This window comes from Rhyacophila brunnea, unplaced genomic scaffold (genome assembly GCF_057557595.1).
Source record: "Rhyacophila brunnea isolate RB1 unplaced genomic scaffold, BYU_Rbru_1.0 scaffold_21, whole genome shotgun sequence".
In the NCBI taxonomy this organism is placed as follows: domain Eukaryota; kingdom Metazoa; phylum Arthropoda; class Insecta; order Trichoptera; family Rhyacophilidae; genus Rhyacophila; species Rhyacophila brunnea.
Window position 1 is genome coordinate 20,085,219 of NW_028232871.1, and position 236,832 is coordinate 20,322,050.

At 33.8% G+C, this 236,832-nt stretch overlaps 4 protein-coding genes and 1 long non-coding RNA gene across 8 annotated transcripts; 2 read left to right on the forward strand and 3 right to left on the reverse strand.

Moving 5' to 3' along the window:
- The first annotated feature begins 17,487 nt into the window (after positions 1 to 17,487).
- Positions 17,488 to 151,602, forward strand: Actn (alpha actinin). Of its 3 annotated transcripts, XM_085949249.1 has the most exons (17): positions 17,488 to 17,728; positions 130,882 to 131,086; positions 133,450 to 133,580; positions 136,168 to 136,402; positions 139,080 to 139,178; positions 140,687 to 140,772; positions 141,202 to 141,294; positions 141,931 to 142,034; positions 143,563 to 143,689; positions 144,250 to 144,397; positions 144,526 to 144,676; positions 145,155 to 145,340; positions 147,253 to 147,379; positions 147,627 to 148,039; positions 148,783 to 148,961; positions 149,230 to 149,618; positions 151,156 to 151,352. In XM_085949249.1, exons 1-16 carry the CDS (start codon positions 17,606 to 17,608, stop codon positions 149,616 to 149,618), a joined length of 2,796 nt encoding a protein of 931 aa, XP_085805375.1. In that variant the 5' UTR covers positions 17,488 to 17,605; the 3' UTR covers positions 151,156 to 151,352. The 3 variants fall into 3 exon arrangements, with proteins under 3 accessions (XP_085805375.1, XP_085805372.1, XP_085805373.1); XM_085949246.1 differs by lacking the exon at positions 140,687 to 140,772 and having other exon boundaries at positions 139,080 to 139,165; positions 151,156 to 151,602; XM_085949247.1 differs by lacking the exon at positions 139,080 to 139,178 and having other exon boundaries at positions 151,156 to 151,371.
- Positions 151,603 to 166,619: 15,017 nt separating this feature from the next.
- Positions 166,620 to 168,394, reverse strand: LOC147070814 (uncharacterized). The gene is made up of 3 exons (XR_015070886.1): positions 168,174 to 168,394; positions 167,711 to 167,936; positions 166,620 to 167,406 (listed from the first exon to the last, which is right to left on the reverse strand). It is a non-coding gene; the product is annotated as an uncharacterized LOC147070814 (long non-coding RNA).
- A 499-nt stretch (positions 168,395 to 168,893) lies between these two features.
- Grx5 (Glutaredoxin 5) lies at positions 168,894 to 170,974 on the reverse strand. The gene is made up of 2 exons (XM_085948814.1): positions 170,625 to 170,974; positions 168,894 to 169,137 (listed from the first exon to the last, which is right to left on the reverse strand). Exons 1-2 carry the CDS (start codon positions 170,878 to 170,880, stop codon positions 168,968 to 168,970), a joined length of 426 nt encoding a protein of 141 aa, XP_085804940.1. The 5' UTR covers positions 170,881 to 170,974; the 3' UTR covers positions 168,894 to 168,967.
- A 385-nt stretch (positions 170,975 to 171,359) lies between these two features.
- LOC147070816 (putative 4-coumarate--CoA ligase 1) lies at positions 171,360 to 207,197 on the reverse strand. Of its 2 annotated transcripts, none has more exons than XM_085948843.1 (9): positions 206,597 to 207,197; positions 179,181 to 179,391; positions 178,207 to 178,353; positions 177,904 to 178,110; positions 177,546 to 177,654; positions 176,790 to 177,016; positions 175,898 to 176,076; positions 174,634 to 174,789; positions 171,360 to 171,953 (listed from the first exon to the last, which is right to left on the reverse strand). In XM_085948843.1, the coding sequence occupies exons 1-9, from the start codon at positions 206,906 to 206,908 to the stop codon at positions 171,663 to 171,665; spliced, it is 1,839 nt and encodes a 612-aa protein (XP_085804969.1). In that variant the 5' UTR covers positions 206,909 to 207,197; the 3' UTR covers positions 171,360 to 171,662. The 2 variants fall into 2 exon arrangements, with proteins under 2 accessions (XP_085804969.1, XP_085804970.1); XM_085948844.1 differs by lacking the exon at positions 206,597 to 207,197 and adding an exon at positions 179,690 to 179,734.
- On the forward strand, positions 172,317 to 174,604 carry LOC147070817 (uncharacterized). The gene has a single exon (XM_085948842.1). The coding sequence runs from the start codon at positions 172,392 to 172,394 to the stop codon at positions 174,297 to 174,299; it is 1,908 nt and encodes a 635-aa protein (XP_085804968.1). The 5' UTR covers positions 172,317 to 172,391; the 3' UTR covers positions 174,300 to 174,604.
- Positions 207,198 to 236,832: the final 29,635 nt, after the last annotated feature.

The following is a 236,832-nucleotide window of genomic DNA, read 5'->3' on the forward strand; positions in this document are numbered from 1 at the left end:
AACATATTATTATTATCATACTAATATATTATAATGGAGGTTTTAAAAAAAATAATTATAAAGACGTGTTCATTCTTTGAATGTTAAAAAATGTGAGAGCTAATTTTTCTGTTACATTACAATATAATAAAATAAAAATCTTAAATTATTTCCTATACCTTTCCACTGTACATCATCATAACAAGTAGTAACATAAGCATGTCAAATATAATAATAATAATTAATGTCGACTCCTGTTATTATATTACTTTAACAAATTATATTAAAAAAAAAAAAAAAACGTTTTTCTACAGTGATATTTTCAATACACTTTACCAAATATTTGGAATTGTTTCAATTGGAAAGATGTTAAAAGAAATATGCCATAAACCTATATTGAAAATACCACTGGACCATTAATTAAAGTATATAATATTATTGACAGCAAATTTCTATGGATACGAATAGAATTACTCTAACATAGTGTATAAAAAATTCAATTACTGATGCATACAAAACTAGAATTGAAATGCTAAATTCTATTTAAAATCTTCTTTCTTCTACTTTCGACCATGTCCGATCATATGGGCCTCCACAGAGTGGAGGTTTGTATTAACAGATTTTTATTTTTATGAGAAATGGATGTCAGCCACTTGCTCAACCTATTAGGTCCATACGACTCATACACAAATTAAAAAACAATATGTCGTGTACTTGCCAGACCCAGGATTCGAACTTGGGACCCTCGATACTATAGACCGGCGCTTAAGCCACGCGGCCATATAAAACAAAGTCATATTCTGTACACGAGTGATTCTGTGGTGTAACGTAAATGAATCTACACATTGAATATGAATGCATTTTATGTGTTGAACATAATAGTACAATACAATAGTAACTTAAACATATGGAGTCAGAGCTAGAGCTATGATTTATAAGGGTTTTTTGGCGATATCGGAGTCATCAGAAAAAATTAAATCATCAGATCAAATGATAAATACGACTTAAACGAATAAAGACAAAACATTTAGAGCGAGATAGACAGTTCTGACTGTTTAGACGGCTAACTTATTGCAACAATTATAATACATCAATACAAATATGTAATAAATACTATCACTTTATCACTATAGCGGTCGATAGTCGCCTTGTGTATAGATTAGACCCGCATGAATAATAAAATTCAAGACATTTTATTTTGACATCTGCTCCTTTATTGAAAATAAAACAGATGGCAGTATTGTAAAGACATTTTTGGTATGAGTATAATTTTATTTCAATAATTGTTTTGTTGAATCGTGCCTACCAAATTACTTATTTAATTAAAGTTAAATATTTATCTATACTGACTCCATGACTTTAAATCACTATCTTAGATTAGTTCTATTCGTCGCATTGATTTATTAATAACCTCTATTTAATTTAAAATGAATGTGTATTAAATTAAAACAATGTTGTAAAAAAACTATTTAATTTTGTTGCACAAATAAACGGATATTTATAATATTATGACTGTGCTGTCATCCTGCTAAATCGTTTACTGTACATTTTTTATGGTGATTATTGAATGTATGCAAAACATTGCAGTAAAATTTATTTAGATATTGAATGAATTGTTTTATTTACTCCAATGATCACTTTTCATAGAAACTAAAAAGTTACTATAAGCCGGCTCGCACATCACAACTCGCCTCGTGTGCCTAACCGCCATAAATCAAAGCTTCCGAGAACGGGCAGGCGGTGTTCCTTGATAAAACCTCGCACATCTGCCTAGCGATATCGACATTCGCCGCATCGTGGCTGCTCCGAATGCGGCGACAGTCTGGAGAGAAATGGCCGTTTATGCAGCTGTGCGCTTGCGCGGAGTCGACTTTTTTTAGATACAACATGCAGGCTGTAGCAAATGCAACATGTTGAATCTGCGGATCGTCTCGCGTCGCAGTTGCACCGGCCAACTGCGAAGCTCCATTTGATAACGTTTGTTTCTTGGTTTACGATGACGTCACATCGACGAATTCGTCGTAAGACGCATGCGGCGAGTTCTGATGTGCGAGCCTACTAAGAGCTACCACCCATTGCGACAGCCAGCCGTTGTAACTTGACCTAGTGGGTAGGTGAGCATAACCACATGTAGTCCGGGTAGATTGTGTACCGTCTGGGTATGAATATATGATGAAATAGGGTAAAGCGACAGTACCACAGCAGAAATAATGAGGTAATGTAAGGTATGCACTCGGGTATGAGGGAATCACTTTATTATGACTGGCATTGCATCGAGTTACAGTGACTGGCCGGCTAATAGCTGAATTGGTGGCTCTCAACCTTTTTCGTGTCGCAACCCGCTTTTGTAGTAGGCTGCAACCTCCCACATAAAAAGGCATTTTTACCACGTTTTTATTAGCTCGTATTCTTGTTTGTCCAGAACAAATTTTTTCTTGTTTGTCCAAGATTTGTATTGGACGATTGAAGATTTTTAACTAACTTCCCGACTAGCTAGACGTTTGAAACTTTTAGAATATATCAGAACATGATTACAATGCATTCTTTTAATACTTTTAGCCATCTTTAAGCAGAATTGAATTCATTTTCAGTTAATTCTGTTTTGTATGAAAAAAGTTATTTTTTCGGAAAAAATTCGTAAAAAGTAAAACACTATTATTGGTAGCTAAGGGGGTCCTAGCAACTAAATTATTAATAAATACGTGCGTTACTATGGAAATCAATATGAAATGTCAAAATGAAATTTCAGTATTCTATATTTATTCAGTATTTCTATCAAGTACAAAAAAAAGTATTTATTAATACATAGAATTGTTAAGTTTATTGATTCAACAGAAAATTTAAAAACATGGTATATAAAAAGTTCTTTTTATCTTGTAATTATTTATAATAAGAAAACGCATAAATAGAAAACAGAAACACGTGAACAGACTTTACATTTGAATTATCTAATTTTATTATTGTAATTCAATTATTTGTCAATCATACATATCTTCTCACAGTTTGTCTATTTTTTGCATGCGAATTAACAATCACATTTCTTTTCTTGTCATTTGTTTTTCATGTTGTTAATCATTGGTTTTTGTTAATTCTACAATTTTGAAACAGTTACATCGACAGCGCTCTTTTGGGCTATGAACACTTCGAAATAAATCAATAATGTGCACATCCGTCCACATCACAATTCACATCACATCCACATCACATCCACACCACATCACATCACATCGCATCGCATCGCATCACATCACATCACATCCACATCAACATTCTACATCACGTCCACATCACATTCCACATCACATCCATATCACATTGCACATCACGTCCACATCACATCTACATCACATTGCACATCACGTCCACATCAATTTTCATCAAGTTTAACGGAATATATACCAATTAAGTAAATTATGTAAGTATGTATTCAAAATTCCGCCCCTCCCATTTTTTTTATAAAACCGACCCTAATTATTAGTGTTTCAATAATAGATACTACCAGAGCCAGCTTGCGGTTGCCCGTCTGTCTCGCTAGGTCTTGCAGACGGCTTGGCGGTGTTAGATATTAATATAATTGTGAATTATGCATAGACGGCGCCATAGTTTTCCCTTCGGGATGGATTTTCATTCACCTCAGACAGTTTGACATTTCGCTGATTTGTCAGTTTTACGATTTGCAAGTCGTCACTGCCAATATAAATTTGGGGTCATATGCGTAGTATATTCTGGAGTCTGGCCTTCACAATATCATCTGACATCACATCAGGCTGATAGGCCTAGCAGAACAGCTGGCAATCGCCAATTGCTACCACTAACATTTTTATTTTAATACAATATATGTGTAGGTATGTGCATTTAAATATGATAAATAATTATACATCTCAATCATTCGAATATACAGCAATATATGTGATTATCATAAATAGCGATCCAATATAACGTATATAATATTATAATATTAATCTCTTTCGGGTCCCATTTACATAACATAAAAAGGTTAGCAGCACAAAAAATAAATTTAAACATTATTTTGTTTCATTGTCTATAAAAAATAAATGCTTGCAGCCCAAAGAGATTGAAAGACTGAATCTCTTTGTTGCAGCCATAGAATAATATTTAAAAAATTAAATTTTGAATTAAAAATTAACCTTAAACAACATAGTTTCCCGGTGCGGGACATTCATATTGAGACAAATGTTGATAAATAATAAAGCAATACATATTATATCTGAGAGGAATAGACCGATTCTGATAATAGGAATTTATAAGACCTAAAGATGTGAAATCAGCTTAAAGAGGCCTTCATCCAGCAGTGGATTAATACAGGTTAATGACGATATAAATGGGTAGGTATATAAAATCACAAATTTTAACAAATATAGCAGTTTATATGACCAAGAAGAGTAGAATTAGGTTGGGATAGCCTTCATCCAGCAGTGGATTGATCTTGGTTGATGATGATAATGACGATATTATGAATGGGTAAATATAATATCAGCAATTTTGATAAATATAGCAATTTATATGACCGACAGAAATACAAACAACTTAGAGAGGCCTTCATCCACCAGTGGACTCATGATGATAATGGCATTATAAATAGATATAATATAATATCACCAATTTTGATAAATACAGCAATTCAAATGACAGAGAGTAGTATAATCAGGCTAGAGAGGCCTTTATCCAGCAGTGGATTGGTTTAAGTCGATGATGATAAGGACGATAGAAATAGGTATAATATCACAAATTCGTTAAATCTATAGTAGTAGAATCAGGTCGCGGAACCCTTCAACCAGCAGTGGATTGATCCTGGTTGATGATGATGATGATGATGACGATATGAGTATTTAGATAAATATAATATCACCGATTTTGATAAATATAGCAATTCATATGACAGAAAAGAGTAGAATGAGGTTAGGGAAGCCATTATCCAGCAGTGGATTGGTTCAGGTCGATGATGATAAGGACAATAGAAATAGGTATAATATCACAAATTCGTTAAACCGATAGTAGTAGAATCACGTTGCGGAACCCTTCATCCAGCAGTGGATTGATTTCAATTTAGTTTCAATTTATTTATTTTTAACATATTGTGGACATTACAAATTATAAGTTTAAGACGTTCACAACATGACATTTAGAAACAAAGAAATATAAAACAGTATTACATAAAAAAAGAGATAGATCAGTAGGTATAGAGATAGATAGTATGTTGACGATGATGATGATGATGATGATGATGATGATGACGATATGAATATGTAGATAAATAACATTAGCATTTTTAATAAATATAGAAATTCAAGACTGTCTATAATACAATCAACGTAGAGAGGCCTTCATCCAGCAGTGGATTTATTGAGGCTCGTGATAACAATGGCATTATTTATAGATAGGTAGATAATATAATATCACTGATTTTGATAAATATAACAATTCATGTGTAAGTAAGGAGTAGAATAAGGCTGAGGAGGCCTTCATCCAGCAGTGGATAGGTCCAGATTGATGGTGATAAGGACGACAAAAATAATACCACAATTTTTTTTAACTATAACAATTCGTATTAATTTCTTACATTGTTTGCAATGGCAACTTTGTTTGATTTGACTATATTTATATTATGTAACCTATGGAAGTTAGGTACACTGTTTATTAACATAATAAACTTTAGTTCATGATTTAAGTCTTAATTAAACTATAGCTTCACCGAATAAAACTTGATATCATATCATACTTAATAAAGATCTTATTTATTGTTAAAAATTAAATTGTAATTAAGGTATTTATCCATAAAATTAAATCATGACAGTGACTGATAAACACTCAATGTGAGTTATGGCCTTGCATCTCCTTAGAAAGTTTGGGAAAGTCAGGTTTGTATGTTGATCTTTTTAATATTAAGTCTTATTGATGATTCTAGGTTCTCATCAATAAGACGACTTATTCTCATCAATTATTTACTCTTGATTTCCTCTCTTAGAAATCTCTTTACTAACCACAAAACATGCAACAGTAACATTGTTGAAAGATTGTATTCAGTAATTAAATACAGAACTTGATTTTTCTTGACTCTTCTTAAAGTTCTTCGACTGCTTTCTTCCTTGCATCACCAACACGATATTTAGTGCTAAATGACGTGTGTTTAGTTGTAAAGTGTCCCTCCAAATTTGACTTCTTGTTATGCGCCAATTTCATGTTATGCGAGAAATAATATAAGTCGGTAGGTCATTTAATTTTTGAATAAACGCGAAAGTCTCTGTCCATTCAACTTTAAATTCACGGTTTTCGTCATCCGATTTTCTTTGCTACTTCTTTGAGCCTTGTCAAATATGGCAGATGGCATTTGTGGCAGAGCCGCACTCAAGAGGCCAAAGAGCCACATATGGCTCGCGAGCTGCGGTTTGCCGACCACTGGCCTAGGTAATTATTCAATAAAAAAAAGAGTGCGTGAACAGCCACAAAAAAGTATTTAAAAAAATCAAATTTGGAATACAATTACGTTATCTATGGAATAATTCCAGTGGTGGCGTTTTCAGACAATGCGAAGATTTCGAATCGTTCCAAAATTATAGTTTTTTCACCGCAAAAAAATTAAGTATGCCAATGTGTACATAGTAATATTTGAATGAAAATAAATAGTTATATCTGTCAATAAAGGATTAGAAAGTCTTAAGCGACGAAGACGTCATTCTGTTAGGCGTGAACAGTAAATATGGCGATCGTATACGTTATGTAAGAAAATATCGGATATAAACGTCACGTACCTGTAAAATCATGGAAAATTTCTGAAATGTGTTCAATTCAATCGGTAGGCGAATCGGTAGCGCACATTTCGAAGTGAAGATGTAAAAATACCAATAAAATGTCTTTTAAATGAGCTGTTGGTGCGTTTTCCAAAATCTCTTAGAATAATAATATATCACTAGCTGAGCCAGCTGGCTCTCGCCAGTCTGTCTCGCTAGGTCTTGCAGACAGCTTTTCGTCATAGTGACTTGGTGTTGGATTTTAATATAATACTTGTAAAGTGTGTATAGACGGCGCCATAGTTTTCTTTTCGGGATGGATTTTCATTCACGTCAGACAGTTGAAAATTTAGCTGATTTGTCAGTTTTACGATCTGCATGTCGTCACTGCCAATACAAATTTGGAGTCTTGTGCGTGTTCTATTCTGGAGTCTGGCCTTCTCAATATCGTCTGACACCATTTCAGGCTGCTAGGTTTAGCAGAACAGCTGGTAATCGCCGATTGCTACCACTGTTATTTTAATTTTAATACAATATATGTGAAGATATGTGCATTTAAATATGATAAATAATTATACATCTCAATCGTGATTATCATAAAAAGCGATCCAATATAACGCGAATATTAATCTCTTACGGGTCCCATTTACATAATAGAAAAAGGTTAGCAGCATAAAAAATAAATTTAAACATTATTTTGTTTCATTGTCTATAAAAAATAAATGCTTGGAGTCATAGAATAATATTTAAAAAATCATATTTTGATTTTAAAAATAACCTTAAACGATATAGTTTCCCGGTGCGGGACATTCATATCGACACAAATGTTGATAAATAATGAAGCAATACATATTATATCTGATAAGAATAGGAATTTATAAGACCTAAAGATGTGGAATAAGCAGTGGATTGATACAGGTTGATGACGATAATGACGATATAAATGGGTAGGTATATAAAATCACAAATTTAAAAAAATATTGCAGTTTATATGACCAAGAAGAGTAGAATTAGGTTGGGATAACCTTCACCCAGCAGTGGATTAATCTCGGTTGATGATGATAATGACGATATTATGAATGGGTAAATATAATATCAGCAATTTTGATAAATATAGCAATTCATATGACCGACAGAAATTCAAACAACTTAAGAGAGGCCTTCATCCACCGGTGGATTGATTCAGGCTCATAATGATAATGGAAATATAAATAGATATAATATAATATCACCGATTTTGATAAATACAGCAATTCAAATGACAGAAAGGAGTAGAATCAGGCATGGGAGGCCTTTATCCAGCAGTAGATGGGTTCAGGTCAATGATGATAAGGAAGATAGAAATAGGTATAATATAGTAGTAGAATCAGGTTGCAAAACCCTCCATCCAGCAGTGGATTGATTCTGGTTGATGATGATGACGATATGAATATGTAGATAAATGTAATATCACCGATTTTGATAAATACAGAAATTCATATCACAGAAAGGAGTAGAATCAGGCTAAGGAGGTCTTTATTAAGCAGTGGATTGGTTCAGGTCGATGATGATGATGATGACGATATGAATATGTAAATAAATATAATATCACCGATTTTGATAAATACAGAAATTCACATGACAGAAAGTAGTAGAATCAGGCTAGCGAGGTCTTTATTAAGCAGTGGATTGGTTCAGGTCGATGATGATGATGATGACGATATGAATATGTAGATAAATATAATATCACCGATTTTGAGAAATACAGCAATTCATATGACAGAAAGGAGTAGAATCAGGCTAGGGAGGTCTTTATTAAGCAGTGGAATAATCCTGGTTGATGATGATGATGATATGTATAATATCACCGATTTTTATAAATATAGGGATTCATATGACAGAACGGAGTAAAATTAGGCAAGGGAGGTCTTTATTAAGCAGTGTATTGGTTCAGGTCGGTGTGATGATGATTATGATGATATGAATATGTAGATACATATAATATAACCGATTTTGATAAATACAGAAATTCATATGACAAAAAGGAGTAGAATCAGTCTATGGAGGTCTTTATTAAGTAGAGGATTGATCCTGGTTGATGATGATAACAATATGAATTTGTAGATAAATATAGTATCACTGATTTTGATAAATACAGCAATTCATATGACAGAAAGGAGTAGATTCGGGCTAGGGAGGCCATTATCCAGCAGTTTATTGGTTCAAGTCGATGATGATAAGATGGATAGAAATATGTATAATATCACTAATTCGTTAAACCAATAGTAGTAGAATCAGGTTGCGGAACTCTTCATCCAGCAGTGGATTGATCCTGGTTGATGATGATGAGGATGATTATGATGACGATATGAATATGAATATGTAGATAAGTAGCATTAGAAATTCAATACTGTCAATAATACAATCAACGTAGAGAGGCCTTCATCCAGCAGTGGATTTATTGAGGCTCGTGATAATAATGGCATTATATATAGATAGGTAGATAATAATATAATATCACTGATTTTGATAAATATAACAATTCATGTGTAAGTAAGGAGTAGAATAAGGCTGAGGAGGCCTTCATCCAGCAGTGGATAGGTCAAGATTGATGATGATAGGGACGATAAAAATAGGTAGATATTATACAATATCACACATTTTGATGACTATAACAATTCGTATTAATTTCTTTCATTGTTTACAATGGCAACTTTGTTAGTTTATTATGACTATCTGATCTATGGAAATTAGTAGCCTAGGTAATTATTCAATAAAAAAAGATTGAGTGAACAGCCACAAAGTATTTTAAAAAAATCAAATTTGGAATATCACGTTATCTATAAAGTGGCGGACAGTGGCGTACCCCGCTGTCAAAAGATATTATACGTAGTGAATTGTACCAAGATTATGGTTTTTTTACCGGAAAAAAGTGCGCCAATGCCTACATTACGATATTTGAATAAAAATAATAAATAACCGAATAAAGGATTAGAAGGTCTTAAGCGACGAAGACGTCATTCTGTGAGGCGTAAACAGTAAATATGGCGATTGTATACGGTGTGTAAGAAAATATCGGATATAAACGTCACGTACATGTAAAATCATGGAAAATTTCTGAAATGTGTTCAATTCAATCGGTAGATGAATCGGTAGCGCACATTTCGAAGTGAAGATGTAAAAATAACAATAAAATGTCGCTTAAATGAGCTGTTAGTGCATTTTCCAAAATCTCTTAGGATAATAATATATAGGAGATCATCAGCCTGAATCTATCCACTGCTGGATGAAGGCCTCTTCAAGCTGCTTCCACTTTTCTCGGTCCTGTGCATTGCCCATGCCTCTGGGACATCCTCTTTGCATATGCAGGCTGTGAACAATTGTGCAAGTACTTCATTTGCATCCTTTCCCGCTTTTTTGAGGATATCTATCGTTAGACCGTCTTCCCCGGGGGCTTTCCCACTTTTCATGTAATTTAAAGCATGGGTTACTTCCCAGGATGTGATTTCGAGAGTATGGTCTTCCGAATTTTCATTTCTCTGAAGATCTAAGTCTATAGTCATATTGTCAATGTCATCACTGTAGAGATCGCTGTAGAACTCTTCAACTCGGCTTAACAATTAGTGTTCCCAATTTTTGATGATAGAACCATCTTTTGCTTTTAGTGCTGTGATTTGACGTTTTCCTATCGACAAGCATTGCTTGTTTTTGTTTAAACTTCTGCCTGCTTTCACAATTGCTTGTATGAGGTTTACATTGAATTTACGAAGGTCTTCTCTTATCTTCCTTCGGAGGGTTTTGCAAAGTGATCAAAACTTCACATCGTTTTGTGCCTGTCTATCGCTCTTGGTTTTCCTTCTCTGCTCCATAAGATTCAATGTTGCCTTCGAAAGCTTGGTGGGAGGTGTGACTTCCGAGCTTTTTACGCCTATTTGTTTCTGCACATTGTAGAATGATATTCGCTATATCCTCCGCGTTGAATAGGGAAACGGTTTCGTTCTCATTTTGAAAGATTCCGTGGAAATTTAGAAAGCCGATAGTGCATTTTTGAGTTCATCTTGGAATTCAATATTGTTCTGCAGGTATATGCGAGCATTTGATTTCTTCTGCAGTTTGGATCTTTCTGATTTGACGTTCAATCTTATCTTACATCTTCCCATCCGGTGATCGCTGCCGGTGTTAAGCCGATTGATCACCTTACAGTTTAAAAATGTATATTTTCTGTCAGTGAGGATGTACTCGATTTCACTGGTCCTTCGTGACGGGCTTCTCGACGTCCATTTACGTGATCAGTATCAGGTTGGCCTCCGGGTTTTAGAAGTTTTTGTTTTCTTTGATAATAATTATATAGGAGATAATCTCATCGGCATTAATGTATTTTTAAGTCTTTTCCATAGCAGTAATTGAGTAATATATTGTTTTATTATTTTATCATTTACTAGTAAGTATTTGAGCAAGAAAGTAGATTCATTATTGATGTGGCATTTCTAAATTTATGTGTTAGCTAAGGATTTCGGAATATCTCTCAATATTTAGTTGGCCACAGATTATTTAGAAGCTCAATATATTAATCGAAAAAAAATTCGTCGATTTATTCTTTCTTGAATTTTCAGCCTTTCGAAAAACTGTCGCTTTTATGCAGCGCATAGTCTGCCTGCTCCCACGAGACATCACTGTTGTAAATCATCTATATTCTACAAAATAATAGTAGGTATGTAAGTAAAACGACAAGATGGAGTTACATGTTTGTGATAAAGTGTATTCGATCGACAGAATTATTAACACTTCTTTTGCATTGTACAACTTGACCTTATGCTCCGGCCAGGAGTGAATATGACGTAAAAAAATATATCAGTGTAACGACAACATATTATTATAACAAGAATGTGTGCATTAAAGTGTTGCTATTTAGATACTAGAAGCAGTCCGTAGTCTCACGGACTAAATGTGAACGGGTAAAAGTAGCTGCTATGCGGGGGAGTTAGTTATTTACCTTGAATCGAAAATAATTTCATCATAGCTTTAAGCACTAATATTCCTCGAGACGAAATATCTTAAAATTTCCCTGACAGATGAATTAATGAAAATGTCGAGTCGTATGTCATTTTACATACGGCTCATTACGCTTCCATTGGCTGTGACATTTTTAACTTAATCGATTTTAAAGAAGAGACAATATTTGAATGATTTATTGAAAGGTTTACGAAATTTCAATGTTACCACCAGATTGATAATGTTAACTGACATTTACAATAATTTGAATGACAAAACTAACATGTAAACAGGGCTATATGAGCTGCAGCAGAAAGGCGCAAAATGCGACAGAGTGGTAAAAATTAGTGAAAGACCACGAGTTGAAAAATCAATTAGACTGATTTCACAAAATCATATCAATCCTACGTTTTTCACCTGACCATTCCACAATATAATATACCGTTTGATAAACATATCCAGGGCTTTTTTGTAATGTAACGCGGTGGAACGGCGTTCCGGCACCTTTGTTGACGGAATTTTTAATGTTTCAAAAGCAATTAGACGAAACAATGTTCGCGCTTGCATAATTACAATCCATATTTATATAATTCGTCAAAATTGTAAAATTGGCGCTTTTTGATCCTTCAAAATACGTTGATCGGTGGTTACTCGGAGGAAGACATTCAGCCATAGACTAACACTAAGAAAAGGAATCGAGACGATTTTCCAGACGAGAATTGGACAAAACTTTGAAAATCTCTATAAACTTTTATTCAAATATGGGTATTATGATGTTTTTATAATTTTATTTTTTACAACTTTTGTTATATATTTGTATTTGTTTGTTTGTTTAACTTTAGATTTGACATATTATTGTCCAAAATAAAATAAAAGTTTATTTTTTTATGCGGTTCGTGGCACATGAAAATCTGGCTTAAATTTCATATAAATGATATTTGAATATGATTTTCTTTTGTAAAAATCTTGACAAAAAGTGAGTTCCGGCACCTTTTTAAAAAATAAAAAAAGCCCTGAACATACCTATATATCTAAAGGGCCCACATAACCAATAAAGGTCGAAAATTAAGAATGCTGGGAATCTTTTAAACTAATTCTGAAAAATATGTTTACTTTGTAGAAAAGATGTACCTACCTATAAATGTCATTATTATGCCATCTCTTTTTGTTTCCACGAATAAACAGAACATTAATACACATAACAAGACATAACAGAGATGAAGAAACAGAACAGCGATAAACGAACCATGAAAATTTTAATAACTATAAAAATTCAGAACGGAGGAAAAATAAAACGTTTATTTTGTCGTATCTATTTATTAATTAAACACTTATAATATAAAATGCATTAATAGCATAAAAGGGTAGGTATTATTGTAAGCGCCTACATTTGAAATTGAGAGTAAACCCATATTTGAAACATCAGATAAATATTCATGGTACCCAATAACACCTTTTAAGTTAACTTTTTTTTAAGTCAATATGTACGTGAATTATACCTTTAATTTTAATTATAACATAATATATAAAGATACATCAATTATTCTTCTCTACAAAGTACCTATACGTATTGTCCAAAGCTCCAAGATACCAAAATTTATGGCATATATACCCTTAAGCTTAAGGGGAAGTCAGCCATACCAGCCAAATGATGGAATTCTAAATCTATAAATTAATAAAACTTAAGGGTTTTATTTAAATAATCAATACAAAGATGCCCATCAGGGAACTCAGAAATAATGGGAACTGAAATACCTAACGGGTGTAGAGAAACAGGCAACCGATCTCGAGTGTATTAAGCAGTTCTCTACACTGTGTAGTAAATATTGTTTAAAATTAAAACGACTCACAGTTTTAATGTATTATTTATAATCAAAAACATCGATTTTTCTAAAACTTGAAAAATCCTTTTATTTGTATCAAAACTAACTTCGGCATTAATCATACGTGCCTACCTACAAAATTAAGGCCCTATTCAGCTCTATGTGCCCTAACGCTTTCCATAGGTACGTTCTCATACACCATGTAGATTCTTTCTTTTTCCCCCCTGTCACGCCCCAGCATTGGGGCATAGGGCAGGCACAAGCGCCTCCAGCTATACCAGACCTGCAGCGTGTAAGTCGATCTTGTAGCACCGCTCCAGGGTGAGGGAGGAACAGCCATGGCGATGGAACCCTTGAGGCTGTGCCATAAGGGTACGAAGTGTCGCACTCTCTGCCGGTATCCGAAACACATGTCCCAGCCACATGAAGCGTATCTTCGTAATTACCTCAATCACCGAGGGCTGCCATGTCCGCTCACGAACTCGAGTGTTTGTAACGCGGTCGTACTAGTGTACCCCTAAGATTCGGCGGAAGCATCGATTCTCAAAGCTCAAAAGCTGAGGCTTACATTAAAATAGTACTTAATAAATATAATGATGTAACCGGTTAGGGGTTTTTACTTGTTAGAATGCCTATATCTTCTGAGCTTCCTTGAGTTTTATCACAACTTTTTCGCTACAGAAAACCTTCATTAAGCAATAAAACAAACATGGTATCAATCATCACTACACATCCTGGACGCGTTCCAACCTTTCTCTTGTATCGCTGTCCGTCGATAATTTACAATTCTTACAGGCATTCATGATTTTAAAATATCCATCGACATTATTCTGTTTCATAGAATTCTGGATAATGTAGGTGTAGAAAGACTTTTAGGTATTCTATATTTGTAGAAATGACTAATCCTTTCTTTCACACTTCATTTGCAAACAGCATTCAAAATGTTTCGCTAGATTTAAAATGTTTAATTTCCCGCGCCTTTTGATAAATCTTCGCTTCTATCAGCTGGTGTCACCAGGGTTGTGTTGTTCTGAATGCAGTCATTGACCATCAGATCTACGTGCTTCGGACAAGGATTTACAAAGGAAAGGTGCCTTGGGTAGGCTTAGGCTCTATCATTTTTAGTCTCACAATATATACGATATTAGTGCACACCAACCTTTTTATCATTTTAAGCTAACCAGACAAATGCAACTAAAAACTTGAAAAAATGGCATACCTACATGACTAGAGTTGGGTATTTCCCGAGAAAATCTCAATCTCGAGATTCGAGATTTCCCGAAATGATGAAATTTTTAATTCTCGAGATTCGGGAAATTTAAAAATACCTGTAAAATTCCTAAAATCGGTGTAAAAACAGACAAATTCGAAAAAAAATGATTTTTTTTATTATTTATGTAATAAGACAAACAAAATAGATGTAGGAAAACAAAAATAATTCAAAACATCACTTATTAAAATAGACTTTCAAAAAACACAGACTGTCAATCGCTGCGTCTGACAATCGCGTACGCTTTTGAGACACAAAATTCCTGATGTTGCAAAAATTGCGCTCATTTTGAGTCGACGTTGGCTTCATTGTGTTAAATGCCCCGATCAGTCTTTGAACGTTTTGTGTTTTCTGTCCACTTTTTCCATATAGAAAATCGTTTTTTCAATTAATATTTGATAATGAAGAAATCCCGAATCCCGAGAAAAGATTCTCAAGATTCGGGATTTCCCAGATCCCAGATTCGGGATGGAAAATCTCGAAAATTTCTCGAGAATTCCCGTCGGGAAATTCCCGAAACCCAACTCTACATATATGTACTGACGGTGACCAGACAAAACAGAACAAGACAAAACAGAACATGACAAAACCGAACAAGAAAAAACAGAACACGACAAAACAGAACATGACAAAACAGAGCAGCCAGGGGAAAAATGAAATATTAATTTTTGTGGAATCTATTTATTAATTAAATTTTAAACGAAATACATATACTTATATATAAATATTTAATATTTAAAAAAAAAAACAATTTTAAGTGAAATCATCAAGGTATAATAAATATACTTTCATTTTTTTTACAATACCGTTATTTTGAAAATAATGCATTTATTTATATAAAATAGAGAATATAAAATTGTATAATGTAATCACTGCACGTTGGCCATTTGGCGTAAATACCTCAATAATTTATCTGTTTTATTTTGATAATCATTCACCACTATTGCCACTCGATTACTAAGTGTTTCATACTTTTTCTTTATAACTTAAAGGCGACCTATATGAGCACTAGCTAATAATAATCGGGGTGCCGGACTAAATCAAAAATCACGAAAAAAATAGTTTTTGTCTCTCCTGTAAAAAATTGCGCAATCGTAACACTTATTTTGAATTGCGCAAATTTTACAAGGGAAACAAAAAAAAAACATTTTTTGTATAAAAAATGGGTTTTGTCTCTCCTGTGAAAAATTGCGCAACCTTATTTTGAATTGCGCATATTTTACAAGAGAGACAAAAAAACTCTTACATTTTGTAAAATTTGCGCAATTCAAGATAAGTGTTTTACAGGAGACAAAAAAGCATTTTTTTTTATCTCTCTTAATTATTTTTCGGGATTTCGGCCTTCGGGATTCCGGCCAATCGGAATTTCGGCCTTCGGGATTTAGGCTTTCGGGATTTCAGCCATTCGGGATTTCGGCCATTCGGGATTTCGGCCTTCGGGCTTTCGACCCAAACCCATCCTAACCTTGCCGGCAACACCGAGTTAAGTTTATTTTAGGCTTTCTAGCGATTAGTAATGCAGCAATTAGGTTAATTAATTTGATTTATTATGGCGTATTGAAAATCTCTGCTATTAAAAATCTATCAACATCATAGAGATAGGACAATTTCAATATTAAATTTATATTTTTCCTGAAAGGTCATAGTTATATTTATCGTTGTTCTGTTTTGTCATGTTCTGTTTTGTCGTGTTCTGTTCTGACGAACATTTAGAGAACAAAGTCAATAAATTTTGTAACAAGATTGGGTGTACCCCCAAACTAATAAAAATATCAATTTCCAACAAATCATAAATTTAATACGGACGTTTCTAGAACAAATATTTTCCATAATATACCTATAAATAGGAAACGTCTGGTATTTAACGTAATATTTTTTTGGGTTTCCATCGCGTGTACTTCTTCCTTCTTTCCTCAAGGTTTCGGGCTCGTTGCAGAGACCATTATCAAGAGATTACCAAGATATCTCTTGATAATGGCCTCTGCAACGAGCCCGAAACGTCGAGGAAAGAAAGATGACGTACACGCGGTGGAAACTCAAAAATTTATTACGATAAAAAAACAACCGTGAAAGTCTCAAACGTCTAGTATATACGTATAATTAAATAGGTAACTGATTTTCTTGCATTGATTCACTATTTAAAAGGAACTTACTGCTGTAATATAATAAACTTTCTTTCCTAATCATACATTTCCACATATTACTTTATAAATCGATATTAAATTGTGAAATTACTGTCACTAGTATCATACCATTGTCATTCAAATTAATGGTTTTACGTAAACACAGAATTGACATATATCGACAACTTGAATAAATAATACAACTTTATTTAGGTCGAATTTTGCGAACTGAGTCAAATTTAATGTCAAAAGAAAATTGATCGCGCTTATGGAATAGCTCGTGGAATTTAATCATGGTATGAAATTTAAATTGACTTATTTTTTTCTCATTATAGTAAATGTTCATTAGGTACCCCAACGTACGGATGTCAACGTGTTAGCAATATAAATTTGTGCTTTTATGAACACTTTTTAATTTTATGACATTTGAATGTCCCGCCTGCACGTTTTTGCGGGCAGATTTGTCAACATTGGCGCTGTTATCAGTTGGTGGGGGTAAATTAAAAGTGGAGAGAGAGAGAGAGAGAGAGACCTCTCGAGCTCGAACGAGCAGCTTGCGCGCGCCTGCCGCCAGGTCGGTCCCGGTCCGTGCATGCACGGTAACACTTTACGAACACCGATTATTATTATTCGTTTATTTTCGATTTCATAACCTATAACGAACCGCGACGGTCAGTGTTGTTTGTGGCCATGATGGACAACGGGATCATGGGGATGGAGCAGGGGGTTTACGGAGACGGCTACATGGAACCCGAAGAGGAATGGGAACGCGAAGGGCTACTCGATCCGGCATGGGAAAAGCAACAAAAAAAGGTCAGTTTCGGAAGCATTTTGTCTTCGCGACGCACCTTCGAGGATCACCCTTCGATGTTTGACAGACACGTAAAAACAACGTCTCCGATTTGACTCAAGATCAATCACAACTATTCGGATATCAATTCTTATTCTTGTTTACTGAATTTTATGCCGGGAACCGGTGTTTACAGTGCGTACTTACGAAACTTGTGCCTCCGCCGTCAAGGAATTCAATACACACGGAATATTATTCGTAAAACTTCGAAGCGAATTGTGATTTATATTATAACAATCAAAAGTTATAAAGTTCGTGGTCTAAAAAGCTAAGACATTCCGTTAAAATCTCACCTTGGAATCGATAAAATAATATTTCCGTAAGGTGACTTTCGTGCAGTGCAGTTTGTTCAATTACGGACTGATTTATGTGAATTGAATTGCATTCCTTTCGCCGATTGCAAACTGGACAAATAAGTCAGTCTGCATATTAGTGTATTGTGGGCCTTTCACGTCGATGTTATTAAATTAAGAAGTGCATTCGTCAATTTAATTCAGTTACCGTCCCGAAATTATCTGCCCCAGATAAACAAGTCTAAATTGAAAACTATGAGGGTCCGGTTATTTATTGTGACAAATATGCACGTAGGCGGAGTGGTTTCTACTTATTTTCGTCCAGAGCCGGTGTCAATGACAACCCTCGAAAGATTATTTAAATATACCTATTAATTACTTAATAACACGTCGAAAAATATTTATAATGCAAGTCAAAGGAAAGTGGAAAATAATGACAAATTAATGTTACGCGTAGGTGTTAATTTTTATCGCAAATTTATTATATTCTGAAAATACATTGGTATGCACTTTACAACGCGAATTTTCTAGTAAATTATGATTACCTTTCGTTAATTAAATAGGTATTATTTATTACCTATTGATGGTTTTAATCTGTAGTTTGACTGTATAACTTGAATTTATTGTCCATGTTCAATTTAACATAGATAGTTAAATTTTTGCTAATGGTTGCGTTGATTGGTTTTTTCTCCGTCGACTGACAATGGCCTCCTAGTTACAGACGTTACCTAGATTGATAATAGTTTTGGCTGGTTATCCACCTCTAGATTGACATTCCCAGCGTTGTATCCCGCGGACATATCTGGGTCAGGAAAAATATACGCGAACGAGTGTAACCTAACCTCGGGCGCGCCGTGTATTTTCTGTAAAGTTAAAAAAGTTATGAACTATTTCTGTCCCGCACGCCTCCATACGAAATCTTCGTGTGTGATGTAAGGCACTCTCGTGAAAACTCGAAGCGATCTCGTTATTTTTAAAGAAAACCGTCACATATTGATCCTCCGCTGTATAGAGTTACATTTCAGAACCATTTTCATTTCCATGGCGAAAATTACTAATTTAACACAATACAATATTCGTATGCACTTCTTGGTGTTTTGGCGTATAAATTTGTCCTACTTATTCATTCATGGGCTATTTTTAAGTGCTACCACAATGTTTTGTCAGGTCATAAAACTAATTGCAGTAAATAAATACAACAACGATTGCCGTCATATTAATTTATGTATTGACCACTCTCACTTAGGAATTTTAAATCGAAATTTGAAATCGCGGGAAGACAAAATAATAACTCTTAACCATCGACAATAAAGAAATCCTTTAAATTCAAATTTCGAATAAGTAAGGTATCATTATTAAAGTTTTGCCTGTCGCCAGTCGTCATGTCATTGTATATTCCCCAAACACTATTCAATTTCGCGATATATTTCCATTATAATAAAAAATATTATTACATATACTACTTACTAACGTCTCGTAAAAGTTTAATATCAAAATAATCATACCTACCTATATGAAATTACATATATGTAGGATTCTATCATTACTAGATAGGTAGGTAATTCCTAAAAAGTGACGTAAGACGTACCTACTCCTTTTTATAATTATCTTATCTGACAATTAGAATTTCAGTACTTAGGTATTTATCAGTAGCTTCAGAAATCATACATCAGGTATAATTAATTATTCAGGTATGTTATTAATGTTATTATCAATACATTTCAATGACATTCATGAATATGTATCTAATTTGTACCTATAGGTACGAGTATACCTACCCAGTTTTTCTTTACTCCATAATATTTTTCAACAATGCTGTTCACTCTTTTTAAACTAGTAGCGTATTTTTCGACTGGCAAGATATTTATTTTAAAACTTACTTTTTCCAATATTAACATTGAATACCTACAATATTTTTAATCGTTCACAAATACATTTGTTAATCAAATTCAAACGCCTTATCTTATATCACTTATTTATATGATCAAGTGGCCAAAACGTATTAATTTTGATAAGGTACCTATTCTTTATATCCGTCTTAATAATAATAAAACATTTTTTGTCTATGATAAATTGCTAAATATCTTTTTTACTTTATTCTTCAATAATATTGATAACATTGATAGGTATCTAATAACTGTAGTCTACATAATTACCTACATATTTAGTTAATCCGTTGATATTAAAATAAAAACAAAAAAATTGTTCGCAAATACTTACCAATCATACCTGTCAAACGCACGTTGTTTTAATGCAGCACGTTCGTAAATGTATCTAATCGCTAATACAACAATTCGATATAGATAATAAAACAAACACGTAGTTATTAAAATTGTTATCGCAGTACCTAGTTACTACATTTTCACATTCGCAAATAGTGTTTTTAAGATTTTAAGTATTGTTTTTTTCTGTGATTGATTCACTATTCTTCGTTATTTACCTTCACATGTCATTGCTCCCAGATGTTTATTATCAGTGATAAGTTTTCCTTACTGGCAACTTAGGTAGGTATATTGTTTGTTTTATTACTACTGCGAAACACCTGAGTTTCCTCGTTTCTAGGCTCATATATCTTATTTTGGCTGTGGAACACCTTATTTCAAATATTGGAATACAACACGCCCCTCCAATTAGACTACAATTTAAAAACAACTTAAAATATATGTAGAGCAGTAGGTAGGTATACGTATTATTTGACCGTAGGTACCTATATCTCTATTTTTTCAGAATGTCTATGGTTTGGCATGTCATCAATATAATTAATTCCGTGTGAAAGCATCCAGTTTTTTGACATATTATTTTCTACAGTACAGAGGGGTCAGGAAACTTTTTTTGGAGATTATCCAAAATCCATTTTTTTTTTAAATTATATTACCATTACATACATTATAATTATAGTCTATGAATATATAAAGCCGGGGGTGCTGTAAACAGTGTAAACGAATAGCACACACAAAATTGATAACTTATTACAGATTGGAAAACTGAAGCGTTCCATTCAAAACATCATTATACCTCTCTACCTATACAGTTTTTATGTTAGTCAACTTGGGACACTCTCTTCGGAATAGGTACAGCCGATTTCTGTACCATGTTTTCAAGTTTATGACCCACAACATGACGTTGGGTTCCAATGTGGAATTTTAAAGCTTATGATAGGTACTTAATTTGTATTTTTTTGGGCTTCATTACCCCCAAAATTTGCACGTTTGACCTTATTTCTTTCTCTATGCGTATACCTCATTTTGGATAATTATTTACCCCTACTATATAGTGCGTGAGTACCACAGAACAGATTAATAAATATAATTCCGATAGGCTATATCCCAATACACTATATTTTGAAGCATGCAATAGTGTGTGTTGCAACTTTCAAATACACCAATATTGAATGAGCGTCAGTGTATAAAATGTAAGCAGTTGTCAGAATGAAATACATCACACATGTTTAAGTTTAGGTATCCCATATTCTTCCACACTCGAGATCGGTTGCCTGTTTCTCCACACCCGTTAGGTATTTCAGTTCTCATTATTTCTGAGTTCCCTGTCCCCTGGTGGGTACTATATCGCTGGTTCATAACATTTTTCGTGTCGTGACCCCCTTTGTGGGAACGAAGTAACCTGTGACTCCCGCCGCATTAGTATAAATATAAAAGAACAATTTTAATAGATTGAGAAAGCACATTAATAGTAAATATAAAATAGAACTTTTAATTATCAATCATAATAAATCTTTTCTCTTAGGTATTGTTTATGTTTGTATGTGAATTAGCAATCATTATATTTTGCTTAGTTAAAATATTTCTATATAATATAGAAGTAGTTTGGAAATACTTTTTTATTTGTTAATATTACAAGATACACAACAGTGACAACATAATCTAAATGGGCGGCTCTCGTGGTGCAGTGCGTAATGCGCTGGTCTTCCACCTGAGAGTTCTGGGTTCGATACCCGGTGAGCACACAATATTTATGTGTTTTTCTCAACGCCTGGGTGTTTGTGATTGTTCAAAATTACTTACAACCACCTTGTACGAAAAAGCAAGGACATGGTTATTAATAAATAATTCTTAAAAAAAAATACTTACTCTAATTACTATTCTATCAACAATCAAGATTGGGTAAAATTTTGGTCATAGTACAAAATTAACAACTGAGGTTGATTCACTGCCTGGTAAACTCCTCTACTAGTTCCTTTGCTTCGTCAGTCCTTAAGGCTATACCTCAGTTGAGGCATGGTCTAAAAAGATCGTGGCTAGGCGATGCGCGGATTGTGCAAATGGCGCATGCCGAACGAAATATAATTTGTCATATAAATCCAACATGCGTCCATTTAATGTTCTTTTTATTGTTCTATTAGTAACAATAATAATGTATTCATTGACATGTTTTCTTTTTCAAGTAAATGGGTAACGTTTTTAGTCATCTTTACACGATTTAAAAATTAATACCCCCGTCACCATCACGAAACAAATTCAAGTGTTCGCAGCTCGACTTCGGTCTCCGAGTGCCAGCGAGTCCAAAATTTCGTTGCGCCTATAGTTGAAAATTATTTGCCGTTTCACTGAAGTATCGCCTTAATATTTAACTGAGTCGTATTTTCGGTGAGCATAATCAGTTTGGTGTTCCAGTACTTGGATGTAACGTGGAAAGATCACAAAATCAACCAATAAACAAGGATACATACAAGAAAGATTTAGCGATATAATAGATGTTATCATAATATGAGATCTATATAATTTTCCTCACAAAGAACCAAACTTTCCCAGTTTGATAGAACATTACGGTACCTAATTCACAGTATATTATTAGGTACCGTGTTTTTTTCGGTATAATAGATTAGCCAAATTAAACGAGGTTAACTATTGTATCAACACACAATCATTACCATTAAAAAAAAAAGTCAGTACCTATCTAAATTATGATTATTAAGGTTTTTTACTATTCATGGAACGAATTTGTAAGACGAGTGTGTAAAAATGTTAATTTTTATCAGGTTATTTATGCTGTATTAACCATAAGTAGTATTTATGTTAAAAGAAAGAAATTACCTCTCGACCCATGCGTTAGGAACCCGTTTACTATGTATGTATTACATTTAAATTATTTTCTCCATTTCACGCCTTATTGAGATTTCATCGGATTTTGACCATACTTTATTATTATACCATAAGCAATCGACTGATAATGCGGTTTTCAATCATAACATGACAATTATTGTTCTTTCTTAAATTTGATCAGTAAATGCATCACGAATAATTTTGTGGTTTTTTAATAATATTACAATAAGCACCTAACGTAAATGATTTAATGGAAATTCATCTCTCGTGATTATAATTTATTTTGAAATCAGTTTTATTTAGTTTTGTTTGTTTATACTTGCCACACTAGATAAATATTTGCCAAGTTTCTTGTTAGTATCACTGAAGTACTTATCCAGTGGCACTTTTTTGAGGCAGATGGTGCAATCGATTCGTCCGTAGATTTAAAAGGGGCCTCGACAGTTCAAACCAATCATACGATTATTGAGTGATATCACGAACTAACGTCAAATGGGCGTATAACATAACCACTAAAGCAGATACGTGGGTACTTTTACACAAAAAACAAAGCACTGGCATTATTATACGTAACAGCCATCTTCAATAATACGTATTATAAGGAGAGAGATTGATACTTTTACTAGGTAACTCTATGCAAATGGGTCAGTACTTTGTTTCACTGAACGTAGTATGACAAGTCGTATTAAAAAATAGTTATCGTGTGGTCTCAAATTAAGTCAATGCGTCGGATCTTCACGCCCCTAAACCCGCCTCTAAAATTATCACTCGCGCTCCCAAGAAGTTTTGGTCAAAATGATTTGAGTTACCCCATCTCCACCCGCCATGTATATGCAGCCACCTTCCATTACGCTATAAACGTGTCAGAATGAGAAGATTTTAGTGCCACACTTCCTTGCCCCGAATCGAAGCTGCACGGGACTGAATACTCGTATAATAACCATGCACATCAGTGGAAATAAATTTATCATCAGTATTGCTATTCAGTATACTTGGTGCCATTCAGGATGTTTTAGTGTGGTTGAATAGTTAACCAATTAATTTTCTTGATCTTAAACGGACATAATAACATAAATAACTTGGATGCTTGGTTTGACGCTTTATTGTACTGTACGTATAGTGTACTATTATTTGCGGATTTTGTGATTTTTCACCTAAATAATAATAAATACGCATAACAACTTATTTTCAAGCCCTGGCAAATAAATATCAAAGCAGAAAAGTGTGATGTTTACTACAAAGGAAATTGCATATAGCTAATCTCTACTCTAATTTAGTACCTTTTTCTCCAGCTACATTTTCATAATTTATTTAGGTTCCGTCTCTATAGAAGGTTTTATTTAAGTGTACTTGATGGTAGAATGAATACTATGGTTTTGCGCCCTATCGCGTGTGGGCAAATTATAGGCTACAGTTTTATTTGTAAAATATCAATTCCTCTATATTATATACTTAATATATGAAGCATATTATCTTCATGCAATTTAAAAATTTGCTTATGTACCTATATTGTATAATACAGTTGTCCAACTTCAAGCAGGCCCGTGTTCTACCATACTCTCAAATTGTCATTATTCAACTTGAACATACGTCTTATACGATTACAATGAGGCGTCTTTCGCTATCACAAAAAATATATTTTGGTCTTCTTTTGGGCAAGCATTTCACTCACCGTCAAACTATTATCTTACTGTTCAAAGAGCTTACTGCGCGACGGTAAAGAGAAGTACACCTCTGTTTGATGCGCGGGAATTCACATACTCTCTTTCTCGCACTCCCGCAACAGGCGATGAGTGATGCAATACGAATCAAGTGATACGACGAGGTCACGCAGGCATATCCTAGTGGTTAAATTGAAAACGATTTTCGTGTAAGCTGGCTATGGAAATAAAAAATAAATAGTTAATGCTCCATCTTGGAAATCTATGAAATTATATTATATTACAACTTAATGTGGATTGCTTTTTACATTTTAAATTTCAAATCCACCCCCGATTGATGCGTTGGACATAATACATTGTTTAAGTAGTCGTAAGATATTGATTTTTCGTCTGGGGACTCCTGGTTCGATGCCCAGTGAGGACTGAGGTTACAGCACGTATATTCCATTTTCTCCTAGCCCATGTGATTCATTGATTGTTTCACTACTACTACACTATTTTCCCATGGCCTGTTATAGTGTTAAAAAGAAAAAATAAAACAAAACATCCTTAATGTATTTACACACTTTTAAAATAAATTTCATTATACAAAATGACTTACTGAAGTCAGTAATCTATATGTTACTAAATCGTTATTTTTATTTACTCTATTATTTACCCCTTAGTTGTGTTTCATGGAACTACATGGACTTTCATGGGAATATTAAAAAAAATGTTTTAACGCTATATTTCATATCGGAAATTCTTTTTGATTCATTGACTATTATAGTTCATTGTACAGTGGACCCTTTGGTTCTCTGTATCTTAGTTCACGAACATTTTTTTTCTTGACTACTGGTTCATAGGCCTTTGGTTGTAAAACCATTTTATTTGGATAACTACATCAAACATACCAACCTTAGCATGCCACAGAACAAGATGCTATTATGTTTGAGTAGTTAGGTATACTTAATACCTAATGTTACTGAAAAGTAAAGTCTGACAGGAAATATCATGATCAGCCATGGTCGATTCACTGCTCAATGAAGACCTCCCCCAGCTCCTTCCAATCTTCTCTGTCCCTAATTCTTCGATACCACGAAGTTGATGAATTTAAAGATCCATCTGATTGTAGACGTGTAGTGGACCTTATTACTTAATGTATTGCATTTTTCCAGCGACGTGTCGACCTCTATCACATACTTGTCTCTCCTTATCCATAGATTTATTTTAGGGTCTTTCCGGGCTATGCCCAAGATGCACCTTACTCTTAGATTAGGGGTTCATGTTTCACAAACATACATTATCATAGGTAGCATTGGTAGATTGCTAGACATGGGTAGGTAGTTACCGTTACTTAATGACTCACGTGCAATATGTGAAGTATTTCAGAATAAGTGTCTCAATCAATAAACACATAATAAAATACGATAGGTAGACATATTTTATTTGCTGTAGTTAAAATGTAAATAGCCCGATCAAAGACTTGAAGAATGTCAGATTCTACCAGCCGTCAGCAATAAATTAAAGACTCGGAAAATTAGTCGGTGTTGCCATAAGATACCTACTTATTGCAACAATTTTCCTGACGCCCAAATCGTTTCCCGTTCTATTTCTAAAACGGCAGATTCCCGCCCACGCCGGCCGTTACGTTCTAAATTTAAATTTTTAAATATTCACACCCCGAAGAAAATTATTCGAAAAAATCGTTCCGTCTCTCGGCGCGAGAGGACGCTGATGTAGCTACGTCAGAGCGGGAAAATCGACGTTCCCGTCTTTCAGCAAGAGAGGGATACTAGATACTATTAAAAGATTTCGTAGAGATTGGGGCTCACGTCTGCGTGCGAGGGAGACAAATGTATATGCGTGTCTTTTGTCGAAGTGAGACGGGCGTTACAGGCGTCGGGTTTCCGCGACGTATGCCCTAAAATGGGCCCGAGAGTGTAGCGTTGTGGCGCTTCATCCGCCCGACTTTATGAGACTCTCTGATACATTTTTCAGCGCCTGAAATCGCTTGTTTTAATCTGTATGTATTCTGCACTTTGTCACTGGTAAAAATCTCCTGCCAGCGTTGATTATCTCGCCGGTAAAGCAAACAGCGCGAATGTGCAGAAAAAATGCCGTGTTTGCATTGCTAGAGCTTGGGCAGGTGGAATTTACGAGCAGGTGGATTCGTGTTTATTTTTACACTTTCGGAGAGCCAGTTATACGAGACACTTGTTGCTCTGTATTATTTTAGAAAAGCATTTTTAATTAAATGATTTTTTAAACATATATATATATATATATCTTATAATCATTTATTTATATCAGTAGTTACCATAATACCCACAGAAAATCCAATGAAATAATGTCAATAGCGAAACAGTAAAATCGTATTGGGTTTAATGTAGGAACTGCATTTATATACCTACATTTGTAAATCACGACTTATTTCATGTCTGTGAAGCATTCAAAAATGCTTCAAATAATCTTTCAAAAGCAGTAGGTACCTATCTTTTCTGTTTATTAACATGAGACAAAATTGAAGGCAGGTAGAAAAAACACCAGTCATTTAGCAAATAATTTGTAAATTTGAAACATATCAACTTGAATGATGTCTAATTATCTGATCCAACTGCTTAAATAATGTAATGGAAGTCAAAGAACATAATTGTTGTTTGATTTAATAAAACAACAATACAATGCAGTTCCACCATGAATTGACAGCCAACACAATCAAAGAAATTAAAGAACATAATATTTACATGTTTCTTTACATTAAACTGAATAATATATTTTTAAGTCATATAATATCCTAGTCGATGATAACGTATCAATTTAATGATGTCTTTACAGTATACGGTTTAAATTATAGGATTAATTAATTGTTAGTTGCATATCTATTTTTAGTGCCTTTATCTATGGTTATATTTTTTATTATGAGATACATTTGAAGGGATGTAATGTGGGTTTGATTTTGTCGGCAAAGGTCCAAACGTCCGCCACTCCCATCTCTTGTGACGCTCCGAGCGAAAGTTGAACGAACTATCGGAGAAAGTTGAAAGTTCGATCGACTTCCCGCAGCATTATTATTATAGCCCTGTACCAATACTTCGACTGCAGCGGTTGCAATATACGCGCTGGGCTAAATTTGATGCAACCGGAAATGCTATTTCAGAAAATGTCGATGATGTCTTCTGCTATACTACGGGTGGATTATGGATCATAAAACCGTATAATGAATGCTTTACTACCGCTTTCAGTTAGTGACGTTAGTCTAAACCTCTTATGTTATTATATTACACAAACTAGACTCGACTCCCTGTGGATTAAAAATACAAACTCACTTTCAAATTTCGAATCTCTCATAAGAAAAAAATGTTGCCCTATTTATTACTTAAAGTATTTATGGTACAGCTGCGTAGGTATATTATTTACCTATCTAACTAGCATGTTTACAAGAGAAAAACAGTTCGATAGTATGTCATACATCATCACCACATTATTGTCGTTGGTTAAAAATAATTCATGAAAACACAACAGATAATGGAATTTTCATTTTAAGGTGAGACGAGACAGTCGTTTCTTTTCAAAGAAAAAAAACATAAGACAACAATATGACCTATAGCTGGCCCAATCATTAAAATATTATTTTCTACGACACAACCTTCAGACGGAGCATATTATATTGGTCCCATTATGAAGTTTATGTAGTCTATGGAACATATACTCCTATAACAGCATACTTCTTGGTTACCCATTAATATTATTAATATTACTCGACCGGAATCTGAACCCGAGAGTAGCCAATCACTAGGCGGATGCGTATTATTATTATATTGGACAGTAAATAAATAAGTACTTACTCTCTATCTAGATCAGCATTTCCCAAATAAGTTCCACGAGGGTTGCTGTTTTTGTTATATTGTGAAAATATTTCAAACACACTTAAAATTGTATTTGACGAAGAGGTCCAGATCAGAGCGTTGCCAATTTAGCGTATTTCTTGCTAGTTTCTAGCATTTTTCGATAGGCATCTAGCTTGCGAGAAACGCATTTGGCTTGTGGCGTTTTTACTAGCAGTTTAATGCCTCCCAACAGCTATAAATGTATTGAAAATACGCTAGATATTTAGTTTATTTATTTTCATGCGCATTAAATTTCTGACTATCAGATACCTTCTTAATGCAATTTTAGTAGCGTGAGAAATAAAATATAATTTTACACTTGAAACAATAGGAGCCAGGACAATAGGATCCATGGTCTTATAGCGAAATGTTATCTTATCATTATCACTTATCATATAATTTAATGTGTGCTTAGGTATGTGACAATTTTGACAATTAATTATCGGAATGACATTAAACGAAAATTGAACACAATATAGGCATTTGTTGTCAATTTTTAAATATATTTCTGTTGAAATGTGTGTTTTTTCCACGTATAGACATTTTTTCGATTTTCGCACTTTTTTCGATACGCGAAGGGAAAGGTATTGGCTTTGTTCTAGGTAGGATAAGTAAATTTACTTGCAATTTTATTTTCATAATATCTAACGTTTTTTTCCTGCCAAATAGCTTGTCTTCGTACCCCGTCAGGCATGTTTTTGTCAACGGCAGTTGGAAACACTGGTACAGATTATTATTTTCAATAAAAGTCAACCATTGCAATCTCAATAATGTAAAACATATATATTATGAATATCTCACCACTGCTTTAACAATTAGAGGTTCTCGTTAGAATGTTTCAACTGCGATTAGAGTTGGCATTTTTTTCTGCATAATAGATTTCATGGATATACAAAATTGCATATCTTGCCGGCATATTCACAAATATATTATATATAAAAAAATAAACATCTTGAATATCAGAGATAACATAATATCGTCTCTGTTCTGGCAGAACACACTAACTGGAGAATACTCTTTTTGAGTAATTTGACTTTGAAGTTGTTAAAATGTTTGAAATGGTCATTCATGTGAGTTTATTAAGTAATCGTAAAAAGGATGACTTTGAAATGAAGACTGTTTATTTACGAGTATTAAGAAGGTTTCCAGACGGTAAAGTTTGAAATAAGGAACATTTTAGTATAACTAACTCAATATGTCATTTTTTCGAATTAGTGTCTTCTGCCAGAACAGTGACGATATTATGTTCACTATCTCGTAAATTGCAATTATTGTGGTTCTCAGCCGTAGTGAAAAATGAGTCTTTTCCAACATTTGCAAATTTTCTTGGAGAATCCGAACGTAAACTGAAAGACATAACGCACCATCGCAACTAAACTGCCACAATCCAAAATACGTCAAACAGAGAAAATCAGCTTTGAAGTTTTTACCTTTCGCATTTTTGTACTGTGTTTTTGAAATATGTTTAGATATTGAATGAAGTTTTGACTTGAATTTGATGACTTAGAGATTGTCTATCTATGAACGATATCCAATGAAACGTAGTAATTAACTCAAAACACGTAAGTTTGGACTTGTGGCGGTTTAGTTGCGAGGTGCGATAATTCGAAACGAGAGAAAAAAATGGAACATTAATTATTGTTTCTGCTACAGATTCCGTAATGTACAAGTTGTAAATAATTGTAAAATGCTTTAAATTTACTGCTATCTTCGTTTTAATGTACATATATAATGTTTAGATGCATAAAAACACATTATAATGCTACTTTTTGCAATTGTTTGTAAACAAACCCACATAACTGCACATAATATTATGCATTGGTTGCAAGTATAATTTATAATAATTATTATTTTAGAAGGGCAACAATATCACTCTACTTCCGCTTATTACTGACATAAAGAAACTTAATCATGACGATACATACAGGTAAATAAGTTAGTTAGTTCCTACTAACTAGTACGGAGCACTAATCTCACGACTGTTATAAACATCTCAATCCATTGTTTATGGTATATTCCCAGCTTTAACCTTTTAACTGCGATCGACGCGTATGATAAGTCATATAATAATGATATTATAAATTTACCGATATATCTTTGAGTTCTCACCACGTTTTGAGTAAGAATCTCGTGTGAAACGAAAACAACGTTACTATTTTAGCTATTTACCTATAAAATATAATATCACAGAAGAAAGTAATAAACCTAAAGCTTAGCGAACTGAATATTGCAATATAGTGAATGTTATATTTTATTATCAATATACCTTATCGATAATATTAATTATTTTTGTGTAATTTCTGCATTTTATTTGCGTTACCCTTTATCAACTATTCTCCGTAAGCTTAATTATCGAATTCAACAATCACTTGTTTATTAAAGCTATCACAACTAAACGTTTCCCCTTTATCTAAATATATAAGTACTTACATAAAACATTATCACTACATTGTGTATCTGTATTGATTTGATATGTACATGTTAGTTTGCTAAGGAAAATGCAAATAATATACTTAATTTACTTTTTTTAAACGCCCACGATGTCCGAGCGGCTTACGCGTCGGCTTATGTCGTTGCGGGTCCCAGATTCAAATCCTGGGTCTGGCAAATACACATTCAATTTGTGTTTGTAGTCGGAGTATGGAGGTTGAGCAAGTTACTAACATCAATTTCTCATAAAAATAAAAATCTGTTAATACAAACCTCCGAGAAGTCCATAATAATGATCATGTTAGGATCGGACATGGTCAATAGAAAAAGAAAGATATTTAATTTATTCTATATCAGTTTTGTCTGTTTATTTTACATTGCCTAATTACTTCTTTTCGTACCATCCTCTGAACGGAGATCGGACACCATCGGGGCGATTTTTGCTTTATCATTTTCTACCTAAAACGTACGGTGGTGCTGCACTCGTATCAATCCCGGAGGTTCTTAAGCCACATCATTGCGTATCGTCTTCTGCTACGCTTACCATATAGATCTTTGAAGTTCAGGAATGCTATACTTTTGTCCTCGCATAATGCGGTCGAGGTACATACTATAGTTTTCTGGTTTTGATACTACCCTTTCAACTTTCAACATTAATTGTCACCTGGTTCAGTCACTCTCCGTGACATCTGGTTTAGCGTCCAATTACTACACGCCAAAGTTTATCAAAATATTATCAATCAAAAGACATAATTATAATATTATTTTGGGGCTAATTTTTTTGTTATTGATAATATCATCAGGATCAGGTCATCACAGTCAAAATCAGTAAGTACAACAAAGTGCCATATTAATAATTCTTAACGAAATACTCAGATTAAGTATAAAAACACGTATTGCCACCGAATAAACTCTTGAATCACCTGACAATAAATCAAATTAGGTTTTAAAAAATAAATAGTCAAGTCTTCAAACATGTTGACTACCACTGAAGCTTGCCTATTGAACTAGGATCTATTACAATAAATCTGTGTGTTTAGGGTAAAAGTGCTTAGTCAGTTTGGTTGCAGTTCAGTTAATCGCTTTTGAAATAAATCACAGTTCTCAAAATACTCTTGCTTCAATTTAAGTTAATTGGTATATCTATTTTATTTCTTTTACATTATTTATGTACCTATATATAATTAAGTTTTTAGTATTCTGTTTCAATGTTTTGAATAAGTAATTTTACTTAAAGTTAAAAATGATTTTCTCAATTTAAACTATTTTCACAAATTAAAATATCTATTTATTTTTCTTAAATGTGACAAAATCTATGATACACAAAAGAAGACCAAAATTCTTAACACACATTGGCATTAAAATCTTAATTTTGTATAAAAGCGACTTAACAACAACTTTTACCCTGCACCCACAGAATTATTTTTACGAATGCGTAGAAACATACAAAAAAAGTCTTAAAAACTATCATAGCATTGTTTGTATGCAATGATTGTGACCTACTTAAATGTGATGAACCTAATTCTGTATTTCCTCGTTTAAATGTTACAACAAAACGCAATACCTACGGCAATTTAAAATTAAAAAATGTTGTTAATCGAAAATGGTTCCCCGAAAAACCACTATAACTGACCGCGCCATAAATTTATATATCAAGCCACCGTTTACCGAAATTTAAATATGCAATCGTGACTTTATTCAAAACTTTCTAAAGAAAATAGATTTATTTTTTAATTAAACCAATAATAATTGTATATTGAGGTCATAGAAAGATTGAAACATCAATCATACCTACTGTTCTCTCAGCTGATTTTCGCGGACACCTCTACAGCAGTTAAAAGGTTAAAATCTGCCTTCGTGAGGTGTATTCTTGCATCCCAAGGTATGCTCTTTGTCATACGATTAAGTAGAGTAGTGCGTGGGCTCTAAATTCCACAACGTATGTGCAGTGTGACGTACATTATGGACGCAACTCATAAACAGCTCTGGGTGCAACACTAGCATAATATATTTTTTATGACAAACCATCACATTACGAAATACATAATGCTACTGATGCACTGAATGACTCATGGTATTTTCGCGGTATTCCGTTGCTTTGACGAAATATTTCACTGGCTGTTTATTTACGTATTTAAAATAAACACTGTTCTATTTTTAAATGAGTCACCTTGGCTACCTGATTTTCTTTTATTTTACTTGCTTCAGTCTGCGTTAAATTTTTGCGACATTTTATGTTGTGGGTGAAACGGTTTTAACATAACTGCATCATATTAAACGCGTTAAGTCTCTGCCAAAAAACAGTTATAACATATTAAGTTTTTCCCCAATCAACTTGCAATGTTGAAATAAAGCTTCAACATTGCTAAACAAACAACACAAGTTAAACAAAATGAATAATGCTCGTTCGCCATTCAGTCCTGCACTACAAACACAGCTATGAAGGACATTATCAGAGAGAAGCTTGTGACATTTTGCATCTAAATTCACTCCACGGGATCCTTCCACATCCTCTTCGTCTATCGAGCTTTACAGTAACTACTCGTCTCCAGATTATCAGTGGTCCAGCACGCAATGTGCAAAAGAAACAGTGTACCCTATATGCATCTTAAACGCTTAGTTAAAAGCCTATCTTCGATGTGTAACTCATCCAGTCTAAGAAGCATTCATAGAAATCAGAGCGTCTTCTTTCCTGTCCATGTTTCCATTAAGTTCAAATGCAGTGAATCTATATTTATTGTCAATTTATATGCATAATATGTAATGATACAATTTACCGTTAAAAAAAACTAAAAAATCATAATGTTCTTCAGAACTTTTTAAAGACAGTCATGTATTATGACAGATATGTAATATTATTATTGGTTAATACTAATTAATCTGTATAATTACATAATTTAATCCATTAATAAAGGCTGCGCCAAACTGTACTGTATATTATAGTAGTATATAATAATATGTAGCCTACCTTCAAAGAAGCATCAAAACCAGCCAGTAAAACGTAAGTAAGAAGGCGAAGGCGGAACCGTCTGTCTGTCGGAGCTCCCGTGATGATTGTCGATTTCCGTAATGCCATATTATGATTAAATATCTAATTATACTGCCGATGGTAAGAGATGTTAAAATAACTCCGATTAAACAGTATGAAACCGTGTGATTGTGGGTCCATTATTGCCGTGGCATGCTGCGTCCCTACACCTTTGCGTTGCCGTGGTGGGCTAATTCTTAATTAAAATAAATAATATTATTTGCAGTCAATTCGTGTTCACTTTTCTTGTGAATACTCAAAATAACTTCGAATTGACATAAGTATCTCCCTCAGTAAGCTTAATCTTCATCGAATAAAATACAGCACTACTTTTTAGTGAATTTTGTGTGATGCTGCTAGATACGTCATATGTACAGGTGGTACTGCTAATTTGAGGGTGATAGAGCAAAGATGTCATGACATAACAATTGAATCCTTCTAAATTGACATCTTAACAATATTCATTGTAATGTTATATGGAAACTGACAGTAAGTAGGACTTATTTATACAAGATTATTTTACACCTACATAATAAATAATATAACTATTGGTAAACTAATTTGATTGTATTACTTGTCCGATCTATTGATATTTCATCAGCTTGGCGACTTATCACATCGCGTACGCTGGTCTGCCGCCTTCTTCATTGGTTTATTTTGTGACTTTTCCGCGTTATGCACATTTCCATGTCACGTTGTGCTACTGTTAGGGGTTCACGTTTCACGTGCGTACATGAGCACTGGTAGCGTTCACACAGTAGTACCTACTGGATCGATGAAATGGATTTACGTGGCAACGAATAAGTAGGGATGGGGGTAGAAAAGATCTTCATCTAACATTCGATCGACTCCGGTTGATAATGATGCTAACGACTTATGTATTTGGTACAAGTCGATTAACAGGAAACCAGGCGGGGCAACATGGAACATTTCATAGCCGATTTTGGCAAAATTCATGAATTCAAGAATGAAAACATAACTTAACCTAACCTAATCTAACAAATAATCCAATATATCGGCTATTTTCAAAATTTGTTTGACCGCTGGCTTCCTGTAAAACTACAAGAACCATGTATTTTTTAGCATGTTCTATATACCTACCAAAAAGATCAATTTATTGGGTCTTCATATAATGAAGGTTGAATTAACGGATTTTTGCTTTTACGAGAAATAGATGTTGGCCACTTGCTCAACCTGTCAGGTCCATACACACATAGATAAACAACTACAAAATTTACCAGATCCGGGATTCGAACCAAGGACCCACGATACTGTAAGTCTACGCGTGACCGCTCGGCCGTCGTGGGCGTTATAACACCACTGCTGTTAATTTCGTTGTATAATCTAATCTCGAAGTGGATTTCGAATTGCATTTTCTTTAAACGCACTATCAGGAAACTTTCTAGTAGAATGTCGCCGCAGTCAATTTATTTATTCAAACATGGCTTCCAGCTTTCGTTTTCACTTCGCAGAACCAACTACCTGAATCCAAACATGGCGATAATCAAATATCAACAAACTGTATCCCCGTGTTATTGAACTTCGGTCAGTCGCTTTCCAACAAAGGCGCGACATTCCTGATTCAGCAATTTTTATGTCATATCGGATGTTGGTGCATCTATCATCCGCCAGAGGTGCATCTCTCATTAGTGTGAAGCTCGACACTTGCTAACTTAGTATTAATTCTCGTATTGTATATATCAATAGGTACGTAATATAATTTCTTCGTGGGAGACCCACGATGTATATTTATATATTTAACTAGCGATAGTGATTTCGTCAGGTGAAATACAGCAATAAAAAATAGACTGATTCGTAATATTAATTGTTAGATTTTTAGGCTCGCTACTAAACTCGCGACTCACTTCATATTGTAGCAAGAGCATTATTTTGTATAAATTTACCATAATATAAACATGATGTATGATATTTTAGCACGAAACTAGATACAATGGCATGGCGGGAGAACGAGAGAAAGCGATGCTTAATATAAATAAAATCGATAATAGCAACCGTTACAAACTCATATTAATCCTACGTAATTACTGCGCACTATAAGAAATCGTGTCTGCGCATATTCACTATACCAATAATGGAGTCTATAAGCTATGTTATAAGTTTCATCAATATGGGGCCAGTAGTTATGAGTTATAACTGAACATACGAACAGTCAGACAAATAGTACAATTTTATTATTAGTAGGTACTTATATACCTACGATGGCCGAGTGGCTTAAACGTCAGTCTATAACGTCGTGGGTCTCAGGTTCGATATACTAAACACACTTTATTGTTGATTCTGGGCTTAGGAATTTTTCTCAAAACACTGAAAATCACTGTCGTGGTCATGAATATTGGCACTGAATGTTCTGATACGGATTCAGAACACACAAAAGCTGCCAGTACCTATTTACAGTTAGAAACCGATAAATATCTTATAGTCGATATTACTATGCACAGTTTAATCACGCCCTGCAACTAAAATCAATATAGCAGGCATATTCCAACATTACACTTAACTCTACAATCATGCAAAATTGTTATAAAAATGCTATGATGCAGGTTATTTGAATACACGTTATAATACAAACTATGACCAAATTACCAATATCACCACATTACCTTACCTTACCCGATATTGTGTTGTTTGCGTTTAAAATGAAATGTTAATTATTAGATAACCTCTCGAGCTGTCATTTTAATCTGACATTAGCAATAGCGCACTACAGATAATCATTTCGCACACGGAATATATCTGTAACACAATATTAAGGGTTATTTCCGATCTCGTAAATATGACGAAATAGTGTTATTGTGTGTTATGGAGTTATGTAGTTGGACTGGATATGCAAATGTACTTTATTCTTCATCGTGTCATAAAATGCTCACTTCGGTCCTGGTCGTGAATCTGCATTTAATTGCGTTACCTACGCACTGTTTCATTATGTGCATACATTACTGGTAAGATGCTAGTCAACTTTTCCTTTTAATACCATACCAGAATATCTTGGTAGGTACTATAACTGGTAAACAATTAATATGGCATTCAATGTTTTTTTCTATCGCGTGGGAAATACGATTATACCTATATTTATAATTTATTGATAGACAAGAATTTATCCAAGTCTAGGCGAATAAACATTTAGTTCAAGTATTTATCTCTACGTGGGAATAATAATTATTTTTATTGATGTTGAATTATTGGCATCTGTCAATCTGACGTGTGTCAGTATTAGCAGTGTTTATTTTAATAGATGACAATAATATTATACGTATGCCATAGACACGACATTCGTTACAGAGGAACCTATTATTATAGCATCAATGAATGAACAGTAATCTGTTGGCATTCAAATGAAAGAATCAGAATATTTACCCATATTTTCAGTTTCCTGGTACTTTGCCCAAAATTTTTCACTTATTTTATGAAAAATATCTAAACAATGTCAATTATAAGGCAACTAACAATATTATATTCAACATCGATTGTACAAATGCTCATAATATAAGGATAATTCTTGAATTAGAGTCTAATTCAAGAATTATCATATATTAGACCAGGGGGGGGCAAACTGCGGCCCGCGGGCCGCATGTGGCCCGCCGGGTATTTTTTTGCGGCCCGCCATCATTAATTGTACTTCTGATTACGAATAACTTTTTTATAATTTTTTAAGAAATATTGACAATATATTAAAATTTGAAGAATTTGTTGTTTCGTAAATGTGTTATCTCAGTAGGTACGTCTTCCTTGCGTCTGTCTCGTCTCACACTATGTAACCAATATTTTCGACGTTGAACATCGTGACATATTTAAATACTTTTAACTCCGCGTTGCAAGGAAAAAAAATATATGCCCATGATATGGTAAAAAGTTTGATTGGATTTCAATTAAAACTCAAGTTAATCCTTCGACAAATATCGAATAACAACGTGGACCACTTTCCAACTTTGAAGTTGCTGAATATACCAGAATATAAATTTGAATAATATGGTAAAATTATTAAAGCTCTGAATGACGATTTTTCACAAAGATTTGGTGACTTCCAAAAAATTGAGACAAGTTTAGCAATAGTACGCAATCCATTTTCAATAGATATTGATAGTGTACCGCATGGCCGCCACAAGGGGGGAGCTGACAGGGCTCTAGCCTAGGGGCCCGGGCTCAGGGGGGGCCCAGCGTGACGGGTCGACCAGATAAATGAGATAAACACACATCTTAATTTTGCTCTAATAGCAAAAAAAAGTCGCCTGCGGCGCTAGCTTACTTCTAACTTATTACCATTTTAAAACATATAGTTGTTGGGACGTGTTGAGAAATACTGTGTTAAAAAATCGCTAAATTACACTGAATGTTATTTGACCTCGAACACCATTTGAAAAACAATACTGGAGAGCGTCAGACTGCCTTTAACCATAGCGATAGGTAGGGGGCCCGCCCAAGACCCTGGCTTCGGGGCCCGCGTCAAGATGTGGGGGGCATGGTGTACCGACAGAGCTACAACTTAAGATTATTGATCTGCAGTGTGACACTGATTTAAGAGAATTGCATCGTCGTGAAGAAATCTCCAAATTTTACAAAGCCCTTAATTCAGACAAATTCGACCAACTTAAAGATTATGCAAGAAAAATGTTCGTTATTTTTGGATCAACCTATATATGTGAACAAACATTTTCGATCATGAACCTCAATAAAAATTCTTTACGATCAAATATCTCCGATGCCCATTTACAAGCAGTTTTGAGAATATCCACTACAAAATTAACACCTGAATTTAAAAAATGTTAAAAAAAACAGTTTCGTTCTTCTAATTAATTTTTTTGTAATGTTTATTTTTCGTGATAATAAATAGTGTATATCTAAAAATGGTATTTTACTTGCGGCCCGCCACTCATTTTGAATTCTTGAATTTGGCCCTCCATCCAAAAAGTTTGCCCCCCCCCCTGTATTAGACAATACGCGTTATTTATTCTAATATAGAGTTGGAAATGGTATTGATACAAAGCTTTTAGGTTAAGAAAATGTTCAAAATATACACAAACTTTAATGTCAAACAAAACGTTTGGTATCTACTTCATTAATTATTTATCACTTTATCAGTTACATTATTACTGTCATAGGAACTAAACAATACAAAAGAATATAATAATTAGACAATAATAATGACTAATTATAAACACAAATTAAAAGTTAATGTTTACTTTTTGTTACTGAATGGATTATCCTAGTCATAAAGTTTACAGTAGGTACCTACATAACATAGAGGGTAAATTTAAAAAAAGACAATCATGCATTTCCTATTAACAACAGTTTTGCAACAAAGAAATAGGTATATTCTTAAAAAAAACTTGGTCACTCGTGAGTATAATATTAATAAATAAATACCTGCAACCTTCAGGTATATTTTACACAGCCTTAATGATCGGCTGTAGCTGTACCATATAATAATAGTTTATATAACTATATAATTTACAAGAATTCTATTATGCCAATAATAAGACAACGAAGATAAACACTGCGACTTATTTTTTAAAGTAAATCATATTGCATGTGATAATAATTACTATCCATTATAATACAAGGTCTGTTCCTACAAAAATTAGTGACAGGTGTATACAAATTTGTTTTGCTTTGTTTTTCTCATGCCATGTTGTGAACGTCTTGAATTTCTAATGTGCAAAAATGGAAAACATGTAAACTTGTGAATTCAAATCGTCTTTTAATTTATCGGGCAAATTCTCACGTGGGTATCTATAAATCTAAATTGAGATATTTTACTGCCGACAACACACGTCAACACAAGTGAGGAATAGCATTTTTTCACGCCAGGCAATTTATATGAAAACAATTCATCGCGTATTGTGAATTCTGATTCAAATGGACACGAACTGCTTGTAAAATAATGATAGTCCATCATGTTTTTGTATGTCATATAAACCTGTAAATGTAAATGTTCCGACTAATCGTGGGTGGACATGACAAAACAATCTATTTTTTGCACGAGATAACGGCAAACATAATATAAATCCGCCTGCAACTATATTAGTATGAATTATCATATTATATGATTCGTATAAACGTGCTATTTTATCCATTAATTTACAACTTAATCAGCACTCATTTAACTATAGATACAGGTCGCATTATTAAATATACTGTTCTAAGGTGATATTGCTGAAGTCGAATTTTTCCATTGCTTACTTTCAGAGACGTAAATTATCGCATTTTACTTGCTGCTATTTGTTGCGGTAGGTCTGCTACAATACCGACTGCGATGTATTTCGGTCTTTATGGATATTTTTCTTATTATAGATATAGAATGATGACATCGAATAAATAGTGAAACATAACCAAAATCGCTGTGTTAAAACGGATACGAAATTCGCCTGATCTAAATCCATTGGAAAATTTGTGGGCTAACAACCATATAAGCCGGTTCTCATATCTAAACTCGCATCATCTGCAACGTGTCGAATACGTTGATGTGACGTCATTGTTATTCACAAAACACACGTTGCCAAATGGAGCTCCGTAGATTGGTCGAATACGAATTTTCATCATCAAAGAAATCGCATGCTTCTCGGGCTGCGAGTCGAAGACGCCAGATCGCATACGAACACATACGAATTGGTCATTCCTATACCGGCTCGCCGATCGCCGCATCCAAATATCTATACGTTTCTAGAGGTTACGTGCGACTGTCGCTAGGTATATGTGCGCGGTCTTCATATTATGCAACACCGGATCGACGTTCCTAGAAGGTTTGATTTATGGCTGTGCGGCAGACGTGCGAGTTTAGATGTGAGAGATGGATTTTATAACAAAATTATATATTATCCATGCTGTGGTTGAGGTCTTATATTTAAAGAAAACTGCTAAAACCTAATTATTTTAAAACCCAACATATTAAAAGGGTTTATTAATGCGCAAAAGAATAACATTGATTCTAAAAGTTAGAAAACACATTAAAATATTTTTTGTAAATTAAATCCGATAAAGTAATTTTGAAGATAACACCTTATTTATATGTGGATGTCGTTGAATGTACTCCATCTATTTCGGATTTGACGATTTACCGTTGATAGTATCTATTGTGATTGCTAGAATGGGTCTGAAGTAGGATTTCCGTATTAAAGGTGTAATATTAAAAAGATTTATCAACCATAGAACTGTCAGTGTCATTGTGTTGAATGTTGAATTATTACGGAAATTACAGATGATTGAATAAACACTTTCAATATTTATAATATCAAGAACTCTGTTATTATTGAAACACAGTTTCCTAAATATTCGCAGTTATAAATCACTGCTACTTACTAGTGCTTTTGTTATCGAATTGAACATGTTTATTTAAACAATGAGCAATAGATTATATTTGATATCGTAAATAGATACGAGGTAGATAGCCGTTTTCGCTATTCGATTATTTGTATGGAATAATAATTATTATTAATCATTTGTTTACTTTACATAAAGCAGTATGGCAACTCCGCAAATTTGCTATTTTTGGTTCATGTTAATAATACCGCTGCTTTCGTTTCAACATTAAGATCTGATTCAGTTTTAGACTGCATATAATGTCGGTGAATCCAATAAATAACTTTATTTCTAACGCATACTCAGTATCTTACATTGATATACTACTAGATGAGGAGTTCCCATACAAGTGTCATTTTAAAAATGTACCACAAGAAGATATTACGAATACCGTCTTATAATATTTCCTTGTAGGTATAATGCGTTAAGACCGTTAACATCATAGACTATAGATACATCTAGACGCCATCCGTTGCATTGCTAAATGAAGCTACGTGCCGTGCGTTTGGTTTGTGGGCGAACGAACGCATTCGCCTACAAATGTTCGAGACCATAGTCCATTTCGCTAGTGCTCGCCCAAAGTGCTCGCACTAGACGCTCAGAATTAAAATATAATTTTCTATTTTTTACGTTATATAGTATTTTTAAGCGGTCAAAATGCAACCATTAGGTAAAGATATCCATAATTTAAGTTATTTTAAAGAAACACTAGGTCACTGATATTAAAATAAATAATAATATACAAATAAATTGTTACGAACATGTATCAACTTACCTATGAAACGTAATACCATCTTCTTGCTTATCAGTACGGCTACCATATTTTAATACAACACGCAGAACCACCTTTCCTACTTAATTAACTAAAAATATATACCACTGACTTTATGTTTAACACAAAAAATAGCAAATTTAGCAACACGAACTCGCAGATTATCGATGCTACGTGAAGCGATTCACCACGATTTGCCAGCGATACTTTTGGAAACTGACTCAAAAATATGTAGACCTTTTATCTTACTCTAGCGCGTGTCGCAGAGATTATGAGGGTGCCGAATACTTTCTCACTCGCACTCATGCATCGTTTTTGTTCAGGCCTTGGTTAACATGGATTCCCGAATTTCACCCGTATTGCCCTGGCTGTAAAACTAAATTTGCGTTCTTGGAATAGTGACCCTAACGGTGTATGCAACCCAAAGCTTGCAAGCTACCAAAAATTCATGTCTGAGCGGACAGAGCTAGTCGTCATGCGCTGACTATTAGTTAGAGTAAGATGCTAGCTAGATCGGGCTTACTCATAATTATTGCCAGGTCGTTTTCGAGACAAAATATTAAGTGAGCTTATATCGAGTTAAGTCCGCTGATATTAAAACAGTAAGTTTCGCTAAGGCCGAGTCGCTGAAAATCGGGCGTCATATGATTCATCCAGTAGTATATCAATGCTATCTTACAATGAATTGAAGTCTGTATAAAGCAACTCCAAGCTGAATGCTTTCCCTCGTTACGTTCCCAACATGCTTATCTGACGTTTTCTACGTATTCTATAACTAGATTTGTCCAGCAATTTTCGCTTATTTGTCATGCACATTACATTGCATATCCTTGTTTATTCCTTTATCAACACGCGTTATGCCCTATACATACCATGATGTGCTATACTATGTTTCTAAACATCGTTTTTATTAAGGGTCGTGTATCGCATGCACATCTGATTACGGGGAGTATTCGGTTACATGTAAATTGTACGTAAAACATTTCACCGTGGCACAATTCGCCGTGAGCTTTCTTATCGGAAAGAGATGACCGTATAATAAAATATACGGTCTCCAATTTTATTAGATTCAATATGAACATTAATTCAATTTTGATCTGATTTCAGCAAAATTCATGAATTCAAGAATGAAAACCTAATCCAACAAATATTCCAGTATATCGGCTCTTTTCAAAATTTGTTTGCTACTGTGTTTTATTTAGAAATGAATTTTATGTCAGTACTATACGACCCAAAGAGGTAGGTTTTCATGGCTGATTTTGCAAAATTCATGAATTCACGAATTCAAGAATGAAGACCTAACCTAACTTAACAAATAATCCAGTAGGTATATCGGCTATTTTCAAAATTTGTTTGCTGCTGGCTTCCTGTAAAGTGTAAACCGACAAGAACCGTGTTTTATTTAGAAATAAATTTTATGTCAGTACTATACGACCCAAAGAGGTTGGACGGCCTTTAATATACGGCCATATATTTCCGATACAACATTTCACGGTGAAGTGTGATACTGCGAACTGCATACTTACAAGTTTCCGAACATGCTGATTGAACACTGTTTAGGCACTGGGTATCAATGATTGAACATTATTACAGACAGCCTCCCGGAAAAATCCCTCCCAGACTAGTATCACCTGATTGAAATTGTATGATCGAGCTGGAGTTATGTCTATAAGCAGGATCGTTTACGGTTGGCACTTCCATTCTTCAAACACCGTTATTCATTAAGGCCATGCATTAGTTGAGGCACGGTCTAAAAAGATCGTTGCTAGGCGATGTGCGGATTGCGGGTTGCGGGTGAAAATGACGCCTGTCAAACGAAATATTATTTCTCATATAAATCCAACATACGTCCATTTTATGTTCTGTTTATTATTCTATTAGTATCAATAATAATATATTCATTGACATGTTTGCTTTTTAAAGTAAATGGGTAAAGTTTTTAGTCATCTTTACACGATTTTAGAATTAATTGGCCCGTCGCCATCACGCAGCAAAGTGACGTGCGTCCGACTCCACGTTCTCTCAATGAATGCGAAGCAAGTACAAATTTTCGTCGCGCGTACAGTTGAACATTATTTGGCGTTTCACTGATGCGTCACCTTAATAAGTAATGGATTTGATTTTCATACTGAACTTTTCAATATTTTCTTTCGCGTTACTGGCTCACCAATATAACACCAACACACGTCGCAGCACGTGCGCTATTTGTAGAACAGAAATAACCAAATCGACTCCATTATTTCATTCGCAATCAGGTTCAACGTGTAAACTTGGCCTCCCGTACCTTGTACACGTGCACATATTATTAATTTAGTTTGTGAAGTACCTATTTGCATGCATACTATTGTAGATAGTACGTACTTCAGAAAGTGGACACACCGTGGTATAGATATTAATTTAGCAATTATTTTCACTCGCCTCAAATACTGGGACATCCATCCTTTTGTCAGTTAACTGCTAACTAATTAATTTACATATTTGGCTAGTGAATTCTAAATGTATGTACGGGAAGTCAATTTGCAGCAAACCAACGATAGTTTGCTGTTGCGTTACTCGTAAAACGATAAAAATATGACCAAGTATTTGTAATAATTATTATCTATTTTTCGTGCATTTTCGGACAGTAATACACAATTCTCAAAACTCGTTCGATACTGACCACACAAGATAGAAATGCGAAAGTCAGTCGCCATAGTAGAAGACTTTGGAGGCAGTTTTGGTTTATAGTAATGTCTGTCAGGAAATATAAAGAATATTCTCAAATATCACCAATATTAAATACATACAGACATAGCAGATATAAAAAATAACACATTCTTTAACACAATGTGTCATGTTTAAGTTAACCCTATATTTCTCCGCACTGGAGAATCGTACCTTCTTAAAGCCACATCCAGAATGTAACGCACTTCCCATTCTATTTGTCTTTTTTTGTTTTGTTTACCTTTGGTTTTAGTTTCAGTATCAGTATGCGTTGTATTGACAACCTAATCTCAGTACCTATGTATATCCCTACTATGTATTCGTACCTAATATCAATCATTGACTTCCTGATAACGCAGCGTCTAAAGAATAAAAGAATACCTCGTAAACGACCACTTGACTGCTCTTAGAGATCTAGATCTAAGATTGAATGTTGTCGAAAAATAAACTCTATGTTGCCCTCATGGTCCAGTGCGTAAAGTGCGGTGCTCCGGGTTCGATTACCGTTGGGTCACAATATATTTATGTGGTATTCTCAAAGCCTTAGTGTTTATATTGTGACCGTTTCGCTTCTACTACTGCACTATTGTTTCACCACCCTACTGTCATTGTGCCTCATGGCCTGCTGTGGTGTTAAAAATAATATATATTGTGTATTTAATTAATTTAAAAATAAATTGGTCCATTTTGCAAGTTTGCTTATTTGGCTTATTCTGCTCCCTTGTGTGTCCACTTGGTACATATAATATGTAGTTATTAGGATTTTTAGCAATATTTTTAGCCAGTGGGTTGCGGATTGTACACCACTGGCATAAATTAATGATGTCCTTATTTTTTATATGTAAAATACTAAATGCAATTTCTAGCTAGGTAAAAAAAATGTAACGCGTGAGAAAACCGGTCGTATTTCAAATACGTACAATTAATGCCGCTAAGCCGTATCAGATTAAGAGATTTGGCGTTTTATATACAATAAAATTCCGCCAATTAAATCAGAACAATTTCACGGATTTAAACACAGCGGTTAATTATTTGATTGCCTATTTTGTTCTCGCATAAAATATACCTAATTGATTTGGATTGTAACGATTTGAGTTTATTACATAATTTAACATGAGATTTTTTTCATAAACATAAACACACAATCTGTAGCATCTTTTCTTATCCATTAATACAATCTTCTGTCAGGGCGATCTTCACTTTATCGTTAGTTCAATGGAACTGCACTATCACCAATAACGTAGGTTGTAACACCACATTTCTGAGTTCCCTGAACACCACCATCTTTTATTAGGCAATAAGCTACGGAATGCTGCATGTTATGTTATACCATAATGTGACTGTAGTTTTAGGTTTTGATATGACGCAGAATTTTTCGGTCCTTTTCCATTCGTTTGAGAACATCAACATTTGTCATCCTGTCAGTCCTAGTAATTCTACTTCTAATTTCCACAGTAATCCATACCTCCATGCCATTGAAAAGGATTGAGAGGATTATGGTATTTTAACCTAACCTTTCATACACAATCTTTCGATATTCAACCCTTATTTAGGAAGTGTGTAAGAGTAATATGTGCAAATATAGACAAATAAATCAAAAAGGCCGGCAATATTGCAACTCTCTTCCACGCACATAGGTGGAGTAGTGACGTCACGCGGCTGGCCGAAACGATTGACTGACCCCAGAGATCAGCATCTGCGCATGTGCCGATGCAACATTTTCCTATTATACTTAGCGCTCATGTCGAGTAAAATTTGTTAATGCGATGTTTTGCAGATGTTTTTTTTTCTACCAAAAATGTTGCACCGACACTGTATGCGGCAGTAGTTTTTTGAACGACAACAAAATCACGTAGACAAATTCAATGTGTTGCAGTCGAGACGATAATATGCATTACGTTTTTGAATCACAGGACGAATGGATCATAGCAATCAACCACCACCATGTGATCCCTTTAAAAAACTAAAATGTTGTTAGCCTTTGGTTAACCATAATGATCCTGCCCAAACGTAATTCTAGAAGTCTCTTCACATTCGAACGGTTCATTAGAATGTCGTGTCTTGTTTATATTATCGATTTGAATTTTTGACTAATATATTTTTATTTTTTGTTACAGGTGAGCTCAGCTGTTATAAAAATAATCGAATATCATCTACATTCATACAAATATATGACACCATTTTAAGGTATTTATATATTTAAGAAACTATTACATTAATTAATGTCTCACACGGATGATAATAATAATATAAATGTGATTTTTCCCTATCCTGGAAGAATTATTTAAATATATAGATTTACATTTTAAAATAGCAATATAACATTACAATATAATAGTCTACGTATAAAATAGATTGTTTCTTAAAGAATTATCTAATTACATAATTATTAACTTCTTCGAAACGTTTAAATACTTAAATTGTAATGTTTAGTTTAGACACTACGTTACGAATACATATTGGATATTACTGTGTAACCGTGAAACAATTCTTTTTTATTTATATTATAATATCAACAATTTATTACTGAATACCTACAGATTGTAAATCCCTGAATGCATATTGAATGCATTTTCGCATAGTACGGTTGCAATGAAGTAGCACACGTTGCGTGTCAGAATATGTATATAAATAATATTCTTAAATTAATATTAAAAGTCATCGGAATAATATGTGACCGACGCACACTGCATCCGATGACTAATTCAGCGGGTCAAGATGGACGTGCCGTCTCATTCAACTGCACTACGGTCCCGCTGTGTTCTACTTATGTCATATCCATATGGATAGTTTTAATGACTTAATTATGACTAATCGGATTCCAATGCAGGATTAAGATTGATGCAATTACATAGAACCGTAAATGGATGTGTGTTAATGTGAATTTCCACCGATCAATATTGTGGGTTAATATTTATAAAATTTGCACATTTATATTTACAATGATATTATAAATAATATTTGTAGAAGTAACATGCATTTTTTTATCGCCTTTATGTTCAACTTCCAATATTGTGGGTTAATATTTATAAAATTTGCACATTTATATTTACAATGATTTATAAATAATATTTGTAGAAGTAACATGCATTTTTTTATCGCCTTTATGTTCAACTTCCAATATTGTGGGTTAATATTTATAAAATTTGCACATTTATATTTACAATGATTTATAAATAATATTTGTAGAAGTAACATGCATTTTTTTATCGCCTTTATGTTCAACTTCGTTGTGCCTATCGAGAGGTTGGCTACCATTATTATTTATTTTATTTACTGCTGTATGAAAGTCTGAATGTACTGAGATTCTTTAGCCACGAAATGGGCCATCTTTTTCTGCCAAGTATACTGTATATTTGTTTTTGAATACTTAAGATGGAGAATTTTGTACTTTACCATCTAATAATGTCCGCAAGGTACCGAAATTTTCTAGTTTTAATACTACGCAGGACTTAGCGGGACTTTTCCATTCGTAGACGTTTACACTTATTAGTCACCCTGTCAGTCCAAGTAATTTTGAGGATGCTTATCACGAAGATATCCGTGATATTCCCTTATGTAGTGTTAAGAGGTAGATATAACAGCGAAACGTACATTTTCTCAGGTCTAGATTGCCGTCTCTATTGCGCAAGGAGGCGTCCCGTTTTGGAGAAATGCCCTATAGACCAACTATGTCAAGTCTACGTCACAGCGTTGCATACGCTAACACTGTTACGTTACGTGATTTTTGCGTGTTGACTTGTCATAGTAGATACTTAAAAGCTTTCTTTCCTGTTTCTCCTCCTTACACCGTGGTGACGTAAAAGCCTTGATATAGGCGCTGCACTTTACGTGACAATCCCAATTTGTATTTCTTTAAATTCATAATCCTGTTCTCATTCACCAATGATACTAAATAATGTTATGTATCTTCTGTCTACCAACATCCAGGTTTCTAATTTAAAAATCGAATACCAACCTGAGAAACACACAATTAAATAAACGTTGTCAATCACAGTATTATAGTTATTTTACGCTTCAAACCAACTGTATAACTTATCCATTTCTTGTGTATTTCAAGGACCATAAAACACATTAATGTACAAGTGTTTATGGTTTTTGTTTATCTATGTTTATATCTTAATTACTCAATTCAATTTATAAATATATTATAAAATCTAACATTGGTTGTATATTATTAAATAATATCACTATTTATTATAATTTGGTTCGATTATAAACAAACATACATATCGTTGATAAGGCGATTTAATTGAAATACATATTATTATATATACATTATTTGTATATATATGGTTAGTATGTAATATATTTTGATTTAGTCAACGCGAGCACAATTTCGCCAATTTTGAAAGTTGAAATTGCACGTAATTTAAATTAAAACCCAAATAGGAAATGATTTTTAGCGCGCTGACCAGTGCAATGTCAAAGGTTTTTTTTCTATGTTGATATAAAAAAAGTATATATCCGTGTATTGTTGTTTTGAATTTATAAATAAACCTATAAATTATATTGAAACACCATTTTGTTATATGTTGATACATAGTTGAACCTAATGAATTCATGTAAATAGATGGGTCGCAAAATCCTAAATATAAATGCAATATGACATGTTAGATACGATCACGATCATTATATTCGATTAATATTTTTAAGATCTAACGCGTCGGGTGGCAATCGACTGGTCTATCGCTGGATGGATTTTGTATATTGATTGAGTATAAAGTGAAAATACATGTAAATTCGGTTGTAATAATATAATGTAATCGTTCGTCATTTTCCGTCGGGGTCACCATTTATAGTTGTTCGTTATTTTATTTTGGTATAACGTCTAACTACTAAGTTTCGTTTTTTGATATGGAATACTTACACAAATTATTAATACACTCATAACAGTATTTATTGTTTCAAATAAATTTTAAAAGTGCATGATAAGTATGGCTTTATTATTGTGATAGTTTAATATATATTGCGGACAAACACAGTACCTATGCGAAGAACGATTTTTGTGAACTGCTTGATTGAAAGGTTTGATATCGACTAATCATTCTATCTAGTACAATGTAATATGATAAGTTCGAGTATTTAATTATCATCTGAGATCCTTGGTTCTATTGTATGTTGATAGATGTTACTATAATAATATTATTCTTTCATTGTGATTTAAACGGTAAGCATTAACAACTGATATTCCTTAACCAGCTTTATGTGAAAACCGTTTTATACTTAAATTTGAGGAAGCCGAGTAGCTATCTTTATTTTTAAATACTCTGTGATTGGAGAATGTCATCATTTAAATACAAAATATTAAGCTATATCCGGAAAAGTATTATTTTATACGCCATTCATAAACGTCAGTACCCAATGTTTCCACTTCACGATGTAAATTGCGCACAATAACTGGCGTAGATCAATTGAAGACTGGGGGTATTTTTTAGACAAGTGACTATTTAGGTTAGGTTATGCTCGTAACAAGAGACAACAATCGATTGATTTATGGATCATTTTAGAAGACGACGTTTACTTTGTCCAATGAACCGATAAAACTATTATCCGCTGATCCGTTGTTACGCCTGAAATCGCGTAATAAAACAATATTGTTATAAAGTTAAGGCCCGTTTCAGACGGGACACCGGTGTCGCGCTCGATATAATATATAATATAGGAGGCCTTTGTATTCGAATAAACGGACCTTTGTATTATGTATATGAATGCTCCGGAGCTAATGAGTCAACGCATAATTTCGCGTTATAAATTAGAACATAAAACTGGTTGCGGTAATAAAAACAAGTGTATCGGCGGCTTGAGAATGTAGCGGCCGATGGAAACGTGTACCGGACACGCGTTGACTCATTATCTCTAGGGCGTTCATAAATATAATACAAATGCCCCTTTATTCGAATAGAAAGGCCTCCTTATTATATACGAGCGCGACACGCGTATCCCGTCTGAAACGGGCCTAAGTCGACTTTTCCTGAAACTATTATGTTTGCTTGTAGGTTTTGCGTAATATTTAAATCGGTACGTAATATATTAAAATAGTAAGACGTATTTTTGGCTAGGTTTATATAAATTTTATATTATACAGCCATTTGTTGTCAATTTTGAAATAAATTACCTATTTCGATATATCGAGGTTTGTCTGTCTGTTCGATAGTGAAATTTAACAGGAGAGCAATATTAGGATTTGGAATTAAGTATTGATATAATTTATTTCAACATTTCATTTTTTTTACTCAATATAACCGAATATTAGTAGGTGTCTTGTGGACGTTTTGGAGTTGTCATGGCAAAATATTGGTTTATAGTAAAACAACTTCATTAAAATCTCATTTTTGACCGATTGTCGACATGTCATTGTATAGACAACACTCGAATTAATATGATCTTGGAACGAGACCAAAACGTCTAGAAACGAAAAAGGAAGAACTCGTTTTTACATCAACGATTTTTAAAACAAGTGAATACAGCATTTAGTAGGGTGGAGGTAGACTGTTAAGATCCGATATAAATAGTCCACACTAAACTTTGTCAAGGAATACGTATTTGTTTTCATTAAACTATTACAACAATTTTGAGATAGTGTTAGTTAGTTATTAAAAATCAATTAAATCCTGCCTATACCAACCATAATAGTTTGTATACATTCGATTAAAATAGTGCACCCTTTGGTTTAGGCATAGCTCAATGAATTCTGAATGAACACCATCTGTAATAAGTATTCTTAATTCTACGAAAACAAATAAGTATGATAGACAACATTTAATGTGTACTATGTATATCGGATCTCAACAGCATACCTCCCTTCGCCAGTGGCATTTACTGTGATTCGTATTGCGCACTGGCGTATATAATATGAGTTAGGTTTAGTTATTATAAGTTGTCGGGGTGGAGTGTGAAAGCGGTGAAATATTGTTGTTGGTTTAAGTTTAAATAATCATCTACTGTATTATTATTGTATATAATCATTTCGTATATTTATTAGTAAGAATGAGATAACAAGAAGACGACTGGAGAAGAAGTATGGCTGGTACGAGTATGTTTTATTTACTGACCTTTTGTTGCATTTATTTCAATAAACCTTTTCTTGTAGGTATATCTCTGCAATAACCTTATCGGCCCTAACCTATTTTCTACAATTTCCGATGGCTTTTATGCCGCCATTGTGCCGTTTTTTTTAAATGTCACTCTGACCTTTATTTACCTGACGTAACATAAAATGTATAAAATCAGTAATTTATTGTAAGTTATTGTACCTACTTTGTATATTATAGTTTGTAGTCCGCGTCTCTTCGAATGACACTATGAGATGATAAGAAAATTAAAATATGATTTTTCTCACAACTCTAAAAGACACATCTCGATGTTCGTATGTTGACCCAGCCAAAAATTAATAATATTCTATATCACTCGTGTTATAAATGGGGTGCCCTTTTGTATTAAAAAAATATTACAATCAAATCCCAAAGTTAATCAATCAAAATTTACGCGCTGGCGTTATTCGTTATAAATAAAAGTAAACAAAATGCTCAGTACCTAACCTATGTGTAACGTAAATCTTAAATTTTTAACGATGTTGAAATAATAGATAAACATCCAAAACATGACTCGCTCGCGGAAAAAAAAACAACTAAAACACCGTTACGTGTTTACTATGGAGATCGCATCTTGGCACCACTTTACGAGATTCTAGTCATAATGCTATATTTTTTTTAAACTATCGACAGTTTCAAAACTGCCAGAGGAGTCGCTCCGAAGGTCTATTTTTGATCTGTTATTCTCTCTGACAGAATTCCGAGTGCCAAAATACTCCGAGAGGGCCTGTGCTTATTGTACACGAAATGTCACGCGTTGTCGGTTGGGTGCTTAATTGTCTTTGCGATAAAATTTACTGGCATACAAAAAATGGTATATTGGTGGTTGCTTACAAAAATATCTACATTCTTCATACATTAAAGAGAATCTTTGACATTCAAATTTTAAATTAAAAATAATATTTACTTTCCTAACGTAATTCAAACGGTCGGTTGACCACGACGTAAGGTGATGATTGAATTAGCGCTTTTTCTTTTTATAACTGCGCACTAATCGTCTGCTCCGACATGAACCACGAAACGCTGCGTTCAACCCCCTAGAAAATGCTACTACACGGGCCCAAGTGATTTTAACTGTATACATATAACATACTCGTACTTACCGCATTTAAATTATTCCCGACTTTCTAATAACACAATAATCAAACGACATATCGTCTTCAAACTTTATTTGATCGTATTGACGTCAAAATATTTTCTGAAAGACTGCACTCGAGTAAATTTATTTTGGTGTTATTTTTGAGACTTTTTTCGCTTTATTGCAATTAATACCTTCTCAGAATTTTTATGCTGTTTAATGTGATAGTAGTGCACCTAAGATTTGTCTAGTTTTATTAAAACATGCATGTTCTTGATTTATTGCAAACTTATTTAATTATAATATACTTCGCTTACCACGCTCGAACCCCTGGCCACATACCAAGTAGGTACATAATGGCACAATTTTCCTTTTTCCAGCGCCCTGTATCTTACCATATCAGCGTTGCAGCGCGTAGATTCCTGTTGTAGCAGTATACAAAGTGTCAGTCGCGGCGACGGAACCCGTAAGGGTGATTAGTGTCATGATATCCGCACTGCGTGCTGGGATCCGATCCGTCGAAACTGTCAATTTTAAACAGCTGATATTTATCATTATACATAATATGATACCTACCTATTGGTTTTACGGAAAAATTGTATATGCTGACAATACAACTTATATATTGTAGAATTTATTATTGAATCCATCTCTATGAGTAAGGACCTTCTACCTTTTGAAAGCTGAAAAATATTACTTAGAAACCACGTTATAATGGTTCTTTCCTTTCAACCAATATAATATGTACGACATGTAGGCACTCCCAGAGGATGTGATCAGTCTCCTGCAATTCGCAACACAACCCAACAGTTACCATTAGGCGTAGCTGATGGACGTCAATATACTATTACAGATTTTTTTGCCTAGTCATCTAATCTAATCGACCCATCCATCTTGTCTGTATCAATTTCAATATTTATTTTGCTAAACAACGATGACTGGTCGCTTTTAGTTTTATTTACATAAATTTATTCGTTTCACCGGTTTAATTATTATTAAACACAATTTACAGACCATTTTCAAAGCATAAACAATCGGGGAAAGTTTCCACGGAAAATATAACATAATATATCCACCGTAATTTAATTAATTAAGAATTATTAGAAACGTGATTTATGTTATTCTTTTATATCACGAGAGACTTCCATTTTTATTTGGATTTACGGTAACTCTTTTAACGATTTAATTTATCGGGTTCTTTGGTGACATTCTAATGAATTTATCGTTGACAATTCGATAATATATTGGCAATCTTTTATAAAATAATCTTATAATTGAAAAGTATTTAATTTATTGTTTGCTTTGTTTTATCGTTGACGAAAATTTCTCTTCCGCGATTTTTCTTTAGAGGTTTTTTATTTAACAAAGACTGTCTTAATTATTTTTTGTTTATTAAATTAAGAGCGATTGTCTTTGAATAATAGAATATTAAATTTCTATTGAATTCTAAATTCAAATTCAACAGCCTGTTTTACTTATTGTTTGCGATTGTACACAATTTCCTAAACGACTCTGTTTTTAGTATGGACCTGAAATACCGTCATTGTTTTAGATACTTTTATAATATAGAATAATTTAGCAACAGCATATTGTCATTTCGCAGTTATGGCACAAAGAGTTATTTATAGATATTGTGGACAATGGATGAAAATGAACATAATGTGTAAAGCACTAATTGTTTAAGTTTATATACAAAACAGAAATAGTATATACGCATCAGCAGTATTATGTGGGGAAGGAAAAGGAAGATAAGTCTCCAGCCGAGTTTTTGGCAGCTTTGTATGTGAAGACTGAGGAACCATGTTATATGTGCATTTTACTATGTAATTTAGCAGCGTTGACTCTTGCCTCTTTTTGCCTTTGGTTAATTTGAAATACAAACTTATTTTTTAGACTTACCTAACTTCATACTCCTTTCGCATATATATATTATAACGAGACATTACAATTATACAATAATGTCTTGGAATAATTCTTGTGAAAGTTAATAATATGTAGACATGAAAGAAAACATTGTTTGGTTAAAATGCTACTTTTTTACCTACGCAAATATTCAAAAGGATAATGACTACGTTAATAAATATTTCCAGCACAAAGCAGACATCGTTTAGTTATTTTACTACAGAGTACAAACCCTGGTACTAATGTTCTATATTCTAAACGCCATTATCATTAGGTAAATCGTTATCTAGTCGGTGTATATTTTAATCTTTATTTTATGAATCAGGTCGCGGTGGAAGTAGTACACGTGCAGGGCTATTCCAACATATAATATTAGTCAAAAATCAATAATAAAGTGATAAATATGCTATGTCGTATTCTGTGAGTTTATCCCGGGATATGAAATTTAACGCGGGCCCCGATAGCCACGCTACTGCCAAAGCGCGAGATAGAAGACGATAATTAGATATGACTGCGATTTGGAAAAATAATGCTACTCTCATTGACTGTCATTGAGTAGGTACGCGAAATATGTTCAACAAATTGTAAACGCAATACACATTTGTACAAATAAATGTAGAATATACAATGTAACATATATTATAAACGCCATATATAATACAACCATAAACTAACTGATATAATATAGCACATACAAAATTCCAGTTCTTATTTTAGTTTATATTCTTATAAGCAAACATGACATAATATTTAATAATTACAAGATAAAAAGAACTTTTTATATAAAACGTTTTTAAATTTTCTGTTGAAATCTGTTGAAAATTTCTCCTTGATAGAAATAAGTACAGAATAAATATAAAATACTGAAATGTCATTTTGACATTTCATATTTATTTTCATAGTAACGCACGTATATATTAATAATTTAATTGCTAGGACCCCAGACCCCTAGCAACCAATAATAGTGTTTTACTTTTTACGGATTTCTTCCGAAATAACTTTTCATACAAAACAGAATTAACTGAAAATGAATTCAATTCTATTTAAAGATGGCTAAAAGTATTAAAAGAATGCATTGGCAACGTGTTCTGATATATTCTAAAAGTTTCAAATGTCTAGCTAGTCGGGAAGTTAGTTAAAAATCGATTGCATGATTTGTACTGGATAAACAACCACCGGACAAACAAGAATACGACCTAATAAAAACGTAAAAAGTAAGTGGCGTGGCGTACAGCGGGTATTAGGTTTTAACAGAAAATTTAGATAATTGCTTTGTATGCAGAATTGGCCTGAGCGATATCAGTGTTATTTTGGATTAAGAAAAATAACAGAAACGTGTTATCGTGTTAATTAGTTTGAATATCCTGTTGAATGGATATTTTTTATGAAAGTGTTGTAAGCAGGGTAGTTTTTAAGAATGGTTGATTTTTCAGCACGAGTTCAGTTGGTCAGTATCGTTAACGTCAATTTTAAACGTTACTAATTACTCAATGGAAAAATGTTCCAATGACAACAGTAATCCGTCAACAATCTCTATCTTGTTTCAAAACATGACTTTGATTATTTGTTTGTAATTATGGGCTTTATGTCCACATAAAACAATCACATTTTTCGCACATCGGAATACAAGTACCTACTATTCAATGTTACTTCGTTTTTTTAAATAACAAACCGATGTAAACATGCCACGCATAATAAATATCAGGATTGTTTGACTATTAGTCCAGGATCCCATAGACTTTTCATATACATAATATGCGGAACGGATTCTGACAATTGGAATAGGTTCTAGGGGTCACAAATGTATATAATGTCGATGTTGCCAGGTGATATTAGTGGTCAATGAACTACTACTACTAAAACTAATGTCATATGCATAGTATGGTAAAAAAAAAACAATCTGGGTAATTCTATAGAAAAATGCTACTAAAGAAAATAATATAAGCCAAGGAGGATCCTAAGAATCTATAATTTTGAACACATTGCACTACCCGCTATTTTTATTTTTTCAAACAGGACAAACCGTTCTACGACCGTGCCGATGGCATGGTACAATTATTGTATTTTCAATCAATCCCTGATTCGGTCTTGGTTTTATTGAAGAACTCAAAACAATTTTTGGTGGGTTATAAGAAAAAAAATTAAAACCTCAATAAAAAAAAAATGACCAGTAATATCGCCTGGCAACATCGACATTATATATCTTTGTGACCCCTAGAACCTATTCCAATTGTCAGAATGCGTTCCGCATATTATGTATACGAAAAGTCTATGGGATCCTGCACTATGTGGACGGTAGTAGGTATATGGATACATTGGCAGAATGTGGTTTAAACTTTAGAAAATTTGTTGAAGTAAATTTTAATTTTATTTAGTAATTTCTTATTATTTGCTAGGGTACTTATGACACATAATGAGTATGTATCCGCTAAGGAGGGGTTTCTCGAAATTTAACAAAAGGTTTCCACCGAACAGAAAAGGTTTGGAATTACCGCTGCATGTACATTTTCACGTAAGCCATGATTACGTAGCTATATTTAAGTGGTGTTGGTAAAATGATGCATTGTTACCGATACCATCAATACCCACTTTTACCTTCGCTGTTATCGAAACTATGCAACAGGTGAGTGAGTGCCTAAGCTCAGTACTTGTGTAGTTGCCTATATTCGATACAATAATGTATTAATTCCGCGTATACCTGAACTAATTGCTATGTTAAATTACGTAAAGCCTGGTTATGGCATGTAGTAACATAGTTTCTGTTTTTACTGTGTCTAATTGTATGGCTAATACTACACTCTTAAGTGTATTTATATTACCTACTAAACACTTCTAAATCATGTTAAGTGTCATACATTTGTTTTTACGTCATTTAGCAGCGCGTTTCCCAGCCAATTTTCGCGTCACGGCACTCTATTAAAATTATATTTTTGTGACACATTGAAGAATTTTTACGTACCAATCATTTTTTAACCTTAAAATTAACCTACATATTTGCATAGCTTAAAAAATAACCACATGAATAATCGATAATATGCACTAAGTATATATTATATTCTTTCAATGGAATACTTTTAATTGTTTAATGGTGGAATCCCCTGACTGGTATGACAACTGCTTAATCTGCAAACCGGCTAACTCCATTTGGGCAAATTGTTCAGGAAGGAGAAAAAACTTAATAATTTAACTATAATTCCAAAAATACGCTTGGAAATTATTTTTTTACAAATAAACTGTACTATGAATTAATTAATACACTGTTTTGGTTTCCCTTTTATATATAAAGATCGGAGTTGTTCCATTTATGATATTGGAAATTTGGCACCTGCAGTTAGCTGTTTTGTGTGTAGAACGATAACGCATTTATTTATAGGTTTAGGAATTTGTGTGAGCATAGAAAATATGAATTATATCAAAATGCCATCAAAATCTCATTATTGGTTAAAAGTGCAATTGGTTAAAGTTTGCAGAGTAAGCAGTCGATATTTGATAACTATTTGGACAACACATGTACTTATAGATATATATCCGCCATGTCCGATCCTAATAGGATCATATGGGCCTCCACAGAGTGGAGGTTTGTATTAACAGATTTTCTTTTTTACGAGAAATGGACGTCAGCCACTTGCTCAACCTATTAGGTCCTTACCCTGACAGACACAAATTGAAAAACAATATGTGTACTTGCCAGACCCGGGATTCGAACCTGGGACCCACGACGCTATAGGCCGACGCTCAAGCCGCGCGGCCACCGTGGAGATATATTGGCCACTTACCTTTTCTCGCTGGTTTTCGGTAAATTTCTGGGCCAAAGAAAGGCGAATAATTTCAGAACTTGAGCATGAATACTTCACAATTACACCAGCATATCACGTAATTCGAAAATCAATAAAAAAAAATGATAAATATGATTTGTCGTATTCAGGCAGTTAATTATCTCGGGAAGTTGACTGTGAGGCGTGATATTTTTTGACTCGGCCCCCCATGAGCGGAGTCGTGAAAATGTCGTTGAGTAACACAGTTAACATGTCTTACATGATTCCAAATACATCTGATTAGAATCTCCAATTAGATATTCTAATCAGATGCGTTTGGAATCAAATAAGACGCAATGCCGTAGGTTAACAATTATTGTAGATAACCGCCTTGTTTATGTAATTGCTCCGAGTAATATCCGTGTAACCTTAGATAACAATACAAATAACGAGAACGTGTTGCCGTCTTAACTATTTAGAATAGCCCTGCAGAGAACACTACTTTTTATATGTGGGTCGATGCTTGAAAGAGCTTTTTTGAGGAGACATTTTTAAGATTGTACACAGAGGTGTGTGATAGGAAACGGAAGAAAACTCTTTTCTCTAATAAACGGAAACTCATATTTTTATAATATTCTTACATTAACTGATACCTTGCACGGTAAACACTACACAATCGCAAGTCGACATACTGAGTGCAGTTTAGCGTAACGTTTATAGCCAATATAGAATATTATTATCAACCACTAGAAAAATCACATCCATACATCGCCCGCTAACTTTCAATTAGTTACAGACCCTAAGTAGTTAATAGTATCTAATAGCATCTCCACAATTAAAAGTCACCGCACGTCAGTGAAAACTAAACCTTACTGGTAGTGTGACTGGTGACTACTGTTTACTATGAAAAGCGTGGCAATATGGGAATGACCGGTGATTAATCATATGTCACCATATCGAGAATTAAATTGTTTACTTTTCATATCGGTGTCTAGAATCTAGCTAGATACTTACTAGCTAATTGTGGTAAATACTAAACTACTATGATTTATCGTTTTGTCGCTAATTTTCATTTGATAGACTTTGATTAACGTAGATTAGATAGTGAATTTATATGTATTACGTTTTAATTTTAAATGAGTATTTACAATAACCAAGTATCAGGTGGAATATATGTTTTAAGTAAAAATACAAGAGAGAATGTAGTAAGTATTTATTTATGCGGTTTTTATGCAATTTTAACATTACAATAATTATTATTTGGTTACTTTGTGGTTTGTATATCCGCAGCATTACCCATTTTTTCTAGTTAAGTCACTTGTCCGCGACGTTTTCTTATTCAAGTGAAATTTACAACCAATTCATCGATTGATAGTACATTATAATCTAATGTTGTTTTATATAATTATAGCACGCATTTTGTACGATATACAATACCCAAACCACATTTAATTTGATAGTAATGCTTCCGTAGGGGTTAGTTTCGAACAAATTATTGTGTACTCGATAGGTGTTTCGGGCGCCACTGTATATAATGTAATCATCATCAGCCTGGATCGATCCACTGCTGAGTGAATGTCTTCTCAACCAAACAAATTATATTCCTCTCAGTTTTGCATGTTAAATTGCTACGTACTTCCGTAGAACTTAACTATTTTGTCAATCGAGAATTAACTTCTGAATTCCTCATTTAGACTTTTTCTACATCTTGGCTACCACTGGATGAGTACAATTAATCATCAAGAGGTTGTCTTCGACGTATGTGCCTAAAATGGTAGCTACCTATTTCCATTTTTCCGAAACTCTATTTCTCTTACATTTCATACCATTGTTAGTTTCCTTATTAACTTGTTTCGTTTTTTTATCCATGGACGTTGTGCTTGGACGTGTTGCTCAGCGTGCACATTTCCATACCACGCTGTGCTGCTAGTCTTTCGTCTTTCGAATGTCTATTTTGCAGAGGATCCGTGTTTCGTATCCATATTATGATTACAAGATTATCTACGTTAATAAACTATTAGAATATGTACACGTAGAGTGTGTAGTTTACACATTGCCACCGGTCAAATGTGTCTCATTTTTTCTGAAAAATGTATCCATATGAAAATAAAAATACTGCACATAACATAATTTCTAGTGCTAATACATTTTTTTAATATAACCCCATATAATATACTTTAAAATGTATGCTTTCAAGATACCTATATTAATTGTAAAAATTAATTTTTATAAACGTCTTTAAAATCTTAGTGGAAATTTAATTTCAAAAACTAGATATATGTTATTTGTGTGATCAACGCATCTATTCTATACACAAGACTGCTTTCGGTCTTTACGGCAGCTAAATAGGGTAGGAAAGTATCGAAATATTAACATTTATTGTAACAATAAGTTAGCCGTCTGAACTGTCAAAACTGTCTACCTATCTCACTCTAAAATTTATCAAAGCCAAGAGAGGTGCTGTTAAAACAGCACTTATTGTAACATTTACAACTAACTTATTGTATTTGTTACAATAAGTGCTAATACTTGGATACTTTCCTACCCTAAATAACGGCTGAAAGCAGTCTTGTGTATAGAATAGATGCGCCAGTCCAATTTGCATAAAATTAGATTTTTTTGTTTCAGTGGCTAGATAAAACAGATTTCTATATTGTGTGTTAATAGCATAATAGTAGCTCTACAATTTTCCACATAAATGACAATACTAGTATTGATAAGACGTCAAATTGAATGTGAATCATGTCCATTTTGACAGTTCCGTCAGCAGTATAAAGAGGTATTTGCAAAGATTACTTGCTAATATTAATAAAGCCTGAATAATATACTTTATGTTTCGACTATTTAATTAAATTGATCCATGTATTATCAAAATTTTACAAAAGGAGTTTTAACTTAGGTCAAAATATCTCCGCCCACGGTGGCCGCGCGGCTTAAGCGTTGGACTATAACGCCGTGGGTCCCAGGTCCGAATGCTCTTCACAGCATACCTGGCTTTAAAAGTCACCGCACGCGGCTGGTACCTACATGTTTTTTTAATTACTACATATATGCTTGTATCGTCTTTCTATGATCCTACCTCCTAAATTAGTGCAGGATCCCATAGACTTCTCGTATACATAATATGCGGAACGCATTCTGACAATTGGAATAGGTTTTAGGGGTCACCAAGATATATAATGTCGATGTTGCCAGGCGATATTAGTGGTCAATTTTTTTTTATTGAGGTTTTAATTTTTTTTCTTATAACCTACCAAAAATTGTTCTGAATTCTTCAATAAAACCAAGACCGAATCAGGGATTGATTGAAAATGCAATAATTGTACCATGCCATCGGCATGGTCGTAGAACGGTTCATCCCATTTGAAAAAATAAAAATAGCGGGTGGTGCAATGTGATCAAAATTATCGATTCTTAGGATCCTCCTTGGCTTAAATTATTTTATTTAGTAGCATTTTTGTATAAAATCACCCAGATTGGTTTCTTTACTATATCTATGCTTATGACATTAGTTTTAGTATTATGGTTAATCCAGAAACAGTGTAGGTTGCATATAGAGGTAGGTGAATAAATAAAATAACGATAACCACTAACCACACTAAGTACACATTTATTAAAAAAAAGAAACAACAAGTCAAGTGTTCAAACTGCTTTAAGTAAAGTATCATGATCACAGTTTTTACAAACACTACTTACACATTTGCACAATGATATACATGTCAAAGCCGATTTCTTATAACTACATGATAATGTACGGCAGTTAGAATTACATTTGCATGGTTTAACTAAATAATTTGTTAAAGGTTCATTCGTGATTAATTATCTTGGATACAAATTATTTTCTCGTAACTCATAGCCAAGTTGAAGGAAATAAATAGGCTCAAATAGTGGATCAGGTGACCTTTTCCATAAATAAACCTGTGCTGAAGCCTTTAAATATTGTAAATACGATGAATCATATGTGCATATCACTCTTGACAAATTTAAACTAAATCCAATATTTTGAGAAATAAATTTATATCGAAGTTCATCCGCTGTTGTTTTTTTGTTTATAAATAATTAAGTGCAAACTTTTTCCAGGTCTTGTAACTGCTGTGGTCTCCAACAATCCATTTCATAAAGCTGAAAGTGCATCTTGGACAAAACTCATTAACGAGATGGTTACAGTTTGTTTTTTTGTACCTATTCGACTAGTGGTGTCGCAGCCGGTTAAAGAATGTAATGCCGGCAAAATATTACAAATATTTCAAGAGATTCAGTTGCCAAATGGCATCCTAAAATACGGGATTTCTTCTGAGATCTCTTAAACCATAATCCACGGCAACCAATCGTTGCAAGTTTATTCCAGAAATAAATGCCTAAGATTAAAACATCTGTATCGGGACTGTAATAATCTCCAAATTTTGCATTTTTACAGCATGGAATATATGAGAGATCATTCTAGAGTCTGCTTCTAAATGATTTTTATTTTAAATCAATGGCGTCAGTGAAAATTGATCCCTTCAATTTAAACCATAGTGTGTGGTCGTCAAATCCACCATAAATGTACAGCTCAATTTCTTCGTTGATTTTTGCAAATGTGAAGCATTTTTGCAAATAAATTTAAAAAGCTGTAATTTATTTTGAGGGCTCACAAAAAAATCTTTGCAATTAATCCACCACATCTAAGGGACGATCTCCAAGGCTTAGATATTATAAGTATTTACACTGTTTAAGGGCTTCAGCACAAGTTTATTTAAGAAAAAGCTCATCTGATCTACTATTGAGCCTATTGATTTCCAATAACTTGGCTATGAGTTACGAGAACATAAATTGTATCCAAGACAAATGACGAATGAACCTCTACCAAATTATTTAGTTAAACCATGCATATGTAATTCTAACTGCCGTACATTATCATGTAGTTCTAAGAAATCGGCTTTGACATGTATATCATTGTGCAAATGTGTACGTAGTGTTTGTAAAACCTGTGATCATGATACTTTACTTAAAGCAGTTTGAACACTTGACTTGTTGTTTCTTTTTTTTTAATAAAAATGTGTATATAGTGTGATTAGTGGTTATCGTTATTTAATTTATTCACCTACCTCTATATGCAACATACACTGTTTCTGGATTAACCATAATACTAAAACTAATGTCATATGCATAGATATAGTAAAGAAACCAATTTGGGTGATTTTATACAAAAATGCTATTAAATAAAATAATTCAAGCCAAGGAGGATCCTAAGAATCGATAATTTTGATCACATTGCACCACCCGCTATTTTTATTTTTTCAAATGGGACGAACCGTTCTACGACCATGCCGATGGCATGGTACAATTATTGCATTTTCAATCAATCCCTGATTCGGTCTTGGTTTCATTGAAGAATTCAGAACAATTTTTGGTGGGTTATAAGAAAAAAAATTAAAACCTCAATAAAAAAAAAATGACCACTAATATCGCCTGGCAACATCGACATTATATATCTTGATGACCCCTAAAACCTATTCCAATTGTCAGAATGCGTTCCGCATATTATGTATACGAGAAGTCTATGGGATCCTGCACTAAATAGGGAATGTGTGAATGGATAATAACCAAACATTATAAAAAGTCTTTTAATATCCCTTCCAATCAGCTGTTAATGTTATTTTATTAATATAATTAATTTTATATACCAAAGCTGTAGCAACTGATTTATTACATAATTAGCGGTCAAAATGATATTTTAACGACATAATATTATTATCTAAACGTTTATTTCAAGGTAACTTTGATATAAATAATATGATGTTGTAAAACACCTTTAGCAGAGCATAGTCCAAGAGATCCATTAAAACTGTATTTCTTTGGCAGATTATCCGGTTGACATTGTTTTTATTTGGCATATTAAATTACACAAAGTGTTGCGTGAAATTTCACTCACCGGTTTGTTGAATTTATTTTTTCGGACAAATTTGCTAGAAAAATATGCAAATATCCGTGTCATTTCTGTATTTTCTGACCCAGTTTCGAATATTTTTCGAAGGTGATGTAACGCATTTATTTATATTTAAAAGTAACCATTTAAAATTCCGCGAAACTATCAAAACAGCTGAGATATATTTTTTTTTAAATACCTACGCGTCAATATGCTTCGCGATGCCTATCTAAAAACATGAAAACGCTGAATTTTATTCAAGCGGTAAATTAAAATTCTCTCCCAATTTTAATTAGAATAGTGTTGTGATGCCACCCAGAATCCACTTATTTTGCTCCCTAAAATAAATTTTAATTTAAAAAAAAATCAGATTAAACAGCATACGCAAATTGATTATTTTATAAGTAATACAATTTCAGCCAACATTAAATAATAATCCCGAATCGTTAAATTTACTTTCTGCTCCAATCTTAAAATATCAATACTTTTTTCGTACATTCTATGTCAACAATAAACATCATCTCAGCTATTCCCATTTTTAGAGGCTGCTGTGTGATACTGGGAACGTTTGTTTCCATTGCAACACTTGGGCTTTTTCTACTCTTCCTTCTTAGATAAGGCTCTCTCCCTTATGAGCTTCCCTTGAATCATTGGCTTCGGCAGTGTGAATGATTTACAATCTTAGAAATAACTGTATTACGAAGTGGTCAGGGGTCGTTCACTAATGGGAATATAACCCGGAACCTAGTAGATACCTGCGTTACTTGCGTGAATTAATCTCGTTTACATTAAAAATACCTAAACATCATTAGCGCGCTTCAGTGCGTTTACCACGTTTTGCTGTTGCAAAACCAAAGCAGGTAATCATGCATTAACTCTAACAAGCGGAATTACCTGTTGCGTCTTGCAACTTGGACACGTGCCACCTTCTTTTGACTCGCAGGTTATCGGTTTGATTCAATTAAGCCGCGGGGAGCGTACGAAGTATCACTTTTTATTGCGTCAGTGGAATCAAACCTCAACAATAAATTCATTAATTTGTATGTCATATTTTTTAATGTATGACTAACAAACCATGGTTTCATTGATTTTGTTTTCCCACACTCCACGTTATGATTTATCCAATCCAATTTCAAACTGTTAACGTTATATTAAGCACGTCTTGCATTTTCTTCCCTGCCTATGTCTCCGCTCTGTAAGTTGGGCATATGGACAAAAACCATCCACGAGATTCTCAGCATTCGCCTCCAGTACCGTATTACAAAAACGTCATCCTCTACCTTTCTCATATCTTTGCCGTTCAAGTTCCAGCCAGATTCATAATATTATATAAACCGGGAAGACAATAGAGCTCACTAGACGAAGACGCATTTTAATCATGTTAATATTTTTACTCTTACAAATTTGTTACAGTTTCAACATATTTTTTTGCCATGACTATTCTCATTTTAATGTCAGTCTCTCATTCACCTTATTCATATAATATAATTATGCTGTTACTAATATAACGTAGGTATACACGTTAAAATGAACATTGGTAGTTTTCTCGAGCTGTAATTGAAATACTGACTGCACTGTTTATGTATCTGTATTTGCATATGTTTAATATATGCTCGTAATTTTTTAATAATACAATGTAAAGCTGAAATAATAAAACTATTTCTTCGCCACTGTCCGACACAGATCCAGCGGTCAATCCAGTCATGTTTATATCACTCGGCCCAGACGTCTGTAGATTGATCTCCTTATTGGTCTGCCAGTAGCTTTGGTCAGGCGAGTCGTCCACTCGTATAATATCGCACCGTGAGTGTAAAACCAACGTATGTGCAAATTACATAGTTTGGAGATATAAGGGTTTGAAGTTTTCATTTGGTCAGGATAAATAGAGTTTCTAAAATAAAACAATAATATTTGGTGTATGTATACATTATGACATGTTCTTTTATTAATTTTATTTTTTTTCATATAAATCCATCAAGATTACAAGTTTTAGCAGTTGCTATGGTTTTACACTTTCATGATGCATAGAAAATTGTGATATTTCGCAGTTACCTGAATTGCAGTAAGATTTTTATTGGGAACTTTGGTAATACCATTATAATATAATATATTGTATTATTATTAAATAAATCAAGAATGATATTAACCTATAATATTTTGATATTTTAAGCTTACTAACTATAATTTATTAAAATAGATGCATACAATTTTAAACCAAAATAAAAATAGCAAATTACAATAATTGTAATGTTTTTATAATTAATTTTATCGACGTCAATTATTATCTGAATCTGTATTTAAATGTGTAGATGAAAGTTTTTTTTATAAAAATTATGGTGTATTTCTGGTATCACTTTTGATGAACATAGGGAAATCAAGTCATTTAATTTTGCTTCGGAGATCCGAGGTGGTTTTATAAATGCTTTGTGTAGTTGAGGTTGTACTGATTGACGTCCGCCCTGACGTTTTCTAATATTTATTACATCAAACACTTCTGTTTCATACTTATTTTTATAGAACAGGCAATAAGGATTGTTTTTCCTCACTTCAATAACGCAAATGTCTACCCAACTAACCTTTTTACTATTTTCGTTGAGTTGAAAATTATTGCCCATTTCATTTGCTAACTTGTGAAAATCAAAAATCTCGTCAGTGCCAATTTCCAGTGAATCACTGGAATCCACTGTATTGGTATATAAATTGGACCTGACTTCAAGACTATTTTTTTGTTTCTCTATGCAAGAGTGTTATAGAGTCACCCTCGTTCTAGGTGTGTCCTACGACCAAAAAGTTGTGTGTGATTTTTGGGATATTAAAATCCTGGAGGGCGTATAAATACATTGCTGTAATAAATTTATTTTTATTCTGTCCGGCACAATTATCCGAATAAAAAATGACTTCCTTCCCAATTGATTTATCTTCCAAAAATTTTACAACACAAGAACCAATTGCATTGGCCCCTTTGTTTGTAGTCCCTTCATGCTAAACAAAACAGTAACCATTTTTATTATTAATGTGTGTAAGATGGTAAAATTATAGGTTGAAAGCTTTTATTTTATAATATAGCACTGATATCTGGGCATTTGGTGTTGATAATACGGCCTGCAGATTATAGCAACATACTATTTTATTCGTCTTTCGCCTTCTGTGTTCTCGATAATTGTTTATTTTTTTTGATGAATGTTATATATTATTTAACTTGAATTATATTTTTCTCTTCGCTACTGCAATTTTTATATTTTTCACAAAAGTCACATAGGTCCTTGTTTGGTTGAAAAAAGCCTATATTAAAATGGGTATTATTCCTCATGCAAACCAGCAGCATCCTTATCTATATCCAACATGGGTTCTTCAGCATCAGGAAATGTACTTGTCACATTTTTGAAAATCTGTAACATTGCAAAAACAAAAATATCATAGATCTGATTGATATACTGTTGTGTTAATTGAAAGAGTTTATTATTGTAGGTGCATAAAATAAATACATAGGTACATAAGATAAGTCGATAATAATAAGTTTCATAACAATAATAATATTAAGGTTAGTTTTGTATATCATTTTAGTATAATATGTATCACAAAGTCTTACCTTTTTAGTTTTTCAGCTTTTAAAGCTAACTCCACCATCATTCGAATCCTTAAACTTATATTTGATAAAAACAAAATACACTGCACTACATTACTTGAATCAAAGGAAACAATAATGTGTTGTAGAATACGTCTGGATGCGTTATCAAAGTCTTAACACTGAATCATTTCAATAATTGCCTGCTATCACAATAATAAAAACAATGCCACATTGCATTCACCAAAAGAATGCGTCTGATGCTCGGGTTTCACAATTAGTCATGGATAATCATTTGCAGATACTATGGTTTTACATTAACAATGGAAGAAAATCTTTGTATTGTAAAACCCAAATATCTGTCTTTTTTAATGAACATTTTTAAGTTTGCAGTAACTTCAATTTTACATTATCAAGTTTATGACTTTTGCAGTTGATTTGCATTTAAATCTTGTAATTGAAAAATTTGCACTTGCTATGGTTTTACACTCACGGTGCGATATGTGTGACTAAGTTATAGTCAGATCTGTAAAAGAAATTGATATCGAACGTTAAATTGAAATCTATAATAATTTACAAATACAGATAATGATGGTACTATTTTCTTTGTGTTCTTCTTCGCGTACTTTTTATTAACGTCAAAGTTTTGCAATCATTAATTGCTCTCATTAAGTAGATAAATCATTGTAAGTAACTGTCATGTTGGTTAAAATTGATCCTGCGATTAACATCCATTGATCAGTCATAATACACCATAAATTTGTTATTTATAGAACAAACAGGCAAACGCGCTCACTGTATGCGTTTATGGGGGCGGTCCGAAAGTTTACTTACATACGCCGCTGGTCTATGTACGTACACTAACCCATTATCAACTATATTATAATTAATTTAAGAAGTTAAAATTATTAATTACCAATTACTACTTAATATCGTGGTGTTTATAGCTCAGCCAAACATCAAAGCGTTTTTGTATACTGTTTCTGAGAGAATGTAACCTCCAAGTTTCAATAATTATAATACCACATGGTTGAAGCTAACATGTAATATTATGTAGGTACCTAACCTTCGTGGGGGGCGTCCCACAAATTTATCGGTATAAGATGACGAGGTTACAGTTACAAAACACTTTACACGCCACTGAGGGAAGTATGTATTTAATGATTCATAAAATAACCTTTTAATAAAAATTAATTTTTAACAGTTCAATATAATAGGTAGGTAGGTAATTAAATTAAACCTGCAACTTGTCCTTTTCCATCCTCACATTGCAATAATCCACCTTTGCTACTATTGTATGTACGATTGTGTTAACCACATGCCTCACAGCTCACGTTATGTGGAGTAGTACCTTCGTATTTACTACTATAATCTGGTTGTGAACGTCAAACTTGTAGCCCCACTATTAAGTCGCCCTCCATGGCCGACCTCAAAAAACCACCTCACTGGATTCTGGTCGCCCCCCTTTTCACGTCCAGCCCACAGGAACTTTATTGCGCTCGTGTTAACTATGCCAATATGACGCATTCCCCCTGGGAATTTTATTAAGGGCACAACAAGTAAATTAGACAGTGTTCATTCAGTTTTACTTGTATTTCTTTTAAGTAAAAACTTCACTGAAAAAGTCTCATAACATAGTAACGATTCGTTTTCATTTTAAAGTTTTTATTTGAATTTGCACTAACTGTGGCAGATACATCGGTACATAATTAATTAGTCTCACAAAGTAAACACACATATTATGTTTTATATAATATAAATTGTATTTAATTATATAATAATTGAATTGACCAGTTAGTACTTGTTATTAATAGTGTAGTTGATGAAACGAGATGTCCAAAAATAATTGAATTCTATGATTCATTCTAATCACGTTCAAGGCAAATATAATATATATCTACTTATTCTAATGTAAGTAATCAATATGCATGTATCAAAATTGTCACGTATATGTACCTACAACTATTAAAATCATACTCATCCAAGTCAGATAATATATCGGCGGCAAATACAATACTAGGCTATTATTGAAAGCCTAAATTAAGAAATATATATTGTAATTGCCTATCAATGTATTTAAGTAATATAATTATTCACCAACGATATCTGTCGGTAGGTATGTATTATAAATTGATTGTCCGCTTGCCCAACTAGGGACACGTAGCTATGGCACTAATACAATCAAAAAAGGCTGCAAGCAATTTGGAACATTTCACGCATACAACACATACATACGATTACGCACGTATTGTAGAAAACACACAATGTCAAAAGTCTTCAAAAACAGTGTAAACACAGTGTCTTACTATCTCGTGTCCTGAGGATGCAGGGCGTAGGTATTTTAGCGTAACGTGAGTACAGCAATGTATTTTTTGTAAATATAGGTATACATCCATTAACATGCGCTGGATTCGATGCCAAATGGTCTTCCGGCCAGGACGCACAATAATAGTGAGAGTAGAATTTTCTAGCCCGAGTTCGAATCGCACCCTTCGCCACTGATATATTATACATATATGATCTACTTGGTGTACCTATTCCCAATCATAAATTGACTTCTCAGTCGTGTTTATATCTAATCAGCAAATGATATTGATCATGGCCCCCACATCCTGAAGCGGGCCCCCAAGCTAGGATCTTTGGCGGGCACCCCTACCTATCTCTAAGGATAAAGGCAGTGTGACGCTCTACGGCAGCGTTTTCCAAATGGTGTACGCAGTAAAATTAATGTGTATATATTTTTTTTGTATATTTTAATACTTACATCCATTTGAATTATCATAGAGTTGTCGAGTATCCATACTCAATTAAACATTGTACAGAAATTGTGTATAAATATTATTGAAGGACAATAGCACCGCAGGCAACTTTTTTTACTATTAGAGCAAAATTGTGATATGTGTTTATCTCACTTATCTGGTTAGCTCGCCACGCCGGGCCCCAGGCTAGAGCCTTGTCAGCCCCCCCCCCCCCCCCCCCTTGTAGGGGCCATGATACTGATACACCTGCGAATCGCTCATGGTGCCACTGTATAATGATTTTCCTATATACATTCTGAATAGTTCTATATATGTTTTGTCTTGTATTTGGACTGATAAATGAATTGTATTTAGACTGATAAATACATTATGAAAATTAAATGTGCACACTTCCTAGACCTAGCGCATACTATAATATAATCGAGACAGTCTTTCTTCAATCAGAATTATCTCTGTAACAAAACCGTTTCGTGTTTTTCAAATTCATAATAATATTAACAATGCCTCTGTGCCGATCATAAGTATGCATTTCTTTGTTTATTTTGTTCTTATTATGAACGTATTGTAATATTAATATAGTATGCGTATTGTATTGTTTAACCTTTCATAAGATATGCATTTATCTATAAACGAATCGATATTTATTCGGCGTCACCGTACGACGTGACTTTTATTGCTAATGTGATTTTCCAATTTTGGTTTTCTGCTCAGCTTTTTAAAGCATAATGAACATTCGTACCCGGACAACTGCACGCGCTGATGGATTCACAAGCGTATTTTTTAGTCGTCGTATTAAAAATGAACTCATTAAACATTATCAATCACTATGACATTCCATTCGCCAAAAAATAAACATACAAAAACTGATTAAACGTCAAAAAGTACGTAATATTGTCTCTTTTATAATTTTGAATAATTCGATTTTACAGCCAGTTAACTCAGGTACCTACTTACACCAGTGGATTTTTACTTGTAGTCATTCACGCGCATCGATTATATCGATACACCAGTTCAATAGGGGAACAACTCAAAATTTAAAGGTTTTGTGTTAAGAATGCCATTCGATGGAGAAAGGTCTTCTCTTTATAATTCAGCAAAAAAAAAATAATTAAAAATTTCTTCAATGTGTCATAAAATCGAATAATCCTTTCTAAGATTAATCAGTAATTCCATTATATATTTGTTAATTCGTTATTAAAATGTACAATTTCATTGTGCATTGATGAATTCCACGAAATCAAATACAAAAAAATATTAAGTTTTATCGAAATCAAGGCTTTGAAATTAAAATAAGAATTACTGCAAAAAATTCAAACGCCATTATCTCGAAACAAGGTTTTATGAGTTGTTCCCCTATTGAACTGGTGTATCGATATACACAAGGCTGCTATCGAGGGTAGTTTATCATATTTATGTATTGAAGGGCTTTATTGTTACAATGAGTTTACCGTCTGAACTGTCAAAAAGTGCAATATTTTAACAGCACATCTCTTGGCTATGTTCACTTTTAGAGCGAGATAGACAGTTTAGACGGCTAGGTATGTGAAAAATGGAAATTGTTTGGAGAGAATTATAGTGAGCTCGTTCGAATCAATTAATTAATTTATTTAAAAAAAAAACAATATTGAGTACATAACAAATTATTAATTCAAGACGTTTCACAATATGAGATTTAGAATGAAAAGAACAGGTAAATGTATTGAGGCGGTTAATTGTTACAGTGAGTTTACCGTTTGAACTGTCAAAAAGTGCTATGTTTTAACAGCACATCTCTTGGCTATGTTCACTTTTAGACGGCTAGGTATGTGAAACATGAAAATTGTTTGGGGAGAATTATAGTGAGCTCGTTCCAATCAATTAATTAATTTATTAAATTGAGTAAATAGCAAATTATTAATTCAAGACGTTCACAATATGACATTTAGAATGAAAAGAACAGGTAAATCAAGTTTGTAGAAAAACAAGCAATAAAATAATCATAATATAGTAAATTAAATAACTATATTATAGTAAAAAAAAAAACAATGCATGACAATTTTCTTTACAAAAATAATTCTAGAAAAACTTTGACGTACCGTACAATAAATTTAAAAGATAATGGTAAAAATTCACGATAAACGTTTAGGTACAGTCATTGGTACACCCACGATGGCCGATGCAGTAACGTGTCGGCTTATAATGTAGGTCCCGGGTCTGGCATTTTCTCATGTTGTTTTTGTTGAGTAAAATGGCAAACATCCATGTCTCGTAAAATGAAAGAAAATCTGTCCATGCTACCTCCACTACCTTCCACTGTATGTAGTGTTTGCCATAAATAACATTGATTCGTATTTTTTATCCGTATATGTAATATATCTGGCTCGTAATATTTTTGCTTCACTGCTATATAGAATTCAGCTAATAAATAATAATACCTACATAAGTATCAAATTTATTGGTTATTTTATATTTCGATTATCTCGCAGCCGAAAGGTCCAAAAGAGAACGTAACTTTGCCACAGTTTCCTTCCTGCTATCACGATCGCAGGCATTTTATCGTAAATCTTGGTTCCCAAATAAATCTTTAGAACATAATATTGTATATTATAACTAGATACAAAGTATATCTGATTTAAAAAAATCAAGGCTGTATTTTGTAAGAAATGACCGATTAAGCTCATCCTTACCGTTGGTGAATGGCGATTAACTATACATATACACCCCCTCTGGCAATTCCACATACAAAACTCAATAATTATTTGATGTGAAATATGCACCTACTGAGTAGTCGATTCCGATTCAAGTGAAACAATCAAAAATCTACATATATGTAGGGGAATATCGATTTAGAATTGACCTGAACATAAACCACCATACGTAGCGTTCGACCCCCCGCTCACCTGTCGACCCATCCGTCGTAGACAATTTATAAGCTCGGCGATACAGAGGGGTGTGTCATACATGCATAAAAATACAACAGCCAGACATTTTTGTGGCGCGTGCTGTAAAACTCATACTTATAGCTAGATCTGGGTACATAATAAACCATACCGACAAACTGCCCGTAAACATTTTAAATATTTCGATACAAACGACGATGTTTTTTTTTGTATTCTGCTTGGATAAAAACCAAATGAAAATTCACTAACAATCAAGCAAGTGTGGCCATGTTATCGATATTTCTTCCTGCTTCATAGGAAATAGCGACGCATGGTCTCATGGGATGTTTTGAGTAAAACAAATACATATATACGATGTGGACTGTTCAAACTACAGTTTGTTTGCGCTCATTTGTAGGTATATTGTTTTGGAGTAGGCGTAATAAATACCTATTTAATAGGACAACCGAAGGACTCGCTTTTCATATAAACACATTTACAAGTAATTTGGTTATATTATATTTTAACCGCTTTAAATTTACTGTTCGAAACATTAGCATTTATTTAAACATGAAATATCGAAACTTATTTCACTAATAATTTTTACTGCAAGTACAATTAATTTCTTATATACTAATATTAATTTGAGGATTCTACTTTAACCAGCACTCTTACGAGCAAATATTATGTTTAACTTGTTAATTGTTTGCAAGTAAAGTAGATATACCTACGTGATTTTATTTGCAAAATAAAAGTGTTTTTTTTTTCATCTTGATCAGCTTGCATAGTTTTTAAATTGCCGCTTGGTGCAGTGATTGTTGCAAACGCCCAAAGGTCTAATCTAATTGGCCAACAGAACAAAAGAATACTACAGTGTGTTTTGGGAGAAATAATACAGTAATTATTGTGGAATACGTTTTAATTTCAATATTATACAGCGTTTATAATATCGTAATACACCCGGTAATTTTATAACATTGAACATGTAAAAAATATTTAATTCGTCTTATTATGTTTTGCTCACATAGCCATCCATGTTTTATCAATAACGTAAATAGCACACTTTTTTATATTGAAATGTGGTAGATGTTCATGAAGTATTCATTAAACTTAAAATATCAAATGGCTTCTGACGATATCCAAGAACTCTTGTTATTTTTTTAGTGTTTGACTTATCTCACCGTTGACTTTGAGAAACCAGGTGGTGTATTATTGTACGCATAGACTTATATTATATCGTACATTCATATGACACTATACCTACTAACAATAAAGTTATACATCTCACATCATCAGCCGGGGTCGATCCACTGCTGGTTGAAGGCCTCCCTTAAACCCTATCACTCTTCTTGGACACTAGTTCTCCACGGCCACGTATATTCACCAAATCTATAGCGGCATTTGTCATCGGCTATCCACTATCCGAGCGACATGCCCAGTCCGTAATATCTTCATCTGCTTAGCGACCTCCATCGCATCGCATACTGTTGTCTGCCTCCTTATCCATTGATTTATTCTGTGGTCTTTGTCCATGTTTCACACGCTTACATGAGCATAGGTAGCACACTTTACGCTTAACACACAATGGGGGATACTATTCGCTCTGTCAATTTGGTTCTGCGAGCAACTTGTCATAAATACCACCGGCAATTGACATTACGTTTGTCCGAAGATACGTAATTGTTGGTCCGCTCGGTTTGAGTACCATTGATGAGGATCGCTTTTGTTTCAGCAAAGCAGTTTATCAAAATAATACTTCATGTACCAACAAAAGTGGCTCAACTCAAAATTATTGCATTACCACATTCAATTTAAATTGTCTATAATGTTTTATTATTTAAGTACGTTTCAATGCTGTTTTTATATAATGTTATTAGTTATGATTTCTCCTACATATTACAGTGGTATGTATGTTAATATTTTGAACTTTAACGGGAGATTTAAAACGAAATGACTGTGGGTGATACGGCAAAGAATTCTTAAAACACTCTAAGCTAAACATCATATATTTACTTAGGCCTCTCATCTTTATTAAATATCAAGAGTGGTCTAACTCAAAACGAATATTCGTTAATGTACAACTGTCATTTTCATTGGCTCCAGTAGTAAGCAATATTATACGACAGCATACATATTATTACACATACATACACATGCATACATATTAGCATACATTACAGCATCCATATTATACAACATATATAATACGCTAGATGAAATATGTTTAATTCCGTCGCATGAATTTATTAGTAAATAAAAACATTCTTGGAATATTGAATCGAGAGTGAGCCTAGGCCCTAGCCCTAGTCAAAATTATTGACATGTAATCGTTAATCTCTGATCGCCCTGTGCATACCTGACATTCCCACAGACCATATAATTACCGTTGTTATATAGGAAAGCGGAATGCGATTCTGTTTTCTCAGCGTGCAATACCTCGTATCTAATTGTAAATATTTTATATTTTTCATAAAAGTTTAACAGAAATGATTTCGATTAAAATTTGTTATCAAACTCCGAACAGAAATTATAAATATGAATCTTATTTAAAATAATTCTTTTAATTTATTGCCTAATTTAAAGAAAAAATAATAGGTCTGCAGTTACGAGATATTGTATGCGCGTGTTTTACCTTCGCCGTGTAATAAACCGACATGACAGCAAAACGACCTTGATCAAGAATCGTGTGCTGTGTTTTTTTTTCGTGTTGTGTTATTATTAAATTATTTGTTATTATTGTTGTTTTCACTTCTCACACTGGCGTGGCTGTGCGTTATTTTATTTATAAATAAACCCGGCGGGCGCCATTTTATTTATTTCCTGTTATTTTTGTAATTCTGCTAAACCTGTTCTTTAACATACATAACCTACACAATTGTCGCTTTACCCAAACGTACCCACTTTCACACAGGCCTTATTAATAAAGTGTTTCCTGAAATGGTACGTCAATAATTAATACTTACACTCTTATTCCTCATATAGAAATGTGTAGTTACCTATTTACTTAAAAATATCATGTATTTACTTATATACATAGTTACGCAATTTAAATTACTTAGCTCATTATACTCTTCAACAGCTTTATAAGATAGTAATGCAAAAGCCAGTCGCCATGGACCAAATCTTTGATGCCAGTTTCGATTTATTACAATGATAATCGTGTCATAAAACGCAAGAAATGTCCTCAAATATTACCAATAATGAATGCGCGTTTCATGTGCGTGACGAACTTTAATGCATAGTAAGTGCATCCCTTATTTCTCCACACTCGCAAATTATACTTTCTCACAGCCTTGCCCGCTTTCTTTATTTTTGTATTCCCTGATGACGCCAAATTTGAATATATAAGAGCATAATAATATCAAACCATCGAACAACCCACATCCATAGCAACGAACTGGCGCGTTTATTCCGCGCAACCGCGATGTGTCCCGGTCGACTGGGATGCTTGGTGTGATATGGGAGTTTGTCAGACTGTTTTTGCTGCTATAATAAAAAAAAAAACACTTAAGTTTACAATTTGATTAGGTTTTACATGGATTTTGATAAAATATAAATATGCTGCCGTGATGTAGAAATTGATTGAAAGAAAATGGTTACCTAGTTTAGTTTATGAGCGAAAAATATTAAAATCTCAGAAAAATATCAGGATCGCAATCCTAGTCACTTGATAGAGATGTCACGTCCACCCATGTACGATCGTACAGAGGAACAAGACAGGTTTTTATTGTCATTTTTACCATCAAGAAACATGTCAGTAGGTAGTTTTTTTATATTATCAACTATCAGTTTCTTGAATCTTGATCTTTGTTGTATTGTTGGAACATGTTTTATTTTATTATTATTTAAAAACATCGAATAACTTCCGTTGTCATTTTTTTTAATACTCGTAAGTCACAAATATAATACAAATTTAAGATATGATTCCTATGTATTTATTATATTATAAAATTTGTAATTTTATACTCCGAGATAAGATTTTTCTCAAGGGTAGATTAGATAGGTAAGTACATATTCGACTCTGTTTAGGAAAAAGGGCGTAACCCTCGATTTTTCGAAAAGTGCTTTTATTAGATATTAACAATGTATACAACTAAAAACACTTTCTATAAAAAGGAAGTAAGCTGCAAATGCCGAATTATTATCTAAATTCAGGTTTTAATTGAGATTAATTAAGTTTTATTTTAAGGAAAAAAGTATTTATCCTCAATTTTAAGGATTTTTCTGTAATTTCTTCTTTAATTATTATTATTAGATCTAAAATATATTTCACCAAATCATCAATAATCATGCACACATTGTATGTTCCTATTTTTTAAAAATTATTAAACTAAAATTATTCAACAAAGTTTTTTGCCCCTCTTGTAAAATTTGTTCGGTGAGGGTTACGCCCTTTTTCCTAAACACGTTCGAATCTAGTATGTCTTATTTATGGGGGTGTCGCAATTCATGGGCTATCATTATTATATCTACCGCCCTGTCTCTTTTTCGATATCAAACATAATTTTAAATACCTACCTACCTGGTTTATACTACCGAAAAAAAAATCTCTGAAAACATTCTTGCACACATAATCAGTGATAATTATCTTCCGGGCTATCCCGTTGAAAATTTATGATTATAACTCTTCGTATGTACTAAATAAAAAAATATATTGTGTTCAACATTAGTAGTATATCGGTCACACGTATATTTCGAACTAGAATTCTACTTTTAATATAGATAATGATAGGTTTATTAGACGTCAATAATGTTTCCGAATTTCAATTTTGGCATGCCAAATCAATCATGTTTTTTTTTTGCAAATACTTGATTAAATCTTGACTCGCCGTTAGAATGCATGAACACTATTATACATAATTTAATAGTAACTAGCGTAGCTACGTTATTTTCTATAATTAAATATAATATAGTATACGTACTATGTCTGGATAGCATCTCAGTTTAATATCGAGGTTACTAAGCCAATAGTTATAGTTATTTATGGGGACAGATGTAGTTAAATAATGTATGTGTTTATAATAAACTATTTCTTTTATTCAACGAATAATTCACAAGATTTAAGAATGTACCATTCTAATTATTGAACATACATAATTTTGAATTATTATTTGAATTATTAATTGGTATTAAAAAGGCCAATAGTTAAAATTTGTTGCAATTAGTATGTCACCTTGTAGCATAGACGGACGGGGCGTAAACCGAGGAGATGCAGGGTTCGATTCCCTGTCGTCTTATTTTTTTCAAAAAAGATTTTTTCTATTGGTTATAAGTATATTTTCTCAGAAGTGTTTTTCAAAATTATGTAGGTATGTATGTGTTAATATTGCTTAGAATTTCATCTGCAGTGACCCAAAGCTGCGTCAGTAAGAACTATCCCGGACGAAGTACCTAGTTAGGAAAAATACCTACATATATAGAATCAAAAACAATCATATTTCAAATTACTCTCCTGTGATGTTGCAACATGCCATTTCCGAATTTTGGCTCAACGATATGAATTTATATTATAATTTTTGAACGTGTTGTACCTACGTTTCCATATAAATCGTTTTTAGCCATCCGGGTTTCGTCTTTCGTCGTCATCGGGCCCTGTGTCTATCTGCCCAATATACGGAGACGCCGAAAGAAGAGACCCGGGTCGCAAACAACGGTTCACTTGGAATAGTAAGTAGTAGTTGTACAACTTTTTCATCCCAATTGTTTAACTAATGTTTTTTTGTTTGTCTTGTTTCAGGTGGGATTTGCAGATTTACCTTCTATCTTACCTTCTACAAACATTACACACGCTGAAATATCAAGGTAATCCATAATTAATACAAACTTAAACGTTAGGTAGTTTAAAACTTTAAAACATAGTATTGTCATTACAAGAATTTTGACAGTGTTATCAGTCAGCAATCCATAATAATGATGAGAAATGTATCGAAAATATGTTTCAAACAATTTAAAAAAAAATCATAATTTAATAATGTTTAATTACACAACACCTAAAAGGAATTAAGGTTTACAAAATTCTACCTATTTGTGAAACTGAAATTTAATATAAGTAAAAGTAAATAAATATTTTTTGTTTACTTGTCACAAATCATATTATAATAATTCCATAATATTGGTTTACTGTTCCCATATGACTCCTAAGCTTGTTCGTGCCGTAAGAAAGTATCCATTTCATCCGAATTTATTATTTTTCTCGTAAATATATCAAAGATGTCACACGTATTGGACGTGGTCATCACCCCCGCGAGACCACCACCGCAGACGGGTTTCTTCAACAAGAAGCCATCAAATGTACTAGTCCTCCACATTCACCACATTTTTTATCAGACCTGAATACTTATTAGTTTTTCGCTCTCATTGAAAGTTTTCTCCTTATATTTTGTCCTCAAAGTATTTCGTTGTGAACTATTTTTTTGTATACCTACAACGAATAATTCACAAGATTTGAGAATGTAACATTCTTTATTGAATTATACTTAAGTACATAGTTTATTAATTAATTATTAGTAAGTGCAAGTATATTATTATAACAAAAATTGGAGATATCCTGACACCGATTAGTAATTACATACACCCACAGTGGCCGCGCGGCTTAAGCGTTGGACTATCACGCCGTGGGTCCCAGGTTCGAATCCTGGGTCTGGCAAGTAGGTACACATATTGTTTTTCAATTTGTGACTGTCAGGGTATGGACCTAATAGGTTGAGCAAGTGGCTGACATCCATTTCTCGTAACAAAACAAAATCTGTTAATACAAACCTCTACTCTGTGGAGGCCCATATGATCCTATTAGGATAGGACATGATCGAAAGAAGAAAGATTAGTAATTAAGGTTATTATTACATACTTTGATTTAAAATACGAAAGATAAAAAACTATACTTGATTTCGTCGCAATTAGATAGGTCGCACGTAGCTTAGTTGGTAGGGCACATTGGCGCGAACCTAATGGGTGCGGGTTCGTATCCCGCTGGACATCCTACTTCAGTCTATATTATCCAACTTATGTCGGTTTTCAGATTCCTTACAAGAACCATTCTGACAATTTCAATAAACTGATTTTGCAATAATATGCTATACTTACTGAAGTAATTATCTTCATAAATAAATTAGTTTTTCTCGAGCAAAACCACGTAACTCAATTTGTGTGGTACTTTTAAAATGATTTGACAATTTTGTTCAACATAGGTTTGGGTAAAAGTACTTAAGTAAGTCATTAACAAAATGTTATGTTACGATGTTACAAATTAATTTCAAATACTGCTGAAGTAAAAATGAACTGTTTTACCCTCAACAATATTAATTATTAAATTTTAAAAATCGAATAGTTATGTATTTCTTCAATTTAGTTTTATTTATGTTCAATTTTATTGTATCTTACAAGCACATTGAAAACTGTATTACTATTAAAAAGTGCTCAGTTATCGGGAAGTTACTTCTTAATTCGATCCAAACACCCCTTAATTTATTAATTGTATTAACTAACTATTAAGTGTAGTTTTCATTGATTTTGAAATGAAATAATGATCCCCATCAACATTAAAAGCAGAATAATTATAATTTATTTCATTAATACTTATTATTGATTAGACAAAAATGCAGTGAGTTATAGTTACTACAATAATAATTCCGTTATAGGTACATTTCTTAATATTTTCCGGTGTTTCAAACCCTTCATAAAGCCCGCTGGTATACACCGTGTAAGTTAATTTTATTCAACCCTTCATTCTCATTCACGGTAAGTAGAAAAGTATCGATTTCAAAATCGAGGTTAGCTAAATCGAAATAAAATACGTTGCGACAGACCGTAATGTCAGTTGGGTGACTTTTATTACAGCATTTGATACGATACCTTGCAAGTGTAGTTAGGTGGTTTTGAACCCCAGCACCTACGCTGGATATATGTATTTTTTTTATTATTTATGATGTAAAATACGTTTGTATCAAATATCAAGAGTTTCATAAGATAATATGTAATATAATAATAAATAATAATCCACCGAAAAATACTGTCACACTTTTTTCACATTCAAATATTTTCTCGCATTACTTTCAAATTAACCGCATGTGAACCCAACACCATAGCCATAGTAGAATCGTTTTGATAAACATATCAGATTTCCATATAACCTTACTACATTACAATGTTTAGAATCAAACCATCTACTTACCTTACTTTAATAACTTGACAAATTTAATAAAAGTTCTTTCTTTAGATTAAACATTAAAGTTAAACAATGAGTGACGTGGATAAAATAACGTGCCAATGTTTACTCTTATGTTTTTAAGTAAACTAATTAATCCCCTTAGTATTTTTATGCATTTAATTAAAACATTAAGCAATTGCAGTTCCTCAAATTTATAGAAATAATGTGTTTACTTACTGTCAATCATTGACGAGAATTAACAAGTAAGGTAAACTGAGGTTTTTCCGTGATAACTTCGTACTGCTTGATCGTCTGCATTTTAACAATAAAAGCGTAACCAAGGAAGAAGTAATCTCTCTATACTACTTATGTATTTTTTAATTATTGTTTAATATCGTAGTAGATTTTTGGGTTTCCACCAATGACATTAACGATAAATGGGCTCGTTGCAGAGGCCATTTATCAAGAGATGATATGTTTTATGATGAAACGAGCACTGCAACGAAACGTCGAGTAAAGAAGGAAGAAAGGACACATGGTGGAAACCCAAAAATCTACTACGATAAAAAACAACCGTGAAAGCCTCAAACATTATAAAATATTGTATAATATGCTGAGAATTACATCCAGCAGTAAGTTAACTATGACCCATATATGAATATTGTCGACGCGTTCACTTAATTCCTATGTATCATCATTTAGTCTCGTAGTGGTTTATAGGTATTTTAATTATTTTGCGCCGGAGAGCCATACAATTTATACTTCAATAAAGCTTATCAATTGTGCAATATTATACGGTCAAACAAACCTTACTGATTTATTCGCAAAAATGGTCGGCTGAGGTAGCTATTAATAATTTATGTTGCTATTCACTAGTCACTATTTTACCACGTTTTTCTTGGCTCGTATTCTTGTTTGTCCAGTACAAATCTTGCAATCGATTTTTAACTAACTCCCTGACTAGTAGACATTTGAAACTTTTAGAATATATCAGAACACGATGCCAATGCATTTTTTTAATACTTTTAGCTATCTTTAAGTAGAATTGAATTCATTTTCAGTTAATTCTGTTTTGTATAAAAAGTTAATTCGGAAGAAATCCGTAATCCAATCCACTATTATTGGTTGCTAAGGGGGTGGTCCTAGCAACTAAATTATTAATATATACGTGCGTTACTAATTAAAATCAAAATGACATTTCAGTATTCTATATTTGTTTGTTTGATGCAAAATAGCAAAAAAATGATTTGTTGACAATTGCCTTATTTGTCCTAAATTATTAATACCTACATAGAATTTTCAAGTTTATATGATTCAACAGAAAATTTAAAAACGTGGTATATAAAAAGTTCTTTTCATCTTGTAATTATTTATATCTCAATATCTATGTTGTTAAATTGATGAACATTGATTCTAATTTGTGACAGTAAAATATTTTTTTGGTATTGAGATGATTATTAAATAAATAAAAAAAATACATTTTTCCTATTGAAAACCCTTAAATTCTTAGTATCACGGAATAAGCACTGTTCCTACTTAAGTTGTGTTTTACATTATGTCTTGCTTGTAGGTACATAATAGGTTTTTATTGTTAAATTAAACCTATGTCTATATACCTAAATAAAATGAAATCTTTGGGACTACTTACAGTTTTATACCATGTTGCTCAAATCGATTCTTGGTGTATGTATTCAGGTTTATTGCTAGCAATAACGAACATCGATTCGTAAGGCATCTCGTAAATCCTAACGGACGTAACATCTACAATCGATATGACAGTAGGTATTATTCAACTTTCACGTCCATTGTTATGAAAACAATATTGTATAATATTTACCTTCTTACTTGTGGCTATATATTTTTTATGTGTATTCTTAGATTGTTTACGAATAATAATAAATAATATTTGCTCTCACTTGACATTGTTCAGTAAATTCAAAGACATACAGGTCAGCAATTTGTTGTGCTATCGCTGAGCTTGCAAATTTCATTATCACGTGATTTAAAAAAAAACAGGCCTTAAAATGTCATCTTAAACTTTTGCAAATTCTGATAAAAGTTCTATTTTCTTACACCTTTTCATAAATTTGTTCCATTCGATTCTAGCAGATATAGGTATCTAGATGTTTACACGTAAAGCTAAATAAGACTCAATTGAGACTTCGTAGCTTAATAAAAAAAAAATACCTAGTTGGCATCTGACGTTTTTCGATACCGATAACAGCTTAAAACTTATCATAATATAGCTAGATATACCGGATCTTTTGCACATTATAGATACGTATATCTTATAAATAAAATAAATGTTAGGTACCTAACTATTTTTCGTATCTGCAATTAATTTTATGACTTATTTTATTAGTTATAAAATACGAAAGTCTTCTTCGATTTTTGTTCTTGTAAAAATGATATTAATAATTAAGACATAAATTATATTTTTATGCTAGTATCTCGACACTTTGAATTTTAAGAAAATCCATCATTTGTCTGCCATCTAGCTTATTTTCATATCTACCCTATCGGGCAAATTTTTCTAAATGACAGTTGGTAAAACTGTTCGTGTTGTATCGTAATTAGTCGTTTGGCTTGATCAGCTAATATCAATACAACACGTTTTGGCAATAGCGCCAATACGGCACCTAAAAATCAACAACTACGTGAAACCACGAAACGTACAACAATATACAGTGCCTAATCGATTCTTGTAAACGCACACACAATTATACATAAAAAAAACTTATTTGAACTGTTGTAATATTAATACTATCGACCGAAGGTAGGTACTTGATGAAATTTGAATTTAAATTCTAATGGATTTAAGTTTTGTACTATTCCATTTGAGTGGAACAGTACAAAACCAAAATCCATTAGAATTTCAACTGTTATGTTATTATTGACATAAATCCAAAAAAGTGATGTCTTTAGCAGTGGTGTCCAAACTTTATGTTACTACGCCTCCCTTTTAAAAAATCTAATCTTGGCGCCCCCCCCCCCCTTTATTTCATTAAATAATACAGACACCATTTTAAATATCATTATATCAAAAATATTTCATTAAGTATATTATTATTCATCATATAGGTATCACATCAAAATGCAACGCATAACCACATTTTTTTTACTATTAATAAAATAACGTGAAAAGTGCATTAGCAAACTAACCAAGAACTCAGTAAATAGATTTTTGTTTGCTTCAATGTATCTGGCGCACAAATCATTAATAAGTGGAAACATGGCGAAATTATTTTTTTTGTAATTTTGATTTCCAAAGCTCCAATATTTTATGAATGCCTTCACTTCGTCTTTTTAAAGCAGTGAATGCATTAGTGGTCCTTGCATTGATTTATTCACTCTTTTTTTTTATTTCAACCAAATACACAAGTTTAACAACAAAATTATCGTTCCTAAACAAATTTGCCTCAAATTTCAACATTAAAATTTGACCCTTTTATTTCATTTTTTCACGAGATAGCCAGCGCCCTTCACAATGTACTATAGAAGTGAGGTATTATAAAATTAGTCTCTATATTCTCAGACAGGTTTGCAGACAACCTTTTATAGGACTGTTTTATGTAGTTTATATCTAGCGGCCGTTTTATAAAATAAGCATTTGCAAACTGCAAACTGTTCGCGCCTCCCTTCGCAACACTCCGCGCCTCCCAGTTTGGAAATCGCTGGTCTATAGTATAATTATTATTATAATTGCATTCACTAAACACAAGGGAAAGCAAACACATAGGTAGCTACTTTATTATTTTTGTCACGTTCATAGATAAATTTGACTTCTATTCAAATCATGAAAAGTTTGGGTATGGACGTATTTCAGGCTATTGATGCTAAACGTTATTCATTTTCTCATAGTTATTATTTTAAATACTATGTACCTACCTACATTCGCTCTTTCTAAAATCGGATGTTTTGAAACCGCAAAATTAGTAATCGACTGGTTTGCCGATACTTTGGAAAGTTGTATGCAATAAATTTCAATTCTACAGGTAACCAGTTGACTCACCTGAAGATAGATTAACAATTAGCATAGTTGAACATTTTAGGGATACCGCAGAATTAGTCAGAAACAAGTCATCGTTTTTTTTTTAATCGGGTTATGTCAACTTCGCTGACTAGTGAAATAATTATTATCTCTGATAATTTGATACACGGTGTTCTCGAGCTTAAGTGTGTTTATAATGTTTTGTCAAATTGCATTCAATTAAATGTACATCAAAATAAGTGTATATAATATGTAACTCGTTAAATTGCCTGCCAATCGAATGATAGGTCAACGTTAAACCCTAATCAACCTAACATTATGGAGGTGCGTTTTGGAAGTTTGAACACGTACGCTCTAATATATTCTCCATCCATGAACTGAACGTTTTTTTTCGTAATGCTCTTAACTACAACCAATCCTTTTAATGCATTCGCCACATATAGAAATTACATCGAATAAAATATGTAATATAAATACTTCTATCGCAATATGGGCGGTAAGCTTTTCCGATGAAGCATACGATACAATTGACAATAATTAGGCGTATTAATGAATGTTGCCTTCTTAAATCTTGTGTATTAACTATTAAAGAAATATTAGTATGCGCAATGGGTATACACCATGTTAAATCTAAAAAATCAGAGATCAAATCAGAGGTACTGATAGTGTTAATTTAATATTAATGTACCTTGATTTAAAATAACGAAAGATCATCGCAAATTTTATCAGAATTTGAAATAACACCTCAAATCCATAGTTAGAAAATTTCCGCATGATGAGCAATGAACTATTTTAACTCACGTTTGAAATATTTCAGAAAGAAGTTCTTTATAACAACATAGGTATTTCAATTATTTATTATTTGTATAGATAAATGTTATATCATATTTTAGTAGGACCATTGATGCATTGGTTCACAATAATTATGGATCAAGTCCATAAAAATAGATTCTGAGATATTTGTACCTAAATTTAAAACTCCTTTTGTAAAATTCAGGAATGTTTTCACTGTATATACTTACCATATTTTGATAGTACATGGATCAATTTAAATAAATAGTCGAAACTTAAAGTATATTCAGGCTTTATTAATATTAGTAAATATCTCTTTAAACTGCTGAAGGAACTGTCAAAATGGACATGATTCACATTCAATTTGATGTCTTATCAATACTAGTATTGTCATTTGTGCGGAAAATTGTAGAGCTACGATTGTGTTATTAACACACAATATAGAAATCTTTTTTATCTAACCACTGAAACAAAAAAATCGATCCATAATTATTGTGAACCACCCAAATGTGTCAAATAATAAATAACTTAAATAAGATGTTTCAAAGAACACTTTTGTAAAATATTTCAAATTTGAGTTAGAAATAGTTCTGCATTCAGCTGACGAATTCTATATCGTGATTGCTAAATCTTACCGCCCGGAGTGCGATGGATGTGGGATCAAGTCTCTTTCTTGGGCGTCATGGCCTGTTGTAGTATTGAAAAGAATATAATATACAATATTATATTCGACTCAACAATGGTTACGCAGTGTAAAAAATTTGATTAGTCGATAAATTATGTATATTTTCAATTGATATTCTGCTTGATTTAATTGTATTATAGATACATCGTACTTCCACTCTATTATTTTATCATTCTCTCTGATTGTTACAAATGCACTTATGACTGTGCGCGTAAATGTTTCTGTTTAAATTAGGGCAGCGTGACCGTTTCGAATCCCGTTTATTTTCATCACACCTGTGCCACGGCGAACGCTACGTGCTGCGGCCGGCCACACGTTAGTACAACACGCCCTAGATTCTTCCAGACGCTCGTCCTTGGTGTGGTCTGGATGCAGCTAGAGATAATTGGAATTCACCTTGATCGCAATACGGGAATTCAGATTTGTAACATTTGGTCGTAAAGACTTACAGCTGTGGAACGGCATAATAATGTTTATTATCTTTGCTTGCAATGAGTATTACCATAATGCCATACGTATAAAATAAATACTCTATCTTACGTATTTATCATTGGTGAATGGTACCTGTCTAAGTGGGTCTATTCTATACTTATCGAACACTAAATTGATAAATAGTATCAAACTTAGGGTAGGTTTGTATCAAAATATTAGCACTTATTGTAACAATTACACGAAGCCGGTTTTTATTGTTGCAATAAGTGCGATATTTTAACAGCAGCAAGATAGGTGCTGTTAAAATATAGCACTTATTGCAACAATAAAAACCGGCTTCGTGTAATTGTTACAATAAGTGCTAATATTTTGATACAAACCTACCCTAAGTTTGATAATATTTTTCACTTTATCACTTTAGCGGTCGATAAGCATAGAATAGACCCAAAGGTAGGTAATCTGTGGTAGGTAACTGAAAGAAAGCCCTAAGACAACCATATTTACAAGACTTAAATTTTAATTTTGTTCATCTTCATTATTTTACTGAACAAAAAATATTTTATAATATATATTTCACAGCACAGGCACTAAAATAGATAATAAAAAATGCCAAACCGCTACTCGAATTCGTGATAGAAAATTCTACTATATCAGTAGTTCAGCTTTTTGTCGAAGGGACTGTTTTGAAAAAATATTGAATATAATATAGGTACATCACTATAAACATGTTAGGCTTTTATACGAACGTCAGAATTCAGAGATTACAAAGATTTTGTGCTTGTGTTTTTTACAATACGTGTGTAATCGTTTGTATGTGTTGTATGCGTGAAATGTACCAAATTAGTTGAAGCCTTTGTGATGGTGTTTGTGTTATATTACGTATTAGTGGAATTGCTACGTGCCATCTGTTTGACGAAGTAGACAATCAATATAAAATCAAGTAGAATATAAAATAGTGAAGTTATGCTTTGAATAATCGCCTTGTATCGAGTCTTCGCCACTGGTGTGTACTTACACATTTTTAATCTTACATATTTTTTTTACCATGTCCGATCATAATAAGATCATAATATGGGCCTCCACAGAGTGGTGGTTTTTGTATTAAAAGATTTTATTTTTACGAGAAATGGATGTTAGCCATTAAATTTGCTCAACCTATTGGTGACTCTACACAAATTGAAAAACAATATGTGTACTTGCCAGACCCAGGATTCGAACTTGGGACCCACGACGTTATAGGCCGACGCTTAAACCGCGCGGCCATCGTAGGCATAAATTATTGTACGTTTACAATACTAACATATTGAATATTTTAATTTGTTTAAGTATTATGACATGACTATTTGCTTGCTCTTTACCATAATGTATCGGAGTGCTAGTATGCCCACGTTGGCTGGATATACTTACCTAAGTTTTTCTCAGTCATTATTGAGGATCGTGGTCTTGCAAGACCAGTTCCTATTTGGCCATGAGTCCTTGGAAACGGTTGCTGACACTTGCAGATCCCGTCGCATTCTTCATTTGATCGGTCCAGCAGTATTATTGCATTTAAATTGATAATAAACGACAAGTTATTTATTATTCTCAAAATAAGCTATTATATTTTACAAAAATGTCACCCACGGAATTCTTTCAATAAGTTGTTGTTCATTTAATTGCAATTATATTAATATATACGAATAGATGTATACTTGCAAATATATGTAATGCTCCATAATACTTGCAAATCGTTTAATTCTGTGTTTTCAAATACGTTGATCAATATAATACGTGGGATCTGCTTATTATCGTTTAGCGTTAATATATTCTTATAAATTGACGTATTGTCTGTAAGTTACCAGTGGCGTGCGGTCCATAGATGCTGTAGATGCTCTGCATCCCCAGAAATAATCGATATACTACTATGTTACAATATTATGTAGGTGCTTAGTGCCCATACGCACTTGCGGCAGGCCGCGTCGCGGCTAGCCGCGGCGGCCTGCCGCCTATCGTTTTTTGTATGCGAAGTGCGATATGCGGCAGGCCGCTGCGGTTAGCCGGCATACAAAAAACGATAGGCGGCAGGCCGCCGCGGCTAGCCGCGAGGCGGCCTGCCGCAAGTGCGTATGGCCGCTTAATGTGCAATCATATAAATTTACTCTAAGGTGAGTGCATGGCGAATTCAGTTTTGAGTAACTGCTTCTGAGACATTCTGAGTCATAAAAAATACTGATGATTGATTCACTTTCAAATGTAGGGTACCGTGATACGCCCGATTAAGACCGGGTGTGGTTTGGTGGGACTATTAATTTCAATGCGCAATCGTTGGGTAAACTTTACTAGTTATTTTCCAAAATAATCCCTCAAAGAATAAGTCACCCCACGCCTCTGGTATTTAAATTATCTGAAAAGACATCTTAAATGATGCTTACAATGATATAACGTTGTAATCAATAAGCATGATTATCAATGGATAATTAATTGTATTATGTTGCTCCTAATGAATATCCGCTTCCACACCCATTCACTGATGATCACTAATGAGACTATTTCGTGTGTAGGTACTGTAGTTATCCCTTTTCCAAAATATTCCATCGGTAGTCACTTCTACCATTCTCAGTAAAACATTGTTAAATACAGTTGTAGCTGAAAAATTAGTAAATAAAATGAAATTTTGCTCAAAATTGATTAAAGAGGGAAAAGTTTTCAAAGAACTAAGCCTACCCACCGTCTCCTTTGACCATGTCCGCTCATTCGTGGATCATATCGATACCAGGCCCTATCAAGAATCCTAGTCCCTTGCCCCAGTCATAGTACCTACATCTTCCCGTATCATGTCAGCATATTGTGTCTCTACCTATATATCCTGTAGGATGTAGGTGATATTTAGCAGACATCCAAAATGCCGTAATCCGTTTGGCTTGAAGAAATATTAATGATGTTCTACCCTCCTTGTCGTGAAAATGTTTTATTCAAATAAATACTTATTGCATATATTTTGAACATATGAAAATGAGAAACAAATTTAGCATACAAAAATGGTAAAAACATCAAACTGGAACGTGTTTCAGCGATTTTCAATTCTCATCTCGAAAGAATTCTCAATTTGGAAGAAGATTCAACATCTTTGGATCTAAACTCTATGATCTTGCCCATTATATATGTACATATAAAACTACTATCTAATAACTTCTAGTATCATGACGTGTGGTTAGTTTTCTAAAATTTACCACTGCAATTTCTTTCTGTGGTTTTCTCAGCTTTTAATGAAAAATATCACTTTTGTAGTTACCACAAGTATACTAAATATCACCCATATAATTATTACATCGCAATGCCTGAAAACTTACGGCTGATTCTAATTATACACATCGGTTTTGATAGATTATATTCAATCTCTAAATCAACGAGATGAGTATTTGGGACAGAAGTTGGAGATCGTTATTATATATTTGCCACACACACAACTAGAGCTATCCAAAAGGAGGATGCATTTAATTGCCCGGCAATGTTTTATTTGCAGGCGTTGTAATTTGCAATGTAAATTGAAAAGCTGTGTTATCTGATCGGGCGTGAAGTGATGATTATTGTTTATGCATATCAAAATGTATAACTCTACGAATATATAATAGATAAGACCATAACTACACATCATAACTAACTGTCGCTTTATTTGTGCATTTGGATTTGGCATACGCAGTGTGGGCGGATAATTGAATCAGTCGCAGCTAATGCCTGGTTGCAAATCAGAGATCGGGAACCTTCGAATAGTATATTTATTATTATTGAATTATTTTGTTATAACGTTATAACTAATCCTTCCAGAGAGCATGACGTTTGGCTAGTAATTAAGGCGATCGACACCATGACACCTTGATTTAAACCACAAAAGCCGATTTCCAAAATTAATGGAACTTGTTAAGCACATCAAGATGTAGGTACCTAGATGATTTTGTTGTAATTAGGTGGGATTCGAATTTTTTTCTAGTATATATTATATATCTGAGGTGTTTAAACTTGTGTATGTGAGATAGTCATGTTTAATCTACTATTCTGCGTGAAATAACACTATTTACCGTATTTTTTATTATAGCTTTTGAGAATATAGTAATTATAATAAAACACACCATAGTAGTACTGGTTTCACTTAGTTTAATAATAATCAGAACCTGTTTCGTCCGTTTCAATGAGACATCCGTCAATTATATAACAAATATTATAAATAAATTATAAAAAATTCTCTGTTCAAAAATAAATCAATTAATTCATCTAGCTTTTCATAAATAGACAGTATTCTTAATGTTATTATCAGTAAAGTTTACGATGTCTTATTGAAGCGGATGAAACCGGTTCTGATTATAATTAAATTAAGTGGAATAAGTACCTACTATAATATTTTATTTTAATTGATACAATGGCTTTCCACCAAAACAGTTAACACCATTACAGATATATAGATATATATAGGTATATATATATAATTTAATTTAATTTAATTTAATTGAAATGACACACTTTCATCGAAAGTATAAAATCGGTAGTCAGTGAAAACATGCAAATTATGTTAGCTTAGTTTCAATATTTAAAAAATTAATAAACCGTTATATTATTTACCAATTCATTTTTGAATATGCCCATACTTCCAACCAATGTTAAAAGGTAACTGTTAACTAAAACTCGAATAAGGCGTGGTGGTAACCATACTATTTTTCAATATATCCTTGCCAGACGGTGCACATGAGCACCACAATTGTTTGAACATGACGTCGGAATATATAATATATTCCCCGATTATTTCATAGCATAAATTTAATGATGGATGACTAAAAATGATAAAATAAATAAAAACAATGCAGTTCGGGCTTCTCAAGATTCGGAATCAAATGTTTCATTCTAAAATAATTGAGCGGCTATATTTCGGTTCAATTTCTAACTCTGATTGGAGGTATATATAGATACGCAGCGCCAAGGTACGGATTAATAAGAAAGAAAAGCGAAAGCCAGTCGCCATAGATAATGACTTATAGCCAGTTTTGGTGTATGACTTAACGAATGCCAAGGTGTCCCGCCGTGTATCAGTACCAATATTGAATAAGCGTTTCGTTCTGCATACATAACACATTCTTTAACACGTGCTTATATGTATCCCATATATCTCCATACAAGAATTAGCCACACTCAGAAGGTAAAATAATCAGTAGGTACTGTACGTCATTCGTTTGTTATTCCGGGTCGTCCCTCGATGCTTCCTGTAACAGAGAACTTTTCTACGTTACCATGCTCTCTATGTGACCAAAATAACTGGTATTTTATCTTTATTTCGTCACAAATGTAGGTATATTATTTATCATCTAATAGCGTCCTACTTAATAGTATAATAATTAGAATAGTTGCCAACACCTTCTCGTGGGTGTTGCGCCGGCCCGTGTGTCGCCATTACTTATATTCGCTGATCATTTCGCGGCCAACATAACAACACTGCTTCCATTGTGAAGTCGTGATGATGTGCAGATGGAATCAGGCGTGAACGACTTGTCGGACCGCTGTAAACTAGATTTCTCACACCTCTAAAATAATATATTACATCTACAATCTACTATAAACTAACCAGAGCAAACGGCTAAGACATCATTATACCTACTATGATACATTAAACTAATTGTCAATATAGATCTACACGAAGATGTTGCCAAGAAATTTAAGTTTGCCGTGTTGGAATCGTTCAGTTCGGAGGATATTATTGATATATGTAATAATATTATTGTATAGAACAGAGAAATACCTATGTAAACATAACGTCGCTGGGGTATTTAAACTTCCGATGTCACAAAATTGAATTATTAACAAAAACTGCTTTATATGTAAATAAGTACCTATAACAAGTATCTTCTTCTTATTGTGCCATCCCCTAGCAGAGGTCGGCCACCATCAAGGCGATCTTATCTTTGTCGTCTGCTACCCGGAACAGTTCGGCAGAGCTGCACTCGTACCAATCACGGAGGTTCTTAAGCCACGAAATGCGGCGCCGTCCTCTGCTACGCTTCCCATCGATCTTTCCTTGAATGACGAGTTGGGGAATGCTGTATTTTTGTCCTCTCATAATGTGGCCGAGGTATTGTAGTTTCCTGGTTTTGATACTACGTAGAACTTCTCGGTCCTTCCCCATTCGATTGAGAACTTCAACATTTGTCACCCGGTCAGTCCAAGGAATTTTGAGGATGCGTCTATACAGCCACATCTCGAAAGCTTCAAGTCTCCGTGACATCTCTTGGTTTAGCGTCCATACTTCCATACCATAGAAAAGAATTAAGAGCACATAACAACGTACCATACGCAGTCTCAGACCTAGGTTAAGATCTCGATTGCTAAGGAGGCGTCTCATGTTAAGAAAGGCGCTCCTTGCGATCTCAATTCTAGTTTTTATTTCCTGAGACTGGTCCCATTTCTCATTGGCCCATGTACCTAAATATTTATAATGGGTATGAGTAACTGTAAAGTCTTGAGTAATTAATAATCTGATTTATATGGGTGACGGAGGTGGCCTCATCATTGAGTCTTTTTAATATCACTAATGTGATTTCTATAATTCATTACCTAAATATACTTTAATTTTTTGTATTATAATTATAACTTATAACCGAATAGAAAATATAAAAAAAACATGTTGACAAAATTATCGCATCGGAGTGTTCAACAGCACAAATTTTAATACATATATATTGAAAATAACGGTAATACCTATACTTATCTATGAAACTTGGTTGCACTAATGGTTTTATTTTGGTCATGGATATCATTAGTATAACGTTTAACAGTACAAAGTGTCCGTTTTAACGTTGATCACTAGGTAATATAAACCATTGCCTTGGTCAAAACAAAGGACAAGCTCAGATTGACGGACTCATTTTTCGAATAATAAAATGCCTAATTCTTGTCAAATTTGGGATCACAGAGATTTTCAATATAATTTTTTATCGTAAATATTTCACTATAATAATGTCGACATAAATTATACTGATGGTTTTATAAATGCGTTTAAAAATTAATAAATGTAAAAAATCTTAACACCACTGCACATTTATGGACTGAAATATGACTACATTCTAAAACATTAGAGCGAGAGGTTTAAAAGAATACTATTTTATGTAATAAAAATACTTTATGCAGTCATCAAATGTTTGAAATAAATATAAAGGATAATAAGGCTTCAAAATTATATAAATAGATTATCTACAACGTTTAAAGATTGTCCAGGATCATGCTTTGAAAATCGAAAAAAAAGCTCCATTTTGCCCTTAACAAGACAGTGTAAAAGTTATTGCATAATATGTATTATAATATTAGTCTATCTTTTTCCTACCATGATCAATAACTGAAACTGTGTCTTTCTTAACCATCTCTAGGTGAGATGAAATGAAAACAAAAGATTTGGCGCGGCTCGAAATGCATTTCTTTCGCCCAGTTCCCGTGTATAATAATAACATGTAGGCATGTATTATTATAATAGTACGTACCTGCGTCTCTTGTTGGCATTAATTCGCTCTGCTGTACACATACAAAGCTCCCATTCTATCTATGTCCGCTTTTCTAATTCACTACTAGACCTCTTCTGGCTTTGTCTAACTATTACTACATGACAATACGGATTAGCTACTTAGCCTAACCCACCACAGTGTATTACTACTGACTGTGCTTCTCAAAGTGTATGTGGATACGGTACATTGATTAGTTCTATTTAAAACATGTCATATTTTTATGACACTCCCAGTAAGTATTTTGGCTGATTGAATTTGTATATGACCACTTTCCACAACGCTATCACCGTGTTGGATTCATTATATGTATATATAATATTACCTACCTACCTATTTATTATGTTCGACCCAAGGCCTGAACAAAAACGATGCATGAGTGCAAGTGAGAAAGTATTCGGCACCCTTACGATCTCTTTGACACGCGCTAGAGTAAGATAAAAGGTCTACATTTGTGTAAGCTAGTTTCCAAAAATATCACCATCAAATCGGGGCAAAACGCTTCACACAGCGTCGATAACTTGCGAGCTCGTGTTGCTAAAATTGATATTTTTGTGTTAAACATAAAGTCAGTGGTAAATATTTTTAGTTAATTAAGTAGAAAAGATGGTTCTGTGTGTTGTCTTAAAATGAGGTAGCCGTACTGATAAGCAAGAAGATGGTATAACGTTTCATAGGTAAGTTGATACATGTTCGTGATAATTTATTTGTATTTTATTATATATTTTAATATCAGTGACCTAGTGTTTTTTTGAAATAACTTAAATTATAGATATCTTTATCTAATGGTTGCATTTTGACCGCTTAAAAATACTATATAACGTAAAAAAATAGAAAATTATATTTTAATTCTGAGCGTCTAGTGCGAGCACTTTGGGCGAGCACTAGCGAAATGGTCTATGGTCTCGAACATTTGTAGACGAATGCGTTTGCTCGCTCACAAACCAAACGCAAGGCAAGCGGCTTCATTTAGCAATGCAACGGGTGGCGTCTAGATGTATCTATAGTCTAAGGTTCGACCCTAAGATCATATGGGCCACTATAGAATAGGTAGAGGTTGTATTCACATTATGTTACGCCACTTACTCAACCTATTAGCCTATTTATAGTTAGACATAATGACACTTTAACCTCATATTTCTGTGTCTCGATACGCAACATCACGGTCTTTCTTCCGACCATGTCCGTAGTTTTTACGAGAAATGGATGTCAGCCACTTGCTCAACCTATTAGGTCCATACTCTGACTCATACACAAATTAAAAAAAAACATATGTGTACTTTGCCAGACACAGGATTTAAACCTGTGACCCACGACGCTATAGGCCGACGCTTATGCATGACACTGCCACGGTACCGACGTGACAATCATTCTCTGTACAATATATTACTTGAAAATTATGAACGTTATACCATGTCAGTGTCGGATGCATCTGTTCCATGTTTTGTGCTATAAAATCCTTATAGACAAACTTCAAGAAAACATTGGTGAGGATATTCTTACAGAACAGTGCAGAGCTAGCTCTTAAATTAAAAATGTTCTGTCATATTTAATGAAATTCTCATGATTACTGAGGATAATTATTAATCCATCAACGAAGTGGCCTCGAGCAAGACAACTAATTCAGCTATTATACTTAAATATATTTTACATTTTTGTTAAAAGTAGCTATCGATGAGATTATTTATTAAGAACTCTTATGAATGATCGTGGTGCGATGTGCAGCAGTCTAGTAGGTCGTAGAAGAAACGCACGAACCATTCGCTGGTTATCAGATGGAGCCAATCCTAATTTGAGAGTGTCCTGTCTGAATAGGGGCAAATGGATAGAATTGGTTTAGGAAACCACGACTCATCTACTACCATTGTATTAATGATTCTGGTATTATTTTAAAATCGAATAATTCAATCATTTGATTATTTATTTGTTTAATTATATAAAACACAATTTTATAGTACTTATTCCACTTTATTAATTAAATTGTGTTTTATTTAATTAAACAAATAATTGATCAATTAATACAATGCAGTTCCACCATGAATTGACAGTTAACACTATCAAAGAAACTAATAATTCAACTTGGCCCTGTGGGATAAACTTCTGAATCCTTCATGCAAACGATGCGTTAAAATTGGACTAAGCTCGTCTAGTTTTGAAGGTATTTAACATACTCTCTGTTTGCTTACAATCTTACATAATTAAGGGCATGGGTTCAACTCCACATTGGCTCAAAAATCATAATGGTATTTTCAACAGATTGCCAGTTTAAATGTCCTCGCAATTATCTACTTAGCTGCAAGTATTGAGAGGGCAAGCAATACTTAAAAACATAATCAAATTGCATGGCGGCAATATGCTCCATCTGGATTCTTGGCGGGACATTTAATTTTATAAAGTTTGACATGTTTTCCTAATCGCTAAAGCAACTCGATAATTAAATGCTTCCCTTTTTTTGTGGAAGCGTCGTTTCTGTATCGCGAAGCACGTTGTGAAACAATCGCATTCCTTTCCTCTGCGGTGAGAGCTAATTGCCTCGTCAGTAGGTAATTCGGTCTACACTCGTGTCTTTCTCCTTCCTCCATTGTTTTAGTTTTTTCTTCTCACTTTGCTCCAATTCTTCGAGACACCTGTACGAACTGGCTTCATTGGCGTGCCTTTCGTTAAAAAACGCAACACGAGAAAATGTACGTGACCTATCCTTGACCTTCGTTCTCGGATTGTGATTGTCTGTAATATGTAGTACATATTTGTAAATTTTCTATTAATAATGTAGATTTTAATGAATATGCCATACGATTTAATTCGTTAATTGTATGATTTCTTTCTTTTAACTTGGGTTATTATATTTGCCGCTTATTCAACTGTACATATGTTTTCTTTTTCATCATCGTTGAAACCTCACGACTGATGATGATGATCATGAATTACAGCTGTCGGTTTTTTTTTATGTTGAATAATAAATAATTGTTGTTAGCCATTCGGTCAGCAGCTTATTCCGTGCTCTCGGTTGAAATTCACTAAAAAATAGTATGCGAGTTTGATCCATCCTCGGGAATGTTGCTCAATTTTCCTCGGTTCCATACCATATCAGACCCATAGAGCGTAGATAGGCATTGTAGCAACGCAGAGCGTAGAGTGTCGTACTCCACATCCTAAATGGTTAGCATGTACCTATCGAAATGACCAACAATACACGTATTCATCCATAGTCTATTCTGTTCCAATATCTCTTTTACTTTCTCCTGAATAAAACCAAAATAGTAATATATGTTTTCTTGCAGGCGGAGATAATGCTAAATTTAACACGTATATTTCTGGAATACCTACATTCAAAGTATGTAGATATATCAACGACATCTCGGCAGTATTAAGACGTAGGTATAGTTTTGATTACGTTTGTAATGCCCGGATTCTGTTCCGGTTCTTGGTACCGAAACCCTGGGATTTATTATTTTGTTCTGTGTTTAATTGTGCAATTTACAGACGGTTGCCTTATAAATACAAATAATATTAAAATCTCAGAACAATACCATACATCATCACCCAACGTTCACGGTATTACAGGATATGATTATATTATTATACTTCGTATAAACTAAGTCATCAATCAAGAAACATTTTTATAGAAGAAAATATTTTTCTTTTTTTGACAATATAAATTAGTAATAATATTGTATCATTAATTGGCACTAAAGATGCACATTTTCGCGTGTCAGGATGGAATAAATAAGTACACATCCCGAAAATTAAACATTCTGTCGTTCATTGCACCCCTAGTTCTGACAAAATGCGTTAATAATTTGCCCGTTATTGCGCGATGTGCAAAACTGAATATCATCAATTTTCCGGCGGTAAGAGAGACGCCCGACCCACTTTCCCCCGGCGTCTATTTTCGCACCGACGCCCGCGCGACGTCACGGGTGCGATGAATCACGTCCCCACCGGGTTATGAAACTCGCGCGAATTCCTGCGGGACTCGAGAAACAGGGTTGCTAACGTTTTATAGCGTGGGCAGGATAATCCGCGCGCATAAATATGAAATTTTAAATCTGCCCGCGTGGGTGCACTGTCACGCGTCGCTCGTCGGAAACTGGATGATGGAATGTTTTAATGTATTGCATTAGTACTGTAATTACGCCTACTGGAATATTCACCGTAGGAAAAATCTGCCAAACTTCGCAAACAGTATTAGCCATTGATATTAATTGCATTGAGAAATTCAAAGTAAACTAAACTAAAAATTATTAATGTAAGTATACCAAAGTCGAAAGTCATGACTCGTGACGTAAAGAATAATATTGAAACGTTAAAGGTATGTTATATAGTGCATTTGGCGCCTGAATAATGTCTTAATGTGACTTACCATTGCAACGTATTCAACTAGTTTATAGTAAACGTATGTATGTTTGTGAAAGAGGAATCTTGAAGTAGAATAACGTGGTATGAAAATTGCATGTTAGGGGTAGTAAAAACAAATATTTATTAAATACTTATGTATATTTATTTGCTCTGCTGATTCTTATTATCGTGCCATCCCCCAATGGAGGTTGGCTACCAGCAGGGTGATCTTCACTTTATAATCTGCTCCCCGAAACAGTTCGGTGGAGCTGCACTCGTACCAATCACTGACGTTCTCTACTTAGTAAATACTGAAAAAACTAACAGCATGAAGGTTTACAGTTGACGTCTCATTTTGCCGCATTAATAAAATATGACTTATGCGAATAATACGAAAGATAATTCGCTGCCGTATCGTAGTGATTTCAGAAGATTTAAATTGTATTTAAGTACGTTATCTGTCGTGGCGAATTTACACAACACTAATTACGGATACTATTATTTCTTTTTTTAATTCTCTGTATCGTAATTATTTGTGTTGTCAACCCTGCACAAAATATTCAGACGCGAGCGTGTGGGACGCCAGTGATAGCGCCGAACATTCGAAAAGCGACGTCGACAAGAAACCAATCTCTAAGTAAAATAAACAGAACACACATTTCTGTTATTCATTACATAAAATTGTATATCGTACATTAATTTACCCCTAATGCCACTTAGCTTTAACTGAGCTAAAGCATTTAAATATTACTTATTGGACAGGTATTTACATGCGGGTTTGATTTCATTGGAGTGCGAACTTTCCACTTAAGAGCCGATGCATATCTAGTAAAAGTAATCGTGATTATCTCCAACAGCTTCTTTGACAAGGCACAATCATAGCGATGTAGGAATTGTTGCGATTAATTTAATATATTTTGTTGTAATAATTGTCTAAATATATACACTGACTCATGCTGCTTACTTAATATTATTAAAGCAAAATAAATAATAGTGTTGGGTAGTTCGTGGTAACATCATTGTATCCGTGGCCATACAGTTTCTCGTTTGTAGATTAATTAAAGACTTCGCTAGATTTAGAGCTTACTTGGTCATTAATGATACTTTCTAAAAAAAAATATCATTTCGCCTGGATCACATATGAAATTATTTTACAACAACATTCTATTAAATAAAGACAATCATATTTAAATTATCAGTTAGTAGCGAGCCAGTGGGTTGCAATAATGCTAGGGCCCTATGCATGCATAGTCATACTTATGTAAATAAGTAGGGTTATGCGTTATGCATAACTTGTCTTCCATAATACTTCCCATTCCATGTAAACCCATTAGCCCACGTTGTTACATAAGTACGACTATGCATAAGGCACATAATGCGAGAGTAGAATTTTAGTTATATTATGTTTGCTTTTTACAGAAATCTCAATATTTTTTTAGCAGAAATTTATTAGCTTGGCTTAGAAAACCTCTTAGTAAGGACTCACCTATCGAGTTGTTTTATTGCTGGTTTTTTTATATCGTATGTAGGTACATATTACAATTTACTTGCTCTACCTACTTTTATGTTATGTCCGAGAAATATTTTTCCTTATTGGAGTTCTAGGAATATTATCCAAACACAACATACGAACCATGCAACCTTGCATATTTCTGTAATATCTTAAAAATATTTTATCCTTTTTGATTCGATGAATTCTGTTTTTTACGCGATTTCAAAGCGATTTTTGAAAATATAAAAACCTCTTACCGTCTTGAAGTCAGTTGGTTATATAATAGCAAAAAGTTCATATATGATTTTTTTTTATAAAAATCCACCATCCAAACACTCTCCAACCCATCATCATCAGGGGCGCGACAACCCGGGGTGGGTCCTGGCCTCCTCCAACAGCTCCCTACACCTGTCCCTATCCAGTGTGGCCACTTTCCAATTCGGTACCCCCAGAATACGGCAGTCACTGGCAGCTCCATCCAACCAGCGAATATTTGGCCTGCCACTTCTTCTACGCCCTATTGGATCGCTGGACATCACTCTCTTTGCCGGTTCATTGTCATTCATACGGTGCACATGACCTAGCCATCGCAGTCTCGCAATCATAATTGATTGAACTGCGCTGCAATTTCGTACAGCCCGTAGAGCTCAGCATTATATCTTCTCCTCCAATTGGTGCCGTCCCTGATCGGTCCATGTATACGGCGGAGAATTTTTCTTTCAAAGATGTTCAGGGCTCGTTCATTTCGCAGAGTTAATGTCCAGGTTTCCGATGCGTAGGTGAGCACTGGCTTTACAAGAAGTGTCTTGTAAAGAGTGCTTTTAGTTCGGCGAGATAGTATGCGGGACTTAAAATGTCATAACAGGCCAAAGTAGCATTTATTCGCAGACATGATTCTCTTGTTTTTTTCTTCTGTAATATCATTATGATCCTATTATCCAACTATATAATATTATCCAACCCACTGCTGAATAATTATTATCTTATTGCTGTATTCACTCCTCTCTGTCACGTCATATTAAGCCAAACGTTTAATATCTTACGAACGCCGAATTTTTCGGACTACAATTATTAATAATATTATGTCCCCACGATAATTTATTTCGATATTTGAATGCGAATTTGGAACACACACTCTTATTGCAATTTAGGCAGAATTAATAATTGTAACCAAATTCATTTGCTTATGAGGGAATGAAATTTGCATGAGCAAGGTTTCAAGTCAGATTCTATGCGATAGTGCCCATAGAACGCGTCGAGCGGGCGAAGTCGGTGTATGAAGCGTTTATTCATAACCATAATCACACGTCTTTTGCCGCGCATTACCCTTCACCTATGTAATAAGCGGCCCTAGCAGCACAAAATAATTATTATTACAGCGTCTCTCATAACAAAGCAATAAAAATATTATATTATTTCGCGGCTTGTAATTAATATTTACGACGACATTATTCAACCAGCGAAATATAGGACACGGGATCAAATTAAACAAAGAGATCTCTGTTATTAAATAATTGCTTCTCGCCCGTCGATCGACGACGCCTCGAGCAGCGTGATTTTGGTAGCCGTGTTCAATGAATGGACTTCTTTGTATTTTCATTAAATCGTATCGCCGAGAAGCGAAAAACGGTGACTCATGCGGCAGGCGGGGCGCAAGGCATCGTCAAGTCCAGTGTGCGCTGGCGTATTTGATTACGTTGTATTTTCGATGATTTACGCGCCACTTGTAGAAATTTTGCGCGAGCGCCGCACTCGCTGCGTCAATGGGCTTTTTGCCTATGAGTTGCAGATGCTTTTATTTATTAGATGCTGTAAACTAGTAATGTTGTTAGATGGAAGATATATATTTTATGGACAAAGGACGTATAGACTCATCAAAATGACACTTTATTCCAACCCAAGTCGAACTATTCAAGAATAAACTTTTTTAAACAATATTTTTGTTGAACATTCATATTACATTACACTACTGCAGGATACACCAATCCATACAACATATTGCAATGTAGGTAGAATTAATTTTTAAGTAGTAGAGTTAACTTTTAAGTAGGTAGGGACAATTCGGCATATAGCATCGTGGGTCGCAGGCTCGAATCCTGGGTCTGACAAGTACCTACACATATTGTTTTTCTATGTGTGTATGAGTCAGAGTATGGACCTAATAGGTTGAGTAAGTGGCTGACATCCATTTCTCGTAAAAACAAAATATGTTAATACAATCCTCCACTCTGGACGCCCATATAATCTTATTAGGATCGGACATGGATTAATTGTAAATTGAGGTACAATTTATTATTTTTTACAATACATATCTGGCGTTGAGTGGAAGACGCGTTAGGCAGAATAATATCATATTAATGAAGTATGCGAATTATTTCAACGCAGGTATAGTTCGATTTTCCAAGAGTTTCATCTATATGTAGGTATGTGTTTATTACGAATGAATAAAATCTGTACGGATGCCGGATTAAATATACACATATTTAAAATACGTCAAAGAATATCTATAGTAGATCATATTATTATGTAAGTATGTACTGCAAGTTGATTTTAATATTAGAATTTCAAAGAGAAAAGCAAAGTAGTATCGAAATAGACACAACCTTGAAAATTGTATGTAACTCTGTTTTATCGCATGCCTGAAGCTTAGGATTCGCCAATATGCCATTTATTTAAAGGCTAGTTTACTTTATATTGAGTTAATTCATTTTAAACTCAATGATCGTTCATTACATCTACATTTTTTTTCTTGCATCAAGTATGCCTACATAAGTCATCGGATGAAACAATGCAAGTGATTAACAATTCTAAGCAAGTATTTTTAAAGAACCACGCCCAGACAAAACAAATAAAATGATGATAATTTTATTGAGTGAATAATTCATATAAAAAAACGTTTTGAAAGTGTTTTTATAATTAATTTGTTAGGAGCGTTACATTAATGATAATACATTTTACTTTCGATGGTAAATATATTATCTAGCAAGCCCATTGGTATATTTATTTCACTTCTATCACTCCCAGTGGACAGCTTATTTAATTATACACATATATAACTAGATGCTCGGATCTATTTCGTTGTTACAAGTTAATTAATTTTTCTTTTCGAATCTGCTGATTATATTTTGTCCAATACTTCGTTAATTTATTATAATAATGTTAATATATGTATTAGTTTTATTTAAATTTAATACTACTTATCCCGCTGTAAATGCAAAGTTATATTATAAATGAGGTAGATTAAGCACGCGAAAACATATTGAATTGTATATGGATAAGGTTGTTTGTACAGGCTGGATCGCTGGATGCACTAATTTATGACTATGTTTTTCCGGGACAACAAACTAACACATACTTACAGAAGACGCTGCAAGAAATTCTTGTATTAAACTCAATATAAAACTTGTATTTCTTTTTGTTACATCAATTTGATTAAAAAATATGTAACGTTTGTTATTGTAGATGTAGATAGTATTACCAACAAAATAATACAATAATATAAGGGATCAGTGATGGATGAGTCGTCCTTTTACCGAGCTAGTGAGCATCCGATTCAAAATGTAACTTTTCGAGGATTGTTTTTCCGGGGCAAGGAAGCATGTTATCTCAGTATAAATTAGTATCGAAAAAAACGTATTCATATATAATATTGTCATATCGTAATTATCTACCACTCCACCCCTCGAATCGAAAGCATTTCGAGTTTCTGTCGTTTACCTTAACGTAGTTCAAGTCTTCGTGTGTCTTTCTACGAAATTATTTTGTAGTTGTATTTTATTGACGAGGTGTTACTAGACTATCTCTACCTATCTACCACGGGTAGGTTACATAAATAATTAGTGAGATCTATACACAAGCCAAAACGTCTTATCATCTCGAGTACCACAATTAGTAAGGTCCCAAATAGATAATGGTCGGACTATATTTATTTTACCACGTTTTTTTAGCTCGTATTCTTGTTTGTCCAGTACAAATCTTGCAATCGATTTTTAACTAACTTCCCAATTAGCTAGACATTTGAAACTTTTAGAATATATCGGAACACGATGCCAATGCATGTTTTTAGTACTTTTAGCCATCTTTAAGCAGAATTGAATTCATGTTCAGTTAATTCTGTTTTGTACGGAAAGTTATTTCAGAAAAAGCCGTAAAAAGTAAAAGACTATTATTGGTTGCTAAGGGGTGGTCCTAGCAACAAAACTATTAATATATACGTGCGTTACTATGGAAATCAAAATGACATTTCAGTATTCTATATATTTGTTTGTTTGTTTTTTATTTACTTCATATCAAGTACAAGTTTGAGCATAATAATTCAACAGAAAATTTAAAAACGTTGTAAGTACTTATATAAAAAGTTTTTTTTATCTTGTAATTATTCTATTAGTTGGTTTGCAAATTCGGAAAAAATACTTTTTAGGCATTTAATATGTTTATTTACCCTATTATATAATAGTGTATGCCCATTGTGTTTTTCCGATGTATACCCAGTCTCAGTAATTGCTATGCAAATTTATAACCACCAATGTTTATTGTTGTCTTCGATATTTGAGAGTATTTAAGTTATTTTAGGAATAAAATGCTAGTAATGCTAATGTTTGAATGTTAAATCTCACGATGTGAGCGAAACACGTATTTGTAAAGCAATTTTTATATAGGTACCGCCAAGAAAAGCCGATAATAGTGGATACTACAATAACACGATTGATCTTCTTATTCGCTTGATAAGAGTTGACGGTAGACTTTTTATTCCTTTCACCAATGTGTAGCAATTTGATAGTTTCATATCATATTATTATTTTGAGAAATGTTTATTAGCAGTATGCGTGCTCTAATGTCGCTATATTTTCTGTGAATATCTGTTACTAGACACTAGACAGGTACCTATATCGTATAGCACAACCGGATTTTTTACTACTTTTAAGATTAGTGGATTACCATGGCGGCTAGACAATCCGGTTTTTAGTTTTTTTTTGTGACCTACTAAGTTTCTAAATAATGCTATAATCAATTATGTCTGCACTTTATAAAAAAAAAACTGATGGAATGTTTCTACCACTCTCGTTTATCGTAATAATTATTGTACGACTGGAAATATTACATAAGTAATTAAGTAAATACCTACATACCTACTGTCATTAACTCATGTGCTACATACTGAGAGTAGAGCTTGTGATTTCTCGAGATTCGAGAATTCCCGAAATCAAGTATATTTATTTTCTCGGGAATTCGAGATTGGTTTTATTCGGTTCAGCGCATCCATTGTATACACAAGACTGTTACCGGCGGTTACCGAGGATAGTTTATCATACTTTTGTATTGAGTTATTATAATTGTTACAATAAGTTAGCCATCTAAACAGTCAAAACTATCTATCTCGCTCTAAAAATTAGCACAGCCAAGAGAATTGCTGTTAAAACATAGCACTTATTGTAACAAATTACGACTAACTTATTGTTCAAATTATAATACTTCAATGCAAAAATATGAAAAACTATCCTCAATAACCACCGATAGCAGTCTTGTGTATATAATAGATGCGCTATTGTGTTTAGGTTTCCGATGGGGAATTTGGACATTAACTATAGGATGTAAATTTACTATTTAGAATGAATTTATATAAAACGAATGTAACTGATTGTCGTGCCAAGGACTTACTTAAGAGGATATTTCAGTGAAACAGTAAATAATTTTCAACTATAGGTGCGACGAAATTTCGAACTCGCTGGCAATCGGAGAGCGAAAGTCGAGCTGTGAACACGTCAATTTATTTCGTGATGACGACGTTGGAATTAATTCTTAAATCGTGTAAAGATGACTAAAAAACGTTACCCATTTACTTGAAAAAGAAAACATGCCAATGAAAATATTATTATTACTACTAATATAACAATAAACATAACATTAAATGGACGCATGTTGGATTTTTATGACAAATTATGTTTTCTGCACGCGTGCCTCAACTGAGATATATATAGCCTTAAGGAAACTCAAATATAAATGCAACCGTATCGCTCTTATTAATTATTACGCTTTCTACAATCGACTTGTCGCATTGTTTTTATAACCAAGCACATATTGTATAATATTGTGAATAATTTTGTAATTATCTTAAGATATATCACCAGGTTGTTGACCATGGTTATAATTGTTGCAAATTACGCGTAGCACTCCTCGGCATGACAATGCAATTTATGCAATACCGCGATAGAATCGTGATACGCATCTTTACGGAGTTTGTTGCTCACTATTTCCGATTGTGTCGCGTAAAAAAACTTTCACACGGGTCAGTATAGTGAATAAAATGCTAACCGTGTACCTACATAGTCATGTAAAAAAATCATTGATTTAATTTCTTTATTATAATTACATTGTTATGTAACTATACTAATACTGCGACCACTCTAACAATACCCATTCATCTTGACGCTGCTTGAAAAATCGCGTTATCATCACTATTACAAGACGAGGTATTTTTTCACAAACAATCGTTTTGACGGATTGTTACAGGTTACAGTGCAGTGACAACCTGTATGTTTGTATATTATTATGACTATGGAAAAAATCCCCTTAAACTTTTACCTCCCTATTTATGTTACTTTTATACGGGGAGGGTTGTTTAAACAGGGGATTATTGACAGGTTGTCCGGAGTGGTTTTGTCCAGGCGGCGTTTATCCGGTTACCGTTGACATGGGTGTAATAACGTGACTTCCAGTTACCCAAAATGTGCATCTACATCATCATATTGAAAAAAAACATTATTACCTACCTATCATTAGTATCCCGGAAATACTATAACTTCAACTTATTTTTGTCGAAAAGACTTTAATTAACTTGTAATAATGAGTTAAATTTAAATTATTAATGATTACGAATTTAATTAAATGCATTACTAAGCCGTTTTAAAAACTTTTTATAATAATAATTATAATGTTTTAAGCTGTCATTATAAAAAGCTGAATCACTTTCTACCTGTTTGACTTTATGTGTTCAACGAAGTGTGCTTTATGGCATTTAAGTGATATGAGCGCCCGTATTGTATTATTTTTAACCAGTATTTAGCACCGGTAATTTGTGTGCTTATCCGGCGAATATAATGCAATTAGAGATGCACTAAAATCACAGCAGTACGAAAACGACAATTATTTTTTCGACTGTCCGTTTATAAATTGCATCGTGATTTGAATTAATTGTACCATAACTAAGATGCATTGGGATAACTAAATTAACTTTAACAAGTATGTCATGCTATTTAAAGACAGCATATTTCTGTGTGTAATTTGTGCAAGAAATTCAAAATAGGGCAACAGATGGATATTAGCTAAACTCGCAGTATTTTGGATATCAATGATATGTAAGTTTATCTGAAGATTACTGAGATGACGCAAGCAAGATTGAAACCCCTTGAATATCCGTAGTTTATCGCATCTTTTCTTGTGTGTGATAAGAGGCCGTATACCTAGAGCGGAATGCACAATCTAAGATTTCGATCCTAAGGATAAGTCGCCGAAAAGCAGGACTTAACTATAGACAATCCTGAGTATAGAGTTAAGGAATCCTTAACCATAGACTACTTTTGTTATTAACACGCCCCCTTCTGTATTACCATTTACCACTGACAGCTGCTGTCAAAATAAATTCGCATGTCTATAAAGCAGTCCATACACTCAAATTCATTTAAAATGTATATCAATATGGATATTGATAGTGTTAATTCGTTTGGCATGTACTTCGAGAATATTATTTTACTTTTATACGCCAGCCCGCAGAAATACAAAATCCCAGGTGAAGAATGACACTTGACGCTAGTGTTACCATGTTAAAAAAATATCTTGAGGTGCCTGTGGAATCACGTACAAGGACTTATAACGGAAACATAATAGTATTATAATTAAATATTAATATGTATTTATAGTTATTGCATTTATAAAATGCAGTTGTCATATTTTTTTCATCGTTTAACAATTATAAAATAATTTACCTAAACTATAGGAAAGAGAATTTTTAAATATGGTATTATTTTCAATAGAAATTATCTTAACTAAGGACAATGTTTCTGCATAGTGTTTTCTGCTAAGGAAATTTTAGTTATGACAAATGTTTCTGCATTTCGCTCCTAGTCACGTATGTTATAAATTGATTCCTTATGATACCGTAGGATTTCCGATAACTGCCGCAAGGCCTGTTCTCGAAACTTAGCATACTTGAGCAATTCTGAGATGTGAAATTTATTTACTATAATCCCCTACCGCAAATCAAAGCGTAGGTTGATCAGCTAATGTGCTATTTTCCAACTATCTACAGTCGGATAGGTGGCTCATATTGCGAACTTCCATTTCCTGCGATGTGAACTGATGACGTTCTCAATGTCCTCCTAACCTCTGGTGGTTATGCGGATTGCATTTTGTTTAGTAATTTCACATAATATATGTTCACATATCTTGTAAAACCGCCCCAAAATCATACGATATAAGTGTTTAAAGAAACAATTTAGTAAAATCGATTATGTCATGTGATATAAAGAAGGTTTGACACCTCCAATTTTATTTTTCATGGATTTTCTTGCAAAAATGGATTATACAGCTAATATAAATATTTATATTATTGTTCTAGTTTGAAAATAAAATACGATAAAAAAAAGAAACTCACGTTAAAACCGACAGGTTACACTTTCTTTCGACCATGTCCGATCCTAAATAGGATCATATGGGCCTCCAAAGAGTAGAGGTTTGTATTGACAGATTTTGTTTTTTTACGAGAAATGGATGTCAACCACTTGCTCAACCTATTAGGTCCATACCCTGACACGCACAAATTGAAAAACAATATATGTACTTGCCAGACCCAGGATTAGAACCTAGGACCCACGACGTTATAGTCCAACGCTTAAGCCACGCGGCCACCGTGAACACACTAAAATGTAATTTCCCCTAATATTGAATCGATGTATGTTATTAGATGATTATAAGGGTGGACAGACTTGCAGATTTACTTCGCTGCATACTTGTACTCATTATTATACTGCACCCACAATAACCCTGGAAAATAGCACTCCACTGGCGAGTAACAAAAGTCTTTTGATTAGTGAATTAGTCCTATTATATCTGTATACATTGAAAATATATGGGCCATATTTCGGCATCTGTCATGGCCTTACCCTCTCACAGAACCGACAAAGAATATAATAAGTTACTTATACCCTTTTCTGCTACATTGACCGCACTTCCAAGGGCGGATGATCGACTTATAAATAAAAGAATATACCTACCTACTTACATTCGCGTTTATTTCACTAGGTATTGTTTATATAGTAAATACTAGATATTTGTATTAAAATAGGTAAGTTTTTACCGTGTGTCTATTTTTTGTATCTTTGACGAATTTGCCACCCCGCACATGAAAATGATTCAACGTTAATAATCATGTAGTTATTTCCATCAATACAGTTTTTTGCAATACTTTCACTAAACCATTTGACAAATAAATGCAAGACTTATTATAGAGATAAATAGGTTTTAGTAATTATCGAATGCTCGCGATTATTTAGGCGCCGTGTAATCTGTACCTTTATCATTCACAGGTAAACATTGCTCAGCGGTCAATGCACTTGCGTTGATACCTGGCCGGTGAGATACCTTCAGACATAAGTGCCAAAGTAGTTCTTATACGGTAGACATTGTTAATGACATTAGTCATCTCTGAGATTGTTGCACTCTTGTGGTGTATACCAGAAAACATTCCAAATTGAAAATAAAATGTCCAATCTGGTTACATTACATATTATTATATACGCAAATTATCAATTTTTATTGCTCAATTCGGTATATAGTGTAGTGTGGCAAGTACTCACTGTACCATCTAAACTACTGCAATATACATATAACTTTCAATGCGAAAATAATTCCTTTAACGGCCCACATGCTCAGCGTAGGTCAAAATTGAGTTTTTATTGTATTTTCAAACCATGATCCTGGACATTCCTTAAACGTTGTAGATAATCTATTTATATAATTTTGAAGCCTAATTAAACTTTATATTTATTTTAAACATTTGATGTTTTACTTTAATTATAGTTTGTCAATTTATGGCTACGGCCGTATGTTGTAGCTTAACCACTGGAGAATTCCAAAAGAAATGGCGTATTTAAAAAAAACACTACCTTATTCTTAGGTCATTAATTATTATAAAGCAATCATTATTCGTAGGATGTTTATCAAACTTGAATGGTCAAATACATAGCTTATAATTAGTATCTTTAGAATTATCTTCAAATGTGTTAATCTTGGCGATTTTCTAAATAATAAAATGCCTAATTCTTGTCAAATTTGGGATCACAGAGATTATCAATATAATTTTTTATCGTGAATATTTTACTAAAATTATCTCGTCATAAATTATACTAATGGTTTTATAAATGCGTTTAAAAATTAATAAACGTAAAAAATCTTAACACCACTGCACATTCATGTACCGAAATATGACTATATTCTAAAACATTAGAGCGAGAGGTTTAAAAGAATACTATTTTATGTAATACAAATACTTTATGCGGTCATCAAATGTTTAAAATAAATATAAAGGATAATAATCCTTCAAAATTATATAAATATATTATCTACAACGTTTAAGGAATGTCCAGGATCATGGTTTGAAAATGCAATAAAAGCTCCATTTTGACCTACGCCGAGCATGTCCCCCCTTAATTATCGATTCTCGAAACGATGGTGGATCACAAAATATAATGCAAATGTATAAAACACATATTCTTAAGCAGCAAATTTGATAGTATGATAATGCCGCCTGGTTAATACGACTTGGTAAATCGATAGTTAACTGGATTAAAAATATTTATATCTCATCCCAAGCTTTTAAATTCTATATACTTGTTTCAAGAATACATCGACCACCATGGGCTCTGATGTACGAAAGCCTACCCGTCAGATTCTGGCCGTTGCACAATAAAAACTATCAACCTCCACTTTTGACCATAGACCTATAACCATGGCAATACTGTGTTGAAAAAAAAATGTTATAAAAGCTTCTAGTCACACGGTTAGAAGACAAATTAGTCCCACGAAAACAAGTGGCACGGTCAAAACAGCCTCAATAAAACTTTTCACACCACTATTTAATTATTTAAGAGCATACTTCAGTGAAATGACAAATAATTTTCAACTATAGGTGCAACGAAATTTTGGAATCGCTGGCAATCGGAAAGTGAAAGTCGAGCTGTGAACACGTCAAATTGTTTCGCGATGGCGACGGGGGTATTAATTCTTAAATCGTGTAAAGATGACTAAAAAAACGTTACCCATTTACTTGAAAAAGAAAACATGCCAATGAATATATTATTATTGTTACTAATAGTACAATAAAAAGAACATTAAATGGACGCGTGTTGAATTTTTATGACAAATTATGTTTTGTTGTGCAGGCGTCGTTTGCACAATCTTCGCGTCGCGTAGTCACGATCGTTTTAGACCGTGCCCCAGCTGAGGTATAATCTTAATAAATATTTCATTCGTATACTTACCTAATTTATTGCCTAAATATGACATTTTCAAATGTCTTCATAATATGTAAACACTGTTAGAAATTCTGAAATAATAACACAATACAATAATTCTAATAGTGGTGTGGGCTGCTTTGTCAGGACTATTTTATTTTGTTAAAGCTAGTTTGTATTGAAATCAAATGATTAGATATTTTTACAATAGGGTAGGGTAAATCTTTGCCGTACATTATCGTGTAGTTATAAGAAATCGGCTTTGACATCTATATCATTGCGCAAATGTGTAAGTAGTGTTTGTAAAAACTGTGATGATGATACTTAAAGGAGTTTGAACGCTTGACTTGTTGTTTCTTTTTTTTTAATAAATGTGTACTTAGTGTTTCACCTACCTATATATTATGCAACCTACACTGTTTCTGGATTAACCATATTACTAAAACTAATGTCATATAGTAAATAAACCAATCTGGTTGATTCTATACAAAAATGCTACTAAATAAAATAATTTAAGCCAAGGAGGATCCTAAGAATCGATAATTTTGAACACATTGCACTACCCGCTATTTTTATTTTTTTCAAACGGGACGAACCGTTCTACGACCATGCCGATGGCATGGTACAATTTTTCAATCCCTGATTCGGTCTTGGTTTTATTGAAGAACTCAGAACAATTTTTGGTGGGTTATAAGAAAAAAAATTAAAACCGCAATTAAAAAAAATGAACACTAATATCGCCTAGCAACATCGACATTATATATCTTTGTGACCCCTAGAACCTATTCCAATTTTCAGAATGCGTTCCGCATATTATGTATACGAAAAATCTATGGGATCCTGGACTAATACAATGATTTACTTCCATTGTTAATGTAAAACCACAATATCCGCACATGATTTGGTTTTACATTATCTATGATGACTAATAGTGAAACCCGAGCATCAGACGCATTCTTTTGGTCAATGTAGCGTTGTTTTTATTATCGTGATAGCAGGCAATTATTGAAATGATTCAGTGTTAAGACTTTCATAACGCATCCAGACGTATTCTACAACACATTATTGTTTCCTTTGATTCAAATAATATAGTGCAGTTTATTTTGTGATGATGATGGTGGAGTCAGCTTTAAAAGCTGAAAAAACTTCTAAAAGGGTGAGACATTCTGATACATATACTAAAATTATATACAAAACTAACCTTAATATTATTATTGTTATAAAACCTATTATTATCGACTTATCTTATGTATGTATTTATTTTATGCACCTACAATAATAAATTCTTTCAATTAACACAACAGTATATCAATCAGATCTCCGATATGTTTGTTTTTACAATACAACACAGATTTTACAGATTTTCAAAAATGTGACAAGTACATTTCCTGATGCTGAAGAACCCATGTTGGATATAGATAAGGATGCTGCTGGTTTGCAAGAGGAACAATACCCATTATAATATAGGCTTTTTTCAACCAAACAAGAACCTATGTGACTTTTGTGAAAAATATAAAAATTGCAGCAGCGAAGAGAAAAATAATTCAAGTTAAATATGACATTCATCAAAAAAATAAACAATTATCGAGAACACAGACGGCGAAACACGTTGAAGAGGCAGTAACCAACAATAAAATAGTATGTTGCTATGATCTGCAGGCCGTATTATCAATACCAAATGCCCAGATATCAGTGCTATATTATAAAAGAAAGCTTTCAACCTATAATTTTACCATCTTTGACATTAATAATAAAAATAGTTACTGTTTTGTTTAGCATGAAGGGACTGTAAACAAAGGGGCCAATGAAATTGGTTCTTGTGTTTTAAGATTTTTTGAAGACCAATCAATTGGGAAGGAAGTCATTTTTTATTCGGATAATTGTGCCTGACAGAATAAAAATAAATTCATTACAGCAATGTATTTATACGCCGTCCAGAATTTGAATATCCCAAAAATCACACACAACTTTTTGGTCGTAGGACACATCCAGAACGAGGGTGACTCTATGCACTCTTGCATAGAAAAACAAAAAAAGAGTCTTGAAGTCAGGTCCAATTTATACACCAATACAGTGGATTCCAGTGATTCAAATGGCTAATAAAAATAAACAATAAACCATACAAAGTGTCAGAAATTAGCACTGACGAGATTTTTGATTTTCACAAGTTAGTAAATGAAATGGGCAATAATTTTCAACTCAACGATAATAGTGAAAAGGTTAGTTGGGTAGACATTCGCGTTATTGAAGTGAGGAAAAGCAATGCTTATTGCCTGTTCTATAAAAATAAGTATGAACAAGAAGTGTTTGATGTAATAAATATTAGAAAACGTCAGCGCGGACGTCAATCAGTACAACCTCAACTAGACAAAGCATTTATAAAACCACCTCAGATCTCCGAAGCAAAAATAAATGACTTGATTTCATAGGTTCATCACAAGTGATACCAGAAATACACCACAATTTTTATTACACATTTCAATACAGATTCAGATAATAATTGACGTCGATAAAATTAATTATAAAAAACATTACAATTATTGTAATTTGCTATTTTTATTTTGGTTTTAAATTGTATGCATCTATTTTAATAAATTATAGTTAGTAAGCTTAAAATATCAAATTATTATAGGTGAATATCATTCTTGATTTATTTAATATTAATATATTATATTATAATGGTATTACCAAAGTTCCCAAGAAAAATCTCACTGCAAAATTCAGGTAACTGCGAAATATCAACATTTTCTATGCGTCATGAAAGTGTAAAACCATAGCAACTGCTAAAACTTGTAATGTTAATGGATTGGCGGCTCTCGTGGTGTAGTGGGTAAGGCGCTGGCCTTCCACCCGAGAGTTCTGGGTTCGATTCCCGGTCATGACAAAAACATGTGTGTTTTTCTCAAAGCCTGGGTGTTTGTGATTGTTCAAAATTACTAACAACCACCTTGTACGAAAAAGCAAAAATATGGTTATTAATATTTCCAAAAAAAAAAAAAAAATTAATGGATTTATATGAAAAAAATTAAATTAATAAAGAACATGTCATAATGTACATATACACCAAATATTATGGTTTTATTTTAGAAACTCTATTTATCCTGACAAAATGAAAACTTCAAACCCTTATATCTACAAACCATGTAATTTGCACATACCTTGGTTTTACACTCACGGTGCGATTAGTTTCCTTCAATCTTTAGGGAAGTCCAACAGTAGGACTTCAGCTGGCGTGTATTCTTATTGGATCTTAGTTTTGGTTTCAATCAATAGTTGCATTACACATAATGTATAGCTAAAACGTTAGTGTTGGGGAAATTTTTATGCGAATAGTGGGTGTTGTAATGTTTCATGTTGAACGCCTGGCAGTGATTGTTTATACGTGACTCGGAAGAGAGCAATCAACACTTGTGATATTGTATTATTATTTATCATATTTACCACTTACATACCTTGTTTACCGTTTGACTGTCATGTCAGCGGCCAGGGTGCTATTCTATACCTATCACGACATAGAATACTTTTATGATAGAGATTTATTGTCATACCTACATTTAAATGCAGTTTAGATTACTAACCTTACCCATGGCCCCCACATCCTGAAGCGGGCCCCAAAGCTAGGATGTTTTGCGAGCCCCCCTACCTAACACTAGGGGTAAAGGCAGTGTGACGCGCTACATTAGCGTTTTCCATGTTGTACGCGGTAAAATGATGGTGTATTTTTAGCAATTTTGTTGTATTTTCCCCTTCCATTTACATACATTTGAATTATGGAAATGTCGAGTATCGCCACACAGTTAAAAATTATTATAATATAAATACAATATAAAATTATATATCGTACAATCAAATGTTTAAATTATTAATAATTATTCAAGTAAAATAGCGCCGCAGGCGACTTTTTTTACTATTATGGCAGAGTCTGTGTTTATCTCACTCATCTGGTCGACTCATCACGCCGGGCCCCTAGGCTAGAGCCCTGTCAGCCCCCCCCCCGCTTGTGGGGGCCATGGCCTCACCTTAATAAGAATCCTGTTGTATAATTGGCATATTTAATTGTAATCATTATGTAACTCCCACATAATGCTTGGCTGGGTTATATTTTATTATATAAAAAAAATGTATTAAGAAGATAGCTCAGCTCTCTGATAAATTGATAAGTAAAAAAATGATATATTTCGTTGGAATACTTTTAACTAATACAATGTCGTAGGTTAGACAATCCTTCATCGGACAGTGAATATTGATCATTAAATTATAATCAATCTCTAGGTCAGTTGATGCCAATACTGTGTGATGCCATTGAAAAATTCATTGACCCTGCTGTCATTAAATCAAATATAGATCTGCTGTTTGCCAAAAATTGTGTTTATTTTTGGTTCAGTTATTGGCTGATGATTCACTAATTGGTCAAATATTGATTAGTGAATATGAGCTTTTGTTTACTTACGTGAGCAATAAATAAAAATAGTCGACAACCGTTTCATAATCGTGTGGATTTTATATAAAACTAAATTTACGTTTTAAGTAGACAAGTTGACCTTGGAAATATGGATTTACTTATAGAGACATTTAAAATTCCTTGGATTGACAGGAATATAAAGGTTGGACGTCCTTCAACGCGTGTCCGGAAACTTGTACGTATGCAGTTCGCCGTATCACACTTCACCGTGACATGTTGGTATCGGAAATATATGACCGTATATTAAAGACCGTCCAATCTCTTTGGGTCGTATAGTACTGACATAAAATTCATGTGTAAATAAAACACGGTTCGTGTCTGTTTACACTTTACAACAGGAAGCCAGCAGCAAATAAATTTTGAAAATAGGTGATATACTGGATAATTTGTTAGGTTAGGCTAGGTTTTCATTCTTGAATTCATGAATTTTGCCAAAATCAGCTATGAAAATTGAATTAATGTTCATATTGAATCTAATAAAGTTGGATACCGTATATAGTATACGGTCATATCTTTCCGATAAGAAATCTCACGGCAAACTGTGCCACGGTGAAATGTTTTACGTACAATTTACATGTAACCCCTTAAACGAATAGGGAAAAACCGTGGAGTTCTGCGTGACATCAAAACTAGAAATCTACAGTAGAATATTCGCTTTATAACTTTTCACTTTTTACTAAATTGATACCTACCCCTTTTTGCCTGATTATCTCGGATAAAATTAGATCAAACGATATTTACTCGTATTAATATAATATGTAGTACCTAAGTAATAAATAAATAAATGGATAATGTATGTAAAAAATATTTTTTAAATATAGTAAGTAGGTACACAATTGTCATCTTAGAGCCGGAATTCAAAGTTATGAAGTGGCAACTCCTCAACCTCGGCGTTATTGTGAGGACAAACGTACACTATCCACAGCTCATTGTCCAAGAAAAGAGCAGCGCGGTATTACTAGCAGAGATTTATAACTTCCGTGATTGATATGACTGCAGCTCCAACGATTTATTCCGAGTAGCAGACGGTACACTGTAAGTGAAGATCAGCCCTGGTAGTTGTCACAAGAATATCGTAATATATATTTATATTTTTTTTTTTGATAATACGTACCACGTCGTCTGAAGTAAACGTGATGTGTTGTGACGTGAAGTAAACACTCAAAAAATCTACAGTTTTCAAAATGTCCAATGCTTTAACGAAATTCCACAAGTAGGTACTTAAGTCGTGATGGCCCTTAGCGCTTTTGCGTCCACTCTCCCATAATACAATATTCTTTTTATGGAAATGCAAAGCCTTCTACGGTATTGTTTCACCATTATTGTAGGTACGTGTAACGCTATTCCTATCCGGAAAATATAAATTCAGCTATCTTTGTCCGTGATCAACTGTACATTTTATTTTAATAGTCCATGATGAAAATTCACACGGAAAAGTCAGTTGTTTTCTGCCATTGTAATGTTTTTTTTAAGTTTAACACTATTTTTTAATGTCTATCAAAGTCAGCATAAATATGAAATTCATTGTTTTTATTTCGTCATCAAGGTCTAATAATAATTGAACTATTTCATAAAAAAACTATTGTGTAAGTGTCTAAAGTGCATTGTTTTTCATTTATATTGAAAAATACAATAATAATTCGTTTTTGATTGATTCGCTAGATGAATGAAATAATAATGTATTTTAACAATACCCGCAACTTGTTTATTTATATAATACCTTTATAATTAGCAATATTAGAGAACGTTAAGAAATAATTCATCATAGTTATGTTATCCCACAGTTTGATCATAAATGACACAACATGAACACTAATACAAATTTTAAAATATTAAATTATTTGTTCTCACTGCATAATAATATGTTTTATTAGTCCACCGGCAACTCATTTAAAAAAATGTTTTGAATCCTTTATGTATAGGTAAATCATTCTACAGTGGCACTTGTTGCTAGCATTTATTGTAGCGGATGATATCAATACACACATGACAATGATCTGTAATATAAATCAATACTATTAATAGTTCATTTGTTGACGCCGTTGACGGTTTGTGCAATATATATATTATGCGTAATAATTTGCATTTTGCAATTATTGTATTTCGGTAAAGATTGAAATTTTCATACACGCCATTGAATTGAATCTTTGCAACAACCATAAACCTTTCTTTATTACAGGTAGGTAGTAGTTTCATTAATCCGTTCGCCGTCCGGTTGTCTCGTCGTCTAGTTGTCCTGGCGTTAGTTAGTCAAGAAACTCAATGAAAGATACATCAACACTGTCTTTCCCATACACTATGTCGTGTAGTAGTATTCTAATAAGTATTGTAAATAACGGCTTATTGTTGAACACGTCATAATGATGTCCGATATTTTATCGAAAGGAAATGTGACAACATATTTAGGTTCCTTCTCAGAAAATATTCTGAAAATCACACCTTAAATTGTATCTGGTGTTGGTTGATCTTGCCATTTCGGTCATCCTTCCTGTTTGGTTAGAAGACCCCACAAGAGAATGAACCGATGCGTAATATCGTTTATAAATTAATGTTCTGGAAATATGACAAATGTATGTTTTCTAGTCGAAAGACCTCACAGGAATCGGCAAACCAATAAAGTGTGGAATTACATATTACCTACACAAAATTCATAATCATACATGGTCTCTTAATCTAGGTTAATGATGGTTTTTCCGTGTCCGGAATTTTGTGCGTATGCAGTTCGCCGTATCACACTTCACCTTGAAATGGTATCGGAAATATAAAGTGTCGTATATTAAATACCGTCCAACCTCTTTAGTACTATGTACTAGTGTCATCTCTAAATAAAACACGGTTCTTGTCGGTTTACTTTAAAGGAAGCCAGCGGCAACCAAATTTTGAAAGTAGCCGATATACTGGATCATTTGTTAAATTAGGTAAGGTTAGGTTTTCATTCTTTAATTCTTTAATTTTGCCAAAATCGGTTATCAAAATGCTCCAAGAACAACGCGTAATTTTTTTCATCTCGGTGCTATAGAGATGACAGTATCATCTCTTTCCGATAAGAAAGCTCACGGCGAACTGTGCTACGGTGAAATGTAATACGTACAATTGACATGTAACCTAGTCTTTCACGGTAGTACCTATTTCAATAAATAAAACAATGTAAGTAATGGTTATTTCGAGTATTTCATACTTATACATTTATACGTTTGACTGATGTTAATTTTACTAGCGCTGTCCAACTGGCGGCCCGCTAATTTTTTTTGCAGCCGCGAGCTATAAGTACAGCAAATTTTTCATCACAATTACCCATCATACATTAAAATATGAAACCATTTCATTATAATACTGGATATTAAAAATACTTTTCAAATCCAAGAAATATACTGCTTAATTTTACTAGCTTGAAAAAATTTAAAAAGACGAGAATTAAAATATTGCGTTACATATAAATAAATATGACTAATTAGTTTTATTCGTCGGCCAACATTTTGCCAAACGTCATCCCTTGATCGATCGAAAGTCCGGTCCTTGGTCCGAAAAAAATTAAATAATTTAATAATATCTATTTATTGTTTTTATTATTTCTAGTTATGAGTTATTTTTGATTTTTTTGTATAAAAAAATAACTTGAATTGACATTAACTGACTTTTGATTTACCTATCCTCTTTGGCCCCGAAATGTTTGCTAAAGAAAAAATGGCCCGCGGCCTAAAAGAAGTTGGACAGCGCTGGTTTAGAGCATCTATTTATTACCTCATATTGTTATTGGCTTTTGTTTTACTAGCTGTGTTTCAATAAAACTCTTCCTTTGTTCTAAATTTATCCGAAATAATCTAGTTTTATACTACAGGTATATGTACACATCCTGACAATTCTTTACTCAATCACTCATTTTCCAAATATAAACACACTTCACGTCTTTCGTGGTGTTTTTGGCGTTGCGAGGTTACTTATCTATATTCTTTCATTGGCTTGTCGGCGTTTTTAAAACGGCAAGATTCTATCGCGCCACGTATTATTTAGAAAATAATTTTCATGAATGAATATTGTCCGTGTGACTTTTTTACGCTTGCAAGACAAAAGGCAAACAAAAGCGGCTATTAAATTTGACATAATTCTGTCGCGTTTTTTTTTCATTTAAATTGTTAAACGGTTGATGACACCACCTGAAAATCGACCGAAAATAAGCGCAAATAGAGATATTCCATTGTAACCGATTCACTGTCTATAACTATAATTATTTATAAACATAAACTGTACGTTTGCTAATAGTGTCAATCGATACATAATCAATAATCATGAATGTGCGTGCAGTGGCGATTTACTTACGATTCGTTCAAACATTTGAAAGAGGGTTAAAAATTAAAACCTCCATGCAAAATACTCATACAATAGAAAATCTTAAAATGATGCGTATTTAATTTGTGAGGAGTCCGAAAACCATTCTGAGTCGGGCCTCCACATACCTAAAAAGATATACACTGATATAGTTTGTTCTTAGTTTTTTTATGGCTTCTATTTTATTTTTTTATCGTGAGGAGCCTCAAAATCATTCAGTGCGTGGACTCTCCACACCCTTACACCCGCCACTGTAGATGTGTAATAGCACTAATAGCTTTATAAAAAGAACATTCCCATATTGATATATCCACGCCATATTAGAGAGGCAGCTGTCACAGGCCTCACAATTTAAGGCATCACAATTTTCAATTCTGTTTTGCTTGAAAGAATGGATAACATCTTGTTCACACTGCATATTAAGTACCTACTTAACAAATATTCGTTATTTCGAAATAATAACTATATTTACCAGTTTTAAAGCTTTTGTTAAATATTTTTTGTGATTGAATATTTGATATTAATAACCACTAATATGTACTTATAGGTAGTGGGTGTATTCTATACTTATCGACCGCTAAAGTGATAAAGTGATAAATAATATCAAACTTAGGGTAGGTTTGTATCAAAGTATTAGCACTTATTGTAACAATTACAATAAGTTGGTTGTAATTGTTGCAAAAAGTGCTAATACTTTGATACAAACCTACCCTAGTTAGCCGTAGTATTTATCACTTTATCACTTTAGCGGTCGGTAAGTATAGAATAGACCCACTGGATTGGTTAATATAATATGTATTAATTTATACGCTGGATCCAAATCCATTTAAAGGTGATTGAAAAAATACCACGTATGTTTAGCAAGTCGCTAGATGCAAACAAATCTCAATATGCGTGTTGTACTCTGGCCTCTGCTCCAAGGTGGGCGCGTATTACCATGTGTATCGTGATGCAAATTAATTGAATTAAATCACCAGTTGATAACTTTACGAGTAATAGGTACCTACAAATTTTTGGGTTTTTTTTTTTTAAGTTTTTGGCGCCTTTACCAAAACGAATATTAAATTATATAATTAATAGAACATACCTACCCACGTGCCTAATGTCATCATTTTTTTAAACGTGATTAATATTAGCATACATTTTCAAACGGAGTAATATTACGCTTCTATCTACATGTGCTCATTTTTTGGTTGTCCATGACGACCCGGTGACGATTAGTTTGCCGAATATCCGTCAAGTGGGTCTCACCGCATCCTGCTTTCTAGAAAATAAACAAAACGCCAAAATAAATTAATTATTAATTAAACAATGGCCTTTCAATTAACGCCTTTTGTTTCGGAACTCTGCTGTGAATGGAAAGTGACAAGTCATAATGTTATTATTATACACACCAAGCACTGGTATTTTCGATACACAAAACAAATTTTGGTCATGTCATGAGTTTTTCTCTCTTCTCAATATGATGAGGCTGTGACTTTTATATAATATACCCCCTGGAACCTGCTATATGACATTCTATATTCTATCTATAGTATAGTAGGTACCTATGTCACACAGTTAAAAATTATAACAGCGACTTCGTGGAATTGGTGAATATCATTTTTATTATCTTTACTTGGGGTCTACATGATGTATTTTTCAGTTAAACTTGAAATTTTACACATATCACAATGCATTGTATTGGTCATTGAAACTATCACAAAACCAATTGACGTACTCACAGGTCGACTATCGCTCTCCGATTGGAACGCTTGCGAAATTACGTCCTATCTATTGCTGAAAATTATTTGCCGTTTCACTGAAGTATGCTCTTCATAATTACTATCGTAACATTGGTTGCCAACCACAAATACCTACAATTAATTATTCTTTTGTGTTGCGTATTTTAAACTATTGCGATAATAACTGAATATACGTAAAAGTTCTGACTGTCTCTTCAATCTCATTCTTCAAGCGTAAGCGAGACGCTATGTTAGTTGTCATCGTATGGTGCTATTTGACAGATTCAGACAGGTTAGGACAAGTACGTAGATAATCTGTAGACGTCAAAATATTCTGTGTGGTGTATTTCGTATTTCTTCCGGCAGGTTCGCCACTATCGTTCTACTACGCATGCGCACCGCAAGTACCAATTATTGCGTGGAAATTCAGAAGCTTCTGAACTTTTTCGATACATGCATGCAATCTTGCTACTTGCACGATAATACGTGTTTACACGTGCATTTTTTTGTTATGGCCGCGATAATATGTACTATCGGGAGTAAATAAAAGCACGTGTAAACGGGGTAATATACTAATATTTATTTATTTTTATTTTATCGTACGAATGAATCAATGACCATGTTTTTCTCCCAGTGTAGAATTTCTTTATTTTATAACGTTTTACACGTTCTAGATTTAGGTTTTTTTTTTAATTGATAATTTATTTAAAACACGCACGTTTATTTGCATATTAATAAAGCATACATTACATCTGCGAGAATTCAGAAATAACCCCTAGTTCACACAATGCACTGAACGTCGTCATGATGTAGATGGGTTCTCTCATTCATGCCATCTCAAAGCGGCACCATTTCCGCGGATGTAGAGATACGTTTTGATATAATATTGTGTCCGCAGGCCTGTCACGTCCTCTCGTATTGTACGAAATGGAAGGCAGACCGCAAGAGATCTGACGTGCACGCGCGAGTACGTGCCGCGGGTGTCCACTTTGTCCGCAACCATTATGGGACAGACATCCATGTTGGATCTGTCATTTTATTTGCACCTAATCGGTCCAGTCCTGCTCGTAAGCTACTTCTGGAATACGTAAGACTCGTAAAAACTGCAAGACATGTAATATAAAAATTAACCATTTATAAGAATATTTAGTTTTTGTTTCTGTAAGTATATGTTTCGCCACTTGAAAACCCCAGATGTAAAAATAGGCCTAATGACAAATGTATACAATTAAATGTAGGTTACATTTTTCTTATTGAAATTACGGGACGATCCCTTCCAAACCGAAAATGACAGTGTTTTATGTCTCTCGGATTAACCCTAAATTCTCATCCTGCTTTTTCTACTTCTCCCCAATCTGCGCCGATTTTATAAAATGTAATGACTTCAAAGAACATCTTCAATCGTATACACCTATCTTATGTGGGCAGTATCATGAATATTTTAATTTTAGTGATTATTGGTACGTTTGGCTAACCCATGTATTATTTTACACTATCACGACTTAATATCTTGTATGTTTCCACTTCGTTTTCAAATAATAACGATCTGATAGGATACATACTTCATCATTCAAAATTTAAAACAACCGCTTCAAATTTATTTTAAAACTTTGATACCGTTTTAATTGTTAATACTTACTTACATACTTATTATATGGATGTCGAAATGGAGCAATTAATTAAGAAAAAATACTAGTGTATTTATGTTACATGAATAAACATTTTTTATGTAATTATAAATAGGTACTTGCATACCTTTGTGATAAACTTACGGTGAATTTTCTGTTTAATTTATGGACCATAATTATTAATCTTTTTCTCGGAATTATTTCATGCTTCCAGAAATCATAAAAATACCTTTGTGTATCTACTTTTAATTGTATGTTTTAATTATTAAAATTTATTTTTCATAATGTTATTACAAGTAAATGAGGAAAAATATTTTTTAAATAAAAACAAAATCATAATCTTTAATCCAACCGATACAACTTTCTTCATGAGACTGACGCTATTCCTTATACTATTAATTTATATTATGATGGAAGCGTTATTTTTTCAACATTTGAACATTTTATTATGTTGCTAATAACAAAATAATACGAAATTGCACTAAAATGCACTTCACTATAAACGCTGTTCATTGTGCACTGCAATATAAATTGTTAATAAAAACAATTTTACGTTGTAATCCCAATTGAGATTAAATAAAAAAAAATACTTTAAATCTTAGCGAATTTCTGGGAATAATACTGACTATTATAATTATCGATATATCCAGTATTTTTATCACTGACCACTAATATAAAATACCTACTGACCAAGACAATATTTTATTACTATATTACATAATAAAATGTAGGCATACTGCATAAGTAGGTAGGTACTTGGCTTTTAATTTATATTGATTTATTTTTTAAAGCTTTCTATTACATTTTTTCTTCAGTAATCGTGCAGTTTTTTTATATCATAGTTGGCTGCCTCGGTAACTGAATATTTTTTTCGTAATCTAATTGTACAAAAACGATGATCCGTACACAGAAGCCTAATGCTGCTATCAAAGCATCATTAATTCCGACACCTTGATTAATGCTGATACCCCTTCATGAATAAAATAAAGATTCGATTGACTGAGCTCTTAAAAAATTGATATATTTCTTCTTTGCTTGCTATAACACTTACGAGTACTATATTATAAACCATTTAAACTTAGGCCCGTTTCAGACGGGACACCGGTGTCGCGCTCGTATATAATAAGGAGGCATTTGTATTCGAATAAAGGGGCCTTTGTATTATGTGTATGAACGCCCCGAGCTAATGATTCAAAGCGTGTCCGGTACACTTTTCCGTCTGCCGCTACATTCTCAAGCCGCCGATACACATGTTTTTATTACCGCAGCCAGTTTTATGTTCTAATTTATAACGCGAAATTATGCATTGTCTCATTAGCTCTGGGCGTTTATAAACATAATACAAAGGCCCTTTTATTCGAATAAAAAGGCCTCCTATATTATATTGAGCGCGACACTGGTGTCCCGTCTGAAACGGGCCTTACATTCAACAACAGTGAGTATGAAGAAAATATTATGTGGTTCTGAAGATTGAAAGAATGCAAGTGTACCGGTGACCAAGTTGAATAAATTGACTGTAAAATATGAAACGTATATTAAGTACTACCATTTTATTCCTAACGTGAATTTTTGTGTTTAAATGTTATTATTAACAACGTATCTCATTTGAATCTTTGACCTGAATAGCCATCCTTTAAAATACTAAAGACATCGACATATCGCGGACATTTTGGCAATATTATATTACTAAACTTCAAATTTACTAACAGCATCATTGCCAAAAACTGAAGGAAACGTTTATCTAATTTTGTTCAATTGGCTCTACAATCCGGTGTGGATTTTTTTTACGAGAAATGGATGTTAGTCACTTGCTCAACCTATTAGGCCATGCTCTGGATTCAAACACGCTGAAAAACAATACGTGAATTTTACTAAACCGGGGATTTCAACCCGAGACCCTTAACTTACCAAATTGATACGTTACTACTCGACCATCGCGGGCTGATATCTGATATGAAGTTAAAATATGTTATTTATCATTTGTATTGAGTTCGTGTAATTATTGTAGTTTAAATCTTATTTTTCGATCAATCTCCATCTAAACTAAACTATTTAAAATGCAGCTAGCCAGATTTTGCACTTACGACCAAAATTTTAATGCTTGTATTACATCGACTGTAATGTTAGACTGCATAATATTTATTTCGATACGAAATATCGTAGAATAGTTATGTAGAACATACAATCGCATCGCGTATTTTACTTTGATGTCGTTTTTCTCAAACTCGGTCACTGGTGCACTTTAGTATTCGTTCAATTATGGTAATCTGTTTATTGAGGAAATCGCTCACTTTTCGTTAGCTTATCTCGCAATAATGTTAGTTTAATTAGATACTCAACAGAGGAAGTAGTGATTTAAATTATTAATTTATTTAAACTGTTTTTTTTCAAATACACAGTATTGAATGTAAACACAACATCATTTAACGGTAATTTATTAAATCCAATGTGAACTGTGTTTTTAAACTCTTCATTTTATTTTAAATTCATTTTTTTAATGTACCTACTTAATATCTAGTAAAAAAAAAAATGACAAATTTGCAATTGAGAGAAAATAGTCAAATATCAAAACCTGACTTATCGTTTTGTGGTATTAATGAATCTGACTAGTTTAGAATAATATAGATATATTAAAATATGGCAAATTTGTGCAAAGGGGTGCAAAACTGATACCCTAGTTAAACTTCACCATCGAATAGATAATTGTTAATTGTTAGTTACACTACCTTATCATAAATTCGATAAAATATATCAATGCTATTATGATATACATATCTACTTATCTAATTTAAAACAATATTATCAACAAGTAAATGTTCAATCTGTAGTCTAATTTACACTGATAATAATTCTTGATCTATTTTTCAAACAATAAATTTAAATTGCTCCCGTTTAACATAATGATGGAATCATATTGGGAACAATCTGTTTATTATCCTATTGACAATGTGTATGTACTATTTTTGTATTGTATATAATGTTATTTTAGTAACGTTTTTTTATTGGCTATATTATGAGATCTGATAAATACTGATAATAACAGTTATGTACTATGTTGCATAGGTTATACTTACGATCTACCTATTTGTATTGTTGATACAATTTAGTGTATTGTGACTGGCAAACTTTCATCTGTCTGGCTTATGATCCACCAGTACAAGTTGTCCGCTGAGCGAGGGCGCCATATGCTAACATTTAACATACCATTAAGAGCGTACTTACGTACCTACTACGTGCGACGAAATTTCTCACTCGTCGCCTGGACTCGCCAATCGGAGACCGACAGTCGAGGTGTGCGCACGTCGATTTGTTTTGTCATGGCGTCGGATGAAAATATTCTTAAATCGTGTAAAGATGACTAAAAAACTTTACGTATGTACTTAAAAAAGAAAACATGTCAATGAATATACTATTATTATTAGTAATATAACAATAAACCTAACATTAAATTGACGCATGTTGGATTTTTATGACAAATTATATTTCGTTCGGCACGCGTCATTTGCACAATCCGCGCATCGCCTAGCCACGACCTTTTTAGACCATGCCTCAACTGAAGTATAGCCTTAAATACTTTTTACACTGTGATGACTGATGAGTGATGAGCTTAGTTCTAAATTCGAACACCAGACGATTTACGATGGTATAATATCTATAGCTATATTATTTTTACCTACTACGAGTATTTCAAGTCATCTGATTTTCTTGCAAACATGGAATTGGTACAACATTATGGGTATGTATGATATTTTAATAATCCGTTTTCTTTTGTTATTAATGTTATCATAAGAATGAACTAACTTATCAGTACTCAAGTTATGTTTTTTTTTATTACTGGAAAATTACGATTACTATGTACCTTCACAAAGGTCATAATTTAATATAGAAAGTATTTTTCAAGACCGTAAACTTTACAGCTATTTTTTTATCGTTAGGTACATATTACTATCAGTCTTAGTGTCTAACTGTGAGGCATAATAATTTAGTTAAAAATATAATACTTATAAATTATTTTACCCATGCAGGTAATACATTATTTAAAAAAAATGATTTCATTTCATTTTTATAACAAAGAGTCGCTATTTGTTTCGTTATGAGAAATATAATTATTACTAATTACAACCTATTATTACATGATGAAGCTAGGGCTCGTCCATAAATAATTATGTCACACGATTTTCTGTATTTTTTTATCATCACTCGTCCCCCATGGTCACCAACTATTTTACCTCCCTGTAAAGATTACATCAGATTTTTGAACCCTCCTTCCCATTCGTTAAAATATCAATTCCTTGAAAATTACATTGATTTCAGTAGATATAACGTTCTCACGGAATATTTTCGTTTCAAAAAAATAGTTCCTTCATATTTTGTTAGTTTTGCCACATTACAATTTCTACAACAGCGTGCCATCATATATGGACGACCCCTTATCAAAGGAGATGATTATATTTTAAACTTGTGTAATTGTATATAGATAAATGTTTTAAATTGAGGTCGAAAACGGTAAATGTACCTACCTAACTAAAGGGTTTTATATAAAATTTCTCAATAAAAATGTCACACAAATTGTTGGTTACAATCATGTTGTATGGTCTCAAAATTGGTCAAATCCATTATGTTTTTCAATTCTAAGTAAGCCGCATGAAACTTGGCTTTAGCATCTACAAAAATAATTTATCAAAGTTTAACATATCCAATGTTATTCCATGAAAAATGTAGGTACTTATGTAAAAAAAAAAAACATGGAATAACATTGGATTTGATCAACTTTGATAAATTATTTTTGTAGATGCCAGACCAAGGTTTCATATGGCTTCCTGCTTAGAATTGAAAAACATAATGGATTTGACCAATTTTGATACCAGACACCACAATTGTAATAGGTTTTCAAACATCCTGACTATATTAATTAAACTGAGATTACTGAAAGCAGTATCGTAAGCTATCGTTTAGATCGATGTAATAAATACATTATCGTAGATAATTATATACTATTTGTATATACGTCACGAGAGTAAAAAAAACTTTGTATTTTTATAAATTGCCATGTTTTTCTCCATAATATAGATCGATCTAATTTGGTTCACGTGTATCCCGAGATCATCGTGTCCATGTCGTTCTACTCACCAATTGTCCATAGCGCCAATTAAAAAATATAACAAAGATAGATGAGTGAACGTCAGAACAACAAAATGATATGTTTTTATTGGCCGCTAACGAATCGGGGCTCTATTTTTAAAACCGTAACCAACTGTCACGCAAAGACTGCGAATAATGTGCGGTATATTGGCTTGGTATTCCAGAAACTGATTTTTTTAAGAATCTTGAGTGGAGTCGGAACACGACACAATCAAATTTAAGGTATAAATATTATACAGAGCAATTCGAACTTCTAAAAAAATGTACGAATTTTAATTTGCGAAAGGATGGAAAACACCATCTTCTTCCTGTAATTTTGTAAGATTTAAGTTTTGATGAATAATTTGACTTTCAGAAAGCCAATATGATAATCATGGCCCCCACATCTTGAAGCGGGCCCCCCTACCCATCACTAGGGTTAAAGGCAGTGGGACTTTTTACAGAACCATTTTCTAAATGTTGTTTCAGGTGAAATTATGGGTGTTCGGTGTATTTTTAGTGTTTTTTTTTGTATAGTTAAATAAATCCATTTGAATTATGGAGTTGTGGAATATCGTCACACTCTGATAAGATTCTACACATAAAATAGCGCAGCAGGCGACTTTTTTTCCCATTAGGGCAAATTTGTGATGTGTGTTTATCTCACTTATCAGGTCGACCCGCCACGCCGGGCCCCCAGGCTAGAGCCCTGTCAGCCCCCCCTTGTGGGGGCCATGATGATAATAAATATTAAAAGCACGCATTATTTCATCAACAATTTTCTACCATTACTCTGCAATCTTCTTGATTCTTTGACATTTCGGGAATAATGGTTTTTAGTATAATTACCACTGCATGTTATGTATTTCTGAAATTTGAAATTTCAATATTTTTTGTTTTTGTTCATTTCAGACATTCACCGCTTGGTGCAACAGTCATTTACGTAAGGCCGGAACAGCGATCGAAAACATCGAAGATGACTTCCGCAATGGTCTCAAGCTCATGCTGCTGCTTGAGGTCATCTCCGGAGAGACCCTCCCCAAACCCGACCGCGGCAAGATGCGCTTCCACAAGATCGCCAACGTCAACAAGGCCCTCGATTACATTGCATCCAAAGGTGAGGACATTGACCTATACATGTTTAATTAAATTTTAATTTAGCTCTACTTTTGTGCAGTTAATTACGTACTTACCTACATATACAGTTAATGTGGGTAGACCTTATTAACAAGATGGTAATTATTAATAATTGTTTTCTCCCAATATATTAAATTTCTACTTATGCCCTTCTTACCGCGGCTTTTCCTATAGTGTCTTCTTCAGTAACAAGTTGATTTTTGTTCTAGCCGAAATAAACTCTTTTTTTGTGCTTCTCTCGTGTCATTAATAATTCTTAACCACACTGTTATATTATCAAAGACTTGTGATTTCTCTCCTATTTTTGTTTCTCGAATTCAAGAATGATTCTCGAAAATTCTAGATCGGTTTAATGATTTCCGAGATTTTTTTTTTACTAATTTTGGTAATTTTTAGCTCTTGGCAAAATAATCTTTTTCCGTCTGTAAAACCAAATCCGTGATCTTGTTTTATATATTCCTGGTAAAAAGGTATCAAACTCTCGAGTTCTCATTGATGATTTCTCGAGAAATGAGAATCTCTTGAATTCTCAAAATAAGAAATCTTGGTAAACAACCTCTATCTATTTATTCAATAATTAGTTTAATTTATATATTTTTTTTTTATTTACACTTGTTTCTAAATGTCATGTTGTGAACCTCTTAAGGGGGGACATGCTCGTCGAAGGTCAAAATTGAGTTTTTATTGTAATTTCAAACCATGATCCTGCACACTCCTTAAACGTTGTAGATAATCTATGTATATAATTTTGAAGCCTTATTATCTTTTATAGTTATTTTAAACATTTAATGACTGCATAAAGTATTTTTGTTACATAAAATAGTATTCTTTTAAACCTCTCGCTCTAATGTTTTAGAATATAGTCATATTTCGGTACATAACTGTGCAGTGGTGTTAAGATTTTTTACATTTATTAATTTTTAAACGCATTTATAAAACCATTAGTATAATTTATTACGAGATAATTTTTGTAAAATATTCACGATAAAAAATTATATTGATAATCTCTGTGATCCCAAATTTGACAAGAATTAGGCATTTTATTATTCAAAAAATCGGCAAGATTAACACATTTGAAGATGATTCTAAAGATATTTATTATAAGCTATGTCTTTGACCATTCAAGTGTGATAAATATTTTATGAATAATGATTGCTTTATATTAATTATTGACCTAAGAATAAGGTAGTGTTTTTTTGAAATACGCCATTTCTTTTGTCATTCCCTAGTGGTTAAGCTACAACATACGGCCGTAGCCACAAATTGACAAACTATAATTGAAGTAGGGAGTAAAATGATATTGACGCGCGTGTTTGAACATGTACCGTTAAAAAAAAAATAAAAAAAAATTCGGATAGGTACATGTTCAAACACGCGCGTTAACATAATTTTACTCCCTACTTTAATTATAGTTTGTCAATTTATGGTTACGGCCGTATGTTGTAGCTTAACCACTAGGGAATGACAAAAGAAATGGCGTATTTCAAAAAAACACTACCTTATTCTTAGGTCAATAATTATTATAAAGCAATCATTATTCATAAAATGTTTATCACACCTAAATGGTCAAAGACATAGCTTATGATTAGTATCTTTAGAATCATCTTCAAATGTGTTAATCTTGCCGATTTTTTGAATAATAAAATGCCTAATTCTTGTCAAATTTGGGATCACAGAGATTATCAATATAATTTTTTATCGTGAATATTTTACAAAAATTATCTCGTAATAAATTATACTAATGGTTTTATAAATGCGTTTAAAAATTAATAAATGTAAAAAATCTTAACACCACTGCACAGTTATGTACCGAAATATGACTATATTCTAAAACATTAGAGCGAGAGGTTTAAAAGAATACTATTTTATGTAACAAAAATACTTTATGCAGTCATCAAATGTTTAAAATAAATATGAGGGATAATAAGGCTTCAAAATTATATAAATAGATTATCTACAACGTTTAAGGAGTGTCCAGGATCATGGTTTGAAAATACAATAAAAACTCAATTTTGACCTTCGACGAGCATGTCCCCCCTTAAATTAATAATTTGTAATTTTCACTATAATGTAAAAATAAATAAAATTTGAATTTGAAATCTAACCTCAATGTAGCTGTTTTTACTACGGGTGATAGCAATCTTTAACTGTAACTTGACCTTTTATAATCCTAAGTAAGACAGTGTTCTGTGTTCAATACCCAGTAAGATCAAGAACAACAATAGATTTTCTTAAATTAAATTGTTTCTTTATATCCAGTATACAAAATGTTTGTGAAGTTATCCCTGTCCTCTTGAATTGATGGAAGGATTATCAACTAATGACATCTTTGTTATTTTTCAGGAGTTAAGCTCGTCTCCATTGGAGCAGAGGAGATTGTCGATGGCAATCTTAAGATGACTCTTGGTATGATCTGGACCATCATCCTCAGGTTCGCCATCCAAGACATCTCAGTGGAGGAAATGACTGCCAAGGTACGATCCAATCTCACAACTACCTAACTAAACCTAATTTTTATAATAAATGTAGTCATATTTATAATAAAACAGAATTGTCCAGAAAGCAGCTAACCCAATTGTCACAAAATTAGAAAACAAAAATAATGTTAAGAATTATTATGTTTACCAACAGATAGGTAGTTTGTTATGCAGCTTCTTCCATTAGGGAAGGCTTAGAGTTGAAAAACTCGCTTGAGGTGATTCCTAAGAGGTTAGTCTGATACGTTAGAACTAATGGATTTTATATTTTAAATATTATATGGGTAATAAAACTCACGGAGGGGAAAACATAATTATGACCATAATATGATAGAGTTTCTATTATTTTTCGTTTTTCTGAGAATTATGCATGCACAAAGCATCAATTTTAGGTGAGTCCTGTCGTTATGTAATAATATCTAAATAAACAAATATGAAAATTATTTTTTCACATGTTAAGTTAGCTTTGAGACAAATCTTAATATGTAGGTGGAATGTAGGCTATGCATTGAGAATGCATACCCATTTTTTAAATCTATATTGTTAGATAGGTGCTTTCTGCATAATTACAGTTTTGAAAAAGCATACTATTTTATTATAATTGTGTTTGTTGTTTACTTTCTACATAAACTCTTTCAATTTCAAATAAAATATTGATAATAGTGTAATTGTCAATCCACGTATCTGTAGTTTTTTTTATATTCTCATTAAATAACAGTTTTTCATAATCTCATACATTCTAAATATTTAACTATATCATAAATAAATTTAAAAATTTATTGACAGCTATAAATTTGCTGACATCTTCATAATTCATTACATTGACATGTTTATTGTCTCTCTATAATAATATTTCATTATTACATCCTTGTCTATTTGTAATACAAATTAAAACAATTCACTTTCCTATGCAACAAACTATCATTATGCAATGTCGCCATCTTAACAAAACAATTAACATCTGTCATCGCAAATCACTTTCAATTATTTGGCTCTTTTATTACAATGTTACCCTATAGACTGGTCTACTTAATAAAGCAAACAATTCTATTCAGTGCTTACAAGTTTATGCTTCCTTGGTTATGTTTGTTTTAATTCACCATATTTTTAGCTAGAAGCGATTCAGAAATAGGCCATGTTAATTAAGCATGTCTTCACTTTGATAGAATACTTTATTTATCTTATTACCATTGCCATCTGCAAGACCGTTTTTCTTTTTAATTAAGTGAATCATTTACCTATACAGTATTTTAAAAATACTCTAGAAGAGGAAGTAAATAAATTCTTATTTTTTTAATTACATAAACATGACTATCCAACAGCCATAAAGATCTAATATACACATTAATTTTCCTTGACAGGATGTTAGACTTACTATTAGATTTAGCTCTTATTCATAAATTCTAAGATCATCTACCTACATTATCTATTTGACACAATTAACCTTTTAAACTCAATTAACCTTTTAATGATGAATACAATGTTTATCGGTAAATTATTTATGCATCAAATTTCTTTATGAAAATATTGATTATGCTAATAGGACTGCCTGAGAATATCCTTTATCTTTTTTTTTTAATATTACAAAGAAATCAATACATAATAAAAAATATATTATGTACTGTATTCTTTCGGTTTAATTAAATTTGTCATCAATATAAGGTATTTTATCGAAATTCTAAAGATTGCTTTTGGATATTGCCTCCATATGCAAAATTGAACTAATATTTATTCATCGTTAATGCTCTCTCTCTGCTCTGCTGCGAACTACCCTCACTGCCTTAACCTCAGAGATGGCATTTTTTTTCAATTACATGTGAATTGTACATATTATATTTCACCGTGAGTTGTCGTACCGGAAACAATGGCCCTATAGCATTGAGATCAAAGAATGACACTTTCGTGGAGCATTGCAGACAGTAATGTTCCAATTTTATTAAATTCAATAAGAACATTAATTTGATATTTAAATCATACAGATTTTTATATAAATACATAATATATATGATTTTATTTCTAATTTACTTACTTACCTAATTTCTTCTGTCCTTCCCTGTATTTCGGTGGTTTTTTATTACGTATTTTTAAGCGTCTTATTTAGACATGAATTTGATCTCAATACAACACGGCCATTCATTTCCGATACCACAGCTCACTTCAAAATGTGATACGGACAACTGCATGCATACATACAAAATTTTGGATTCGGTTTCTTTCTACACTGTCAAATCAGTCTAGGTATTCCGACTCTCGTTTTCCCTTCTGGTCTATTGACAAGAAGCGTTCTGGGTGGTTAGGGGATGCGTACAACACATGCCTATAGTTCGTGATAGTACCTTCCTCGCATAGTAACATCTTCATTGTTTAGGGCTCCGAAGACCGTTATTAATATTATTCTTTCAAAAATACCTGGCTTCTCTTCATCTTTTTTTTCATAAAGAATCATTATCTTCCAAATACTATTCTGAAGTAAATAGAATCTATGTTTCCATATATGGAGCAAATTGAATTAAATTCTTTTTTGATATAATTATTGTAGTATAATTTGTAATAACATTGCGTATGTTATATTTTTGTTATGCAGGAAGGCCTCCTGCTTTGGTGCCAGCGCAAGACGGCGCCGTACAAGAACGTGAACGTGCAGAACTTCCATCTGTCCTTCAAGGACGGCTTGGCGTTCTGCGCCCTCATCCACCGTCACCGCCCCGACCTCATCGACTACAGCAAGCTCTCCAAGGACAACCCCTTGGAAAATCTCAACACCGCTTTCGACGTCGCCGAGAAGTACCTGGACATCCCAAGGATGTTAGACCCCGATGGTGTGTATTCTCATCCTAAATTTATTGTTTTACTTTTTCCTCCAGTTTCGTACCACAAGATTAGCGTAAGATTGCGCCACATCATTTCCTTCAGTGTCAACTATATTGCGAGTAGATCACTATTGTAGCACCATTGTGGAATGGAATAGGGTCGGCTGTGATAGCAAATTCTACTAGGATGGATATAATTGGAATAGACAACGTCACATGACGCCAGTCTTAGGATAAATAATTTGGAACATCTCAAAAATATATCTATTAAAAGGCAAAAAAATATCTATACTGAATGGGACGAGCCTACAATTATCACATCAGCATATGGTGCATGGTAAGGCCGACTAAATGCAGGCCGTGCCACTGAATTGCTGAGTACGATGGTAGTGCTAGTTATTGATTATTTTCAAATGCAATGCGGTAACCTGTTCGCAATAAATGAAGATTTTCAATGGCATGATGCGTTCAAATTTATTTATTTCAATATGCAACCATCATCATTTTCTACAAAAAGTTTACCATATTGCATTAAAGTATGACCAATAACAAGCACTACCATCAAAGTTGACAGTTTCATGTTATGGCCATCTGTAATCTCAGAAGATGGTTGCACAAAATTTTCCACTTTCCAGATTATATTAAATGCATGTGTTGACGGTTGAGTGATTTGTACAAATGTATGAGATGGCAACCACTTTGAACTTGAAATTTAAAAGTTCATTTTTAAAAATTGAAATGGTTCCAAATTAACGCAGTTACTGCTGTAAGACAAAAATAGAAATAATACTTATTTAATTTTTGGCAACAAAAACATGTTGCACTTGACCACTTAGAAACAGGGCCAAAAAAAAATTGAGTTGAGTGTGTAATATGTCAGCTATTTTTATAGTCAATCCTTAGAATAATGATCGTCATTATATTATCAAATCTTCATACAATGTAGCATTGCCAGTAATTCATTTGACAATATTAAATTTGTCTGCATATTTTAAAGCAACATGTGTAATTATGAAATAATATGATTTATTACAACATAGTTGGCAAACGGAAACTTGTTGCACTTACCAGAAATCAAAGTGAATTTAGTTTAAAATAACTTGCCAACTTTCTAGGCAATTAACAGCAAACATTATTACATCATTATGCGTTCTAAAAGTAAATCATGTTTCGTTTTCATTACTTGTGATGCAATTTTGATGTTGCCGCTGAGGAAAGAGAAATTATTTTCAAAGGTTTCAATGTCATTCATCATCGTTATAAATTATTCTCAACAAACACACCTGTTTTAATTAATAATTAAGCATACACCTACCAGTTACGCATAAGATATTTATGTAATTATTAATATTACTACAACTATGTACCTGTTCCATTATAAGTATGCACACGTTTTCTGTTGCCTTTTCTCTATGAAAATAAATACGTTTAGCTTGTTATCTTGTATATCTAAATTTGTTATCTAAAACATCTACATTCTGTAGGAAAATCTTATTAATTCAAACACCAAAAATTCAAATTTTGCAACCACACAAAATTATATTAACTTCCTGGAAATTTTTACAATTCGTAATTTGTAGTTTGCAGTTTTACTAAGTTTTGTGAGTACTTTCGTTTTAATAATATCGTTAAAATAATAATATAAATAATGGGGATGGATGTCCATTGTATTGAAAAACAAACTGCTTTTTCAACACTTACTTACACCATTTAGTTATTAGAAGAAATTTAAGACACAGGAGTTAAGTAACATGTTGAGATAAACGTCACGTAGGCGACGGAGTTGACATGAAGAGTAGCTCTGCTCTGGAATTTTTCCGCATAACATGTACATCACATCGGTCGCCGTGCAGACACGTAACTCACGTTGCCATTGTGGAATATAAAATTTATAATTGCAGTTCTCTGCTTTTCCGGAATCACAGGGAGAAATTCTTCTAATCAGTTTTAGCAATTATAAATTGATTGAAGACCAAATAAATTAATAAGACTTCTCTGCAGTTAATTTTTCTCTGTACCATTTATGCGGAAAGTATAGGTATTTTCTATTTACAAGTGCAAACTATTAACACAATGTAATGTATACCATTTAATAATGAGTCATAAAGTTAATATTTACCCTGAAACTATTACCATATATTTACAGAAGTTATTTGAACTGTTTAGCAAGATATTTGAAAGCAAAGGCGTCATGTTATTAATAGATTTTAGTTTATTGAACATGATTCATGTCTAAAGTTTCATACTAGCTTGGTAGCATATTGAAAAATCAACATATTTAAACTGTAAAGTGAATATAAATTATTTTAATTATCATGTCGCAATGTTTGTCCTGTCAAATCTTTGTGATATTTACTATTTACGTGCAATAAATATTATGAATTTGTGTTGTCAGACATGTTGTGAATGTTAGTCATAAATCTATGTACCCTCAGCAGCATTTTCTAATATTAAAATATCTCTAATAACATAATGAAATTATCTTATTTTTACAATTCTTACTTGTAAAAATACCACATTGCACTATTTTGTATTATTATTTGATGTCAAAAGGGTGTATCTATCTATATTCTATAAAAATTCAGATTTGATCCGGATCCATCCGTCTTGTTTGTACGTGGCTGACTGAAAATCCTGACCTTTATAATAAAGTTTGATTGAAATATTATGTTAAATGCCTTTGCAGACTTGATTAACACCCCCAAGCCGGATGAGCGTGCCATTATGACCTATGTGTCATGCTACTACCACGCCTTCCAGGGTGCCCAACAGGTGACACTGAGGCGTGGTTCTTCGGCCACTGTCGAAACTACAACGCATGCATGATTTGATGTTGAAATGTTCCTTGTTATTGTGTTGTTTTTTTTTACCCACCCAGTGATTAAAAATAAGTATTTACTTACTACTTTCATTTGTAAATATAAGCATTTAGCAATAAAGTGTCAAGTAAAAGTAATTACTTATCTTTCTTCACTGGATTGATTGTGATGTTATCTTGTAACCTGACTAACTGCTGGAAACATGCAGCAGTACAAGATCATTAAATTGAATTTGTTCAATAAAAATAACTATGGATTTAAAAAACAAATAGTATACCTGTACTTGAATATCATTTACCCAACACATTAAATATATGGTGATATTACATATTACAAATTGACTTAATAGGCATTTCCCATTTCACTCAAAATTTAAAGGTTTTGAATTAAGAATGCCCTTCGACGTAGAAAAGTCTTCTCTTTATAACTCAGCAAAAAAAAATAGTCAAAAATGTCTTTAATGTGTCATAAAATCGAATAACCCTTTCTGAGATTAATCAGTAATTCCGTTATATAATCAAATTTATTGGTTAATTCCTTATTAAAATGTACAATTTCATTGTGCATTGATGAATTCCACTAAATTAGATATAAAAAAACATACACTTTCAACGAAATCAAGGCTTTAATATTAAAATGAGAATTACTGCAAAAAATTCAAACGCCATTATCTTGGAATAAGGTTTTATGAGTTGTTCCCCTATTGAACTCACGACAACGACGACTTCTCATCTCTCCTCATCACAAGACCGTTGGCCCTCACATCGACGAACCCCTACAAATATTTTACCTACTATTTTCCAAAGCACAGTGTTCATCTTTTACTAATTGTTAATGACCCTGAAATCATTATTTATTTTTTAATTCCATATTTCTTTTCCTTGTTGTTTTGCTTTTTTAATGCAGTATTATATTACATTATCTCTATATAAAATTATAACACTGTATTCAATTTGATTTAATTCAGATACATATATTGCATTATAATATTCGTTTATCTACCTCGCTAATATTACAATAACTCATATACATTATATTCCAGATTATAAACTGCAAGGCTGTGAAATCATAATACCATTTCTAATATTATTTTGTTCCTGCTTTCTTGATCAATAACCAAGAGTTCTTGTTATGTTTCATTGCTCTCTTGTACATTATCTGAAACATAAGACTTTATTTATATTCCTTTCAAGATATTGAATATTCTGTTAAAGATATCTCTTGTAGATTTTGAGTCTTATATTATCAAAATGGATACTCTCTTATTGTGTTATTCAATCACTTCAATTTTTTCTGTTCCAAAATCAAATATTAATAGACTGAGTATTCAGTATCCGGTTGTCTATGATTTCAGATAAATGATACTTGATCGCAAATAATAATTGTTGTATTTACGAGAATGTTATATTCGTAAAATTTGTATACTAAAAAGGCATGTTTATTGGACATTGGTTTTGCTTTTTGTTATTGGCAGACTTACAGAACACTGCTATGCCTGACGAGCGAGCTGTCATGACATATGTTTCCTCATACTACCACTGTTTTTCTGGAGCACAAAAGGTTTGTTTGTTTTTTTGAACTAAAACAATAATCAATAATACAGTAATAATTATTAACAATGTTATTATTAATTTATCAATTGTGTTTCTATTACTCAGTCATATTATCGATTTCATTTAGGTGTTTTTTTTTAATATTCTCCAACATTTGATAAATTAGGTATAAATTGATTTGTATTTAAAGTATTGCATATTATTGATTGTTAACAAGAATGCTATTTATGAAATGTCTATAAACAAATGCAGAATTAGATTTTAATTAACTAAATACATACATTAATTAAAAGAATTTTAAAAAAAGTTATAAAATTAGAAGAAAGTTGTTTTAAACTTCAATTAGGCAATAAATTATTACAGATGTATTAAATCATAGCATATTGAAATAATAGATGGATCAATTCAATAAAAATGTCAATTTCGATAATTTTAGGCTGAAACTGCTGCCAACCGCATCTGCAAGGTGTTGAAAGTCAACCAAGAAAATGAACGCCTCATGGAGGAGTATGAGCGTCTTGCCAGCGATGTAAGTATCTTCTCCATCATATTAATATTATTCTGATAAATCATCAGCAACGATGGTAGCTTTTATTGCCATAGTAACTCATCTTTCTTGACACTGACAACTATTATTGTAAGTTATTTGTTCTTCAGAGTCACACTTCAAGTTATAGTTGTCGATATCTATTATAACATCGATCAATAGTAGACTAGTCAATATAATAATATTAAACATTATGAATCTCAAATTAATTAAGCACAGTTGATTTTGTAATAATTTCTATGTATTGTTAAAAATATATTTACGTTAATCAAGAGATTCAGTGGTGAATGCCAAATAAGAAACTCATTTTATATATGAGTCGCCAAACCTGCTCTGGGCGATTTTTCAATAAAATTAGTTTTGAATGTACGTATGTGCTAAATTGATAGGTTGTCAACCAGCATATCGAGGTGAGAGTTTTAAATTTCACCCTGTTTTGTCAAATAATCATTACTGGCATTTACATCATCGTAAATACACAAAACTCAAAAAACCTCAAATGATCACCCAACAAAGTGATGCCCATTGGAAAAAAATGTACAATTATTATATTGCGATGTGCATATAGTGCCTTATTGATTTCTATGCGACTTATGTGAACAAATTGTTGTTTCGCAGCTGTTGGAATGGATCAGGCGCACCATGCCCTGGCTGGGAAGCCGGCAGACCGACAACTCTCTGGCCGGATGCCAGAAGAAATTGGAAGACTACCGCACATACAGGTATATTTATATTGACCCCAAAGCCGCATCGCAGTACTGCTTTCTGCCTATCTAATTAATTCACCATGTTTTTTTTAAATGAAGAGAGCATATTATCACCCGTCAATACTATGATAGTTTGTTAATTTTATGCTTGCGAAAACAATATTTAAAATCAAATTAAAAAATCTATTTTAAGTTTGTTTACTTTTAGGACTATGTATGTAGTAGAATAATCAATCAATCAATCAATAATGCTCAATCCATTTTTATTATATATTAGAAGAAGAAGAATTCTTTATTTATTGTTTTAAAATTTTTGTAGCCTAAACTTGTATACATAGCAGTGGCGAAGGGTGGAGGTAGGCTGTTATAATTCTACATGATTAGTGTACACTAAACTTTGTCAGTCATACTTATTTGTTTTCATTGAACTAAGAATACAATTTGCAGATGATGACTGTTAGTTTTTAAAATTCAACTTTACCCTACCTCACCAAACCATGATAGTTTAGGTATGCTATGGGTGATCCCACAAAAATAGTGCCCAGTTTTTCAGTCATACTTATTTGTTTTCGTTGAATTAAGAATGCATATTGCGGTGTTGGTTAGTTTTTTTTTAATTCATTACGCTCTGCCTAAACCAAACCGATAAGCAAATAGTTTTTTACTATTTATTATCTACACATTGTAGTCTTAGTTCAATGAAAACAAAAACGTTTAACTGACAAAGTTTAGTGTACACTATTTATGTCAGATCTTAACAGCCTACCTCCACCCTTCGCCACTGATACATCTATGTATGTTTAATTAAACACATCGGAATGAGAAATTACATCTTAGTACAAAATAGGCACTATTAAAGAAAACAGTCTCTTTCCTTTGCTTATTGAAGAGGTGGCCTTTTACTGAAGGAATGAATTTTATAATAATTGTTAGCGCAAACGTCTAATTTATCAGAATAGGGATATAATGTCAGATCAACATTATTTTTGGTGACATAGTAAATAAGAATGGAGCATTCTAAAAAGACCCAATTCAGAATCGTGTATGGAAACTTGTATGTATGCAGTTCGCCGTATCACACTTCAATGTGAATGTTGTATCGGAAATATATGGCCGTATATTAAAGACCGTCCAACCTCTGGGTTGTGTAGTACTGACATAAAATTCATGTCTAAATAAAATACGGTTCTTGTCGGTTTACACTTTACACTTTACAGGAAGCCAGCAGCGAACAAATTTTGAAAATAGCTGATATACTGGATTATTTGTTAGGTTAGGCTAGGTTTTCATTCTTGAATTTTGCCAAAATCAGCTATGAAAATTGAATTAACGTTCATATTGAATCTAATAAATTTGGAGACCGTATAGTATACGGTCATCTCTTTCTGATAAGAAAGCTCACGGTGATTGTGCCGCAGTGAAATGTTTTACATACAATTTACATGTAACCCTGCAGAATATCCAATTTTATTTAGGTTCCTCATGGATATATTGAATGTACATATTGGCATAGGTAGAATAACGAAATTGTTGTATATTGCAGACGTAAACACAAGCCTCCACGTGTGGAACAAAAGGCAAAGTTGGAGACCAACTTCAACACCCTCCAGACTAAACTGCGCCTCAGCAATCGTCCCGCCTACATGCCCACTGAAGGCAAGATGATTTCGGTATGTGCAACATTACAATCAATTTGTCTTTTTATTAGAACAGGCGCTGAACCAATGAGATGATGAAATTTCTGGAATCAGCAAAATTAATATTTTTGTAATTGGCAGATTGGAAGTGACAAATGGCAGAATGTTGAAATTTTTGTATTCACTTTTCGATTCTAAATTGTAAATCTAAATATTCTTGACAATACCAAATTGAAAAGCCATTTTATGATTCGTTTCTTAACCAATCAATTCTGGACAGCCTGTTTCTCATTTTCACTCATTGACTTGTATTGTTATATTATAACATTTTAAGTTGAAAGCTTATAAATTCGTGGGTCTCAGGTTAGAATCCCGGGCCTGATAAATTCACATGTTGTTTTTCAATAAATATATATATAAATCTATGCACCTGAGCATGCGACTAACATCCATTTCTCATTTTAAAAAATCTATTAGATACCTACCTATTCATGAAGCAGTAAAAACATTTTTAGCTGTCTGAACTGTATGGTTTTTTTACTTCTCGGTAAATAATCTTGAGAAAGTATTTCATATAATGTGTGTTCTTGCAGGATATTTCCCGAGCATGGAAAGGTCTGGAACTGTCGGAGAAAGCTTTTGAGGAATGGCTCCTGAGCGAGATGATGAGGCTAGAGCGTCTCGAGCATCTCGCCCAGAAGTTCAAGCACAAGGCTGACATCCACGAAGACTGGACCCGTGGTACGGTGCTTTTCATTTATTTGCCCTTAACTCTGACAAATATATTATCAAGTGACCAATTTTAGATGTGGGCAAATATATTGCATTCAGAAACTTTGTAGTGTTATTTATGATAATGGTTCTTTCAGGCAAGGAAGAAATGCTGCAGTCCCAGGACTTCAGGCAATGCCGACTGAACGAGGTGAAAGCTTTGAAGAAGAAGCACGAAGCTTTCGAATCAGACCTCGCCGCTCACCAAGATAGAGTGGAACAGATTGCTGCCATCGCCCAGGAATTGAAGTAAGAATGCTCACATCAAATTATTCAGGAAATCATTATAGCCTCTGAGCTATTTGTCAAGTGGCAGTTGAAATTCCAGATGATGCAAGCAACTAAATTTTGATAGAGGATTCCTATCAACAAAACTTAAACTTGATTTTTCTAAACATTAAAAATAGGGTTGACACTTTTTCTATGGCTTTTCACTTGTTATTAATATCAAATAGTTCTGTTTAAAATATTGTGTTCTTTTTGATTAAAACAATATTAAATACATTGTAAATTACATACAAACTTATATCTGACAGCCTATATACGATGGCCGAGCGGCTTAAGTGTCGGCTTATAATGTCATGGGTCCCAGTCGAATCCTAGGTCTGGCAAATACACATATTTATTGTTTTTCAATTTGTGTTAGAAGTCGGGAGTATCGACCTAATAGGTTGAGCAAGTGGCTAACATCTATTTCTCTTAAAAACGAATTTATTTGTCATTGCAGCACCCTGGAATACCACGACGCTGGCAGTGTGAACGCCCGTTGCCAACGCATCTGCGAGCAGTGGGACCGCTTGGGGGCGCTCACACAGCGTCGCCGCGCCGCCCTCGATGAGGCTGAGCGCATCCTTGAGAAGATCGACATTCTCCATCTTGAATTCGCCAAGAGGGCCGCTCCCTTCAACAACTGGTGAGGAATCACCTATCTATGAACTAGAACAGTAGTAAAGACTTGATGCAAAGCGATTATTCAATACTTACAATGACTCCCAGGCTAACTATAATCAAGCCGCAATGGATAGCGAGTTACGATGTTAGTGCTAATTATTGATAATCTTAGAATTCTATATAGTAACCTGTTCGCAATAAATGAAGATTTTCGATTGAATATTTCATTCAAATTAGTTAATGTATTACAAACCATTTTACAACAATCATCATTTTCTACAAACAGTTTACCATATTGTATTCGAAGAATAAACAACAACTAGCACTACGATCGAAATTTGCTATTTGTCTAAATATGTATGTATCGTAATTAAAGCAATTTCTTAAAATAAAGAATTAAATTTTATGTCTAAAAAATGATAATACAATCAAGTACATAAAATGCCATAATGACGTGACCCGGCTCGCGGCTAGCTCATTAATGTAACCGGGCCGTCACTAAGGAGACTAGGGATGAACTAGGAGGGTGGATCTCCCTTGTGGTAACACAAATTTTGATTATCCGTAAATAAAACTCTTGGTTGGTGTGATACCAAATTTATTCAGGTTCAATGTTCACAAGGTCACAATCAAGTTATTTGTTATTGTTCAAACAATTAAAACTTATAAAGATGTCCGTGAACTATTTAGTTAATTGTTATATAATCTTCATGAAACCTTTCAAAAAGTTTCGAAATGTTCACACTCAATCTGAGGAAAGTATACGCAAATGTTCGATAAATATTTTTATTTCGTATAATATTTTCTTATACAATGTCACAATCGTATTATTTTCACATAATATCAGGTTTGAAAAATAGTTTTTATTTTATAAACCGCTTATAAAAGGTTCATTTATATTTATAAACCTATTTATTAAAAGTTTATTAATGTTTACAAACTTATTCACTAATAGTTTATTTATATTTACAAACTTATTGACAGAAAGTTTGTTTATTGTTTACAAATATCGTTTCAAAATTTGTTATTATAACTATAAAATAGTTTCTAAAGTTTATTATTATAACTATAAAATAGTTTCTGAAATTTGTTATTATCATTACAAACTCGATTTATTAATTTGTTTTTATTTCAAAACAAACTCTGGCGCGATTTATTTTGATGACGTCATCCCGAGAAAAACGTATCGAAAATCCCCGCGTCTCACTTTGAACGGAATGAAAAATGAATTACTCCGTCGATTACGTCACGAGTTAACCGTTAACTGGTATCCGGTTTTTCGCGTTACTCGCCTCCTTTCGAAAGGAGGGCTTTTAATTCGAATTCGCGTCGATTTGCGCCTTGACAGTAAAGGTCTTACGATCGACGACTTGGTAAGCTGCTGAATGGTAAACTGTTGCTTGTATGGGAAAAGGGTCACTTTTTATACCCTCTGGATGGAAGTCCAGTAAGAAATAGTCCGAGAGGGACAGCGAATCTGTCCCTTTCGCGTACCCTTCGCCCAAGATTTGATTTCGGTATATCTTTTATCTCAGACACCTTTTGAATAGAGACAACTTTAAACAGTTGAGTTTACTACAACTTTAAACAAAAAGTTGAGCTGAATTTACTTTACGTTATTTTTGCAAAATTATGTGTTAACCGCGGTTATTTTCATAACCTCGGGAACACATCCCGCAAATACGCATTTAGAATGACTCACCAAAAATAGTTAATTTTGTACATTTTTATGCATTCAGGAGAAAGGAAAGTTTTTTAGCTTTCCTATGAGCTATTACAATAAGTATTCGTACATAAAATAAGGGAATAGCAATCTTTAATTTTAAAATGACAAAACATAGACGGAACGCCCAGCAGGGTCTCCCAACACCATTCTTAACATGTCCTAAAAATTCTGTACAACTGTTTTTATATTTGATATGAAATCTGCGCAGGTTGGATGGAACCCGCGAGGACTTGGTGGACATGTTCATTGTACACACAATGGAAGAAATCACCGGACTCATGGACGCCCACTCCCGCTTCAAGGCTACTCTTGGAGAGGCCGATAAGGAGTATCAGGTCAGTACACCATTTGACTCCAACCAATGTACATTGTTCAAGAAATGTTTGTGCTTATTTTCATTTGAAATTTGTCAGCACAAAATAATTTAACTTTTCAAACCATTGCCAAAGCTTTTTGGTATTAAAGATGCGTACTACCAGATGGAGTTTTCTTTAAAACCACCGATTTCGAAATAGAATTCCATCTATTCTGTCAATATCTTCGTAGAAAAATATTGTAATAAAATGTTCAACGTGTTTCCAGTCGATCGTGAACCTGGTGCGTGAAGTCGAGACCATCGTGAAGCAGCACCAAATCCCCGGAGGTCTGGAGAACCCTTACACCACATTGACAGCGCACGACCTCACCAAGAAGTGGTCGGACGTAAGGCAGCTGGTGCCCCAGAGGGATGCCACACTCGCCGCCGAGCTTAGAAAGCAGCAGAACAATGAAATGCTGCGCAGACAGTTCGCCGAGAAGGCCAACGCTGTCGGACCCTGGATCGAGAGGCAGATGGACGCCGTCACCGCCATCGGAATGGGACTCCAGGGATCTCTGGAAGACCAACTACACAGGCTGAAGGAGTACGAACAGGGCGTCTACGCCTACAAACCCCACATTGAAGAACTTGAAAAGATCCACCAGGCTGTACAGGAAGGCATGATCTTCGAAAATAGGTTTGTTTTCATTATTATTCCCATATCTTTCAAAATCATCTATGTACTGATAGTTGTATGTAAGCTTCGTCTTACTGTTAATCTTCCATAAGAGAATATTTTTTATTGTACATACATAATTTGAAATAACTTCAGAAATATGTATACATATTATGTATTTGAAAAATATTTGTATCGAATGGAATTTGAACCCATCGCAGTCGGTGTTGTACCGATTTAGCGAACAGTGCAATCATTAATTACGTCAAAATCTCCTATCCATTGTCATTGGCATTAGCAGGATCTCTCAAAATTTATCCAATCCGGTTTGTTAATTTTACAATTAGCCTGATTAAAAATACACATGGTAGATGATGAGAATCTATGTGAATTCTGAGCACAAATATTAAACCATAGACATCTACACCACAAACAACAATGCATATTTTTGTGTTCAAACATATATATCTAACAATTGTTTGAAAATATGTAGTAATTATTGTTTTAAATTAAATTCATAATATTTCATCGTCATATTCCAATAAATGAAAATTAGAGGTCTTTAAACGCATGAGAGTTAATGACGCAAAAAAAAAATCCATGTAGGTTTGTTTTTGCCCCTCGGATGGCAAGTGGTTATAGGTTGTCTAGCTGAATGGTAGAGTAAAACTTATTGTTGCATATTCTTGACATAATTAGCGTAATATATCCAGTGTTAAGCAAGCTTGTTTTGGTAAAATCTTGAATTTTGTGATTTTGTGCAGGTATTCTCAATACACAATGGAAACCCTGCGCGTCGGCTGGGAACAGCTGTTGACCTCCATCAACAGGAACATCAACGAAGTGGAGAACCAGATCCTCACCCGGGACTCCAAGGGCATCACACAGGAACAGCTTACCGAATTCAGGGCATCCTTCAACCACTTCGACAAGAATCGCACAGGTAAACATTCATTCCTCGGCATATTAAAACTATCCAAACTCCTTGATATTTCATAAAAATTCTCTGTCTAATCTGTCTTAATTTTCATATAGTTCTAATAGTATTCTGTTTGAATATACACTATGTTTACATGCTGACCAGGCATTCAGATTCAGTGTATAATTACTAAACTTTTAAAAAATTGAACATCCAATATTTGTGTGTTAACCCATCGACCTTGTCTATCATCGATACCATGTACTAATGTCAATTGTAATTATTATTACAGGCCGTCTCGCTCCCGATGAGTACAAGTCTTGCCTGGTATCTTTGGGCTACAGCATCGGCAAGGACCGTCAGGGAGAACTTGACTTCCAGCGCATCTTAGCTGTGGTCGACCCCAACTCCACCGGTTACGTGCACTTTGACGCCTTCTTAGACTTCATGACTCGCGAATCCACCGACACAGACACCGCTGAACAGGTCATCGACAGCTTCAGGATTTTGGCCGGAGACAAACCTTACATCCTAGCCGATGAGCTGAGACGCGAGCTGCCTCCAGATCAGGCGGAATACTGCGTACAGAGGATGGCGCCATACCGCGGATCGGGAGCCGTTCCTGGAGCCCTCGACTACATGGCGTTCAGCACTGCACTCTACGGAGAGAGTGATCTTTAGGTAACAATACATTGAAACAGTTCTCTCCAAAGAATTTAAACCTTATAATAAAGTGCCTGTCAAAGTCTTTGTATTATAAACCAAACCCTTGGTTCGTGTCAAGCTCTACTGAACTGAGCTTATTTTACCACGTTTTTATTAGCTCGTATTCTTGTTTGTCTGGTACAGATTTTTTCTTGTGTGTCCAGTATAAATTTTTTCTTGTTTGTCCAAGTTTTGTATTGGACGATTGAAGATTTTTAACTAACTTCCTGACTAGCTAGAAATTTGAAACTTTTAGAATATATCAGAACACGACGACAATGCAATCTTTTAATACTTTTAGCCATTTTTAAGCAGAATTGAATTCATTTTCAGTTAATTCTGTATTGTATGGAAAGTTGTTATTGTTGGTTGCTAAGGGGGTCCTAGCAACTAAATTTTTAATATATACGTGCGTTACTATGGAAATCGATATGAAATATCAAAATGACATTTCAGTATTCTATATTTATTCAGTATTTCTATCAAGTACAATAAAAAGTTTTTATTATTACATAGAATTGTCAAGTTTATATGATTCAACAGAAAATTTAAAAACGTGGTATATAAAAATTTCTTTTTATCTTGTAATTATTTTATGAAATTTGGCTACAGTTGGGTTTAAAGAATCACAGAATTTATCTATTTATAAGCATTAATCAATATTTCTTAATATTATTATGAAATCGTCTTTACAGCATCTTTACATATGACTCAATTATTGAATCAATCATTATTTACAAAATTAACATTTACTTAGGCCAGAAGGTTCTACACAGCCTACATTAATAGTAATTTTGAAATATTTGTAGTATTGTTCAATTATTATCAACTTAATACAATATAAATGAAATGCTTATAACGAAGTGCTGTCATTTATAATTTTTCGCAATTGTTCATATAAATTCTAAAATATACTAGTTCATTTTATTTTTTACATGTAATACAAGCAGGCCCTTTTATCCCATTCCTAGTTAATCGATCTCAGTGCACAAGAGTGAAACTTATACAAATTGAACCTTCAATTTGAAAATAAATGATGTGTGGCTAATGTAATCAATTATCAGTGGTGTCCGATTAAAAAAATAGCCACCTAGTGTTGTTCTTTTTGTTTCTGAATTGTCATTGTATTCATGTGCGTGGAGAACGGAATAATTCCTATCCCTCCTTAGATTCATGACTTTCAACTCCTGACTCCTCTGTTTCGCCAGAGTTCAGTACACGGGTACAGAGGACACTCCATGTCATTAAAGATAAATGACGGCAGAGCAAGTCAAGGTTCTTTTTATTTTCTAAAACTCTTTCTTTAAGCACTAAGGTGCATGGTTGCTACATTAGTACCGTGCAGCATCGCTCCGAGACAAGGAAGTGTGTCACTAAAATCTTTTCATTCTGACACGTTTACAGCGTTATGGAAGGCGGCCGTGCACAAACCGCGGCTGCATATGCATATACATGGCGGGCGGAGATAGGGAAACTCAAATCATTGTATTCATGTGCGATTTGTTATTTTCAGATTCAAACATGTCACCGCTTGGGAGAAGAGGAGAGAATATATTTGAACGGCAGGATTTATCAGAATCGACTGCTATAAAACCTGCATCAAGACTAGACCGTCGAAAGGTGTTATCAAAATGTATCAGTCGTTTCTCTCAAACACTATTGTTTATTAATACAAACCATCAATTTGGATTGTGCAATCTATAATATGCCAAAAAACTATACGAACACCAATAATAATTACAAACTTCTAACTATGATCATCTCACCTACCGTGCAGCGATATATATATAAAAACTTTTATTTATTTTATATATAAATTTTATTTTTATTTACGAGATTTATCTGTTATAATCATAGATGTCTTGCATCATATCATATTTATAATATGTTTTAACGGCAACACCATAATATATTGTCTTGTTTGGATTTATTTTAAACAAATATACAATGCCACCTTTTATTGCATCTTTTATTGATAACGTTTGCAAATTTTCCACTGAATAAAACATATCCCATCTGGAGATATGACTTCCCAAAGTTATTTAATTACTATACATATATATACTATGCTTCCCCCGTGTTGCGTAACTCACTTTTTATTTTAAATATTATTTTATTTATGTCATAGTATTGTACAGCTTTTAGTCTTATGTCACAAATATAATTCAAAAATAGGTTTTAAAAAATATATTTTAAGTATTATTCTTTCAATGAATCAGCCAATTTGCCATTGATTTATTACATTAAGTGCATAGTGTGGTCTGTATACCGTTCAAACTCGAGAACGGGATCACGCAAATAATTAAAATGGGAACATATTTTTTATGTTAACCCCGAAATTGGGTGTCTGCGTTTTGAATTTGATATAATATACGCTGTCATTTGCGAAGATCTTACTAATTAGTCATATAAGGATGAATTTATGTGCCCAAACGTTTACATACTAACTTGAATGTACAGTGAAAAAATAAAAGTTATGTTTAAACTAATTCTATGTGATTTTATTGCTTTTTTTGTCCGTAAATGCTCTCTACACTTGAATACTCTTCACTACACTAAACACAAGCATCGATATGGTATTCCAAAACAAATAAACTCAAATATTGTTGGATTAGTGCACATATATTGTATGATTAGTCTTTACCCTAATTGAGATGTATAAAGCAACCCCTGGATCTATACTTCACGTCCAAATAGGCTATTTGAGAAGATATTTTCTCATTCAAATATCTATTTCACCTTTGATCTTCCGATTCGCTAAAAACATGCAACATCTGTGCAATAACTCATCGATATGGGAATATTTCTTAACGACAATTGGATGGGACATTATGCATTAACTTTTATTCAAAAGTTTTAATTTGAAAGTTGTATTGCTGCTGCCTGATAAATTAAGTTAATGCATGACATTATTCAATTGAAGTTTGGGTCTAAATCATGAATGCCGAACATTTATATATTACATCTATAAATATATAAAATGCATGCCATTTCAATGTCAATTGAGTAGAGAATTATAAAGTGGTTATTTTTAACTATCTCTTCATGTCATTTACCTCATTACTGAGGAAAGTGATTACTGAATAAATTTTTTATTTAATACTAAAACATAGGTGCCTGGATATCAATGACATTTTGCAGGAATTATGAATGAGTTCGGGTTACAGGTTACAGGGAATTTGGATCGTAACCGCATGGCGCTAATCTGTCGATATGCCATAACCCATAATACCTGTGTACAGAAATCTCTCAGTACTCGGAAAAGTTAAACACTGATCTTAATTAATTCAGTTATTACCGTTGTCAGTAATGTGGGAAGAGAGATAAAGAGAGTAAATAAATAAATAGGTAGCCATTTTTAGGTTCTCTACTTAACAGCCAGTTACATATTTATTTGTATCTTCTCTCTTTGTTACCCAGTATTCTATTCTGTCTGTGCTATTCTGCTATTCTCCAAGCACGATTAAGTCATCACTAAGAAATTCCTTTTACAACAAGTTAGAACGTGGATGGGGCGATATTGCAAATCAATTTCAAATGACAATAACCACTAATAATAAAAAATATTGCTTAAACCTAACAAAATCGCTTCTAGCTGAATGCATGTAGATACATGAAATAATACAGTAGATCCCTGATTATCTGGACTAATTATAAATTCAGGTAATCCGGATAATCGAAAAAGTAATAAAATATTTATTTTACTTCAAGAAAAACCTTTTTATTATACGAAACTAATAATCAAAAAGAAATCTTGATAACCGAGGTTCTACTGTATCGTTATATATTTAAAACCAACAACACGGCCATCACAGCGGCCAAGGCGTGGTTGAAAAGAGTCTAGGCGCATATCTCACACAGATGCAATATAAACAAAACAATGCAAAAACATTTTGGAATTCGAGACTGAAAATCTGTCAAATATAATATACCTACACCAGAAAAATCAGTCTCTATTTACTGCAGTGTCAAATTTGTTCAGCATCTTATTTAGGTCAGACAGGCAACTTATACAGGTGCAATAAACATTAATGAAAATACAAATAAAACTGATTTGCATAAGCATATGTGCATGTCACAGAAAATTCACATATAAACTCGACAGATTGTCCTACATCTTATGCTTCATAACAAATACCTGGTATACAGACAGAACTCAAGACGCCTTGGAAATCACCGAATTAGAGGATAAGTATGACAAGAAATTACTTAGAATTCGTCTCCTTGGGGTCACAAAAACGAGACACGTGTGGGACTGGACATAAGATGACATACAACATCAATTAACTGGACTAATTATTGGAGACCAAATCGAAAAATAAAACATCTATTTTACTTCCAGGATTAACCTTTTTATCAGTATTTTTTTGAAAAAGCTTTTACTAAAGTATGACATTAAATTGTAAAAACAAAACTGATAATAAGAAAGGAACACAGATAATCAAGGTCTGAATAACTAAGGCTGTATTACGTTAATTAACGAGTTTAGGGTATAAAAAAAATCAAGAATGCAAAGATAGTTAATTCAATACGTATTTTAAATAAAAAACAAATATTTTTTTTTATTAAAAAATAACTTTACTGGTTTAGAACCACTGAATTTTCTATGACCCGTACATATTACGTACTTAAGAATGTCCGAAATTGTTTTTAACGGTTGGTAAAGCCGCATTGACACGGTCCAAGTACGATCCAAGTACACTTGGACCGAGTGCCATCCAAGTGCACTCGTATGAGACATCTTCATACTAATTATTCCTATCCAAGCTACTTGGACCGCGTCCTACTCATCCAAGTTAATTTGGATAGGAATAATTAGTTTGAAGCTGTCACTTAGATGGCACTCGATCCAAGTGTACTTGGACCGTGTCAACGCGGCTTAAACAACAAAATATTATTTTTTAAGACATTATGAAACTGGCCTTCAAAAAAGATGGTTTTAAAACACGAGCATATGTACTGGAGAGTATTGTATAATTTCTCTCAATTGTTTCCATTTATAGTCACAGAAAAAACATTGGATTTTTAAAAAGAATTTGGTATGCACCGAAATATTAAGAACGTGCGTGTTAAAAAAACAAAATTTATTAGTATGCATGTCATAAATTTTGTGTTCGCTCTTCTACGTATTCTTTCGGGCGAAATGCATTGTCTAAAGACAGTGGCGCACCCAGGATTTAATATTGGGGGGGGCCAAGGAGGGGAATGTACATTAGTCCCATAAGCTCTTTTTCTTCTTCACAGCCTAATTTCTCGTTTATCGGTCTCTGTGTACTATCACTCCCCTCCATTTTTCGTGTGTGTGTGAAAAATTTCAACTGTCACTTTAATTTTTTAGTTTCTGGTTTATCGTCTGCGTTTTAGGATTTGGAGGTAGATAATTGATACACTGGAATGGTTTCGGAAACGACGAGGTTTATTTGGTGTTAATATATACTATATGGTTACATTTTTTATCATTTAATTCTACGGAGCGCAAAATGTACGCGTTCGCGATTTTGCTGCTTGTCGCGATCTCCCCGCCAAAAAAAAACCGTTGGACTCGCGAGCTGTGCACAATGCGACGTTGCCATACGTGTTTTTTTGGACAATGTTGCCGGTCAGATATTATTTATTAGTGCCAAATAAACCTCGTCGTTTCCGAAACCATTCCAGTGTATCAATTATCTACCTCCAAATCCTAAAACGCAGACGATAAACCAGAAACTAAAAAATTAAAGTGACAGTTGAAATTTTTCACACACACACGAAAAATGGAGGGGAGTGATAAGTGGCGCCCCACGTTGGGCGCCACATGATAAATCCAGGGTTCCGGTCTAGCTCAGACAAAGTTCAATTCGAACCCTGGTATCACAATTTTTAGTTAGTAACTGGTAAACTGTCACTTTTTATCTTTAGTATGTTTTTTTTTGGATTCGGGCTGGGTAAAATAACGCACCGGAATTAGTTTTATAACGGCAGGGTATATTTACGTGGATGTTATATAATTATTACATTGTTTTATAATTTGTATTACGGAGGACAAAATTTCGTGAGTTCATTGCTTGACTGTTTTCCGACACTGACGCCATCTTGAAAATCGCTTTCAACGGTTTTTTTCAAGGCGACGTTGCAATATCTCCAACGGTCAAATTATGGCATTGTTGCCATTCAACATATTATTTTCTAACAACTCTTTTTCTTCTCCTTGCACTATCTAACATTCCTCTCTCTCAATTACAATACAAGTTATTTTTCCCATTCATTCTTTATACATGGTATTGCAATTTATTGGCGTTTTGTCTACACATTCTACTGACATGTTTCATACATTATTGTTAGCGACAGTTGGTCACTTTTTATACTGTTTAAGGGGTGAAGCCCAATTTCATTCGTCGTCTCGCATACTTTCTTATTTATTCACACCTGGTCTTCCACGAACCGTGTCCTCAGCCTCAAAGACACGGGCCGTGGGACTTATTTCTGGAAAGAAACGTCCCTCTGGGTGGTCAAGGGTGCGGCTCGGTGCAGTTTATTTGACTACGAGGCCAAGGGCGTGTTCAGGCCACTCTACACCCCTAAAAGGTACTCTAGGTATAAGACCCGAAGTCCGAGGTCGTGACAGTACCTACACCATGGTCCACACATCCTGATATTTGGCGGGCCCCCTACCTACCGCTAAGATTAAAGGCAGTGTGAAACACTACATTAACGTTTTTCAAATTGTGTTTAGTTCAAATTAAGGGTACTTATACAGTGAATTATTGGCGATTTTTAATACATCTACTTTAATAATGGAGCTGTCGAGTATCGACACGTAATAATCAAAAAATATATTGCACAATTATATAAGTAATTGAAAATATTCATAGCCATGAAGTATAATAGCGCCGCAGGCGATTTTTTTTACTATTAAAGCTAATTTATGATGTGTGTTTATCTCACTTATCTGGTCAACCCGACACGCCGGGCCCCCCACAGCCTGGGCCCCCAGGCTAGAGCCCTGTCAGCCCTTCCCAGCCATGACCTCCACCACTCCGGAATTCGGGTGGACACCGAGAATTTTTTGACAGTTCCATTAAGGATTGGGTTTCTAAAAAAACCTGACAGTGTTTCGAAATTTTAGTGTTAGTAATTAAAATCTAAGAAATTTTTCTAATAAGGATGCTGGAGAATTAAGACAAATCATTTTTTTTGCCGTGTTTTTATTTGTCTAAGCCCAAAGTTATAGTTTATTGGCTTTCAATTTCAATGTTTAAAATCATTCTGATCATTTTCAGTTTTGGGGGGTGCCAGGGCCCCTTGGCTCCCCCCCTGGGTGCGCCACTGTCTAAAGACTCTAAAGCTGTAAAGTGTAAACTAAATAAATATTGCATACATGAAAAAACCTAACTAGGTAGTTAGACCTTCGCAGATGAGTGCGGTAAATTGTTTTATTGTCGACAAAATGTGTGCCCTGACAAAGCCTTTGTAGTAAATAGTAAAAAGTTTTCCCTAAATAACCTACATGTTTTTAAGGGGTTGAAATATTTTATTAATATTAAATATATTACCTATATTAAATATGTAATTGTTAATTCAGTCTTGTTTTTCTCTTTGGCCAGTTCATACCTCTTTTAATAATCCACCAGTCTTTGGGAGATTTGAGATATAAATTATTACTGAGTGACAACAAATATCACTTTGGCATACCTACATTATTACTTATTGTTTTAATTTTATACATAGTATATTTTTACGGATTGAATGAATTGTGTTTTTGGTTGTTAAATTAATATAATAATACATTTATAATTTAAATCAAATCGCATGCCTTTTAAAACTTGTTTATTATTTAAGATACAATTAATACATTTCTAGACAGAAACATTAAATTTATTTTATAATTTAAATTATTCATTGCGGTTATAGGTAATACCTATATTTAAGTGTTGTGTCGTGTGATTATCTATTGTGAAGGAAGGTGACTCGGGTGGTCGAAATGAAACACTCGGTAGTCTCAACAGAGATCCGTTTAATACAATCGACAACAGAAATATGGGTTACAATATTATTTAATAACAAAGACAGGTTTAATTATTGAATTATACATAAACAAAAATAATCAACTAGTTACAACACAAATTTACTTAACTAATGGTAGAGACCTGAAGGGGTTAATTAATTATACAGGTATAGCATAGATTATATTACCATAGGGACACATCAAATAACAAATGAAAATCTCACTATTATCAAGAAAAATTATACACTCATTTAATCCTATCAATGTGACCGATATAGGGCTTCGTTTGAGAGTACTGGGCCAAAGATACCAGTATGTCAACCACAGATCGAACCTGTGAAGACTTGGCTACACGAAGCGACTTACCAATCTTCGAATCTGACCTTTTCCAGGGACAGGAGAGCTTACTGGTTTTCTGAAAGGGTATATTTTTATATTAAGAGTTATTATGTTGTAAGAATGGCCCACCGGTGGCAGTGGTATTTGCGAATAAAATTATATTAAATCAAAGTCGAAGATTGGAAGCCTTCAAACACCTGCTAGTCGTCCCGGTCTGGTTATATTGGCCGTTAAAACAACCAGAGACAAACGGAACCCTATATCTATGCGTATTTGATGAAATATTATGCCATAAACTCGCTGATTACAGAACAATTGTTTCCGGTGAAATACTCTTTTGCGGACGGGAGGAGAGGCTCGGTTCCCCAGAAATAAGCCCAATATAATTAATTTATTTATTAAGATCAATTTATCCGCGTGCGACAACGAAATGGGTAAAAATATAAAAAAAAAGGCTCAATACGTAAATCGATCCACTGATGCGGGAGGTTCGCACCTTAGATAAACATGCCTTTATCTTATTTTTGTAGATGGCAGTGCGTTTATGGATTTCAAATCAGACGAATGCCGCACGGTAAAACTTAATACAATAATTATTCAATTTGGACATTAATTAACGCATTATGGCACAACCTAACATATCATAGTACTACGGGTCTAATTATATATCACGCTTACCGAATAATCTTAATTTCTAAACACGTGAATGACAATATCAAAGTTAGTAGATCGCGGATTAAATTTAAAAACAACCATGAGATGAAATGATATATAATAACAGGGCCATCTCTACAAAAAGAAAAACACACACATAAATCAGCGTTAGAGAAATCCTTAAACATTAACGAGATACTATGGGCTACGAAATAATTGAATAATGATAATCACAGCAACGACGATTTCAATTAGAATTGATTTAATAATAGCAGGGCATGGTTTTAAGATTATCCAACACAATGTAGTACATTGCTTTGGAATAAGTTGCATGAATCGACGTGGAGCGAATCGACCACCGAGAGGTGTTAATATACAGCGTAAAAAGAAGAAACAATAATTAATAATAATTAAAAACAAAGCCAATGAATGGCACTGGAATTAATTCTATACTAACAGGGCATGGTTTTAATATTATTTAGACCCAGTGAAAGGCACTAGTTTGAAGTGAATTTGGCGCGGAATAGAAGGGAAAGACGAAAACTAATAATACACAAGGTTATAAACCAATTAGAAATCAACAGTAATATCGACACAGGGTACTTAGGTTTGTATGACGTGCTGACGTGTGAGATCTTCGGGTGAAGGTGCTGTGGAGGTCCAGGTGATGTCCTCAAGACGTCGGGGAAGAAAAAGAGCGCCTCTTCCCGTTGCGCTGGCTCATTTAAAGCCTCCCCAGTGCCGCCAGAATGGAGGGGGGGTATTTCCTGGCGGCCGTGGGCTCCGCTATCTACCGCTAGGATGTCCATTTTTGAGATATGATAACCGCGGCGGGGTAAGTTCGATATTTGAAAGATGCCGATGTTTTCGTTGTTGCCGGCGTATTTGAACTTTAATTATTTACAATTTTAAGTCGTGGATATTCGAGCGGTCATGTCTAGTTCTTGATATCTTCATGTTTCTCGCTGGTACGTGTGTCTTTTTTTTATCAGATGCTTTATTTTGTATTTGCTTTGCGTACTGCAGCAGGTAGTATGAGTCGGGATCGCATTGTTGACCTTGGAATGTTCCCGACTCGCCGCTTTCTTAGCTTTCGCCGCTTTGTGCCCTGTTCAGCGCAGGGGTAAACAACCTTACTGCGACGGGGATCGCACGTATTGATTTGGTGACACTATTAAGTTATATACCATATGTCATGTTATACCTTTTTTGTAAGTATTTTGTATACTTGCATACCTACTTCAATTTAACTAAAAGTAATTTTATTTGATTGTTTATAAGTTTATAATAATTAGTTTTGTGCTGACGTCGCTACATTCTGGTAAGTTTTGTGTTTTAATTAAAGATTTTAACTGTTTTATATATATGTAAGTTATATTTTGAAGAAAATGGGTTCTCTTAAAAGTTGGTTAAAAATCCCAGCAGGCAGTAACATTACACAGGAAAATATTATATCTGCACATAAAAAAATTAAATTAGATGATCGAAAAGTTCGAACCGAAACTATTGAAAAATATTCTGTAGATTTACCATCATGCTGGTCCCAAGCACAATTCAATCGTTTTAAAATTGATTATGACTGGTTATATATAAATAAGGGAGGTTTAGGTTGTATTTCATGTAAATCTGTTAAATCATTAGGAATCCACTCCGATAAAAATATAAGGTTGACAATACAGTGGCAACAGGGCTCTCTATTTCATAACGGTTTTTCATTATCATCTCAACAATCTAGTTTAAGGAAAAAAATATATGAACATAAAACTTCAGCAGCGCATAACACTGCATTGGGAATAATCCAAACTTCTAATAACAACGCTATTATTGCATGTGTACAAAACGCACAACAAGCATCTTTTTTAACTACCGAAAGAATATTTAGAACCGTGTACAGGATCGTTAAACATCAGAGCCCATTTTCAGATCTACCAGTGGAAGTTGATTTACAGACGTTAAATGGAATTAATCTAGGGAAAATTTTGCATTCCGATAAAACGTGTGCAGAAGTTGCTATTCACATTTCATCAGAAATGAAAAAATCAATATGCAACGAAATCATTTTATCAAAACAAAAAATATCAATTTTAATCAACAAGTCAACAACGTTAAGTAAAAAAACGACATTAGTGATAGCAATTAGAACCTTTTTTGGTGATTATCCAGGAGACGCCTATGTATTCAACCTACATTTAGTTGAACTTTTTGATACGTCAGCAGAAAATATTACGCGAGCACGGATTTGATGACACTTTCATCGCTGAGTGTTTTATTAGTTTCGTATGTGATAGAGCTTCTGTAATAATAGGTAAAGATTCCGGGGTCGCAAAACGCCTAAGAAACATATTTCCCAATTTACTGGTGTGGCATTGTGCCAATCATAGACTGGAGCTAGCAGTAAATGATGTAGTGAAAGAAGTTGCCGGTATAAATCATTTCAAAATTTTCATTGATAAATTATACACGTTATATCATCAATCACCTAAAAATCAAAGTGAACTGAGACAAGCGGCCAATTCACTAGAAACCCAGTTATTAAAAATTGGAAGAGTTTTATCAGTGCGGTGGGTGGCTTCAAGTATGCGTACAGTAAATGCCGTTATTAATAATTATTCGGCACTATACGATCATTTCAATAAAGCATCCGAAGATAATACCAGATATGAAACAGAACGACGCAAATATAGTGGCCTTAGAAGAATGTTAACAAGTGTGGAATTTGTTCGAAATTTAAATGCAATGTCAGATGCACTAGATGAATTAGGTGGCTTATCGAATTATCTTCAAAGGCGTAACATTACACTTGTTGATGCCGATAAAGCGATTAAAACCACCATTCGTGTCCTTGATTCGATGGCGAATGATCCCGGTCCAAAATTGTTAGACGCTCTTAGAGCCATAGATGAAAAGGTATACAAAGGAGTAATTATTCAGGAAGGTAAGGTTAAAGCCATTAATGTTTCTCAATTATATAGAAGCCTAGCCAATAACTTAAGAAATCGAATGATTACAACAAGTTCATCGCATGTCAGTCGAAACGCAAACATTCACCAGGAAAACATTAATCTATATAACAATTTATTAGAGTATACAAGTACTGGATCGTAATAATTATCACAAATCAGATGATGACGGCGTGGACATACGATATGGTATGATACAACATTATCAGATTATGCAATCAATTTCATTTAAATGAATTAGATATTAAACGCGGTTTTAGGTTTTTTAAAATGAGTGATGATTCTAATAAAACTCCAGATGATTTGAAACCTCTCCTTAAAGCTATAGCGACGATCGCAATATCAACAGTTGAATGCGAAAGAAATTTTAGCGCTTTAAATGAGATAATGACACCATTAAGATCATGTCTTAATACTTTGGACGCGGAAGACGCACACGGTGCGTAATGACCAGGCGGCCGATCGATGTAATTAACGTGCATTTTAAAGGGGGCAATTAAAATCTCATTATCTATTCAGCAGCGAAAGCGTTAATATTAAAATGTGTGCTGCGTTGTTATTTATAAATAGTGTAGGTCCGCCATTGACGTAATTTAATCCTGAAAAATATGTTCGGTCATGGTTAGCTAATGTCGGCATTCAGCGGATGACACGGCAAGTCGAAAATGAGAATTGAAAGATGACAATACATACGACCTCCTGTGGAAATTATTGTAAAAATTAAACAAACCAATGCGGATATGCATTTCTCATTTTTCTTAATGATTGTTTATCAACGTGTTAATAGCCAATACCTAAACCTTGTAGTAGATATATAAATGTATACATACTATCTATATCTATATAAATATGTATAATAATTATGAATGCACAGACATAATAATATGTAATTGTAATAATTAATAATGTATTGCTTGGATCCCTCCTCTCCCCACTAACGCCCTCATCCTACAGTATTCCTTTCCTGGTAAGGAATATGCTTACACCTCCACGTGGTCTTACTGGACAGTATTGTTCATTCTTTATTGAAAACAATTAGTCTATAACTCGGCTCAAAATCTCGGTTTCATTGCATTGTATAAATTCAATAAAGCCAAGATTTTAAAACATGTGCATTATTTACAAAATACAGTACAACAGTAAATACAACAGGTAATGTTAAGTTGTGAATTAATTTGTTTGTTGTTCAAGATTAATCCAATATAAAAATATACTGTATGAATGACGTTCCAACGTATTAAAATTTATCATACCTTGAAATTCGGGAACAAATTATTTTGCTTAGCACATTTTCAATTACAATAACAATTGACAATATTGACAAAGAGAAGCTTTCTTGCATGTTACACTGCTTACGAATGTATTTATTTGTAATGATTATTAATTTTAAATATATGATAATTTTAAGTGTATTTTTTTAGGAGAGAATTTACTTAATATCTTATATAATATCATATTTACAAAATCTTAAATATACAACACCCACGATGGTCGCGCGGCTTAAGCGTCGGCCTATAGTATCATTGGTCTCAGGTTCGAATCCTGGGTCTGGCAAGTACACACATTGTGTATCAGAGTATGTACCTAATAGGTTAGGCAAGTGGTTGAGATCCATTTCTCGTAAAAAAATTGTTAATACAAACCTCTACTCTGTGGAGGCCCATATGATCTTATTAGGATCGGACATGGTCGAAAAAAAAGAATTTATCTATGGTCTTGTAATTTCTTTACCCATAAAACGGTTAAGTTAGATATTTAAAATATGATATAACAAAATTTCAGTACTTGTGATGCCATACACATGATAAAAAGTATGCATATAATGAATGCACTGTTCGATAGTGCCATTTTATTTAGGGGCGGAAAATAAAGGATGTAAATAGATACAATTATCAAAGTTACTACGTGGAAATTTAAGTATTCATACTCATAACTTGATTATAATGCTGTGAATGTCAAAAGTTCAAAGACTGTTTTTATTTCTTTCATCGGTTTAAGATTGCAACAAAAAATCGAACACTCTTTGATATTCTTTGAAGATTATGCAGCGCTCCGGTTTGTAGAATTGTCCATTTCGAGCACTGGGTAAAATATAACAGGTTACTAAATCCGTTCTACATAGCCGACCAATCAGACGTCGCAATTCAAACCATGATTATTAGCATTCATTTAAATTGTTATACAAACGTCACCACTATTACCATCAACATCGTCGTAAATCCACAAAATAGTTTTTCGTGATTTACTCGATATTCATAAAAACCTCCAGCGGGTTTAGCAACTAAACGAAACAATTTTTTTATATTTATAATATAAATAAGAGAGTAATATTATTAGCAAAATTTCTCACAAATTTGTTTTTTAAATTACTATTTTTGTATAGGTATACAGTATCAATAATGTCTCTGATAATCTTAATTAAATTTGGTGTCATGTTAGATTACCAATTTAATTGGCTATCTAATTTTATACTTTTAGCCATAAATTTTATTATTTTTTTGAAACTCGTTTTTTAATGGGAACACTTTTCATTGGAAATATTGTGGTTCAAAAATTACAATAATGACAGAAAAAGTATTCAATTCTTTCTTAAACCTGTTAACATCATTCAAATGTGATGATTTCAAGATTGAAATACAAAATAGGGACAATATTCATTTATTGGGTGAGCAATATGATGAAAAATCCTATATAATATTCTTAATCTAACTGAAGTTTTCAATTGAGGGTCATTATTTTCAATTACCCATTGCAATAGTAGGCATTAGGTACCTAATTTATACCTCAATATTTGGCTAAATTTTATGGAGCATTTCAATGTGTATACATTGTCACTGATTAATTTTGAATTAAAACAGTTACAGCTACTGGGAAACAAGCAGACAATGCTGATATTGACATAGAAAAATTTGTCAGTGATTTACCACCACTGAAAATAGAATTGAAAATAAAAATGGCAGATGTTATAAAAATGATATCTATTAAAGATAATTTAATTACCTACAACAAGATACAGAAAATCTGCCCAGATTCAAACCAGTTGGATTCTTTAACTATTGAATTTGCTGTTGAATGTGATATGGATATGACCATGACAGAAATATACAAATTTAAATACATGAATCCTCAACTAAAGAAAGTATACATTGGCGAATCGGAAAGTTCAACTGAAAAAAATGGGCAAGCTGATAAAGAAAATATCGAATCACACTCCTTCAAGGTAGCACAAGATTATAAAAAGTACAGCAGATATGTTTCTGAATCAATTGCAAGCACTATTGCTTATAGTATGAACACCAATTTTAGAAGAAATTGTTATAGTGTTATCAATGATGAGAGAGATGAATTCATGTCTGTGGAAGAAGTGATTCAGGCGCAATTGGAAAAGCTCGTAAAAAACTGATAATTGAATGATTAATCAGTACCTAAAGTCGATCATTACTGGTTGGTTATCCAAACTAATATATTATTTTTGTGTGTATGTTGCCAAATAATAAAATATTTAAGCTTACTTCTCATGTATGGTTGTACTTTTTATTTATTACTATTAATTGTCAAATTTGGATTAATGAAATAACAAAACCAGCTTTATAATCTGTTGTAAGTACAGACATATTATATTTTATTTTCATCAATTATTAGATAAGGTTGATTTGATTAATATTATAAAATAAACATTCTTTTATTTTTCTTGAAACTATTATTATTTCATAATTAAATTGTCATTTTAAGAGAAATTGAAATATTTTACAATCTATATTTCTCATAATATATTATACTACATATTATGAGAAATATATTATATGACGAGGGTATAATGCAGAGAGCCCTAAATCATTGGCTAGGTGGAATAACAATAATTGGTGGCCAAAAAATAAACAACTTATGATTCGCAGATGATACCGCACTAATCACTACTGATGAAAGAGAACTGACAGAGTGGCAAATATAGCATCCTTATTATAGCAATAAGACCAAGTTAATGGTTGTCGATCGGGCCAATCTTCTACCAGCAGCAAGTACACTTATAAACAATGGACGAGTTTGTAGATCTGAGATCGACCATTAGTGGAAAAGACGGTTTTGATGCAGAGACAGCTTAGCACTATATTATTATCTATGAAAGGAACAGGGAATTTCAATTACCACGAAAAAGATGCTTGTACAAACATTAGTGTTTTCCATATTTTGTACCATGTCAAGTCATTAACCTTGAGGGCAAGGGAGCCGAAGGCAATTGATGACTTCAGATAAAAGAACGGTTCGACAATATATTTGAGATGTATTCTGCAGTTTTTTGGACATATTGTTTGGCGCGGACCGGATAACCTAGAGATTGGTGGTTTTGGGTAGCCTCCAAGAATGACATAGCAGGAGAAGAGCGTCAGCACGCTGGAGCTGACTGGGAGCAGCCTTCACCTGAGAGAAGTAGAGGGTCGAGAGGGGTGGTAAATCTTGGTCGCTCCAAACATGACAGAATTTCAAAGTGGTCACGATCCTCAGCCACAAGTGAATGACCAAGAAGAGATTATACTAAAATAATTAGAGAAAAATATTTTAGATCATAAAAGATGATTTTATAACTAACACCTACTCTGTAATTTTCCATCAGCGATCGGACACTATTTCAAGGCAGACCTCTTAAAGTAAAGTTACGTTCCATTATAAAATGCTAGGTATTTTATAATATATATTTTTTTTATTGTTAAAATATTGTTCTTTTATGATCTCCCACAATGTACACGATGTTTAGTCATACTTAACCTCTTGAGACCCGAGATAGAACCAGTCATGAGAAAAAATATTTGTGCATTTTACTGTTCCATAAATATTATTAAGATCACAAAAAAAAAATTAAAATATTTTTTTTACTATATATTAACTAAAATCCACTACGTGCACGTGAGTGCATCTCAGGTCACAATAGAGTACAATATTGGATACAGTACAAACAATGAAATGAAACAAAAACAATGTGATATCCATATAATGATACAATTTTATTAGAAAAATAATACAATAATCATAATAATATAATGGTGATTGGAAAATTATATTTATTTACATTAAAAATATAGTACATTAACGGTCAAAACCCTAAAATACTACACATTAATTAGCGCACTTCAGGGAATAGGTTTAGGGACAACCATTCTTTGCTGTAGAAGTAGATCTGTGTTTACTCAGTGTGTTATTGAAGCTAATGGTGAAGAGTTTCTTGGATGACCTTGTATCGATGATGATACTGATGGCTAAGTGACTTTCATACCAAATCGTAGGGTTTGCAAGTCTGATTTTCCATGACTATGAAGTATTCCAATCACAGTGAATATTTTCTTTCCTATAAGTTTGCATGTACAATGAGCAAACAATTTCATGTCCATGTCCAACAAGTCCATGTCCACAGTGGTCAAAGATCCTCACAGTTTACATGCTTGATGTCCTGTGAAGGCAAACACACCACTGTGAAGATTAATGCGGCTCATCGACTTGTAATCAGTATTTTACAACAGCTGACTGAGTGATGCATATCGTTCTTCGTCTTCTTTGAATCATAACACGTATTGGCCTGAAATAACGAATCGGTGAGGTTGAAGCTGGTAAAAAAGTCATATGTGTAGACGTACAAGGGCAGTTGTTGTGAAGCCAAAGTAACATCACAGCGTTGCATTGAGATTGTATCGTATCTTCATCAGATAGGTAGGATTCACTTCCCCACATGGAGAATAATTTATAGAGCAATTGGAGTCCAGCACCCAATAAACCATATATGGCCATGAACTGAACTCTTCAGCTCAGCATCATTCGTCTTATTAGGCTCAGCGTACTGAAACAATAGAAAATACAATACTATGAATTAATCGATACATTTATTCCTATTTATTAAGTATTCAACACCAGGAATATAAATACTAATGGCCAATAGTATTAATCACTAGGTATATTAAGTATATTAATTATTCTGTCCATCGAATCCTCAATATGGAGATCACAAAGCCCTTTCATCACAAACTGTATCAATTTAATTGGTACTTAATTGATTTTTTAGCAGTGCATGCACTTGCCTAATAAAATGATAAGTTTGATATTTATGACTAAATGATAAAGTAATATAATATGAGCATTGATACCTTATGGTTTCATAAGCCAGGATAGGATCCTGGATTGTGATTTTGAAGGATGTATCTCAGCCTCTAGCAGTGAGTAAAGTTCACTGGTTCTCCAGAATAAAGTCATCATCTGGGCCCAGGAGATGAATGTGAACATCATTACTGTCGTCAGGGTTATATCCTCCACCAACTTCGACATCATTATCATTCAAAATATCACCAATATGCTGGCTATTCAAGGATTCGTCTAAATGTAAACAAAAAACATAACCTCAATAAATCAGATATACTAATGTCAAAATATATCACTCTAGACCTGAGTTACTCATGTGTGTACCGAATTTTGAAACTATGATTATAATATTTTACAAAAGTGTAAAGATAATTTAAAGTATACGGAATATTACTATGATTCATTGTGAAACTAAATACATCATTGGTTTTTAATATAAATAAATATTAATATTTAATTAAAAGCACTTACTTGTCAGAGTTGACTTTTTAGCCGCCATTTTTGTCTTGTGCAAATATCCATAACTTCAAAGTCAAAATAACAATTTATTTTAAAACTACATAGGCTAGTGTTTTGCTCTAGTGGTAGAAAAATATACTATCTATACCACTGTAGTCAAATGCGGTTCAAGTATCCATTCAAATCATTACTAAAAAATATTTAAATAACGTCCACATATGTGTACCTCAGGACGCAAGAGGTTAACTATAAGTAAATCATTATACAGTGGCACCATAGGTATGGCAAAGGCGGCTTGTAGTGGTGTTGTTTGTTAGCATCGAAACAGGTACTCAGCAAACAAATTCAATACACCCGTTAATCACATGTGGTGATATATAATAAAATACCTATACCTGTTTAACGTTATCATGCAGAGAAAATCTGTTCAGTGACTAACAATACTTCTAAATAATGACAGAATTTTGAAACACAATTGACATATTCTGTCAAAATAATCAAATAATGTTATATATTATTTCTTCTGAATTTTAATCGAAATACAATACTATGTTTCCTTGAATTCTGTATATAATAAATACACTTGACTATTTTGACAGAAACATGCATATCTTAAGACTGCCATTATTTAGTAGCAGTGCAACTTATATTAGTCAGGTTCATTGAATGGTAACATTTCTGCGTCTATTATGAAGGCCATATGGGTAAATAATAACCATTAAAACAACATCATTTTACAAACAAAAACTTTAATCGATAATAATATTATAAACAAATCTCTTCATCATAGGATAATTAAATAGGGTCTACTTCTTTTCGTCAGCTGTTAATAATGCGCTTTTGATTCCAACTTTTTGTAATTCTCCAACTAGATCACCAGACTGATGCATCTGCAGCATTATATCGCAGCCGCCCACAAATTCACCATTTATAAAGATCTGTGGTATTGTCGGCCAGTTTGAATAATCTTTTATACCTGAAACAATAAGGATTTATTAAGAGCTGTTTATTTCACCTATTTTAGTGCAGTGTCTTATCAAATTTGCATGATATTTTTAATGTTTTTGAATTCAGACCGTGAGCTGAATAGGTTGAATAATTAATGGCAAACAATTGTTTCTCGTTTAAAAAATGTGTCAAAAGACCTCTTCATGGCGTGGCATGGGATTCACACCGGTTTGTTAAACCAATGATGATGATGTAGGTTTCACTCAATTTTATTCAAAAATAAACCTTCAAATTTTGTATGGACAACTGCAATTATTTCAATCAACTAATAATATTGAGTCAGTGAGAAGTGAAGTGTATTAACTGATATTTTTGAAAAAAAAAATGAGTTAAACACGTTGTGGTATTATTCTACATGTTTTAAATTATCATATTAGTAAATAGTATTATTTTTGTAAAACAAAAATATGCATTCAGTCATCTTGTTACAGTCATGGGTAGCGGTCTGTAATTACATGCACAAACGCTGTTGTTACAATTATAGACATGTTCACTCATTCAACATTCAATGAGCAGGTTGATGAGCTGATTTGCTTTCTGATTTTCTGTAAACAGACTACGATCCAGATTGAACGTGTAATGCCAGCCAAACGGTGATTATGACTAACAAGCTAAAGTAAAACAATTGACAATTATTATAAGTAGAAGTGAAATAAACTTACTACTTTACATTTTGACAATCAATAAACTATTTTTATGTTCATATTCCATATTAGTATATAAAAAATACAGAAGCTAATTAACCTATAACTTTAAATAGAGAAGTTTTGTCACTTCACATTTTGTGGGCTCAATTATTGTAAAAAATATTGTCGCTGAATATTTAATAGGTATATCGTATGTGACATTTGGCACATTCTGAGATAATTGAGAAAAACTATTTAAAAAAATACTTCAGTTTACACATTCATGGAATTACTGCTGGCATTATGTATTATCGCAACCAAAGTTGCAAGACTGCATGCATAGATCAGAAAAGTTCAGCGGCTTACTTTCACGCAATATCTGCGCACGTGCAGTAGAATGATAATACAAACTATACCGTGCAGCACAGAAAACCTTCACGCAACAACAACCGACGCGTCTCACTGCCATTTGAAAAATGAGTTTGGTGCTACAATTAGCATTTTTATGTGTGAACAGTTATTATCGCAAAAGTTTAATTTATACGCCATTGCTGATAGTAAATTCATGCACGTATACAGGCCCTATAACAAATACATAATAAGTATATTATTATGCAATCATAATTTTGTTAAACTATAATTTAACACAGAACAGTTACCTACTGAAATATACCATCACCTTTTTTATTTTTTAATAATATAGATGATTAATAATTAAAAGGGCTCTTGTTAAGAGTACTGTTGTAGATATTGAATAAAAGTAACCAAAAATCAAAGTAGCCTAACCTAATCACTAAATCAGTTTATGACTGTGGGAATATTTATTTACCTTGTCTGATTGCTTCATCTTGTAGAACATCATGGCTGTCATATTCTACGCCGTGCATTCTGAAAATTTGAACGACGGCATTGCTGAAGCCGCATTTTGGTGCATCGGGTACACCTTTCATAAATACGACGACTTTGTTGTTTTTTACTAACTTATCGATGGCTTCTTTTGCGGCGGGTTTAGCGCAATAAAACCTTGCGGGAGTTAATAATCCACGCCCAAACGCAGAAAACGACGCTTTCACAGCAATATTCATATTTATTTTATCTTAGAATGAATACTTCGGAAGCTTTTTTATGACAGGTGAAAACTGACAGTTCTCAATTTTTCCATTAACTTCTTCTTCTTCTATAATAGACAAATTTTACATGTACGTTTCCTACTAAGGGATACTTGCTAAGTCCATTGCTATAGTATTACCAGCCAAAGTGAATGCTTTGCAATTATTGAAATGTTAAGACACTAGGTAGGTAGATACATACCTACTATAAATAATTAATTTAGGTCAAGGCATTTTGCTGATACTATTTATTAGGCAGTCAACGTGCTTTCTTTGAAAAAAATCTCAGGTGAATAAAAAATATACTTGCCTTTACACACTTACCGTTTACTATTTTTTATCATTGCAGAGCGTCGTGAGCTTCACTGAGTGGTATGGCCAAGTAATTTTTTATTGGGTTCAGGATTCGTGTTTTATTAGGCTGAATGATATTATTTAAATAAAAAGCCAGTAGGTACATATTTTCTATAACTTTTAATATTTTAACATAATTATTAACCTATCTAGCAAAGTTGGAAAAACATAATATTATACGTACACAATAAAATAACATTTAATTAAAAAAGCAGTACGTCCAATCCCGTCATATTATTAAAATTAAAACCAAACAAAGGTACAATATGGAAACACGAAGTCAACATTAATCTTTCGCGCTGCAGATCGAACTGGACTTGTTTTTAAAAGATATATTTATTTCGTCATAATATACAAATTTTATTAATAGTAGGTCTACCTAAATCATCCAATTTGAGTTTTTTTTATTTGGATGTATTTTTACCTAAAACCTTAAGTTCATTTCGCATTATTTTACCTCCGGGGTTACGAGGGATGGATTCAATTATTGCTACACCACCTTCTAACCATTTATATTTTGCCAATTTAGTTTTTACCCAGTTGTACACATCTTTTTCGTTTAATGTAGCGCCATGCTTAATAACAATGAAAGCTTTCGGTAATTCTCCAGCAAGATGGTCGGGTATTCCTACAACTGCTGCATCAGCAACTTCTGGCATTTCCATTATTATGTTTTCAAGTTCAGTCGGGGATACCTTAAATAAAATAAACATATTAGATTAGCGGTATTTTCAACTAAATGGTGGTTGGTGGTGTGGTGGTCAATTTGATAATAATTTTTTGTATTAATACCTATGCAATCGAAAAAAGATATACAATATCAAGTCGTGAAACATTGAATTGAGTTTGTATCAGAGAATTAGTACCTATTAAACATTTATTTAAAAAAAAAACTTGGCTTCAAATGAGCGTTCTTTCATTTTTGAGATTAGGTACACATTCCAACTTGAAAGAACGTCGCATTGTGGTGCAAGACTGTTACATTTATTTTAGATAGGTAGGTAAAACAATATGAAAATGTTGGCGAGCAGCGCGATGTTGCAACACTTAATAATCATAGACAATAATTTCGCAAAGACGAGAGGTCGCGTCAGTTGTGTTGTGTGCGACAGGTATTATTGTTATAAGAAAGGATGGAAAACGCCGAAGAAGTATTTCAATTCTTAGAGGAATTTACCAAACGTCGACCTAAAGTGATACCCAGGGAACTGGAGGACTATTTAAACTTCGTGGCGGCGACCGGCGACCCGATATACCAATGGTCGTTAGTTAAAAATCTTTTCAAGGAAAAGCTGTTGAGCGTTATCACAGAGTTCTACGAGACTTCTCCCGGTTTAGATATCCCGCACTGTCCGAATGTCGATATATTTAGCTACGAAACAATGAAAAATAACTTATTAGAAAAAATTGACGCCTTCCCGTCGGCCCCTTTCACAATCCAGAGGATTTGCGAATTGTTAACCGCGCCGAGAAAACAATACAGCAGAATCGACAAGTTCATGAGGGCGTTCGAGAAGAACATCCTGGTGGTCAGCACAAGAGACCCCGGACCCCTGCGACACACCGAATCGGAGAACGGCGAAGCTGCGGAGTCCATGGTGAACGGTTCGGACAGTAATTCAGAATACAACGTGGACGTCGAAATGGAAGACATCTCCAGTTGGAAAGAAAACACTGACAACCTGCACGGATACGCCGTCCAGTCGGGATCGTCCACGACCGGCAGGACGCAGCCCGAGGCTGATAATGTACCTTACGCGGCCCAGAATGGGCCTGCGGCGACCGACCGACCTGCGGTGGCTCGAGTAGAATTAATGACGATCGAAGCGGACGCCAACGTTTCTTCGATAGCGGAAGACCTGCCGGAGTCGTCGACCAGCGACTCGGATCTCTCGCCCCCCGAGCCTGACGGCAAACAAAATGAAGATTCAGACTCTGACAAAAGCGACGTATCCCCCATCAGTTCAGTCATCACCGTACTGCCCGCCGATTCCGTCAATTCTCCCACGGCCGATCTGCAACCCGAGTCAACCTCCACTAGCCACGAAAAACCAATTGTCATCAGCGAAAGTTCCATTACCACTTCCGATTCGATTGTATCTGAACACAAAGCGGTGCATGACGAGACAGAATTCGAAGCTGCGAGTAGTTCTATAGAAGTTGATGATAATATCACCCAAGAGACTGAAGACAAAGAAAACACTTCCCCCTCCTCTCCGACTGTGCCGTCACCCGACACTGATGATGACAAATGTTCAGAGTCTGATCGCGTTACTGAATCGATACCCGTCGTCAGAGAGCCGGAACCCGACCAATTACCTGATACGAGCTCTGACAAAAAATCTATCGTCGAAGAGGATTCCACCAGTACAGATGACCTGGTATCGGACAGTCGCAATATCGACGATGACATGTTGTGTAAAACTGAAATGGAAACATCAGAAGTCACCCCCTCACTGGAGCCCTCCGTAGTCACCACTTCAAACGAGTCGGTTTCGGATGTTTCTGATAGATTTACAGTAGAAACTTCCGATTCAAAGGTTGTAGATAGCACGGTAGAATATCCGACTGCTTCGCCCGGCGATGTCGATGAGATGAAAAGCACAGACCCTCCGTCTTCACGGGAGAGCAGCCCCGTTGAATCATTGAGCGATCCAATAGTGGAGACGTCTTCTGCGCCCGTCGAATCCAGCACAGGCTCCGAGTGCCCTCGTGTAGCTGAAAATCTACCCGAAAGCACTTCGGACGATTCAAATAACGACTCTGAAATGTCTTCCACCGATGATTTGAATTCTGCGGTTGTCTCTAATTCATATACCACTCCGGCCGATACAGTAGAATCCATGACGGAAGACGTGGAAGCGGTGGTCGTATCCAATTCTACTGCAGTTTCAAATTCGTCCCCTCTCACAAACGCCGACGATCCGATTGTGACCGATTCCACCGAGACGACGTCTTCGGTCCCTGACAAATCAGAAGCGAGCGGCAGCCCACCCGCCCCCATCGTGAGCTCCCAGACTGATGACACGCCCCATTCGTAGACGCGTCTTCGCCGACTAGACAATGAGACAGCTACATGTTCAATTATATTTTACGGGGCTCCATAAAAAATAAGTTACCTTAATACTCTTATATAGAATTCGTAATAGGCAAGACTCGATTGTCACGTTTCTCTCCCGCCGTTTTCTCGCATCAGAAAAATAATAATGAGGCTTCATCTTTGAATTGAACTTAGCGTCGTTTTATTAAACTGTGCTACAAATAGTTTTATATTTTTTATGTAACGTTTAGGATAATAAGTTAACATAAGTCTGTATCTAGGAGTAAATATAAATAAATTTTCACAATGACGCCGTCTGTTCAATTTCCCCTCACCTGATTCCCTTTGACTTTGATCAGCTCCTTAGTCCTGTCGACGATGAAAAAGAAATGATCTTCATCGTAATGGGCAACGTCTCCTGTGTGCAGCCACCCGTTTTCGTCTACAGTCTCTCTAGTCGCCGCTTCATTATTCAAATATCCTTTCATAACCTATTATTATGTAACATTATTAACATCATCAATATACACCATTTAATAAACAAGTTGCTGTTAATTTAAGGATGTTGTATCGGTACATATTCTATCAAAATATATTATAGTATCAGTAAGTAATGTACTATAGTAGTAAAATAATGTCATTATGTCCTTTAAAAGAATTTGTCTGTGAAACATTTTTTCTAAACATCTAAAAAAATACTTTTAAAAGTTGTAAAGCCTTGCCAAGGCTTTAGTATCAATACCTGTTATTCATATTAGGTGTTATCCACATTATAATGTTGGGATGTTTTAACTTTCTTTAGGGGACTTTTCAACACCTCTCTGTTATGTTGTACAGAATGTATCACATCGCAAAACCATCATAGTATAAATTCTTTTTCTGAGAATAAAATTAAATATTCTCTAAGGCAGGCATTACACGTTTAAAGCGGAACGCGGATGGTAGATGTCAAAAATCAAAGCAATTCATTTCATCAATCTGCTCATTACACGTTTAATCTAAAATCAGGATCAAACTGCCCAGATTGACCGAACAGTGCATGCCTAAGGACATTATACTAAAATCAATCATTTTTAACTATCTACAGCAGACACTACTCTCAGACATGTTGATGTCTGTAACCTACTCAGTAGAACATGTTTGCTTCAGTATTGAGATAGGAAAGGAAGATGATTCCCGAGTATAATATAATGTTTTTAAAGAATGGGTTAAAAATGTGAAACAATTTGGACAGGGGTAAAATATGTTGTGACAATGGGGGGAGTCGGGATCAAAATTATGTGACTTCATTTATGGACGAACCCTTATATATCATAACAAAAGCATCATATCAATACTTTTTTGACAACATCCCTAGTTGTGTCCATCCCATGTCCAATACTGATTTCTTATACAATTTTATGAATCAAGGCTTCTTGTATTCATGAACGTACAGTAATTTTGTATTATAAGATGTAAAGACATAAATTTGTTTTATAACAGCGAAGATTATATTATTAAACCATTAATTTCTACGGACAACCAAATTACTTATGTATCGCAATAGGTATCCTGTACTTTGCTCTGGTAATTATCCTAATCCAAAGAACATTGTCGTACCTGTGGTCCTCTGATCATCATTTCTCCAGATGAATTTGGTCCGAGTGTCTTTCCGGTGGTCAGGGAGACAACTTTGCATTCCGTGCCGGGTACTAATTGCCCAACGGAGCCGAGTTTAGACCTCGGGTAAATAAACGGAGTGACCGATATTGCGGGAGAACTTTCTGTCATGCCAAAGCCTGTCATCAATAATACAATATATTATTTGGTAAATTTAACAGCTTGATTCCAGTAATTACTATTTTGTTTAATTACAATAGTGCAGAAATTTAATTTAATTGCCATAATATTAATTTTATTAGTATGCACTTATATTTTTTGGTTCATCCCATCTTTTATTAATTTGAATTATGTAATGAAACAGATAGGATAGATAGCATCATTTATGTATGTCAAGCGTAAATGGTGGATTTTAATATTAGATTCTTTTTTCCATCGAATTGTATTTTCAAATTAGAACAATAATTAATAACACACATCCTTATTAACTGATAAAACCTTTGTTGCAATATTATACAGAAGCAATATAAAATGCAAATTTATTTGCAACATTTTAAAAAATTGAATTCCGTAAACCATTAAGTTTTTTAACATTAAACTTTTGGCAGGTTTTAGGAGTTATTTTGTATGAAATTACACATGGAATATGTACATATTTGACTATGTGGACTTATCGGTTCTTGAAAAAAGACACTGGATTAAGATTTTAAATAAAACCTTTATCCTGCTTAGTATAAAGATTTGGGATTTCATTTACTTTATATTTTGATCAAATTTATAAATTGATAATGTGCAAACTGCGTTGTTCAGTATTTTTCCAATAAAATTATTGTATATTTCCTTAGTTATAATAACACTATTCAATAGGTTTGTAAATAATTCAAATGATTACCAAACTGCAACTTCAATTCTTCTCTTGATTTCCCACATTTGTTGAGGAATTTCTCTAACATGTTCTCAGCGGCGGGCGCTGCCCCAATCACAACCGATTCGATGGATGACAGATGCTCCCGAGTCACCAGCGGGTGGTTAGCTAAGAATGCCAGGAGTGATGGGACAACGAATAATGTCTTAGGTTTGTATTCTGCTAAACATTTTATGTAATCCTCGGGTGTGAACCTTGAATAAGTAACACATTAATTACCGAAGGTATGAGATCGCAAAGACAATGTATTTATATTAACCAACATACAGGATAACTTTGTCTTGATATTTAAATTCAAAATAAACAAACTAGGTATCCAAGTATAGAGGTGGCTTCGAAAACAAAACATGGATATTACCTGTAGTATGCCATGCATAGTATCAGCCACCCCTGTAGTCTGATGCGTAAGGCATTGGCATCTTATCCAGGTTCGATTCCCAGAGAGGTTACAATATATTTTTCTATTATATGATTTCCTCAAAGCCTGCAAAGTGATTTTCTACTGCTTAATTGGGAAATTATCAGAGATGTTGAAGAAACTCTCTTTCTACATAATATGGAGCCTGAATGTGTGAAAGTGTAGGTGAAATAAAGACCCCGTGTCTACTAATTTTCATGCAAGCACTGAAAAGTCAGAAAGGCGTTTGTTGCATGGAAAATGGTACATACTTTTCTTCAACATCCTTAGATATTATCAATTTTTTATTAGTATGTAGTACTTACCTCGGAATGGTGAGTATATGGTTTTTAAGCCTTAAGTTAACATTTAAAATACCATTAAAGCCATAAATGTGGAAGAACGGTGGTACTGTAAGAATAATCTCGCTATTACCTGAAATCATATTTAGAAGAATTAGAAAAATTTTAATAGATTGTCTTGACTAACTATGGATAAACATCTAATCAAAATTCATTTGGCTTATTAATCTAACTGCAATAAGCATTTATTTTCTTTTAAGTATATTACATTTCAAAGACTTGTCTCGGTTGGCGTCCTTTGCGGTATCGACATTTCTATTCATTCATTTGATACAGCTACTACATATTATATAAAATAACGTTAATCAAAAATAATATTCACCTAAGAGTTTGTCTTTTGGGGTTTTGAGGTAGATATCGTGGCACACTTGTTCGAGATTCACAACAAGATTCTTGTGACTTAACATAACTCCCTTAGGCAGGCCAGTTGTCCCGCTAGAGAATGGAATCAAAGCAACACTGTCCTGATCAATTTTGGGTAACTCAGCTTGGTGATCAGCCATCAGCAATGACTTCAAACCGAAGATGCCTAAAATTCAATACGCATTATAATTACCCAGAAAAAATCATGCAAAAAAGATATCAATTTCGAAACGTATCTGGAATATGGAATAAAATAACAAACCTTCTTTTGCATTATCCTCTCCTCCTACGCAGATGGTCCCATTATAATTTGGAAGTTTATTTGTCACTTCTAAAGCTTTTGGCATCAGCATTTCGACAGTAGCTATTGCTTTTACATCTGCTGTTAAAAATTGTCTTGAAATCTCATCTATAATAAAAACAAAAACAATCAATAATGGTTCATCACTTAACTCTCAGTCGGTAAAAGTTTTCATTTAATCTTTGTACTGTATATTGACAACAATATTATTTAATAAGTAAGTGTAGTGTTTGATGGAGTCAAATAAACATAACTAATATCAAATTTAATATATACACAATATTAGGCACCTATATTCAATAAATAACCATATGGTCAAAATCTAACACAAAATAATAATATGTATATTATATTCTTTGTGTAATTTCAAGCAATATGTAACGAAGTACCCAGTGTGACTTCTAAAACCCGCAAAAGTATACAACAACTAATCGGCCAATAAAACCAATACTTGTTCTAATTTAAAATACATACAATACGATGGGAAAAAGAAACTAGTAATGCCAAAACCAACTTTACATCACAAAGACGTTGGTTACTACAAATAATGAAACGCAGATTAATCGGTTTTTAAAACAGACATCTCATATCCATCAAACATTACCTGTACTTACAGTGTGAAGAACCGTGAAGGTGAAATCATGATAGGCAAAACACAAGATACTTAAATTAGAGTACGTAGGGATTATCGGAACTGTGGATGGATGTTTTGTAGCCGGTTGGAGACTATTGTCTGTAAAAATTTCGGACTGATTGGATCTAATGAAGAAGAGTTATCAGTCAAATATAAGATAACCGCTTCGGCAATGGGACAAAGGAGAAAATAAGAAGAATATTACATAAGTATTTGTAACGTTAATTTTATTTAATACATAATATCATTATGTATGAATTGATAAATTTGAAATACCTACATCATTGGATAGGTCACCCACCTTCTGTATATAGTGGATTCGCAAAGGTGACTTTCAACCCAGCTTGCAGCGCTCCATGTATAACGACGACAAATTCTGGAATGTTGGGAAGAATTATTCCAATCATGTCGCCGGGTTTTAAGTGAACAGCAGTCAGAAGTGCTTTCGCACACCTTTGAATCATTGTCTGGCACATGCCGTAACTGTATGATCTCCCCGTGGCACCACATGTCTGCGAAAAAGAAAAAAATGTTTATACACACTAATAATTACCATCTTCAGTATTACAGTATTCACTCGAGACTTTACTGTAAGAAAGAAATTCAGGTTTTTTAGTCAAGAATTATCTTTTCAGTGTTAAAATCTCAGGTTAAGCTGTCAAAATCGAAGTATTTATAGTTTATATTATTACACTTATATAGAGCTAGAAAAGCGATATACAACTCAACCTATTTTATAAAACGTTATTTAACGATATATGGACTTAATTTATTATATATTCTAAATAGTTTTATGTTTTATGGACTCACTTATTTCACCAATTAAGAAAGACGTACCTACTCGATTAATTTGGTAGTCGACTGTCATTGTTTTTAAATTTCCCGCTACAAATTTAGTTGCCAGATGATAATTAATTTCGTATAAATATTATTAGAAATAAAAATAGTTCTAACTGAAACCTATTTTACTAATAATATTTTATATTATTACGTCTTAAAAAAATATAATTTCATAATAATATTAAAGTTAATGCATATAAATAAAATACACAATATGAGATGTCTATCCTAATTAAGTAGGTAGATAGGTACTTAGCACTTCTTTAAAGTGCCATTAATAAAAATACAATATTATTAGCACCCATACATTAGTGTGGTTCTGATATACTGAATCTTGTAACCGTTCATTTTTGTTTAATGGATTTGTCCTAAATTTGGTTGTACATTGTACTCATATCATTACGACAATAATAATTTACTTTAATGCTTACGCAGTTTCTTCCCGTTTCATTGCTTTGTACTCGGGTTGACAATGTGCGAATCATTTTTGTAACTAGGTAGCTACTTTTGTCGACAACACCTATGTAGATAGGTACCTAAGAATATTCACACTATTCCAGAGATCGAAATGGACCAGAGCGCACCGGAGCGCCGTTCCGGTTCATGCAACCGGCAAAATAATTATTGCTCCGTTTCGTGGAAAAAATAATTTAACCGTCTGAAGTAGGTAGCTAGGCCATAAAATAACAAATCAAACACACTTATTTTTATAAAATTAAATAACTACCTATGTTAATATTTACAGAAATGTATCTACCGCTCCGGTTCGTAAAAATATATTTCGAATTGTGCATGTACTACATCATTGTCCCCACATCCTGACACGGGCCCCAGGACAGGATTTTCGGCGGCCCCCCTATAGTGTAATGTTCTATACTAGTGTTTCCCACCTGGAATTCCGCGGAACCCTAGAGACTATAATAATATAATAAAAAATCTAGGAATACAAATACTACACGTTGCTAGTGCTACATAGATTTAAACGTTAATATATTTGAGAAATAAAATAGCACCACAAGCAATTTTTTTAATATTCATAACTAAAATGGTTTCCGAATCCCTAATGGTAAATACTTCGCTGGTCGATCTGCCAAACCGGGTCCCCTCTATGAGTCTCCCGTTAGAGCCCTATCAGTCCGTTCTTGTGGGGACCATGTACCACATACTATGTACCTACATTTTTCTCTAAACGCCAATAAAATAAGTTAACGGTAAGTGTATAATATTATAGCTAAATAGTTAGTTACAGTTAAACAACAAAAGCTAGATCTTATTTAGGTACATGTTCATAATGAACACAGAATAGATAAAAATAAAAACTGTCTCGCCGATGATAACAAATTAAAATATAAAAAAATCTTACGATAAGAAAATTACAAGTAATTAATGTATTTTTAAATTGAAAATATACCAGATTTTTTCGGTTTCAGCCTTGTTTGAGCATTATTAAATCAAATTATCTTTGAGTGTAGCGTGCGATAAAAAATATTGCCGACTTTTCAAGATACCTTACCGACGAGTTTTTTTGCAAATTATTAATAATATTATCTTTGTTAAACAAATGATACACATTTTTTAGGATGTCGAAATAGATCCGTATGTAAGCCACGAGCAGTGGTGTAGTGAGCCGGAGCAATCTGAGACTTTTTTATTTCTTCAAACAGTTGTCATTTATAATACTATATTACACATAATAATTTAGAACAATCTAGGCATATTATATAGACATATAAGTCATTTTGATTTAGTTATGAAAGTTATTTTTATAGAGAAAAATATTGTCCTCTTTTACATAGGCCACGCGCGCACGACAATCATTGGACGTTGTCAGTCAAGTAGGTAAGTGTTCGGTGCAGGGTCAGTTTGGACATCGTCCGGGGATGCTGAACGCGTGTTGATACGCAACATAATATTGTTATGATGATAGTTGACATTCTTAAAGTTTCCGTATCTAACCATCGAACTATTTAAAAAAACAAATGATTTATGAGAATTGAAAAGGACACAATATAACACACTTAGGTAGGTACTATTATTATTTTGACTGCAGCTTGACACTATTATGAATAAAATTAGTTTTAGGCATATGAAGGATGTGATGGAAAAAATCACTACTAATGTTCATACAAACTCGTATAACTGTACCTAACTAAAGTCTTTCCGAACATAAAATTAAATATTATGTTTATGTGATTTACTTATTGATTTTAGCGCGGTATGAGGCGGGGTAAATAGCATGTAGCAGTTGCCGCTGATTTGCACATTTACCCCACCTGTCAGGTACCTATAGCTTTTCGTTGCTTCAACCGCGGATGTAGCGTTTTCCCGAGTAAATTCCCCATACCCAGACCTCCGCATGTTGAGAATAGCAATAAACACCTGGACTGCAGCTATAATTAAGAGTGCTCACCGATAATTATTGCGATCTATCCCATCCACAAGTAGTTATCGAATGCGTATGGCCATTATGACAGCATACCTATATAGGTACAGGTCGCATCAGAATATTCAAGCAGACACTAGATTCCACGGATGTCACGGGTCTTCCATTGGCCACAGTCGTAGAATGCCGAGAGAATGGGGGCCATCCCGTTGAGAACGATGTTCGAGAGACAAATAACAACTAATCAAAAAAATGTAATACTTATTCCATTTATATGTAGAAAAAATGGATTTTTTTCGTTCGGGTTTTCGGGGCGTCCGGGTCCGAATCATCCCCACCATCCTTTGTGTGCGTGCCAGTTTATGTAGGTAGGTATACAGTAGTGTGCGTGGTATGGGTATGTGGATGCGTAAATATCAGGTACCTACGTCCATATTCGTGCACAAGTATAATTATTGACTTCTTGAATTCTTATGTTGACAGCTTGCTCGTAGAAAGTAAGATTTACGGAAATAAAATGCATTCACTTAACTTTCAAGTTTTTTACATTTTATGGAAATATAAACTCCCTATATTATGTAACCACTCCGCATATAGGTATAACACGTTTAATAAAAATATATGCATACCTACTTAACAGAAAGTTACGAATACAATTATTTTAATTGGGTAAATACCTATTTAAGTTGATATCTACATGAGTGTGTTGCATTCTTGTTACATTATGTTTCTTATGAATACATGGATGTAATCATGCAGTGATGTACACTGGGGGTGGGCAGGTCATGCATTGATATGGGGCGGCACTAGAAAATACAAAACTAAGGGAAGTGGGTCACTTTCTGGGTTTCGCTGTAAGAAGGTACGATTCTCGAGTGTCGATAAATATGCGATAAACTTAAACACGTCCCGTTGAAGATAATATTGAAAATGCACTGATTAGCAGAGGCGTAGTAAGGTATTTTACCGCTCGGGGCAGTAACAAAAAATGTGCCCCTCACACAATTCAAAACTTGTACCCATACTAACTACAAATATTAAGTTCACCTGGGACCGGTTAGCATTAACAGATTTACATTATACTAATTTAACAATATTTTTAAAATGTACGCCCTTCCAAAGCTTGTTAAACAAGCATTAAACAATAATCGAAAATATTTATTTTAGAAATAGATACTTAATAAATATAACATAATTATTTGTGCCGCAAGCGATTTTTTTAGACCACACACCCTTTTTATCGTAATCATAAAAAAAGGATCATTTTCCCTACTTTTATAGTCATAAAAATATGACTATAAAAGTAGAGAAAAGTAGATATCATTCTTAAAAAAGAATGAAATTTTCCTCCCAACATTTTCGCTTTCTACTAAATTTTCTCCCGATCTGGGAAGACTACACTAATGTTAGGTGACAAATTTTGAATCACCATTATTAGCTATGCGCCAATAATAAACAAAAAAATTAAATGTGCACGCATTTTTTTATTAAAATATTCATCTGAAAATGTTTTGTTGACCAGTGATTCTGAATATGTATTAAATTATCACTATTAAATTAAGGGGGGACATGCTCGTCGAAGGTCAAAATTGAGTTTTTATTGTATTTTCAAACCATGATCCTGGACACTCCTTAAACGTTGTAGATAATCTATTTATATAATTTTGAAGCCTTATTATCCTTTATAGTTATTTTAAACATTTGATGACTGCAAAAAGTATTTTTGTTACATAAAATAGTATTCTTTTAAACCTCTCGCTCTAATGTTTTAGAATATAGTCATATTTCGGTACATAACTGTGCAGTGGTGTTAAATTTTTTTACATTTATTAATTTTTAAACGCATTTATGAAACCATTAGTATAATTTATTACGCGATAATTTTTGTAAAATATTCACGATAAAAAATTATATTGATAATCTCTGTGATCCCAAATTTGACAAGAATTAGGCATTTTATTATTCAAAAATCGGCAAGATTAACACATTTGAAGATGATTCTAAAGATACTTATTATAAGCTATGTCTTTGACCATTCAAGTGTGATAAACATCTTATGAATAATGATTGCTTTATAATAATTATTGACCTAAGAATAAGGTAGTGTTTTTTTGAAATACGCCATTTCTTTTGTCATTTCCTAGTGGTTAAGCTACAACATACGGCCGTAGCCATAAATTGACAAACTAAAATTAAAGTAGGGAGTAAAATTATGTTAACGCGCGTGTTTGAACATGTACCTAACCGACTTTATCCCTACTCCCTACTTCAATTATAGTTTGTCAATTTATGGCTACGGCCGTATGTTGTAGCTTAACCACTGGGGAATGACAAAAGAAATGGCGTATTTGAAATAAACACTACCTTATTCTTAGGTCAATAATTATTATAAAGCAATCATTATTCATAAGATGTTTATCAAACTTGAATGGTCAAAAACATAGCTTTTAATAATTATCTGTAGAATCATCTTGAAATGTGTTAATCTTGCCGATTTTTTGAATAATAAAATGCCTAATTCTTGTCAAATTTGGGATCACAGATATTATCAATATAATTTTTTATCGTGAATATTTTACAAAAATTATCTTGTAATAAATTATACTAATGGTTTTATAAATGCGTTTAAAAAATAATAAATGTAAAAAATCTTAACACCACTGCACAGTTATGTACCGAAATATGACTATATTCTAAAACATTAGAGCGAGAGGTTTAAAAGAATACTATTTTATGTAACAAAAATACTTTATGCAGTCATCAAATGTTTAAATTAACTATAAAGGATAATAAGGCTTCAAAATTATTTACATAGATTATCTACATCGTTTAAGGAGTGTCCAGTATCATGGTTTGAAAATACAATAAAAACTCAATTTTGACCTACGACGAGCACGTGGGCCGTTAACGAAAATTGTTAGTTTATTTTTCTCACGATAAATGAAACTTTCTGTACCCAACCCGTGCTGCCCCGGTCATCTGCCCCTTACAACACCACAAATTACGAAAGGAATGCTAATATCACAACGTTTCAGAGGACGTTTAGAGAAAATAAGATTTTTTTCGCCTGCGGCACTAAAAAATGCCCAAAACGTATAATAGAATACAATATCTACACGAAGACACAAAACAAGCATTATTAAATGATTTCACATAACATTTAAGTCAAAAAATGAGGGAGGCACATTAAGTCTGTTCAAGGGCGTCACTTGTCCTGGGATTTCTTTCCTTTTTACTTGCACAATCGAGGGTCGCCAAAAAGTCTCCATGAAAAGAGGTGCAGCTAAAAAAAATATTAGAACCCCTGGGCCCTGGGTTCGACGATGAATTTAATTTAGTCAAGTTCAAAACGAAAAAAAAAGAAAATAATTTACATCGATTTATTTTTGATATGCTAGTTGAAGCACAAACGAACATAATTATATGAAAGTCGAGAGATAACTTTTCAATTAAGGAATATACTATATAAGTCACAAGCGCAAACAAAACAAATGATCCAATAAAAGTATTAGACATACTATAGCATACGTTCTTGCCGAAATATTAAATAAATATACTTATTGAGTTTGCGATTGAAATGCACTTATATTCAGTTGCATAGTAATGTTAGTGGATGCATTTCGCAGTCGTACGTTTTATTCCCCGCTAAATAAAATGTCCTTGCATACCTACATACTTAAGTTTAAATGTATAATTATTGTCTATCACTCTGATGGTATCAAGGAACTCGCTGTTGGTATTTTTCCACCAAGGTTTCTTCTGTAAAAAATATCTAAATCTCTTAAGTCCTCCCAGCTTGTGAATTGTGTGATGAATTCAAAGTGAAAAATGTCAGATAATTTTGTGGAATTTTAGTACTTACCTACTTATATTTTTATAATGAACTCTTGAGTTACCACATGTTATGGGTTATGTTATGTTATGGTTTATAATAGTTTACTATCGATAGTGAACATTGGCCTTGGTTATCAAAGAATAATTAGTAATTACTATTAATTAATGACGAGCAATTAAAATACTACTCATCTATTATCGAGTATTATTAATTGTTCGGACATCAATAATATTATAAATCAATATATTATTATTTATTCTCGTTGAGATATACTATATTTTAGAGATAGAGAGAGAGTTATATTTTAGAGATAAGTTATTTTTATTTATGTTTCTATTAGTATTAGATTGACACGATTAATATTTGAAACAGGGTCAAGTATTAAATATTTTGCGATGATTAATAATTATTCTAATGAGTAATTACAAACTACAGTGATCTAACTACATAACCGAGGGAGAAGTGGTAAAAAGACATGTGAGTTTCTAGCAGTTACGTTTACTGCTAAAACAAGCTTTAGCAGTTGTACAGATACTGTGTGGTAACTAAGGCCATTCTCTCAAGATTACCTGTCTTACAATAAATTATTATTACTTGCAATGGCAACGTTGTGTGGCTGTATCTACTGTGGTATAGCTACAGTAGAATTAATAAGCACGAAGGTACTTGTTATCGTTACATGTACATTTATGTACATAGACACTTGTACGAATAAAAATTGAGTAAAATCATATGACGAATTCACAGATGACAGAACAGCATTCAAGCCGAATATAATTTTCATTGATCAACCCTTTTCCGAAGCGGGAATTTGTACGATTTTAAAAACAAGCATTCATTTGAGGTACGACTTTTGTTTGATGTCAGATTTCAGTGCGTGATCACGTAGGTGCCAATTTTTTATTATTGTTTTCAAATAAATGTCGTATCCAGGGCTCGAAACGGACCGGAACGCACCAGAGCGCCGTTCTGGTTCATAAAATCCACAAAATTATTGCTCCGTCTCGTGGAAATACCCGTCTAAGCTAGATATTTCATGTAATAAAATAATAACACACTTTTTTTATAAATCACATTTACAATTATTAATGTATAGTAAAATATAGTTGATATTTTCGTAAAATTATCGAGCGCTCCGGTTCGTAAAATTTTCCATTTCGAGCGCTGGTCGTATCTCAAACTGAAGTAAGTAAATGCCAAGTTTTTTTTAATTCGAACATATAACCACTTTTGCAAAGCGCTGGTCGGTTATAATTGCATTAGGATCGAACTATTTTCTGCCATTTGTTAAAAGGACTGATGGTGTTGGCCAATTTTCTGTCGTATAATATAAATAACCGGTCCGGAGCCGAAAATCCTCCCCCCCACTTGTGTGCACGTCTGGACGAAGACTGGAAGATGCGATTGACATCAATTAATACCAAAAATAGCCTACCGCACCTACTTAGTGGGTGGTGTCGTGCTTTGGTTGATTTGCAAACTGCAATATGGTAATATCTGGTTGTGTCTCTCTTAACATTTTATGGAATTCCATCCTTCTGCTTCTCTAATATGGTATAGCAGTTGCATCCTTTATATTGCCAATATATATGTGTAATATAACCTTTTCTTGATTGTAAGAGTTACAACTTTCAAATTTGATACATCCGTTCGTGTCCGGAAACTTGTACGTATGCAGTTCGCCGTATTACACTTCACCATGAAATGTTGTATCGGAAATATAAATATATGGCCGTATATTTAAAGACCGTCCAACCTCTTTTGGTCTTATAGTACTGACATAAAATTCATGTCGAAATAAAACAAGGTTCTTGTCGGTTTACACTTTACAGGAAGCTAGCAACAAACAAATTGTGAAAATAGCCGATATACTGGATTATTTGTTAGGTTACGTTAGGTTTTCATTCTTGAATTAATGAATTTTGCCAAAATCAGCTATGGAAATTGAATTCATTTTCATATTGAAATAATGATATAAATATTTAAAATAATTGGAGACCGTATAGTATACGTACGTCTCTTAACGATAAGAAAGCTCACGGCGAACTGTGCCACGGTGAAATGTTTTACGTACAATTTACATGTAACCGCATCCGTTTGCCTCCGAGGTACGGATGTTTATGTAATAGTTTTTTTTAAGTAAAACAATAATAAAAACAACTTTTTAAAAAATTTAAATTAATCAAAAATTTTACGTAATATTATTCAACCTATTCAAAGACAACATCATTTTTATGGTCAAGACTCAAGATAACGATAGATAAGCACCCACTTTAGAGGAAGCATTTTATTTAACGATAAAATTACTGTCATGATAAGAAAGGTGCAAAATATACACAGTGACGTTCCGTGGAGGTAGACAAGTCATGCGTTGCTTACGGGCGGTAAATTAAGGAACGAATACGTTCATTACAACTTTTAGAAGCTGTGATGATTTCCAATGAAGCGGACGACGCGGTCGCTTCGTTAGAATGTACCGACATCTTAGTTTAAAACATTCACAAGAGGCCTCACAACGTATCGCTTCAGACAACCACGTACACGTTCTACAGAATTGGCATTGAGAATTGAAAATATGATTTTTTAACATGTGGTCCATAATATCTGGTCTACTAGTTAATATAAAAAGGTCGTGTCAACGTTGTTTGTGTCAATAAATTTTCTCTATGACTCGATCCGACTCTTCATCAGGGCTGTCGAAGACATAAATCATAAATATTTATAATTTTAAATTTTTATTTATAATATATATTATTTAAGTTTTGTGCATCTAATGCCGGGTCCACACTGGCAACCTCGTTAGATTTTACGATAATTATGATGATTATCGTAAAATTTCTTAAGCAATTATGGTAAGTACCGAAAAATTTAATGAGGTTGCCAGCAACTTGTTGCCAGGGTGGAAATGGCTTAATATCCACTGTGGTTCACGTAGTGGCATGGACCTGGGGTTAACTAATTCAGGAAGTCAACACCCATGATAGAATTTTTTCCAGTTTTGGTTGCATTATATTCCAAAACTCTTCTGTAAAAATCGTTTCCGATTTTATAAATGGAAATTTCTCGGTGTACATAGTAAACAAACCTACGAATAAAAAAGACAAGACGGAACATACTGATTCATCGCAATAAAATCTGGCAATCAAATTCGCCATTTTGAAAAGCGACGATTTTGCGTAAACAAATATCACGTGGTCTGTACGTGTGCGGCAAACTTCGAATGTGTTTGTAATTTTGTGTATTTTATGTTTGTGTATCACGCATTGTCGGCCATATTTGCCGGCCTTTCTGATTGCCGTGATTTGTATACATCTTCCTTCCTGTCTTTTTTTATTCGTAGAAACAAACAGTATTTTTTATTAGTTATATGAAGTTGGCCTTGAATCTGTAATAAAATAATACACAATTAAAAGATTTTGAAATAGAAAAAAAAAAACACATTTCCAAGCTTTCAGCCGTGCTCACTCATGAATGTCATTCGTCATTTAGATAAGTATATACACATTTTGATGTTATCTTGCAAAGTGCGAATGTAATGTTTTCAAATAATTGATATGGATTAATTATACCATCGTATTATTTTCTCGAAATCATAAACATACTATAATAGTATTTGAGTATCAACCTATGTTCAATTTGAATTGGGTTATAATAATAATATACCCGTATATATATCAATAGTATGTTTGCTACAAAATCCACCCAAGTTATCATTACGTACTTGCACAGGTTTGATTAAAAACTATGATGAAATTAACATTTTAAAAATATTATATTACATAATATTATTTTGACAGCCCTGTTTTCTGATCGGCGTATATCTTGCAGGTGTTTATAAAATAATAATAATGTTCAGCGGCAGACAATATCAAAAATAATAATAATGTTTCTTGAAATAAAATCTCCGATGATTAGTGATTTTTGCGAAAAGGTCGATTTAAATTAACGTACTTACGACGCCGAGGTCCTTTTTATACTAAATTATATTTGAACGTCGAGCTCTTCAGCGGCCCCTTAAAGCGACTACTGTTTCAGAGTAGATTTCATAGAAATGCTCTCAATAGATGATTTTGTGCATATTATGTATTTTTTTTAAATATCTTTGTTGCATTAATATAATAAAATAGGTAGGTATGACCTAAAAATTTCGCATACAATTTGAGACTTAAAAAAATTAAGGGGGGCGGCATTCCCTAGGTCTGCCTAAGGGCGGCACTTTTCCTAGGGACGTCACTGTACCAGTACCAGTGTACCTACATTTATTATATTTTAAGAATACAATACTTTAATTAACTTTGTATTGGTGACATCAATATTTGACTATCAACATTTAAAAGTTTGGTAATATGGCAAAACTTTATTAGAACTTTTCACTGTTATAAATAAGAAATAACGAACACAAAAATAATGATGTTTGTAATTATTACCAAGGAACGTAAAATTAATCTGTTCTGTTGTTATTTTATTACATATTCTTTTTTTGTACCTACTATTTCAGTTAAAACACATTTGTGTTTGCTCTACTAAGTACCGGTTTCGTTCTTAAGACGTTTGCAATTGGTAGCAAAACGATTGAACAATGTGATATTTATACAATTTTGTTGACACATTCACATTATATTCTATATCTTATTAATTTATACAATCACAATTATTTGAATTATTCCAATACAAAGATGAATCGATCAAATAAAGAGTTTGTCTCGACAATTGTGGAGGAATATTAGAATGGTAACCAATCGATTAAATTAGTAAAATAAATGACCTTCGTTTAATTGGTTGATTAACTTCCTAGTTATCTTGGCTATATAGTATTATAATTATATTCTCTAAAAATATTCCAAGATTAATGCGTAGGTACCTACTTGGCAATAATTAATTAATCGCGCAGAGAGATAGATTCGCAAGGTTTTTAAAAACCGTATTTACTCACTGCGATATTGAAGAATATTAATAATAGTTTGTAATGCCTTAATGAGTAATCACTTTATCATTATTGCGTATTTAATAGGTTGCTTCATTCATAATCATTACTCAAGTCATTACAGTCATTAACTCATTACAAAACACTTTTTGTAACACGGTTAAGAACAAGGAATTTGAACTCTAGACTTTCGTATTGGGAATTTTGAATGCGGTCCGTAGGATTATAGCGTGGTTGTATTGGTAATAAGTTCATTATTTTCTTCTTCTATTGGCAGCCCTAAAAACAAGATGGCGGCTCGCATTCTGTTTAGTCATCGTATTGGTTTCGGATTCGGAAATTGACGAGGAAGTATCTTTCCACTAGTATTTGTAGCTAAATTGTACTTAGGTATATTCAAATTTCTACTTTAACACCTACGGGAATATGTGAGATGCATGACATGTCGAAGTGACGTCGTATTTAACTATGATCAGTGGCGCACCCAGGATTTAATATTGGGGGGGGGGGGCAAGGAGGAGAATGTAAATTAGTCCTATAGGCTCTTTTTCTTCTTCTCAGCCTAATTTCTCGTTTATCGGTCTTTTGTCTATTGCACTCGGTGTACCTACACCATGGTCCCCACATCCTGAAACGGGCCCTCAGGCTAGGATATTTGGCGGGCCCCCTACCTACCGCTAAGATTAAAGGCAGTGTGAAACACTACATTAACGTTTTTCAAATTGTGTTTTAGTTAAAATTAAGGGTACTTATACAGTGAATTATCGGCGATTTTTAATACATCTACTTTAATAATGGATCTGTCGAGTATCGACACGTAATATTACAAGAAAATATTGCACAATCATATAAGTAATTGAAAATGTTCATGGCCATTCGACACGCCGGGCCCCCCACAGTCCGGGCCCCCAGGCTAGAGCCCTGTCAGCCCTCCCCAGCCATGACCTACACCACTCCGGAATTCGGGTGGACACCGAGACTTTTTTGACAGTTCCATTAGGGATTGGGTTTCTAAAAAAACCTGACATTAGTATTTCGAAATTTTTGTGTTAGAAATTAAAATCTAAGATTTTTTTTAAAAAAGGTACTGGAGAATTATTACAAATCATTTTTTTGGCGTGTTTTAATTATATTTGTATAAGCCCAAAGGTATAGTTTATTGGCTTTCAATTTCAATATTTAAAATCATTCTGATAATTTTCATTTTTGGGGGGTGCCAGGGCCCCGTGCCCCCCCCCCCCTGGGTGCGCCACTGACTATGATAATAGGTATTTTGGTAAGTATTTACTTATTTTGAGAATATCTGCACATAGAAACATGAACTTAATTAAATAATTGGGTGAATCTGAAATTATAGTGGAATGTCATAGTAGAAATTTCTCTTTAAATAAACCTGCAATGCAAAGTCACTTGCAGCTAACTTTATCAGTAGGTAGACCAGATATCCTTTTTTGCTTCAATTTCATACATTTAGACGTCGTCTCTATATAATAAGGTTTTTTTTTATATCTTTGATTTTGAATATGTCTAAATAATTAGATTTTATACAATACAATCTATAATCGTTGTATTCACCCGCCCCGATTTTCCGTGAACGCACCCCTAGCTAGGAATCCACCGGCCGCTGACGTGACACATGGAAGTAAAATGCGGAATTAGGTTACGACTTTTTAGACAGCAGTATGCATAATGTTGATTTCCGTGAAAAGATTACAATGTGGACGTAAAATCTCTATGGCCACAGTGCGCTGTATTAAATTTATGAGGCCATGACCCAATTTAGGTACGTAATATTGGTATCACAATAAAGGGCATGTATTTTTACGTTATCGATGGTCTACGAACCGTACCTGGACAATTTACCACGCGCACACTAAATAATATTGGACGCGCAGCACGATTCATAATATTCAATTAAATTATTAATTAATCTAAATATTATTTTATTAACAAGAAGTATTATTAATTTTTTAAAAGGGAACACAACATGAATGGGAATGGCGTATCCTACCGGGTATGGTAAAATGAGATACGGGACTCGAGTGTGGAAAACAATGTTATTTTCAATAGTTGTTATGCCTGTCTCATAATATGCATTAAAGTTTGTCACGTAAAGGAAACTCGCATTAAATATTTGAGGACAGTCGGCGCGCAAACCGTGCTTCAAAACTTTGGTCCGTGACGACTGATTTTCACATTTACGTCTCATTAATCTGACCCACAGAACAGATAATAAATAGAATACCAATAGGCTATAGGTATACAGATACAGTACATTTTGAGGCAGGGTTTTGAATGGGTGAGTGTCCTACGAAAATGAACCACGCATTATAGACGTGCAATATTGTGCGTAATACACCAATATTAAATGAGCCTCAATGCATCAGCCAAGAGCAGTTGTCAGTATTCGACGTATGAAGTATTCTTGACACGTGTTTAAATTTATCCCGTTTACTCGAGATCGGTTGCCTGCTTCACCTCACCCGTTCCCATTATTTCTGAGTTCCCTTATCTGACCTGTGATATTTGTCAAGGTCCGGGATCACTACCAATCGAGGGACTCTTGCTGGACATTATTATGTAGGATAAAATTATTATGTATTTTATTAAATCCACTATAAAATCTAACGACGCTCTGTATACGAGACAGCACTATTACTGGTGGCGTTGCTTAGAAGTATGGGGTCGGATAATAATAGTTCAAATAGTTGAAAATTCATTATGGATTGTTCGTGATTTCTGTGGAACACAAAAATGGACATAGGGCCTTACAGTAATTAGATGCAAATCAATAATATTAAAAGGTCAACTCAACAGCCTAAAACAATAGTATGCAGACATTATAAATGAAAAACAGAAACGTAGATTTTTGAATAATAATTGAATCACTGCGTGCGATAAAATTGGTAAAAAGTCACGCATATAATAAAATATATCCACGCACTTTATTCATATCCAATATTACGATTTGTCAACCATTTACAAAATCAGTTAACTTTTGTATTTTTTGAATATTTGATTTTGGCGTTGATGGAACTGTATAATTTGTTTACTTTCTCTAATATTATCTCAGAGTTCAGAGCCAAAAAGCCTTGGGGATGCTTCTATCTACCAGAGGCACATAGCGGAAAAATACGAAAGTTGCAATTTGAGACATTTTTTTGATAAATTACAATTTCAACTGTATTAATTAATAAAAATATGTATCTGAAAACAATAAAAAAAATATTTTTTGTCAAAGATAAACTTACAACAATAATTGTAAAAAAATGTTATAAAATGTGAATTTGTTACAGGAGCGCATCTTATTATTACCTACATTATATTTTATGGTCATATTTATTATTAAAATTTAGTTTATTAAGTTTTAAATTTTTCTTTGTATAGATTTTTGTTTAATTCATAGTTTTAATATTTTTTATATTTATTTTAAGAAACATCGATTTTTATAAAAATATAAATGTATATAACTTGAAATCCTTTTTATTTATCAGATCAGATATATTATGACATAATAATTGAAAACTGTCATAGCATCTGCAATTTTCTGTAGTATTGGCATGTGTGTGCCTGATAACGTACTTAAAAATCAGTTGTTTGTTCTCCCAAGGTGCAGAACTACCTTGCAATAATAATTGGTGATGCCAATTGGTAGGGCAATAACTTTGTTCAACCAAATCGCCTCGGATGTTGATATATTCCACATACGCGAGGATGGGTATATATAGCTAGACCATTCGGTGTACTTTCATGTTAATTTATAATTGTTGTATTTACTCTTTATACCTACCTACTGTTTTTCTAATACTGCATCTATTTCTTTGTTTTTAAATGTAATGTTGTGGACGTCTTATATTTATAATGCGTAAAGTTTACTTTATGTAATGTTATGTGCCATTCAAATTTTTACCGTTAGTTAGTCAGCCTGTGGGTTCGACAGGCTGAAACATGTTGCATCATATTTATTGTTTCCTTCCTAGAAGTATTTCAGAATAACAAAATACTCGACAGCTGGACGTCTCACAAGAAGGACGCATTTGTGTACCTTGTAATTATGTGTACCTTGTAATATTCAACATTATATTAGTTTACCAGAAATAATAATTGTATGTGATTTTGTGTTATAAATCGGGAATAAAAGAAACGTTAAATATAATTAATAATATCTTTTAATTAAAACCAACCCATAACATAAAATTGGTGTCAGGAAGTGTGGATAAAGCTAAATAACGTGAAAAAATAACGGTGAATTCAAATTCTTTAAAAATAGCAAGAATCCTAAAAATAAAACACATAATAATATTACGTATAAACTAATTGTTTTTTTAAAGTACATCGTTGTGAAAAACGAACGGAAATTAAAAATCTAATTAATAATATAAAGTTGTATATTCTCCTAAATCTTCAAAATCATTAAATCAAGAATCTTCTATATCTTCAAATCTACAAGAGAAGTCCAACAAACTCCTGTCTCCAAGAGTCTTCAAATATCTTCAAATTCCTGAATTCGACGAATAATCTCCAATTCTTCAAACTCCAATCTCGAATTCGTCAAACTCAAAGCTCCAATTCTACGAGCTCCAACTTCAAATCTTCAAGCTCCAGCTTCATATTCTCAAGCTACAGCTTCATAATCTTCAAGCTACAGCTTCATATTCTTCAAGCGTCCATCAGATCTTCAAGTCTCCAAATCTTCAAATCTCCAATATCATCAAGACATAATCTCCGAGTGTCAAGTGCTTAGTGTATATAACAGTGACAGTGTAAAGTGTAGGTATTTATTCTCCACAACAGAACGGTAAATTAATTATTCTTCATTTATATGAAAATTATCAATCACTATAATAATACAATGTCGTCACTAAGCTTAGATACCCTGATGAAATTTATTTCAACCTTCGATGGAGAAAGGAAAAATCTATACCCATTTCTTAATGACTGTGATACGGCTATTGAAATATGTCCGAATGAATTAAAACCCGTCCTGTTAAAATACATGATTCACTGCGTAGTAGGCAACGCCAAATATACAATTTCGAATTATAAATTTGAATCTTATGACAATTTCAAATCTTTTCTAAATACTACTTACGGTGAAAATAAACATACGTCTCAATTAGAATTAGAACTCAGAAATTGCAAACAGGATTATAAAGAACCTATTATCAAATTTATTCAGCGTGTAGAGAATTGCAGAAATAACCTCATCAATGCAATCAGACTTATACATAAAAATGACGACGAGTTAAAAGGTCGGATTAAACAAATCGAGGATAGTGCTCTAAATACCTTCATGCTAGGAATCCATCCTCAAACGTCTATGGTAGTTCGATTGTCTAAGCCAACAACATTAACAGAAGCAGCAAACGTGGCTATAGACGAGGATAAGATTTTAAATGATTTCAAAGGTATGCACATAAACTATAAAAATAATAATCATAATCAGTCACATCATTTCAATTACAACAATCAAAATATAAATCAGTTCAAAACTTCAGTAAATAAAGTGTGCAGGTATTGCAAAAAATCAGGACACTTAATCGAAGAGTGCAGAAAACGACAGTACAATAATCGTTTTAAAAATAATTTGAATCCTTCTCAGCTTCAAACTAATCAAACAAATCCAAATGTTTCTTTCGATCAATCTCCGCAAAATTCACAAAATTCGCAAAATTATCCAAACACTTTAAACTTCCAGCACTCCAGGAGACCTGCCTCCTCCCGGAACGTGCAAAGCATTCAGGCAGAATATTTTCATTAGAACCAAGTACAGCGTATGTTGAATTTCCATATACAGAAAAAAAAAATCTAAAATTATTGATTGATACTGGCGCCGACATCTCATTAGTAAAAATAAGTTCCCTAGATGGAAACGAACTTGTTAATGAAACTGAACTCGTCACGCTCAAAGGTATCGATAACTCTCCGAATCCAGTAAAAACTATCGGAACAGTTAATTTAACATTTCCTTTAAAATATATGCAAATTCGTCATACTATTCACATTATTCCAAACCATGTCACTAATGTTCCTTTAGACGGATTACTAGGTCATGACTTTTTCGTCAATAATAATGCGAAAATTGACTATGAAACTAATACATTACATATACACGATGAAATTATTCCTATATTCAATAAAATCAATAATCCTATGTATACCTTAAAGCCCAGATCTAAAACCCTTATAGAATTAGTTATTCAAAATCCTGAAATTAATGAAGGTGTAATACCAAATATCCAAATACTTCCAGACGTATACTTATCACGTACTCTTGCAAAGGTACTTCCAGGAAATAAAGTATATGCCACAATCGTCAACAACAGTATTAAGTCGGTCAATATCTTATCAAATAAAATAACTCTGGAACCATTTAATAAACACGAAAGTTTCGTTGATTTTACAAACTCTAATACTAACGCTTTTTCTCAAATCGGAAATCAAAATACTGTTCTTGTAAATAACCCATCTACCAATAATCCTTCATATTCATACAATGACTTTCTCGAGAAACAAAATGAACGTTTCAATGTCAACTTAAATGAAATCGACGAATCCCTTCTAAATCAAAAACAATCAATTGCGCACTGTATTTCAAATGATAAATCAATGTCCAAAGGGATAGCTTTAGAAATAAGTACAATCATTACCAATCATGATGAATTAGTTAGTACACATTCGAGAATAGGAGATGTACTCGAATCAAAATTTCGTAAAAATAATATTTACCACTTAATCACAAAACAAAATTTTTGGGAAAAACCAAACTATAATTCCGTTTTTCTGGCATTATCAAATTTAAAAAATATTCTTAAAAATAACAAAGAACCAAATATTTCATTTCCACGACTCGGTTGTGGTTTGGATAACCTCAATTGGGAAAAAATTAAAAAGATTATTCAATATGTTTTCAATAACTCAAATATAAATATCACTATTTGTCATAATACAATAATTAACCCTAATCACAATGAAATTCCACAAATACTTAAGGAATACCATGATTCTCCTTTAAGCGGACATTCAGGATATCACAGGACCTTGAACCGTATACGACTTAAATATCGATGGACTAATATGCAAAAGGATATTAAAATGTATATTAAACAATGTGAATCATGCCAAAAAAATAAAATATCCCGAAAAAACTTAAAACAACCCATAGAAATTACTACCACCAGTCTAAAACCATTTGAACGTATTGCTTTAGATATAGTAGGTCCTCTACCTTTAACCGAAAGTGGAAACAAATATATATTAACCCTCCAAGACGATTTAACAAAATACTCTCAATGTTACCCAATCCCGAATCATGAAGCAGTAACCATTGCAAGGGAACTAACTTCAAAATTTATTTGTCAATATGGAATCCCAGATAAAATACTTACCGATCAAGGAAAGGATTTTACTTCAAATATTCTCAAGGAAGTAGCCAAACTTTTTAAAATCGAACAGATACAAACTAGCGCATATACGCCTACCAGTAATGGATCCCTAGAACGAAGTCACGCTACTTTAGCTGATTATCTAAAACATTATATCTCTCCGAATCAAACCGATTGGGATGAATGGCTTCCATTCTCCATGTTTAGTTATAACACTACTCCGCATACCGCCACAAAATTTACACCATTCGAATTAGTTTTTGGAAATCCACCAAGTTTGCCGACAGCTCTAAAAACATCTGAATTCAAGTACACATACGATTCATTTATCGATAATCTTAAACTTAAATTAACGAAATCACATGAAATAGCTAGAAACAATTTGATAAAAGGAAAAGAAAAAACTCAGATAAGGTATAACAAGGACAAAACATTAAGAACATTTGAAATCGGTGATAAAATATATTTAACCAATAACGCCTCTAAAATAAATAAATCAAAAAAATTATCTCCTAATTTCCAAGGACCTTACGAAATTGTCAAGGTTAACAGTCCGTTAAATGTTACAATTAAGGTTCAGAATAAGTTAGTTAAGGTTCACACAAATAGAATTAAGCAAGCTAATTTAGATCCCTCACAATAAATAATCTCATTCAAAGGATTATGTTATTATTTACTTTATTATAATATGTACTAATATTAAGAATTTTATTGTTTTTCTAAATGTAAAAAAAAAAAAAAAAAAAAAAAATATATATACCTGTATGTAATATGACTTCAATTGTTCTAAATCTATTTATCACACATCACAATCTATTGTTCACAACAAAATCTATTTTCGAAAACCAATGTATTAATATGATTATAATTTCTTTTAACCAAACTCATGGTAAAAATTGTGTACCATAAGTTTATTCTTTTGAAGGGAGGTGTTATGTGCCATTCAAATTTTTACCGTTAGTTAGTCAGCCTGTGGGTTCGACAGGCTGAAACATGTTGCATCATATTTATTGTTTCCTTCCTAGAAGTATTTCAGAATAACAAAATACTCGACAGCTGGACGTCTCACAAGAAGGACGCATTTGTGTACCTTGTAATTATGTGTACCTTGTAATATTCAACATTATATTAGTTTACCAGAAATAATAATTGTATGTGATTTTGTGTTATAAATCGGGAATAAAAGAAACGTTAAATATAATTAATAATATCTTTTAATTAAAACCAACCCATAACAGTAAAAATAAATTTGATTTTGAATTTGAATTTAAAATCGTATTATGTTCCGTGTATTCTATTACTGTTATAATTGAAAGCCAAACAGCAAAGCCACGCAGTGGTGATATTAATGAATTGATCAAAGTTCGTTGAGACATAAAAAGTTAATTATTTTGTACCACTCAAATTGATTTCAGTGTCGTGTACGTATGCGGATTTAGAATTTAAACTTTTGGGTGAAAGACGTTTAGTAAAATATACAATAACAGTATTATATCATTGCGATGTAGGTAGGTATGTTAAAATATTGGAAAGAATCCTAACCCAATCTAACCAAACTACTTTCTAATTTTCTAATATATTTATAGACTCAGAGTTTCGTCTAAATATTAGCGCCTATAGGTATAGAGATTATAATCAAATAATAATAAACCGTCATACGGGGGGGGGGAGGATAATATTGGCAACCTCTACATCAGGGTTTCCCAAACTTTTTCTGCAATGGAACACTTCGAAAACCCGGAAATTTTAACGGAACACATAGTTTATTTTTTAGGTTATTTATTAGCGTGGCTAACCGTTCTGTCAATTTTGGCAACTGTCGTTAAACTGACAAGAGTTGTCAGCCGGTCAGGTAAAAACAATATACCCCATCTTTTTCATGCGCATGGTTTGAGAAAAGATGGTCTTCCGCCTGTATCTAGATCATGGACCCACATCCCAAAGCGGGCCCTAGGCTAGGATCTTTGGCGGGCCCCCTACTTATCGCTCAGGTTAAAGGCAATGTGACGATCTACAATTGTACATTCCAAATGGTGTTCAACGTAAAATTAAGGGCATTTTTAGCGATTTTTTGTATTTTTAATACACCTACTTTTATCGACATAATTGCACAATTATGGACATGTCAAATATCGACAATAATCAAAAATTGTATGGCAAAATCACATATTATTAAATGTTAGTACACTTGAAGTGAAACTGCGCCGCAGGCGACATTTGTGATGAGTGTTTATCTCACTTGGCAGATTGATCTCTCACGCCGGGCACCCCGTAAGCCCAGGCCCCCAGGCTAGAGGCCTGTCAGCCCCCACCCTCTTGTCAGAGCCTAGATGACCTAGATATTTGAGGTCATAAACATCGGTAGAGATTGCTCATCACTTGCCTTTTAATATGAAGAAGATTCATTAATTATTTTAGTTTTACTTATACTTAGTAGAAGATTTTTAAATATGTTGCAGTGTATAAAACCTTTCCAAATGGTCGCGGAACACCTATTCAGGTTCGGCGGAACACTGGTGTTCCGCGGAACATAGTTTGGGAAACCCTGCTCTACATCATGCATGTTCATGCAAGTGGGAGCATTAACAATGTATATATTTATTGCTTCAACTGTCAAATTAATTAATTAATAATTAATAGAGTTCTCTAAAAACTTCGAATGGAAATGGGCTGGACACATAGCTCAAAGAAGGGACAATCGTTGGACAAATCTAGTCATGCAGTGGTACCAAAGAGGTTCAAAACGTCCGCAAGATAGACCTAGAGGCCGCTGGGTCGATGAAATGATTAAGTTCGTGGTAACGCAACGCACAGGACTGAGAGAAGTGGAATCAGCTTATAGAGGCTTTCATCCAGCAGTGGATATATTGAGGCTGATGCTGATGATATATATTGCTTTAAATCGTCGCTATAGGATTTGTTTCCCGAATAGACCAAATGTCAATTTTTCAGGAGACGAAAAACAAATTTCATTGTCGTATTATGAAATATCAGTAGATGTATCAATCATTTTTTCTACACTGTATGATTGCAACATTATCTAAGAATAGATTCCAAGAATAATATACTGGTATAAATCAGTAAATGCACAGAAAATGCGTTTTATTTACAAGTACTCGTTGTGGATATTCGGGAAATTTTAGCGCTCTCTCAGAATAATGGATATTCGGGACAAAACAGGGACGTTCGGGACTTAAGACGGTAGCGTATTGCTGCACGGCCCACGGATTACTGAGTGGTCAAAAAGTACGCACCTCAAATGTTATATTTATTTACACGATAATTGTTAATGATTACTTTTACTATTTAAATAACTAATGATCATAATAACCCAAGTTCGTAGGTAATAATAACATGCGGCATTCGCTTTTTTCGGTTTTTTTCGTAATAAGTAATAAAATAGTTTTTAATAATCTTTTTTTTTTATTCAACGAATAATTCACAAGATTTAAGAATGTACCATTCTAATTATTGAACATACATAATTTTTAAAATCACTTCTGAGAAAATATATTATAACCAATAGAAAAAATCTTTTTGAAAAAAGTAAGACACCCGGCAGGAATCGTCCCTGCATCTCCTGGGTTTACGACCCAGTCCACAAATTATCCACTATGCTACGAGGTGACATACTTATGACGACAAACTTTAACTATTGGCCTTTTAATACCTGCTCATCAGTATTCTTCAAAATCAAGCGACTATCAGCGATCGGTTTTGGTTTATTAAATAAAAGTAGGTATCTACTACTTCAATTACTAACCGACGTCACGGATTTCTCCAATATTTTATGATGGTACTTACTCGTACTTGCTAACAATTTTATATTAATACTTTTTCCAAAAAAAATAAAAAAAACTATGTATATTATTATATCTATATATTTCTATAATTAACAATTAAACTTATTACAAACCACCAAATAAATATTATATATTTACTATTGGAATGACAATACAAAATATTAGCATCTATAAATTAATTACCATTGGCTGCTAATATTAGGTAGGTACCAATATCCTAAGTATATAATATTTACCAAATAAATAGTTACTAACATACCTACATATTAAATTAAATTAACTATCAGCGCATTCAAAAATAAATAATAGCATCGCCTTTATTTTCATAGAAATACCTAGATTAAAAGTAAAATAAAGACAAACAATGTTTAATTAATAATAATTTGAAATAATAATTATTTTTTACGTCATAGTAGTTGCCGGGTCACACTGTAGAATTCATATAACCGTTGGGATTTTGTGTCATTTATCAAAACAAAATGCAGTTATTTAGGTTAAAATACTCACTTCCATAACTTTACTATAAGTTCAGGGCGAACTGGTGATGTATCAGCTATAAATGATCTCTTCAAATTTGATGAATTCACTATTAAAACAATAGTAACTTTAAAAACAATATCAATAAGACGAAATTTGAAAGAGCATTCCGGACGGCCGAAAAATATGAAAGTGGGCGTGATTGTTTTAGAGCTGGACAGCGTGAATGTGGGAGCAAGATGCACGGCGTCAGCGCGGTTTGATTGGCTAAAAGTCATATTCGGGAAATAAAAACTCAGCCAGAGATTTATTTCGACCGAAATTAACTTGGATATTCAGGTACGAATAGTTGGACATTCGGGAGAACAACACGGAGTAATTGTAACTTAACATGGCGTGTTCGGGTTTTTCAAAAAAATATCTCTGTTCCTAGATAAAAATATATTGTTTTTATAAATGATTTCGGTAGAGTTCGATAAAAGAAATTGAACTGTATTAAAATGTCGATTTCGACAAAAATGGATATTCGGGAAACAAATCCTATAGCGACGAAATGTCAAATTAAACGTGAGGAAACCCGCGTGACCTCGTCGTATCACTTGATTCGGATTACATCACTCACGACTGGCCGCAGGAGTGAGAAAAAGAGAAGACCGCGCAGTAGGCTCTTTGCACAGTAGGATAATGAAGTAGGATGATGTTGTTTAATTTGTAACGCCTTAGTATCATCAGTGTTTTCAAGTTGAAGAATGACAATTGAAGAATGCGAAATAGAAGATGTAGATTCAGGGCTCGAAATGGACCGGAACGCACCAGAGCGCCGTTCCTGTTCGTGAAATCGGTAAAATTATCGCTCCGTCTCGTGGAATAAATAATTTGACCGTCTGAGCTGGATAGGCCATATAGTAGAAAATCTAACACACTTATTTTTATGAAAAAAAACACATAAACTTTAATAACTTTACTATATAAAAATCTTCAGAAAACTGTCGAGCGCTCCGGTTCGTAAATTTTTCCATTTCGAGCGCTGTGTAGATTACATAATACTATATAGTACCTATTACGAGTACCATTATCATTCGTGGAGCAATATTTAAGCTAATGGTTCCAGTAAACCACACTGCCTCCCACCACACTCTTTAATCGGACGTATCACGTTTATTTGTGAAACATCAGTATTATTAATTATGATTGGGAATGTCTCAGGAGCAGTTACCCAGAACGGAGGTCGCCATACACTCGAGCGTGTTTTAATTTAATTTATGGGAGAGAGGACCATGGCTTCGCTGCCTTGACGAACGCTTGGTGTGATTAACTGAGAAGACCGGGCTGTAGTGTCAGAGAAAAAAAATGAAGAATCTTGGTCCGAGATTGAACGTGAATACTGTCTCAGATCTATGTCTGTTCGCGAAATACGTTGCATTGTGTTATAAGTAGCATCAAATAAATATATTATATACCTATCTAACATTTTTTTTCTCGAGAGCTGTTGCCAATTTATGTAGTACGTTCAATAAGAAGTAATGTATTATGAGCAGACCAAAGTCTAACCACTGATGTAATTCTAACAAAAAAAGAACAAGCTATCTAATTAAATGTATATCAATGGTGCTTAGAATCTAAGCATTTGTGGGGATTAGGTAAAAAATTCGTTCTTTTTGTAAATCAAAATAATGCACCAAACCCATCCGGTTTTAATCCGGCGTATTACGGAACTACGTTTGGATGTAAAGCGTCAGTATTTTTTAAGAATGGGAACGTCTCAGGACCATCCAAGTCGCCATGCACTTAGTGTAGGTACTTTGATTGAATGCAGACAAAACAAACCAATTCGGTTTTAATCGAACCTATCACGAGGCCCTACGTTTGTGTGAAGCATCAGCAGCAATGCCTGGGAATGCATCAGGAGGTATGCCCAAGTTTAGTATTAGCCACACACTTTGATCGCTTTGACTGCGTTTACAGAGACTTTCTAGACTAAAAAAATCTCAATGGAAAGAGGAGTAGCATTTAATTCAGCAGGTGATGCGGGGACGGTAGGGGGGGGGGGGGGCAAGTTGTTTCATACTCAAAATGTTGATTTATAGGGCAAGAAAACAAATGTCTCCGTTTTGAACGAAATAAATATGAAAGACCGGTTCTCTAAAATGTGTCTCCAAGAGGTTTGCAGTTTTGAGCCCTCATAATCAGATGGGAAAACAATAACTTGGACAAAGACGGACGATCGGTAAAGGATGCTTCGTGTATATCAATATATTTATCGATGTGGACGATGGAATGGAAGGCCATCTATAGTCAGGCCGCGGCACGAAATTTAGATCGTAGTGCTGGTTATTACTTATACTTCGAATGCAATAAGTAAACTGTTAGTGGGGAATGATCATTATTTCATATTGAAATATGCAATCAAAGATTTTCATTTACTGCGAACAGGTTACCGCACTACATTCGAAGCATTTTAAAGTACTACGATCGGAGCTCGCCATCTCGTGCTACAGCCTGACTATATATAGATATTTACTAGGTGCATTGACAGTTAAAAATGTATGGCTTTTATTTTATTTTTTATCGTTGGGGACCTCAAATTAAGTCAATGACACAACGAAAACACAATTTTTTGTACTAAAACCACATTTTAATTAAATAATTGTACCGTATATTTGAAAAATATTCATGTACTTACTACATATTTAAATTATGGTTGACCTTTTACAAAAATCTTTAATACAAAATTTAGCAACTTAACTAAAATATTAAGTATAATGGTATTTGTTTTTACTAATAATTAGCGGTTTGGTAGATACAATTATTATGTCACTAGGAAAATTACTGTCGCTCTGAAAGGGATTGCTCACGTTGGTTCGTGTATTTTCATACCTATTATCTACTTTGCCATGCTAATTTTTAATATTTAACGTAATATTGTTCAACTCATTCAAACATACATATTTTAGGGTGGATGTAAGCTGTTACGATCTGACATAAATAATTCACACTACACTTTTGTCAGTCAAACGTAATATTATTTGTTTACATTGAACTAAGACTACAATATTGTGTGTTTGTTAGTTTTTATAATTAAATTAAACCCTGCCTAATCCTAGTCATAGTATATAATAGTCAAAAAATATTCGTTTGTCTACAAAATATCTAAAATGATGCCATTAAACCATACATAATTTTAGATATTTTATAGATAGAAGAATATTTTTTATCGATTACGGTTTGGCTAGGTAGGACTCAATGAATTTAAAAAACAAACCATCACCATCTGTAATATTATGTACCTATAATTAATTCAACGAAAACAAATATAAGTATGACTGACAAAATGTGTGCATTGTTTTTGTCGAATCGCCCATAGCATACCTAAACTAATATGGTTTGGTTTAGACAGGGATTAATTGATTTTTAAAAACAAACCAGCACCATCTGCAAATTGTATTCTTAGTTCAATGAAAACAAATATGTATTTTACCTACTGACAAAGCTTAGTGTGCACTATTTATGTCGAATCTTGTGAACAAATCTGTCAATTTCGAAGCATGCATAAAGTGGTATTCTCATTCATTAATTTACTACTTATTATAATTATATTAAGCAATCTTTAACGGGGAAATGTTTTAATAACATTAAAACTTTGAAATACACAATACTTATCCAATAACGTGTAGAAAAGGCACACACTGCCAGCGATGCCGGCGGGAAATAAAAAGTAACCGCGAAACATACATAATCTGAAAAGTTACAATATTCGCATCCCTTCCTTTATTCGCTACCCCTAGAATGCGTGACCCGGGACCCCCAAGCGGCGCATGCCCTGCGTATCCCCCACTGGACGTCACTGTATAAACGGGGTTTATTTATATTCATGTTAAACACATTATATTTTGTAGACATTTAATTATCTAAAACGGATAGCACAACTGGTTTAATTTTGATTTCAGGTAATCAAGGTTTAACGAGGTAATCGGATGAAGTATTAGTTTAACCGCGTTGCATATTCTTTCAGTTAAGATTCAGTGTAATAATTGGTTTAATATAACTGTAGGAATTATCTAGGAACTTACTATGGCTGGAAGGTCGACGAATTCCTCGATATCTTGCAAAACGTATTCCGTTAGTGGTTTGTCGGGGATATTCACATCACCGAAGGGGGAATACAGAACGTTTCCTTCCCTTACTTGTCCCGCGAGATTAGAAGCACGTGCGAAAGTATTGATTTTATGAACACTGTTTTCTTTCCTCACTACTAAAAAATTGTTTTCTTTTGAATTATTGTTTGCACTGACACACAGCGAGCTGATTTTTTTACCTTTGGCGCCTTTTGTGAGAGCTCTTACGAAATTCACGTTTGCGTGCAAAATGCTGAGCTTGGACATGGCGAATTATTTCTTTAGATATTGTTTGTAAATAAAATAAGATTGGAGCTTGTTTTTAACCGGTCTCACGTAATTTCTCCACAGAATGTAGCGGCCAACTGACAGATCTCAACGCGTGTCGGTTTGTGTTCAAATTGTTTCACGAGTTGATACAAAAAGGTCTGGCGACCGTTCTTTCCGTCGTATCAGTTAATTTGTAAGAACAAAGTTCAACGCGTATTTGGAGTAAACATAATGAGAAAATTAACAACGAGAATTTCGGCCATGTTGATGTTATCACACTTATCACAACAATTTTTATACACTCATGTCATCTAATTTTTAGTGGCTTTTAGATACACGTCGATTGCATTTGTTTTGATAACAACCGTCATAACAAAAATTCCACGTACCTACACTATGCGAATATTTTTGCTTGTACTTGTATAAAAAATGTTTTTCCAAAAGTATAATTTTGAATTATTCAATTATTGAATTAAATAAAATCACGTTTTATTTTTATTCGCGTAATAAATATGTAACTATTTTACACACCATCTTTAAAAAAATGATGATTAAGTACATAATACAAACTCGTCATTATACCATTTTATAATATTTAATATTAAAAAAACAATGTTAAACGTGATGATGAAATGAAAACTAGTAGGTACCTACAATTATTTTAACTTGATTATTTATCGAGGTTTAAAGTAGCCATACTTATTCTAATATTTCAACAGAACCTACTCTCAAAATTTGTATTATTGTTGTCACATTCTTTATTTGCCACCCTAAGCTCTGCATGCCCTACTTACCCCCACGGACGTCACTGAATTAAAAAACCTCAAAAACTACACACTCCATAGACCTACATCTGCAAAGTCTATATTATTTTATTGTTTGTAATTCAGTGGGGTTGTATTTTTTCGATGCGCTAATGGAGACGTTCCTACAAACAAGAATAATTGTACTTTGCTCATCATCGGTTTGGTAAGATAAAAAAAATCAATTTGAGATTCAAATAGGATAAGTACCTACATTAGGAATCAAGAAATGTTATGCGTCAATGCGCAATTGCAGTGTTGTGTGTCTAAGCCTAAGCCCTCAGGTATCTAGCGACAGAAGACGAAGCAGACAGTTTAATTGACTGATAGTTTACGTTTGATCAATACGTACCTATTCAAAACAATTTAAAAGACAAATATATTTTTTTTTATAAATTCATACACTTCTATAAATGTACATTTGTTGAATGATTTCATTAGCTACTTTGCATAATATTATAATATAGATTATTTACTTGGTAAAACTTAAATTTACGTTTTATATATTATTAGGTATTTGAGGTTTTAGGGATTAAACGAGTCAAGTGGCAAATTCACTACCTACACCACATAATAATTCAAACATGTAACAGACAACAGCGTTGAATGGAAATATTATAAGCGTTTTAATCTCAGTACATCCTATAGGTAGTCTAAAAATTTTATTATTTTCATAGCAACCATAATAATCTCCTATATATTATTATCCTAAGAGATTTTGGAAAATACGTCAACTTTTTTATTTAAATACCACTTTGTTGATTATTAAAGGAATTCACTTCAATTTTTGGAGTCCCGAATCTACTTCCATTTGAATCGAGCACAATCTGATAAAACTCGACACAATCACAGATACTTTCGTTTTTAAATCGCGTTTTACATCCGTCACCATACATTTTCGCATCTTGCTGTCCGTGTACCTCAAATTGATTATAATGTCGTTTAATACTTTCTATATAATCAATATTGCAAAATATCTAAATAAATATTCCACAAAATTATTCAAATCTGTAAGTAGCACATTGGCGTATTCTTGAGTTTTAACACATAATAAATACATATTTCCTCACTAATTATTACGAAAATATAATCTAAAACTACTTCACTGCCACTTATCTGTCAAACTGAAATATATGATTGATTTTCAATTGTTTTCGCCTATAACAAGTTCATTTGACGTGTCAGAATTCAAATTTAGAATTTGCAGAAACAATCGAAAAATGTGACATTTCTATTAGCATGTTAAATAATCAATTTCAATCAAGACATTTTTATTGTAAGATGAGTTTTCTATTAATTAATAACAAATTTGATTTTTAATAATACTTTTTTGTGGCTGTTCACGAACTCTTTTTTATTGAATAATTAGGCTACTAATTTCGATAGATTACAATATAAGTAGTCATATTAAGTTGCCATTGCAAACAATGAAATAAATTAATACGAATTGTTATAGTTAACAAAATTTGTGATATTGTATAATATCTACCTATTTTTACCATCCTTATCATCATCAATCTGGACCTATCCACAGCTGGATGAAGGCCTCCTCAGCCTTATTATACTCCTTACTTACACATGAACTATTATATTTATCAAAATCAGTGATATTATACTATCTACCTATCTACATTTATAATGCCATTATTATCACGAGTCTTAATAAATCCACTGCTGGATGACGGCCTCTCTACGTTGATTGTATTCTTGATAGTCTTGAATTTCATCATCATCATCAATCCACTGCTGGATGAAGGGTTTGTTTTAACGAATTTGTGATATTATACTTATTTCTATCATCCTTATCATCATCGACCTGAACCAATCTACTGCTGTATAAAGGCCTCCCATAGCCTGATTATACTCCTTTCTGTCATATAAATTGCTGTATTTATCAAAATTGGTGATATTATATTATATCTATTTATATTATATCATGAGCCTGAATTAATCCACTGATGGATGAAGGGTTCCGCAACCTGATTCTACTATTATAGGTTTAACGAATTTGTGATATTATACCTATTTCTATCGTCCTTATCATCATCGACCTGAACCAATCCACTGCTGGATAAAGGCCTCCCTAGCCTGATTCTACTCCTTTATGTCATTTGAATTGCTGTATTTATCAAAATTGGTGATATTATATTATATCTACGAGTATTTATATTATATCATGAGCCTGAATAAATCCACTGATGGATGAAGGCCTTTCTAATTTGTTTGTATTTCTGTCGGTCATACGGTCATATGAATTGCTATATTTATCAAAATTGCTGATATTATATTCACCCATTCATAATATTGTCATTATCATCATCAACCAAGATCAATCCACTCCTGGATGAAGGTTATCCCAACCTAATTCTACTCTTCTTAGTCATATAAACTGCTATATTTTTTTAAATTTGTGATTTTATATACCTACCCATTTATATCGTCAGTATCGTCATCAACCTGTATCAATCCACTGCTGGATGAAGGCCTCTTTAAGCTGATTCCACATTTTTAGGTTTTATAAATTCCTGTTTTTATCAGAATTGGTCTATTCCTCTCAGATATAATATGTATTGTTTTATTATTTATTAACATTTGTCTCAATATGAATGTCCCGCACTGGAAAACTATATTGGTTAAGGTTAATTTTGAATTCAAAATTTGATTTTGTAAATATTATTCTATGGCTGCAGGCATTTATTTTTTATAGACAATGAAATAAAACAATGTTTAAATTTGTTTTTTATGCTGCTAACCTTTTTTTAATATGTAAATGGGACCCGAAAGAGATTAATATTTTGATATAATGGATCGCTTTTTAAGATAATCACATATTATTGCTGTATATTTGAACGAATGAGATGTATAATTATTTATCATATTTAAATGCACATACCTACACATATATTGTATTAAAATTAAAATGTCATTGGTAGCAATCGGCGATTCTGCTAGGCCTAGCAGCCTGAAGTGGTGTCAGACGATATTGTGAAGGCCAGACTCCAGAATAGACTACGCATACGACTCCAAATTTGTATGGCAGTGACGACATGCAAATCGTAAAACTGACAAATCAGCGAAATGTCAAACTGTCTAACGTGAATGAAAATCCATCCCGAAGAGAAAACTATGGCGCCGTCTATACATACTTTACAATTATATTAAAATCCAACACCATGTCATTATAACGAAAAGCTGTCTGCTGTCTGCAAGACCTAGCGAGACAGACTGGCGAGAGCCAGCTGGCTCAGCTAGTAAAGGATCATTTTGAGAACGAGACGAAAATGGATGCGAAAAATTAAATTGTATAACTATTAATTACAAATACAGCTAATAATACAATAAATGATTCCTTTGACTTTACCAATTCCCCAACTAATTATAACAGATATTTGTTAATAATTGTTTCTAATCTGCAATGTTGAATCATTTTAAAAATGGTTCTAAAGTCTTCTGTATCAATGAATATATTTTTTTTTATCTTTTATTACACGTTGACGTATGTCTTTTGGGTCGTACTCGAAATTATATATAAACTTAAAGACAATGAGTGCATCTTTTTGAATACCTAGATATTGAAATGTTTTGATGTAAGACAGCATTCTCATAGTCTTAAAACATTGTTGCTAAATATTTCACTGTTTTGAGAGGTTGTTGGAGCACTATCCTGCGCGCACCCAGAGTACTTGTAAATCCGCCCCTGAATATCTCTGGTCTAATGATTCCGCAAGCAGGATGTATCTTTAAATAGGTACATTATTTTAACCTGTTAGTCATTCCCTTAAACCTTCAGATCTAGTCCTGGAAATATATTAAACAATTATAGATTTTTAAAACCCAGTCCGTTGGTGTTATACCTACGTGATCAATCGATCAAAAGAGCAGCTTCATGGCGACAAAAGGAATAATCAGTTTTATAATAGGTAAAAAGCATTATCATAGAGTAAAATATGTTATATTTATTTGATCTATGGTTATAAAATTGTTCTGTGTTCTAATAACATGATCAGATTTATTTTAAAATCTTATTCATCGACCTTTAACTCTTTCAAGGGCTACATTGACTTGATAATAATATTATTTATACACACCACAGACGATATTATTTTTCTATTAAAATTCTCTAGGTCAGGAATCTGTAGATAAAGTCCACGGTTATGTTTTCAATTCGACACGTACTGCTATTTCTGTACGAGCTATTTCAGTATTCTTGGCATTCTGGTGAATAAAAACACGGAAGACTGAGGTTTCGTTACGAAACCATGTCATTGACAATATTTTTCGCAACATCTTCCTAGGTAGGTAGGTACGTGAATTAAATAATATTTATGACTTGACGTTAAAAAATTCGTTCAAACAGACGAACTAGTCTTCATCAATCTTTAATTATTTGGAGTAAGTAGTATTACTTGACATTTTAAATTGTATTTTATTTGAATTAAACTGATAGTAAAGGCGTATACCTACACTTTTTTATAAGTATAATTTATTAAGATTTGTGTATGTTCCGAATCCCCATAAAAGGGGAAATGGAGTAAATCCATTCTACCAGTACCTCGTTCGCCTACCAAACCAGGGCGTTTGTTTGGAATCTCATTTGAAGAGAAATGAACTTAAGCTGATACTGAGGAGAAGAACAGGACACACAATGGGTAAAAGATTTTATGTCCTCGTGGGAAGAAGCGATTCGCAGCTCTGCGATGAATGTGATCTTTTGGAGGACATTGTACATACATAATATAGCATTACAATGCCCTAAATATGAACGACACAGAGTACAGCGAATTGCGGATATCTCTGAGAATTTTTTTTTAAATATACTTATGTAAAATAGTAATATTTCTTTTCTCTTCAAAATGAAACATTCGCGTGCCATGCAAAATCATCTCGCGTGCCATAGGTTCGCCATCCCTGGTCTAGTATAATACACAAAACTTTTTTATTATTTTACGGTGGCTTTGACTGCGACTCGCTGTCAAATCGCCTCTTCTCATCTAGAAGAGGATCCGCCGATCAGGCCCTCACTCCAATTCTGCTAAAGAACTTTACAATTCTGACAAGCTCTTCCGTCCTACCCACAGCCAGGGCACCGCACCTTTCAATTCGTTGAACACAACGAATTGGAGTGAGGGCCTGATCGGCGGATCCTCTTCTAGATGAGAAGAGGCGATTTGACAGCGAGTAGCAGTCAAAGCCACCGTAAAATAATAAAAAAAAGATTTGTGTATTATACTAGACCAGGGATGGCGAACCTATGGCACGCGAGATTATTTTGCATGGCACGCGAATGTTTCATTTTGAAGAGAAAATAAATATGACTATTTTACATAAGTATATTTAAAAATGTTTTTTTTTTATATAAAAAAGTTTTACAAATAAATATAATTATACTTAACTACTTACTTGTATATAATATTAAAAAATAGTGACGACATAGTCATGCGTATTTTCTTCGGTTTTTCATATTATGTTTAGGTACCAATCGATGCGGAAACGGAAACGAAGAAATTCATGCATAAACAAATGACAAATAATAGCATTGTAAAAAAATTGCATGTAAATCATTTTAAAGAATATACATTACGTTTAATGTTAATATACGATTTCATAGGTCGGTCCTTAGGATCGGGGAATTAAAAATAAAAATACACAATCAACAAACCTTATGAAATTAATTATCGGCAGTCACTCAAATAATATAACTGCTTGTTATTTTACCTCAAACATAATCTCTAAAAATGGAAAACCGCTCAGTGATGGAGAATATAATATGAAAGAAGAGTCGTTTAAATGCTTCCACCGATTTCTTGAGTAATATGAAAACAAGGAAAAAATATTCAAATAATAAAAGATATGCCTTCGGCTATAAATACGGTGAAAGATAAAATATTAATAACTCAATTTTAATTTTGAAACCTTTTTAATAGAACTTGAAAATTTGAAAATTTCGCCATAAAAATAACTGCTTGGCACGTCAGACAGTCGAAAAATATTATTTGGGAAATTTTGGCACGCGTACGTAAAAAGGTTCGCCATCCCTGCACTAGACCTTAATTGCATAATTTATTAAGGACAGATTGCGTAATATTTTCAGAACATGATAAATTAAGATGTGTTATATTATAGTATGTACTTATTTATGGTTACCTGTTAATATTGTAAAGTTAACATAAACAAGAGTGCCAAACGCGAAATGTATTATTTTTATGCGATTCACAGTAACAATTTTTATTTTTTACATAAAAAAATTAAAAATTCAACACGATGACGAAAAAATTTCGAAACAAATTAATATTTCAATAAAATTGCTATCATTTAGCGCATAGAGTGGGGAAATTAAATTAAATTAACCTTTTTACAAATTAGTTACGAGGGTGGGTCAATAATTCCTTAGAAAAAAGCATTAAAACAGTTTTTATTTTTGTATTTTTTTTTATTTCTCAACATAATCTCCTTGGAGCTCAATACACTTGGTAAGACGTTTCTCAATTTTTTTAAACCGTCAGAAAAATAAGTTTTCGGAAGGTCCTCAAAATAAGCATTTGTCCGATCGATGACTTCTTCATTTGAAAAAAAACGTTGTCCACTTAGCCATTTTTTTAAGTTTGGGAAAAGGAAAAAGTCACTGGGGGCTAAATCTGGCGAATACGGTGGGTGGTCGACCAATTCGAACTTCAATTCTTCAATTTTAGCCATTGATCGTAAACATGTGTGAACACGGGCATTGTCCTGATGAAAGAGGATTTTTTTCCTGTTTAAATGAGGCCGTTTTTCTTCAATTTTGTTTTTTAGCTGGTCCAATAAAGATGCATAATAATCCCCTGTTATTGTTTTTCCTTTTTCCAAATAGTCAACGAAAATAATTCCACGTGCATCCCAAAATACAGTAGCCATAACCTTACCAGCTGATTTTACGGTTTTCGCCTTCTTTGGACATGGTTCGCCTTTCGCAATCCACTGCTTTGACTGTTATTTCGTCTCGGGAGTATAGTGGTGTATCCATGTTTCATCTACAGTCACAAAGCGACGAAAAAAATCATCCGGATTGCGTTGCATGAGCGACAACAGGGCTTTAGAGGCCACCACCCTATTGCGTTTATTGTCGACTGTGAGCAAACGCGGCACCCATATTGCAGAAATTTTTTTCATGCCCAATTTGTCATGTAAAATAGAAATGACGCTACCTTTTGAGATCCCTGTAACCTCAATTATCTCACTCAACTTTAATCTTCGGTCACTTAACACCATATCGTGGATTTTATTGATCATTTCTGGTGTAGTCACCTCTACAGGACGTCCTGAGAGTGGTTCATCCTTTGTTGATGTACGACCACGTTTAAATTCATTTAACCAGTTATAAATAGTTGCAAGTGAAGGAGCAGATATGCCGTGAACTAAATCCAACTCATTTTTTATTTCCTTTGCTGTTAACCCTTTTATATTAAAATGTTTAATAACAGCTCTAAACTCAATTTTCTCCATTTTTGTAAACAAGCAAATTTTTTTTTAAATGTACGAGAAACACACAACAACCCGACCAATCTGATTGAAACTTCGCAGCATACTGAATCGGTAGTGCCGCTGCATGAAAACAAACCGCTTACAGTACTAGTCGCGCCACCTGTCGGCTTTTCTAAGGACTTATTGACCCACCCTCGTATTTATAATGATATAATAATATTATATTATTTTTACGCTCATACTCATTTGTTAGGTAGAATGGTGTCAAATTCTTGTGGCAGTGTAGGCGACTCATTTGGTGTTGGTATCGCTACTTTTAAAATGGCACTAACACAATAATTGCAAAGTGATGTCGTCTGTAACTTTAGCCACCATAATATCTAGTACAGGGCAGCTGGTAGAGTAGATAGTAGATAGCTACTATTTTTAAATTGTGAATATTATATAATATGATAAAAATTGACCTCAGTATCAGTGAAGTAAAGTTGACATTGACATGATATTATTCATAACTTTAAAAAGGCCCAACACAGAAGTATCGCTCATTGTTGAACCCATTTCAATAATTTGGTCGTGTAACGACAGCACATAGGCCTTATGAAAACAATACACGTATGTACTATGTATTTAGGACCTTTATAATAATTTTTAAATATACTTGTGCCGTTATTGGTTGTATTTGGGGTCAGTGACGTCCCAAGACGAAATGCCGCCCCATTTTTTATACAGTTTTTTTTTCATCCGTGCACGTGTCGTTTCTGGTCACTATCGACGTCGAAGAACAACGGAAGTAAACTAGCCATCGCGAACTCAACAAAAAAATACAGTCCTATTAAACCTTTTATGTCAATTAATACATTTTGTTTCCAACCAGTGAGCTGATTTTTTTAATGGGAAGATATTTTCATTATTACTAAGCTTAGATAGCTATTTCTTTATACCTATACCGAATGATTCTCCTTGATTTGCAGCCCTTCGAGCAACTGCCGCCCCCAAGCGACGCTCAATCTGCCTACCCCCACGGGGCGTCACTGTTTGGGGTTGTCTTTTAAATTAGAGCTTTACGTGTAGGTACTCAGTTTTAGATTTTGTGGCGTTTGGGTCTTTATTTAATTCATATTCATTATAAATAAGTGTGCAAGATATTTTATATTTCATTTGATGAAAGTGGATAATATTTTTTAGAAACGCTGTAAAATATCTTATTAATTTTTTTGAAGAAACAGGGTCAAATATTTTATTACTTACTACTACTTAGAAAGTCTCATAAATTGGCATATTATAGTATTTTAGCGTTAACACTACAAAAAAATGAGTAGAATTGACGATTTAACAAAGTTGACCAGAAATAAACTAATTGTTAAGGTAGGTACGTGAATTTTTAAAATCGAAATTCGAAGGGTGTGTCTTCATTGAGCTTTGACTGTAAACAGACCACATAATATATTATGGAATTTGATTGATGTGTCCCAATTAAGTACGAATTGATTAAATCGTGTTGACCACAATCTACGCAATATGGAAACAGTCATATTTCAGAACTGTTTATAATAGTGTGACGCCCAGTGGTGTAGTCGTGGAGCGCGTAGGGCTGGCACTCCTTGTGTTTTTTTCAATACAGACAGCATCTCTAAAATATTATACATACAATTATTACAAAAAAAAAAAATTAAACACGGGATAATCTACAACTTACATAATTATATTGAAATGTAAATGTTTTAGGAGAGTGAGGGGTTCAACTTTCTAGTAGGGTTTTGTTAGGTACCTACTACATTGCTAGTGACGTCCCTATGGAAATTACCCCCATTGGAAAAGTCGGAATTCCACCCTCATCATAGATTATTTAGGATAATTCATTGTTATTGTTTTTTGTGACTATCTTCCTAAGATCTATATTTTGAAACCATTCGAATATTTAGAATGTAAAACATAGTTCAGTAATTATTCATTATAATATAATTTATATTTTAATTTATGGTTCAGAGATTATTCAGTTCTAATTAATTTGGTTACTCCTCTAAACGGAGGAATATTAAAAATCTAAACAATCATTTCGCAATATGAGAGTATTAAAATATAGCGCCCTTAGCTATTGACTTATTTGCTTACCTCAACGGGACGTCACTGCACGCAAAAGAAGACAACTTTAAAATAAGAACCTAAATGCAGTGTCGTCGGTCAATAGGTCAATGATTTGTTTATTTTAATCTGCTTTATTAGTATGGGTAGATATATATTATATTATATACAATTATTTATAATGCCACTGAAACAATGATTTTATAAGGTTTCTCGTGACAGAACTGTTATGTACCGTATAAAGATGTATTTTCTCTTGTACATAGGCTGTACGAATGACGTCGAGTAAAATTACTAGGTACCGTCATTGTAGTAAGTACATAATTTGTTGAATGAACTAACTGACTCTTCCAAATCCATTTGATAGTAAAACACTATTTTGAATCAATATCTATTCAGTATAGTATTAAGGCGCTTTGAGGCAGTAGTGGAATTTAAATATACACAACAAAGTTTAATGTGCACTATTTATGGTGGTTCTTAACAGCCTACATCCACCCTTCCCGACTACCCAATACCTATAGTTTTTTAATGATTACAGTGAGGTATAATAATTTCTTTACAAACAATATAATTTTCTAATATATGGGATAGTATTGTGGCAGTTTGAAGTTCCACTACTAGTTCAAAGCGCCTTAAACTTATACTGTTTTACCATAAAATGGATTTGAAAGAGTCAGTTCAGTTTATTCAATAGATTGTGTATCAACTGGAGATTCTAATTCGATGAATTTGAAATCAAATAAGAAGCAGTTCAGTCTCTTAACCAGCTTATCAGTGTGTTACCAGCTGAGTTCCCTGGTTACCAGTTATCGAAATTAACCCGCATACGGAATTTCCTCGAGTGATATCCGTATTATTTTGGATCAAGAAAAATAACGGAAACGTGTTATCGTGCTAATAACTATGTACTTAGAATAGGCCTGGGTTAATATAGTAATAATAGTTAATATAGTTACACATTTCAAACACTACGCAAAAAATGTTTCCCTACGATAAAAACAAGAACGTTCACTTTCGTCTTGGTATTCGTTCAGGACAAGGCCACCTAGTGAACCTTGGCTTAGTACCATTGACCCGGAAGTGATGTGATACAGGCATGCGCATTCTACTTCGTGTCCGGATCCTGATTCCCGGTGTCTGGGCATAGGTTATGTACCCGGGAATGTGCGCAGGCTCGTAGTGCGGTAAGTAGTAGGCGAGGTCCACACATTAAAAAATCACACTAGGTATAATCATTAAAAAAAAAACCCGTCATAAAAACAAGAATAATTTAATTATGGATATTTTTCGGCATGGTCGCCTCATACCTTTGCCTGATGAGATAGTAGCTATCAATATCAATGTCATTGACATATAAAATTTCGTATTCAGATAATCTTTAGTCATTGGTGAAATATTTCTACATATTCATTTAAAAACAATCAATTGGCTTCGCTGATTCACAATTTCATAGATTTGGTTTTGGTCCTCTCTAGACAGGGGCGGACTTGGCCAGTACCTACAGTTGCCTACTCGTAGTACCAATTGGGGACGCCAATACTTGGCGTCCCCAATTCAATTATTGAACCAGCATGTTATATTATATTTTGCCAATATGTTAAATGTATAATTATTATTATCATCATTATTATCAGTCTGGGTCGATGCATTACTGGATGAAGGACTCCCTTAGCTCTTAGGCCTCTCTTCTCGGTCCCTAGTTATTTGCTGCCACGTTCCTTCATCCTCCGAACTTTATGAGGTCTATCCAGCGGGTTAGGGCGGCCATGTGGGCGCTTAGTGCCAGACGTCCCTGTTTGAGCGGGATTGTACCGAGTTCAACAGACAAATCCCTAGTCCCGCATTGCCTCTGAAAATCCCGACTTTACAAAAGTTGTATAATATGTGCAAAAATGTACAGTTAAAGAGGTTTGCTTAATTTTTGTAGACAGTCTGGCGTATCACCTTTTATGAATAAAATTTGAAACTGTCAAGCTGAAAGCTCGAAAAAATATTTTTAATGAAATTGTTATGATTGTATAAATTTTTGAAAATCAAAATGTAGTTCCTGTAATTGTATCTAACTAATATAGGTACCTATTTTAATAACTGTGATTTATGCGGATTATAAAATGTTCTCTTCTGTATTATAATTATTTAATTAAAATGATGTATTTTTTCTTAATTTCCTCCTAAATCCTCTTTTTTTGATCGTTCGAAATAATGAATGCCGATCTGTGATTTTGGAAATCTGGCAAACCTGCTTGGATACCACTGTATGCTGGCATTTCTCCAGTGGTTGTCCACTCGCCGAGCGACATGTCCAGACCATTGCCATTTCGTCTGCTTAGCGACTTCTATCACATCGAGTACTCTTGTCTGCTACCTTATCCATAGATTTATTTTACGATCTTGCGAACAAATGTATATCGGTACCTACCTACATATAACATTAATTATTATACTAATTAATTAGTAATCATTTATCATTGTGTTATCTAGTTAGTTTAATACCCCGTTTACACGTGCATAGATTTACTGTGCACAGTAATAAAATGTATGGGGAAACATTATCCTGCAGTTGGCAAGATTGCGTGCATAAATCAAGCAAGTTTGGAAGGTTCCAAATTCAACGCGACAGTAAGATTATTTTCGATCTGCGCCTGCGCAGTAGAGCGATAGAGAGCGAGATAGCGATAGAGAACATGCCGGTAAAAAACAAACTACTCATTTTGAGCTTCGATTTTCAATACGACCTGTCAGATAGTAGTATAAAATGACAACCTCGCATCTCGCTCACTCTAGAAGAATGAGATTGGAGAGACAGTCAGCACTTTTACGTGTAAACAGTTATTGTCATGACCATGGCCCCCACAAGGGTCGGGTTGGCAGGGCTCTAGCCTGGGGGCCCGGTGAGGCGAGTCGACCAGACCAGAAGTGAGATAAACACACATCACAAATTTGATTCAATATTTAAAAAAATCGCCTGCGGCGCTATTTTAGTTCAACAATATTATTATTTAAAAAATGTGTATCAATACTCGACATTTCCATAATTCAAATGTATGTATTAAAATATACAATAAAACACTAAATATACACATTATTTCTTCCGCGTACACCGTTTGGAAAACGCTACTGTAGAGCGTCACACTGCCTTTATCCTTAACGATAGGTAGGGAGGCCCGCCAAAGCTCCTAGCCTGGGGGCCCGCTTCACGATGTGGGGCCCATGGTCATGACAGTTTAAAATAAGCACAATTGCCGACAGTAAGTCCATGCATGTGTACAGGCGCTATAATATAAAGTTCATAATGAAAAATATTGGAACATTGTCACCGCAAAGCATACCCAAGAAGAAGGTAAATAAAATTATACACAATATTTAGGACCAAGAAAATATGGCAAAGGGCCGGGCAATTTTGGTCGAATTTTGCCTTGTGACATCGCTATAATTAATTTAATTATTTACTGACGTATAAAGACTATCTACCTTGCACTCAAATCAGAAGGCATCGCAAATAATATTGCAAACGATTATAAAGAAGATAACTACGTAGACTGATAATGACAAGGCAAGGCTGTTTAAAGTTTAGTGTGACGTTTGATGATAAGATAGAAGCTAGTCAGCTGATAAGAGTGATATCTATGCAAAGAGACGGTTGCATCTTAAGTAAGTAAATTATTAATAAAAATTGCAAAAGTGGGCCAAAAGATTGCAAACGATTTGATTGGTAAGAGACGATGATTGATTAATATAGATCCTCCTTCTTTCATGACGTATTTTTTTTTAACGAATCCACAGTATAGGAAATACTTACACATGGGAATGTGGATACTTACATAGTATTATATTGTAATTAACTACCTATATTTATGAAAAATAAATTTGGTTTACTGGACGCCATGTAGGAACAGCGGCAATTTTCATAGCCGATTTCGGCAAATTTCATAAATTCAAGAATGATAACCTAACCTAACAAATAATCTAGTATATCGGCTATTTTTAAATTTGGTTTCCTGCTGTCTTCCACTACACAGACAAGAACCATAATTTTCAGCTTGAAGTGCACCTAATTAAAATAATTTTGATCTAGCGGAAAGATAGTCTTTGATACCTTATACTAATATATAATATGATAAAAAAAATATTATATAATATTATACATTCGTAAAACGATCTAATTATATTACATCTATAATATAATATACATTCTATAATATTATAGGTACCTATTAGTTTATGGTTTTGTTTATCATTATGATTTATTTATATTAATTACGTTCTATCTAGGCTAATTAGTGTCTGCCACACTTGTGTGCCGCGAAAATCGTTTTCCAATTAGTATTTTCCTTCACTTGATTATCAAATGTACGAGAGGGTCATCAATCCTTTCATTAACAGTGGAAGAAAATTTAAAGCCTCATGTTCTGAGCTAGAATTGTGAGGATTTTTTATTTCAGTTTGCAGTCAATATCCTCGATCACCGACTACAGCCATTAAACTGATTAAACGATTACAAATGGTAGGTGGTGAGTTACGTGTTTCCTGCATTCGAAATGTAAAATTTTACGAACCGGTGCGCTCGATAATTTTACGAAAATATTTACTTTCATTAAGTACTAGCTGAAGTACCCGGATTTGCACAGGGTCGCTTCGTGGTTACATTTATCTTAGATATTTAAAAAATAATAAGAGGTAATTATTTTTTTTTAATATTAAAATATCTGTGTAATACAATACGGCAATATGAAAATAATTCTAATAGGAGTAAAGGTCAAACAAAAGAACACTAAATTAAAATCGAATCCAACATATGAAAACGTTATTAATGTTATTAATATTCTCACCAAAGTTTCACTGCAATCGGAGTAATGATATAGGAACGCATACGAATAGAAGACAAAGAAGATGGTTGTACTAATTTAGAAACCTTCGCGGGCGTGCGCACAACAACTGGTCAAAATTTCATTGCAATCGGATGAATGGTATAAGAACGCATACGAATAGAAGAAGATAGAATAGAAGAAAAAGAAGAAGAAAATAGTTGTATCAATTCAGAAACCTTTGCGGGCGTGAACACAACACTTGATCAAAATTTCATTGCAATCGGGTGAATGGTATAGGAACGCATACGAATAGAAGAAGATAGCATAACAGAAGATAGAATAGAAGAAGAAGATGGTTGTCCTAATTCAGAAACCTTCGCGGGTGTTGGCACAATTACTGACGAAAATTTTATTGCATTCGGATGAATGGAATAGGAACGCATACGAATAGAAGAATATAGAACAGAAGAAGAAGATGAAGTGGTTGTACTAATTCCGAAACCTTTGAGGGTGTTACCATAACAACTGACGAAGGTTTCATCACAATCGGATGAATGGTATAGGAACCATACGAATAAAAGAAGATAGAATGAAGAAGAAGAAGATGATGATGATTTTTCTAATTCAGAAACCTTCGCGGGTGTGCATAGAACCACTTACCAAAATTTCATCGCAATAGGATGAATGGTATAAGAATGCATACGGGACAGACAGACAGGCAGACAGACAGACAAACAGACATTCATTTTTATATATAAGATATAGCCTATACTCTTCGCGCAAGTGCAAGCAATAAGTTGACAAAGTTTTATCGCAATCGGATGAACGGTATGGCAGCGCATAAAATACGAACAAACAAACAAACAAACCAACAAACAAATATTGATTTTTATATATTAGATATAAATATATAAATACATAGTTTTCTAATTTTATAAAAGTGTGTTATATTCTTTGTTATATGGCTTATCTACCTCAGACGGTCAAATTAGTTTTTATTCAAGACGGAGCGATAATTAGTATAAACTGGAACGGTGCTCCGGTGCGCTCCGGTCATTTCGAGGCCTGCGTGTTTGTTTATATTATAATAATTATTTATGGTCGCGTTTTGACATATTATGTATGTAGGTACTTTTTTCTTAAAACCAATTGGATCCTTCTCATTGATAAAATTATTATATATATTACGTACATGTGTGTGATATAACAAGATTATTTTATTGTTACTTTCACTAAGATTTTAATTTTGATTCATATTAATAAAGTAGGTAGTGTCAATTCCCTCCATTTTGGAAAGTAAAAAAACAAGCTGTCACTTTTATTTTTAGTATGGTTTTTCGTCTGGATTCGGGATGTGGAGGTGAACAAATAACACACCGGAATTGTTTTGGAAACGGCAAGGTATATTTAAGTTAATATTATATAATAGTTACATTTTTAATAATTTATTTTACGGAGAACGAAATGCGCGTGTTTACTATTTGGCTGTTTTGCAGGATATTACCCGCCATCTTGTGTTTCGCTTTCAACGAGAGCAGCGCTCGGAATGGAGCAGAACGCACCGGAGCGCCGTTCCGGTTCGTGGGATTTCCGAGGATGGCGTTCCTGTTCGTAAAAACCTCGAAAATGGCGTACCGGTTTGTAAAATATCTGACTTCCAGCGAGCCGTCTAGTAAAATCCTCAAGCGTCTTACTTAATAACGAATAACGTGAAGGATAATAATATTTTCTTGAAATACGGAAGAACGGCATTTGGGGCGGCCCCTGATTGTGTTATTACTAAATCAACATATTAAATCACATTAATCAAAATAAATACATTATTAATTATAAGTAAAAAATACAGTGACGTCCCGTGGGGGTAGATGATACACATGCAGAAAATAAAGACAAAAAAGAAAATAAATATATATTTTTAGAGTATATTTCGTAAAAATGAGTTGTATTTTCGCCTGCGGCGCTGATAAACATTGCCTGTCCATATATTAAGTCGATGTGCATTTTTAATGGCTATTTGCATTTTATTCTTCCATGGTGGGTAGTTTAGGTACCTAAAGTTATAACAAAAATTCTGGCAGACGTAATTTTTCGGAAAATTATCGAGCGCTCCGGTTCGTAAAATTTTCTATTTCGAGCACTGAACGAGAGCCGTTGTCGAAAAACGGCGACGTTGCAATATTTTCAACGGTCATAATCTACGGCATTGCCGGCTCGGCTTTATTATTATTATTTATTTTCGTAATCAGCGCTTTACTATTTGTTGGATTTGATACCGACTCGGGCCTCTCCAGATACATAGAGACATCCACACGGGGGTGTAACAGTAGGTACATAGTTCATTTAATTTTTGGTGTGACACAAAATAATTTTTCATTCTCCAGTGTGTCGACAGGTAAAAAAGGTTGGCAATTATTGATTAGGTGTCAAAAAGATTTTTGAATAATTATTCATAGTTAAAGTGTTGTATAAAAATATCGATGTTTGTACTAAATAAAATTGTAACTTGAAATCTTCAATAAATTCACGATTCAATATTGTGACCATACCGAATTGAGATGACGTGTTTCTGCATACGCTGCGGACATATCATATGCGTGGAGAAATCCAAGCCGCTGAGCATGTTGTTGACATCTCCATCCTGCATTCTCTGCTATCTATCAAACTGATCAAAATATACTAGCATCAATTATTCGGCCTCTTAATCTGTGCTTTCTGACTTCCGTATTTACCCAGTTCACTACCTACTTCTAGTCGGTTCATCCGCGGACCCCGCAATCTTCCTGACTTAATGAACGATTAAACCAAAAGTTGGTAAGTCGATAATTTAGGTAGGTATATTTAGAGTTAACAAAAGATGATGACATGTGTCTATATATAAATATGTATGCTAGAAAAGAAATTCAAGGTCATCCGATATATAGAACATGCACATAAAACACAAAGAAATTAACATTATGCCTGATTTTAGAGGTAATTTTAAACTTTCAAATTGCAATTACTCCATAACATGATTTCGATACTTTTGGCAGTATCATATCAAAAATGAACTAATCTGTCAGAACGGATCATTACCTTTATTCGAACGAAAGTCTCCGAGTCACTACTGAGTGATTCGATTCCCATGGTTACGGCCTTCCCATTCCCAGTGTATAAATAAATTCAGCGTAGGTAGGTATTAATTTATTGTCTTATAATTATTAAAGTAGACGGTTATAAGTAGGCTTGCCATAATTATGAAACTCTAAACCGGGACAGGAATGGGATATATGGTAAAGAAAAACCACCAAAAATTGTTTTATTATTACAATTATGTGCAAAAGAAGAATGCAGGTCTGCTGCAGCAGAAATTAAAATTGTTTGATTTATTTATTGTACCAGCCGTGACAATTTATTATTGACAATCATTCATACGCGGAACAGCCGGGACAAAATGCCAAACTGGCCGGGACGCCGGGACCTAATAATATGTGTGAAACCGGAACGTATAGTAAGCCTAGTTATAATAGTATATAATTTAATTATATTGGTAGCGCTACTGTAAAATATTATAATATGGCATTAATGACATAAATGTTATCAACATATTGCTATCACCCCCTTATCGTAACTTTAGAAGGCATGCTCAAAGGTGTGACCTGGCTGGCTATAACGTCCGTGATCAAAGTACAACAATAGTCATTATCGTATTATTTTTGCAATGACCTATTCTTAACCATATAAACAGGTAGTAACTGCCCCCTTTGATTAAAATTACACATACTGATATAGTAATTCAATGTTATCTGGGAAAGAAACAACAATGGATGATAATAATTAAATGCTACGGTAGGTAGGTAGGTATGTACTAATAATATCTAGATTCTAGAGCAAGCGAACTAGTTACCTATAGTATGGTCCTCCACAGAGTGGAAGTTATAATATTAAACGACTTTGTAAATGAGGAATGGTGGTGAGAAGCGGTGAGGAATTAGGAGGAGGTAGCCATTTGACCAACCAGCGCTCGAAATGAACCGGAGCGCACCAGCACCCAGCTCTGTCTCGTGGAAAAATGAAGTAAGTATTGCGCTTTCATGAATAATAAAATAATAATTGTTAAAAAGTAATTAAATTCACTTTTTAAGCCCTACCTAAGACAAACTATAATAGTGGGCGTAGGCTGTAGACCACAGGTTCTCAAACTTATTTCGACCACCGCCAACTTTGAGATTATAAAAAAATCTAGTGCCCCCAATATTTTAGTAGCATAAGCGACTCTAATTTGACCGTCTATACGTGACTACAAGCATTCGAGTAGTAAATTGCATCTCAAGTGGTGTGGTTTCTAGACTCCGTCGGATTTTTATAGATAGAATTTGTCTGCCATCGCCCCTCTAGATTTCCTCAATGCCCCCTTATTTTCTTTGAGCCTTTTACTGCCCCCCCCCTGAAAACCTCCAGCGCCCACAAGGGGGCGTTATCGCCCACTTTGAGAAAGACTTCTGTATACTACGTAGTCGACAAAAGTTATTATTCGAATTTGACTTTGAAGTCCTTGAGATAGGGTTTGCTCTTCCTTCTTCGCGTGAGGTTATATTCTACTAATATATGTTCTATTTACTTGTCGTTTGTCATTCCTCCCTTTTTATTTACTGGTCATACCCGCGCGTCCCTTTTTTATGTAGGGAGTTTGGGACTTCTTTGTCTTCATTCTGGATTTGGCTTCCTTATTGTTTAGATGTAGCGTCTGACATTTCTTTTCTAACTATCAACAAAATTATCTTGGATGAACGTTAAGTGATCAGTGATTATGGCGCAACATCTGAATGACCGTGAGGAGGATATTCTAAAAGCAATGGACACCAGACGGCGAAGCAGAACTGCTACAGGAGGAAAAGTTCAACGTACGAGCGTCGATTAAGATGCTGATGTTTGAGGTATCCTCGTTACGTACCTTATTTCATCAGACGCCCAAAATCAATTCTTGGCGGCCCCTACGTTCGTAAAGTTAGGTCTAAATGACGAGTTGCGTCGGTACGACCACTCGTCATCAGCTAACCATCTGACGGAGAGGACCATCGTGGCCCTCCGGAATGGGAATTTCCCAATGGGACAGCTTCTGGAAGGATATGCAAGGGTTAGTGGATTGGGCAACCAATCCTCAAAACATCATAACAGTGATGGGCCTGTACCAAAAAATCGAAGAGGGTTTTGGGGACAACGCATAATAAAATTTGCGAGGACATGACTCAGATCCTTACCGGGAAGCGCGCCGAGATTATACAAGCTCGGCGCCAGGTGATTTAGTCCTCAGTAAAGGATACCTTCACTCGGGAGGTACTATCGAGGATTCCTCCGAGCTCAGAGTCCCGGAAGGCCCTCGAACTCACATTATGGCCGGGGTACTCCCAAGGGGCGACGTCCTGTGAGAAGGGGGTTCTCCAAGGAAGGTACGGGCTCCACCAGGGGTCTGTACTCCAAGCGGAGGTGACCGCATCTGGACGACCAACAACATTGGGGGCTGCCTAAGAGACTTTCGGGGAGTCTGGATGGCGTAGGGTGCCCCCTCCCAACATTGGTAAAAAATAATAGCCGTAGCCCGCATACCCTTTGTGCAGACACCACCATTGGTAAGTCCTTCTTTACTTTTACGGAAAGAATTTCAAACGCAACAATCAGCAGAGGTCACTCTTGAGATCGAAGAGTTAAATAACTCAGGGGTTCTAGAAGAAGTGGGTCCAACCCCCAGTTTTTCTCTCAACCCTGCTTCTGATCAAGAAATAAGACGGGACCCTATGCCCTGTTTTCAACCAAAAGCGTTTGAATGCGTTCCTATAGCCAAAGCCATTCAAACTAATTCTCCATTACGAGGTTCCAACCGTCTTACAAAAAGAAGACTGGCTAGTAATAATAGATCTAAGCCAGGCGTACCTCCAGGTTCCCATGGCTTCTCAACATTGTCGATTCGTTCGACTAGCCTACCGAGGGGAGCTCCTACAATTCACGTGTTTCCCGTTCGTGCTGTCAGCCGCTCCGATTATGTTTGCATCCCTGACCAATTGGGTCGCCGAACGCCTACGAAAGAATGGCTGAGAATATTCACTTACCTAGACGACTTCTTAGTAGCCAACTAATCCGAGAAACAGTCTCGAATACAGGATAACCTTCCTACAGTCTTTAGGGTGGTTAATAAATATAAAAAGATCCTGTCTGATCCCAAGCCAACAATGAGGGTTGCTGGACATCACGTGGGACACACACAACAAACAGAGGTTTCTGTCGCCGGAGAAGTGTGTAGCACTCCGTCACCATCTGCTAACGTAGGTACAAAAAGGCAGTTGGTCCCTCAGACAGGCACATATTCAATCCCTTCTGGGGTGATTCAACTTCACATCCTACCTCCACGAGGAAGGTTGCATTGCCGACGGCTACAACGCTCCAGTTATAAATATGGCCGATGTCCTATCCTCGCCAATTGATGATAATCCCACCACAGGCCCAACAGGACATCATGTGGTGGCTTTAGAGTCTAGGCGATAAGATCCTCAGAGTTGACACAACGCAGGTACCTATACAGAAATGGCAGTGGCGAAGACTCCATACTAGGCGATTATTTGAAGCCTAACTTCTTAAGGAAAATATTTTTAAATTGCATATTGACAAAGGTATTTATATAATCACTTGATTATACATTTTATAAAATAATTTATTTTGCCAACGAGAGATGCCGTATGTGTAGGAATGCATTACACAGTCAATTACAAAAAATCTGCAAAGGTTTTAAAAAATATACCACAGCGCACCATCTGTCTTGACGTAAATAAAGGTCGGATTATGTTTCAAATAATTCTCATTTTTTTCATATGGACTTTACTTATCGAATTGTATAAACTAAGGTTAGCTCTGATCGCAGAGCCTAAAACTAAATAATTAATAATTAGATAAGTAATTAAAAAAAAAACAATTTCTATAGTGTTTAATCGAATATTAATAAATTTAGACTGTTTTTAAAAATAAAAAGAACTTTTATCTAATGATTTTTGATGTGTATAAATGTTTTCAAAAAATACGTTAGTACTTAATTTAAACTGATCGCTTAATTTTATGTCGTCAGTGAGTTTTTGAAGTTTCATTAAATTAGTGTGTCATTTCCATTAGTGTGTACCTATTCATTATTCATATCGTATTATCTTCTTATTTCTCGTAAGTATACCTGACAAGTGTGTTCTTTTTATCAGATCTCCACAGCCTACCTCTTTCCAAAAGTCACCCTTCGCCACTGAAAAAGGGAGTTGGTCACTCAAACAGGCACATGTTCAATCCCTTCTGGGGCGACTTAACTTCGCATCCTACCTCCACGAGGAAGGTTACATTGCCGACGGCTACAAAGCTCCAGTCATCAATATTGTCGAGGTCCCATTCTCGCCAATAGGCGACAATCCCACCACAGGCCTAACAGGACATCATATGGTGGCTCCAGGTGATAGGATCCTACGAGTTGACACACATAACGACATTCAATCACTTCCTGACGACAGACGCAGCCGACACAGGCTGGGGAGCCCAACTGAATGAACACCACCTATAAGGTACGTGGAAACAAGACCAGTTAGCATGGCATGGCATTCCAACAGGAAGGAAATGTTTGCAATTCAATCTCGGGTACAAGCAATCATAGTATCAGATCTGCTTCTGCAGACAGACAACAAAACAATGGTGCCATACATCAACAACGAGGGCGGCACAAAATCTGTCACCATCCTAAACCTATGCCGACAGATACTAGTATTTACCAGTCAAGCCAACATCACGTTTACTGCACAATACTTCCGCAGAAATTACAACTGCGTGGCAGGTCATCTCTCCTGCAGACAACTCATTCCCGAATGGCACCTCATCCCCTTCTAACCCCCCTGTTTCAAAGATGGGGCTTCCCGAGGTGGATTTATTCGCAAGAGAAACAGCACATTTCATTGCAACGCACGTCTCACAAGACGTTACAGACAGTGGCGCGCTGTTTCACGACGCCTTCAGCCGAGTATAGGACTTCAGACTGGCGTGGATATTTCTGCTATACTTATAGCTGGAAACAATGCTTTGGGGAGTGGACGAAAAAGGGCGATAGTACCTCCTTATACAATACCTCACCTACGGTACAGGTACGGAGACCAACCGTCCACCTCAAAGGATCCAGGACCTGTCCCTTTAACTATGGATAATTTCGGGTGGGGTGAAATAACATCAAATTGAATGGTGGAAGAAATGGCACTCCTTACTTCCAGATGGCGGCCTTCGACTCTAAAAACTTACAAACCAGCTCGGAACAAAATAAATGGAAGACAATGACATGGTGTAACATGAACCTAATGGATCATAATAGCCCTTAACCAACGGAATTGGCCAGATACCTAGGCTACTTGCACAACACGGAGGGTTTGTCGTACAACACCATCCTGGTGCATAAGTCAGCCATAACCACATTTTGCAAACCGATGATCATTGGAGATATCAGCATCAACGTGGTACTACAACACAATAATATGTTAAAGGCAATTTCGGTACATAAAACCAAACCCGTCAAACCACAGGTTTGGGATCCAGGACGAGTGGTAGATCATCTTAGGAAAACAACACCGGTGGAGTACAACCTATACGAAACGTTTCGCAGGATAGCTACTCGGCTGCTTCTACTTCTCTCCTACTCAGTAATAGTAGACAATGGCTTAGTGGCTAAAGGTGACCATATAATAATTGTATGCAGTTAGACTTGAGCATTCGAGTAGAACGGTCGGGTCGAATAGAAAGTAAAATCAACGGCAAGCTAACAGAATGTAATATAAATAAGTGAAGTCTGAAAGAAATAATATTAGGTGAAAAAAAGACAGCCGAGATATAGAGTGTATTTATTATTTAGAGCATACATACTGCACAAATTAACATTTTATTAATATTAACAGTGAGCAAGAGTAAATAATATTTATTGTTGCACGGTTAGTGCGCTTTGTGCGATTAGAGCGCTTAACGCTGTGAAGCGAGGGGTTGTCCACACTGTTGCGCGATTTCAAAGACTGCGTGAACAGTAAAAATAATAAAATGGAAAATACTACAGTGGACGTGAATGAAACCAAAAAAACGAAGAAGAAAAGAAACGATGGTGAAAAGGAAGTGGTTTTAGAAAAATTAAGGCAAAAAAAAAAGAATGGCAGACTGTGACCTCTGGAAAAAAAACCCAGAAGAGACTCTGGGGTCACTCCAAATAGAAACGAAAACATCGTCATGATAGCGACGGGAAGTAAAATACCATTAAAGTTGAAAGTAGCGCAGATACTGTATAAGGCAGGAGTTAAAGTACAGAAAATTTACAATAAGAATTTAAAGACGTACATCCAAGTAGAGGACGAAAAAGAAGCAGATAAAGTGAAACAAGCTGGAGAACTCAAAGATCTCGGTTTTGTGACCAAAAACAATGACTACTGCTCTTTTGGAGTAAAAAGAAAAGTCGACATTGATATGGACCTCCAAGAACTGCAAATGGAAATCAAAAGTTATGCAAAAGTGATCAACCTTAAGAGGTTGACAAGAAAAAGTGATACAGGAGAGCTGACGAAGACCTCGTCAGTCAGTATTAAATTTGGGGAGAAAATATTGCCGAGAACAATTTACATATATGGCGTCTCTTTTGCTGTAGAACCGTATGTATTCAGGGTTATGCAATGCTACAAATGCTGGCGATATGGGCATATCGCGAACAATTGCGGCCGTATAGTAGAAACGTGCCCTAAGTGCGGAGAAAACCAAAAAACCTGCGAAAAAAATGAGGAAATTACGTGCATCAATTGTAAAGGTAACCACGTGGCAAACAGCCAAAAATGCCCAAAGTGGCAAGAGGAAAAGAATTGCAAAGAAGCAATGAAAAAAATGAACATACCTTTCAAGGAAACAAAAAAAATATGTTAAGTAACAGTTATGCTGACATATTAAAACAACAAAAAAAATCGTGGGAAGAGATGAAAGCGAAATAGTTTTAAAAAATAAAGGAAAACAAAAAGAAAGAAGAAGTGGTGGTAGAAGCTTCAGGCTCAACAATAACAGCTACAGGTAGTAGCGCAAAGCTTACAAAAATTAGAAAAATTCAAAGGGGAAGACAGAGGTTAATGCGATGGGAGAAATTATGAAAGTCTTGCTGAAAGGGGGAGACTGGCAGCAGATCATTAAACAACTAATAATGAAAGCAGTGGACTGGGTATGCAAACACTTCAAAGAAGGACATTTAGGAGAAATTCTAGGGGAGGTTCTGCAGCAAAATGGATAATAAAAAATAAATTAGGATTTTACAATGGAATGCCAGAAGTATGAAGCAAAAAAAGAATGATATAGAACTCTACTTAATAAGACAAAAATATCAATAGCATTAATCTCAGAGACTTGGCTGAGCTCTGAATTAGACTATCTGAAATTCAATGATTACACGATGTATAGAAAGGACAGAGGGGATGGATACGGAGGAGTAGCGATTCTGGTACATAAAACACTGGCGTCTAAAGAAAAGACCCTACCAGGCCTTCCAACGGAACTGGAGGCATGTCAAGTGGAAATCAGAGGGACACAAAAATTAAAAACAGTGACAGCAATATATTGTAAACCCAATGTTACCATTCGGAAAAACGCATGGAGCAGGCTCTTCGATCAAATGGGAGAGGGATCAATTCTGGGTGGGGACTTCAATGCACACCACCCAATGTGGGATCATACACTTCGAGACGCAAGAGGAGAGGATGTCGCAGACATATGCCTTGACTCGGACTTAATGAGTTGGATGGAGGGCAAATCGGGAAACAAATTCAAAAATCAACTGGATGAAAACATAACGTCACTCCTCATTCAACAACTAGCAAGTAAAAGTGACGAAACGAATGAAGAAATCGCAGAACAGGAAACAAATTATCCTAATGAAATTCTTACAGTGGCGGAACTAAGATCAGTAACCAAAAATAAAGACACTGCCCCCGTCATGGATGAAGTTTCATATTCCATGATCGCTCAGCTACCAGAGACCGGAAAAAATAAACTAGTGGAGATATTCAACTTAATCATGGAAACCGGCAAAGTCCAAAGGCAATGGAAGGAAACGATGATTATCCCAATCTTAAAATCAGGGCGAGACCCTACCCTGGTGTCGTCAGTCAGACCAATTGCACTAATATCATGCATGTGCAAAACGTTCAACCAGATGATTGCACGAAGAATCGAATGGTTTGCAGAGAAAAAAACAACTATTTCATCACAATACTACGGGTTTCAGAAGGCAAAAGTCGACTCTGGAGAACATAGGCACCCTAGTACTAGACATCAATGCAGCACAGGTCAAAAGCGAAGTAACTCTGACAACATTCCTGGACATCCAGGATGCGTATAATAATGTTCAGGTGAAAGAAGTGTCGAGGGTGTTGAATGAATGGGGAATCGGTGGGAAGATCGTTAAATATCTTAGGCAGTATTTAAATGAAAGAAAAATCACCATTTGCATTAATAATGAACGGAAGAGTACGATATGCTCAAGAGGCCTTCCGCAAGGAGACCCCCTATCCCCATTACTATTCAACATTCTTACAACTGACATATTAAAGTTAATAACAAGGGTCAACATTGTACAACATGCAGATGATTTCGCACTATTTTGTTCGGGAAAAAGAGTAGATGAAAGGTTTATGCAGAGAAGTCTTGACGAAATGAAATTATTATTGAAAACTCGAGGCCTCAAAGTAGCTCCCAACAAAACTAAGGTGGTACTTTTTGCCAGAGGCAATAGACAAAACCAGCTTAATTTAAAAATCGACGGAACTATAATAGAAAGAGTAGACACTTATAATTTTTTAGGTATGAACCTGGACTATTGACTAACGTGGAAGCATCATATTAGTCATTGCGCGAACAGCCTGACACAACCTCTGAACATATTACTTAAAGTACTGGCGGGAGGTGGGTGTGGCGTGCATCCCATTCATATGAGAAGGTTATACACGGCACTCATTAGAAGCCGATTAGATTACGAGAGCATGTATTACCACTCCGCTGCCGAAACTAATTCGGTGAGGCTAGACCGCATCCAGTCCAAAGCATTAAGAATATGTGGAGGATTTATCGGGACAACACCCATTCACGTCGTGCTACAAGCGGGACTCAGCGTACCTCCACTGAATGTCAGGAGATGGGCACTGGCTACCAAGACATGGATGAAGTGGAAATCTATAATAGATAACCCCATATTGGCAAAGGTGAAACTCCTATACGAGCTCGTGGAAAGCAATACATACTATGAGAAACGAAAGCTCCCACTACTGGTAGGAATCCGTAAAGCCACAGAAAGTTGGGAGTATTAAATACAAAATGCCTAGATATGTATTCGCTGAGGAGGCCAGTTGGTACCTACGACCTCAGCTCTGTTATCAAACTAGATGTCAAAGGAATAGACAAACCAAAACGGAGCATAGTATCCGATAAAGCAAAAGAGCTCGTCGAAAAAATGCTGACAGAGAGGTACGCAGGATGGATCCACCTTTATACAGATGTGTCCAAAGATGAGAATAGAGCAGGAGCAGTTCTTGTGATACCAGAAGTAGGTATAAACAATGAGGCATTGAGGGCAATGAAAGGGCAGATGATCTGGCAAAAGAAGCTGGCCATTCAGGAGTACCAGTGGATGCCAGAAAACCTGGACTGGAATGAGGCTATAAAGAAAATGTGCCAAAGTATGTGGATAGATTTTCACCATAGGGCATCATTAGAAAAGGGGAAATGGAGTAAGTCTATTCTACCATCACCACGAGAGATGCCCTGGTTTGTAGAGTCTTCTTTGACGAGGAATGAGCTTAGGTTAATACTGAGGCTAAGAACAAGGCACACCATGGGCAAAAGATTTGATGTCCTCATGGGAAGAAGCGAATCGCAACTATGCGATGAATGTCATGTTTTAGAGGACATTGTACATATAACACTACAATGCCCTAAATATGAACTTCACAGAGTACAGCTGCGAATTGCAGATACCTATGAGAATGTCGACGAATTGAAGGGTGTCCTGGCGGTGGGTAAGACGGAAGAGCTAGGCAAAATTGTAAAGTTATTTAACAGAATAGGAGTGAGGACCTGATCGACGGATCCCCTTCTAGAAGAGAAGAGGCGATATGACAGCGAGTCGCACTCAAAGCCTCGGTAAAATCACAAAAAAAATTGTATGGCCAATGTTTGGCGCAAAGACAGATACCGCCAAGCTTCGTCAATCGGAATGGAAGCTAAGCGCTTCCACGTGTCAGAACATCGACCCAGTATTCGGGTTACGGAAACTCGTCTGCGTGTCAAACCCAAGGAGAGAGGAAGGTGGGGATATTTCGGAATTATTTATATCTTCAAGAGGACCACCAAAACCAGCCACCAGGACAGTTATAGGGAATTGGATAAGGTCAGTATTGTTGGAAGCAGGGGTACAAGAACCACCAGGCAGTGTCCGCTCAGTGGTGGCTTCCTTAAACTGTAAATATACCCAATAGATGATATCTTAAAGAGAGTTAACTGGCGTAGTGAGTCGACATTTCACGATAACTACCAGAGAACGATGGACACACCACCATCAGAAGGGGAAAAGAACCCATTAACTTCTCTATTCAACCCTATACATTGAACGTCACGATGGTCTATATCTCGTCAATGAATCATTGTCACATACAGGAATTTGGCATACCCAACACCAGGTGATAACAAACAGATATCTCAAGGACTTCAAAGTCAAATTCGAATAATGAAAGGAGTTTTACCTACCAATAAAACTCTTATTATTCATGTTGACTTTGAAGTCCAGGTAACTTCTACCTGGTTCCTTGAGCCATATCATAATGGAGACAAAGGAGTCCCAAACTCCCAACATAAAAAAGGGACGCGCGGGTATGACCAGTAAATAAAAAGGGAGGAATGACCATCGACAAGAAAAAAGAAAATATATTAGTAGAATATAACCTCACGCGAAGAAGGAAGAGCAAACCCTATCTCAAGGACTTCAAAGTCAACATGAATGATAAGAGTTTTATTGGTAGGTAAAACTCCTTTCATTTTTAAAAATATTATTTACCCATACCTAGATTGGATTTACATCCGCATTGAGAAGTTAGTTAAAAGTTAGACAGCGAAAGAAATGAACAATCAGGTCGTGCAAAAGGTGATTGCCGCCCAGGTGTAGGTATACGAATTAAATTCTTGTAGGTACATAAATTATATTGAGTTTGTTTTCGGATAACGTCAATGTTTATACTTCAGTGACGAATGTAATATGTAAGTTTAATAGTGCCACCCCGAGACTAAAAGAAAACTCCCCATTCCTTCTTACATACATTAAATTTTATAATAATATCGTTTAAAACGTGTCTCATCTTTTCAAATTTTATAACTCAGTAAATATAGATATTTCCTGGAGTGCTTTGTGTTGAAATTTTAATTTTAGATTCCTTCCTTTATATTTTTATTATTAGTAATAGGTCCAACGCATTGTATTAAGACTTTCAGAGAATGATTTTTGATTTTATTCTATTGAAATATATTTTGGTTGATCGGAGATTTTAAACACCTAAACAGAATTTTAATAATAATATGTTTTAATTATACTATTATGTCTTCTTATTTGCGTTGATATTTCAACATTATGCTGTGCGGTCTCAGTAGATTTAAAATTCAAGAAAACTTTGGCAAGAATGGAAAAGTATTTACCAAATTTATTTTGTATGTAGAATACATACAAAATTGA

Excerpts from the sequence above, each read along its gene's own strand:
- LOC147070817 (XM_085948842.1), top strand. The coding sequence starts at position 172,392 with ATGGAAAACGCCGAAGAAGTATTTCAATTCTTAGAGGAATTTACCAAA.
- Grx5 (XM_085948814.1), bottom strand. The coding sequence starts at position 170,880 with ATGAATATTGCTGTGAAAGCGTCGTTTTCTGCGTTTGGGCGTGGATTA. Across the intron at positions 169,138-170,624 it reads AGATGAAGCAATCAGACAAG|GTATAAAAGATTATTCAAAC; the intron begins GTAAATAAATAT and ends TTATTGTTTCAG.
- LOC147070816 (XM_085948843.1), bottom strand. The coding sequence starts at position 206,908 with ATGTCCAAGCTCAGCATTTTGCACGCAAACGTGAATTTCGTAAGAGCT. Across the intron at positions 177,017-177,545 it reads CATATACTCACCATTCCGAG|GTTCACACCCGAGGATTACA; the intron begins GTAAGTACTACA and ends TACTTATTCAAG. Across the intron at positions 176,077-176,789 it reads AGAATTGAAGTTGCAGTTTG|GCTTTGGCATGACAGAAAGT; the intron begins GTAATCATTTGA and ends TATTGATGACAG.
- Actn (XM_085949249.1), top strand. The coding sequence starts at position 17,606 with ATGATGGACAACGGGATCATGGGGATGGAGCAGGGGGTTTACGGAGAC. Across the intron at positions 136,403-139,079 it reads AAGGATGTTAGACCCCGATG|ACTTGATTAACACCCCCAAG; the intron begins GTGTGTATTCTC and ends ATGCCTTTGCAG. Across the intron at positions 145,341-147,252 it reads GCCGCTCCCTTCAACAACTG|GTTGGATGGAACCCGCGAGG; the intron begins GTGAGGAATCAC and ends AAATCTGCGCAG.